We start from the raw sequence: 288,358 nt of genomic DNA on the forward strand, positions 1-288,358 counted from the left end.
CTTAGCCAATCTAATCAAACGGCAGAGGGAGAACACGCAAATTAACAAGATCAGAAATGAAAAGGGGGACATAACCACAGACACAGAGGAAATTCAGAAAATCATTAGATCTTACTACAAAAGCCTGTATGCCACAAAATTGGAAAATGTAAAAGAAATGGACAGTTTTTTAGATAAATACCATATACCAAAGTTAAACCAGGACCAGGTAAATGCTCTAAATCGTCCTGTTAGTCGCGAAGAATTAGAAACTGTTATCAGAAACCTCCCTACCAAAAAGAGCCCAGGACCAGATGGTTTCAATGCGGAATTCTACCAGAACTTCCAAGAAGACCTAATACCTATACTCCTTAAGGTATTTCATAATATAGAAACACAAGAGTCACTGCCAAATTCCTTCTATGAAGCTACAGTTACCCTGATACCTAAACCACACAAAGACTCAACCAAGAAAGAGAATTACAGGCCAATCTCACTCATGAACATGGACGCAAAAATTCTCAATAAAATACTGGCAAACCGAATCCAAGAACACATTAGAAAAATTATCCATTACGATCAAGTAGGCTTCATCCCAGAGATGCAGGGCTGGTTCAACATACGAAAATCTATTAATGTAATCCATCATATAAACAAACTGAAGGAAAAAAACCATATGGTCATCTCATTAGATGCTGAAAAAGCATTTGACAAAATTCAGCACCCTTTTATGATAAAGGTCTTGGAGAGATTAGGGATACAAGGGTCATTCCTAAATATAATAAAAGCTATTTACAGCAAACCGACAGCTAACATCAAATTAAACGGAGAGAAACTCAAGGCTATCCCACTAAATTCAGGAACACGACAAGGCTGTCCACTCTCTCCTTATCTCTTCAATATAGTGCTTGAAGTTCTAGCAATAGCAATAAGACAACATAAGGGAATCAAGGGGATCCAATTTGGAAAGGAAGAAGTTAAACTTTCATTATTTGCAGATGATATGATAGTATACATAAGCGACCCCAAAAACTCCACCAAAGAACTCCTACAGCTGATAAACTCCTTCAGTAACGTGGCAGGATACAAGATCAACTCCAAAAAATCAGTCGCCCTCCTATACACAAAGGATAAGGAAGCAGAGAGGGAAATCAGAGAAGTATCACCTTTCACAATAGCCACAAATAGCATAAGTTATCTGGGAATATCGCTAACCAAGGAAGTGAAGGATTTATATGACAAGAACTTTAAGTCTTTGAAGAAAGAAATTGAAGAGGATACCAGAAAATGGAAGGATCTCCCCTGCTCGTGGATTGGGAGGATCAACATAGTAAAAATGGCAATTCTACCAAAAGCAATCTATAGATTCAATGCAATCCCAATCAAGGTCCCATTAAAATTCTTCACAGAGATTGAGAAGACAATAATCAACTTTATATGGAAAAACAAGAAACCCAGGATAGCCAAAAAAATCTTATACAATAAAGGTACTTCTGGAGGCATTACCATCCCTGACTTCAAACTCTATTACAGAGCTACAGTATTGAAAACGGCTTGGTATTGGCATAAGAACAGAGAAGTTGACCAATGGAATCGTATAGAAGACCCGGATCTTAAACCACAAACCTATGAACACCTGATTTTTGATAAAGGAGCCAAAAGTACACAATGGAAAAAAGAGGGCATCTTCAACAAATGGTGCTGGCATAACTGGATGTCAACCTGTAGAAGAATGAAAGTAGATCCATATCTATCACCATGCACAAAACTCAAGTCCAAATGGATTAAAGACCTCAATATTAATTTGAACACATTGAGATTGATAGAGGAGAAAGTGGGAAGTACTCTACAACAAATGGGCACAGGGAACCGTTTCCTATGCATAACCCCAGCTTCACAGACTTTAAGGGCAACATTGAATAAATGGGACCTCCTGAAGTTGAGCAGCTTCTGTAAAGCAAAGGACATTGTCACTAAGACACAAAGGCAGCCTACTGACTGGGAAAAGATCTTCACCAACCCTGCAACTGACAAAGGTCTGATCTCTAAAATATATAAGGAACTCAAGAGACTAGACGGTAAAATGCCAATTAACCCAATTAAAAAATGGGGCGATGAACTGAACAGAGAATTCTCAACAGAAGAAGTTCGAATGGCCAAAAGACACTTAAGGTCATGCTCAACCTCCCTAGCTATCAGGGAAATGCAAATCAAAACAACTTTGAGATATCATCTCACACCTGTCAGATTGGCTAAAATCCAAAACACCAATAATAACCTTTGCTGGAGAGGCTGTGGGGTAAGGGGCACACTCATCCATTGCTGGTGGGAATGCAAACTTGTGCAACCACTTTGGAAAGCAGTGTGGCGGTTTCTCAGGAAATTCGGGATCAACCTACCCCAGGACCCAGCAATTCCACTATTGGGAATCTACCCAAGAGATGCCCAATCATACAACAAAAGCATATGCTCATCTATGTTCATAGCAGCATTATTTGTAATAGCCAGATCCTGGAGACAGCCTAGATGCCCTTCAGTGGAAGAATGGATGAAGAAACTGTGGAATATATACATGCTAGAATACTACTCAGCGGTAAAAAACAATGACATCTTGAATTTTGCAGGCAAATGGATGGAAATAGAAAACACTATTCTGAGTGAGGTAACCCAGACCCATAAAGATGAACATGGGATGTACTCACTCATATTCGGTTTCTAGCCATGATTATAGGACATCGAGCCTATAAGTTTGGGATCCTTGAGAAGATAATAAGAAGGTGAACTCCCAAAAAAGATATAGTAATCCTCCTGGATATTGGAAGTAGACACGATCGCCAGGCAAAATTGGGAACTTGAGGGTTGGGCAAGACTGGGCCAAGGGAAGATGGGGAGAGAAAAGTGTGAAGGGGAGAGCGGGGGGAGCTCGGAGGAATGGGGTGCTTGGGATATAGGAAGGGTGGATATGAGAGCAGGGAAGCATATATCTGAATTTAAGGAGCTACCTGAGGGTTGTCAAGAGACTTGACCCTAGAGGGGTTCCCAGGTTTCCAGGGAGACGCCCCCAGTTAGTTCCTTGGGCAGCTGAGGAGAGGGAGCCTGAAAAGGCCAGTTCCTATAGCCATACTGATGAATTTCTTGCATATCACCATAGAACCTCCACCTGACGATAGATGAAGAAAATGACAGAGCCCCACCTTGGAGCACCGGACTGAGCTCCCAAGGTCCTGATGAGGAGCAGAAGGAGAGAGAACATGAGAAAGAAAGTCAGGACCGTGAGGGAACCTCCAGCTGGCGACAGATGGGGAAGGTGACTGAGCCCCACATTGGAGCACTGGACTGAGCTCCCAAGGTCCCGATGAGGAGCAGAAGGAGCGAGAACATGAGGGAGAAAGTCAGGAACGAGAGGGGTGCGTTCACTCATGGAGACGGTGGGACAGAACTAATGGGAGATCACCAACTCCAGTTGGAATGGGACTGATGGATCATGCGACCAAACCCGGCTCTCTGAGTGTGGCCAACAGCGGGGGCTGACTGAGAAGCAAAGGACAATGGCTCTGGGCTCTGATTCTTCTTCATGGACGGGCTCTGTGGGAGCCTTCTCAGCTTGGTCGATCACCTTCCTGGACCTGGGGGGAGTTGGGAGGACCTTGGTCTTAGCATAGAGTGGGGAACCCTGATGGCTCCTTGGCCTTGAGAGGGAGGGAGGGGAGGTATGGGTGGAGGGGAGGAGAGGGAAGGGGGAGAAGGAGGGGAGAGAAAGGGGAGAAGGAGGGGAGGGAGGGGGGAGGAGGAGGGAAGGAGATGGAAATTTTTAAATATAAAAAAAAATAAACCATGAGGAAAAAAAAAAAAAAAAAAAAAAAAAAAAAAAAAAAAAAGAAAAATATTATTTAATGCAAGAGACTTACTCCTTCTAACTTCTTGATGGATGAATATCACTACCAGACAATAAGATACTACTTTTAATATATCTATAAATCTGGATGGCTACCTCAGCAGCATTTTGTGAATATGTAAATCCTGTGAAGCAAACAGATTTTAAGATGTATGACTTTACCTTCATGGTAGTGATTTACTATTAAGTAATATGTCTTTATACAATTGCAGAGACTTGATTATTTTTGTTGATGGTTAGAAACAAATCACACAGTAGCCAGTACAAATTTAACTCATGAAACTTTCTCCTGTACTTGTACTCATGGGTAGCTGAAATATTCTATAGCGGCTTATAATTTGGAATCCTATATGTAAAATAATGTCAGATCCTTTGCGTGTCTTTGTCATTACACATCTACAAAATGAGGTAGCAGTCGTTATATTTTTATTGTTGCTTATGATGCATTTTATGGTAGACTAGAGGAGCATTTTACATTTTATGCTTTGTACTATATGGATAAACTTCCATTGTAACTACTCAGATAAGGTCCTCTTTCAATCTTTCCTAGCAGCTCATTAATAAGATTTTTTTAGGGTTTTTTTTTTATAGGTTTTCAAGACATGGTTTTTCTGTTGCTTTGGAGTCTGTTCCAGAACAAACTAACTCTGATTGCATTTGACAACATAAAAATCTTTCCAACTACTAACTGGAATCAGTTTCTATTAAAGAAAACCTTTAACTAATTAACAAACATTATAATCACTATTATATCCAAGTTTTTATTAATATTTTTATTTCTTTTTTTTTTACATTTGATAATTTTTTTTCTCATGGTTTATTTTTTTTATATTTAAAAATTTCCATCTCCTTCCCTCCTCCTCCCCCCTCCCTCCCCTCCTCCTCCCCCTTCCCTCCCCTCCTTCTCCCCCTTCCCTCCCCTCCCCTCCACCCATACCTCCCCTCCCTCCCTCTCAAGGCCAAGGAGCCATCAGGGTTCCCCACTCTATGCTAAGACCAAGGTCCTCCCAACTCCCCCCAGGTCCAGGAAGGTGATCGACCAAGCTGAGAAGGCTCCCACAGAGCCCGTCCATGAAGAACAATCAGAGCCCAGAGCCATTGTCCTTTGCTTCTCAGTCAGCCCCCGCTGTTGGCCACACTCAGAGAGACGGGTTTGGTCGCATGATCCATCAGTCCCATTCCAACTGGAGTTGGTGATCTCCCATTAGTTCTGTCCCACCGTTTCCATGAGTGAACGCACCCCTCTCGTTCCTGACTTTCTCCCTCATGTTCTCGCTCCTTCTGCTCCTCATCGGGACTTTGGGAGCTCAGTCCAGTGCTCCAATGTGGGGCTCAGTCACCTTCCCCATCTGTCGCCAGCTGGAGGTTCCCTCACGGTCCTGACTTTCTTTCTCATGTTCTCTCTCCTTCTGCTCCTCATCAGGACCTTGGGAGCTCAGTCCGGTGCTCCAATGTGGGGCTCTGTCATTTTCTTCATCTATCGTCAGGTGGAGGTTCTCACTCAGAATAGTGTTTTCTATTTCCATCCATTTGCCTGCAAAATTCAAGATGTCATTGTTTTTTACCGCTGAGTAGTATTCTAGCATGTATATATTCCACAGTTTCTTCATCCATTCTTCCACTGAAGGGCATCTAGGCTGTCTCCAGGATCTGGCTATTACAAATAATGCTGCTATGAACATAGATGAGCATATGCTTTTGTTGTATGATTAGGCATCTCTTGGGTAGATTCCCAATAGTGGAATTGCTGGGTCCTATATTGAAGAATATTTTTAGGTACCTACATGATTTAAATGGAAATTGAAAATAGCGTATTCCCAATTTTCCTTGTGATTAGATAACATTATTTTAGAATATTAATAGTCCTGTGAAATTTGAATTAAGTTCTAGTTAGAAATACGACTTGAGGGCTGGAGACTTTGATTAGTGGATGAGAACACTAGTTGCTATTTCAGAGAAATAACCACCAACATGGTGTCTTTCAACCATTCTTAACTCCAGTTTTAGAGGCTCTGACACCTTCTGAACTCGGAAAGCACCAGGCATGCAAATGTTGTCAGTAAGACACTTATACATATAAAATAATACATCAAAAATAAAATTCCTTATTTTATGATCATTTTGTTCTACATATGTTATAAACTGTTTATATTTATTTTAATAGGTGATAATTAATGATTTTTAAGAGATCTGTATTGCAAAGTCAGATTTTGGTGAAAAGCAAGGGAAACAGGTAGAAATTAACTTTTTTATATTTTAGTATTGGAAAGAATATATAATAGAAGTGAATCATTTGACAAATGAACTAAAAGATATTCTAGAATATTAAAACTTTATATGTGATTCACTAAAAAAAACCTCGACACCCCTTTTCAATGGGATGTTACAGTACTGGTCCCTGGATTGGACAGAATAAAGGCCACTTTTGTTGACAACCTTAGGGTACCTAGCTACTCAGCATTGACTGTCGTGTAATAATATATTTTCAAGTCTCTCCATGGCCTCCTATGTACATTAAGAGGGAACTTATATTAATATCTTCAAATTTGTCCTTAATGCTGGAAAATTCATTCATCAGGAACACAATTAACATATTCAGACATGAGGATTTGAAGTGGCTGGAAGGTAAAATATGAAGATGGGCTTGTGATTTTAGTTCTAGAAAAATATGAAGGTACTTGCAAGTTTAATAGAAATAAAGGCAAATAATGGGTATATAAAGTTTGGATTTCATTTACATGTTGTATAAATTTTAATTACATTATTTTTAACTAATCAGGCTCATGTCATAGATTTTATAAGAATAGAGCATGCTTTTCCAATCATTTAAATACAGCACATCTTTCCATATGTTTAAATGATTGGCTATACTTCAAGGGCAGGCATAGAATATCCCTCACTTCATACTGAGCAATAATGATGTATTATTTGGACTTCATGCTCTGTAATAGATGTCATTTCTGATGTGTCCCTTAACAGATATAATTTACAAGGTGTCCAACTTTGACTTTGTTAACCTTTTTCTCATATGGATTATGACAACCCTCTTATTTTTATGAATAAGAAAACAATAATTCTTTTAGTAAAGCCTTGTCAGCCCTGGAAGTGAGTACTATATCAATCTAAATTAGACTTCAAGCTTTTGGTTCAGTGAAGCATAGGCTACAGTTCATTGGTTCCTTAACATTAAATAATTATCATGCTAGAATCAAAGCACTTCCTGAATTTTTGAAATGCACTGGTCAATCCAAAATGGAATCATGGCTTTCTTCAGAGATATGAAGTAGAAATTAGTGTTTCTATAGATGTAATAACAGGAACATTTACCAAGAAAGTTGAAATGAACAGAAAAGGTTTTCAAAATATTCAAGAATTAAGAACTTTTGTACTATTTGGAGGAAATAAACCTAACTCGACTACTAAACGCCATAAACTAAATGCACATACATGAAGTGAGTCGCATGTTAACATTTAAAATTCTTCCTTTTCTTAAATCTTTTGCCTTCATGCATATAATTTAATAAAGAATACATTTAGTAGAAATATTTTGGAAAATTGCTGAAGACAGATGAAAATGAACAGAGAAAGCGTTTTAATTTAAAGACAGTGTTTTTAAAGAATGGTGCAGAACAGGATAGATTATTGTGGCATTTTGAGAGACATTTTACTAAAAACACCTCTTTTCAAAAATTGACGTGACTTTTTCAGGATGGACCAAACTGCAATGAACTAAGATAAGAATTTTTAGCTTTCCTACACTTATTTTCTCAGAGATCAGAAAGAATTTCTTGTTTATTTCCATAATGAACCAAAAATATCACAAATCAAGACACAAGAATTTTTTTTGTCTTATCAAAATAAATAATAAACGCACGGGACCTTTACAAGCTGGTATAATAATGGATTTTGTTGTGTGGGTATGAAAAGTATTCATAAAATAGTTGTGCACCTTGACCACTATTGGAAGTGGAAAGAAACCTAATGAGGAGAATGAAGTTATAATTACAGTCATTGCTTTGTTGTTGTTTACTTTTATTGATTCTTGGTGAACTTCACATAACGCATTTTGATCCTGCTTGTCTTCCTGACCCCTCCTGCCCTACCTTTGCCCTTGTAAGCCCCCCACAAACAAAACCGAATTGAAAAGAAAAACCAAAAGCAACCCTTCCAAAACAAAACGAACACAGTAACAAAAGAATCTTATTATGGAAGGCGTGTTATGGCCGGTTGAGACACAATTTACCCTTTAGTCCATTCATATGTACGTGCAAGTAGGGGTCATTGGTCTGGTTTGAGGCCTCTGGTTTCTGCTACATCATGTAACTCCTGCTTCCCTCTCGCCCTCCATCTCCTCTCTCTCTCTCTCTCTCTCTCTCTCTCTCTCTCTCTCTCTCTCTCTCTCTCTCTCTCTCTCTCTCTCTCTCTCCACACACACTAACTTCCTCAGGCGTGCACACGTGTTTTTCTCTTAATAAACTCTTATAATGGAAAAAAATAATAATGGGTGTTGTAGGGAGGGCCCACTTGTTTGTCCTGGCTGCCCAGTTAGCTTTGCCCCGAAATAACCACACAGAAACTGTATTAATTTAATCACTTTTAATCACTGCTTGGCCTATCAGCTCTAGTTTCTCATTGGTTAATTCTTACATCTTAAATTTAACCCATTTCTATTAAACTGTATATCACCATGTGGCAGTAACTTACCAGGTAAAATTACCAGTGTCTGTCTCTGGTGGATCCATGGCATATCTCCGACTCTGCCCTTCAATTCTGTCTTCCCTGCCTACCTATGTTCTGCCCAATAATAGGCCCAAAGCAGTTTCTTTATTAAGCAATGAAAGCAATACAGAGACAGAAGTACCTCCTACACCAAATTGGCTTTCACTGGAGCCCCTTTTGATATTTTGTCCTGTGTCATAGAGATCCGGCAATTTTGGATCTGTAATTTTTTCCCCTTCATTCATATGATCCAAAAGTTCATACCCCATGCAGTGGCATAGTGAGGGAAAAACGCCCTCTGGAAAGATGCCCTTCATCCCCTCTGCACCTTGCTTCCTGGAAAGAGAGAGAAAGAGAGAGAGAGAGAGAGAGAGAGAGAGAGAGAGAGAGAGAGAGAGAGAGAGAGAGAGAGAGAGAGAGAGAGAGAGAGAGAGATTGACACCCAGGGTCATGAGTGAGTAAGAGAACCAGCCCTTGTCCTACACCCACCAGCTATAACACACAGAAGAGCAGGGCCTGCTCTCCACCTGAGCAAACTAGAGCTGACTCTGTTGTCAGGATAGCAGTTGATACAGCCCTGAGAGAGTGGGAGTAGCAGAGTTAACCCCTCTCATGTATGTCCCCTGGTCCTGGTGATAAGAGAGAAAGGCCCAGCTCTAGTGGTTATTAAAAATGTCATTCATATTTCCTGCATATGTTTGTCTAGCCTTGACACAAATGTAGTTTTTCCTAAAATTTACTAAGTGCAGTCTTTATTATTGAGTAATTCAGATCATCTTATCCTTTGTTGTCATTGATAATTATCATTTTTTCAGTATCGATTCTTCCTGCACCCCCTTTTTTTCTTTTTTTATCTCATTCCTGGTGATTAACATAAGAAAATGTTGCTGCTTTTACAGACTGACCATAAATTTCATTCTGGCTCAAAATAGTTGGCTTGTATTTTCCCCTTTGGAAACGTATTGATCTTATAGTTGTATTCCTCCTCAAAGAATTTCAAGGAAATCTCAAACAGAAATTTGTTATCCTTTTTTGAAAAAAATATCTTGAGAGAATAAATTCTGATAAAAATGAAGGAATACGGTTGTATGCAACTTTCTTGTGGGTCAGGGCTTCAAAGTAAATAATCTCTTTGTATCTGTTCCTTTGTCTTTTGGCTATAATTCAGTAAAAAATCAAATAAGCAATGCAGTCTAGGTATGAGAACAGAAAACTGCAACACTCTACTTTTATGGAAAGCAACATTTCTCTCTGAAGGGATATTGACACTACTAATCATTTAATAGTGTCATTAAACACTGCCCAAAATTTCTCAAAGTCTATGTATTTAATGAGACAAAGGATCACTTACGTCTTTAATCATTTACATGGTCAACATACTAGTGTTTGAAACCCTCCTAACTGGTTGTGTGACACAACTTTCCTTGGGGAGATGCAACAGACATGTCTACTTACCCCATACATGAAACCTGCAACACACCAAAGTATTGATACCATCATATTCTAATTTGTGAACCAATGAGTTTTATTGGTGTTACTTGAAAAAGCATAAATGACTGAAAGACAGTTACATCACCAAAGTCCACCCCTTCATGGATAGACATACAGCTCACTAAGTTGGGAAACTAGAGTATATTGCACAGCCTATATACAGGCAGCTCAGCAGATTGGGGAATGTCCTTTCCAGATGTCTCTCTTGCTCTTGCTGTTTCAGTCTGAGTCTCCTTTGCAGCTTTTATCACCAGAAGGTCTTCTTTCTTGCTAAACTCCTTTCTAATCCGAGATAAAAACACTCAACTTTTACTGCTTACTCTGGCAGGGAAGGGGCCTAATGAATTTGATCAGTTTTAGGAACTTCCTGAAGCTATTTTGAGCTGTTTGCCTTCCTGTTTAAGGAGCTTTCTGCAGGATGGAGTGTTTCAATCTTTGAGACAGCTATTACACACTATTACCACATAGATATTTGCAGGATTGTATATTGCTACTTTAGTAAGGTTACAACTTTTTTGGGGGGGGGGGATCTTTTTTTTTCCAGTTTATTTATTTTTTATTTAAATTGTCATCTCCTCCCCTCCTCCTCCCCCTTCCCTCCCCTCCCCTCCACCCACACCCCTACTCCCTCCCTCTTGAGGCCAAACAGCCATCAGGGTTCTCTACCCTATGTTGAGTCCAAGGTCCTCCCAACTCCCCCCAGGTCCAGGAAGGTGAGCAACCAAACTGACAAGGCTTACACAGAGCCCGTCCATGTCGTAGAGACCAAGCCCATCGCCATTGTCCTTGGCTCCTCGGTCAGACTCCACATGGGATGTACTCACTCATAATTGGGTTCTAGCCATAAATAAAGGACATCGAGCCTATAATTCGTAAAAATCCTAGAGAAGCTATATAAGAAGGTGAACCCAAAGAAAAACATATAGTTATCCTCCTGGATACTGGAAGTAGACAAGATTGCCGGACCAAAAAAGGTTACAACTTTTGTATATACACATACCTACCCATTAAATGTAGCTCAGTTGTTTACTTTAGCATTTTAGTATGATTTTTAAAAAGCCATATAAAAATGTGTTGTGAAAAAATGAAACTGGAAATATAAAGTTTAATTACCTGGCTAGACAAACTGAATAACTGAATTGAACAGTAACAATCATTATATCAAACATAAGATAAAACCTAATCTTTGGAAGTACATTCAGTTGACTGGTTTTATAAAATTTGTAATTGTTTCAAATCTTAAAACTATTTACATTCCATGAAGCAATTTTAATTATCCTAATGTTACAAGCTTTTGTCACTGAATGATTACTGTCCTTACTAATATAATAATTAATATTGTATAGTTATATAATTTAGATACTAAAAATATACAATTCAAGATTTGGCACTATGAAATGTATTTGTATTTAAGTAGAGATATATAGTCAAGAAATACATTGTCTCTAAAATGACTTCATTATTCTCAATCAGAATCATGTAATTTGCATTTCATATTGCTAATAGTGATATTTGTTAATAGTTACAATTTTTGTATCTTTCAAATTCTGGCCTTTCAAATAGATTTGCTGCTATACTCATTGCATTTGTGTTTTACAAGAGAACGAGAGATTGATCTTCTATTATTTCAGTTGCATGCAATCTGATAAAATAAGTGTATTCACTGACATGCAGAGCAAATTATGCTTTCCTTTATGAGAAAACCATGCTCCAACACACAGTTGCCATTCAGATAAATCCACCCGTGGCTACATGTTATTAGGTACTAAATTACCTTTAAAGTAATTCAGTAATATAAAAAGTAGATGATTTTTATTAAAAGATTTTTAGAGCAAAAGAAGAAATATACACTTAGTACAAGAAACCATTTCTAACATGAATTCAGTGATCTAGAAAATTACTTTAATGCACATATCAATATCCATGCCAGATGCTTCTATTTCAGCAATTAAAAAGTCTCTAAATCCCCTTCTTGTGTGTATAATAAAAATACACAAGAATTTTTTCAGAGTAAAATCATACTTATTTCTTCATTGTTGTTAAACAGTAAAATAAAATTATAGATAGCAGAAATGTGAAAATAGGGATAATAAATCATATTTGATGCATAACCTAGCCTTTCTGTATTGAGAAGAAAATATAATGATAAATCTATCCCTAGCCTTTAAAGACATGAGAGTCTTAGCAGACAAATAACTTCAAAGTGAAAATTTTTTATATTCAATTCTTAAGGAGAACATGAAATGCCAAGAGAAGAGGAAGAAGAAGGATTCAGTTATAATTCAAATGTACAGTATTGACGTCAAAACATTTAATTTTAATATAATTTTTGATCTCTAGGTCTGTTATGTGATTTGTCATAGAAAACAAACTTCATATACACTGAAAAAGTATTTCAATATTAAACAGCATAAAATTAAATATCTTGTCATTCTCTAGATATTTGCTATTGAGTATTTATATTACTGGTGAATAAAATAAATATCATAAAGTTACTATTGTTCTTTAACTATATTTTTATACAACAGAGAAATCTTATGTCTTAATATGATGGTATCACATCTCTGAAGAAATTTTTGGTTTCTTGTAACTTGTAAATGTGAGAATATAATGCTAACTATTTTTATTCCCAATAAGGAGCATTATCACTATATGACTAACAACTCCCAAAGCGGAAATAGGCTTTTGTGTAAGTTCAGTTTTATGTAATTGGAAAAATAGAGTATGTCTGTGACATGTCAGAAAGTTCTTCTGAATAATATGAGTTGATTGAATATAATTTGTAGCCACAGTTTAATCCATACCGATTTTTATCTATATTAGTAAAATTATACATTATTTACTTAAATTTTCTTTAAAATAGCTCAAATTCACTGTTGTTTTAAAAATCAACGTGAGCATGCATGCTTCCTTTCTTTCATCTATTTATACAAATATAACATTTTATATTTAAGATTTATAATTTTCATAAATATATCATGTGTGGAAAAATTTTTATCACATTCTAATATACCTATCCAGAATGTATTTGAACATCGCAGCTAATGTTTAGTTGAATCTGCTTGCAAATTTCTCTACTACCCTTTGCAACTCTATTTTGTTCTTTTTCCCAATATGCCTATATTCAACCTAATTCCATTTGTAAGGGATTTTCCCGCTTGTAAATCATTTAGTAGAAGTGCATGATCTCAATTTTTAGTAAGTTATTCTCTCAAATTGAGAAAAGTTAAAGAAAAGCTATTTAAGTGTGTCAGGTTATTGTAAATATGGAAAGCACTGAGGAGCACCAGAGAAGATAAACAATCTTCCTGAAGCAACTTAAAAGTGAGAAAAGATGAAAACAGTGCCTCGTTTTAAACGTATAGTTGTGGGCGGTATATGTAAATTGGTGCTATTATTGTTCTTTTTGCCACCTGACTAGGAAATTCTGTATTGATTCCTGTGTGAGAGCAAAGACAGATGATTTCATATTCCCTTATAGACTGTATCTGATTTCTTTTTTGTATAAAATAATTGTAATAAGAGAGATGTTTTGAAATGGTTAGTTGAAGAAAGAATAAAAGCACAATTATTATTAGTACATTAACATTATTCTAGCATTTTAATTTTTTCTTTTCTTTTCCTGCTGGTAGAAATGTTGGCATGTTGGTAGACATATATGTACATCATTCCGAATATGAATAGTTACCGCATTAGGGATGCTTCAACTGTTTATAGCCAGTTCTTCTTGTTGCTGTACTAAAATAAATCACCAGTCACCACTTCTCGTTCTTCTTCCTCTTAGGCTACTTAGGTTCCCTCTAACAATTTTATTTACCTGTGTCTTTCCTCTCTGACTTGAAGCTTTCACATACATTCTCACAATGCATTCTTCACATGATTTATTCATGTATAACTCACAAGGAGCTGAATATCAGTAATGAACAAAGAAAACGATTTTGTCAAATGTATGTCATGAGGCTTTCTTTCTTCCAGCACAGAAGGGCTAAGATAGATAACCTTGATGACCAGCTTAATCAGCTTTGAGAAGAATTGAGATCTGGAAAGGTACCTCTAGGGGTGTGTTTGAGGACATCTGCAGAGAGGGTAACTATGGAAGGGAAGGCTGACACTAAGCGAGCGCAGCAGCATTCCACAGACTGGGTCCAAGAGAAATAAAGAGTAGTGTGGAGAGAAACAAAGAGTGGGAGCTACATCCCTCCACTCATTCATTCCATTTATGAATCTGCCTTCTCTCTTCCGTCAGGCTCTGCCAGTTGCCATGGACTGAAAGCTGTGACTCTGTGTTACAGAATAAATTTATCCTTCCTCAAGAGATTTATATCAAGTATATTGGTGTCATAAAAAACTATTTCTAAATAATACAGAAACAGCAAATATTTACATTTTATGACTATTCAATAAGTATATTTTTTTATTTTCACCTGCAATTTAGATATAAAAATTATTTTAAATTAAATTACCTTAAATTTAAAAAAAATAAAAATCAAGATGCTTGGCCATCCTTTTGTTCACAGAGAAACTAACATTTTTTGATCTAATTAATGATATTAGACAGTCAGTACAAGAACTATTGCAGACCACAATTCCAAACAACCATGTGTGTTATTATTTGACTTTTAATTGATAAGTATTTCCTCAGAAATACCCATGCATTATTCTCTGCAGTGCTTAGCTTACTACTGTTTCATTATTTTCTTGGCTACATGCTTTACAGACAAGGATTCTATGACAGGTTAACACAAATCAAACATGAGTTGCACACTAATAGGATCATTCATTAATGGGAACTAAAATTCTTTCTTTTTTGTTAGATTTACTTTTTTTCAGTTGATTCATATACAGATGAAAATAGTAAGTGCAACCCAGAAATGTTTAGACTGGCATTAGGTAAGTAATATTATAGTCCAGTAACATTTTATCAAAATTCCATATAGAGAGTGTGTCTTCACTTTCCACATATTTTAAGATGGGAAAACATAGCTGTTTAAGAGAAAGCGTTCTCTAAAACCAAGTAATAAAAATAATATAAATCTTCAGCTTGAACTGAAGAATATTCTTTTACTTTCACAACATCTTTTTTTATTTGCTTTTGTTAATTATGTCAACAGAACATAAGGATATGGCATTGAGTTCAACACTTTTCCCGGGAGAATCCTATGCTGTGGGAGGCTGATGCCAAGATAGTTCACCTTGTGTAAAATGCTTTCTGAAGTGTAACATACTGTAGGTTATATTCCCTCTCTTCATCTCCATCCTGTCAAGAGATTATCCCTAGACTAGACAGAAGTCATGGGAAAGCTGTAGCATTACCAGTTAAAATATCTACTGTAAAAACAAGACAATAAAAATAAAAATAAATACAAAATAAATAACATCTTTAGTTAGCAACCTCTTCTAACAAACTGTTTGAAGTGTTACTTACACTTAAGATAGTTACCTGATGATTTCTCATTTACTTCCTAAAGTACTGCATTCTGCATTTCTCCTACTCTCTGCTCTACTAATCTACTCCTATGACAATCCCTGGGCCCCTGTTAGGTTAATTTACTAGGATATAGTTTGTAACTTTTTAAACTTAAGTTTTCCTCAACATATAAACTATGAAAAACTCTTTTATATTCCCTTGCTTCTAGGTATATTGATTAATCTTTCTCCAATAGTCAAATAATAATATTATTCAACATGTCCTGTTATGTTTTTTGTTATATTACTTTCCATGACTAGCATCCTTCCCTATAGATTTCCAGCTTCTGAATATGACTTGCTTTGGCTGATAAGACAATCGCAAATATACAGTGAGGACAGATTCACTAGCAAATTCACAATGAGTTCAGATCCACTAATGAAACTGTTTAATCTTTGGGTCAAGCATTGAGCATTATGCCCAGTAACCACCTGGTTACACTAGCTGAAAGTCAGCCATCCCCAGAACACTCAATATCAACTAACTGGATATTAACAGCTGATGGCTGACGTGTTGCTAGGGAGAATAGACACGATCAGAACTTACTGTATTCATAAGTGAATGCTAGGGAATTGAGAAACACAAAAATGTGGATGGTATATGCCATTATTATTTTGGACCATTTGCTAAACAGCAGAATGTAAAAAACTACTACCCCTGTTTTATCCATATTTTAATTAGTGATATCAGTATGCGTTCCATCATCTATCTGGAATACCAGGATTGTTCTTGACAGTTTCCTGCAAATGTATCCTTCATTAAATCTACATAAATTTTCTGTTTTTCAATTCTGTCTTGATTATGAAGTAACTTTTCATTACTATATATTAATTATATTTATTACACTAATAATTATAAATAAAATGAATTATTCATTCACACTCTATAATGTAGTCTTATTTTATATTTTTTTAATTAAATTTATAATATTTTTATTATCTGTTCATGAGGCCATGAACTAGTTGAGGATCTGCTTATAATTTTATTTATTGTCTAACAAATTAATAGTTCTGAAAGTTCCTCATATCCTTTATGATGGATAACATACAAAATGCAAGATCTTCTATTTGGAAAGGATTTTTTCTCATTATTTTACAATCAAGAATAATGTCTATAGCTGTTTTGCTGAAAGTTAAAGTCACTGTCAACATAGTTCCTTATTTAACCAAAGACTGGGGCTTGCTAAGAGTACTCTTGTGGAAATTAAATCTTTGCTGTGAGTCTGTGTCGCGGTCATGCTTGTTGGCTTTCTGGATAAGAATTTCTATTTCCACTCAAAAAGCCAGTCAGGTCCATGTGATCTCGGAAGGTTTACAATTAACTTTCTGGCAATTAGAATACATGGAAGCAAAACTATAAAACTTTTGGCACTGAAAATTCATACGAGCGAGTGTCTTTTCTCCACACCTTTCACAAATGTTTTGCGCATAGCACAACGCCAGCACTGCCAGCAATTTTTAGTCACTTCTGCTCTGCTCCTGTGCTCAAATGACACGCCCTTTCCAAAGTAATCAGGGAAACAAATGAGAGCCAGCCTCTGCCCAGCAGCCACTTGCTGAAGACTTTGGATTTGATTGAGCACTGTTGATGTTGTCATAGAACACTGATAACATTAATTATCCTTATTAAAACAACCCATAACAATGGCCATGATGCATATGCAACTTTACATATATTGCGGTTTCATTTCTTTTGAACTGAATACGACTTACTCATTTTAGTTGTGCAACAAATAATGTTAGAATAAATGAAAATTTAGCAAACACAAGGATGCTGAAGTTGGTTTCATTCTCTTCCTCACCTCTTTGTTGCTTGTTAACAGGAACTATATTCCATGGTTCCATAATACATTTGAGAGTCAGAAGACCACACTCTATCTTGTTCAAATATTTTTTTCCTCCTCATAAGTCAGTTGTGGGTCAGAGAAGAAATTTTGAATACAGGTAACACAGAATTTTACCATATATAAGTTAGATATAAATAATTAGCACAAATCTTGTAAAATCCATGCTCATTCCTTTGTACCAGTTAGTGGAGGACAAGATAATGGGGGAAGATATGAGGAAATCTACATTCAATAAGTCAAGTTTAATTTTCAAAAAATATTTTTAAAATTCAGCTGAATATATATAATATTTAATTAAAAGAAATGACTGGATTTATTTATAAGGCATTTCCTTGATATAAAAAAATCTGTGTTTAAGTATGTTAGATTAACAAAATGTATATCAAATATGAGAAGTTACAAATTAATAGTTATGCACATTTTTATGAGAAAAAGAAGTATTAAGAGTAAACAATATTCTTAGTTTATATACTCAAAGTTTTTTGTTCATTTGTATATAGTTTGAAACTACTAGTATATTCAAGGATTGACTTTATATAGTTAGAATAATTACTACTAAAAAGAACAACTATTATAGGAATTTGTTAAATGAAGTACTAAATGTACGAATATAAACCATTAAAGATTCAAACCACTGATGACCACTATTTATGGAAAAGAGCATACCCTACTTTCTCATCGACCCTTCTGTTTCTCATTTGGCATGTTTCCAAATTTCTGCTGCGTCAACATTTGCTCCTGGGAAGAGATGAAGGAAAAAGGGTTCATAAGTTTCCCATTGGCCCAGACAGTAGAAACATCTGCTGAATTCACAGGCAGCTTGCTAGTTCAAGTCTGCAGGGACATTTGATGCTTATCGACTCTGCCATATGAGTCAATATTTCCTGTGCTTTGAGGCTATGCAATCCTATTTTAAAAGAGAAAAACTGTATATCTCAAATCGAATATTCATTCATTAAATAAGTATTCTGTATTTAAAGGAACTGCCATGGCATCATGTATTTTGATTTTTTATTTTTAGACAGGGTTTCTCTCTAACTTTGGAGCCTGTTCGGTAAATAGCTATTGTAGATCAAGCTGGCCTTGAACTCACAGAGATCGACCTGCCTCTGAATCTCGAGTGCTGGGATTAAAGCTGTGCACCAACATCACCCAGCCAGCCTGTACTGTGATTTTAATAACTCCAAAATTCTAATCCTAATGAATGATAGTTTATTGTCTAATTTTATTATTTTAATTATTGAGTGATCCTGTGAATTTGTAAATATACTTATGGAGATTACTCTTAAATTCAATAGTTGGACACTGTTTACTTTGTCAGAATATATGTACCTTTTTTTACGTAAAGTAATTTTGTGAGACTACTTTTTATTGGCTGGCAGATAATTTCAGTAGTTAAATCTGTTATAGTAGCAGCAAATATGAGATTAACAAATTATTACCATGGTTGAGCTTTAATTGCTTAATTTTATTTATGTATTGTATGTATGTCTGTAAGTGTCTGAGTGTGAAGCATGCAGGTATATTCACATTTGCTTACTCATGCTTGCACATGCACAGGCAAGAGGTTAATGTCTATCCTATTCCATATTAATTTCTGAGACAGGGTTCTCTACCGGGAATGTAGATTTTGCTTGTTTGGCTAGACTGGCTGTACTGTGAGATCCTGTCCCCCACTATGATTGTCTTAATTGTCTTAACTGCAACACTAAGCACAGTTTCATGTCATGCTGGCGATCTGAACTCAAAAGCTTAAGTGTGCACGGCAAACATTTTGTTCACTGGGTCATCTCTCCAGGCAATTACTGATTTTTATCATACAGAGCCTTGTCATTGCCTGTGAATGTCTCTTGAATATCAGGTTTCTTCCAGTGTCTGGATGCTAGGAACTCTTTCAGATCTTTCTAAGTATTCCATTCAGTGACTGAAATTGGAATTTTCACCCTTTTCAATATTTCAAATTTTAGAAACAACAAAAAGGAATTTGTAAAAACAATAGGATTCACATTTTAAAAGTTATAAACAAGATAAAATTAGAAACAATAAGATGTATTTTCTGCTAGAATTAATTTTAAAAATATTATTAGTTCTTTGAAAATTTCAGTTTGATCATTTTCACCTACCCAAATCCCCCCATGTCGACCCTTACTTCCCTACCCACCCAACTATGTGAATTTCATTTTACATGCAATTCCAATGTGTGCTGCCTAGATATTCTTCTATTTATGTTCTTCCACTGGAGTGTGGTTCACTTGTCAGGCCTATACTCTTACAGAAAACCAACCCTTTCCATCTCAGATGCTATCAGTTGCCAATAGCTCCTCTCCTAGTCCTGAGTGCTGATGCACAGCTTTCCAATCTGTCATGGGATTCAGGCTGGCTTGACCTTGTTCAGCTCTTGGGCAAGTTTTTACACCCACTATTAACTCATAGGTGCAGAGCCAGGAAGACATTGTTTCTTTGCAGTTATGCATTATTTCTGTCTCTTAGACATTTTCTGCCCCTCTTCTGCATTGATGTCTGACCCTTGCAGGGGCATGTAATATTTATGTTCCATTTAGGGCTGAACATTCAGCGATCTCCAATTCTCTATACCTTGATCCGTTGTAGATATCTGTGTTAATCACTACCTATTACAAATAAAAGTATTTCTGGTAACTGTTGAGATAGGTATTATCTATGGAAAGAACAATATGTTAATAAGAGTATATTTACTACTGTGTCCTGTTAGCAGATTACTAATAGTAGGTTTTCTTCTAGGAACTATGATGTGTTTAACCATAGGTTTCTGACACAATAATGGTGTTGAGAATTGGTTTTTATCTTGTTGAGCAGTCCTTAAATTCACTCAGAAAGTAGTTGACTCCTTTGACGTTTGTGTCTTAATTGCTCAAGTAGACATGCATTGCCAGGTCTATAGCTATTATAGATCACAGGGTTCACAACAGGATAAGACTGATGATTGTTTTACAAATCTGGTCACTTGCATAACTCCCTTAGATATTTCAAAGCTATTCAGTAGTGTTGCAATTTCCAAGTAGTACTATTTGAATATTTCCATGCTATGTGACTTCACTATATGGTATCATCAGGAATTGGGTCTGATTTTTGGATTGATTAATTGATTGGTTTGAGACAGGTTTTCCTTATGAATCTCCTGCTATCTTGAAAACTGTTATAAAGAGCAGGCTTACCTAGAAATCACAGAAATATGAAACTATATCTGAAGTTTAACTAAAAGCACTGGTAAGAGTTTATAGCATGTCTTGGAGCAGTGGGTACTGCACTTGGCTATCTAACATCTATAAAGGAAATAACCAATTCCTGGCATTGGAATTTTTATTTATTATCGTATGGTATCAAATAGGGATATTATCATCTGGTTATGGGGGACTGCTCTATTATATGTGTATATCAGTAGAATTTCTTCGAGAGAAGACTTATACTTATGACATTTTGAAAATTTTATATTAACTACATGTTTTAATTTGAGCAATATGTATTAGCTGTTGTTTTGTTAACTGAGCTATTGCTGTGAGGAGATATCAGGGCCAAGGCAACTTATAAAAGGAAGCATTTAATTGGAGGCTTGTTTAGAGTTTTAGAGGTTTATTCCATGATTAAGACAAACACCATAGACATAGTGACAGGCATAAATAGTGCTGAAGCAATAGTTGAGAGTTTTCCATACTGATCTGTAGGGAAAAGGGAATGAGGAGGAAGAGGAAGGAGAGAGAGAGAGAGAGAGAGAGAGAGAGACAGAGAGAGACAGAGACAGAGACAGAGACAGATGGAGAGACACAGACAGACAGAGACAGAGACAGATGGAGAGACACAGACAGACAGAGACAGAGACAGAGAGACAGACAGAGAGAGACAAAGACAGAGAGAGAAACAAAGACAGAGAGAGACACACACAGAGAAAGAGAGAGAGAGAGAGAGAGAGAGAGAGAGAGAGAGAGAGAGAGAGAGAGAGAGAGAATTGAGATTGGGCTTTTATAGAAACTCAAAGATCATTTCCTGTACACACCTCCTCCACCAAGACCACACCAACTCCAACAAGACTACAGTTCCTAATAATTCCAAACAGTGCCATTCACTGACCACTAAACATTTAAAACATGAACCTATGGGGGCATTCTCATTCAAACCACTGCAATTTATTGTTAATATGACACTGTAATTCAGAGAGAGAGAAGAAAAATCTGGTAGCTATGAATCAATAGATCTGTCTGGCGTAAATCCTCCTATCATGCTAGCAGAAATATATGTATTCATAGATAAACAGGAATATAACTTTTAAAAGGATTGTTCTTTGTTTTTCTGAAAATTAAATGTGGAATTTATGAACTTTCTCAAAACTCATTTGTATCTTCTCTCATGTGTAAGGAAAAACGAGACAAATCAGAACAAAGTTGAGTGTGAATAATGTAACTTGTTTGTTCAGACAAAAAGAAACAATACCTCCTCTGGTAAACAACACAGACTCGTGAAGTGTTTGTTGTTGTTGTTGTTGTTTGTTTTTTGGTTTTCTTGTGATTTTGTGCTTTGGGTCTTTTTTTCCCCCTATGATATCAACTGCAGTGCTCATCCTGCTAAACACTAGTCTGTTTCTCAGCTTCATACTTACAACAATGCCCAGGGAATACAACAAGCTTATCTAATAGTAGACTTACCCCAAATCCTAAGGAACTTAATATTAATACACCATGGATTTCAATAAGCTATCACATATGTTGTGATTCTGTGAAATGATTTTAAATGTGTGCAGTTTCTCATCCCAAATCTAGACTGGTTCAACTCTCAGAAGTGGTGGAGTATTTCAGCCACTCTACGTTAGCCAGTCAACAGCTCCATGAAGCCCCCTCCCTCCCCATACCTTTTCTTTCACTCATCACGTCACACATCACAGGTCCTGTTTTAACAATTCATTTTTTGATACAACTACTCTTAATCAATCCTGATAATTATACTTTTAAATAAATAAACTCAACAACAACATTTGGGAACTTAATAGCATACCTAAAAACCACCCTGATTTGTACATATTTTGATCCGGTATAAAGCTATGAATTCGTTGATGCACTAATATTTTTAGTTTTTTCTAAGATCAGAGCAAGTGCAGGCTTCAACTGTGCCTCCCTTCCTTCCAGGTTTTCAGTTTGCCAGCAATAGTTCTATTTCTTTTGAAACAATCTTTTTTTCATTTTACATAACAATCCCAGTTGCTCTCCCTCCCCTCCTCCCAAACCACCCATATTCCACCCACCCGACCCCCAATCTACTCCTCAGAGAGGGTGAGGTTTCCCATGGGGAGTCAACATGCTTCCTATATCTAGGCTGAGCACGGTATCCCACTATATAGAATGGGCTCCAAATAGACTGTTTAGCTTTAGGAATAAATCCTGGTCCCGTTATCAGTGATCCCACAGAGGGCCCCAGTCAGACAACTGTCACACCCATTCAGAGGGCCTAGTTTGGGTACATGCAGGTTCCCCTGCTGTCAGTTCAGAGTCAGTGAGCTCCTACTAGCTCAGGTCATCTGTATCTGTGGGTAAAATTGGGAATCAATCTACCTCAAGACCCAGCAATATCACTCTTGGGCATATACCTAAAGGATACAAGGACATTTGCTCAACTATGTTCATAGGAGCATTATTTGCAATAGCCAGAAACTGGAAACAACCTAGATGCCCCTCAACCAAAGAATGGATAAAGAAAATGTGGTACATTTACACAATGAAGTACTACTCAGTAGTAAAAAAACAATTATGCCTTGAAATTTACAGGCAATTGGATTCAACTAGAAAAAAAAATATCCTCAGTGAGGTAAAAAAAACGCAGAAAGACAAAAGACAGTGTGTAGTCACTGTTAAGTGGATATGAGACGTAAAGCAAATGATAACCAGCGATAACCCATGACCCCAGAGAAGCTAGGCTACAAGGAGAACCCTAGGAGAAGCATACATGGATTCTGTGGGGAAGGGGAAATATACAAGAACTTCTGAGAAAATTGGGAGACATTGGGGACTAGATAAAGGAGGGCAGAAGGGGAACTGGAGGGGAGAAGGGAAGGCAGAGGAGAACATGAGGGAACAGGATGGCTGAGATGAGAGAAGAAAGGAGAGAGAGAGCAAAGAAAAAAATATTTTGATTGACAGCAGTAGGACTTAAACGAATGCCTTTTGCTTGGTTGCCATTTTATGATTGTTCTCTAGAATTCAATTTTTAAATACAGATCAGAAGATGGCAAAATACCTTAATTTTCCAGTGAGACTTGTTTCATCAGTTACCTTATAAACATTTTACATGTTATAATCATCTCACCAAACAAAGATACAGTAATTAGCAAGAATGCAGATGTTGGTTTCCTTTCGCTTTTCCCCTCATCAAAAGTATTATTCTTCAACTGCTTCGTCTGCACAAATCTACGCAAATTATCAGCTTCCATTTTAATATTTTCCCACAGCAGTTTGCACTTGCTGCAGCAGGGTAATGTTCCCCTGGATCTACCATGGCACTACAAAGGGCTTGTACATCAAAGCATGTAAACACGGACAAGATGGGTGAAATCAACATTAATGAACTCTTTGTGCATTCAGAAATGATCAAACAGCAAAAAACACATCCTATTAACCACTGTGTTATTACACAGTTTTGTTTCTTTTTTTTTTCAAATGGGAGATTGTTCCTTGGGGAATATTCTAACTTGATTCATATGTTACTAAATATTGATCTCCACTTTAAATAATTAAAGAGACACCATCTGAACACAATATTCATGTGTTTGGAGTCATTTGCCCATGATTTATAAGTTACAGTTGTATACTTGGCAGGGAATGAAAAATCAAGTTTATGTATAAAATCAATAATTTTATGCAGACCTCAGACTTACATATCAGTGGTTATCTTGAGGACTAAAATCCTATGTCTCGAAAATATCCATTTTATGTTATTCAAAGAATGACTCATATTCATAGACCTTATATGATACAGAGAACAATATCAAGAATCTTTTTCTTTTCTTTTCGTTATTTTTAAGAAACATATTTATCATCTGAGTAGCTAATATCTTTAGCCACAAAATAAACCAAAAAAAAAATTTAAATGCAAAATTAAATAATTACTTTTCTTTTCCCTAAATAACTAATACAGCCTTAAAGATAACTGGTGAGATGGCTCAGTCCATACAGATGCTAGCGTTATTTGTTGCTGTTTTTGTTTTAAAAGCTTAAAAAAAAAGTTGAGGATCTAGATCAGTCCCAGAAAACCACAGGGTGGAAAGAGGAGACTGACTCTAGCAAGGTGACCGCTGTCTCCAAACTTGCAGTGTGGTACATGCCCCCCCCCCCCAATGTCTTGCAAATGAATAGATATGAGCAATAAAATAAAAATTCATCATTTTTGGTAGAAAAATATAGAAAGGCCATAACATTTAGAGTGGAAATAAGTGCTTCTCTACTAGAGAAAAGAATAAGGGCATATGAGAGAGAACAGTGTTTAGTAAAAGTGCAAATCAACAAAAGATGTCTAGGCATTTCTACATTTACGGGGCAGAAATAAAAGAGAATTGTCACCTCTAGAAAAACTTTAATGAATTCTGTGAAAATTTTCAACGAAATTCTTGATTGGATGCTCAACTTTCACAATGGTTCAAGGTCAAGATTGAAATCTTTTATCCAGAGTTAATAATTAAGTAGAAATCAATTCTATTTTCTGAGAATGTAACTGAGTCATTTGACTTTTTTTTTGATAGTTTCCTGTTACGTAAGAATAGTTTCATTAGTAAGGGTGAGATCATTGTATCATGAAAAGGTCTGTGAGATCCCTTTGGCCATCCTTCCTGTCTCACCTTGCACCACCTCCAGTTGCCTCTTATCCATGAATCTCATTCTATTTAGGTTTCTTTTGTTGTGAGTGTGTATGTTTGGTTTCTGTTTAGTTCCTTCAACCATAGGCCAGATTTGTCTCTGATTCAGAGACCTTTACTTAGGGCTTCTGGTGGAACACTGCAATCCTCACCCTCTTGCCCTAAAACTATTTTGAAATTGCTGACTTTTTCTAGAAAGCAGGCAACAGTTGAAATGTTACAATCACTCAACTGAGAATTTCTTTTTGCATTTGGCATCCTGAATTTCTTGTCTCTCTTTCTTCTTAAGCTCTAAATGCACAAGTATCATTTCTAGTTGATTTATTTAAGCCACACCCATGAAGGCACATTGTCAGCATCAACACAGATTTGTTAAACAAATTCATGATATTAAGGTACGTTTTATAGGAAAAAGTCCATTAAAATACGAAATGTGTGTATTTAGAGTTTAGATGGCTGGTGTGGATTGAATTTATCCATTATAATATGTCTGACATATTTTCTAAGTACTTTATTATTATTTCTAACCTTTTCACAATTCATAATTTTTGAAAATAAAATTCAAATGCAAACATAAGGAATCATTAAAACATAAATAGCTATGGAGAATGTGTATATGCAGTTACTTTTATTTTCTACAGAGAATAATAAAGACTATATTAATATAGAGGTAATGTCAATATTACATCTTTTTTCAGAAATGTAATAAATGACAATTAATAAAATAATTATTCTTAAATATAAATGCTAATGTAAATCAGTAACTAATGCTTAAAATCAGGCTATAAATTAATTAAAGCTGATATACTTTGTATTCCATTTAAAATAAAGAAAAACAGTAACAAAGCCAGGTTGAAAGCCTAATATATTTGTACTTATATCTTATTAACTTTATCTTATTTTGCCATGCATCTATATATTAGTTGTATATTATTAATTAATATTTTAATAATTTTTGAGTTATTTACTTGTACTTTTAAATTTTCTTCCTAGATGTATAAATAGCAATGAAAATTATATTGTATTTGATATTTAAAATTTATTAAATTTAGTATTATTTATCATTTCTTAGTATATGAACCTTCTCAGACATATCTTTGTAACAGATTTAGATAGATAGATAGATAGATAGATAGATAGATAGATAGATAGATATAGATAGATGTATATCAAACCTTACTATTCTTTTGGATTCTGATTGAATTTCTCCTATAGGAAGTACAATTTTAAATGATTATATCACACCCGTTTTTGTTCTCCAGAAAATTATTTTTTTCCTCCACTCCATCACTGACCCTGATTTGAGAAGAGGCCCACCCTTCCAGAGTGTTTTGGTCAGGATGACATGACAGTTTTGGACTTAGTTTTATGGCTGTGTTCCAATGTGAACCTGCCAGTGATTGTGGTCATACATTTCTTCTCTCTGGAAGGCTGCCTCTCAAATGTATAGCAGTTAGCATGTGAGGTTACTAAGTTGTAAGTCTTGTTCATTCATCATGAAACAGTATTCTTAAAAGTAAATGTGGGGAATTATCAGCCTAGATTTTGCTTGAAAAATCAAATGCACTCCTTTAATTAATTATTCTTTGTGTAAGAGAGATAGTTCAAAAACATTTGAAAGAATGGTTTAAATATCTACAAATTAATAAAACTAAAATTCAGTGTAAGGTTATTATATCCCATTTCTGTTTAGTTTTGAGATTAAATATATCTGTGCATTCTCCAAATTCTTTTTTTTTTTTTTTTTTTTTTTTTTGGTTTTTCGAGACAGGGTTTCTCTGCAGCTTTTTTAGAGCCTGGCCTGGAACTAGCTCTTGTAGACCAGGCTGGCCTCGAACTCACAGAGATCCGCCTGCCTCTGCCTCCCGAGTGCTGGGATTAAAGGCGTGCGCCACCACCGCCCGGCTCTCCAAATTCTTAAATATGTTTGCATGTAATCAAGCTTGTATTTATTTTGCTCTTGGACAGGGTAATAATTAAAAAAATATAAACTAGAACTAAGGAAAATTTCCTTATATAGATATAACTATAAACATACTAAATTTTTAAATAGTCAAGTATATTGAAATATAGGTTAATGAACTATAGATTATATGCAAGAAGATAACCCATTCACATAATACATTCATTTGGGATGCATAAGTACTCTCTAAAAATTAAGCATTTCTAAATTAAGAATAAAACTAACTAATATAAAAGTGATGAAAAAAGCTAGAAAAATTATTTAATGTAGAAAGAACATTTTGCTGGGACTATTCTATTAAAGAAGGTTACAGTATATACTACATAGTTTACTGGATCACCTGGTAAGCATCATTGTATGGATAACTTGTAGACATGTTTCTCCATAAGTCCTGTGGTTTGCTATGAATAACCTAGAAACTTACCTTACATTCTGGAAAAGAGAACGATGAGGAGTTTTTAGAGAAAAATTATGATTTTGTGGGTCAGGAGCTGCGGGTGCCCCTGTAAATCTGAAAGAGCCTTTTGTCATGGATCAGAAGCCAGCAAAGGCTGAGGGCCAAGTTTTGGGTATGCAAGAGCTTCTGCAGCCTGGGTTGGTATCAGAGTGCGATGCTCACAATAGACACCGTGGACACCAGGATCTGGTCTACAGGATTGTAACTCCCGAAGCTGCCAGGTTGGCACTGCTTTGCTTCAATATCAGGAAGAAAAAGTCCTTCCAACCTTTCCTGGCCTTGCAAGACCCAGTGCCCGCCAGCTTTGTCTCTTCCCAGTTTTGCTCTGGCAGTTGTAATGGAACACAGGTCTCCAATGTGCATCCTGTCTCTATGGAAACTGGCAGGCTGTATCAGTCTGATGGCCATGCTCCACAGTGGCTGAGCTGAGGGATGGCACAGAAGGTAGAGACCAGGTGTTATACTCTAAAAGGAAAGTTGAGTCCAAAAAAAAAAAGGAAGTAGATTAAAAAAAAAAAAAAAAAAAAAAAAAAAAAAAAAAAAAAAAAAGGATTGGTATAGTCAATTTTGTTAGGAAATTCTTAAAATTTAGTATGTAGAAAATGAGATAGAAAAGATGACTAGTAATTTCTAAGTATGTGAAAGAACAGAGCTATTCCAAAAGTAGAACTAATTTGCTCTTATTTATCAGTCTCAATTTTTTTTCCAATTTCCCTTCTCACATGATGCAGCATTCATTGCGATTCTCTTGAGAATTGTAAGCATGCGTTAATGACTTTTGTGCTTTGCAGTCTAATAGGCTTTAGTATGCAATACATGTTTCAGTTCACACAACTCTTGAGCCACAGCTTTCACATTAGAAGGTTATTTGTTTGGAATGCCTTTGGTAATTTAGTGGAAGTAATAACATGCTGTATTTTTAGACTCTAATTTAGGCAACAGGAATGATCTTGAACTTTGTAAGATGCATGTTCTTTACTTAAGTACTCCCAAAGTAGTTGATAGAAGAGATAATAGAGATAGACAACACGGGAGGTTGAAGGAATGAGGGGGAAAGATAGATGAGCAGACAAAGTCTATTCTCGGACACAGGAACACACTAAGTAATAATCAGCATTGCACATCATTTTAAGATGTGCAGCCGATTTCTTTCAATTACTGTTGGCCTTCATATTTCACAGCACTTAGATATGCCACATATGTTCATTTTGCATTTAATAAAAAAGAACCTCAACACAAACATGTATTTTGCATATAAATACTGTTCTTGAGTGAAAACAAAAATATTTTTAAATTCTCTGAAACATTACGTGCGCTATTTGACTCCGGTTGCAATACATTTTGAGAATTAGATAATTGTGCAGCTAAACTTAGCAGCTTTAACAACATGGAATCACACCCCAAAATACAGAGTAAAATTCCATACCATTGTTTAACTCAGGAGGCTTTGACACATTTTTGTTGGAAAATTGGGTGTCCTGATGTTCTCCTGTCTGGTTTGTTTTCCTTTTTTTTTTTTTTTTTTTAGAAAGTCTGAACCATTCTTTCAAAGAGTCTTCCTCATTTTCAAGAAGGGAAATAATAATGAGAGGCACTAAGCTGCTGTCAATTAGCTTACAAAATTTTAACATTTGTCCCTTAAAAATTACTGACTGTAACTTATTCCTTCTCAGCAGAGCAGAGCCTCAACCTCAGTCTGTCTGGCTAGGAATATATCAGGTGACTATTGCTCTCAGAGAGGAAGCAGTCATGCACAGTTACACTAAGCACTGCTGTGGTTTATGCTTCATTGTTATCTCAGGAAGAGATGGAGAAAACCATCATTAACACTTATGCATTGAAGAGATAACAAAATTTGAAATTAGTTGTTGGTGGACATCCAGTCATGTTTGGGGACCAATGCTAAAACATGTATCTTTATCTGCTTTGAGTGCTACTCCTGCCTTTGTTTATTCCTTCTTTGTTCTCATGGTCCATTCCATTCCAGTCTCTCGTGAATTGCTGATGTTCTTTACTTAAGAAATGGCTTCTTTGTGTGATACTGTCCTAGATAATTTTGTGATTTAACAGTAAAGGCATGTGCAAAATTTGGGAGTGAAGTATGGCTGTTAAATAACTTAAGTTTATGGGAGGAAAGGTTCAGTTTGCTTCCCTTTTAGTTTGAGGACCCTTAATTATACAACAGATGGAAGCAGTGGAGAAATGAAAAGCTAGAGGCACTACTTGTTCTGCTATCTAAAGATTTTAACTCTCCAGTATATAAATTATTTCCTTTAAATTTCTCTCTTATTTATATATTAGCAATTTATATCTGTATAAATGTGAAAGTTTATAACCACAGATGTTAGATTGACTTAAACTGGATAGTCTAGGAAATAGAGCACCTCAACCTCAATAGACAACACAGAGAGGAGAAATTTGACCCTGTTTCACAGTGTTTTATTAGACTGATGATGGGTCAGAAGAAGGAAAAAAAAGTTAAAAACCTGTGCAGCTGTTGCAACCAGAGACATAAATAATAACTTTCAATGGTTCACTGTAAATATTTAACAACTTTCTCTGTAGGGAAAATCATCGGCCTATAGTGTTTACCAATTTCCATGATGAAAATCCTCCCTTTGCTGTCAATTTTAAGCTACCAGCTTATGTGACTAAGTGTAGGAAGGCTAGAGTTTCATCCCATGCAATCTCAGAAGTTGCACACATTACGCTTAAACTGAATTTCAAATGCACTTTCTCTTATTAAAAAGAGGTGCGAGGGTCAGCATGTGCCTTCACAATGCTTGGCTGCAAATGACACGTCTTAATATCACAGTTACAGAAGCACAGTTATATTCAGATTCTTTCATAGCTGTCTATGATTAAGCAAATAGTGATGCAAAGAGAAGGTAAGCTTTGAAACTTTTGTTTCTGTCTTTTCTGGTTCTTGGGAGGGCACATGTCTAAAGGTTTCTGTGCCAAGTGCCATGATTTTCAAGATGGAGATGATGAAGAGATGAACTCTGCAGATTAAATCATTAATACACCAAATGCACCTAGTATTGTGTCTATAGTCATAGCACAATGAGCATAGCCTCTTAAATTCCCTGCATGTTCTACAGCTTTTGGCAAGATAACAAAGGAAAGGAATTCAAAAGTGTGTTGATACAAGAGAAAAGGAAAAGAATTTCATAATCAAAGCAATCCATCCATCCAACAAAGCTGAAGTATGAACTTTTTCACTTAATGGCTAAGTAATGATAAACTCTTTTATTATTTTCTAATGTATACATTTTATACAATATATTTCTACCAGTTCCTGTCCATCTGGGGTCTCGAAGAGTGTTAGGTGTATCTGTTCTCAACCATTCTTCATATACTTTTATATTCTTTTATATTCTTCATATACTCCTAACAGTGTTTCAAAAAGAACTAAAGAGTTTTTCTGTATTTTGCTAATGTGTGATTTGTTATTTATTTCCACTTATTTTAGTGAAATAGAAGCCTATACTTTTATACCTTTATATGAGCCTGAACAAATTTAGCATGCCTGAATTACATTTGGGTCATTCTACTCTCGCAAAATATAATTAAAATGCAGGCCATTGTTTTAAGGAAATACATTCACTTCGAAAATGGGCATCTCCTTGGGAGATTCCCTTTGAAATAGAGTGTGCTAAGTAAGATATCTGTGTCACTGATAAGATATCCTTCTACCAAACTTTTTTACAGTATTTTTCTTTATTGAAAGTAGATACAGTATATTCTGATTATAGTTTCCCCTCCTCTATTCCTCCCTTTTCCTCCCTGCCTCTCCCCCCCCCTCTGGATCTTCTCCCTTTCTGTCTCTCATTAGAAAAGAACAGGCTCCTAAGATATAACATCCAAACATGACAAAATATATAATAATAAGAAGAAAAACTATCATACCAAAGTTGGACACAGAAACCCATTTGAGGAAGAGTATGAAGCGCAGGCACAAGAGTAAGAGATGTACTAATTTTCACAGTGAGGAGTTCCATAAAAATACTAAGCAAATAACTATAATACATATTCAGAGGACATGGTATAGACTCATGTAGGCACTTGCTTGCTGTGTCAGTCTCTGTGAGCTGATATGTACCTTGCTTAGTTGATTCAGAGATCCGCGTTCCTCTGGTGTCCTCTATCCCATATGGCTCTTACATTCTTTCTGCTTCCCCATCCATGGAATTTCTTGAGCCCCGAGAGGAGGAATTTGATAGAGACCTCCAATTTAGATCTTCTCTCTGTGTCATATTTGTCTCTGGGTTTCTGTATCTATTTTCATTGCTGCTGAAGGAAGCCTCTCTGATGATGAATGTATAAGGCACTGATCTATGACCATGCAAGAATATCATTAGGAATCATTTTATTGATCTTTATTTTTAGATCAGAAGTGTTTGTTTCTATCCTAGGTCTCTGTGCTATCTTCTCTTTATCTCTTGGTTGCTCAAGCAGTGTTAGGTTCAGGTTCTTGCTCATGGAGTGGACATAATATAATTTGAACTAATCAAATCAGACCTTCATTGGCCGCTTCCACAACTGCCCTAGCACATTATGCAGGCAAGGCAGACTGTAAGTCAAATGTTTTGTAGCTGAGTTGGTGTCCATGTTTCTCTATTGGTAACCTGCAGGGTGCCTTCCCAAACCAAACAATGCCTGATGATGCTGCATGCTAAGGTAATGGGATGTGTTAGGGGAAGGAAGGTTAGAGGAGGTCTTTGTGATTTCATGGTAATAGCTTCAGCCAGGAAAGGGTAGCCACAGCAATTTTCCTGTTACAGACTTTAGATTGAGATTGGAGTAATTCGATCTCAGGAGGAGAGGTGTGGGTCTGCCTTCTCCCTAATTATTGCTACGGGAGGTGCAACCTTTGGCTTAGCAGGGAATGCCTTTTGGGTTGGAGGATGGAACAGAGCCAAGGGTTGGGGAAGGAAAGTTTGAAGGGGATGGTTTTTTGGATCCACATATGTGGGCAGGAGAGAGAGAGACAGTTGCAGCTGAGTTCTGTTGAGTACTAGGTATGATATTGGGGATTACGTGTGTGGGAATAGAGAAAAGAAAGAAAGTCTGTGAGCAACCTATGTGTTTTTAAGGCAGGCAGGCACAGCCTGTGGCTACCAAACTTTTAATTGATTTAGAATTGAGGAACGGAAAACATACTTTTACAAATAATAATATGAATTTGGTCAGAGAGAGGAGTTAGTGAATTGCAAACAAAAGTTGCCTGGAAAAAGTTTGCTTCTAAGCGTGCTGAGCAAATCCAAACCAGCACACTGAACCAGGTTTCTTCTTCCTTTCCATCTGTTTCTGTCAGGGTTGAAGTTACCTTGCTGATTCATTAACAAACTTCTCTTCCTTATTCGTATTCCAAATGTGGATCCCTGAAAGACAAGGAAGCAGAATGTCCCACATGATATGTACATAATAAATGAACTGAAAAGAAATCCCTAATTTGATGTGATATGACATTTTTGGATTGAGAAAACTCGTTCAGAAAGACATCCTGAGATTGAAAGTCAAAGCTGAGCCATGAGGAGTAGAAGAGGAAGGTCCCAGCGACGCAGTCTTCTCTCCTGCTTAGAAACAGCAGTAAATGGCAATGCAGGCCTCTGAGAAGTCTGACTGCTTGCTACACAGGCTATTAAATTGATTTTGGAAATCACATATCCTAAGGGTATTTAGGATTAGTTGATCTCCACATGAGTTTTCTCTCTATTGGGTAAACTAAATTCTTTGACTTCAAGGATTTTTATGCTGCAAGAGTTAAGGAACTAGAATCTTACTACCTTAAAGTAGAAACCTTAAAGGGAGATGTGGGAGGGACATTGTCCTCATGTCTGCCATTGAATGTCCTGATGCAGATGTACTGACATACATCAATATCTAGTAGTAAATAATCCTAAAATTTTCTTCGTTTTTCTTTTTTTGTGGGTCAGTAGATGAATATTAAAATAGTGATTAAAATTAGTTTCATGTATAGTACAGAAGTATTAAGTACAGTAAATACTGGCATTTCTCTTATCTAATTTTACAACTTAAATTTCATTATAGAAATGACTATTGATTTTTCTCCTTTGGTGGTGAATTCACATATCCTCAAACAGTTACACATCTCTTCTGACCCAGCAGCCTCTGGGAAAGAGAAGAAAAAAATGTTGAACTTTCAGAATCAACTTCAAATGGTTCATTGACTTTGTTTCACCACGGGAAAAAAAATCACTTAACCTCCCAGTGTCAGTTTACCCATCTGTGAAATGAGAAGGCTAATATTTTCTTGTGGGGATGTTCTGAAAATTATTTTGCAAATGTAGTAGATAAAATTGTAGCAAGCATCACTGCCTTTTCTCCTGAATTCTTTGATGAGGCCTACAGTGTTATTTATGCATATGTTGATAGTCAGAGTATCATCTGGGTGAACCATGTATATTTATCAGCAGTTGTGAGCTTTATGATATTGAAGGAACACCTCTCCTTGGATTGTTCAATTTATGCATGACATTACCAGCATGGAAACCTACGAAAAAAATTGTAAAACCTTACTGAGCTCCATGTTTAGGAGCTGATAATTTCAGGCAAGTAGTCCCACTCTGTATGATTTCAGGTTTGTCTGGGTTTGTTTTGGTTTTTGCCCCACATCATTTTACACGATTGATAGTTCTCTGAACTCCTTGCTAATGGTCATCTCTGAGATTAAGGCAAGGCACACCACATTAGGGTTCCTGTTGACTTTCAAGTAAACCATCAAAGAATATATTATATAAAACTCAGATGTCAATTTTAAAATCCATCTTAAAGATTAAAGGGAGGTGTCCTGGGGAGTCGTCAAGGTGACTTGAAGGGGCTGGCATTAAGAAGGGAAAGCTCCTGATAAAAGATTTTAATACTTGAAAGTCTTAATTATGTAATGTGGTCATGAACCTCTGTTCTTGTGTCATTTAAGGCTGGAAAGAAATGTTTCCCTTTAGGCTCTCTGTGTCTTCTGATGCCAATCAACAGGCTTCTTGGTAATAAAGTTCTTTATTCCAATGGCTCCCATGCAACTTCAAGTGGTGCTTGGAGTAATGACAGAATCATTACAAACTAAAGAAGTAAAGGGACTATATTTCATGGGTATGATTAAGCCATCCTAATGCCCTTGAATATGTAAATTATTTTTGACTTAACGAGCTAACCTGCTCATGTAATAGTATTTTAACCTGGCTCTAGTAAGTCATTTTTACCTCTGTGAATGTTTGTTATCAGACTTGACAGAGTTTATCTTCAGATAACACAAAGATAAAATGTATTTATTATGTTTGTGCATGTACAGATAAAATGTATATAGTATGTGTGTGCATGGAGTAACTTTGTTTAAATTATTAGGACCGTATTTTTAAGTAAATTTATCACATAGATTACATTAATAATGGAAATTATACATATAAAATAAAAAATGTGGTTAGATCTGACACTATCCAAATTGATGATTCATTTAAGTATTTAAGAAGATGTATTCCTCTGATTATATAGACAATTATGGAAACATGAGCAAGACAGTCATAAATATTTGCTGAGTAGCCACCAAATACATACATTCACATATGTGAGGTGTGTAGAGTTGTTGATGTTGTTGAGAAGAAAATACCTTGCTGCTACTCTTCAGGCTAGCCTCAAACTCCTGGAATGCAGGGGCTTCTTCAGCTTCCTGAATTGTTAAGACTCCAGGTGCATTCCACCAGACTAGGTTTTTGAAATCTATTTCAATGTATATTCTATAGGATGGACATTCTTTATAGAATAGTTACATAGTTTTGCCAACATTCTGCATTTCAGAAAACATAAAACAGTTCTATAAGGATTTCCAGTGAAGTGGGATTCATTTTTCATTTACTTTATCATAAATTCACTCTAATGTTCTCGTTTTTATATATTATGTGCTTTTTCCGCATTATAAAAAGCTACCATGGAAGCATTTTGTGTCTTTCCTATGCTTCTGCTAAGACTTTAATTCATACAACATCATTGCCTGACTTACCTTCAGTGATGGCTCCATCTAACACCACATACTCAATTTTAGGCCAAAAGAAAATAAAGGTTATTGTGTTACTATTGGAATTTGTCTTCATGTGTGCCTAAGAGAGAAACATATTCTGAGAAATAAAAGGAAATTAAAAGAAACCTTAATGGTACACCGCTAGGGTGGTCTTGAGTATTTTAAATGTCTTTTCCATCTTTTTAATGTGTAATTTTATTGGTTTAAATCTTATTTTGAGTAAAGCCTGATGTTCAGTGTAGATCTTGGAAAGTTTATCATTTTATAACTTTCATTTAATCAACATTCTCTTTAATCTCCTTTTAGGCAGCCAAGGGCAGTTTCCACTAACTCAGAATGTAACGGTTGTTGAAGGCGGAACTGCAATTTTGACCTGCAGAGTTGATCAAAATGATAACACCTCCCTCCAGTGGTCAAATCCAGCTCAACAGACTCTGTACTTCGATGACAAGAAAGGTGAATACATTTTCTCAGAAATGTTTTAAACATGTTCTGAAATACCCTAATTATAATGAATTTATTTTCCTAAGATGATTCAAATTATTCCTTTTGATTACTAAACTGCTGCTGCTTGTACTTAAACATGATAAATATTAAATACTTTAGTTTGCAAGTCATAAACACCAAAGATAACCTGTGTCAACTTTCTAATAAAATAAACAGCTTCAATTCTATTGGAAAGTGCTTTTCCTGCTCGATCCTTGTAGCCATCTTCACATTATACCCTTCACTTCGGGAGCTCTCTGTCTACAGAGTGAATTCTTATTACCTCCTTAGTAATATACTGCTATTTTTATGATCCTAATTTTATTGTTTAAAGGACGCTTTTATTTGGAGAAATTTTATTTTATAGATTTCTTCTCATCAATTGAAAGAGCAAGGAGAAGCTATGAAAACGACTTATGTGTTGATCATAAATATGTGTGTTTAACAAACTGATTAAAAACAGGTTCATTAAAAACCTGTATTTATGTGTGCCTAAGAATAAGGTATATTTGGACTCCTTAATCAATTAAGGTATCTCATTAGATAAAACATAGATTATGGTTTAAATGTTTTGTGGTGTAGAAGTCCACACACTACCACTCAAGCAAACATCTAATAATATATGTCAAATTGTTAATGCTTCATTCACTATTATAACAATGGATGAAATAGTGACTTCATGAAATGTAATAATGTGGAATGTAATTTAATATGGAAACATTTATAAATAAATTTGCATTATAAAGCAGACATATTTAAAATATTTTTACATTTTATATACTTAAATTTTTTATACAAAAATAAGGCAACCTAAAATCACCTTAGTTTTTAAATGTTAACATTTTGACCATAAATTTACATATCGGTGGCCTTTTTCTCTCTTTAATGTTATCAATTGAAAATGAATTCTGCAGGTTTTTAAATATATAATGAAACACTGGTTATAGATATAATTGATTAAGTTTAAACACAATGAAGGTCTCTGCCTGACATTGGTCAGAAAACAGACAAATGAGAGTCTACCCTCATGCACAGGCTGGAAAAATGACTCAGTGTATATTTCTCTTCAAAAACTCCCAATCTGAGAATCTCCAGAGAAAGAGAAATGATGAGGTAGATGAACGGATATTTTGAATTTATTTTGAGAAATTAGCTCATGTGGTTGTGCAGGAAGTCAGGCTTAAAATATTTATGCCCTGGCTATGTAGCTAGACACCCAAGGGATTGTTCCCCTCACAGCCTATGCCTAAAAGTAGAACTGCCTCCCCAACAGGGGTCCTCAGAATTTCTCCCAAGGCCTCCAAAAGAATGAATGAGCCCACTATATTCTATATTAATAAAACATTTAAATATTGCAATACTGACTTCAGAGATTAGCTTTATAGCAACACATAAACTAGTGTTTTACCAATCATTGGAGGACAATAATTTCTGCTTTCTGTGAGGTATGCATTGCAGGACAAGTACCGAATGGACCTAGCTGTGAATAGTGATGAATGGTGCATACATTAGTCCCTTGACAATAGCAGTTTGTTTTCTGAGGTTTCCGTTATAGAAATTCTTTCACTGCATACTATATCTTTATACAGTTGTTATACAATCATACTTTGTATTTCACAGTTGTGTACATTTTAGGACAAAGGTAAAATATATTCATGTAGCATTATTTCTTTATTCTTTCCTTGTATTCAACAATATTGCCTAGAAGTACCTTGTCTATGGGTGTATTATGTGTTGTTTGCTTACTCTTACCTCTGTGTGTGTGTGTGTGTGTGTGAGCACACTCACACACATGTGTGCATGCATCTTCAAGCATGTCTAAAGTCCACAGGAAAATTTCAAGTGCCTTGCTGAGGAGCACTGTCATCTTATTTTGAGACCGGGCTTCTCAGTGACTTGGAACTCCACTGAATAGATTAGTCTGGTTGAACAGTGAGCTGTTGACATATTCTTGTCTCTTCTCCAGTACTGGTATTAGAAGAAGGAAACCACTACAACAGGATTTTTAAGATGGTTTCTAGGGATCAAACTCAAGACATTAAGCTAGCAAGGAAAGCTACTTTATCAATTTAACCATTTCTCAGACAGTAATTTTTGAATGTATAAAATATTATCAAAGAGAAATTTGTCAGAATCAACACTGTGGATAAAAATAACATTCGTTCACCCTATTGTTGTGCATTCATCATGTTGTATGCTAACAAGCTCTACACTGAAATGGACCCTATACTTTTTCAGGAGATCTTTGAAAGATCTTTGTTTATGGTTGACATCTAGAATTAAGAGTTCACTTCCTATGGCACAAAGACAAAATCTATATTAACTGCCCTTGCCTCCCTTTTATAAGTTATCTTTTATAGAACATTTAAAGCTGGAATTGATTCTGAGTGTTTCAAGCTAATGCATATTTCCTGACATAAACAGAGCAGCTTGTAGTACAATATCTGCCAAGAGAGCAACTCTTACTCTGGGTGTTAATTATGCAGTCAGGAACAGAGTATATTTGCATTGTCTACCAATATAATCCTGCATCTTTGGACTTTTTGTCCAAAGACCTAATGCATCTACTCCTGTTAATTCCTGAAGTATGCACTTGTTTAACTATTCCTTTTCCCAAACAGAGTTTGCAGTTACATCACAAAACCCCAGTCCTCTACTCCCCGCCGCCTCCATTACACCTCTCCCATTGTCTAACAGGTGATTCTATGGTGGAAAGAAGTTTGCAGAGAATCTCTTTTATGAGTACCAGTCTAGCATGGTTATTATCCTCACCTCTCAGTGATTCAGTTCTTGTATGATATCTTAACTGGGCGAATATCCAGCGTAACAGTCCTCAAATAAAAGAATTTGAAAATGATAGTATTTTTGAAGGTTTCAAATTGCAGGTTTCCCACCTTCTTTGTTTTGCATTCATCTATCTTTTCTTTTAACTCCTGAGACTTTCCTTGAACCAACAAATATGCAAAGTTGTGACCGACCTCAATGCAGAAGCCAACCCTGTGTCAGATACCATAGATGCTTCTTTTAGTGCCCTTTATTATCCAGCTCCTGCAAGCTGATTGCTACTGCTAAACGCTCAAACATATCCCTGTTTTAAAGGTTCTGTCTTAACACTACTCCTTATTCTGTAGCGTATGGAATTGCCAGTGGTTCGTTCACAACAAAAACCATCTAGGATGTATTTCAAGTTCAATTGTTCAAATTTGACATTTTCTAAAAACTTTAATGTTAGAAATGATGGTGAGAAACAACTGAAGGTGGGACCTTTGGGCTAAACAAGTCTGTATTTCCAAGAGTTCTGCATCCATAATCTGGGCTTTCTGTGCTGTTATAGGTTACCAAAAACACTAAAAAGAAAGAGGAAGAAAGGGAAGGCTACAACAGGAAAAGGGGGGAAAGGAAGAGAAGGGGAAAAGGTGGGAGGAAATGGAAGAGTGGGGAAAGGAAGAAACAAATAATTAACCCCTCTTCCCTCTGTTGGAGGGAAGAGGGGTTAATTATTCAAGAGAATAGACCAAACATGCTGCTAATATGACCTCTGAGAGGCATTCAGAGTACTCAGTTAAGCTACTTAGAAAAGGAAATTCTTATGTCCTTGATTGGGCTGAATGAAGAACTCAGGGTGGTGGTCAGTTCTCCTCATTATTAGAGAAGCCTTGCTTCCTTAGAATTATGAGCTATAAGAAAGCATGTCTGATACTTTGCATGTTATAACCAGCTAAAAGTGTTAAGCAGGAATCTGTCAAATGTGTGGATTCAGGAACATCTTTATGAAGGCCCCTGTGGAAATTGAGGGTATTAGTTAAGATGAAACTTACTTGACCACATTTCTTATCAAAGTTAAGTAAAAATGATCATCTTTCCTACATTTTGGCATGTTGATTGTGGTAAGTAATTTCCACATCTACTAAGGGAAATGAGATATCCAAAAGCCAAGGAGAGTTGTTCCCAAACCTACAGCTAAGGAAAGGTGTGAAGGGATTTTTTTTTTTTTTGGTTTTTTTTTTTAACAATTTATTTTATTTTATTTATTTTTTTATTTTTATTAAAAATTTCTGCCTCCTCCCCGCCTCCCAACTACCCCCTCCCTCCTCCACTCCCCCTCCCTCTCCTGTCCAGAGAGCAGTAAGGGTTCCCTGCCCTGTGGGAAGTCCAAGTTCCTCCCCCCTCGATCCAGGTCTAGGAAGGTGAGCATCCAAACAGGCCAGGCCCTCCCCAAAGCCAGTATATGTAGTAGGGTCCGAATCCCGTGTCAAATCTTGACACTTTACCTTGGTTCTAAGAGGAACTTCCTAGACTCTAGAATCAGGAAATGAAATATTCGGGTCTTGTACCCCGTCTGTTTCTCTTTGATAGTTGGAAACAAAGCCTGTTTGGATCTGCAGTGCCCATAAGGGCCGAGCATGACCTTAGATGCTCTGTCCACCTCTGTCTACATCCTTATGGTGCTAGGATTGCAAATAGACATCATTTGGGTCGCATAGTCTGTCACTTATTTTTTTTTTTTTTGCCACCTACTTCTTCCTTGAAGAGAAGATATTTTTTAACACCGTTAAAATGCACGCAGAGAGAGGTTTTGCAACAAATACTAAAATGAGCAATTACACAATAAGGAAAATATCTTACACCTGAGCTGGACAATTCAGAAGCTAACATGACAATATCAGTACTTAGACTCTTTTAAAATAAATAGATACTGTTTAAGAATACTAGTCACATATAAAATGCTGCTACACAGCTGACAGTTATTCCTTGGAAACATTTTTCCTGGAAGTATATTTGTTCTCTACCTTGCATAACCACCTTGCTGAATTATAGACACAGGTAGTAAAATAAGAAGCTGGCAAGGAAGAATCAGATGGCTGTCACAACACAAATATCAAAAGTTAAAGAAATAAAAAAAATGTGGTTGAAATCATAAACCTGGAGTCAGATATGACTTTTGACATTGCTCTAGGCTAATAGGAGGTGAGGATGGACACCTCTCGAAAGGTGATCAGATGTCAGATTGGAAGTGTAATTTTAACAGATCCCTAACTGCTTTGCACATACCCAAAGATAAGTCATTAAACTTTGAGGTAGAAATTCAATTATAATCCAACTCCTTTCTGAACAGCTAATGGAGAAGTCATTTTCTTTCATACTTAAGAACTTTGAAGATAAAAATGAAAAATCAAATCAGAAAGAAAGACCATGCCAGGGTCCACAATGTGTAGGGAAAACTTTGGCACATGTGGCTCAGAGAGTGTCCCCTTGTTAGGACTCTCTTCTTTCAATTATCCCAGAGCTCATCTAAACTGTTCTGAATGGTTGGTAAGCAGGCAGAATTGTTCAGGTACATAAAGACCGAGACAGAGGTCATTTTTACTCCACTGAAATGTTCTTTGGTATTTGGCAATAGAAATTTTAAAAAATCAATTAGATCATAGTGTCTGTTCCTCAGCAGGCAATGTATAAAACAATTGAAGTAGCAACCACTGATCACTTAATTCTCAGAAAAGAACACTTCAATTCGTTCCTATTGACAAATATTTAGCAAACATCTCTAGGAGTATATAGTGTACACATCCCACAGCTATAGCTATGTGTGCTTAGATTTGTCTTCATATAAAAATGCAAAATATATTATTCTGATATTTTACTTTTTAGTCATATTTTTGATAACGAGATGGCTTTGCTTCCTTTGTAAGCATATAGATTGATGCCTAGATCCCCAGCATTCTTGCTAAATGCCAGGCAGGTGTGGTGGATTCCTTTATTCCCAGGATTTGGGAGGCAGACATAGGGGATATCTAGACAAAGCAGCCAAATTACAAGCTCAGGACTCAAGAAGAGACTGTGTCTCAGTAAATAAAGTGCAATGATGTGGGAAGACAATAAACACAGTGCCCTTCTTTCATAGTCACACATAGAAAGTATTCCCTATATGTGCATAAACATGCACACACCGGGGAATGCACACTTTATACATATACACATGTAAGAATATGCTCCAAAATTTTTACAACTTTCCTAAAGGAGTGAAAATAAAAATCTACCCCCCTCAAAAGCACCAAGTCACTGTGTTAATTAACCAATTATTCTGCTGATGATTTTACATTCATATTAAGAACAATGCTAAAGGAAGAACATGAATTAAGTTCCCTAAAACAAAAATGATAAGGAGAGGAAAAATGAGGTGAATTTTAAATGAAGGTAAGCTTCTCATGGCTCCATACCAGTCAATGACACTTCACAGTGTCTATCTGTGCACCTCGTATCAATCAATGTGACAAGCTTTCAAATATTAAAGATGAGCAGAAAGCAAAGCAGGTATCGAGTTGGAGAGTATTAAATTTCCTTTTGCTTTCTTCAAAAATACCAGGCATTCTCTTTGTTCACAGTAGTACAGAGTTACTATTGTTCTCTTGTCTTTACCTAATTCTTACGTAATGGTTAAATAGCCTTCAATATAGTTAGCATTTCTCATCTCAATCACAGTCTTCAACCATAGGTTCAGAAGGCCTTCCCATGTTTTGCATAAAAAGACCCTTGAGTATTTGAAGAGTGTAAATAGTAACCTTATGTAGGTTACTTTGTGAAGTGACAAGTCTTTAATTTCTCTTGTCTCGTATGTATGATATGGGGCTGTCAAACAGGCTTCCTTTTCTTGCCTTTATTTAGTCTTCATCGTTTTATTTTTTCTCGCAGAAACAATAATTTATTGTAGGACATACTCCAAATACACATTCTTTGTATTTTTGTATTTGTATTCTCTTCAGTGCACCACCCTCTTCAACCCTACCACACCACAATAAACTTCACATTGATTAGAAAACCTTGTAGCTGAAACAGATAAATTCTTGTAGCAAAAACATAGATATTAATCAAAAGGAATCAGGTTTACATTTGGAAAATAGTACTAATTTTGAGTTAAATAGAACACACAAATTATATATAGAGAGACAAACTGCTCAAGGCCATTGTCAAAGAGGAAGAAACACCAGGGTTTCGCTACAGTGGGAAATGCTCCTCCCCGTGGGCCTAAAACAGAAGCAAAGGGACCTACTTCTGGCAGCAGAGTGGAAGAGTGCCCGGGGGAAAGATGCGAGTTGTGTCTCCTGCTCTTCTGACTCTGATCTATCAGTGTCTTTCCTGGATGCACACAAATGTAAACTGTGTGTCAAGGCTTCCTGAATATGATATTCCCCAAAGCAAAGGACAGGAAGGAGGATTTACAGAAAGTAAGAAGCCTAATACATAATGCAAATAAATCCAATATAATAATGGATCACCCTTTGCTCACAACTGCCTTCATCTGCACTGCTTCTTTAGAGGGAGCAACAATTGCCGTAACAAAATTACATTCTGAAAAGTTAATTTGATGAAATGCCATTGTCCAGAAATGTGATGTAGATGTTAAGCTTCCATTTCTGTTTGTGGTGACACCATTTACATTAAATCCATGGAAATTCTTCAGTTGTACAGTTTGTGATTATTACCTTCACTTCTTCATAATTCACTGACTTGAGTGAAACACTCTCAGAAAATATATCAACATTCTTGTGACTGATAGGCTATAAGAACATCAAGACTGGCAATTTGATATTACTTACATGTACACCACTGAATGCTTCCATTTTGGGACATTTCAGGATTCCTCAGACTTTTTTATACTTAACATTTTATAACTGCTAGTTTTTTTATATTGAAAAATTCTGTAATGTCTTTCAAAATGTTTTATTTGAAAATCAATATTCTCTGTAAATAAATCTATATTAAATTGAGATGGTTTTAATGAGAATGGCCTATTAAGTTCATTTGGATGCTTGATACCAAATTACTGGGACTTTTTGTGGAGCTGTCATCATGTTGGAGGTTGTGTAGTCTAACGTGCTGTTTGTGTGTGTGTGTGTGTGTGTGTGTGTTCGCCATTCAGTGTCAAGCTGCTGTCATTTTCATCTTTATAGGAATAGTGAAGTGGACAGTAGCTAAAAAAATTATTAAGACCATGTAAGATTTAGATTGGTAACTATAATTTTATTAATTGTATAATAAACATTTTATAGGAGATGTATGTTCATCAAGTTTCTAATGAAAATGTCCTTCTTGAATATGTGGAAAATTGTCTTGAAATATACATAGTTTAACATTGATTTTTGATGGAAAAGATTTCTTTGCCATTTGAACTGTAAGCTAATCATATACAACACTTCCAGTATAAAGAGTAAGAATGAGGGGCTGGAGAGATGGCTCAGAGGTTAAGGGCATTGCTTGCTCTTCCAAAGGTCCTGAGTTCAATTCCCAGCAACCACATGGTGGCTCACAACCATCTGTAATGGGGTCTGGTGCCCTCTTCTGGCCTGCGGGCATACACACAGACAGAATATTGTATACAAAAGAGACAGACAGAGAGAGAGAGAGAGAGAGAGAGAGAGAGAGAGAGAGAGAATGACTACAGAGTAACCAGTTTGCATAAGAGTTTAATAGCATTTTATTTGTATAGAGAAGTCCATTGATCAGATTCATTACAGAGTGGGAAGTTAAGAAAATCTAATGCTTTGAGAAAGGTTTCACAATAACATTATTAATGTAATTCTCTGTATAGAAATGGAACTTTAACATTACTAGAAACACTAATGAATTATGGATAAATTTTATTGTTTAAAATTGCAATATTTATACTTATGTAGTTTTTTTTAGATAAAACATCCTAAGGTTTTAGCTGTTAGTTTCTAATGCTTTTGTTCACTATGATTTTCTTAATGACCAAAACCTAGGGAGAATTATATAATAGGTAAATGAGAATTAATATAAGTCATACATTGGGAATTTGTCTAGCTATGATTCATTTATATTATAGAAATGGCTCTAATTTAAAAAATTATGTAGATTGAAATTCTATAGATTTTACAATGCTAATAAAGGCAATTTTCTGCAATTTTCATTTCTATTTCCAAAATTCCAAGACTAGATCAGTATTTACCTAGTTGATACCATAAGCATTACTGCATTTTATGCATTAAGCAGAAGTATGTGGTCATTGACCCAGGCAATAAAAACAATTTATATTCTCTGTTATTCAATGGATATCCTATTGGATAGTTACATTTGTAAAAAGTATCTAGGATGACCTTTTATTGATAAGGTAGATTCTTTATGAAATTAAAACTAAGTACACAAGTAAGAAGTATGTATTTAAAATATTATTTCTTAAATATCCCTTTAAATTACTACAGCTCTTTTGAAACTCAATGAGTTTCTCATGTATGCACTGAGAAATGTTGGCTTGAGAACACAAAATAAATGGAAATAAGATATAGGATACACACAGTTATTGGTTATTTTTAAATGTATTTATAAATATATGAATCTGTAACTTTGTTACGGTTAATTATTTGTGAATGTGGTTATTGCTTTCCAATTTATTCACCTTGATTTTATTTTAAAAAAATTTAAATTCATAAATTCCAAGTGCTTTCTCTCCCCTTGCCTCTACAAAATAATTTTAATATTTATACAACATACAATTTATAATATCTCTAAATAAATATTTTAATGTATTTTAATTTTTAAACATGAGGGTTATAGAGTAGTATATGTACTCTGCTTTTATTAATTTGTTTCTCTATTCCCAGAAGGCGCTTTAACATGATCCTTAGATGTAATAATAAAATATTTCTAGAACTTTTAGAGTGAATCATAGGAAGAAATACTATGTTAATCTCAAAATGTTTTTGTCTGGAAGAACTAAATCTCCTGATGTTATATGTCCTTTTGTTGTTGAGTACTGTGTGAACTGAAGTGGAACCGGGCCATTAGCAGAAGGATGATGATTTCTTTGAGTCTCCTTCTTCCTTATTTCTGAGTATCAGAATGCTTGATGTTGGTTTAGGAAGACAGTTAGCTAGACTAGACATAATGTAGACATAATGCATTGAACTTGAACTTTTGTAACCTCTGCAATAGGGAATTGCAATAGGAAATTCAAGAAAGGACACACAGTGAGATTCAATGAATATTTTTTTCCTCCGCTTTCTGTTTGACATTATTTCTGTTTTTTGGTTCATTCTTGGGCTTTTATTTTTATTTTATTTTTTGTATTTTGTTATTTTTGATTATATTTTGAGACAAGGTCACACATAGTCTAGAATAGACTCAAGATTGCTGAATAACTAAAAATGCCTTGAATTCTTGTTCTATCTACTTCCATTTTACGAAGGTGGGGATTTTAGGTCTGAAGCACCACACTTGCTACATGAACTATTGCTGTGACTGTGAGCGAGGCAAGCTTTCTGAACTGGACACCGTCTAATCATATTGGCAGGAGAGTTCAACCTCTCTGTCTGTATCTGAGTGCACAAGAAGGAGCAAAGGCAGAGAACGCTCCAGAATGGACTGCAGATGGGGCTTTGATAACTTTGAAGAATTGTGCCTTTTTTTAATTAAGACACAAAACTGTTGGAGGTTGTAAAATAAGAAGTGAGACAATCTTTTAAATATTGTCAGAGTACTGTTCTGACTTCCACAGAGTATGAGCATTGGAGAAATAAAGATGAGAAACAAGGAGACTCCCCCGCCCTCTCTCTCTCTCTCTCTCTCTCTCTCTCTCTCTCTCTCTCTCTCTCTCTCTCTCTCACACACACACACACACACACACACACACACACACACAGTCACTTGCACACACACACAAACTGACTCACATGCACACAGATGCACATTCACATGCACACATATACATTCACATAAACACACACAAATGTTGGAAACAAAGTTGTGTAGGAGAGTTGGCTAAGAATGAGGCAGAAAGAGGAAGCTAGTCAGCCATATTTTTCTGTAGTTCTTGCTCTGTTGCAAGAAGGGGGCAGCTTGCTATCCCACTGCTCCGGGGTCCCTGCCTTGAGTTCCTGCCTTAACTTCTTTCAATATCTGTGATCTGAAAGAGTAAGAGAAAACAAACATTCCTCCCTGAATTGCCTTTGGTCATCTTCTTAATCACAATAACCGAAAGAAAGGGAAAATAGGTAAAACAACAAGGAACCTTGAGAGAAACACTTTACTTAATGATCCTGAAGACAACAGATTAAGGAAGTAGCTGAAAAAAAAAAAACATTGGAATAATGAATTTATTAACATTTTTATTTCTTTTTTCTTGATCTTCTGAACAACTCCCTGTATTTAGTGATATTTGGATTGAAGAGTATTTATGAGAAGGAATGAAAGGCAGGATGAGAGCAAACACTGTTCTTGCAATGACAAGTCCCAGAAATGTTTACCATTCTTATTTTTCTTTTTTACACATTTTAGCAGTCACATAATAACAATCATAAATCAATACAGCTGTAGCTCTCTACATATATCATGCTTCCTCATATGTTCATAGAATAAGCTTTTTCTTAACATTTATTTGCATGTTTCCCACCCACATACCACTGCTAAATTTTTATAACCAGTTAGGAAGCCTTCAAATTCTTTACCAAGAAAAGAAGTAACATAGGCTGAGATTAGAGGCTTATACACGGGGGATGCTGCTAAGAAAGGGGCATCTTTTTACAGGTCATCCAGTAGTAGGAGGAAGAAGATCAGCCTTCTTCCCACCATGGTGGGCATGAGTGGATGCCTTCATCAAATCTCTAAGCTATTGTGGGTGTGAGCTATCCATTTCTTTGCTAATAGGTTAATTCAAGTGTCTCCTTATCATTGAGAAAAACAAGAACAATCATAGACAAGGCAGAGCAACCCTAACCCTAGTTCTCCTTAGCTCCATCCAGCATCTGAGCAGGAAGCAAAAAAGAGGGAAGCCATTTATTCTCCATTGCACATGAAATGATGTGTATGGTTTATACACCAGATGTTGTGTAATGGACTGTTTTTACTTTCTTGCCCTTATCTGAGTAGAGGCTAAGCTATAGATCTGTAATAATGACTAAGACACAGTATCCTCATTCATGAAGATTTTACAAAACTCTGTGGGCCATTGTTCAGTGAAACATAAAGGACATCCAAAACTGTAACAGAGATGAATTATTAGGTAGAAAAATAAAAGCATGCTAAACTAAGTTAATACAGGAAAAATTATTAAGGTTATAGTCTTGTTATTTGTAATTATAAATAATAATGAGTTTATGAGATTGAAATTATTCATATTTCAATGGTTTAATTTTAATGTGCTTTAAGTGTGTATTTCTTGCTTTTAATTGATCTAAACTTTATGGATTGACACTAGTATTTTTGACAGGAAATAAGGTTTGAGATGAACTATTTCTATGTCTTACATTAACAGCAGTCATAGTAGAAAAATGAGTCTCAGACAAGTGAATCCACACAAATGGAAGATAAGATTTTGAAGCAATTTCAGCAAGCTTAAGTTTCTTATTTAAGCTTTAATACAAAATGAGGCAAATTTTGCTACAATTTCAAAATTCATCTTCAGTCCAGAGTTAGTAGCCATTCTAGTATTTATCCTATAAACCTGTGAGGAAACGCAGTTTCAGCTGAAAGGACCCCATTCAGGATTCATAGATTTCTTCATGCATTTCTTTTATAAGAAGACAGAAAATTTAACATATCCTACCAGTGTGGTAAGATGATCCAGAATAATATTTTGCAAATGGTAATAAGTTAATCACCAACTTCAATGATAAATTCATGTACCTTATAGATATTCTATGATAAATACTTATAGAAATTCCATTATTCCAAGCTTTTTGTTTTGGTTTGACTTTTGATCCTAGCATTGCAAAATGTACTGCATTCCAGTCTAAAAAAATTTTTAAGATTTTTGATGATGCAAATATATAACAGAAAATAAGAAGGCTGCAAGTCTTCTTATTTATAAATAGAAATTGGCTAGTAAGCATTTGATTAAATCATGTTAAAAATTAATATGTAATTATACTTTGTTTTAAGCCAACTTTGTAGTAAAGAAAATAAAGTGCTTGATCTGAAAAACTAGAAACCCTTATATGAAAATTTTTATATTTCTGTTGTCTTGCACTTAGGTAAATACATAGATATACAATTATAACCCGTCCTATTAGGAAGACTAACAAACTGCTGGACAGTGATAAGTCGTTATGCCAAAAACTTCCAGCAAATTGGAACCATCAACTCAGAAGAAAAAGAGGATTTTGAGATTGGGTTTAAAGAGATGGCAGAACAATTTGCTGTAGTTTCAGGCAGAGATGAAAGTGTTTTTTTTTTTTTTTTTTTTTTTTTTTGTGCATTTTGTTCTTAAACTCCCATCTGACACTTTTTTATCCAAAATAAAGTACTGGGAAAATAGCAACTAGTATATTTTAATTAAGAGGGCTCAGGAAGATTTAACTCGGAGTATTCACTATGGTGAAATTGTTATGTGCATTTTTATACATGGATGATAAAAGGAAAGAAACCTAGTAACTTGTATCTATAATGTCTGAGATGTTGCAAGGGTTTGAAACTAAGAGGTGTGACTAAACAATGTGAGGTTGACCTCAAAGACTTTGCTAATCACTTTATTGGTGTAGTGTAGTATATCATCAGGAAGAAATGGAAGCTAAGAATAGGACAGTGGGAGTTACCCAATAGAGAAAAGACAAAGGACAGGGCACAATTCGAACAAAACTTCACATGAGTCCACGGGGCATAATGGATTGTCAAGATGATTGATATCAAGGTGGGTGAAAAAAGTAAACCTGGCTTTCCAGTAAATTGACAGTCCAATAGATATCATTTTGTACTAACAGTTTGAAGTCTAAGAAAGGTGGAAAACCAATGTTGAAAGCAAAATTTAGAATCATGTATGAAATTAGGAGAATATCACATACACAGTTGAACTGACTGAAAGCTTCTAAAATAATTACCAGCTATGACAAGGAAAGCTGAGGCAGGAAAAGGTACACATTTCTTGTATGACACTTCAACTATTGGCAGTATGCTGGCTAAGGCCAGTTAGGTTAACTGAGAAGTAGTTGGAACTCAAATTAGGATGTGGGAAAAGAAAGGGAAAAACATTTATATGAAAATTAGGAATTTGGAACGTATATTGGTGATATATTTACTGTATGTGTAACTGGGGAGCACATGAGTCTGGGTCAATAAAGGCAACAATGTCTCAAGCCTAAAATCATGAAAATATGATGTCCTAAAAGAAAGTAGTTACTCTCAGAGAAAAAGAAAAGAGAATGTGAGATGTTAATATTTTGGATAAAGTAATTATGAATGCCTTTAATTTCAAAAGGAATAACTCAATCTGAAATTTTACAATCCTCTTACACTTTTATATGAACACATGTATCATGTATTTGAGCTACTAATAGATTGAATGCTTGGAACCCCATTAAATGATGTATTTAAATAATATCAAAAGAGTAATATGTGATGAGTTCACAGTGGAAAACAAAGAGAATCACAAAACGTTAAACCTCACCCATATGACTGCCTCTAAAAATTCTAAATAAAGATGAATTAAATAACATAATGTTAACTGGGAATTGATGAACTCATGAGGTCTTAACCATATACAAAGAATTATATACAACCAAGGACTGCTAAAATGTGGAAATAGTCTTCTCTAGGAAAGATCATACCAATTAGTTATCCAACACCAAATTGCACATCTCAGTTCACAGACTGAGCAGATTGTATTTATAAATATATATGTATATACCTATAACTACACCTACATCTATATCTATACATATATACATGTAATAAGAATACAAAAATAAGCCATAAATTTGAAAGAGACCAAGAAGAAATATATTGAAGGATTTTGAGGGAAGAGGTGAAGGAGAGATATTTTGTAACTATATTATGATCTTAGGTGTTTTTAAGTTTAAAATGTTCAAGAAGTTTTAAGGAAGTTTAATGTTAGTAAGTCTTACTATTTAGTTTCAAATTAATAGGTTTGCTATTTAGCTTATATGAAGGGATGGATTATGTTACAAAGATGTTCAAAGACTGAAGCAGAGACTGCTCATTCATTTCCCAGCCACCCAGACCCAAATAATCACACAGAAACTACATTGATTACAACACTGTTTGGCCAATGACTCAAGTGTATTTCTAGATAGCTGTTTCATCTTAAATTAACCTATACTATTAATCTGTGTATTGCTATCAGGCTGTGTGATATGGGATTCTCCACTGTATCCTGTGAATACCGTTGGTTAATAAAGAAACTGTCTTAGGTCTGCACAGGGCAGATTAGAGGTAGGTGGAGAAAACTATGAATAAGAGAATTAAGGTGGAGTCAGGGGACGTCATGCAGCCCTGCCAGAGACAGATGCCAGACAGAACTTTATCCGGTAAGCCACAGCTACATGGCAATGCACAGATCAATGGAGATGGGTTAGTATAGGATACAAGAGCAAGCTAGAAATACTCTTAATCTATTGGCCAGACACTATTTCTAAAATATAGGTTTTTTTGTCATTATTTTGGGAGTCTCGGAGCCAGGAAATGAACAAGCAGCTTCCAGCAACAACTGTGACTTCCTGGATGGGTTCCAGGCATCTTTCTGCTTTGGCAGCTACATGGCATCTCCTTGTCTCTGTCTACTCTCTCTGTATATCTCTTCCAGCCTGGCTATATTCACTCCTGCCATAAGCCAAAGCTGCTTTATTCACTAACCAATAAAAGCAACACAAATAAAAAAGGGCATCCCATATCATCTCCCCTTTTCTGTCTAATTAAAAAGAAATGTTTTAATTTTAACATAATACAATTACATATACAAAACAATTATCAAGAAAGAATTATTGTTAAAAATAATAAGCTTATTTACAATTAGAAAATTAAGGAAAGTATCATCTATCCTATCTTTATGAGTCTAAAGTTTTATATCTAATTCTTATATCTAAAGTTTTATATCCAATTTATCATCACTAAGGAAAACTATAAATACACTATCTGTCTTGAACTCCTCAAAGACTCCAGAGGATATAATATTACCTAAGTAAACAGGAAGTGCATTGTAAGCAACTTCCATACTCTTAGAATTGACAGAGACATCTTTTTGCCAAAGAGTCACTGAAAGTTCTACTTTAATGTTGGGGCATCCATCATCAGTTTACAAGCCCATAATATCCAGCAGATTTTTCCATGAAGCAGGAAATTTGATGATGTGTCTGCCTTGTAATGGCAAAGTTCATTAGATGCTTTCTTCTGTGTCCTATAAAATGTCTGGCAGTTTCTTCTATGAAGCAGGGACCCGAAGAACCGTACCATCTTTTTTTTTTTTTTTTTTTTTTTTTTTTGGTTTTTCGAGACACACAGTTTTGGTGCTAATGCTGAATTAGAAAGCCTTCTGTTAAAGGAATCAAAGAATTCTGTTTGCCTCTAGCTAACAGAACCTATCTAAAAAACTGTGGCTACCAAGAAGTTGTGCTTAACTCTGTTCTTTTGTGTCTATAATTCCTTCCTAAGCTCTGTCAGGTTTTATGCAGATGTAGTTGCCTCAGGTTGGTACAATTTTTCTCATCAGTGGGGCAGGTTATCATACATGGCTTAAGCCAAAGTCAAAGCAAGTAGCCACTATTATACCCAAAAGGAACACCTGGTTTCACTGTTTCCATTTTGTTCAATGTCCTGTTATTTGCTGTATGTCTGTCTGAATGTGACTGAATGACACAGAGGAAAGAGCTATTAGGAATAATTCTCTGCATACTCAGCTTGTCAGGAGTAGGTGGAGTGAAAATGGTTAATATGTAATGTAACCTGGATGAGGAAAAACCTTGTTTACAGAATCATCTTAAAGAATCATCTATAAGACCTACAACAGTCATTCTAATTCATATTCTGAAAGTAAGTTTTTAAAGTTACTGCATATAGATACGAATTATTATATCAGATATTAAAGCTTGCATATATATGTATTACTTTTTATAAATGTGTATAGTATTAAAATCAATTTCCATTGAGAGCTATTCTAATTAATAATTCTTGTGCTCCACAATTTCAGTAATTTATTTTGCAAGTAAAATAGTATAGCTCTGATTAGTTTTGTAATTGTGTCATGACAGCAAAATTACTGACCTCTTTATTATCACGTACTTACAGAAATCCAGAATAATTATAAAACCTTTCTCATTCTGTGTGATTCACTTGTTATATATTTTTCAAGTGCATTATCAATCACTTTACTTGGAGCATTGTACAGTGCCAATGAGTTAATTATTGGATATGTGTAATTATTGGCAAGCTTGACTCTACTTTGTGCAAAGTGGTGCCACTGTACTATTTAATGAACAAATGCTTTTAGACTTAATCATTACTTTGCATTCCGCTTCTGCTAAAATAACCACAAATCACATGTTCACATTTCAATCATTAAGACAACAGTAATGAAATTAATCGTTTTTCTGACTGTAGGATTTTATGATTCTTTTTGTTCCAAGCATTTTATATCATTTATTCCTTCATGGTTAGCAAAAAATGCAAATTATAAGGATTGTTTTAAAAGACAGAATTGTTAAGACGTCAAATACTTCCTGTTTCTTGAATAGCACAATAAATGATTCCCCCCACAGTTAGAAAATAATAGGGAGAATAGAAGGAAAGAGGGGAAGCAGAGAATAAATATTTTTCTTTGAATTGAACCATGGGGAGTTTGTGGTAGATTTACAACCATGTTGGCTCATTGATTACTCAGATGGTAGAAATACATTCTCAGTGTGTGCTCCTCACTCCTAATGAAAAAGATGATTAACCCACCTCAAAAGGAATATTAAAAGTTTTTTTTTAACTTTTTTTTTAACAGAGAACTCTGTTCAACCCATTTAGAAAACTGGGAATCAATGCTTGAAATTTGCAAGTACTTTTGAAAAGATGTGACCGTAATTACCAATCAAGAGGAAGACAGAATTGACACAATGTTATATGTTGATTACATGATGAATGTAGTTAGGATTCACTGAAGTCTTCATTGTTCAGAGATTAAGGAGAAATTCTAATTGAACAAAGTTACCCAAATTGACCTTAAAATTGGAGGTCATAAGTGAAAGCTAGAAACCTTCTCAAGGATACTTAAAAGGGGGAGGCAGTGGTAGTACTTCCATTTTCTTTTTTTTAATAACTTTTATTGTACTCAACATTTTTCTCTGCTTCCCTCCCTTTTCAATGACCTCATGGTGAGAGTCTTAAGGAATTCCCAGTAGGATGCATTGAGTCCATTTAATATCGAATAAAACTCCTCAATTAAGTAAATGAATAAGTTCAGACATTACATGTAAGCCTACTATGCTGCAAGTTATTTCCTTGTTTATGGTATATGGTATATGTCTAAGATATCCTGTTTGCATATGATTTGTTGAAAAAAGTTGTTTATTATTCTGAGTATACTATGAAAACCAGTCAAACAGTTAAATAGCATTTAAAATAGGTAAATGAGATCTCTAATTGTGATTATTTTGCACTACTTTGATGCAGTTATTCTGCTTTGTATGTATGCACATGTATGCTATGAAATGGTATATGTTCCATATGAAAATTTAAAAATTATGCTATTACCCTGGACATGGCAGCTTAAACTTAATAGTGATTATATTTATCTATAAACATGGGGTATCTTTTTATTATTATTTGTTATTAAATTTAATTCAGAAATGTTTATTTCAATTAAAAACTAACCATATACAAAATTTAAAATTAAGAAAATCAATGCTTAAAATTAGAATTCTTCAGATTACCAAATACTTGATTAATTGAAACAAAACATTTCATTTACCTAGCTTTTATTTTTCTCCATTTGACTTGATTTTTAATGACAGAGATGTGCATCATACACCTATGATACATCCTTAAATTTTTACATGAACTATTCTATGGCTCCTTAATAACTATAAATATAAGAAGGTAAATTAATGAAAACATTTATTATAAAAGAAACCAAACATTTCCATGTTGTTTCTAAAAAAGTAACAAACAATAAAATCTAGGAAAATTTAAATGAAATATATATATACACTTTAATTTGTATTTATTCATATGAGTGTTATAAATGTTTGTGTATGTGTCCATATAATGTATATATGTGTCTATATATTTCAGTAATGAAGTAATAATATATACTTGGGAGTATAAATGAAGAAAACCTTTTTACATTTCAATGCAATTTCAATTATAGATTTAGATTATATTAAGGAATGTAAATGATCTTCTGATCTTGTGTTGAATGTCTACTTTTCTAGATATAATAATATTAATATATAAGCATTGTTTGGTCCTACAGAGACAAGGTCCAGGTATGACTTTTAGTTATGCCTCCTAAAGAAATATGGAATGCTGAAGCAAATAGTAAGAAAATATCCAGTTGTGTCTCAGCAGACTTTGATATTTCTTGTTTAATTCTTTCCTATCTCTTAGGGAAAAACAAACATGTTTGTCTGTGTATACGGTAATGGAATGCGTATTCACCAAGTGATTGACAGCTTCATTGATTGTCATTCAAAACTATGTAAATAGAAAATTTCAAAACAGTTCATGAGCTTTGAGTCCCAAGCCTCTCACAATGCATGCTTACTTTTCATGCTTTAACCTAGGCTAGTCACTCTTTTGTCCACTGTGGCTCTGTTTTGAGGATCGCTACAGACACACTTTAGACTGACACACTGCCACATAGCCAGTGATTCTCTATCCAATCACTGGCTGTGTGCCTCTTTCCCTCTACTTAGTTTGTCGGTTCAGTCGTCTTTTACAGAAAACAGGTCCTGCTGGTAGAGACTTGAAATGTATCTAAATATGATGGATTGCTATAAATATGGCCCAAGAGAAGTAAAATTCTTATCAGTTACAAGCTCATAAATGATGTTAACTGAAATTAATTAATTAGCCCAAATCGAATTAAATTAACTAAGAAATTAAAATTACTCACTTAGGTATTCAGTACCTAAGAACTTGAGAACGTGCTGGTAAACATGTCTGCAAGTGTGCAAGTGTGAAACTTTGCGTGGTAGTCTCTTAAATAGCCCTGTGGTGATAAGAATTACAGTAAAGAAACTCTTAACTTCTTTTTTTTAACATATATTTTTATTAAGTACTCAAAAAATATTGTACTGCTTTTTCTGGACAAACTTAACATGTAAAATTAAAAGATCTGTTCCAGGACTGACCTCCACACAGAGATACTTTTGCTTTGGTTGAGGTCAAATGTCTATGTATGACAATGCAGAGATGGATTTTGCATTAAAATAGTTGCTAAGGAACAATAAAATGTGCTATATATGATGTACTTTAGTATCTAATTGTGAACCCTTAATTTCTTAAAGGTTGTAAAACCTTTAGCAAACAGGTAACAAATGGAAGTGCATTAAAAAACATCCCACTCTGCCTGTATGAATCGGCTGGCAAAATACCTTTTCTTTTCCTCAGAAAATGTGATAAATGTTCTGATAGATGTATTTTAATGGATTTTAAAACCTGATATTTATACATTCTGAAATGTGTAAGAAATCACTAATATAAGAACAGTTTCAATTTTATTTGTTTTGTAAACGTGTCGATCTTGTGTGGATCACTGTTTATTCAAAGTTCAAGGGAGATACTCAAGACTGCCTGGAAGCAGAGCTCCCAGGAACATTTTTCATTTAGGAATCTTTGAGAAGGTGTGCCTGGTTCTGTGAACCTGTAGGGTAATCAGAATTACAAAATGTCATAGTTTGAACTCTCAGAAAATTTTGCTTCTCTTGTTACTCAAGTCTATTAGAAAAAAATCATGAAACTTTTTTCCCCTTTTGCTTCATTATGGATATTTTTCCTAATGTATCCTACATGCTTAGCCTTCTATTGCTTTTCCTGGGGGCGGGGGGGAAAGGAATAATGTGCAATTCCATTCCCAAAGTGAAAATAGAGATCTTGCTTTGTTCATAATAAAAAATACACATAAAAATAACTTATTATTTGATTGGGGGCCTCGTTCCAGCCCCCTGGTATCCATCTTTGGAATATTGGGCAGAAAACTTCATTTCAAGCCCCCTCGGCTGAAAGTTGTCTCAGTACAAACTTCAACTCCCCAGGGAAGGTCAAGACCACAGGCTACTTAAACTGACCCCCAAAGAATGAACACGTGGTCTCCCCTTTTCCTCTCTGGTGATCGTGTGGGCTTTCCCTTCTGCCACCCCTCGTGTTTTACCGAGGTCGCCCGAGAGTGCAAATGTCCCATTAAACCTGGATATCTTTTAATTTGATTTGATGTAGTCTGGTTGGAATTATTTGTGTCGGCAGAAAGGCTTATTGGTAAGAAAAACCTAAGATAAAACAGAGATTTGTTGCTAGGATCACATTTTCTCTCATGTCAAAGTACCTTAAGTCATGAATTCCCACACGAATAAGTCTTTTTATGTTGTTCCCTTATTTCTATTTAATTCCCGGCTATTAAGCACTGTGTTTGTGTAAAAACCAATGATAAACTCATAATCGTATTAGTCTTATCCATGCTTACATTCCAAATGGCACAAGTGGAGGCAACTTGTCAGCTGGTGTGGTCTTGCAGCGAAGGGCCTTAAGCACACTGACAATACCTGGTAGAGTATTACCACATGTTTAAAGAGATTTCAAAGGTTTTTTTTTTTTTTTTTTTTTTTTTTTTTTTTTGTGTGTGTGTGTGTGTGTGTGTGTGTGTGTGGTGGTGGTGGTGGTTTTTTTTTTTTTCCACCACAGCAAAATGAGCATCATCAATTAGAATATTCCAATTGTAATGTCTGTAAAAATGGCCATTTGCTTCTAATAAAGACAGTTCTTTATTCTTGGGAAAGAAATCACATGAGGTCACACACCGCTTCAGGTTCTGATTTTTCTGCATTCAGCTGACTGCTAACAATAATTAGAGATTTATAGAGAGAAACTGATCAAGGCCTAACAGGTCACGTACCTTTATCAAGAGTCAATAGTCGAGGTCAGGATTAATTTTGTTGCTTTAAAATGTTGAAATTACTCTCTGTGTCTGCGAACAGTATGTGGCACCACGTAACTATATGATAAAAAAGGGCCTTGAATTACGCAGCATGTGTGTGACATAAACGATATCTATTTGGAAAGATTTAATGGGCCTGGAATAGAGGGTAATGGAAACTGAATTGGAGTCATTTATGTTGTGCACTGAAGATGGTCAGGGAAACTTCAAAGAACATTTCTTCTGCATGATTCAAAATGAATAAGCATGCAAACGCTGTCTTCTTTGACATGAAACTTAGCACTAAGGCCTTATTCCAGGGTTTATATATTTGAAGTTTTAGGTACACACAAAGCATCATGAATATTTTCATGTCAGTAGCTAGCTAAATATATGAGAAAAATAGAGACTACATAATAGGCAAAAATCTTTCAGGTGACTTAAGGCTACATGAGTAAGAATTAATGTGTATGTCCACCACAGACTTTACTGTCAACTTCTTTCATTTCTTATTTTCCATGTAGTTCAATAAATTATGAAATATCAATTATTTAGTACTCATTGGACTGTACTATAAGGGACATTTCATGTTCTGAGATATAATGAAGAATCTTCTTCCTTAATATGGCAAGTTAAGATGCACATGTATATGTAGCTGAATTTGGGAAATCTGCATTGAACTTGTAAAATCAAAAAATAAGGGAAATAAATATGTAAATGAATATTGCAGTACATTCTTGATTCATAAATAAATGCTAATATAAGCACATTTCACTCATCATCTGAGACCAAATATTAAAACTGAAGATATAGGTCTGGAGAGATGGCTCAGAGGTTAAGAGCACTGGCTGCTCTTCCAGAGGTCCTGAGTTCAATTCCCAGGAGCCACATGGTGGATCATAACCATTTATAATGAGATCAGGTGCTCTCTTCTGGTATGTGTATAAATAATAAATAAATTTAGAAAAAAATAAAAATAAAGGTGTTTCTCCTGTTATGTGAAATTCTACTAGAAAAATAATTACCTACAGAGAATTCTAGAATCATTAAAAGGAGCAAATTTACATCATGGACTGAAAAATGTTAGAGCTGGGGTTGCCATAAAGGGATATAGTTAAGATATTTTTGTTCTATGAAAGTTTTAGTTATGGATTTGTATGTTTGACATGTTCATTGGAATTGTCTAGTGTGCTGTGCAGTTGTTTTTGATGTTCTACACACACAAGAATATACATCTAGAGCAAAAGTCTTTTCCTTAAACTATTTAAATAAATTTTAAGATGAAAATGATTTCTAATAAAAATGTTTTTTGTTAGGATTTTTAGTCTTATTATCATATTTGCACCACAACTCACCTTTATAAAATTAAATTCCATTGGCAAATCACACCCACATTTGAAATATTAGTGAAATACCTTCAATTATATGAGGAATGTACCAGAAATATCATGGTAAAACAATAATATTTCAGTAATTTGTCTTTGCAATGACTCAGTTTTAGTATAATCTTTCCCTGTTGTAGGAAGAGGGCTGCTTGTTTGTCCCAGCTGCCTGCTAGCTTAGCCTCAAAATAACCATAAAGAAATTGTATTAATTAAATCACTGCTTGGCCTATTTGCTCTAACCTCTTATTGGCTAACTCTCACATCTTGATTTAACCCATTTCTGTTAATCTGTATATCGCCGCATGGCAGTGGCTTATCAGGAAAGATTCAGCATGTCTGACTCCATGGTGGCTCTCTCCCACTCTGCTTTCTTCCTCCCAGAATTCAGTTCTATTCTCCCCCACCCCACCTACCTACGTTCTGCCCTATGAAAAGGCCAAGGCAGTTTCTTTATTCATTAACCAATGTAAGACATACATAAACAGAAGAACCTCTTACACCATCTCCCTGTAGTCATTATGACACATATCACTATGCACACATGTAATGATGAGCTGCGGGCTGCATTCCCGCAGCCCTGCTCCAGGCCACCGTCTAGCTTAGCCCCATAAATAACAACACACAAATTGTATTCTTTTAAACACTGCCTGGCCCATTATTTTCAGCCTCTTTCTCACATCTTGACTAACCCATATCGAATAATCTTTGTAACACCATGAATGGTCTCTTACCGGGAAGGATTCAGCACGTCTGACCTGGTAGCTGGCTTCATCACATCTCTCTCTGAGGAGAGGCACGGCAGTCTGCTAACTTAGGAGAGGCGTGGCATCTGACTGAGCCAACTACCTCACTTCCTTCTTCCTGTTCTGTCTACTCCACCCACCTAAGGGCTGGCCAAGGCAGTTTGTTTATTAGCCAATGAGAATTCTCCATCACACACAGATACCAATTAATTTACAAAATTCACTCCCCTCTCCCTTGTACTCTTCCTCTCTCCCTTCCTCCTTCCTTCCTTCCTTCCTTTCCTCCCTCCAATCTCTTCTCTCTTGCTCTAGCTTTCTCTTTCTCTCTGCATGTATCCATCTTTGTCTATTATAGTATAAATATTGTACCTGAGCCACTCATTATAATCAGCATCAGTAGAAATAAATACTGCAGTATAAGTAAATACTATTTATTTATTATATTTATAAATAAATATTACATTTAAAGTTTTATACACACACACACACATTAATGCCAGAAGAGACAAACAATATATGAAGATAAGATGAGACTTCAAAAACTTGAAATTATAGCTCAAATGGAGTACACACACACACACACACACACACACACACACATACACACACACGTACACTTTATGTATTTAAAAGTTTAAGCAAGGACATGTAGTGAGGAGCTATGGGCAGGCCTGCTTTTCATCCTGCCCGGCTCCCGCATGGTTAGTTTTACACCCGAAATAATTACATGGAAACTGTATTCTTTTAAATACTGCCTGGCCCATTATTTTCAGCCTCTTACTCACATCTTGACTAACCCATATCTAATAATCTGTGTAGCACCACAAAGTGGTGCCTTACCAGGAAGTTTCTAGCGTACATCCATCTTGGGCTGGAGCTTCATTGCGTCTGTCTCCCTGAGGAGAGGCACGGTGGTCTGCCTAACTTAAGAGAGGCGTGGAATCTGACTGAGCCATCTACCTCACTTCCTTCTTCCTGTTCTGTCTACTCCACCCACCTTAGGGCCGGTCTATCAGATGGGCCAGGCAGTTTTCTTTATTAGTTATCCAATGAAATCATCAGATAGATAGAAGACACACCTACATCAAGGACATTTGACTCTTATATTTGTTTCAGAGTTCACCCTTCCTCAGTCTGCTAACTTGCCTGTGGGCTATAGTACTAAACCTAATCGTGATTTCTCACAAAGGAAGCAGTATATAAATAAGATCAACTATTGTTAAAGCAGACATAGGTGTTAATCTTAAATTAAAAAAAATAAATAAAACCTCAAGGAGAGTAGAGTAAAGTTCCAGGTAAAGTTGCCTAAGAGACTCACCTACTGGAAGAGCTAGTCACATACCTAACCTCCTTCTGATAACTTAAGGAATCCAGGTGAAAGATCATTGTCTGTTCTTCTTTTTATGTTAAGAAAAGGTATACTGCAGACAGAAATGTAAAAGCCACTTTATTTCAAGGAGTATTAGGAAACAGCTTTTTTTTGCATGGAGAATAAAAATCCCTTCTCCAGCACAACCTCATATTTTGGCAAAATTAGCATTGGCAGTATGATTCTCTAAGCTGTTAGTAAGCACATGATTTTCACAGATCTCAGTGATCCTAGCTCTGTTCTGTGGTAATCCGTTGGACTTATTTTATACTCAGTATTTCTCATAGATGTTTTCCGAAATTTTAATTCAACAAATTGTGACCAACAGCTATTAGACCTAACCAAGTCTACCATAACGCATATTATAATCCAGCTCACAATGATGAAGGAGAAAGAGGAGTTTGTTTCTCAAGGTAGCAAGAAAATAGAAGAATAATAAATAATTGGGACCAATTAGCCTGGCAGTAGACTTTTCCACATAGTCTTTATATCCAGGAGAAAGTGGGATACTGTTTTCTCAGTAATGAGCCTCAGAAACTGCACACCCCAACACTGTGACCAGCAAAGCCGCTTGTAAAAAGGAAAAGAGAGATAAAAACATTACAAGACAAAATTAGAGAATGAACCACTATCAGATCTGTACTACAGAAAATGCCAAAGACATTCCTCAAACTCAAAAAAAAGCACTAATGAGTAAGAAGAAAAGATATGAGGGTAAAAACCCTCTTAGTAAAATTCAGAATGCTCTTCTAGTATAAAATCGGTGTCTAAGACCCTTGTAACTTCAGGATGAAAAGTTTGAGTCAGAATAATTAAAACAGTGGTAACATTAATAGGAGTAGAGGTAAGAATGTAGGAAAATAAAATGAGACTTCAAATTTTCAAACTGTGTCCTTAAATGAATACAAATAGAGTTAGTTTATCTAGTCAGCAAGTTTTCTCAATTTGTTTAAGGTTTTTTATTTCAATTTTGCAACCATATATTATTGCTACAATTTTAAAACAGATTTTTATAATTTGATGATTTTTTATCTCAAAATAGTCACAAAACAACAATGTACTATAAGTAAAGACTCATAACAAAGAAGCAAACCACAACTGAAATAAATGACTTCAACACAAAAACAGAGCATCAGTGACTCAAATGTCCAATAGAACTGTAAAGGTGCAAAGGATCTGCTTAATAACTTCCCTATTAGTGATTACTTTGAATGTAGATTGATTAAATTCTCTAATTATTTAAATTCATTGAAAATTCCTTGATATTGTTAGTAAAAATATAGCTTCGCCTCTGATAATGTAATATACAAATTTGAAGGATTAAAATGAGATACCCAAGATGAGCCCCACACCCTCCAAAAAGTGAAAAGAGCTATATTCAATCAGTTAAAATGATCTTTGATTTAAAGCAGAAAAAAAAGTGACAAGAAGGTCATGACATAGTAATGAAGTGAGAGTATAATAATACATTTAAATATAGGAGCACCAGATATCTAGCACCCAGATATGGGAAGGCAATATTTATAGAGCTAGAACAAGAGAGAGGGAGACAGAGAGAGGAGAGCTAGTAAGAAACATTTAACAAAGTTTCAGGAAATTCAGATTATTCAGACAGAAAGGCCCCAAGGAAGCAGCAGAGGTATCACCCAGTAGTGATGGAACTGAGTTCTGCAGATCTCTCTGCTCAGTACTGAAGATCCAACATTCTTCTCAGCAAAAACTGGCACCCTGTAAACTATTAAGCAACACTTTTTTGAGCAAGGAAGATACAGGAGAAAAGTTTGATCACTAGATGTTAACTTATAATTCAGTAGGAGCCAGTAGGATGTACTGTGTATTTCAAACATCTAGAAGAAAGTAACTCATATCAAAAATTTAACACAATGGATTTAGCACAATGAGAAAGTCTTACTCTGTGTAAGCATTACATAATGTAAACTCTCTAAACCACATGGAACCCCTTAAATTTTTGGGATTCTATTCATTTTGTATCAGTTAAAATAAATTTACATGAAACCAAAAGAAGCAACAAAGTTCTCAGAAGTAAACTTAAGTTTTACTTCTTTAAAAACTTAATTAAATAGCAGTTGGACCAAACGTAGACAAAAACTTTATTGAAACCTATCATCAGGGCTTATTCAAGAGGAAGTGTAGTAGAGAAATTATATCCTCCAGTAATTAAATGTATTCAAGATCTCAAAATTTCTCACTAGACAATTAAAATCAGTGATGAATTGTTCAAACTATCATACTGTAGATCAGCCTGTGCAGTGCTTAGTCTCACCTGATTGCTGGTTAAATATTACAGACAGACTGGAGAGGAAGCTTTCAGAATAGTGCTTGCCTTGCAAACATGAGGACTTGAGTCCAATGTCTAGACCCTACCTTAAAAGTTAAAGCCAGGTGCAGTGGATCATGCTTGAAATTTCAGTGATAAGGTGCAGGGGATATACTTATCTCAGGGGCTGCTGCTGCCCAGATGGTCTAGTCAGCCCAGAAGCTGAGTCCCAGGTCCAGTGGCAATCCTTGTCTCCAAACAGAAAGACAAATGTCACCTAGAAAATGATGTCAGAGATTGAGATTCACCTTCTAACTCCATGTAAATATTCACACACACACGTATGTATACCGTGTGTGAATGCACACACACAAACACATATACAGACACACAACCTACCTATCTGCAAAGTTCATCCAATGAGATTAAATTAATAGTTTTCACATTCTGACTTCTGCAGTAGTATTTGGAAAAGCCCATGGTGAGTTTGATTATTAGACAAAAATTTAAATCATTGATCATTTTACTAAGTTGTATCTTAATCAGCTCTGATGAATATGGTTATGAATTTACACTACATAAAATCCTAACTGTGGGCTTGATCATTTAATATGTTTGCTTGTTTGTAGTAATAGAAGAGGACTCGGATTCTCTCTGTAGCTGGTGTCATAGTGGATCCTAAGGTGAATAAACCATACTTGCCTTTCAGGACCATGACAGCACACAGATCACAATGCAATTGAAAGGTCCTCACTGGGAATTCACTTGCAGTGTTTGTGAAAATTTCAGATGCCCTGAATGCACCCTGATTTACAAGGTCAGAACCACTGGGGTCAGGTAGCAAACGTTCATTTGACCAGTCTCCTCTTTGTACCTTCAGGAACCATGGTCTAGTGCCCCAGTCATTACCCTTACAGATAACCTTTCCAGAAGCTAATGTCACAGCAAAGACTGAGAACCCTCATTAACATTGCTGAGGACATGGTGGCTCACATGCAGAGCTTATATGGGGAGCATCAAAGATTTCTCTCTCTGTCTCTCTGTTTCGCTCCCTGTCTCTCTCCCTCTTCCTCTCCCTTTCCCCCTCCCTCCATCTCTCTCTCTGCTTCTCTCTCTCTCTCTCTCCCCCCCTCCCTCCCTCCCTCCCTCCCTCCCTCCCTCCCTCCCTCTCCCCCTTTTCTGTTTTTATTTTCTTTTTTTTCCACTGGCTGTACTAGCAGCTTCCACCCTTCTTTATTTCTGAAATTGTTCAACATATTTCCTGTTGAGTTAAAGGTAATCATTCCTTCAGTGTGCATGAATTGCTATTTCTATATCACTTTGCCTCCTGACCCTTTGTATTATGTATAATTACTCTCATCGTGCATTATTGTCTCTCTGCTGCACCTAGATAACATGAAAAATAAACTAACAATATCTAATAATAAACCATAAAAAACATGTTGTGATTTATACCCACCCCAATTTTTTTCTCTGTTTTAATACTGAGATATTACATTATGCTATCTATTGCTTCTAGAGTCTGTGCTGGAACCCAGTAAGTGCATGTTACACATGGGCCTGAAGAACATCATTTAATTTCCCTGTTTTATTGACTATAAAGATGAAGGGAGCTGAAAGCAAAAGAGAAACAGGACAACACATCCCATAATGTCAAATGTGGACAGTAGGGTCTCACTAGGTTTAGCCATCAGGAAAACTTTAGCATCTTGTGTCCTCACATCACTCACTCAGAAAAAAAAAAAAAAAAAACAAAAAAAAAAAAACACTAACTTTTCTCTTCTGTAGGCTAAATTAAGTAAATAACTATATGTCATTACAGGTTTTATAAAATAGTTCATTCAATTAACACATAATTATTGTCCCATTGCCACTTGAGAACTGCACAAAATTGCGGGTAATGGTGGAGGAGTAGTGAGAGGCAACCCCCTTTGTAATCTTTTGTTTGTCATTAACTAGAAGCTAGGTGGCATTAGGAATTATGCATTTCAAACAGCTATGACCTCAGAGGAAAAATATGGTTTAATTTGGCACAAATAGGAGTAAACAGAGCCCAGGGACACACATTTAGGTTCCCAAAATCTAATATCCCCAAGGAATCAGTTTAGTGGAGTTTTATAGTAACTGAACAAAGAAAGTCATCAGTATGGGTAGCTTTCAAATGCAGTGGTGGGAGCGTCAGAGAGGCAGTGATACCATGTGGGAGAGTCTCTTCTAGAGGCCTCAGGGCTCTGCTAAGTTAATAAATTCCAGGTTTTTATCTAATAAACATGGAAAATTTGTATCACGGCATAGGTGGAGAAGGCATGACTGTTGGGGTGGTGGATAAAACTAGCATAATCAAAATAATGTGGTTCTGAACCTGCGTCATCCCAACCCTTCCACGTCACTGCAATTCTAATCCCTCAGTCTTTGGAGGCACAGATGACGTCCAGGGGTTTTCCTTTCTAATTCACATGTACTATGCAACCAAAGCCTCTCTCAGCCTCTTCCCTTTAATTATGTGAATCTTATTCCACACGTGTCCTTCTCTGACAGCCATGTCTTTTTCAGTTCAATAAATGTTATCAAGTATTCTTTGACTGTTTCTATTGCATCAACCTTAATTAGCTTTTGATTACTGTTAATTTCACAGCATTTTCCCTTTAATAAGTTGCACCAAAAATGCTTTCATTTCTGTAGTAGCAAGTTTAATTAGTTTTTGAAGCTTGTTGCTCTTTTGCTTTCCATTTTTAGGGGAAAATGTCAACACCCTTTTCTTCTGTTTCTGTAAGAATAAACAGTACTTACAACTTCCTGTTAGCCAAGCCCCTCTCCTCAGGACTCTAGTGTTAGCTCTGCTCATTTGCAAGGGAACGTGGTCATGTTCTCAAGTAATTATATTTCATTCTGATTATTTAAAACATGATATAATTAGGTTTTATTTTCAGAGAGGCCAAATGACTTCCATAAACAGTGAGGATTCTAACTGGTTAATCAATCCAACTTTAGAGACTACTTTGAACTCGGTGCTACCAATTATGTGGCACTATTTGTGATTATATTCAGATACCTGAGTACAGATTGTAACCTAACGGTGATTCACATTATCCCTTAAGATGAAAGGTTACCCAAACTACTTTTTAAATCATAAATTAAATAACCACAATTATTAGACATACATTATGTATAGTTACTGTCTTATTGATATTTAAAGTTGTGATGATTGTGATCACTGTATTATATAAAATAGTACGCCAGATATAATTCAATACATTATATCAACTACTAACCAATATATCATTTATATGATAAAAGTTAAATCTGACATGTATTTATGTGGGCTGAAAAACATATAAAGATTTAATACTGTCAATTTCTTCGCATCAGAAAAATAAATGAATAACTTTAAGCAACTGTGCACACAGTTTCTACACTAGTGATAGATACCATTTAGATACCAGTGATTCTAATTGCGTTTATAATAGCTAGTGTTACAATTCACATTGTAACATGATAACAGAAAACCCAATATGTCAAAATGATTGGCCTTCAGCTAAAGAAAAGTAAATGCCTAATTACATAGTGGATTAAATTCAATATTATTATTCTCACTTGATAACACAAAATGCTTCAGAAATAATATTGACAATTACAAAACCGAGAATTGAGTTTTACATGTAATGACTCAGACTTGAAAGCAATTTCCTGTTCCCCTCTAAGATACAAGGATGATATGGAGGAGAGAGAACTAGGAAACGGGAAAATGGCTACAGAGAGCAAAGGGGGCCACAAACCCAAAGCTACGTGGATTTAGTTTTCCTTCTTAAAAAACTGCATCTTGGCATCTAAAGGAGCTGAAGTTCATCTAAACATATTTATTCCCGATTCTGCCATCATAATCTTGATATTTTTACAAATGTTCATCCGTAATTTTTTATTTGGGGTTATCAACACTTTCTATGTGGAAGACAAGGGTATATATCTCTACTTGGTCCTGAAACACAGCTTTGAAGCTAAAGTCCATCAACATGACAACTGCACCTTCATGTTCTGAGCCTAGTCAATGACTCTGGTTTATAAGGTGGGGTGATGCGTAACTAATGACGTTCAGATGCTTGAGGGAGTTTTAAATAACATGCATTTGCCTAGACTAACACATCTTTATTTATCGCTACATGGCCATAAAGTTATTATATAGTCACAGAGATGTTTGGACCTAAAAACTTACCTTGTTTCATATTAGGACAGGGAATTATAATGTTTATTATGCCTTCTTTTTTCAAATGCCTACAATCTCTTAAGTTACTAATACTCTTTTATTAAGAAGCCAACATACTGTTGTCAGGAAAATGTCAGGACTTCCAGTTTGTCAAATCATAGTTTCTGCCTTGTGGCTAATTTTAATGTATGTTTATTTTCTGTAATAAGCCCTATCAAGCACACATTGATAGTATGTTATGCCTCTTACACGTTTTTCCCACATTTAATTGCGTTAATGCATATATTTTGCAACCCTGCAGCTGCAGCAGAGGTTAAAAACTCTACGAAGAAAACATTCATGATGCACCCTCGTGATTAGTTCCTCTGCGTATTGCTCCAGAGAAAAACAAATTAGTGGGAGAAGGGAAATCTGTTCTGGGAAGTCCCTCACTGCTAGTATAATGACCTGGCCCCACAAGAGGATTGAATAGAATAGATCCATTGCGGCGTCCCAAATGGCTGTGCCTGGGAGCCTCTGGAGATGAGGAACCACAGCCAGAGCAATAGAGAAAATAAAATGTTCTGCTTGAGTGCAAGTTATATTTGCTTGCTTTCTTCAACCTTCTTTAAAAAAAAAAAATGCTGCAATTTCCTACTAGGAACCTTCTATTTTTTTGTCAGAGCTTTGTGGGAAAACTAGACTCGAATCAATGAGCTCTATTTTCTTAGGTCAACTAATTTCTTCCTACGCTCTTAAATTCCTCTGAAATCTAAATTTTTTTTTTCAGAACACTATCCTAGAGATAGGGCAAATGGTCTGTCTTCTAGCCATATCCTCTCCTTCTCTTTCTTCTCTGCAAAGCTCACTAAAGAGCAGCTGAAAGTGAGAGGAGGCATCGTGTGTGCGTTTTCATTTGACATCTCCTCAAGTTACTGGATTTGGACTGTTTCTGATTTCATGCTTTGGCCATTACTGTTAACTTCTTGTAGGAGTTTGGTCTGTGGTGCACAAATGATTATAGATTATTTAATACATTATAGGTTAATAAGATTTATAAGCTTGTAGAGTGCATACAAAAGTGATTTAGCATTGATTTCTGTATTTAAAAAAAAACAGTTAAAATTAGAGACAAGATGCCAATTATGAGTGTTCATGTGATAACCCCTTTATTGGTACTAACTGTAATAGCAATCATAAGTGGATAGTCATAATTAAATACCATTAGTTTCTTTGTATATTTATAATGGAATAGCAAAAGTAATTCATGAAACTATGATCACAAATTTAACATGGTTGGGAGTTTAAACCACACTAGGATTATCTTTTGAAGAAAAGAATTTGCAAAAGCAGGACAAAATAAGTGAGATAAATCATTCTGGGATCATACTTAAATCCTAGTGTTCATATTGAGAAACATTTTGTTCTGTATAAATAAAGCTATTGTTGCTTTGAAGTCATCTTTCTTTATTCCATGTTGGTCTCAAATTTCTTAAAATCTTTCTGGTTTGGATCTTATTTTATTTCCCTAACAGGTTTAAGTACATAACCTCATTAATTAAATCACTGATTTTCATTCCAAAATCAATCAACAATGTCTCTTTCACCACAAAATAAAATGATATTTATCCATTTCAAATTAGTAATAGGTTGTCATATTCAAAATGAAATTTAATAAAAAATATATTAAATAATAATTGAGCTTTGATTTCTTAACCATTCCATTACCTAGATTTTTCCAGGGTAATACATATAGATTTTGATTTTCTCCCATCATATGAATCAAATTTGGACATACTAATTGCTTTTAAAGAAGAGGAAGTATTCATAAGATTATCATAAATGGATGTTTACATTTACTCTCCTCAAGCCCAGCAGTGCACCTCCGTGTTCCTGGAAAACAACAGAAGCCAAAACACCAGGAGAGTGAATCTTGTACTCCCTCACCTCTAAATGTACACCCAGGGAAGGGCTGTTATTATAAATCTTTTTTTAATGTAGCTCCATGTGTGCATGGGTGGTGTTTGTGTGGGGGTTTGGGTGTGGGAGAAAGAGAGAGAGAAAGAGAGAGAGAGAGAAAGAGAGAGAGAGAGAGAGAGAGAGAGAGAGAGAGAGAGAGAGAGAGAGAGAGAGATGGTGTATACTGTATACACATTTGGGAATAGAAGATTGCTTAATAATTTAGATTCTGCATTGATTCCCAATTACCTGACTCAGATTCTATCATAGTTGCAAATCACGGAGCAAGTTCTGAAGCTTTTGAAATTCTACTTCCCTTATCTCTCCAACCATAGGCATTATTTACAAAATAACCTCATAGGGAGCCCACATGGGACTGACCTAGGCCCTCTGCATGCATGTGACAGTTGTGTAGTTTTATCTGTTTATAAGGCTCCTAGCAGTGAAATCAGAACCTGATCCTTAGCTGGCTTTGTGGAACCAGTTCCCCATGCTGGCTTACTCTGCCCAATATTATTGCCAGGGGAGGAGCTAGGTCCTTCCCTCAACTTTATGAGTCATGTTTTTCAAGCCCATAGGAGGCCTGCCCCTTTCTGAATGGAGGCTAGCAGTGGATGGGGAGCAGGGAGGTCGGCCGAGCAAGGGAGGAGAATAGGGAGTGGAACTGTGCTCCTATGAAAAAAATAAATGGAAAAAAATGTTAATTAAATAATTAGAATAAATTTTTGAAAGGAATATATGGGAAAATTCCATTTCAGAAGTTTCTTTCAGAGAAAGCTTTTCCAATTCACAAAATGAGAGGTAGTTAGAAATACTCATTTGATGTGGGATTCCCCTCTGTATGCTGTGAATATTATTGGTTAATAAAGAAGCTGTTTGGGGCCTGTAATAGGGCAGAAGAGTACTAGGCATGGAAGACTGAACTGAATGCTGGGAGAAAGAAGGTGGAATCAAAGAGAAGCCATGTAGCCCTGCCAGAGCCAGACAGCGGATGAAACCTTGCCAGTAAGCCACAGCAATACACAGATTAATAGAAGTGGGTTAAATTAAGATGCAAGAACTAGCCAATAAGAAGGCAGAGCTAATAGGACAAACAGTGATTTAATTACTATAGCTTCTGGGTGGTTATTTTGGGGCTGAGCAGCCAAGAACACACAAGTGGCTTCCTACAACACTAATTGAATTTAGCATCATGAAGAAGAGTTTGTTGCCTGATTGGAAGAATTTAGAGTGTTGCATACTTTGATGTGCTTTAGTTCTGTTCTACTTTGTTTTTATCATTTGGAAATGAAGATAAACAGAATTTATTTTTTTAAAAAAATACTGGATGCTACAGAAAATATAAATGACATCTTGATGACTTAGTTTAAAGGGTATTGATGCACAACACAAATCCATGAAATAAAAGTAAATAGGAAAAAATGGAAGCATTGCAATGAGAACAGGTAAATTTTTCTCATCAGTCATACCTGGCACAAGATAACTAATTAACTTTCTTAATTATGAATCCCAATTGGTATTGGTTAAGTGTAGGATTAGGTTTTCATATACTACTGTAAAATAATAGTATGTTATGAACAAATGCAAATTATGTGCACTAAATTTGAACAGTTTAATTTTGGTGATATTAGCATACTAATAACATAGAAACGCATGCACCGTGTATAAGTGTAATACCTGAATATGTGTGTGTGTGTGTGTGTGTGTGTGTGTGTGTGTGTGTGTGTGTGTGTATGTGTATCGTGTGTGTGTTACTCAACATATTGGAAGTTTGGGATAGTATTGGTTTTCTTTTCCTTTTGGATTGATTTATGTCAAAGATGAGTCAGACTTGATGCTCTCTACTTTATTCTTTAAGCTCTTCAGCAATGTGGAGAATGGTATCAGGGAAGTGGGATGAAACAGTTCATCAATGATCAAATGACATCCTGATCTCAATTTGTACACTGTTCTTCATGTTGGGATTCTACTCTTCTCTTTCTTCTACTATGTGCACTATAGGTCAACTGCCAGATGGTTCTCCCAAAAAGAGATTTGAGCTACTTATGTAAGAATCTGTTGTATTTTCAAGTTTAAGAAAAGTGTGTTTATGTAGCTGTGGCTCTTATTATCATAGTGACCAGGTAATTCCCAAAGCCACATTAGAATTTCTAAAGCCAAGCTAACACCATAATACTGTGACATTTAGTGTAGGCACTAGGAGATGTTTGAGCAGACCAACAGCTATCATTAGTCTTATAGCCATCCATAATCTATCTCTGATAGTGTATAACAAACTATGTACATTGAGAAACAGTTTATAAAAATATTAAAGAACAAAATTACTATTAAATTTTCATGGGATACAGAAATCAGTCTTGACTTGTGCCCTAGACTCATTGTTGTGCTGTATAGCCAGAATCCTAGTGGCAGTGGGATTATATCTAACTAAACAACATAAATTTCTTCTTCTAGTTTGATGGACAGAGAATTCCAAGTAAAAAGAAAACATAATAGGAGATAATTCTTGGAGACAGAGCAAACAAATTATGTAATGTGGCTGTTGATGATGAGACGAGCAGACCTGCTTTTTTTCATCCCGCCCAGCTCCCACAAGGCTAGCTTAGCCCTGGAATAATTACAAAGAAACTGTATTCTTTTAAACACTGCCTGGCGCATTAGTTTCTAGCCTCTTACTGGCTAACTCTCACATCTTGATTAATCCATATTTAGTAATCTGTATAGCACCACGAGGTGGTGGCTTACCGAGAAGATTCTAGCCTGCATCCATCTTGGAGAGGAGAGTCATGGCGACTGCCTGAAGTGTCTGCCTCCCTGCCTTCTTCCCAGCATTCTGTTCTGTCTACTCCACCCACCTATGTTCTGACCTATCAGGCCAAGCAGTTTCTTTATTAATTAACCAATGAAACAACAGATAGATATAAGACACCCCTACATCATTTGGCCACCATCCTTGTGTCATTATAAATTAGATGTCAAGTTTTAGCACATATAACATAAAAATAAAAAGTTTTCCTAGTAAAGATTTTAGTTCCTCATTGGTTCAAAACAAGATTTTTTTTTTTAATTTGATTTTCTTTTACTTTAAATTTCTGCTTCTCAGTTTAGAAAAGTGAGCATCCAATCACGTATTGAGTCACTGAAAACTATACAAACATGAACTATACTCTAAGAACATGAATATCTGTCAGTATTTTGCATGTTGGTACAGACTGTGTGATCTGATCATATCAAAAGTAGATGGCTCTAGCAATTTGGGAAGTAATCTATGAAGGGAAGACTAAGTTACTATGGTCACACTTGTGCAGCAATAGTTTTAATGAAACAAAAATTAAGGTAAAAATGAAGATGACATGCATATTTTCACTGTGACCATTGTCTCCTTAAATGAAGGTGTCAGTACAGAGCACAGTTCATGATTCTGATAAGAGCCTCAAAGTTGATAGGACTTCTCAATTCTGTTACCACAGCTTTAGAGAGAATATTTATATATCCTAGTCATGGTATATTCTTTCACAATGTAGGAATATTCAAAGCACTACTTATATCACATTAAAAAGGGGCAGTGATACTAATAGTGGCACTGCACCAAATTGTGAAGAACTGCAACTCTGGCATGCTAACCTCCCCATGATCAGACATTCACACTCTCACCAAGAAAGCAGGAAATTTATTCAGAGGCATTTTAAACCTTTTTAAGTAATGGCAATAACAACAAAATGTTCAAAGCCATGTGTTCCATTAATCTGGTAATTTGGTGTCCTTATGGATATCTGACAATGTGATGTTTTCATTGAAATGGTCTGGGGAAGCTTATGGGATAACACAGAAACCTGTTTATACAGTGCAGTCCCGGAGACTTCCATAAACCAAAGTGCATGGGAGTTGAAGTGTTAAAGTTCTGAAGTATTCCTTTAGGAAAATGTCCCTTTGAAGAATAGTACATCATATTACTGAAACCTCAAAAATCTGTAGGACGAAAATTGTTTCAACAGTAAAATGTCTCATCTTTATTTTGATGGGTTTTGGTTTTCCTGTAGAGGGCTGTTGGAGCAGTAGACAATAGTGGGAAGTTTAGCTGAGCAAAAGTATGGGAATATGTTATTACGCTATTTAGGTTAAAGAAAGTCAGAATGCACAAAGAAGCTAATACATGACTACATTATCTGTCAAGCTTTAAATTCATCTGGAACCATAACCTTAGAGAAGTCATAATTTAGATTATTGATAAATTCTTAAAAGTATGTTTCCTTCCCTACTTTGGCTCAATATCAGAGTTTTTCTGCTAATTTTTCTTCTTCTTTTTATTACATTTAGTGTGTGTGTGTGTGTGTGTGTGTGTGTGTGTGTGTGTGTGTGTATGGTGTGCATGCTGCTGCATGCATACCTACGTATGCCAGTGGCACCCACATGAAGTTCTTCAAACAACTTGCAGATGCCATGTCTCTTATTCTATAATACAGTTCCGAGGGTTGGGACTCAAGTCATCAATTTTGGAATAAGTGCCAATACCTGCTGAGTTCTTACTTTCCTACTAATTAAAGTATTTTCATTTTAGAATGTCCTACGCTACTGAGTTAGCAACTGATTAAATCAGGGTAAACACTCAATTGCCACTTTGCTTAATATTCTTTACAGAATCAAAACATTTTCTGTACATTTATTAGTCAATTTCCTTTTTTTATATCCACCCATTAAAAAGAATTTGTTGAAATTGTGGTTGTTTCTCTTCTGCAACGTTTTTTCTCATTACATATTGGCAGGTCCCAACAGTAATAACCTATCTAACATGTCCAATAAAAATAATAAAAAAGGAATAAACAAGGCAATATTGTCTTTGTTCTATTGCTGTGGAGGGCCACCATAACTAAGGCAACTCCTATAAAGAAAAGACTTTAGTTGGGTCGGTGTTTGCAGTTTCAGAGGTTCGGTCCATTGTCATTATGGTGGGAAACTTGGCAGCATGCAGGCATTCATGGTGCTATAGAGTTAGCTGAGAGCTATTACACCCCAATCCATAGACAGAACAGAAGAAAGAGAGAGATCCCATGTCTGGGATGGGCTTTTGAAATCTCAAAGCCTGCTCTTAATAGCACACTTCCTCCAACAAGGTCACACCTCCTATTCCTGCTAATCTTTCAAACAGTTCTACTACCTGGCAATTAAGCATTAAAGTATATGAGCCTATGGGGGTCCCTTATTATTCAAATTACCACAACTATTTAGGTCACATAACATTTTTATTAAAAGAATATTCATTTTTCAATTTATGCAACAATTAATCTGTCAAAATTTTATGATTACTTGCTGTATCAGTAAATATCTAACACAGGACAGCTATCATGCATTTCTTCCTACAGACTGCGCATATTTCCATTCATTATTTTTTAAAAATCATGTCTTGTCTTACTTTATATGCATTTCCTTTGCTTCTTATTGTTTTAAACTCTATATAATTTTTCTCATATATTGTTTACAATCTAAACTTAATGTTAATGAATACCATTTTCATTAAAAATATTTTAGTCTCTGTCAATCATTTTGAATGACAGAAAATATATGTGTGTGTCTTTTCTTGATCTTGGGTTCTTAAACTTTACAATAATCATGAAAAATATTGTCAACAATATTTCATGTTCTTTTTCTAATTCATGATTATTTTCCTTCAAACATAATCTTTTAAAAGATGCAAAAATGGAGTACCTGGAAGAAAACTGCTAGTGTTTCTTTTATTATTATTCTTTATTACTGTTTAGTACTTCACTGTTTATTTAGTACTGTTTATTTCATGTCTGTCATTACTCTATGTCATTAAATCCTCACCACCAAGCTAGAGTTGGAATCTTTCATTAACTTATATAATAGATAAAGACAATATATCACAAAGAATCTGTCCAGGTTTGCTAACTTTACAGAAATAATGATTGGCAGAATCAGCCTGAATCTAGAGAGTCTAAACTTTATCTCATGGTCCGTTAAGTAATAATTAATAACATGGATCCAATAGAAATAAGAAGGTGCTGGGATATGGAATTCTTCTCTGTGTCGCATTTTATTAGTGATAGTTATTCAGAATGGTAGAAGGAGTTGGGTTTCCTCCAAGAAACCATATATGCCTTGCCATAGTCACATTACACAGACGGGAAACCATGCTTATTGTATACCAGAAAGTGCTATTGACCTCTACTGTTTCTAGCAGGTTTAAATTAGATTGTAAATAATTGTCAAGCCTCTTTATCACCCAAGTAGTGTTTTGCCTTAACTATGATGGTTACATGTTATTCTGCATTATAATGAGTACTGTTATCTTGGAAAGTATAGATATAAGACTTATTGAATTTGCTATGTTTCTGGAGAATGTTAACTCCCAGATGAATGTGTTGAAATCAACATACTTTTCTTGACAATTGTATTTGATATTTCAAAATAATCTTTTAACAACAAAAGTTCTTTCAGATTTGAAGTTTGATCATAGTCAAATTTAGTGCAGTGAACAGTAAGCTAAACTCAGATTAAAAACAAAATGAATATGACACTTTTTATATTTCTCATGAGTATAGCTGCAAGTACCACTTGAGTACCAATTCTCTACCCCAAATATTCAGCAGTAGAATTCCCAGATTTCTAAAATATTCTTGGGGGCTTTTCTTGTATTTCTTTTATTTTAGGTTAACATCTCAGGACTTCATTATCATCCTGATGTCCTGAAACAAGGTACACCCAAATTTAGGAAATATAATATTTAAGAAAACACAAAAATTTAAACACTGAACTTCTTAGAAATTTATCTTGGGTCTGTAGTCTCGACATGGTTTAATTGATGAATATTTAGTTAGGTATAGGAGTCAGTAAAGGATTCAGTAATTGATATCGGTTTAATGGGAACAATTTCAAATCAAGACACCATCAAGAAATACTAAATATCACCTCATCCATAAAATTGATTGATAAGGTAGTGGATTTTCCTGCACATTCACTAAGCTTCAAAAGCACCTCTCAATCTTGGTAAATATAAAACCAGAATGTCTAATGAAGACAAGTTTAATTAGGATGGAATGGCAGGACTGAGAGGCACAAGTCTTGAGGCTCCGTCTGCCTTAAAAGGGCTGAGTGGATCACTTCTTTGTGCCTGTCAGTTTCAAAAGATCATGTGGTAAACACAAAGGTATCAAGATAAAGCCAAGCGCCGGTTACATCACTGCTCTCTCGTTTGGCCCCTTTGAATGTCACCATTCTGTCATAAGTTGCACCCTTCTTTTCTGTTGCATCGATGATGTTATCTTATGTTTTGTCTTGGTATCTATTAATTTTGAGTCATTTTGACTTGATTAATTTTTAAAAAAATTTATTTACTCTATGTGTCTTTTATATCATGTATCTTGATCCCATTCATTTGTCCATCCCTTTGTACCTGCCCTCTGCCTCTGTACACCCCCCAAATAAAACAAACTTTAATAGAAAAATAAAAAAAAATAGAAAGGGGAAAACTTAAAAAATATCATCATGGAAGTTGCAGTGTAACATTATGAGTCATGCCATGTACCCCTTTATTCATATATCTTTACTTGCAAGTGTTCATTGCAAAGATCTGGTATGAAATATGGTTTTTCTACCCTATCCATGCTGGGCACTCACTTGCTCTCCTGGATGTACTGTTCCCTGTGTTGTGGAGATTCTGCAACTTTGTGTCTGCAGGTCACGCCCCTTTATATACTCCACCAGATCCTGGATGGGGTGGATGATGGGACAGGCCAAATCATATCCATGGGTGTAGCCTTAGGTAGCTGTGCTCTTCTACCTCATAATCTTTGCTGTGCTGCCTAAACTGCAGGGTGAGATTTTCCCTGGGTTGCTGCTGATCGAAGGTTCAACTCCTTCACCATCTCAGCCTGCTTCCTTCCTTTCTCCATAAATCCTGAGCCATCTCATCAATCCTCTCTCTCTCTCTCTTTCCTTTCCTCTCTCCCTCCATTTCTCTGTTCCCTCTCTCCCATGAACAAACATAACATACCTCTGCTCTCACCAATTGCCAATTATGTTTACCTTGACAGTACTGCAAGATACCAGGTAGGTCTCTGCTTCCCCCATCCCACCCCCTGTGCAGGTCCCTGATTGAACAGCCCCAGACCTTAACAAAGGCCTTGTCCCACTCATGTTTCCCCTTGTGGTGTAAGGAGCCATGCTTCTTCATCTCAAGGAGATCACTGGCTGGCAGGCTCTTGGATGGAACTTTAAGCTTCTTGTTGCTTGGTGAAGGATTTCTCTGGAATTCCATGAGGTGGTAGGTGTTAGGATGCCAGGTTCCATGGTTGTCTGTGTCCTGGCCACTGGTGGCCCAGAGATTAGGATGCTCCTAGCTTCACAAAGTTTTTATAGACTATTCCTCAAATGTTTCAAGATTTATTTAAAGTATTCTGTATTGTAGTGTGTTGGGATAAAATTTTGTGGCTACGCAATTTTCTTCCAGAATGTTCTTTCCTACTTATATATACTGCAAATCTTTAGAAGTAAGGCTTAGTCACTAAATTTGCCATGCTAGTATGTACTAATATTTGGGTATTTTGTTTTGTTTTGTTTTTCTTAGTTTCTGAAACCTGAAATACCTTAGCAAAGAATGGGGCATTCAGAATCTTTGGGGGTGGTGCTTATTTCTTTTTTTTATCATCTTTAGTCTCTCTGATTCATGATTTTGCTTTTTGGTTAAAGCTACATATTGTCAACATTGATCCAAAATATTACATGCACATTCATATGTTAACTATTTGTTAAATTTAAATTCTGTACCATTTTTAATTGCATGATGAACTGTTATGACCTTTTGTTCCATCCCTCACAGGACATGAACAATACTTATGTTCATACTAGCCCCATCACTCTGTAGACTATTCAGCAGTTAGTCTCTAACAACTCTCTCAGTTTCTGGGTCCTGAAGTATTATACTATTTATACTCAAGTAGGTATTACTGGTGTTGATAACAACCCTAAGAACAAGAGAAAATTTAGGCATTAGAGTGTAATAGAAGGCCACTTATTCATTTCATGGCATCCCAGACTCCCAAAATAACCACACAGAAACTGTATTAATAAATCACTGCTTGGCCTATTAGCTTTAACTTCTGATTGGCTAGATTTTACATCTCAATTTAACCCATTTCCATTATTTTATATTTTACCACGAGGCTCGTGACCTACTGGCAAGGTTCTGGCATGTCTGTCTCTAGCAGTAGCTCCATGGCTTCTCTGACTCTGCCTCCTTTCTCCCAGCACTCAGTTTAGTTTCCCTGCCTAGCTCTACTCTATCTTATCACAGGCCTAAGATATTTTCTTTATTACCTGATGGTATTCACATCATACAGAGGAAGAATCCCACATCTTTAGAGATTTTCCAAAAAGAAGCTACAAAGAACTTCCTTTAAATGAAGAAGTAAATGTCTCTAATAAATTAAAAATACATACTATGATCCACAGTTAAATGACTAGGGGAAAGATTCAGTAGCTAGAGGACTCAATACTAGCAATGGTCCCAGACATTCATGAGGGAAGGGTAGATTTTGGAGTACTTTTGAGACAAGTATTTTGCTGTATCAAAGTACTTGAGGAAAAACAACTTAAAGATTTTTTTTGGCCTATGATAATAGATGTGAGTCCAATATCATGTGGTTGTGTTACTTTATTTTGTGAGGTCAAGGGGAATAAGAATGTGTTGTAGATGTTGTTTACATCTTCATTGCTAGGAAACAGAGAGATAGGAGAGAACAGGTATAAGTTGCCATCCTAAGGCATGCCCCCAGTGACTAACTTTCTTTAAGACCAAATATTTTTATCACCTCCCAATAATAATATTAAATTACTAATTCACACATGGAACAATCTATTAATTTAGTCTGGTGTCACTTAATTCAATCACCTTTCAATAAACGGAAATGGGTCAGCTGGAGACCAAATCCTCATCATAAAGTAATTTGGGGGTAAGAGGGACGTTGTATATAAAAAACATAAAAAACACATCATTTATAGTTAAAAGAGGAATCACTGTACTCCTCTACTGCATAGAAATTTTGCATGGTGCACTTCCAGCATAAACGTCAAAGCCATCCCCTTCTGTAGATTTTTCTGTTTTGTAATCAGTATTTTACGGAATAAGCAGGAACATTTTGGTCAGGTCTAAATAAAACAAAGTTATGTTAAGCTTAATTTATGCGAGGAAAATAAATAGAGCGAGTTCACTATTCCCTGCTCTAGTTGGAGTCTGGAGGACAGCTGTGACTTTTTTATTTCTCTTGGTTAATAGAAATAGACATAGTGAGGATTCTTCCCACCTTTGCCTACTCAGCCAGAATTATATTGCTTACAACCCTCACAATTGTTTTTGTCTTCTCTTTTCCTGTAATATCTTTAATAAATAGGGTGGAAGTTCAGCCACTTCATATGTTCAAAGATTGTAATATAATTCATATTCTCTTAGGAACTAGAAAGTTTTACTACTAAATTGTTTTTCACATTAGATGTATGAAATACATGTATTTCTAGTCTATCATAGATACTTTGTATTTTTTTATAAATTTAACTTTTACAGTAAGCACAACATAGCATGAATTATTGAAAATCAATATAGTACTATCAAAGTTTTCATCAGACTGGATGCAGTCCTTAGGGTGGGGTTGTATATCTGCAAAAGGAAATTTAACTGAGACCAGAAAGAGAGTCACATAATAGCTAAATTCAGAGCATAGCAGTGGCAGGCTAGGTAATAAACTGAATTAGACAGAATTGAAAGAGATTTTGGAGATAGATTCCATAAAATTTATATTGACAAGAGATGAAAAAAGATATAAAGAATTTCTATTTAGAGCCAAATAGAAGCATAGAAGTTGCAACTTGGTGAGATAATGAAAAATGGAAGAAAACAGATGTGTGCAGAAAAAGGGGCTGTGTGTAGACAAAACTGGGTGGATAAATCATTTACTCAGGTGTCTAAATTTAAGATTCCTGGGAATTTCATGTAACTACATGAATCTGATGCTTATACGCACAGCTACAGTAACCTTGAAAATGGCAATTCTTTCTGTCAATGTGTAATTTTTCTGATCTCACATAATAAGTTGGATTTAATTTTTTGTATCCACAGAACAACGATTGTTTGCTATAGTGGTTTATTCTTTTAAATATACTGTTCCTATGTTGTCTGGTTTGCCTTCCAGACTGATTTAGTAGAAATAAAATATGGTTCTCCTAGCAGTTCTAAATACATAAGAGGAACTGAGTATTATTTGCATGCATGAATGAATGAACGAATAAATGGATTGCAGACTTCAATGAGTCCTATATATTGTCCTTTCTTTCTTCAAATATTGATAATAGGTTTAAGACAAGGATCTCATTTTAACAGTCTCTCCATTCATTTTACAATGTATGACAGTCTAATGGATATTAAATAAATATTAATTGATTCATAGATATTAAAGAAAGACATACTGCTTTGATTTACAGAATTCATCTGTTAAAAACAAAAGAAAATGGTTTTATAAGCAAAATTTCTTTCAGGAGTGTCAAAAAACTGTATCAATACTAAGTAGGGACAAGAAAATAGAATAATGAAGGTAATGCAAATGCAGAAACTGACTATGTTAAGACATAACAACAGGAACAGGCTTGAGGCAAGTTTTCTGTATAAAACTGTGGATTGTGACATTTGATACAGTTAAAAAAGCTTAATTATCATTGCAGTTTGTATATAATTCAGATGGAATGAAAACCTATGTGTTATACTTGCTTGTTCTATATTTCATTTCTGTTGAAGTGTTCTCTCCTGGTAGTGACCCTCATACCCAGAATTCAGTCAGTATTTATTAAGCCCCTTTGTTTTTTGTTTTGTTTTGTCTTTATTTGTTTGCTTGTTTTTTGTGTATGTCTTTTGGCTGAATAAATTCATGACTATTTACTATCAATAGTTATTAGTTTTGATTTAGAAAACCAAAATTTATATAAACCCAATTTTAAAAATTTCTATGGTTTAAAAATATCATAAAAATTTCATATATTAGTTTAAAGGCCTAGATAAAAGTAGCAAATTTTGGAAAACCCCACCTGGGGAGAATAATTTTAAATAAAAAAGCATTTCTTAAAAATGGCTTATCTCTACCAGCATTGTCATTAACACATTAGTAGCAATTAAAAACATAAGTGGAAGTTCTAGATGACTGAACAGCTAAAAAAGAGCAATTAAGCATACAGGGCAGGAAGGAATTTACATTTTCTACATAATCAATTGTGTATGTATTAAAAGGAGCAATGGAGACCATGAGGAACAGTAACATAAGCATCAATAATAAATACCAAAAGAGACAGAAAAAATAATGATTAACAGAAGAAATATTTTCATTATTTCTACTTTTATATTTTTCATAAATAGGATATAAGTAATTTAGCAAATATAGTAAAGACTTAATAATATAAACTCATAAAATATAAGCTAGAAAATTCTCTTATACTCATGTGATGGAGAACCTTGTTAGGCAATTATCTTTAAGAGGTGGGTCTAAGTTAAGGCACGCCTTCCCAGACCGAGGGAAAAGCATGTGTACAACTCCCCAGGTGCTTTCTCTCTGGTGATTCCCCCAGGGACATGGAGGAAGTTGGAATTCTTGTTTCCTGTTTTGTGAGTTTTTCCTCTTATAATAAATAATAATATAATTGTTTTATTCTATAGCTAGCCTCGTTATTTCTACACTCATGGTTCACTAATTGCCAGGAAGTCTTGATAAAAATGGTGTTGGCTAGCATGTGTACCTGCTTGCATCCCACTTGTAAATATGTCATATGCCCAAGTAGGGAAAACAAGAGTAAGTCATTTGAAACATACAATACTTTCCAGTGAAACAAAGTTTGGATATATCTTCATTCAAAGAAACTATATACTTATGTATACTTAAAATTATATACATGAAAAGAAGCATAGCCATTTATCTATTTAACTTTTTAATAGAATGTTAGGAATGAAAGTGACAGTAAAACACTGCATGGTGCTGTTCTTACTGAGAAATAGCATAGCACATGAATCCCAGCTTTACGAACAAAGAGAACAGACTTTTATTGGGACACTGTCCTTGGGTAGATTTTCATTGAGCCATTGTCTTTCTTTTTGGTTGGTAGATGTTCACTTGCATAAATATAAAAAAAAGTAATCCTAACCTCCAACAAAATAATGAGTCAGTGTTTATTAATGACTACAGTCTAGAGAGAGAGAGAGAGAGCAAGCGAGAGAAAGAGCGAGAAAGAGAGAGAGAGAGAGGGAGAGGGAGAGGGAGAGAGAGAGGAAGAGAAAGAGAGAGAGAGAGAGAGAGAGAGAGAGAGAGAGAGAGAGAGAGAGAGAGAGAGAGAGAGAGAGAGAGCGCAATGCATACATAGTGATCTGGCACAGAAATATATAGCTTCTAATGTAAGTAGGGACATGATGCTGTGATATGGATATGTATTATCCTTGTAAAAACATTTATTTTTTGTTTATTTTAGCTCTCCAACAAGCTAAAAGTCCTTCAAAATCAATCACCAGATAACTCTAACAAATTTTTGCCTGAGCTCCTTGGAGGTTTTTTCACTTATGCTTATTCTTATCTGTAACCAACGTTAATGAAAATTTGCTAACTCACGCCATTGTCCTATGACCACTTTTCCTTTGAAGAAATGTTTGGAATTTGCTGATTATTTTTTAGGAGAAGGGAAAGCATGTGTTTTACTTTCATAGGAAAACTTGTATCAGATGCCATTAAAAGTCTTTTGCTGACTATCAAACATTGATGGATTCTTTACTGTTCTCCAGTTTATCCAACCCTCATAGCGTATAACCTATTGTTCATTACAAAGATTTGTAAGTTTGTTCCATCGACTGTTCGCTCACTTAAGGAAATGTGTTGCCCAGTAAAAAGGAATATAGTAGACAAAGAACATCCCCATTAGAAAACAGCAAAATTGTCACTTATTGCTTGCAAGTTAGTCCTTGAGTTCTTATTCTCACCTCAAACTGCTACCCAAACTGTCCTTTGAGAAAGGGTTTTCTGTGTGTGTGTGGTATGGGGAGGTCCTTCTGTCTGTGTGTTGCTTTTCTTGGTTGATGAATAAAACTCTGCCTTGGCCTGTTGATAAGGCAAAATGTAGGGAGACGGGGAGATGGAACTGGATGCTGAAAGAAGGCAGAGTCACGACACTATAGAGCTGCCGCCAGAGTCAGACAGGCCAGAACTTTGCTGTTAGGAGATGCCCTTATAGTGATATACATATTAATAGAAATGGGTTAAATTAAGATGTAGAATTAGCCAATAAGAAACCAAAGCTAATGGGCCAATCAGTGATTTAATTCATACAGTTTCTATGTGGTTATTTTGGGGCTAAGCTAGCTGGGCAGTTGAGACGAACAAGCCGGCCCTCCTCCTATGTGTGTGTGTGTGTGTGTGTGTGTGTGTGAGAGAGAGAGAGAGAGAGAGAGAGAGAGAGAGAGAGAGAGAGAGAGAGAGAGATATTTTCTAAGCTTCTGATGAATGAGAGATTTTTTAAAAACGTACTTTTATTTCTATGCATGCTCAAATTTTTACTTTACAACATTTCTCTCTATTAGAAAAAGTTTAACTTTAGTCAAATACACACTACTTATAAGTTGCTTAAGAGACAGAAATAAAGTCTCACTTTAAATTCTTGCTGTTTTAAAATTCATATCATGGATACATTATATGATGGGTACATTGCATATAATGATGGAAATTTTCTTGCATTATCAGACAATTAAAAAAGAAGTATTGATTAGTTTCAGTTAAATAAATATGGCAAAATAATATCTCTTTTATTCAATATAACATAGGGGCCTACTATCTAATTAATGTTTTAGGTTTATTCAGTGTAAAGATATATGAATCATTTATACCTCAAATAGCCATTTGCTAATCCACAAATTTTAGAGTTATTTTAAAGTTCTAGTACCATTACATATATTTGACAAAATACTCTCTTCTATTTTATAAGAAAGATTTGGATTTAGGTCATTAATTTTAAACCGACTGATAGCATGAAATATTTAATTAACTACATTATTTAATACTTTCCCCAATTCAAATTTTTTCAAACCAATGCTATGCACAGTTTCATACAAAATATTATACTACATATAACATATTTTACATATTATGTTCTATATCTAGAGGCATAATTAAATTAACAGACATCAACACTTTCTGTTTAAAGATAAATTTTTGAGTAAAAAAGATTAATATTTTGCTACTCAATAATGCATTGACCTTTGACCATGCAGTTAACTACTACAAAAGGATGTGAACTAGAAAAAATTGAAGGCTTTCTCAGTTCAACTAACACTGCAGAATTGATTTTTATAAACATGTAAAATAATTGTGACCTAGCCCATAATAGAAAAATAAAGCACAAAACTGAATCAACTCACATATTTCATTCACATATTTTGCCTGTATTCTGCCCTGAGAAAGCCCAGATGGCTGAAATGTTGGCAGGTTTCTGCACCTGCAATGATAATAAACGGTTCTGTTATTACCTCTGGTATGTGAGTTGAATTCACCCATCGCTAAATGCACTGGTAAATTCACAGTTTATATTGTGAATTTCAGCATTAGTAAATGCATCTCATGAACTCTGCGAGTTCACCTTTGGCAAATAGAATGCCAGAGGCCACTGAAGCCTCCTCATCCTGACATATTGTTTGCCAAAGCCTAATGCAGAGTAGCTGTGAAAAATTATATATATATGTATATATATATATATATATATATATATATATATATACTGGCAACTTGATAGTTTAATAAATAAAGGGAAGAAAAAGGGAAGAGTTTTTTATAACAAATGTGTGGACTTGTCTAGATGTTAGACACATTTTTTTCAGTTAAAAAAAAACCTCTGTGAATGTGGAGAAACAAGGATATATTTGGAGGACACAGGACAATATTTTAATATGTAAATAAAGAAAATGCTATTTGTGTTACGTGTTTTAGAAACCTTGAAATAAAAGAGAAGGAAATAAGTAAAAATCACTGTAACAATACACACATAACCTTGTTTTACAGTATAGTGTTTTTCCCACTTGTGTCTATAATTGAGACATAGAGTTGTGCTGTATTTTCCCAAATTGACACAAAAGTTATACCCATGTTATTAGATTGCTGCAAATTCTTCTTACTTGATACCCATCCTTCACTTCCCTAGTGGCTTAAATCAGATATCCTCATATATTTTAATTTATGGGCCTTTGAATACTGGTTCCTCAGCTGGCAAAGTTGGGGAGGCTTAGGAAACATGGCCTTGCCCCACAAAGTTTGTCACTGGAGGTAGGTTTGAGGTTTCCAAAGCCATACTCTATCTCCAGTTTGCTCTCTCTGTTTTCAGTTTTTGGTTAGAGATCGAAGCACTCAGCTATTTCTGCCCCATGCCCATGCTTTCCTATCCTAATGATCACAGTCTCTCATCCCTCTGGAAACATAATCCCAAAATAAACTTTTCAGGAAGTTGCTTTGGTCATGATATTTTATCACAGCAATGGAGAAGTAATTAATCCAACTCCCAAAGAGTTTCACCCTTTTGGCTCGTAATCTTCCTGTCTCCAATTTCAATATCACAGTCTCAGGAGAGTGCTTCCTGACTTTCCTTGCTGGGGAAGTTCCTTTGATTAAATGTCCTCATAGCACCTCAGGCGTTTACTTTACAGAGTTTATAAATTGTGTGTGCATGCTGCAGCTGGCCTTATTTACATTAATCTTAGAACTGAATCAACTGTACTTTAGCTGGAAATACATTAAACTTACAAATTTATTAAAATAGAACTGCCATGTTTCCTTTTTTAAAAGTTATTTATTTATTTTACATCCAGACTACAGTTCCCCCTTCCTCTTCTCCTCCCATTCCATCCCCTAGTTTCTTTCCTTCTCGCCCCATAGACTCCTCCTCTGTATCTATTCAGGAAAGGGCAGACTTCCTATAGGTATCAAAGCATGGTATATCAAGTTCAGTAAGCGTAAGCACATTCCCTTATATTAAAACTGGGCAAAGCAACCCAATATAAGTAATAGGGTCCCAGAACATAGCTAAAGCTTAAGGGACAGGCCCTGCTCTCTCTGTTTAAAAGTCCCACAAGTAGATCAGGCTAAATAACTGTCACATATATGTAGAGGGCCTAAGTCAGTTCCATGCACATCCTGGTTATCAGTCCAGTCTCTGTGAGCACCTCTGAACTCATGTTAGTTGTTTCTGTAGGTTCTCTTGCGAGGTCCTTCACTCCTCTTGCTCATACGATCCTTCCTCCCTTTCTCCATCAGGATTCCCTGAGCATGTCCTAACATTTAGCTGTGGCTGTCTGCATCTGTTTTCATCAGTTACTGGAAGAAGGCTCCCTGATGACAATTAGGATGGCCACCAATCTATGTGTATTGCAGAATATCGTTAGGCATCAATATGTTGATTTTTTTTTCTCCAATCGTGTTTAGCTCTATCCTAGGTCTCTGGTTCATACAGCCTCTGGATCCTGGCAATCCAGGTAGTCTTAGAGGTAAGGTTTACACTAGTAACATGGTTCTCAGTCTGGACTAGTCATCGGTTGGGCACTCCCCCAAACTCTGCCACCCTGACCCTAGCACATCCCATAGGCAGGAGAGACTGTAGTCAAAGGTTGTGTATTTGGGCCAGCATCTCACTCCACTGCCCATTGGGGGATACATCTTCAGCCTACAGGCCCATAGTACCCAGCCGACTTTTCCATGAAGCAGGAAATTTCAAAGACAGCTCTGCCTATATTGGCAGATTTTAGTTACTTTCCTCTGTGTTCTGCAGAATGTCTCGCAGACTCTTTCATGAAGCAGGAACCCCGAAGAATCATCTCACTTTTAGGCAAAGTTTAGCATTTAGCAGTCATCTCTCTGTGGGCACTGCATGTCCAGTGAAGCAGTCCAGGCAAGAGCAGTTTCTTGCCCAAATGGCTAACTAACTCCACAAGGAACCTCTTTGATGCCCATCATCCTCTTGAAGTAGATTGGTGCTGTCAGGAGCAGACGTGTCTCATTGTCATGAAAAGCCCTAAGTTATTAAAACAAACTGATCATGAAATGTAAACTGAGCAATAACTGGGGCAATGATGTGAGGTACGTGGATGTCCAAGAAACTGCAACAGCATCAACGAATAATAGTTCTAGTTAGGTTAAAGGAGTATCACAGAGAGAAAGAGACACACACACACACACACACACACAGAGAGAGAGAGAGAGAGAGAGAGAGAGAGAGAGAGAGAGAGAGAGAGAGAGAGAGAGAGAGAGAGAGAGAGAGAGAGAGAGAGAACTAAGATGTGAGTTGCTGATCAGAAAGACTACAGAGGGCCTGGAAGTGCTGGTAATGATAAAGAACATTCCTCAAGAGGAACCAAAGGAGAATTGTTGGCAGAGGTTTCTGTCTTGCCCAGTCCTACAGCCGTTCAGCCCCAAAGAAATACACAGAGGTCTACATTAATTATAATCTCAGTCTTCTTACTAACTCTCATAACTTATGTAGCCCATTATTCTTGTCTGTGTTAGCCACGTAGCTTGATACCTTTTCGGAGAGGCAGTCACATCTCGCTTGCTCTCTGTCTGGCTTCCTCTGTGACTAGGTGATGACTGAGGAATGAAACTTTCCTCTTCCCATAATTCTTGTTGCCACGCTTCTACTTTCTACCTGGTTGCCATCACTCCACCTATACTTCCTGCCTGACTACTGGCCCATCAGCATTTTATTAAAAATAATACAAGTGGCAAGATAAAAGACCATTGTCCCACAGCAGAGAATGGAAAGTGAACTCTTAGGAAAGAAAGCCAAGAGCATCACGGGAGAAAGTCATTACTGATCTTATGCAAGGTTGCTAAAGTATTAATCATTTGGCTAGTAATTAAAAACTACTTATGTGCATTTTTAAAAGAATTACAGAATGTTTGTCTTTGATTACAAATATGGATTGCTTTTCTATGTAATCAAACACATTGAAGGTATTTTTGTTGATGGGGTATGTTTTTATTTAAATAATGTAAAATGAAATAAAATTTGACCATCTCAGTCATTCAGTATGTTTGTACATATGCATGTATGTATTATGTTTGGAGTTCAGAGTATAAAATAATTATTGCTAAATAATTACTTGAAATGGTTATTTTTCCATTATTTTATTTAATCTTTGAGATGTGCATAAATATATCTGTATTGTCACCATTATGAAATATAAAATGTAAATCATATTATTCATGTGAAAAATAAATATAAATCATAGATATTGATGAATTGCAATTGAAAACTATAACAAATTTATAAAAATAGAACCTTTTGATGAGGCATCATTACTGTACAATGACAATGAGGGAGGTGGTTTTGGGAAATGAATTGGTTTAGGAAATGGCGAATTTCTAAACAGAACATCACAGAGACTCAAAGGTAGACAGGTTTTGCAAAAATAATTGTATTTTCCTGTGTATAAAGTAAAATCAGTAAGGGTCAGGAAAGATCAAGATATGTGCACCTGGGAGTGTCTATCTCTTTCTGGTCTCCTCACTGTTTCTAAGTCTGCCTTTTTTGCTGAAGGTAATTGTTTGACTTTTAATGTCTGTCCAGTTTTCTCAGTCAATCAAAGGCCTAACTCTACTACAGGTTATCAAAGCAAGTCTCTCAAACCATTAGATGCTTATTTAATTGCTTTATATCTTCATTACTGATTTAGAACTCAGTTATAGAATTTAATTATATACACAATTATCAGCCACTTATTTTCATGTGGCTCTGCAGGTATTATCTACATATTTTATGTCTCTTCATATAATTTCCTTGGGATAAATTACAAGATTGCAGGAATCAATAAAAAAATTACCTTTGAGATTTCTCTATACATAGTGTTTTGAAAGATTATTAATTAATTATGTGCCTGAAAGAAATATATCCTATGAAAAATAATTCTTAGTTCAGGTTTTGTTGTTTTCTTCATTTTTCTCATCTTTTCCTTATTTTCCTATACTTACTTTTACTAAAAATCTCTTATATTCTCTGTAAATACACAACTATACATATAAAAATCCAGATTTAATATATAAAAGCACATTAATGCCATAAAATATCACAAGAAAACTAGTTTTTCAAGATAGATAATATATATTATTCAATAAACAATCCATAAAATTCTTTTTTCTTCTTCTGAATAATGACAGCATTTTAACAGTTCCAAGAAGACATCATTGAGGCCATCACTACAATCCATTTAGATATGTGTAGAAGGCAACAACTGTATGTCTAAGACAGTGTCAGAGTCAGTGTGCTGTCAATCACATTCCTTTTTTTATTAGTCTCAGATAGAAAATAAACAAGAAGACTGACAGTTTTGTGTCCTTTGCCATTCTGTGTCACCATCAGAGACCAGAGAGTAGTATGTCATCAGTCAAAGCTGTCACATTTGTTGTATGTGCCTATGTGTCTTAAAGTTACTTTTACTTTAAATCCCCATAAATAAATACATGAACTATATATTGATTATGTATTATTTTAACAGGAATATTTGTTTCATATATATCATAAATGTTATATAAGGGCATTTGTACTATCATCAAATCCTACAGAGTAAAGAGTGTCATTGTTTCATAGAGGGGCTTCTTTAAGATGAACAATAAATATAATATCTCAATTCTTTTTAAAACCAAAAAGAATGTAAACATGTAGGTAGCATATAATCAAAATTAAATTAAAAATTTAAAATTTTTAAATTTAAATTAAAATTAAATTGAAAATTAAAATATATTTAATTTTCATTAGCAGTATTATTCACTTAAATATTTGAAGTTTTAGTGCTACAAAAAGATACTTCAAAATGTAATTATGTTTACTCTATAGGTGAGAAATCTCCAGTGATGTGGCAAATTAATTCAGTAAACTGAAATCTTGGCTCTAATTTTGATAGAAAATGAGGTAGAAAACTTAAAACTACTTTAACATGGAGAGTATTTTAATTAAAATTCCTTATCTGGCTATGTTGCTAACTATATTTCTTAGAATTTCATCTCTTTCCCTCTTGTCTAAATACCTGATTTTACAATGTTATTTGTGAGTAGTGATATGCTTATTGATAAACTTTATTCTTAATAAGTGAAATAGTTCTGTACTCTGTAAGCAGTCAGCACTGATATCTGTATCAAACACCAACAGGTTAACAATTCATGTTTAGTCTTTGTATTCTAAAGTTTTACGTTTGAAAGTAGATAGAATGTAATTAAATCAAAGATATAGAAAACTTGGAGAAGTACAAAGACCTGAGTGTAAAATTCTTAATTCCAAAAACTGTAAGATTGTTTTATATAAACCTAAGGTTAGTATATATCTTACATTCCTCTGTGTCTAGATTGGGACATATCTTCTTCATTTAGTAAATAAATACATGCCTTATTTTCTCTACTATGGCATCAGAAATAGATTCTTAGAGCATTATTGAATTATTGCAGTTTTTCTTATAAATAAGTAATTATGCATTATTATTTTTGCCTGAAATTCTTGGTAAAACTTGAAGTGTCATCAATTAGAATGGAACAACTGTGCAATTGGCAGTTTAATTATTTTTTTTATTTTCTTCTCTGCTGTAGTATTTTTCAGCGATTTTCTCAAGAAAGGTACATATACCACGTTTTCCCCCCTGAGGCCACAGATATGGCACAATTTCTTTCTCTGGCAATACCATGATGAAAAGAAATTGGTTGTTACCTTTTCCCCCTTATAACCTTTCTTTTCTTTTCCAAACTTGCTACTAAAATTCTCCTTCATTTGGGGGTCTAAAAACTTTTAGGACAGAAATAGAGGTTAATTATAGCTGTTCAAATCATGCTACTTTTATGCCTTCAATTGCAGTTATCATCGTACTATTTTTCTCAGTAATTTCTCTTTGTGGATATATGATCATTTGTTTCTCTTGCTCCTACTGCCCTTTCTTCCCTTTTTTTACAGATGTCTCAGTCTGGTCAACTGTATCATTACTTTCTTTCAATGCTGCGTTCTTATGACTTTGTATTCTTTTAGTTTGGAATTCAACTCTTTTTTATTTTAAACATGTTTTCTTTCACTTTTATTGTTTGTTCTTTTTATATCAATGTATTTTCTTTGGTTTTATGCTATTAGTAAGAAGTAAAGTTATATCTTTTGCAATATACTGAATTTTAAATATGTTCTTTTCGTTCCTATAGCATTCACTATAATTTTTAACATCATGCCTTTAATTTGAAAAATGGTATTTTTCAAAGAACCAATTTTATTACCTACTAACCTATATACTGAATTTTAAACATTTGAGATGCTCCTTTTGCTCCTATAGCATTTCCTTTAACTCATTAGAATAATGTTCTTTTGAAAAAAATTTTTTCAAAGGATCTATCTTATCATCTACTTATTTTTTGACACTAACTTTGTCACTAAACTCCTAAACTTTGAAGTTTAGGAAATGGGTTGTTAATTTTCTTGGAAGCAGTATTTGTCTACTGCAAAATGATGACCTTTTGGTAAGTGGGAATTTATATAATGCAGACCTGTAGTAAGCTCTGCTTCCAAGCAGAAGGAGGGGAAATTAGAAACACCAGCGTCTGATGTGGGAGTTTCCTCTGTGGGCTGTGATTACTATTAATGAATAAAAAAAAAATCTGTCTTGGCCTGTTGATAGAGCAGAACTTAGGCAGGGAAAACTGGACTAAATGCTGAGAGAAGGAGGGCGGGGTCAGAGATGCCATGGATCTACCACCGGAGATATACAAGCTGAATCTTCGCTGGTAGACTACGACCTCGTGGTGATGCACAGATTAATGGAGATGCATTAAATTAATATGTAAGTTAACCAATAAGAAGCTAATGGGCCTAACAAAGATTTAAATAATACAGTTTCTGTGTGGTTATTTTGGGTGAAAGCTAGCTGCTAGCCAGGCTGCCAGGAAAGAACAAGCAGCTCTCTCCTGCAACAAGTGTCCTTTAAAACTCAGCACTACACTGAATTAAATATCCCCTCTACTGGTCACCTGGCAACCCTACAGGAATCTCCTGCTGAATTGAGATGTGAAATATTTTCTGTGTCTCTGTTTCTCTCTCTCTGTCTTTCTCTCTTCCCCTCCCTCTCTCCTCCTCCCTTCCTGTGTGTGTGTATGTTCACTCTCTGTACATGTGTCTATATTTATAAACATAAATATAAATGTTTCTCTCTATATATTTTTGTATATACATTATCTCATTAAAGAATAAAATTCATCTTTCTATCCCTTTAGAATGTGGTTAGGTGAACCTGTCTTCCTGAAAATGTGCTCTTTGCCAGGTTCCTGACTGAACCCATTAGATTTAGTCTTTTTTATGTTTTGAATAGCTTGGGGTGATAGATTATCACCCAGGCAAAAGGCAAATTTCATGCTCTTGATCAGGCAGAAATAGTTTTCCCCTAAAATTCTTCAACATATCCCTGGTGAAAATTGCTGTCACATTTCCCTCTTTTATGATGTAAGCCCAGAGTCATTTAAGAGGCAGGCTAAAAGTGAGAGATAGGAGAGATAGATATAATCCATTTTCACCAAGAGAAGGTTAGTCTCAGTCTTAAAATGTTCCCTAGAGGTGATTATTGTCTGGACTAGTGTTCAGATCCACTATCAGGTAACTTCTATGCAGAGGAGTTCATTTACAAGGAGATAAGCAAGCAGAGATGCCTTATTCATTCCTAGCTGTGAACCAAGGATATTAATAAAAAATGCTGAATGTCCATATTATCCTGTAACTATTCTTTTGTAGCTATCCTGTAATTATATTGGAAAAATTGTTCCAACAACCAATGGGAAATACTACAGAACAAATCTATTAACTTTATTTTATTTTACAATTCAATAGCATATGCATGTTAGTTTCCCAGGCAGCACCCAGCTTAATAGCAGGGTTCCCTGGACATTTCCAGTACAATTTCAACTCTCCTGACAGTTCTTGGAACTTGGAGTTCTGTATCACTTATGTTCTGCATCTTAATATATTGTGTGCAAATAATTTCCTTTTCCCACATATGCCTAAGTGATGGTTGAAAACACTGAACTCCCTTGTACACAGCGTACTGTGTTGGTCTCAGATCCAATCCAGATGCTCTATACTTTATCTTTCATACTACAACATACACACTATGTCGCTGACTGGGAAATAGAATTCCAGTTGCTTTTCAAAGCAGCTCTAACTTGAATTTCTCTGGCTGATCAATTGCTCTGTAAATATTAATGAGATCCATGAACAAAGAAGTATCAGCTTGCTTTTGGATGGCCTGCTTGATTTATAACACTAATTGCATCATTATTCTTAAGAAACATTCAAATATTTACAACAGAAATTAATTTTGATAATTAGTAATTATTAACTAGGAAGTAACTCAAATATGAATGTTTTAGAAGCTATAGGTTCTATAGTCAGCCTACCTGAATACCTATCTGTGCCCTGATATGTAGTAGACATGATGTGCCTTTTGGAATGTTACCTAATTTGTCTGTTTAGGATTTTTATCACTGGAAAGGAAATAATATTATCATCTATAAACTAGTATATTATAATGTGTATGTAGTCCAAGCAACTGAGACAAGTGATTGGGCCCACCTCGGTCAACATAGAAAAATCAAAAGAAAAAAAAAGAACTCATAGTTTGTATATGTACTTACTGTCATAGTAAGTACAATAGCTATGTAAACAGTGAACTATTTTTTTCACATAGTGAATAGCATATACTTTCTGATTCAACAAACAATACCCTGTCTTCTTCTTCTTCTTCTTCTTCTTCTTCTTCTTCTTCTTCTTCTTCTTCTTCTTCTTCTTCTTCTTCTTCTTCTTCTTCTTCTTCTCCTCCTCCTCCTCCTCCTCCTACTCCTCCTCCTCCTCCTCCTCCTCCTTCTCCTCCTCCTCCTCCTTCTTCATTTGCATATAATTTTATTATCTGAGAGCTCATTAGTATAAATACGTTTTATAAAACATGTTTACTGTTCCTTCATGGAAGGTGCAGTTGATAGTTTACCTGACTCTCTAGAAAGCTCTTGATTAGATTGCACTAACTTGATGTAAAGATTGTTTTATTCTTTGAATGGTTAAGAGACACCAGAAAGCGTTTGCTTGATGACCTTATCACGCTTTGGAATGCAGAAAGAAATGTATTTTAAGACATGCATCTGTCTTACTATTCTCTGAATTGGAAGGATATCTTACATTCTTCTCTTTTATGTGTTCTGTATTATCTTAGTGAAAACACTCAAAGAGAGAGTTGTGATGTATTACGCACTGTAGGATGACTTTTCCGCTGTCTATATATCCAAAGGAAAGCCAGGCTAAAAGCCAAAAGGCCAATCTCAACGTGCTAAGTGAAAGCTATAGAGTCAGCATGTACAAGAGCCTTTGAGGCAGTGCACAAACCGCAGTATGGATTTTCCTCTTGAGAATTAGTAAGTAAGGTTTGCGTCAGAGCTCTCCCTCTGGGTTTCAGAAGTACTCTCCTCAGGATGTCTTGCTTCAACCTAAATACAAAGTAGAACTTCAAGGTAGCTGCTAAAATGTTATACTTAATGCACTAAAATGTAATATACCCTTCTATTTTATAGTCCTTGTCATATATCGAATTTGGTGTATATTATTCATCTTTTCTTTTTTCTTTTTATTAAAAATAGATTCTTCTCTCATACAATATATCCTGACCACAGTTTCTCCTCGTTCCATTCTGCTCCCCTCTCTTTTACCCCAAATCAACTCCCCCTCCATTTCTTCTTCAGAAAAGAGCTGTTCCCTCCAAGAGGGTCAAACAGGATGAAACGAGATACAACAGAACAAGGCAGAAGCACTCATACCAAGACTAGATAAGGCAACCCAGCAGGAGGAAAACAGTCCTGAGAACAGGCAAAGTCAAAGATAACTTCCACTCCCACTGTTAGGAGTCCTTCAAAAACACCAGACTAGCTGTCAGAACACACACAGATGACCTAGTGTGGACCCATACAGGTCTGATGCCTGCCACTTCACTGTCTGTAAGCTCATATGAAACCTGCTTAGTGGCATCCGTTGGTCATGTCATCCTGGTGTCCTGGACTCCTCTGACTCCTTTGATCTTTCTATTCCATCTTCCATGTGATTTCTTGAGATCCAAAGTGAGGGACTTGATGAAAATCTCCAATTTAGACTCTCTCTCTTCATAATGTGCTGATTTGGGTCCCACTCCCATCTGCTGCTCAAGGAAGCCTCTCAGATGATGACTGAACAAGACATGTGACTTCTGTGTGGACCTCTAAAAATAGAAACTAAGATAGAATATAAAGTCATCTACCTTGAAACTTAAATAAAATCTAATAACAAATCTGTGCTATACTCACACTCAAAGGACTTTTATAAAATTAACTTCCTACATATGTTCTACATATGTTCTACATATGTTCTACATATGTTCTTAGCTTATATCAATTAACTGGATTACAAACCAAAGCTTTGTCCTTTTTTAAATTTCCTATTGCATTTATTATTGCTATAGGTGATTATTTGCCATCTCATGCATATACTTAAATTAAAATATTTTGTAAATGTAGCTATATAATTTAAATAATAATACACAACATACATATTGAAAATTACAATATAATAATGCTTAGATTATCAAAAATAGAATATATTTCCATTTTGCTTCATTTATATAATCCAAATTTGAATGCTATACAACTTTTTTAAGGTTACATATTTTTTCTTTTTTATTATTTTTTACATACTAACCCCATTTTCCCCTCCCTCCCCTACTTCTGCTCCTCCTCTCCCCATCCTACCCACCATCCACTCCTCAGAAGGAGAAAGGGTTCCCCTGGTTGGTCAACAAAGTTTGGCATACCAAGTTGAGGCAATACCAAGCCCTTCCTCTCTGTATCAAGACTGAGTAAGATTGTACAGTGCAAAAAAGAAACCATCTTCACCAAATGGTGCTGGCATAACTAGATGTCAACATGTAGAAAATGCAAATAGATCCATATCTTTTTTTTTACTTTAGTGAAACTTTATTTTTATCCAGCAGATTATTTTTATTACTTTATAAATAATACCATTCAAAATTTCTACTTCCTACCCTCCTCCCACTTCCCTCCTGCTTCCCCACTCATTGTCCCCCTCCCCCTCCAGTCCTAAGAGATGGCAGTGTACCATGCCCTGTGGGAAGTCCAAGGCCCTCCCTACTCTATCCAGGCTTAGTAAGGTATGCACCCAAATAGACTAGGATTCCAAAAAGCCAATACATACCGTAGAGAAAAATCCCAGGGCCATTATCATTGGCTTCTCATTCTGCCCCAATTGTCAGCCACATTCAGAGGGTCCAGTTTGATACTATGCTCGTTCAGTCCCAATCCAGCTGGATTTGGTGAGCTCCCATTAGCTCAGTCACACTGTCTCAGTGGGTGGACGAACCCCTCGTAGTCTTCACATCCTGAGTGAGATAGCTCAGACCTAAAAATATGAATATGGTATGCACTCACGCATTAGTGGATTCTAGCCATAAACAAAGAACATTGAGCCTATAGTTAGCAATCCTAGAGAAGCTAAGTAATAAGGTGAACCCAAAGAAAAACATATATAGATCCTTCTGGAAACTGGAAGCAGACAAGATCGCCAGGCAAAAGTTGGAAGCATGGGAGTGGGGGTGGGATGGGGGAAGGGGAGAGGGGGAGAGAGAAGGGAGAAGGGGAAGATTGGGGAGAGCTTGTGGGAGTGGGATGGTTGAGATGGAGGAAGCACGGATATGGGAGCAGGGAATAAGATATCTTAACTAAGCGAGCCATTTTGGGGTTGGCAAAAGGCTTGGCTCTAGAGGGATTCCCAAGTATCCATGGGGCTGTCCCCAGCTAGGGCCCTGGGCAGTGTAGGAGAGGGTGCATGAACCGGCCTTGTTCTGTAGTCAGACTGATGACTATCTTGAATATCACCATAGAACTTTAGCATGAAGATAGAGACAGACACACATTGGAGCACTGGACTGAGCTCCCAAGGTCCAATTGAAGAGTGGAAGGAGGGAGACTATGAGAAAGTAGATCCTTATTTATCCCCATGCACAAAACTTAAGTCCAAATGGATCAAAGACCTCCACCTAAATCCATTTACACTGAACCCAATAGAAGAGAAAGTAGGAAGTAGCCTTGGATACTTAGGCACAGAAGACCACTTTCTAAATATAGCACACTTAGCGCAGCCACTGAGAGCAATAATTAATAAGTAGGAACTTCTGAAATTGAAAAGTTTCTGCAAGGCAAAGGACACAAACAATATGGCAATACAGCGGCCTTCAGAATGGGAAAAAAATCTTCACCAAACCCCCAGACAGAAGGCTATAGACCTTTTATTCAGTAAGAAATTTCTAAAGCTAGCAAGTTATTTAGTATATTAGAATTTTTGGAAAAGAATTATGTTTAGTGAAGCAAAGTAAAAATTATATTATTTACTATTATAAAAAGAAAACTCCAGCATGTTTAGAAAATGTTTCAAATGACTCATAGAAAGCACAGGTGCGACTCTTTAAATTCTTTCTAGGAAACTGTGGATTTCAAACGGTTCATTCTGGCATTAATCACTTTCTCTTTGAATTTAAGTAAACAGTTTAGGAGCAATACTCATAATAGTCAGGTATCTGCCTATTTTTCTCAGAAAGTATTTTCTTTGTGAAATGAGTTCCTTCTCCTTCTCATAATAGAAAGAACAAATAGTAACAGAAAAGTTAAAAGAAAAAAGCAGGCACAATAATTATTTGAACTCTTAGTGACAACCTTGTATAGGGAATGAAAACTATTATCCATGTTAGAAAGCTATGAACTATTGGGAAAATTTGTATTTTTTAATAGTTATCTTAAATTTAGAAAAAGTAAAAATAAGAAAAACTATTTTCTTACCGTTATAATTTGTTCCTAGATTTCCAATGCTCATATAAATATGTGTGAACTGAAAAAAATCATTCACCTCATAATTATACTTTCCCCTTAATGAGCTCAGAACTAAAACATTTACAGCAAAACTGAAGTCCTTTGAATCCTAGTTGGCAATTCTTGGGATTGGACAGGACATATATCTAAAGTCAACTTTTTTTCTGAGGTGGCAAACACCAGCTGCAGGCTGTTAGGGAATGTGGCTGCCACAGAGTTTCAGGATAACAGATTCTACTAGTTGATTTTCTTGTTCAATGAAAGCAGAAGGATTTCTTCACCAAACACCATTTTATATGCATTTCTACTTTAGCAAGGCATATAATCTTCTTGTCTCTTTGATACAAATACTCTAAGAAAGATGTACTTCATGGTTGCATATTGTAGTTATATAGGTAGATGTAACATATCAATTTTTTATGTCTATGTGAACACCATTATATTGCAGGGTTTTGGAAAGAATAAGCACTTACAAGCTGTTCACTTCAAATGTCACATCATTTTTTTATTCTATGTATTTAGACCCACTGAGAAATTTATCAAATTCAAAGTGTATCACATGTGCAAAAAACATTTTATCCAAGAAAATAAGACTATGACAAATCAAAGGAAAATCTGTCCTGAGATATCAAACAAAATATGTAGGATCAACTGTGAAGAATAGAAGAAAATGTCACGTTTGAATTCAGTATGAAAAATGTATAAAATTTTGCATTTACCTTTGATGATTTTTCTATCACTAGTCTTTCCTAATGAAGTTACTCATATTAAGCATAGAATAGATAAATGTTGAATTCAATTGTAAGGCATTCATCTTAAGGGAAAGCCTCAGGTAAACATTGCCTTTATTCAGAAAATCTGACTGGTTGTACATATAGTTTGGGGGCATTTGGTATATGTAATAAATCATAATTGACATTTTTATGCTCATGAGTTATTTAACCTTCAAAGCTTAAAAATATTCTGAAGTCTAAGGATGACAAAATCGTAGTTCTCTACATCATCTGTGGTGCTTATTTTTATTGATATTTACCATCTATAGTATAAACTCCTTCTTTCTCATTTCAAATGCACAGTGTTTGAAATCAGCAGATAGTAGAATGTTTCTCATTCAGGTCAGAATTTCTTAGTTTTCTCTGGTAACTTCATATCTCATGTCAAATGGTATTATTCTTTTCTTCTTGACAAAAAGATGTTTATCCAACAAAACTACACAATTAACAGAAATGAAGGTAGTATTGAAGAAAGGAATCATCTGGTGTAAAAAATATTTTCACTTTGAATCTGTATGTGCAGATATGCATGTCTCTATTGCTATGACTGATAAACCTAAATATTAAGAAATATATAACCATTTTTGTTCAAAATTGATTTCATCATCCAACATTCTGCCTCATTCTTCATCTCACAAAAATTAATTTGAAATCGAATGTGTAATGAAGCAGGTGTTTCTGGCTCTTTCCCTTGCTGCCTTGCATGACTTCACTGCCACCTTGATTTGAACCCACATGCACCCTTTAAAGTGTTCGTGTTCTCAGATTATGCAACACTACTGGATTCTCTCTGAAACAGCTGAGCTCTGATTTGGCATTGTTATGATTTTGTACTTTACTATACAAGGAAGGCTTTCTGCTCATATAGAAATATAATGATTTCATTATGGAAAACAAATATTTTCAATAATTTCTTGTGATCCTATCTAGGCATCTAAGCATTAAGTATATTGTGTTATTCAAATTTGTGATATTTTAGAAATTAATGTTTGAGTTAATAGTCTGAGTTTCATTTAAAAAACCTTAAATGCATTTTGAACTACAATTGGAATAATATTTTTTCAAAAATTATAAAATGGTCTTAAATATACTTACCCATTATTGTACTGTGTATTTATTTGCAACAATATTCTTGCCACAATTATAAAATTAAAGTATAGATCAGGTTTGACAAGTTTTGAGGATTCTCTATGACATACCATGTGAAATATTCTGAAAATACTTAATTCATACTGTGAAAGTAAGAGTGTGCTATCATCTTATCTAAATAGTGATATTATATATAAGATATTGTATTAAAATATATTTTATGAATTATTATTGGTGAATATCTGACTTGCATACATATTATAAAGTCCTATATACTTAGATTTACATCAAAATTTATTGAACAAAAGGGAAGCATAAACCCTCTGCCTCCTACAGTCTTTTCTCTGCCTCTTCTGATGGGTTTATTGATCTCTCAGGGAAGAGACCAGATGGATACCTCCAATATAGACTCATAATATCTAATGGTAGGTATCTGTTGGAGGAAGCCACTCTGATGATGACTGCACAGCACACCAATCGATGAGTATAGCAGAATATCATTAGAAATCATTTCATTTATATTTTTTCATCTTGCCAGTGGATAACATGGGCTCCCTCTTGTGGCTTGGGCCTCAAGTTAAACCAAACATCAATCATTCCCACAAGTATTATGCCACTATTGCCCCAACAAATTTTGCCAGCAGAATGGATTGTAGGTGGAGGGTTTTGTGACTGGGCTAGTGTCTAAATTTCTCTTTTCATAGTGTGGAGTGTACGTCCTTGTACCAATGAGAGGACTTTAGGAGAACATGACCCACAAAAGCAACTAAACAGAGCTCAAATGGGTTCACAAATACTGGAGTGGCTAGTACAAGTGGGTCATGGGTCTGCCAGATCCTCTGCATACATGCTTGGATGTTAGCTTGGTGTTTTTGAGGAACTCCTAAAAGTGGGAGCAGGTATGTCTCTGACATCTTGTCAAGCCTTGATATAAGGGCTTCTCCTTGTCTTATCATAACATGTTTGCCCTGTTTGTTTATAACATCTCTTGGAGGCCTGCTCTTTTCTGAAGAAGAAACAGAGGGGGAGTGGATTTGGGGAGAGTAGTACAAAGGCTCTGAGAAGAGAAAGGAAGACACAACTGTTCACAGAGTTTATTTTATGAGAGAAGAATCTATTTTCAAGGAAAACACTAACAATAAAAAAGGATACTATGATACCTTTTTTTCTCATTTTTTTTATTAAAAATTTCCATCTTCTCCCCTCCTCCTCTCCCTTCCCTCCCCTCCCTTCCACCCATACCCCCACTCCTCCCCTCTCCAAGCCAAAGAGCCATCAGGGTTCCCTTCACTATGTTAAGTCCAAGGTCCTCCCAGCTCCCCCTAAGTCCAGGAAGGTGAGCAACCAAACTGACAAGGCTCACAGTGAGCCCGTCCATGCTGTAGAGTTCAAGCTCATCGCCGTTGTCCTTGGTTTCTCAGTCCTCCTCCACCGTCAGCCACATTCAGAGAGTCCGTTATGATACCTTTAAGTATCTTTTATCCACATGGTTAAGTCAAGAGAACAATGAAGATTGAAATTGTCTATGTAAAGTTCTTCTCCCATTTAAAAAAAGGTAAAAAGACAGATATACTTATTTCTTTTTGGAATAGTAAGTTTGCTATGTTTGAATCCATATATTTAAAGATTTCTAAACATAAGTCACTATAAAATAACAGGGCACTTAATGTCCTCTTCTCTTTTCAGTAAAATAGTTAAAATTATGTTTAGACATATAAAGACATTTAAAATATAGTCTAATAAAATCAGGTTATAAGAAGACACATTCTCAAAATATACCTTATCTTTAATTGCACCTCTAATAATTATATTTGGTATGGTGCACATAAAAATAGTTAAAGATTTGAAACCAGAAAACATCACACTTCTTTTCAGCCAAAATTTACAAAGTTAAAATACATTAAGTAGGCTCTATTACATGAAATTCCCAAGTCACTTGCAGTTGCAAATATATCCTTCGTTCCTGAGTAGGTTTTGTTGTTCTCGCACACTCCGCGGTAATTTAGTGGCTGAAGCTGCCATCTTATTTACTCATCTGTACTGTCACTTATTTATGCATCTGCTTATTAAATAGAGAGAATGGGAATTGTGTTTAGTGCACAATGTTAATTGCTCTGGGCAGTTAGAAGTTTCTCCTACACAGCTAATATATTCAGAGTTTATCATGCTTAAAAAGATTCAGGTAAGCACACTAATAATGGGCCAGAGAAGGCTGACCTTGAGCCTCTCACTGTCCTAAATGTAGAAACACAACAGAAGATCCAAATATGCCTTGAAGTAGACAGGAATGAAGGAATCATTAGAAAAGGACAACATTAATTAAGCTGAAAGAGATGTATGAGTTGAGGTCAACAAAAAGATAATGCATGTCTTTCCTAAGAAGCCCTTAACCGTCGTGGAATAGATGCAATGTTGTTTCTACATTGCTTTTAAGATGAATGGGAAAACAAGACAAGGAAAGTGGACATTTTCAGAGATCCAGGGCTGCATGTTATATAACAAAGAACCTAAAGATGATCTTGCAGACTGAGATTACTAAAAGACTATGGATGTGATATAGCAGCTGTTTGTGTTTATAGTGTTATGAATTCAAGCGTTGGAGCAGAGGGGTTTTCTTATGACTTGTCATGAAGACCGGTCAGAGGAGCAGTGTTCATAGCATATTGTTTGTCATAGCCAGAACCTGGAAACAACCTAAATGCTCCTTGATGGAAGAATGGACAAGAAAAATGTGGTACATTTACACAATGGAGTACTACACAGCAGAAAAAAATAACAAAATCTTGAATTTTGCAGGCAAATGGATGGAGCTAGAAAACATTATTTTTAATGAGGTAACCTAGACCCAATCATAAGAATTTTGTAAACTTAAAGCAAAGAAAACTAGCCTACAAATCACAATCACAGAGAACTTAGACAACAATGAGGACCCTAAGAGAGACATATGTAGATCTAATCTACATGGGAATTAGAAAAAGACAAGATCTCCTGAGTAAATTGGGAGCATGGGGACATTGGGAGAGGGTTGAAGAGAAGAGAAGAAGCAGAGAGCAAAGCAGAGAAAAATGTAGAACTCAATAAAAATCAATTTTTAAAAAAGCCTAGACAAGCATATAGTCCTTCTTCAAACATAACTACCTTTTACAACACAGATTTATTTGTCTTTAGTACATTCTGTGTTTGGCAACATTTTGTTTTTCCAAATGTTTTGCAATAAGAGATTATAACTATTTGAGTTTGTGCTGCTTCTCATTTCATACACCTTCAGTGAGAAAGGCTAATGTTTAAAATCTCAGGTTCTACTGCAGAAAACCATCATTCGAAAAGCTATGTCCTTTCCATTTTCTGCTAAAATTTGGTTCACATTTCTACTCTAAACTTCACTTACCCTGGTTTCAGTAAGGATTCAGCACAGCATATACCAAATAGTAGTTCTAAAGCAATGGTCGTTTTGTTTTTAATCAATTTTCCAGAAGATTGATTTAGATTGTTTTATGTTCTCTGATTGCAAGAACACAAAACAAGAAAGGACTCACTAGCATGGTCTTTCATCTTTGTGCTTTAGATGAAATTCTATGGTCCTACTACAAAGGACAGAAACATTCTAATAAATCAAACAAGATTGTTGACATACAAACAAATGAAAACACTGTTGATACTATTACTGAATAGATTTGCTTTCTTCCTTTACATAATTATTTTTGCTTCATGTATTTTTAAGATATAATATAATAATATAATATATATACCTCTTGTGCTTCCTCTCTCTAAATCTTCCCATATACCCTTCCTTAGATTATAATATGATAACATAATTCAACCCTTCCCATCCTTCCCTCCAAATCCCCCTAAATACTCTTCCTTGCTCTCTTTCAAATTCATTGCAGCTGCTGTTTCAGTAATTTCTGTTACATGCATATATGTATGCATATATAGTTCTAACAAAGCTTGCTCAAGCTACATAATGTTAATTGTATGTATGTATTTAGGACAGACACTTTGGTATTAGATAATCAGTTGGTGTACTCTTCCCTGAAAAGACTATTTCTCCAACTCTCAGTATTTTTTAATTTCCTGCAGTTTTTGGTAAAAGATGGATGCCTTCTCTTAATCACAACTCCCTACCCTCATACTCCCAGCTCCCTTGTAGCATGATGACCGTTTGTCTTTGTTCAGCTCATATTTAGACAGTCATGTTGGTGAGACTTCATGGCTAATTTTGTATATATATGTTAGGAGATGCAACCCCATAGCAAAATCCCTTGGTTTCTGACTTTACTAAACTTTACCCAGCTCTGTCTTCCACAATAATTCATGAGCCCTAGGTGCAAGAGTTATTTTGTAGTCTATGGGAATGGGCCACAGTACTCTGTGTTTTGACAAGGACAACAATAATAGACTTGTTCAATTTGATGATATAAAAGATCACGAGGCCTCAATCCTATATAAAAAACTACATACAACTAAGGAATGTTGAGAATGGGAGAAATAGTCTTAGCTGGGGAAAAGAACACCTTTTGGTTATCCAATATCAAGTGGTCAGCCCTAAAAATGTACATATAAGTGGCATCATACAGCCTGAGAAGACATTCTCAGTTTATATATATTATATATAATATATTTATATTATATATTTATGCATTACATGTATATATCAGCAATTAATTAAAGAGGATGCCAAGAAGTTGAAAGACTTCAACTTCAACTTAAAGAAGGGAATTTGAGAACAATTTGAAGGAAGAAAAGGAAGAGATGATATCAAAAAATAGCATAATTTTTAAAAGGTGTGTGACCACTTATATTAAACACATTAAGTGAGGGAAAACTGTAAAGTGTTAGCTGTTTATTCTTTGCTGGTTTTTATATTTGAGTGGAAGTGCTGGGGATTCGTCCTAGGGTCTCACCGTGACTAGGCAGTTTCTTCACTACTGAGATCCCCCAGGGACTTTCCTATAAGTTCTTGGTTAAAGATGGTAGATAAACTAAATAGTATCACTGTTAAATCAATTATATTTAGAATGAATTGATATATAAATTGCTAAATATGCCAGTAACTTTCTTACCAAAGGGGGCAAAAAAAGGAAAAGAAAAAAACTAAAATTTCTAACTCTAAAGTCCTAAGAATTTTACTTTATTAAGTATGAACCGAAATATGCATTTGTAAAATTGATGAACCATTTAGATTAATGGGGTATTGGGGAAATAATTTTATTCACAGTCAAGTACTATTTAATAGATTCTTACTCATTGGTCAGTGCTTATTTGCAGCTAAGATTAAATTCTCCAGAATCTGAAGCTGTGAACCATTTAATCACATTCCTAGTGGGTGCAGACACCTAAAGGTTGATGAGGTATCACCTGAGAAAGCCTTACTTAACCTATTAGCTCACTTTTGAATCTCGGTGAAGAGTTATTTTATTACAAACATTCATTTCTACTTCTCACTTATTTGTTTCCAGGGAATATTTTAGATATTTTTGAGCAAAATATATTGAGTTAAAAAAAAAAACAATCATCCAAACGCACAAATAAAAAAGAAACAAAATATATCAAGTAATGATTAAGATTGTGTTTTCAAAGAATATTTTTTAAAAGACTGAATTTACATCAATCAATACCACAATTATTCCATCATTATGTATTTGGAACTTACTATCTACAAAATTTATATAGTATCTGATTCGTTACCACAGTTTGTTTTTACTCAGAAACCGGTAAAAATGGCAATATTTTTAAAGATCACTTATTTGACATTGCAAGCACTTTCCAGAAAACTGTAACCTTGTTAAAAATTTACTTAGCATGGTGCTTCTAGCTCTTTATGTTCATCAGTGTCGACAGGGAAAATGGAAATTTTATTTTAGCTTCTTCCCCTTGGGGATCCTGTGGAGAGATACTGAAAAGGACTTCATAGTTGAGTTCTTTTTTCATTCTGTTCTTATCATCTATAGGCAGAGTTTAGTTCTCAGTATCAATTCAATAGCCACTCACTGAATGCCCACTGTGCAGATAGCTCTGACTCGGGGTGCTGAGACAGTGAGCCACGCTGCTTGCACACAGGAAACCCATTCACTTGTGGCACATCCCTTTTTGGACTACTGTGGGCTTCTCTTTATTCTTGCACACTTGAAATGCCCTTTGAAAGTAAGCTGTCGATGACATCATAGAATGTGTGGACTTGAAAAAAAATCAACACTGTGCAGATTGGGTTTGGTAAAAACATTCATTATAATGGAAATCACATTAGTCCCCTTTATTGTCTAGCAAATGAACTCACAGATACATTTCCAGGATAAGAAGGAGGAGGCTGATGGCAAATCAACATTCCCAACCAGAGAGCCTGGAGGACTGGTGCTTGCTTAGGGCCAGTCTGGTCTACAGAGTGACCCTTCAAAAGTGGGGTGGTGGTGGGATGGTGGTGCAGATCATAACATTGTTTAGTTTTGAGCAATTGTACACTTACCAGTGGACATATATTCAAGTGTGTCAGTTCTGACGTACTATATTAGCTCTATTTTTCCATCTCTCACTACCATTGTTAGTTTTAGCTTAAGTGCAAAGCACATAGGCAAATAATTTTGTAGAGAATTAATTTGTCAAGTTCATTGGTAAATAACAAAAGTGACATTAAGTTTCCATTGCTTTTTGTTTTACAGCTTAGTTCTAATTGTCAAAAGTAGTAAAATTTTGTATAGCAAATGCAATCAAAGCTTTAAAATCCTAAACATATTCAGTAAATGAACCGACTAAAGCATTGTAGAAATTAAAATATCCAGTTTATGGCCAAGACTCCAAACTCAAAATATTTTCAAATTTTCACTGTAAGTTTATTTTAAAACAGTTTAAGTATTGCCTGTTCCCATTGATTCCTCATGACTATACAAGATGAGAGAAAATCAACCATTATCCTCTTGAACAGGGTTCTCAATATGAGGATCGTTGCCCCATTGGGATCACCTCTCTGATATTTGCATCACCATTCACAGTGGCAAATTACAGTTAAGAAGAAGCAACAAATGATTTTATGGTTGTGGTCACCATAATCCTAGGCACTGCATGAAAATATTGCACACTAGGGAGGTGGCAAGCCTCTGTTCCAGAGTCTTGTGTCCATGCAGGCATGTAGGTGTGTGTTCAGCTAGGTATAGCCCAGCAGTTCAGGTTTTGGTTCAAGCACAGTATTTAATTATGGAAGTTTATATGCTTATGCATGGAACAGTTTAGTGTTACCATTTTCTTCTAAATATTTTTCAAATTTAGTTTAATTTTAATGTATATTGACCTGGATTTTAGATTTTTCCTACTTCAGATTCTCAGTGTCTTGATTTCTGTACATATATGTTTTGTTTGTTTGTTTACCAATTTGAAAAAGGTTTAATTATTATGCTTTTTATTGTATTTTTTCCAACTTGATTTCCTTTTTCTCTACAGAGAGCATAGTGACACCGTGTTGGATTTCTCACGGTCACTAAGACAATATTGTTTTCTTTCTTTTAACTTCCCATCTAAGTTCTCTTGGATGTTCTAATTGGGAGAAACCCGATGCTCTAACTTTATAAGTCTACCACTCTTTTAAAAAACTGCATTCTGATTATATCTATTAAGGGTTAATTTGTATTATTGGAATTTGGTATAATTTTGTTTTGATTTATTTTAAATTCTGTTTAAAAATTGTAATTTATTGTGTAGGTTAGTATTAAAAAGTCATGGGTTTTCTCATATCATTGATGATATCAACAACCACAAATATCAGCTCTTATCTTAATGGAGATCAGAGAGTGTTTATTCAACCTGAAGGCCAGAAATGCAAAGCAGCCAGCCACTGGATCTTACCTCTACCTCAATTCAAAAATGACTACTTTGCCTCCAGGAATCCTCAGAATGAGACTGAGCTGAAACCTGTCTTCTCCCATCTTATATTCCTCTCTAGTACTGGGATTAAAGGCGTGTACCACTACTGCCCAGTTTCTATAACAAACTAGTGTGGCTACTGGGATTAAAGTTTTGTGTGTGTGTGTGTGTGTGTGTGTGTGTGTGTGTGTGATCAGTGCAGCTCTTTTAATCTCTGATTCAGGCAAGCTTTATTTTAAAATGGAGTTTAATTTTAATGATTTTTGACCTGGGTTTAATACTTCATATGGTGGCTGTTTCAAAGTCTTTATCAAAAACCCCAATATCTGATTCTTCTCAGTGCTGGTTCCTTGATTACACTCCTCATCAAACGTATTACTTCCTGGGTATTTGTTGTCGGTCAGTGTCTTCTTCCTTGCCTCGCTGTTGTCATAAAAATACCGGACAAAAGAAACTTGAAGAAGAACGTGTTTATTTTGACTTTCAACTTCGGAGCTATAGAAATCAGGGAAAGAAGGGCAAAGAATGACAGTGGGACACAAAGGCAGCTGGCACATTGCACCGTAGTCAGAAATCACAGACATGCTCAGCTGACTTTCCCCCTTTTATTCAGTAGAGGCCATCAGCTTAAGGGGCGGTGCCACACACAGTAAACCTGGGTCATTCTACCTCAACTAACCTAAAATAATCCCTCACAGTAATACGCTGAGATATGTCCCCTAGGGGATTCTAAATCCTGTGAAGAGTATAAATCCTATAGATAACCATAGCAAAAATTGACTACCTCGTGCACTTTGCCCTGGAATCTTTGTCTGCTAAAAGTCAAAGCTGGATGCTATTGGAGCAGAGGATTATTTCTAGGTGCATTCAGCATGATTCTAGAATAGCAAGTAGGTTCTGCTTTGCAGCTATCTATCATGTATGTATGCATCTCGGAAGAGTTCAGTTTCTGTGAGACTTTGTTGTGCTGTCTGGCCCAATTGACTTGTGTTGGGTTCACACAAGTCAACGCTAATTTCCCCCTTAGACCTGTCACTTCAGAAAGTAGATATTCCCCCGGAGAGACTAGCTGGTAGTGAAGGTGATGCAAGGGATCCCAGCATTGGACTGACGATGTTCCGTTGTCTCTAATGGGGACAAGGCAGAAGGCACAGGGGAGATGGAGTTGCTTTCTGAAGCTGGTTGTCAGTGAGAAACTCTTAACTGTCTCTCGCCTGCTTCTAGACTGCATTGCTATTCTTAATGATGTACACAGTAAACTTCCATTTTCCCCAGCCAGCTGAGTGAAAAGGTACAAAACTCTGTAAGATTCTGACAGATACTCTAGAAATAGCTGTAATAGAAAAGTTACTTTAACCTAAAAATACATTATCATAGTACACTCCCCAATCAGTGCAAATGTAGGCAACAGGTAAGGAAGCCACGGCAATTTTCAGGTAATTGTCAGTTCTGGTGTAAATATTGTAGAGTTAGTGTCTCTATGACAGAAACTATTTTCTAATACACAAAAATTGTTTGTTGGTATCTTGGAATACTATTAACAATTCCAGTTCCCCAAATGTATCTGTTATTCATTTTCTTTTCTTTTTTTGCCGCTAGCATTCCATCTTTTAAAAATTATGTGAAAGAAATCATTTTCATCATCATCAACCTCTTTCACACTTGGGATTTTATCATATAATTTGACGATTAAAGGGCTCTTAATTGTTGTCTTTTAAACTATATATAAGGTTATAGTATATACAATGATATAATATATACATATATGTATACATGTACTTAAAATATCCTTTAATGTGTTTCAAGGTGTAAAGGTTCAATGAATAGTTAAATAAAATATTCATTATATTGTGATAAAATATAATATATCTATAAATATGCTTACTTATATGTGTTATTGATGCTTTCAATATTTTTTCCAGCTTTGCGGGACAATAGGATCGAGCTGGTTCGCGCTTCCTGGCATGAATTGAGCATCAGTATCAGTGACGTGTCTCTGTCTGATGAAGGGCAGTACACCTGCTCCTTATTCACAATGCCTGTCAAAACTTCCAGGGCCTATCTCACTGTCCTGGGTAAGTTCTACAGTCTAATGCTGTGTAATCACACTCCCAGAAGGTGTGCACTGATACAACACAGTTCAATCAGAAAATAGTTATTGAACATCAAATCAATCGGCATAACTTAATATACTGCTGTCTCACAAAAAAAAAAGACATTGAAGAATAACTTAGTTGCTTTAATTTTAGATGTGGACAAAGGGAGATACAAAGGTTACATGGGATGCCAGAAAGCATAATGCCATTTTGTTTCTTAGGAAGTAACTATTTATTTTTGTTTTTTTTTTAATCTGATTGTTTCTTTCATTTGTTTTTTTTTCTTTTGTTTTTCTTCCAAATAATTTTATAACAAAATTGTGCATATGCTGTGTGATTTGGAGCCATTTAAAAAGTGATAGACTCCTGAGCACAATGACTCTAACTTGTGTGTTCTTCACCTTACTGTCTGAGTCACCTGATAGAGACCTCCCCTAATAACCCCGTGGCTTTCAAAAACGACCTCTTTTTGTACCATAGTACATTTAAATGGCCCTGACATTTCCATGTGTCTCTATTTGAAAAAAGAAAAAAATGTGTATTTTCTAGATTCGTAAATGAAGTAACTAATGTCACTTGTGCATGCAGCTTGTAGCTTCCTTGGGCTTTTATTCTCTAAGTATCAGACCATTTTCCCAAAGGTTAAAGTGACATGAAAAAGCAATGCATTCATAGAGATTCAGAGGAAATAAGGCTGCAGCTTAGAGCTCATCGACTCCACAGTGCCCCAGTCAGCTGAAATTGCTGCAGTTCATTGAAACGCACCTGTGTACTGAACAAGTTTGAGAAATTTAAAGATTGATTTTTTTTTTCCCTTTCGCCCCTAGCTTGCCTTCCTTTTTAGATAAAGACACAGTGTTGCATTTAAAATAGCCAATGCATAACATCCTTTTGGAGAGGAATATTAAAGTTAATCCAGCTAGCAAATTGGTTCTGTGCTTGGGATGTGAAATATGTTTCATTGCAAGTCCCGCTGGAACTATTTCATAAAAATCTTCACAAGTTTGCCGTTAAGGACAAGATACATCCACTAAAGTGGAGTGTTCCCCGATAACAATTGCCTGAGGTTAATGCATTGTTCTGTAGAGCCAACTCAAGACTCAAAGAATAATTGACTGTAGAGCACAGTTTATTAAATGGCTGTATGACATTGATTTTTTTAAGGGTATAAAGGTGAGTATACACAGGCCACCTAGCTAGTTAAGAGAAGTAGGATTATTTCTCTTTTTCCTTTGTTGTTTAACTTTGTATTTCTCATAGTGGAATTTTCTAATATTCTTACATTTTAATCTTCTCAAGATTAAATTAAAGTGCTACAATGAGAACAACTTCCCTGAGCCTTTATTATAGAATACTGCTGCATGATATTTTAATAGACCTCAAAGTAAATAACTGAATAATATAACATAGAAAATGTGTGATACTCAGACTGGAGAAATAGTTTGGCAGGTAAGAACACTTCTTGCGGAAGCCTGGTCACGTGACTTTGGAGAATTAGGACCCTTGTGAAGGTAGTTAACATAGCATGGGCCTGAATACCCAGCATTCCTGCAACTAAATATGAATCAAAGATGAAAAATTCTTTGGAATTATTTGGACCAACTAGCATGGAGCAGGCACCACAGTGTTTAACAGCAGGAAAGACCCTGCCTCATACATGCACTTGGGTTTTCCTATGACTTCCACATGCCAGCATGGTATCTGTGCAGCCTTCCACGTGCACATGTTCATTCCCATACACTTAAAAACAAAATTTGTTTTAAATATATGGCATTATTTTTTTCAAATCACCCAAGACACTCTACCTTCTCAGACTGCTGTAATGGTAAATCACAAGGCATTTGAGTGGTTGTATCTTAAAGCTTACAAAAACTCTTTTGGAGGTGAAATTTTACAATTTGTGTTTAAATTCTACTTTGACGTATACACATTTTAAAGTTCTTTATGGATATTGTGTATGCATACGCACTATATCAGAAGAGGTTTATTTTATCATCCAGGAGTTTAGGTGATTCCTAGAGATTGACACTCACTTTCCTTATTCGATTAAATTTTAGGTGTTCCGGAGAAGCCGCAGATTAGTGGATTTTCATCACCAGTCATGGAGGGAGACCTGATGCAGCTAACTTGTAAGACATCCGGCAGTAAACCTGCAGCTGATATAAGATGGTTCAAAAATGACAAAGAAATCAAAGGTAAATCATGAGGAAAGTCCTCAAGTCGACAAAAATATACGGGTATTAGAAGGCTGTGTTAAAACAGAATTCTCTATATATTTCAGACCACACTATTTCCTACCAATTAAATATAATTCAAATGAGTTTTAACAAATTCTTGTTAGATAATTTCATAAAGTGTATGAATATCATCACTATGGGGCATCAAGATGGCTCAGCGAGTGTGAAGGTCTGATACCAAGTCTGCAGACTGGAGTTCCATCCCAGGGAGCCACATGATGGGATGAGAACACACTTCTGCAGGCTGGTCCTCTGAGCTGTGTATGCACACATGATGTCCCACCCTGAAAAACACACAAAATAAAGAAATAATAATCTTTAATATAATCATAGGGTACTTTGTTTTCTGCTTATAAAATTACAAGCCTAGAACTACTATATACTTCATAGATGACAAGGCTAGAAGATAAGTTAATGTAAGGGAAAAACGTGTAGATTTATATTTTAAAACAGAGAGTGGAAAGCATACTATTATCTCCGGTCCCATAGACATAATATGTATTATAGTCAGGGAGATGGCATGAGTTATTTCTTTATCTTTTAGACTTCTGAAACTATAAACTTTTGAAGGGCAAAACTAAACATCAATAATTTTGATTTCTAGCTATTCTCATAAATGTAAAAGAATTGAATTGTCTCAGTAAAAAATTCATAATAATTTAGAAGTTTTGTACAGATCAGGCTTTCTCTGACACAAACAAAAATACATCATCTGAGGTTTCCAAAGAATCTTAAATAGAAAATTGCTAATATATGATAGAATTAAGTAGTTCATTCTAGTTAGACACTGTGTCTCTAATACCACATGTTGGAAGGAGGGGGAGCCACTTATTGGTTCCTGGCCACTTAACCCCGAAATAGTCACACAGAAACCATATTAATTAAATCACTGCTTGGCCCATTAGCTCTAGCTTCTTATTGGCTACTAACCTGTATATTGCCATGTGGCTGTTGCTTACAGGCTAAAGTTCCCAGCATCTATCACAGGCAGCTTCATGGTTTCACTCTGACTCTGCCCTCTTTCTCCTAGCATACAGCCTAACTTTTCCCGCCTAGTTTTCTTCTGCTCTTGCCATAGGTTCAAAACAGTTCTTTATTCATTAACCAATAAAAGCAACACAAAGACTGAAGGACCTCCTACACCAACCACATGAAGATGTTAGGCATGATAACACATATACATTACTAAAGATACTATGATAGTTAGTTATTGTGATTGTGCAAACAAGTTGCCTATGACATGGTAATATTATAATTCTTGGTCTAATCTTCTCTAAGACATGCTATACCAAGAATTCTAGTTATTTTTACATTCAATTCTTGTATCCAATTATTTGATTCCTAGTAGTGAAAATAAAATCCCAGCAAGTGAGTTTGCTTATCATACCAAGATTGTAATCTATAAAATTATTGTCATGTTTTCTACCTTACTTCTTATATACCTGCCCTCATAATAGTATCTTATCAATAATTTTAACCTTAATCACCACCTTTCTCTAACTACTAGATATAACTTTTTCAATGTTTTAAGAGAAATGTAAGACACAAAACTTAAATTGGACATTTTATCACTCTAATAAAGCATATTGCTATGCACCCTGAATCTTTTTTTTCAAGAGGTTCAATAGCTTCCATCCTAATATTAACTCTAGGATACATTTGCTATAATTTTCTAAGTCTCCTCAGATCTTTACTAATCTAACCCCTCATTCAGCTTTCCTATTTACCGGACTGACAAGTATTTGTTCTGGTCAGTTCTTTGTTAAGTACTACCAATAGAACGCCCAATACTCTAGGATATGTATAAAATTCCTTCTGCAGTTTACAGGAATATTCTGAGCAAAAATTCTTAAGCACCACATATCTTTTCCTTTGAAAGACTCAGTTTATGTTTGCAAGAACTTCTTAAAAGCATTGTCAATGATTTTTTTAAAAGACTTCATTTATCATCTCTACATATGTGCATATTCATGTCCTTTTCAATGTCCATATGCACGTGCATGCTGTGTATGTGCATTTATGTGTATATATGTGTTTGTGTTAAATGTAGGACACATATATTAGGATGACTGTGGAGATCAGAAGAGTAAGTCAGAGTTTTGGGTAGTTGTGACTGCCTAGTTTGTATGATGGGATGTGTCTCAAGGTTCTTACTGGCAAGCCCTACACATAAATTAACCCAGTTTTAATAACCTAAACTTGCCATGTGCCCTGTGGCTCACCAGTAATGCTCTGGCATCATACTCCTCTGGCAGCTGCTGGTGTCTCTCCAACTCCACCTTTTTTTCCCTGTATCTCTGTTTGGATTTCACACAAGGCGATATTCTGTCCCATCATAGGTCACACTAGCTTATTTATTAACCAATGACAATAAAACCTATTCACAGCATACAGAGGTTCATCCCACATCAACAGAAATTGAAGTTATATTCTCTGATAGAGGAGAAAATGGTCTTAAAAGATGAGATATCTCTCTAGTCCAGTGAATTGTGTTATAGCCCACATCCCTTCCTTAACTCTGACAAACTTAATTAGTTTGTTGAATACATGTTCTTAGTATTTTCTTGATGTTATAATAGCTATTCTCTACTGTCTCCCCATGGTAGTTAAAGAAGGTAACACATGAGCTAGTTTATTAATGTCGATTGACTCTACTTAACATTGTAACCTCCTGAAAAACCAGTAGTATACAATATTTTATGGATGAAATTAATTTTTAACAAACCTTCCCTCTCCTTTGAATATCAAAAAAAGCCCTAAAGATATAAGGAGGGATGTAGTGTTGCTATGTTTATCTCTAAAATTGAGAAAAATTTGGTGTTATAAAATACTAAATATTAATGACATCAAAATCAAGATCTGAACAGATACTGTGACAAAAACATATGCAGAATCAGCCTATGATGCTCTTCTGTATTCTGAAATGATGACTGGATTCCTAATGCTCTCCAATGCAATAACAGTTTATAGAGCTGTTATCAACTCCATACTTTAATTCAGCTACGTATCATGGCTGTTTATAACCCTTCTGGATGTTTAGGTTGTTTGTCTTCCCAACAAGATGATGAACTTCCTGAGTGGTGTGAACCTCATGCTGATAGGTGAACATGTCAATAAAATAATTACAGTAGACTGCACGGAGAGAACATTCATTTTGCTTGCTGTCTTCTGAATATGCTAAGTGCTCTTTTACAGAATGGTTATTTTAGCTACCCCTCCACACCTGAGTGGTCCATCATTATCTTGAACCACTTATATGTATTTATGTATATATGAACATATATATGTGTGTATGTGTGCATATCTATATATTATGTATTTATGACTTCCATTACTTCCTGGCTGAATTTAGCACAGTATCACTTGCAACTTTGAGCACACACAGGGGAAAGTGAGGCTACTAGAAAGCAGTTCAACTCAGTTCAGCAAATTTTCTCATGTATCAGGGCACATAAGAGAAGCAGCACATGAATAATCCAAGACACCTGATCTGGAGATACTTAAGATGACTACAGTTACTAAAAAAATTATTATTAGAATAACTTTCTATGAAGAGCAATGTCTATAAAAATATGTATCTTTCTTTAGGATAACCTAACCTATGAATTTTATTTCCGTGTTCCTGGGTAAATTTTTTACTAGAACATACTACTTGATCACATCTATATATGTAAGGAACAGAGGTTTCATGTTCTTAAATTTCAGTAAATTTCATAATTGCATACATAGAATGTTGTATCTTAGATTACAGTATTCTAGATCCAGATATTCTGGTTAAATAGTGAGTAGAACCTGAGAATGTGCATTTCTCTACTATGCCTCATGTTTGAAAGACTCCTGTTCTCCTCTTTGGAGACCACATCCACACAGAGAACAGAATAAATATAAATCATCTATATGAAAATTCTTTATTTTTGTGACTTTTATCTTCTCATCCTTTAAACTAGTGTAATAATGTCTAGCTGACACTGGCAAAGCAAGTCGCATACACGACTGAATGCATAGAAACTGCTGCCATGTACAAAGTATCACTAAGTACACTGTAGATATTTTATCATTTTTCTTACTGTTTCTATATTTGAAAACGATTGCTGAAGTGTATCTTTAAATTAAAATTATGAATAGCAGTGGTCTGTGAATACATTCACAAAATGACTAAGGCTTGACTTAATGACTGAGGGGTCTCTCAGGCACAAATACGTGAACTGACTGAAGTCTGGGCCAAAGAAGGAGAGACCAAACCTACTCTTTGTAAAAGTCAAACCCCTCAAGTGTTCATTCACAAGCAAACATTTTGTTAATAATGCTTATTGAATAAAGAGATCTTTATAAATCTATCATTTGGGCTGATGCTAGGAGTAAGTTACAGGACATTCTATAGTAAGAGATTCCATTTATCTCTTTTATTAAGTTAAGTGGTTGGAATAATGATGCACTTTTCTATATGGTGTGGTTAGGAGACAGGCAAGGATTTAGAGTTCAGATATGCTGTGAAAACCATATATTATCTGAGCAGGAGTGAGACTTACTTTTGCTAAAAAGCTTTCAAGGATAGAATGAAACCATCACAATTCCATCTAACTCTGGGTTCCCGGCCCCTGGGCACATTGACTCAGACATCCCTTTGGTGCCTCTGGGCAGCTCTGCATCCAAACCACAGGTGTTTCACTGCAGCCTTTAATCTTCTGGGAAGTACGGAAGTCTGGGTCTCTGCCATTTACTGTGAAAAAAGTGTGCATTGCCTTCCTAAATTGTTCAGCGCCCAGAGAGCTGGCAGCTGCATTAAAGTTTTTATTCTATTTATATGCTTGGTAATCCGCAGCTTGAGCATTTCTTATTACCAAATCTTGAGATTTCCTTTTCTGGATAACAAGCTTTTACTTTAATGTATTAAGCAAAATTTGTGATCACCCTCAAGGACTCCGTGTCCTCACGTAACCCCATTTCCTTAAGTGTAGGAGGAAATCCTGAATATGAAGGGAGCTGGCTGCTTTGATTATTTTACCTTATATGGTAAAAGGAGTCTTGCATCCATAGTCATAGATTCCTTCTGCACTCGTGGAAGGCAAATTATCAAAATGAATCTGACATATGAAGTTAAGGTCTTTAAGAGGAAAAGAGTGGGGAAGATCTTCCTCTGTCAGTCTTGGAGAAAAGCAATAGGTGCTTAAACACATTGTTGGAGTCATGTGCTAGAGAACCATTAGCATACTCTAGCAGCAGAGACCTGTCCTTTCAGCAATAAGAAAACTGAAACCTCAGACACACAGAAGAGGCAAAACGAACTGCTGACCACCAGTGAACTTGACGATGTCAACAAGATTTGCATAGGCTTCAATGAAGACCTCCATTTAGTGATGGGAAGACCCAAGTGAGCTTTAAAACTCCCGGGAGAGCAAAGGTGCTTAGCTTTTATTCATTAACCATGTGTAATTTACTGTGCTGCAGTAGAAGAAACAGCTACAAGGGAGGGATAAATTTTCCTGTTTACACATCTGAAAGGGAGGTGTTCTGAGATTTAGCACTAGATTTGGGGGTTTTTGAATGGAATATAAATGCTAAAGGGAGATCACCAACTCCAGTTGGAATGGGACTGATGGATCATGCGACCAAACCCGTCTCTCTGAATGTGGCCAACAGCGGGGGCTGACTGAGAAGCAAAGGACAATGGCTCTGGGCTCTGATTCTTCTGCATGGACGGGCTCTGTGGGAGCCTTCTCAGCTTGGTTGATCACCTTCCTGGACCTGGGGGGAGTTGGGAGGACCTTGGACTTAGCATAGAGTGGGGAACCCTGATGGCTCCTTGGCCTTGAGAAGGAGGGAGGGGAGGTATGGGTGGAGGGAAGGGGAGGGAAGGGGGAGAAGGAGAGGAGGGAAGGGGGAGGAGGAGCGGAGGGAGGGGGGAGGAGGAGGGAAGGAGATGGAAATTTTTAAATATAAAAAAAAAATAAACCATGAGGAAAAAAAAAAAAAAGAAGTGAGACTATGTGAGCAGACAATGGTGACCAATGTAGGCGAGAGTTATTGGAGTTAAATACAAATGAAATACAATACACATATGTGTATGTGTTTGGGTGTGTACATGAGAATTTCCAAATCAAATGTAATCTATAATTTTCCATGTTAACTAAACGACTTTTCAATATGCTAAAAGTCATACTCAGCAAAATGATATAATCATTGAATGCATTTTCATCCAATTTTCTTGTTTTAATTAAAAAAGTTATTTCTCTTCAAAAAAAAAAATAAAAACCTTAATTCTTAAAAAAAAAATAAAAAAAAATGCTCAGAAAGTCAGACGTATTACAAGCATAAACTAATAATGTTCGAATTAGATAAGAATGGAGTAATTTTTCATAGGGTCCTTTCCAAAGACAAGACATATTTCAAAGAATCTTAAGTGAGCTATTTGATGATGAAAGGCTATATTCAGGATTCCAGGTTCCTGAATCTCTTGGACAATAAACTTTTCCCCTTAAAACCAGAGCAGAATTAGAAATTTAGTGATCAGTCATATTTTATTTTAAATCTGAAGTTGAATTAGTTGGATTGCACATCCACCAAAACTTGACATTGTGCCATGTTCTTCAGCTCTGCCAGACCTAATCACACCCATTTCAGTACAATTGTCACTGCTCCATTTCCCTACATGCATTTCAGTTTTTCTCCCAAGAAGCTTGAGATGATTTTCAACTACAGTTTTTCCATAAAACAATTTTAAGGGTATATTTTAATATACATCAAAGGTAGTGCTGAAGTCAATTTTTAATTGGCTAAGGACAGCCTAATTTTACTTTACATGCCTTCATATATTACTTGTCATAAGTTAGAAAGGTAGCAGTGGCCCCTTTTCTGTTTCCCTAAAGGTGTTAGGCCATTTTGATTAACATAAAGCCAGGTGTTAGTTTCTTTTTTTTTTGAAAACTCCCAAAGATTACTTGACTCTGAACAGTTATACTAAACCAAATTCTTGCTATTATTCCACCGTCACTATTTTTTTTTATGATTTTAAAATACATTTAACAAATCCTTAAGCTTATACTAAATAAACAAAATGCCTTAACAGGTGTTTAACAAAGTGAAGGGCATGTTCGTAAATTCTTCAGTTAAGAAGATGTCCCTGCTCTTCTATGAATCTTTTAAGTCTGTTCTTAACTATTATCTAAAATTAAATCTAAGTGCACTCCATATTTTAATGTTTCTGGGAACTTTGCTCTAACCTACATCTTAGCAATATTCTTTGGTCATATAATTACTTTCCTCTTTTTTGCTTCATTTTTCAATCAAACTTATACAGAGGATCAACTTTGAGAACTGCTGGACTCTGCACTCATAGTCCCATTTTGATTTCACAAACTGGTTTTCTTATAATGATTCATTTAACCTAAATGCCTTCATTTGAATAAAAGATTGTAGTTGTTAGCCAGAGATTATGACTTTATATTTAAAACAGAAGAAAATAATAAAAACTTCTCTGTATCACTTGCATTAACTATATAAAGAATAATTTAAAGTATTATCATTTCATCTTTCACACTACATCATAATTTGGTAATTTTATGTTTTTTGATGTGTATACATTCAGGATTTTTAGGAAGATAATCAGCTATTTTCTAAAGTGGTTGTTCTAATTTCTAGAGTCCAAATTTTGTTATTATTCTTCTTTCTTATTTTCCCGAGTTTGGAAGTTATCACAACATTTGCATAATTTAATAAAATGATTTCAATAAATCATATAACTTAAGTTTAAATTTTCTTTCAATACTGAATGAGTTGTGTGTGGTTTTTGTTGTAGTTTTGCTGTTTGTCTATTTGGTTTACATCCTAGCCACAGCCTTCACAGATCCTCTGCTCCAATTCCCTTCCCTATCTCCCCCCTGCTGCTACCCCCCAATACTCTCCTCTTCTGTCTCCATCCAGCAAAGTTCAGGTCTCCCATGAGTATCAATAAAACATGCCATAGCAAGCTGCACGAAGACTAAGCACCCCTGCATGTATTAAGTCTGGGCAAGGTGACACAGTAGTTGTGTGTGTTTTAATGCCTTTATTGTTCCTGTGCACTGTATTATTCAGGTTCAGCTCCAACTGTTTGATTTTCTCTTCCTTAAAGTTTCATATGCTTCTTCCCTGGACTAAGTCATGTTATGTGACTCTTTTTTTTTTCACTATATTTTGATACTGTTAGTTTTTGTCTTACCTGTTTTTTTTTCTAGTGAATATTATAATTACTCTTGCTTTGCTATTTAAAATACGTTTTATTATTTGAAGAAATATATCCTAAGCTTTCTTCTAGCTATTAGCTCAGAAAAAGTACTTCATTGTGACCATTCAAATTTCCTGTTAGTCAGGTAAAGTCTTTTTCTAGGCTTTACTTTTTTTTTCCTCATTACTGATAAACACTTTTACTGAGGACCAAGTAGTAAAATGTGAGTGTTGCATTCTGATTGGTGGAACAGCTCACTAGCAGCCCTCTACTAAGCACAGGTGCTATTCCTCTTATCTTGCAGATAGCCTTTGCTCCGCCTCAGACTCTTCTTCAGATGCAGTGATTAGTACCTACTTTGTTGTTAATGGGAGGTCTTAAAGATGTGGTATTCTCTGCATAGCTCTCTTCTTTGATCCTGGGCCTGCAAAAATGATTTGACACTCTTAGAAGCTTCAATTCTTTAAGTGGAGCCCAGCTAGCTCAATATAGACCCCTTCCATGCGCGATATCCTACCAAGCTTTCACCTCACAAACATGATAGTGCTCAGCTGGTCTGTTCTTATCCTATAAGTATCCAATGTCTTACATACTGTTTCCAGGTGAGAGGAAAATCCAGACCTTTTACCTCAACAGGATAGAAGCAAATGTTCTCATCTTTTTTTGGAGAAATGCAGACTAATAATAATTTTAATAAAACATCACTGTCTTTCAATTTTGTCTGTTTTCTTACTTCAAAGATTTATAATAAAGAGGAGGAAAATGAATGAGAATGAAATAAATCTGTATCCACTTTGATTGCTATTTCTATTTACTCTGATAATATTACTATTTTTATTAAAGTTGGATAATTTTGAAAATTAAACATTCCGTTAGTAACTAATTTTAATGTTGTTAGAAGTTCTTATCTATTGTGAGGATTTAAAGCTTTTTAAAACTTTGATGGAGCATTAAAAAACATAAATTTTCTTTTATAAATTATTTTTTGAGATAGCAGTTACATCACTTTCTCCTTCTCTTTCCTTCCTTCAAACACTCCCTTAAACTTTCATTTTTTCTTTAATTGTTGTTACATGGTTGCATACATACATGTATATATACATGCATACACACACACACACACACACACACACATATATATATATGTATGTATATACAGGTGGCTCAGTCTGCATAATATTACTCCTCTCTCATAAATAGTTATTTTCACTATGCTCAGGAAGGGATAGCCTTGTCTGTTATCCCTGGCACTGTCTGTTTTCTGAGATATACAGACTCTTCTATCAAGAGGATTTGTTGCTATGGCAGTCTTGCCTTCCCTCAGGAGCAGCAATAGAATCATGGGACCATAGACACAATCCTCTAAAAACCATCAGCTATGACAACACCTCTCTCCCTGAAGATCTTTCTACTAGGTACTTTGTCAAAGTCATGAAAGTCAAATTACACAGTATCTACAAGTGCTGACCAGTGATCCAGTTCTGTTGGTTGTATCCATCCCAGCTCCTGAGTTGGCAACAGGGTGGAGGCAGAGTGACAAGTTTCCACAAGTTCTTTCTAAGATTTCATAGGCCTTCTCAAACAATGGTTTTAGTAATTTGAATCTGACAATAGCAAATTTTATATACTTTAAGTGTGTATATATTTGTGTACATGTGAATAGTTTACACTAGCAATGATCATTGTTCAGGAAAGAGGGATTGCCATTCTGAAAGCTGTTCCTAGATATTTATTTTTAAGTCATAGAGTTTTTTGCAGTGTTATCTAGTGACTTCTACTAATCTATCTTACTGTAAATATATTCATCTTTTTATGCTTACTTACTCTTATATTTCTAATTCTTTGCTATTTTATAGAGGAAACATTTCTCTTCTTAAAATTTAGTAGCTCTTTTGCTTCAAGAAAGGTTGGAACTATTTCACAATTTCTTTTTCTTATAACTATAGGTAATTTTAGATACTAATTTTCATGAGTTTTATAGAGAAAAATAGTATATGAATTTTAAATATTCAATAGTTGAATAGACTTTAAAAGTGATACACTTTTAGTTTACTTTTTTATTCTTATTTCTCCTAAATTATATTGACAATTTTGTTTTTCCTCTTTTTAAGCTACAGTTAAACATATTAGACTTCTCATCTTTTGTTTCTTGTTTATATAAATTTTTTAAGTAATGAAATGCTTCAGGGTTGCAGAGATTGTTCGGTAATTTAGCATAATGTTAGCTCTTAAAGAGAACCTGGGTTCAGTCTCCACACATCAAGTCACAACTATTACTGTCTCCAGTTCCATGTTATCTGATATTTCTTCCGGCATCCTTTGCACCAGGCATATATGTGGTAAATAGACATAAAATGCAGGCAAAGTACTAACATTTTATGTTAAAATACACTTAACATAAAATACACTTAACATAAAATACAAATAAAACATTTTTTAAAATGTACACCACACACAAAATATTGATGAATATTTAAAGTAAGGATTAATTAAAAGGTAGTTTACAGTTCCATTGAGGGTATGGAGTATCTATTTGATGAAATGAAAGGACAATAGGATGAAGAATGTAGAAGCTAGGAAAATGACCTAGTGAACAAAGAGAGTGCTGCCAAGTGTCATAGGGGGATCTCAGTAACCTGGGTAAAATGGGAGGTGGAGTCAGGAAAATCACCCAGGAGCTCACTTGCCAGACCGCTAGCCTGCCATTCAGGCAACAGGCTCTTAAGGTAGGCCTGCACAAAGATTAGTTAGGTGGCAGGTGGGACCACCATCCAAGCATTACCTCTGACTCTCCTGATCTCTGTAGGGACACATTCACACTCCATATGTGTGCATGCACACGGAAAACAAAATGTAATCCTCCATCTACTCACGAGTCTCTTAGTCAAAGAAGCAAACCTGACAATAATTATAGGGTAAAAATTGAGGGAAACTAAAATAAAAGATGGGCCAAATGTTACCCAATATAAAAGGAAAACCGTAGGAAATAAATAAAATCAAGAGAATAAAAATATAATGAAATAGCTGCCTTACATAAAACTTAAATATGCACATTTGATCTACAGATACCCCAACCTTTAATCATCTCCAGGTTTTGTACACTGCTAAAATAGGATAAGATCAGATATCCAGAGTTTAAAATAAGGACATCTTCAGATTTCAGAATGGTAATTAGATTTAATAAAGATACACTATAAAGAAAAAATGACAGAAAAAGCTTCCAAATTACTCTCAGACTTAGCGTGAGTCACTTACCACATGGAAGGAGATGACTTACCTGGCTGCATATTCTCATTATTATAATTAATGTGAAAGATACTTATTAAGCATTTGTGCTATTCTGGACAGTGTCCTTAATTCTCAATATGCAAATTACATTGAAGCCTGGAAACTACTGAAGCTACAAAACAAACGAAGATAGATCAGAAGAGAGAAGAAAATATCAAAAGAATAGGGGAAAAGGTGAAAGTTGAAGAGAGAAACAAAATTCAAATTTTAGTAAAAACTTAATTTGTGATTTGGAATTACCTTCAAAATTACAATAGTCCTGGAGTTAATTACAACGTTAAAATAAAACAAACCTCAAAAATATTATAATGTTTTGGAAAATGATCAAACTAAATGAGACCAAATTTTTAAAAAATCTTCTAGTAATACATTGTACATATTCAGAGAGCTGAATTTTCTCGTTAGGTATCTTATTGATTCAAATAACTCATTTTTGAATTAAGTGGATATGATGTAGATTGATTACTTTTGCATATGCTTAGCAATACATTGCATTAAAATTTTTTTATAAAAAATTTAGTAAAAAAATTGTTTTTACTGGGGGATAGTATTATCATAGACTTTGAATAAGTTACACATATTTGTTACTTATACATTTGCTAAAATTCATAAACCTTTTTATTTCCTTGTAAAATATAGTTCCATGAATACTGTACTTTTTTGTAATATATTATCATTTAGGAACTTGATTTGTATAATTTATATATAACATGCATTTATAAAATACATAATTGTTGTATGTTATTGTAACATAATATAGTTGAAACATCATAATATCCTAATACAGACAAACATTGTCTGCCCTAAGGTATCAATACATATTCAAAAATAAATGATAGGACAGAAAATCTGGAATAAAAGGCAGCAAGAAATTCTAGACTTTTCTTGGAAGAGGTGGCAAGTGACAGCTAGTGCTTCCTGCTGTGCTTTTGGTGAATGGTTAGAAGTTACTGTGAAGTTCAACTAGTCATTCAGAGTGAATGGAGCAAAGGAAACTTAATTACAACCGTAAAGGTCATCCCTTAATTATAAGTAATTCATGTACTAAGAAACCTCATTGTCATTTAACTCCTTTTAATGGCTGCCGCAATTAGCTAGTGACTTCCATTTTAATCATTTGTTCATTACTTGTTGAGGGATGCCTTTTCTCTACACTGCCCAAAAGTGGTTTTTACGAAACCCATTCTGGGATAGTGGATTTGCATGTGTATTCTAGCACGATGTAAATTTTAGTGTCTTTGAATTCGTCAAGTTCTTCAATGAGCATTAAGAGGTACTGGGATAGAGAATTGGATACAATCTAATTAGTTAACATTGTTTATACTTGCTGACAAGACTGTATTTTCTTCATCCAATGCCTCTACAGGAGAAATTCTAACTACATCAAGTAAAACTCACTGGAACCTGACAAGCTATAGGCAGAAACACCTAGAATATAAACTATTAAAAAGGATCCTTCGTATGTACATCAAACATTGTGAATTTAAGTTCACTGAGTATATACATAATAGTGTGAAAAAAGTTTTTTTTCCAGTTTATTTATTTTTTATTAAAAATTGCCATCTCCTCCCCTCCTCCTCCTCCTTCCCTCCCCTCCCCTCCACCCACACCTCCACTCCCTCCCTCTTGAGGCCAAAGAGCATTCAGGGTTCTCTACACTATGTTGAGTCTAAGGTCCTCCCAACTCCCCCCAGGTCCAGGAAGGTGAGCAACCAAACTGACAAGGCTCACACAGAGCCCGTCCATGTCGTAGAGACCAAGCCCATCGCCATTGTCCTTGGCTCCTCGGTCAGCCTCCACCATCAGCCACCCTCAGAGAGTCCGATTTGGTCGCATGTTCCATCAGTCCCGCTTTTCCTGAGGCTGGGTCAGGACTGCAGACTGAAACTTCCCTGTTCCCATAATTCTTCTTGCCATGGCTCTACTTCCTGCCTGGTTGCCATTGCCCCACCAATACCTCCTGCCTGACTACTGGCCAATCAACATTTTATTAAAAATATTACAAGTGACAGGATAAAAGACCGTAGTCCAACAGCAATTAACTGCTTACAGAATTCTCTTAAAAGACTGGTCAATCAGGTTGGACTCTTCTTCTGAGGAACTGAAAAATCAATACTGGTTAAAGAAATTGAAATATGACATAAGGTTATAGAAGAAATTGTGGTCCCTTATCTTGTTTCTTAATTTCATTAACAAAGCAGTTTAAGAAATGGATTTGGAGGTGGGCATAGTGATATATAACATTAATACCACCACTTGGAAGGCAGCAACAGAAGGATCTCTGATTTCTAAGTCAGCCTTATTGGTATAGCAAGTTCAAGGACAGCCAGGGCTGCACAGTGCAACTCTGTCTCAATAAAATCATCAAAATAAATAAATAGATAACTAAATAAAACAGAATAAAGAATGTACTCAAAAAGAAGTTCTACAACCATTGTATTAGAGTTTGAAACAGGGAACCCAGTCAGGCAAGCTATAGATATTGGCAGATACCTGTTGGGGAAAGATGGAGGAAAGGAAGATAAAGATCATGTGATTTGTCTAGTCACATGGCAGAAATGGGGCAGATGCATCAGATAAAAATGGTAGAACATCCCAAGTGTCAGGGAAAAACATTCTCAGGTTTTAGCAAACATCTGGAATCAAGAAAAAAATTAATAAAAAGGAAAGTTATTCTTTTCTAAGTAAAGAAAAGTTGGATTTCTAAGGAGGAAATAAATGTTTATCAATGAAGGGATAATTTATTCCTCTATGTATTTGTCATGGCTTTAGCTCAATGAACTTTCCTAAGATTGAATCCCCTAATTGCTGACAGTTTTAGCTGCATTAAGTCTTCTGTTTGAGTAACATGGAGTGTTAGGTCTCAACCCAGGCCAGATACAGAATATATATTCTATTTTTTTGACTAGGATAAAATAACTTTTCTTTATAGGATCTCAACAAAACCCAGGCACCCTCTAAGACTTTGTAAATACCCAACCAACAAATATATAATCATTACATCTTGGAAGACAGGATAAAACTAATGAATAAACATCTAATTTCTACCATGAAAATATAGAGATTCATAATTATTTTACTAGAAAATATTAGTGTCTACACTGGTGTTTAAGTCATATCCTCAAATTCAGTCTCCAGGCAATGATGCACATTTAGGAAATGATTAAAAAGCCAAAGCTCCCTTCTAACTTTCCTGAACTTAAAACAAGAATATTTTAAAACTGCTGTTTTGGGTGTTTCTGGACCCGAAAACACTAAAAAATAAAAATGGTTTATGGACGTTAATTAACTGATAATAGCTACTTTGATGTAGTTGATAGTACCTACAACAATGGTTGGTGGTGATTTGCCATTGGTAAATGTGAAAATATTTATATAATAATCTATTAATAATCTCACTTTTAGATTTCATCTTGTTTTTCTACCCTAATTTGGTTAGTGTCATATTTTCAAAACCATTACATTTTGTGTTAGTGTTTCTAATATCTTAGAACTTGCACAGATCCTTTGAGAAAAAAATGAGCTATAGGTAAAGTCAGGCTCCCTCAAAAATCTCACACTTAGCTTGATCTCTGGCTAGTGAGCAAGGAGTGACATTTAAATAATTGTTGAGATTTATGGCTCTAGGGGACCACTAAGAACAGTATGGTTCAGTTTAAAAGACACTGTAAGAATTAAAGTCATTTTCAAAATCTACCAGTTCAACTCTAGGTCACTTCTATATGTAAATGATAAGTACAGGAGATATAGTTGCATAGGTAATTTAGGGACAGTTTCCAAGTCCTCCCTTTTAAACATTATAATTATATTGAATGCAGTCATCCCTAGTTTTCAAATCTAAATTCGTGTACCTGGTGCTTGCAGTACTTCTACTATTAGTGCATTTTGTTCTATAACAATTTCATACAAAATTACATATTCTGTTATCACCCTATCTATACTTTTTCTTTTTCCTTCCTACCCATGCAAGTACATCTTTCTTCCTTATAATTCTCTTTCTTGCATTTGTTAGTTTTTGTTTTGTTTCGTGTTTAACAGAGTTTAACAGACCATCTGTGTGATCCAGAATTTGGAATAACCATCAGAGCTTGGTGGCCTCACCAATGGCTGTACAAATAGATCTGATGCTTCTATCTCACTAGGAAACGATTAATTGCCAATAGAGCAGCTGCTAGTGGAAAAATCACATGAGTGTCTTCTCTCTCTTTAGCTGACTATTTGGACATGCAACTGGAGCTTAGTGCCAACAGGGACAATTTTTTTGAGCTCACAATTCCCATGGAGATACCATGCTTAGAAGACAGTATTTTCACTCCCCCTCCTTGCCTTCTGTTTCTTGCAAGATTCTGTACTATCTTCTGCAAAGTTCCCTGAGTCTTTCACTGAATCATTTATATTGAGCATCAAGGCAAGAGTCTTGGCAGTAACCTTCTATTGCAACAAGGAGAAATATTAACCTTCTACTGGTCGAAATAAAATAAAAATGGAAATTTAAAATAAGTAGAAAAATATTACTTCTCTATCAACCATCTATGAAACTTATTTCTCTAACCAAATATTTTCAGATATTTTATTAAGATTTGAGTTTCTCAAGTATATCTTGTTCAAGGGAAGATTTAATCTTATGTGCTAACTCTTGCTACTATTAACCATATATGACTATGTCAAAAATGAGGATTATTGCCGGGCGGTGGTGGCACACGCCTTTAATCCCAGCACTCGGGAGGCAGAGGCAGGCGGATCTCTGTGAGTTCGAGACCAGCCTGGTCTATAAGAGCTAGTTCCAGGACAGGCTCCAAAGCCACAGAGAAACCCTGTCTCGAAAAACCAAAAAAAAAAAAAAAAAAAAAAAAAATGAGGATTATTATTGTCCTTTGTAAAAATTGAATATGATGAGGCTTTTAAACTGTTACCACTTTTAGAATGGGGGTAAATGAAATATTGCTAATGTGCTTTTTCTGGATACTTCTTTTTCAAAGTATTTTCAAGTATATTAGAGAAAGCTTTAATTTTAAAATTGTGCTATGAGACTTACTCTCATTATTTTTGGTTGGAGAAGGTTTGAAGCAAATTAAAAATGAAAAGTTTCTCTTGAACCTTAAAAATTTAAAGTGCTTATGATTACTCAATTTTAATGTTAGAAGTAAGCAAGTTTTCTATATTCCTCATTTCAGATTTTATTAAGTGACACATATAAGTCAGCTATTTTTTTCTCAAAGATCTGTTTGATTAATTAGCAATTCATGAGAGCAGGAAGGAAGGTTATTTTTTTTTCAGTTGTATATCCTTTAGTAATTTGCCCATGCTACTATAAATAACCTCAAACCCATGGACGGGCAAGAAAGTCTAATTAAACTAGGGGGTTACAAAGAAAGCATAAAAATAAAAGAGGAACTTATTGGGAAGTAAAATGGCTTTCAGAGGAGAAGGAGGATAATGAGAGAGGAGAGTTGAGGTGAAAAAGAATAATATTTATTACGTGCGAGTAAACTTTTAATTTTAAAAATTTAAAAAATGAAAGTTGGTTACGCTGTAAGTCAAGCATTCAATTTTAGAAACCATCATCTATAGAATTTATGTTGAACATTAGTTATATCTACCAATCTCTCAAGAATGTTGTCTTCTAGGTTCTGACACAAAAGTCACATCTCTAACAATTTGTACTTTCTCCTTTTATACAGTAAAAGAGAATGTACCTAATTTGCTTACAGTTTAATGAACAGTATTTGTACCACAAGAAAATTCAGACTACATCTTTAGATTTTTTCTACTGAGATTAACTGATCCATCAAAAAATATATTTACAAATCCTATAGCTAATTTAATAAAATTTATCAATTAAATGAACTGGAAGTTCACACTGAGACCTGAATGATCTTTTTAGGTCTAAATAGTGTAAAGCTCAAACACAAGAGTATGTCTCTTATTGTACATAATTCCTACCTAAGATCTCCAAAAGGTAGATCACTTGCCATGTGGAGAAGCAATGCAAGATCTGCCTTGCTCTCAGTGTGACCTATTAACTTTATAAATGAAAAAGTGATGCCCTACTCATGTGTTTGGGTGGTATGGCAGTCTACTTCAGAATTCAGAAAAAAATAAATTATCTCACAAAAGTAGAAGTGTCTTCTTTTCAAGTCTGTCTGAAAGACATCAAAATCACAAAAACAAAGAGAGCAAATGAACCAGGTTCATACAGAACCGCTTAGGGTATGTTTAAACCACTGTTAAGACAAGGCTACCTTCCTAGGAACTTCTCTCAGGAAGAGTTCCTTTCTGAAATTCTACTGCTAATGGTCAGAATTCAGTCAGAAGAGGCATATAAGCTATAAGAAAAGAAAAGATTAATAAGAAGAAAAATACTATTTTATACTGAAAAATACTAATTTTGTGTGGTAGAAAAATCAGTGTTTAAAAGATCAAGTGACTCTTTGCTTTACTTCTTAATGGAGCTCAAGATGAAAAATGCATTTATTTTGGACTTCCACTCTCTAAGTGACTCTCTGCTGTCATTATTTCCTATCTTTATGCTTTGTCAAAAGGTCCTACATTTTTAATGTAAGGAAGTTATCATTCTAATCAAATGACTGGTGGAGGCCAAAAAAGTACAGGCCCATTTCCACCTTGTCTGATGGTCATAGACTTCTGCTACTTCTTTTCTAACTATGAGGTCACCTGGGGAGGGGTGATCTTCAGGATATGCGACCTAGAGCTGCTTTGCTACCTATACAACAGAATGTTAATGATTTGATGTCTCAGAGTGATAGAGTGATTAACTATGTAAGTTATCCTTTGTATCATGTTAATGTAGTCTTTTGTTACCTTCTCCCCTCCCACCCATTTATATTTGGTATAAAAGCTGTGAAGAATAAATGTGGGAATGGAAATTTCAGATTTTAGGATTTTTTGTCACGGAAATGCCCTCCAAATATAATTTTATGGTTTCTGTCTTATTATTTTTATGAGTCTTCTTATTCTTTACTATACTATATTTCTAAAATGCCTATGTCCCTACCCTGGTAAGAAGTATTTTTGCTGAGGCCGGTCCTCAACATAGGGCACCCAAAGTGGTAAATCCTAAAATGCCCAGAAGTGTAGTCAAGCATACAAGGGAGTATGTGCAAAAACCCACACAAAAAAATTCCACCACAGGTGGAGTGGTGAGTAATGAGCACTCAAAAATAAATAGTAGGTAACAAAATAAAAAGATAGGTAGGAAAAAACAGGATAAAAACCTAATAGAATTATAAATATGGGACAAGAAAAGAATATTCAACTATCTATATAATTGTTTGGATGTATTTTGATGGCTAGAGGAGCTTATTTGGAGAAATATTTTTCTGAGGCCTCAACAATGGCATAAGAACATTGTCACAATTATTTGATGCCAATATTCCCACTATTCTTTTACTCTTCAAAATATTGTCTCTGAACCATCAGACAAATTTCAGGCTTCACACTGCCTTATGTAAAGTGAAACTCTCCATTGTAGTAGAGTGGAAAGGTGTTTGTTGTGTATGCAAGGGAATGAAAAGTCTAAACTCTAAAGACTATGAAACAAAATTACATGTATAAACAATACCCAAACTGCCCAGGGCAAAGATTATTTACATTGGTTCTATAACTCTGTACATTATCACTTATTTAAAAATTAGTATGAGGGGTTAGGGAGATGATACTGTGGGTATTGGTTTATGACTTGCAGCATTAGGAATTGTGTTCAGATTCTTACTTTCCATGTAAAAAGTCAGGCATGATGGCCTGTAACTGAAACATTGAGGAATGGAGACCACTGGATCATGGGAGCTTGTTGACCAATCAAGATAATCTAAACAGCAAGTTTTCAGAAGAGTGATGGAGCCTATTTCAGGCTATAATGTGAGAATGACAGAGGAAGCCAGCAGATGTCATGCTATGAGCTCAGCAGGTTTTGCACCAACACATTTATGTGTATGCAATACACCCACCTCCCCACTCACTCACCTACAGAGAAAGAGGAAGAGAGAAGTAAAGCAAAGAAAAATTGAGATTTTTCATTTCCCAATCCCCTTCATTTGGAGAGGGTAAGCATCTAGTAAGGAGAAAGGCACAACTGGTTTATACCTGTTCGCATTGTGATCTAGGTTTACTCTGTAAATCAACATAAAATTTATGAAAACTATACATTATATAGGTGGTTATATTATTTGAATTATTCTCATTAAAAGTTCATTCTGTATAAAATTAATCTCAAATTTTATTGCAAAATTAATATCATATTAATGATATTTTGTAAAGGAAGCAACTATATGGAGCAGATGTGTGACTTCTATAAAAGCAGCTGTTATTTCAAATAAAACAATTAACAATGCTTAAAAACAAATTTTCAGATGTAGTATAATGTAATCATAAAAATTATCAAGAACTCTAAATTGTCTTACTTTGTTATACCAAAGAGCTGAGAATAAGTAATCATTGGACATAGATTGGCAGGGTAGAAAATAAAATCTGAAAGTAGGTGACATTCACATAAAAATCCACAAAATAATAGAAATAAAAGTATATCATAAATCTTTATGGTACTAAGTAGCCATAAATATACCTGTACACCTCTGCATTATCTTTATAAATCCTGACTTTAAGGTAGTTATTTCATAATTTACTCATATTTAACTGAAATTGTTTTAGTAGTATTATTATATGTAAAATTATCAACCAATGATGCAATAGAAGCAGAAATGATATTCATGAGATGCATTTATGAAGTCATTCACTTGCTATGGTATCCTAGAATTTATAATTAAAAGACAGATTTGTGCCACTTCAAACTGTTTTTATTCTTCATAATTTTCTAAGCCTATATGACTTAAGTGTGTATGTGTGTGTGTGTGTGTGTGTATGTGTGTGTGTGTGTATGTGTGTGTGTGTGTATGTGGTGTGTAGTAAAATTCTTGAGGTTTTTCATATGAATGCAATAATAAACATTTATAACTTTAGAAACAAAGTGTTTAACAGTTATGTACTTGTATCATTTAAATACATATAATTTTACTTTTTAAGATTAAGTAATAAAATAAATTCGTGTCTTCCCCAAAATAAGTAAAAATCAAAGAAGAATGTACTTAGCATATCAAATCTAAAAGTAAATTGTTTTCAACAAGTTGAAAAGCAAAGAAATCAAATCTGCTGCTCATTACTAACATAGTTCGCATGTTTTTAAAATTAATTATTGAATATATAGTAACAGTTTACACTGTATGAGGATATTTGGGTGCAATAGATTCTTTCTGAGCAACCAGAAGTCCTTGATATTAGAAGGCCAACACAAACACTTACATTAGTAATTTTCAGATTTTTGTTCCATGAATTAGAAGAATGAAATTAACAGATCACAAAAACATAGAGGGTGCATTTTAGATGATATTTAGTATAGATCCATGGGTAGCATCTTAAGAAAGATGACGAACAATGATATTCAAATTAATCAGACCTAAAGGTCTACCATGAGGTGGGACAACAGCCCAAGCTAGGAAGGGGAACATTAGAGAAAGAATGAAAAAGTCCAAAGTTCCAGAGTAGCTGACTTAGGTTCTGCCCAGTAAATAAAACAAGGAGACTGACCAGAACAATGAAAATGTATTGAGCTAAGACTCTTATTGGTAGCCAGATACAATAAAAATCTGGGAAGCTCATAGGGAATGTGCTAGGGAGCTGAAATTTGAGGAAAGAATAATTATTTCAGTTATATGATTAGCATGACTTGAGGTGAACCTACCTTGGTAGAAGTCTCCCTTGGCCAGATAGCCCAGTTGGATTAACTCTGAAGGGAGAAGGCAAAGGTATTTCTCCAGCAGACATAAATGTCATCCTTTTGGCTAGAAGGCAATAGCTCTCCCTTAACAAGCTTTCTATGTTGTTGTAATTTTCACATATTTAGTGACAAACTTGTTTCCAGAAAGTATCATTGTGAATTGGATGTCAAGAAATAGGAAAATGGAGAATATGTGAGAATGCTAAGCAAATTATCCTCTCAGCTACAGATAAGATCTTGCTATAACATCATATTAAGTTTAGCATATTACATGATTTCTGTTAACAGAAGTTTCTGTCCAGCCCAGTCCCACATCCATTCAGTCTCAAGAGATACACAGAGGCTAATGTTAATTACAAACTGGCCTATTATTTGCTCAGGCTTATTTCTAACTAGCTCTTGTGACTGAAATTCACCTATAATTTTTGTCTATGATTAGCCATGTGGCTTGGTACCTTTTCTTAGCAAGGCATTCACATTTTGCTTCTTCTGCATCTGGCTTATGATTGGCTTTCTGTCTTTCCTCTTCCTAGAATCCACTTAATTAATTGTCCCACCTCTATTTTCTGCTTGACTACAGGCCAATCAGTGTTTCAGAAAACCAATATGAATGATAAGTCTTTACAGTGTACAAGACCATTATCTCATAGCATTCTAATGTGTTAAAATTGGTGTGTTCTTATCAACACCTTCAAACTTAAGAACTTATAAGTTAAGGAATATATCAATAAGCTTAGCTGGAAAACAGAACAAATAATCCCCAAATGACCATTGTCTTAAGGCTTGCATTGCTGTGAAGAGATACCATGACCATGGCAATTCTTATAAAACAAACAAACAAAAACAAACAGAAAGATTAATTGAGGTTTCTTGATTACAATTTCTGAGGTTCAGTATATTTTCATCAAAGCAGGGAGTATGACAGCAAGCAAGAAGACATGGTACTGGTGCTTAGAGTCCTTAAGTCTTCATAGATAGGCTTAAACACCAATAAATGAATTCACATATTGAGAAAAATATTTTCATTTATGTTGAAATGAATTCTTCAACCAAGGAACGAGCATTTTCTCCACATAAATTTCAATGCAAATATATTAAATATTTTTAGTATTCAAATGTTTCTTTTCAATACAAACACGGCCACTTTTCTCTGTTAAATATTTTTAGCCCTTTTTAAATTTCCAATTTGTTGTTCAAGTGGAATTAAAAGCATGCACACATTACACACTCTAAATAATACGCAGATAGTGATGAACATACTCTTTCCAAATATGCTTACAGTTCAGAAATGTTACATTAAGTGTTAGAGAAACCTAAACATAAGTTGGAGGAGAAAATGCTCTTGTAAAATGGTGCTTTGCGGGTTCAGGACAGAAAAACTTGGACCTGATTATAATCTAGGTCAGTTTGAAAGCAGAGATAAAAATGTTGCATCCCACACACCCTTTCATTTTTACTTCTATACCTAACTCTTAAAATCTATTTTTGGATCTGTAATTTTTGTTCTCATCCCTAAATTCATATGTGTACATATTTCAAATTGTGAACACATCCATCAACCTATATTTCCAAGAACAAAATATATCATGTTCTTCTGGTGTTACACATATATATTGTACAGATTTGCCCTTAAAAACTGGCAAAAATAGATGATGGTTTTTGTTTTCCTTAGTTACTTGTGAGAGAAGTGTGATGGGTTGTGAGCGATGTCTCAGAAGTTTTCTACAACTTGTATTTTCAGATGTAAAGTATTTGAAAGAGGAGGACGCTAACCGGAAGACCTTCACCGTCAGCAGCACGCTGGACTTCCGAGTGGACCGTAGTGATGATGGAGTGGCGGTCATTTGCAGAGTAGACCATGAGTCCCTCAATGCCACCCCTCAGGTAGCCATGCAGGTGCTAGAAATTCACTGTAAGTAGACACATGCCACGCCCTTTATGTTTACAATGTATTTTTCTTTATTTGTATTTAAATACAGTTTTTAAATTACATAAAGTTGTAACAAATGGGCCAAAAACTTTCCTATCCTCATAAAACTCAACCATGTTCCAAGGTAAGAGTCCTTTATCTGAATGTGTGTCTTAACAAGGAAGGAGAATAAAGAGCATCTCAGAGTTTAAAGTCCTGAATTATGATTGAAGTTATGGCTTGGTGTGCACATGTGTAGAAGAAGATGGGTGAGAACACTGGGGTTATATCAAACTATCTAGTTACTTGCAAATAGTTTCCCCATATTTTTAACCTACATTCTCTATTTTAGTCTCTTTGAATGCACGGGCACCTCCACTACATCCATACTTATCATTTACAATTGCAGTAAAAATGTTAACTGAGTGATGTTCACATATGAGGGTCAGTGATGAGGCTTTGGGGCATTGTCTCATACAGCACAATGTGCAGTCAGTGTTATGAACTACAAGGTGCACAGGTGACTGTAAAGATCAGGGGGAAAAGTCAATTGCTAGTAAATGATAGACTTATAATCTATTACTTAAAGGAGGCCTGGGAATACATATTCACTAAAATGAAGATGAGTGGACTGAACTATACAAGCCAAAGTAAAAAGGAGAAGATAAATATCCTATTTATGAGCTGTTTGATTTAATTCTTTGAGATAAAAAAAGTGATTTTTTTTTTCTGGTTGATTTTCCTGGGATGAAATTAAAGCCTGAATTTGGAATAACATTAAACCCTAAAGTCCTGAACTATGATCAAACACCATTGGACTACTAAGGTCTATTACATTTTATTTCATTTATTAGTCAATATTGCATTGGTTCTTGGTAAATAGGCTTAGGACTCAGCACTTACCAAATTACAAAAAAAAAAAAAAAAAAACCAGCAACAATAACAACAACAACAAAACCAAACAAAACCAAAACCAACCCACTTGTTTTCAATTGTCATCACCACTACAACAATAAAAACTTTTCTTTTGCAAACTAGATGCAATGAAGCAAAGGAAATGTAAATAATCTCTGCATGCAACCAAGTCCCCAGTGACAATTAATGCAAGAAAAATAAGTCAAATGAGATGGTAGGAAGATGGAAACGGGGTAAAACCATTGCTTTGATGAGCTTGCCCACATGTAATGCTAAGGAATGAATGATACGATACAAAGCCCCAAATTAGGCGCACACCTGTTACATTCATTTCTAGAAACATCAATGCAATCACAAAACCATAGCAGAACCCACTAGGGCAGAATAAACAGCATTAGGAGAAAATATCAGAGACGTGTCTGAAACTATTGCAATTTAAAAGCAATTTGCATTGCATTAGATTAGTTTTACTAGATTTTCTCCTGCTGTCCTTGAAACAAATTTCAACACAAGCACACATAGAGACCACACGAATATTATATCTAGTTCCAACATTTTTATAAAATGACTTTGTGAAGGACGCTGAAAGTGCTTAGACTGATTATAAACTAGAGAATCAATTCCTTTGTTGATTTGATTATAAACTAGATAATTAATTCCTATGAGCTTGAGACAATTTAAGTCAAGTTTGAGACATTTAAAAGATATCAATTGAATGTCAATGACCATTCCCTTATTGCTTATTTGATCAATGAATCTTTAAGGTACAAGGAATAGAAGAAGCTGATAGTTTTGGAAGATCCATATTGTCAACATAATAGTTTGAATTTTAAAATACACTTTGACTGTGAGAGGTAGTAATATTTTGAAAAATATCTTTCATTTATTTAATTGTAATTCAAACATATTATGTACAAAATCATAGAAATCAAATCATATTAATTAATTGTTGACAAACACCACCATAGCTAGATTCTTCAAATAGTGAAGCAGTTGACAATTTGTTTACTTTTCTCTGTGTTGATGGAGACACAGCAGGTGAACTGTAAAGTTTTCTTACTAATAACCAAACTGTTTTGAATGAAATTAGGCATGCTCCCTGTCTCACTAAGAAAGAGCAATAAGGGAGCTTTTAGGTAGAGACTGAGTCTCAAAAAACAAGAAGAGGAAAAGAGTACAAATTGCAGAAGTCTACTTCTATTCTAACCTATCCCTAAGCATGCACAGTTGAGAACTCCTTTACACACAGAGATACACAAACACACACTTGCAAAAAAAAAAAAAAAAAACCAATAAAATGAGTCTCAGAGAAACACATTACTTAAATAAAAAAAAACAATAAAGAATCAGAATTTGGTGCTATCAAGAACAGAGTCACTGCTATCACTGAAAGAAATTTCAAAACTTGATTTGGAAAACAGAAATTTTAAAACACAACCAAATTTGTTAATATAAGACACACTAACCACACTAACCTGGCTAAACTTCTAAAAACTGAGTATTCTGACCTTTCTTATGTCACCTCAGTTTTTCACTGACTTTAGTCTAGTGTTCCTCCATATCATAATCACAGAATCTGAGAGAGATACAGTTTGTATTAAAAGGAGAGCAAATACATGAAATGATGCAGTCTTCATAAAAACCTAAGGACAATGCCATAAATGTCTGTATTTTCCACCCCAAAGTAGGAGATAATCACACCACATAGTTAAACATGTGTAATACATTTGATGAATAATTTGCTATGGATTTGAGGAAAATAGAATGTAGTTTTGGACAGAGGAATAAAATGGCATGATTGGCAAATTCAGGATTTTTCCTTGGTATAATAATATTCTCACTATGGAATATGTCAGAATGGTCCCAAATAAACACTTATAAAAAATGCCTGGTCTACAAGAGCTAGTTCCAGGACAGGCTCCAAAGCCACAGAGAAACCCTGTCTCGAAAAACCAAAAAAAAAAAAAAAAAAAAAAAAAAAAAAAAAAAAAAAAAAAAAAAAAAAAGTCAGTGTTTTCTCTGTTGCACAAAAAGAAAACGTATGCATTCTTTAATAATATGCACAATAGTAATTGTCAAAGACACATAAGCTGTCAGATTGTAGGACATTGGAAATAAGAGAAACACATAGCAGCAAGGAACATAGTAAAAAAAAAATACATGGCAAGGTAAGTTATAAAAAGGTGTTTCATCTCTGTTTCCTTGTTATGAAGAATTTTTAAAGGAATTATCCTATGAAATTCATCAGATCAACTTTTCTTACTTAGAAAGTATTAATCATTTATTAAAATACTTCCACACAATGAAGGGACTCCTTTTAAACTGAAATTTAAGAGAAAGAAAAACAGATATTTTCTTTTCCTGTCAACCACACAAACAGTTTCAAATTTCACGTATTAGATAAGAGAACACATCTCAACTGAACAGCATGAAAAGCGACTCACTTTTTTTATATATGAAATCTCTTATTTATCTTTGTAACTTTACCCATATCTCTTTTTTAAAAAATATCTTTTTATTGGTCTGATTTAAATTTTTAGGAAACAGATCATATGAGTCAGATTTAATTCAGTGTTCAGTAGAAGAAATCTATGTGCACCAGCAGAAGACACCACACTGTACACAGCATAGAAAACACAAAACAGCTATTTCCTGCTGTTCCATGACATTTTATCGATGTAACTAGACTAAAGCAGAACTCTTATTGAAAATGAAAATCAAAAGGAAAAAAATACTGAAATGTCAGAGTAATGTTATTTGTATGAGAAAGCGCTGTAACACTCTAGAATGAGACAAGTATTAGATTCTGAATTTTTAAAATGTTTATGTATGTGCTGTAAAACACTTTATACACTTCCCCATCAAAACATTGAGCTTATTATTAATTATTAACATTTGTTTTGTAATTGTATTTGAATGTGATGTTTCACCTATAAATATGAATAGTTGTTTAAAAATGTAGATCACTTTCATTTAAGCCATAAATAAAACAATGAAAGTGGCTCATGAACTGGGCCCTCCATTTGAGCCCAAACACTTTATCTGAGTAACAATGGAAGGTGGTAGGTAAAAGCCAGGGAAGAGAAGATGAGGGAAGGGAAGATGAGGAACTGGGAAGGAAAGGAAAGGACTTTGGGAAAGAAGAGAAGTGGAAGGAGCTTTAGGCTTAGGAATAGCATTTTTTAAAAATTAGATCAGTTAAGCTAGTGATAAATGAAAATATATGCATTAAGCCTGGTCTACAAGAGCTAGTTCCAGGACAGGCTCAAAAACCACAGAGAAACCCTGTCTCGAAAAATCAAAAAAAAAAATACATTTAAAATAACACAAAACATGCTATCACTATTAAATGAAATAGTATCTCTATAAGGAATTAATAGCCAATTTTAGTTCCTGACCTATATATTTTGATAATTGTGTTTCCAATCTAGTAAGCATGATAATGGATAATATAGGTGTTTAATTTCCCTTTAAAATCTTACATTGTAAAATGTACCATAGGGTTTCTATGGTGATTTTGTTACTGTTAAATCTCATTTAGAGAATTACCTTGGGCTAGGAAAACAAAACTCACTGTTGTAAATTTTTGCTACATTTATCAACCATGTAATGTATTTCAATTTTTATTCCCATGACTTGAATACAAATACAATTCTGATTATTACAGAAGAGATTCATTGCTTTTGTGCTTGGAAATTACTGACTTGGTTGTTTATGTACTTTTTTTCTTGTGGTTATTTGGTGTACAGAACAAAGATATTTCTAAGTGGAAATGGAGATTTTTTTTCATTTGATGTGTTTTTCCATTGATTCTTCTTTTTGGCAGATATGTAGGCTGTAGTGATGTCTCTGTGGTTAAGAGCACTTGATACACTTACAAAGGACCTAAGTTCAGTTCCAAGCACCCTTAGTGGTCAGTTCAGGCTCCTTGTATCTCCAATGCTTTCTGCTGCCTCTGTGAGCACCCACACAATACAGAGAATCTTGACATATTTTTTGGGTTCATATCATATGAGAATGACATTCTGTACTATTATTTTTTTCAGAAAATGTTCGGAAAATAATTTATAGTTGCCTCAATCTTTTTATCAAATCTACCTTTTCTTTTCATTCAGTGACTCATAACAGTCTTTACTAGTTCCAGAGTTTTCAATGCCAGTGTCTGGCACAAAGACTCATATGTCACACACATGTGCCATGAACACATATATACAGGTGAACCATAATACAACAAATAAATAAACCACTCTCCATCTCTTTTCAGAAAAGGACATGCCTCCCATGTGCTTGCTCAAAGCATAACACATCAAGTTGAAGAGGGGTGTAGATGGGAAAGGGAAGGGGCTAGGAAGAGAAGAGGGAGGGGAAACTGATTGGTATTAAAATAAATAAAAATGTTATTTAAATAAAAATTCTGATGCCAAAAACCTTGAAAAAAGTAAGTAAAGCTTTTAACAAAAGTCTCAGGGAAGATCTCTTGTAATAAATGAAAAAGGGAGAATAGTTTAACAGGCTATTTTCATCTGTCAAAAAATTAATAACCTGAAAGTAATCAAGGAGAAAGTAAAAAGGTGAGAGAGAGAACATTTGTGCATAGACAGAAGTTCTGTCCCACCCAGTCATGCAGCCATTCAGTCCCAAAGAAACACACAGAATTTTATATTATATAAACTGTTTAGCCTGTTAGCTCAAGCTTATTATTAACAAGCTCTTACAACTTAAATTAACCCATAATTCTTGTCTATGTTTAGCCATGACTTGGTACCTTTTCTCAGGAAAGCATTTTCATCTTGCTTCCTCTGTATCTTGCTGGTGACTAACTCTATTGTCCTCTTCCCAAAGTTCTCTTAGTCCAGTCACCTTGGCTATCCTTTCTGCTTTGTCTGCTTGCCTACTAGCTAATCAGCATTTTATTAAACCTGTATAGGTGACAAACCTTACAGTGTACAAGAGCATAATCCCACCAAATTTCCCCATTTTTTCTTTTCAAGACAAAAACCCTGAATCTAATCTCCTTTGTTTAGCTCCATAACAACTTGTAGCCAACAGGCTAAATAAAGACAAACATACATAACCCATTTTGGGGACATAATTTTATAAGATACTCCCTGCTGATCAGGGACACTGATAATCTTACAGGACCCATAAAAATTTAGGATTATGGTCAAATCCTGACTGGAATATTCTATGAAACTGGATCATTGATGTCCATGAGTTACATTCACCTGATAATATACACATATGCATAAGAAAGAAATGATTTCTGATATCATTATCATGGTTTAGGAAAAGCATCGTATAGCATCATTTCTGACAACTGGGGCTAAAATTGAAAACAGAATCTAAACATGCCTTATGATATCAAGTTACATTGTTGTAATTCCCTTAAAGTAACTGATAAAAAATTTATAATGCTGTGTCCTGTATGTTTTAGTAACTATGCAAAATTTTTATACAAATAAATAATTTGTTAGTAGTCAGAGGAAATACTTTTGTCAACAAATAACATAAGCAAAAGTGTTATTTTAAGCAATGACCTGAAGGCCATGGACAACCTTGAATGATTTATTCCAGTTCTAAATTACAGATTATCTTTTTTACTCAATATATTATATGGAATGGATTTGGTGGTTTGGGCAATATACCTAACAGAAAAAGATTATTGGTATATAAAGCCAAGTTATTTTTTTAATACAAAAGGAATAAAATAAGATTTCATAGGTAAAACATTTTATTCAGAGGGTCAACTTGTTAACCTGCAAAACTATCAGTAATGGACAGATGTGGCTGAACTACAAACAGTAAATGTATCAGAGCTTGTGCTCTGAGGTTGCCTATTATGAGGTTTCCTAACAGCTATTCTGTAAAATCTTTGTTACGAATACAGAAAATCCATTCTAAGCTAGATCAATGTTTCACTTTGATTTTTATTCTTAGATCAAATATAACAGAAAGTATCCTGAATTCACAAGTTAATACAGCTCCAAATTTTTTAAAATGAATGACCTTTTTATTATCGTGTTTTAACACTGCAATTATATTCTTTATGAATGAACCTCAGAATTTTTCAAATAAAAATATAATATATAATGGTAAAAGTTTTCCCACATACTGACACACTTAAATCTATATCCAAAAGAATATGGCTTTAAAAAAAGTATTGCATTCTGAATGCAACAGAAATCTTAAAAATACGGTATCCCTATCTTTCCACTTCATCCCAGAAACAATAATCAACCAAACTTTTAAATGAATTGTCAGATATCCTACAAATAGGTTGTGTTTTACCCATTGTTTTTGCATGGCTCTAAGAATTACCTTTTAGTTTATCAAAACTTTTATCAAACTTATTTATTTATTTAGCAATCTTTTAGCTTGAATGAATGTGTAAGTGACACATAGCAGAAAGAAAATAAGCGGCAGAAAGAGAAGTACCATTCGATAAAGCGATGACAACATCCAGGAGAGACTACTGGAGTAGCGAGATTGAGAGACTAAAGAAAAAAAAAAAAAAAAAGCAATGTCAGTAAACCTGGATTTTACAAACATCCAGAAATACCGGCTTGGAAACTTGAGGAAATCAGGAGTTCGCAATTCAGTGTAGGAATCTGTGCGACCTGGAAATCAGAATTTGTTATATATAAATGGAAAATAAAGAGATCCATTTTAGAGAGTTGTTCCTTAAATTGGTGAACTTTTTAAGTCCAAGAATACACAGAGTGAGCCAGCAATGTACAGACTAGAGAGTCAATGACTTGTTAGTCCGCAGCCGGGGTGTTATGGTCTGAGGACCTATGCTTCTCTTTCCTCTACTTCAAGACCTGTCAGCCTAGGATTTAGGAGCACCTGTTTCCATTGTAGTCCTGAGATCCTTGTAGACAAATATCTAAAATAGTTTTCCACTTCACAGTAACCATTAAGCAAACAGAGAGGACGGGGGACTATGTTCAGTCATACTACAGTGCTCCCCAATCACATAACATCTTTCCAATGTCTATGCCTTTTAAAGTTTCTGTCGCTTCCCAAAGTTACCACAGGTTTTTGACCAAGTTTTGAATTGCTGACCGTTGCAGGACAATCTAGATTCAAATTTGAGGAAGTTCAAAGGCAGAAGAAAAATCAGAGAATCTTCCGATGCTTAGGATTCTTTATCTCTTAATCAAACTGAGTGAGGCCTAGCCACATTTTGAGATCAAACTGTTTATTCAGTCTTCCAATGGCAATGTTAATGTAATACTAAATCATTGACACTGAAATGTCTAGAATACTATTAGAACAAAGGGTACACTCAAACCAACACACAAAATTATTGTCACAGACAGACAAATTAAATCTATTTCCCAGAATCATATTTTTCTGTAGATTGCCCTCCATTCCTTCCATTAGAAATATATCTGTCTTTTATAAGATGATACTTATGTATAGGTTGAAGGTCAAAAGTTGATACGCTTCATTTTGACTAGAATAATCCTGGGTCACACCTATCTTCCCACATAATTTTCAACGTTTCGGTGCTTGTTGACTAAATTACATCATAGCCTTTGTAAATGACTCATTTAATAAATGTCTTCTTAGTAAAACGTATCAACAAGTTATACTTACACCATTTAATAAGTATAATGAATTTTTATAGTTTTCAAATTAATGGTCATTCCAGAGTCATTTTATAGAATTATAATTTACCATGATGCACAAGGAAAGTAATTTTGTAACCAGAATATTATTTTTACTTCATATATTTTTCGTGTGATGGCAGAAACTAAATTCAGGGCCTTGTATGTACTAGGCAATTGTTCCAATACTGATCTACATTCCCAGCCCTGAAATCACTCTTTATCTCAGGCTGGACTTGAACCAGAAGATTCTTGTCTTTGACTCTCATATACTAAGACTATTAGTATCTATCTTTTCCTAATCCTGTCTTACATTTTTGGTTATTTCACATGTATTGTCTTGTGTACAGGCTTGAGAAAGATTGCATTTGAAACATAAAAAATTTTAACATGTAAGATCATCTACATAATCATACTTTGTTGTTTTATATTAGCGAAATTTCAATACTATATCTTTAAGGAAGATAACTAACTTAAATATTTCAGAATTGATTAATGCTCCAAAGCAGCATACGAATATGATGTCAGATGGGTTCCATTTTTCCATTAAGTCTAAGGCAAAGGGGAAAATGGCAGTCTGAGAGGTCAAAGCTATTGTGTTCGTTACACAGTATATAGAGATAAAAGGGAAAAAACTAGGCCACTTAGTTCTATACAGACTATAAAGAAATCATTGTGCTTATATGGTTCCTCTATTCTTTAAATGCTATTTTCCATTTCTTCTATGAAATATGTACTTTCCTGATGTTGAAAGGATATCATGTGCCATGTGATTTATATACTGTATCCTCTTGAATCTATTTACATAAGGATTGATTTTATTAAACAGAAACAATTACTATTTTTTAACAATTACATCGTTGCTATATGAAGCCAAACGCTACCTTTCAGGACTATTATAAATAGCTATTTGATGTGCTTTGTCCACTCTGCTTTAAAGAAAGCAGCGTGTGCTCAGAGCTGCAGGGCTGTCTCTTCAAAAGGATCCTGCATAATGCTTCTGAGACTGCAGTTTATCTTGAGTTCATTGGGGGTTCCTTATTGTGAGTCCCTGGTAGCCCAGTGACAATGAAAGTGTTGTTATTCAAATGCACATAAATGCATTCAGTCCACAAATATAGTATTCATAGCAATCTATAAATAGTGGAAGAAACAATTGTGTGAAATACTTGATATTCATCTGAACCACATTTTTGCAATATCACATTTAAATTCAGATTTCAGAGAGTCTCCTAAGATATTCAAATATTTTTGTTAAATTGCACAGATGGGAAAGTTGCAGTCTCATATATATATATATATATATATATATATATATATATATATATATATATTTGTGTATAAATATACATGATATCTATATTTATATATTTATAAGAAGCATAAGAGATGCTGAGCATGTGTGATGCAATTATAGTGTATCCTTATATGTCATTAATGATTTTTCTCTTCTTTTTTTCTAGATACACCATCAGTTAAGATCATCCCATCTACTCCTTTTCCACAGGAAGGACAAGCATTAACTTTGACTTGTGAATCTAAAGGAAAACCACTGTAAGTGATCTAGTGACTGGTAAACTTTTCTCTCTTCAATCAGTATTTGATGAAAGGGTGTAACTGTAGACATCTTCATTCTAACCTGTTCTTGTCAAACAATAGAACAGGCTCTTTGGTATTTACTCCTTTCTCCCTCAGATTTCTCTAACATGAATGCATGTGAATGTAGAATACAAATACAGAGTACACAATCAAATGACCGGATGAGAGGCAAAATGATGTCTGAAATGCTTAGTGATAAAGGCAAATTTGCTCAAATGGAATACCATAATCCATTGGATTTCCTGAACCATACCAGCACTCCTTCTACTGGTAGAGATACTTTTCTAAAAGGAGTAATAAATTTTGAAAGCTATGGTATTGTTATTGTAAGGAATATGCAACATTTCCTTTAGGTATAATTCAGCAAGAAAAGCTCGATGGAGGTCTGGGATTCAGTTACGTAGAAATAAACTTGAATGTGTAATATCCACGCTTGCACTAAAGATGACTCCAAAGTAAAATCATCTCTTATTTTATGGAATAACACAAAGTCTTGGGAAGTTTAACAAATTCAATATTTGATCTTTCTCAGAAGATTTTTCACAATTGTTCCCTGAGGATGTCAATGAATGGCACCTTGCAAACGGAAAAAGAAAATTAAAACATTTATTTTTGATGCAGGAAAGAAAATTTAATCTCAGAAATGAGAACCAATTTTTGTTTATTTACATAGGATTAAGGTTGGTGAGACAGGCTCACCCTTTGGTTCCGTCCAAATCTTAGAGTCTTTCACCTACTATCTGTTAGTTCACCTGCTGAATCTAAATTTCCACTTCTGTGTAAATTCAAAAAGAGGTTCATGGTGATTCCATAACTGGAGCTGAAGCCTTAGTTTTTACAAGAGAGGAATGACCCAGGCTCTGGACAGTGTGACAATAGTTATCCTACTAGATTTGCTTCTCTATTTAAAATTTTTTAATATTTGCTAATATCCTACTTAAACGACATTTGCAGCAAGAATGAATGCCGATATATTTTTTAAATATTCCAAATCATGTAATATCTTTGAATATTAATTCATACATTAATAATGGTCTAAAACAGTCATATTTTACATTTAACCTTATGGGTCTCAATGTTATAATGAATATAATGTTATCATTTTATTAATAACGTGTTTTGATTTATTGTCCTAGATTATAGCCCTATCACCCACCAGTATTTCTTATTTTTTTTGTTCAACTTCCTTGATTTGTTCTTTGGTTTAGAATGCTTCTTTCTTCCTTCTTCCTAAATCAAAATCTACCCACTCCTCCCCATTTTCAGAGTATCATCTCCAATAAATGAAAATGTTAACTTTTTTAAATGAATTGAACTTATAGATCTCTTTAGCTCATACTATATCCCCAAGAGTGTCAATTGAGGCAGACAGAGCACAAAACCAGGGAAGACTGAAAACACACCACTTGATTTTTCTCAGAAGGAAATCTTCATATTCATAAAGAGAATGGTCTTACTAAAGCACAAAGAAGGATAGCAAATTGAGGAGGATTAATCAAGAAGTTCATCACTGGACAAATGAGAGAATCACTAGTGGAATGATCAGTCACTTCTGAGGATGATACACACAAAGCAGAAAAGAGACGATAAAAACATTCTAAAACAATTGCAAAATAAGGAATAAATTAAACCATAATAAAAATAGTGCCTACATTTAAAGAAAGATTTTAAAAAGTGGAAGCCTAAATAAGGAGTGTGGTACCACATGGACCCACTGGGAAGTCTGAAATTGTGTCATTTATTCTGGTAATCACCACCAAAGTTCCACTCCATTACTTTGCAGCTATTGCACCTGATTCCCCACTTTGTTATTTTGGCATCATTGAGAGGCAACACTATTGGCATAGCATTCAATTGTTACCCAGGACAGTAAATTTCTATTATCTTTCCTTTTTACCTGAGTCGCTTCTAGTGATCAAGTGAGGATCAAAAACATAAAACCGATAATAAATATATTTTCATCTTATAGGTGACCTGAACAGCACCCTTAAATCATGTCCAAATCTTTATTGTTCCTTTAAAACGCATGTGTAACCAACATATGTCTTAAAGAATGAGCAATTCATCATTATTAGGTGCATTGTTTCTGTTTAAATCACACTACTATCTGTGTTATAAATCATGAAACTGTAGCACAGCTCAAGTTGCAGTGAGATTCATGTTTGTAGCCTGCCCTCCAGAATGCTAATGTTGTTTTCCTTCTTCTAAATGTGAGGGCCCCAGTGACTGTTTATGAACAATCATGCCTTATTTGCCTGCTTTGGACAGGAGCCTTTTGCCATTTTCTTGTAGAACAGCTGCATAACTTGGGCCAGTACCAAATTGTTCCACTTGACATTACTATAGAGGCATTCTATTCTTTCCTTAAAAGAGAGATTACTGTACATGTCTATTGTTTTAATTTTTGTCTAAAGTGAGGACCAAGCTAATGCCAGCCTCTTTTCTTTCTAGTCCCCAGAGTTTCTGCAACCCTCTTCTGTCTTTGGCTGAATTCCCAGACAGCTTTTAGGCAACACATTCTCCATTTATAAAAGTGGAAGAAGAACATACCCTTTATATTGCATTAAAGTCGTGACCTTAGAAGATGCAGGGTGGCCCCTACATGCCAAGTACATGTGACAAGTGAATCATCATTCATTTTATCCAAAGCTTAGCACATTGTGAATTTACTTTAAGGAAAGAGAAAGCAAGGGTACATTTTCCAGTGGAATAAGTGTGCATTTGGCATTTATTCTGTAAGAAGAAAATAATTACAGGAGGTGATGAATTTTCCTGTATACACAACACAATGTTTGTATTGTAGTTCCTATTTTACCATCTAGTAATTATAATTTTTCTTTTGTTCTTGGCAGAAATCTAGCATTCATAATTGCACAGAGATGAACATCCTATTCTGTGTAAGAGGAAAGACTTTAATCTTTAGAAAGTCAGATCTTATGCCACTGAGCACCTAGTGAGGTACTGAAAAGGAACAATTATATATACATTTTGGATATGATCAGAAATTAAGGAAGAAATCTGATATGTACATACAAATGCATTCCCTCATGGACAGAATAGAATTACTTCTTCAAAAGACACAAAAGTTAAGGCAAAACAGTTTTTATACCAGTCAGTTTCTTCAGACTAAAATGTAGGCTTCTCTTACAAAACACAAATCACAAGTCATTTGCCAGTTGTATGCAATCCAATTAGTGAAACTAAATTGCAAAATAAGCCAGGAGTTAATGAAGGCAAGTTATCATCCAGAGTGAAATATTGTTCACCAAAATAGGGAAGATCTGATATTGATGTAACAGTATGGGTCTATTATCCCAGCAATTTCAAATCACCCCATCTAATACGTGAGATGTTATTAACCAATATTTGCATTTCTCCTGCTAATCAGAAATGCTTCTAGTTAACCACCAAGTCACTATTAATGTTTAAGTCAGATTGTGGTACAGTGCTCTGGGGTACAGTCACCATGGTGGTGTAGAAGTAGAAGCTAAGACTTACACCCAAATTATATTATCTATGAATATTCACAGCATTAGTTGTCACTAATTAGATTCTTAGCCACTCAGAGTAGTTTGCTTTTGTAAGTTCATAAACTTTCATTTTAGAACAAGTTTAGATTCACAGAAAAATTGAGTAAAAACTACAGAAAATTCCTATATTCCACTGCTTTTCCACAGGGTCAGCATTATTCACTGCTCACACTAGTATTTAATTGAGCCACATTGGGGCAATACAGCTTGTCGTCCTGTAAAAGTTTCTCTCTTACTCTTGATTATATTTTAATCTCTAAAATTATGTAATGGCTATCTAATAGACCAGTTATGCAATGATTGAAGGCAATATATCTGTAAGGTCTCCCAACAAGTAATGTCTTAATAAATAACAACCATGAGAACTATTATATGTCATTTGGTAAAGAAATTAAATCTAAAGTACCTCACCAAGAATTTTACTCAGAAGTCTGAATTATTAATGAGATGCTTAGTAAGTCCAGACGATGAATTATGATCATAGATTCTTCCAAGTGTCTGAAATTTAAGATTTTGATCAGAATAAACACATTATAGGACAGTAGTTCATGAATTTTAAAAATCATCTAGAAGATAAATACAACCAAATAAAAACTAATTGATACTAAAGTCACATAAAAACTGATAGCAGACACATATTATTCAGGTTATAATAATAATGATGATGAATAATAAATAATATTCTTATAAGAGAATGCAGAGGCAAGAGGCTCTTTTAAAGAAAAAATGCAAAATAATGAGAAATTGATAACTGGCAAATCTGAATTCATTGAAATGGCTCCTTCACAAATAACTGACCATATTTTAGTAAACTTGAAAGAACTATAAAGAGGAAAAAAATTAATCCTGGTTCTACAAATGTGGAAGAGGTTGCCCTTCTGGTAACTATTACTAGGATGGAACAAAGATTTTCAGTTAACATGTTTGAACAGAAAGCAAATGCTTAAAACCAAAACAAACAAGCAAAAACCAATTCCTATTGTTTTAGACATCCCAAACTGACATGATGACAAACAGGCGGTGGAAAATCCAGTGTCTCTGAAATGTACACGGTTGTTTTGTTGGTAATTTCTAAATTTTCTCATTTGTTTTTGAAGTATTTCATTTAAAAACATTTCTATGGCATGTATCATGTGGGTATGTGAACATGAATGCTGGTGCAATGTAGTCCAGAGGCTTTGGATCTCCCTGGATCTGGAGTTGCAGGTAACTGTGAGCTGCTGGATGTAGGTGCTAGGAGTTGAACTTCTGCAGCAGCAGTACATGCCCTTAACTGCTAAGACACCTATCCAGCAACTTGCTTATTCATAGTTGTCATGGGTAAATCAAACAATACTTTGTGGAAACAGATCAAAAGCATTTGTCTCCTACGGGTTATATGACCAACTCTAGTTAATAGTAGAATAGAGATTGCCATCACAGTAACAACCATGAGAGCTGTCTTGGGTTGTTCACGTCATGTTCTCAGATCTCTGGCAGAACGTTTTCCCAAGATTTTAATGAGCTTGGCAAGAGGTAGAGAACATTCATAAACTATCAGCCAAAGTATTCAAGTAGATATAAACCAATAATGTAAACTCAATCCTGTCAGATATCTGATATCTAAATATAATATCAGATATATTTATCTGATATATGATAAATATATCTGATATCTGAATATGTAAATACAGGTAAAAGATAGATATGGTAATGTATAGCTACATATACATAGAGATATAGAGATTATCATGTGTATATATATATATATATATATATATATGGAGTTTGTACATAGAAATAACTGCTATTGCCAATACACTATAAAACAATGGGGTGTCAAAGAGCCTAGAGAAAATAAGCTGGAATTTTAAAGGAAACATTAATCATGAGACTATATTTCTTATTAAATATTACATATAGTTTATCTCTCAATTAAAGGAAAATAAAGCAAAGAATGGGTATATCTATCATTTAGAAATTATTGTAGGAAAATTTTTAATAATAAAAGTCACATGATTTTTTTCATATTTTCCTTTGATTTGCAATCTAGAATATTATTAAATTATCAAAATTTACTCAAATTAAAAAGCCCAATACAGTCACTTTATTTGTAAGGTACTTTCAAAGGTATAATACTAAAAACTTAGTCCTAAATTTCCATAATAAAGATATAGCCACATTCTGTCGTCCCTTTGCTGAAACCCATATGGTCCTTTGCTCCCATTTCATGGTTTTAAAATTTAATCACACATTCACTCTCTGGAAGCACAGAAGTGGTTATCTTGGAAATGAGACTGAATATTTTGGTTTTGTTTGTAAAACACGGAGCTGACTCTGGGTAATCTCCACGGCTGTTATTTAGGCTGAGCATCTGTGGTGTGCTGGGCACTCAATCATTTTCAATTAAATGTTCCAGTGTCTTGTGAAAGTCCCTTCAGAGTCTGCAGAACCATGGTTATAGACCCACAGAGAATATGCACTTCTTGAGCATTTTCCAGAAAGCCAGGTTTCTTGCAGAAAAGCCTATTATTTTGAGAGATTATGTAAATGCTTAGGTGAAAATCCAACTCAGAGTGTCTCATATTTAAGAGACTGGAAAGGTCCCATCATATTCATGGGTAAGACTTTTAAGAAGTGTACCTGTCAGTTCATGGTATTTAAAATATGTCATGTATGAATATAGTAACTGTAGAAAGCACAATTTTTAATCTTTACGTTAGCATTATTATAGAAATTTCATGTGTGCTTATGTATAACAGAATCATTAATACTATAATTTTAGGGAGATATCATGAACAAAAATTACTCTTATTCTTACGATTACTAGAACATTAAAGAAAACATGAGTCATTACAACTGCTCCTTAAAGAATATGCTCATTTGTTCTTTGAAAAGTTCTAGGCAATAGTATTTTTTCTTTCTCAACCTTTTTTATATAATATTTATTGCTCACCAGTATAATTTACAAAGGAGTTTGTTATTCACTACTGGTTAAATATTTTGACTATCAAATCCTCATAAATATATGGATGGAACAAAATATGTAAACATAATTAATTCTATAGAGATTAGGCATTCTAGTCAATGATGTAAAACAAACCTTTTATTCTAGAAAAACACTCGTTTTGTTTTCTAGAAAAAAAACTATACTTAATGAAAACATATACAACAAAATTTCTGGCATGAATCTTGATTTTTTTCTTTTATATACCACACAGAACTTCAATTCTAAAAGGTAAGCATTTGAATGTTTAAAGTTTAGAAAACAAATAAACAATAAACAAATAAACAATAATCTTCCAAGTCTCAGATATATGGACATTTACAAACGGTTCTAATATAGAAGAAAGTGATTAGGGAGTGCCTAGACATCCAGCTCTTCAGAATTCAGAGTGGTAGAGATATCCAAGATGCTGGTGGGACAAAAGAAATAAAAAAGGAGGATAGCATTTTTTCAAAGGCAGGGGAGTAGAATGGCAATGACCTTGTTCATGGTCAGCAGAGTACATTGCCACGGCAAAGCAAAGGCGGGAGAGTGGCATGTTCTCCAAGAAGGCAGAGGGAAAGACTAAGATCTGGTTTTCAGAGAAGGAACAGAGGTGCTTGGCTAGATACAAGGACACTGCTGTAAGTTTGAGATGCATTTCAATTTGTCTTATTATATTATCAAACCAATTTATTTGATCCTTCTTTATAAAACAGAAATCAGAAGACAATAGAAAAGGAAAGACATTGTAAATATGGGAGGCGTGGGGAGGATATGTAATGAAAATGTAAAGGAAAAGGTAGAGCTAGTTTTCCTGGGGACATGTGTTATACAGAGCTTTTTAACGTAAAAATATCTTAAGTAATTTGAAGATAGATGTATTAAACGTGATATCTGCAATCAATCATACTGTTAGGCCACCCTGGGAATGAACATGCTAAATTTTAGTCTTTTTAATACATTATCAAAAAAATATTCCAACATTTTAGCTCTTGGGAAAAAAGTGTGCCACTAAGAATATTCTATTTAATAATGCAGAAAAGTATAATCCTTTAAGAAAAATTTCATTGAAATTATTAAAATATGCTTTCAAAGCTTAAGTTCCAGATTCAGTTACCTTCAGTATACATAAAGCATTTTATCCCAGCTACAATACAAATGAGTTATACCTAATTATTACTTCAAGACAATCTGTTTTAATATTGGACAAGAAGCAAGTCATGGAGGAAAGTAAGTTTTACAGTGGGCAGTGATTAACATAAAGGAAGATCGACAAATTTAATTCTTTTTTATAGTAGTAAAAACAATGGATGTAACTCTTAGAGAAATAACTCTATCATTTCAACCTAACTGTTAACTGAATGGTTTTTGAACTCAGGGTCGATGCCAATGCTTGAAATATATGTAGAATATTACTACAGATTGTATGAGGAACATATCTTTTGACTATTTGTAACAAACGACTGTGTATGTTTTTAATTTAAGATGATTGGCGCCGCGCACTGCGGCCCCGGTCTGCGCTCTATGCGCTAGATCCCAGGTCGCGAGCTTTGGGCAAGGGGCTGGAGGTTGAAGGAAACACACGCAGAGACAGACCAACAAACAGACCTTTAAACACTGGCACCAAAAGCTCCTCTTTATTAGCACCATGTAGCTTAAATACACTGCAGTCAATGGCCAACAGGTGAAAATCCCATCCTCTGATCCTCTAAGCTAGGCACAGCTTCTAGTAACTTTAATTAGAAGGTTCTAGGAGGGAAGAGCAGTTGAAGTCCAGGACTCATTAGTCCCAACAGATTGCTATGAGTAATAGTCTTGGAGAAATCATTTTCTGATTTTTTTCCTACTTCACAACATTTTTAACTCCCAACAAAGAAAAATTACAAAATGGTTCTTTGAATCAGTTTTAGGATAAGAAGAGCATTTTTGTTCTTTTTAAAAATTCAACTTTTTACCCATTTGCTTTAAAAGTTATTAAATACAAGGCAACTTCTTCTATTATTTATCTTCTTTCTGTGTCCTGTCCCTTCCTGCTTTCCCTCTTGCCCCTTTCTCTCCTTTCAATATCAATTCAAAGTTGGACCTTATCTTAAGAAGCAGTCTCAGTCTGTGGAAGTGGGAACATGTATAGGTAATAGTCTACTAAGGATTCTTCTCTTTTGAACACAATAAAATTACATTTTTCTACATTTACCAATTTCAAACTGATTTACAATTCATTATTCTTTCATATTCATTAGTTTTCCTCAAACTTGACAGCGTAAGTGAAGAGATTTTCCCACAACTATACAAGATAATTTCATAATCTAAAAGGCTTTGCTTAATTCATAAAATGAAACCAAATGTTTATGTAAATCAAACTAGCTCTTTCAGTATCCCATGGAAATATTACAGATAATATAGAAGAATTCTGTTTTAAAAAATCTCTTTGTGATTAGAACTGGACTGAGCTCCCAAGGTCCAGTTGAAGAGCAGAAGGAGGGAGAATATGAGCAAGGAAGTCAGGACTGCGAGGGGTTGATCCACCCACTGAAACAGTGTGCCTCTCTTAGGACTGGAGAGGAAGAGAAAAGAGGGTATGGGGGAGGGGGAGGGAGGTGAGAGGATGGGAGGAATTGGATATTTTGAATGGTATTATTTATAAAGTAATAAAAATTTTAAAAAAGTATTTGCAAATATGTTCATAAACACACATATCACTACTAAAAGGTTATGATGTGTGGAATATCTGTTTGCTGTGGAAATAGGATCATGGTTAGAGATGATGTTGGCAATTTCAGACCTGCTGACATAAATGAACAAAATTTGGTAATAAACTAATGACTTGCATGCTTTTTCTTTACCCTGTCTCATTCCTTACTGGTAGGATCAATCTTTTCTGTATTTGGGTTCTGGTTTAATGAGCCAGAAAAGTAACTTTGTAGTATCAGAATGTCATCCAACTGTATATTAATTTATTGTAAATATTGGTGAACAGTGGTCAATAAATAGTTTTATATTCCTTTATAAATAAATAAATAAATAAATATCTCTTTGATAATTAAAACTTCAATCAAATCTGGTGACTAAGTATGGGATTTTTAAACTGAAATGAAGCCATTGGGCATTTCACATGATCACAAGATACACTGAGCAGAACAATATTGAAGTTCTGCTTTGTCATTCAGGAAACACTGAACATAAATAATCATAAATTCCTTCCTTCTTTCTTTTGAATCAGAACATGATACCTTCTTGAATGCTATTACACTGAATACTTTTCATTTACAAAATTTCATAACTATTTTAGGGTTACATCGCAACTTACATACTACTGTGAGGGAAAAATTTTAGAACCTAGGGAAGGACGTAAGTATTTGTGGGGATGTTCAATCTGGATAGAGTTCCAACTTTTGTATGTTCTTTTATCTCTGCCCAATTATATAAACAGCAGAAGAAAGATTTGTTGGACAGTCTAAATCATGGAACTCACTATTGTATAACTAAATTGCTTATTGATTCTTTGCTCTTCTTGCGAAACCTTTTTCTAAAACAGAGACAAATCATCATGAAGTCCGAGAGAAGGTTCCTGTCCACAGTCCATGCAGAGTAGACCAGGAATAACTTCACATAGAATTGAAAGGATTAGAAGAATTACTAGTACTCAAACTTCCTGGATTAGTGACCCAAAAAGAGACTGAACTAAGAAGTTAGAAATCCAAGAGGAGTTCTTCTAATCGGTATCAATATACCAAATAAATTGGCAGTCAAAGTTAGTTATAACAACATTACTTTATAAATGATAATGTGTGAATGGCACTGGAAATCTATGCAGATATTTCTACAGTTGACACACTACATTCATAAACAGTCACCATGACAATTGCCAAAATGTGACCTAATCAAGGAAGATACAGTCAGTGACCATGCCAATCTACGCAGGGCACAGGGAAAATCCCCCAAGGTCTCATTGCAACTAAAAAATTACAAGCAACTAAGAAAAACTGGGAGTGACAGAGACTGCTGTCTTCCCCTAAAGAAGGACATAACAGTCAGTTATTTAACGCCAACCATGATCCCTGAAAATATATTTACCTGAAATATTCTACAGACTGAACAGCTTATAGACAAATATCTATCTAGGTAGGTAGATAGATAGATAGATAGATAGATAGATAGATAGATAGATAGATAGATAGATAGATCCATCCATCCATACATACATACATACACACATATGTACACTCAATAATGATTACTCAGGGGAAAAGGACATAAATTTGAAGGAGAATAGAGAGGAATGTATAGAAGGGGTTGGAAGAAGAAATGATGTAGTTAAATTATAATCTCAAAAGAAAAGCTTTCCTAAAGAAAACTGTGTGCTAACTTTTTAAAAATTTCTGGCAGAGCCGGGCGGTGGTGGTGCACGCCTTTAATCCCAGCACTCGGGAGGCAGAGGCAGGCGGATCTCTGAGTTCGAGGCCAGCCTGGTCTACAAGAGCTAGTTCCAGGACAGGCTCTAGAAACTACAGGGAAACCCTGTCTCGAAAAACCAAAAAAAAAAATTTCTGGCAGATTATAATCTCTTTCATTAAATCCTTAAAATATAAAAAATTATGAAAATCTTTGGTTTCTATTCTTTATACAACCTATTCTCCTAAAAGAACCTGTTAGAAAATGCCTTAGGTATACTCCTTTAAATTCATATATATAAGTTTATAGATTTGATAGACAAAAGAAAAATGAAATTTTAGCTAATACTGGTAGTCTCAAACTTCTAATAATCTTGTAATAAAAACTTGATATTCTGTAGTGACTATGTTAACATTCTCACTGTAGAGCTGGTTGGTTCTTGATATCTCAGTTCTACTGCTCTCCTCTCTCCTGTTACTTCTAATGTCTACCTCTTTTCTATCCTCATTGCATAAAAACTTTAAACTGGAACTTCTTTTGAAATGATCATCTTTGAATGCCCCCAAAAGAGGGAATATTGTTATTCATCTGTAACAAGAAACTCCATCATATGAAGGTTCCAACTAGAAAAGGCTAGGGATCTTCTATTTTAAGATGAAACACAAACTGTATCCAAGTCATACTAAACCACTCAATATTAAGTTGAACATTTCAAAATTACTTAGGGGCAAGTGTAAGTTATTTATAATCTGTATATAAACTCTAAACTTCATTTCATTAAAATTGTAACCAATTATGTGAACATCTTTTTACCACTTTGAAGACTTATCTCCCAGAGAAGAAACATGGATGTTTGAATGATTTAGTTTAATGGAATACTGACTTCAGTCACAGACTCATCCTGTCACCAAATATGCAGAGGCTGCTTTATTTTCTTATTCTTTTCTTTGTTCTTCTTTTGCTGTTTTATTATACATCCATTTTCTAGAAGAGACGTGTTTTATTTAGGAAAAAATAAATTTACTTTTTTCCATTTTTTTATTTTTTTATTTTTTATTTTTATTTTTTTCTTATTTTTTTTATTAAAAATTTCCATCTCCTCCCCACCTCCTCCCCTTCCCATTTTTAAAATGTTAAATATAGACTGAGCAGTTAAATTTCAACAATTATTTAGATTTTTGTTTCTATATAATTTTAAAATTCATATCTAAATTTAATTGTGCATTTATAGAACCATGTGCTTAAGAGGAAATTGAAAACATGTTAGCCAATTAGAAGAACATTATCACCATTTATATTAGGGGTATTAGTTTTGGGTGTATGCACAATTGTATCACTGTGTTTATCAATCTCAATTTATACATCAAGAAAACATTGTCTTGCTATTATAAATGCTTCCTTTGAGAACAATTGAAAAGATTGGTGTCTTAAATAAATTATCCATGTTATTTTTATTATTGGTTTATTTATAAGAATAAAAACATTTTATAAGGCTTTGTGAAAAATGAAAAATTCTCTTTTAGTTTTGATACAAGTATTTGTTTTATGTGACCTATTTTACCATTTCCAAGGATGCTAAGAATGTACACATATAAGGTCATATGAAGAGTTCCAAAATTCAATTTATTAAATTCTAATGGCAAGTAGCATAAATAGTATATATGCAGCAAGTAGATATTTATTAGTATTTGTTTTTCTTTTGGTAGTGATATTAATAAAATTTTCTAATTCATTGGATGAGAAAAATAATAGTCTCCAATAATTTCATTTACTTAGTTTCTTCAATATGTTCATGTAAAGATGTTTTCTCAGAAATCTTATGAGTATAACTCTGATAAAATTGCCTCCATTTCTTTGCTTTCTCTTTCTGAAGAGATAGGGGAAAAAAGCCAAGTGTTTGCTATTCTCTTTTAACACACTACAATAATTTACCCTGGTCACCAAAATATATGTGGCAATTGGGTGTCCTTCCAGGGACATCAACAATGAAACCTGTTATTCACTTAAATTCTGACTCCATGTAGCTGGAGATAGTGTCAAATCCCACAGTAGGGAGGCTCAATCCCAGGAAATGGCTACTATGTCTTAGGCCAAGTACACAGAGCAGACTGTAAAACATCCTTCTGACCCACAGGCTATGAAGCAGAATTGCCATGACTCCATCCCTGGGTTCAATTAATTTGCTAGAATGTCTCCTAGAAGCACTTCTCTCTTCATTGCAAAGGTTACTGCAAAGGGCACAGATGGACAACTAAAGTAGGGGATACCCAGGGGAAGAGGTAGAAGAAAAGGACAAACTGGGGAGACTCAACCTTGGGAAAAAAGCTGTGTTCTTCTTTACTTATGTTTATATTTATTATTTATTGTTAGTCCTTCTACACTTTCTTACCTCGCTTCCATCTCTGCTAACTCTCCTTCATATCTGCCTACCCTTTTTGCAGATTCATAATTTTCATTTTTGTTTTGAGACACATTTAACTTGATCGGGGCTATGTAGACTAGAGCTATCCAGTGCATCCTCATACTGTCATCAGCTGGAGCACATTTAGATGTAATGACCACTTTCTCCATGAGTCTAACAGTAGCAAAGAGTTCAGCAGCAAGGGCTAAGGATCCCCAGCTCATCTCGTTCATGTTCCCTGTCAGCGGGTCATTCCTGTGTGGACCCCATGTTGGTATCCACTATGCTGCTTTTTGTCTGTGATTATAATGACTGCGTCTTGTTCAGAAGATACCATTTTGTAGCCCTTCTCCCATTTTCTGTCTCTTCCATTCGTTCTGCCCAATCTTCTGTAATGTTATCTTAGTTTTATTTTGGATTGAGCATTCATCCATCACTTATTCTGGATAGCTTATGAGTTTCTGCATCCATTATCATTCACGGAAAAGAATCTTTTCTGATTAAGGCTGAGGGTAATATTTCTCTGTGCATATAAGTACAAATATTTCAAAAGCAAAGTTATGACAGGTGAATTTTGCTCAGTAACAGTATTTAGTTACATTCCAGAGCATGGGTTCTCAGCCTTTTGGTCATTATCCTTTTGGGGGTTGTATATTGGATTTCCTGCATATCAAATATTTGCATTGTAATCATAACAATAGTAAAATTATAGTTATGAAGTAGCAACAAAATTATTGTATGACTGGGGGTCATCACAACATAAAGAACTGTATTAAAGGGCCTTAGCATTGGGAAGGTAGAGAACCCTTGTTCTAGAACCTATGATACCAACCTGCCATGTGTGGTTATGCCCATATTTACACTATAAGCCATTGTTTCCTTCTTCTAGATCAGGCCTTAAAAACTATCAAAGAGCAATGTTTACTGTTTTGTTTGTTTGTGCCACAACTCCACACATGGGCACATCTTACCTGGCAGATTTGTGTCATCATTTAGGGGATTCACAGCTGCATAGGCCTGCAGATTACTCTTCTCCCCCAGCAGCCTGCAGGTACAGGGTCAGGTAGTAAGCTTCTCGGTCAGTTCCAGACTAATACCTCTATAGCATCCAAATGAGAGGGGTGTGTGTGTGTGTGTGTGTGTGTGTGTGTGTGTGTGTGTTTTGGAGGGTGTCTTCAGCAAATGGTCTTAACATCTTACTCTGGAGTACAACCAGGTAGATGAATGCCAAATGTCTCCATTGTTTTGGGGAGGTCTCTTGAGATTAGCAGATCAACAACTCAAAGAGGAGTATCCTGTTTATAGCAATAGGGGTGTTGATTGCTAACTCATGGCTTATTTGAGCAGCTTTCCCACGCATGAATTTTCCATAAGACATTAAGTCTTTGAATTTTCATGGAGGTTGCATTATATAGATCTGACTGTTCATATCACTGGATATGGTTACTAAGTGAACCTCAACCTAAGTTTCATTACAGAATTTCGGAACTCAGAAGGTCTTAGCTCTGTACCTAAGTAACCCCTTCTGGACTCTCTAGGAACCCAAGGAGAGTGCCTCATAGTAAACCTCATTATAACAAAGGACATTTTTGTGACACAAATAGTCACAAAGGATTTAGAAACCTTGTTGTCTTTATCAGAAACTAGTGTCAGTATCAAAGTACTTTAGCAGTACTCCTAAGCAAAAGTCTTCAAGAACACAGTCAGGGACTTAGACAGAAAGAAATATGTGTATTTCATATTATGTCAACTCTGAAAAAATCTGGAGTATCGGTAATTTCATGTAAAGTGGACATAGTCATCTAATTCAGTGGTGAAGGGTTGCTATATAATATTATATATGTATATATATATATGTATGCATGTATGTGTGTATATCTATGTGTATGTGTGTGTATGGTGTGTGTGTGGGGGGGGTTTCCCACAATAGTGTGTAGAGGGACAACTTTCAGGACTTGTACTCTCTCTACCACATTTTTCAGTCACAGAATCAGGATTGTCAGCATTATATGGCAAGTGCTCTCCCGTCTCCCTGGTTTCTTAATCCGTTTTACTAAAAAAATGATTTTAAGCAAATTCCTCAGGAGAGTAGGAAAAGTGGTAGAGATAAGGGAGCGAGGGATGCTTTCAAGAAATGCCATGCCATAAAGGTGGGCCCATGTTATAAAGTGCTAGATAAACCTAAGGAACAATTGTCTAAGAACATCCAAAGAAAGTAGTTCATTATGAAATGTTAGTCATTGACAAAAGCATCTGGACTTGGAACCTACCTAAGGAGGACACCAGAAGTGGCAGCTACAGTTACTCAATAAATTTGTTCCTAATATATATCAGAATAAGTAGAGCATGATTAAATTGTATTTATTTTGCCTCTAACTCTTCTGAGTTAGCACAAGCTGGTTATTGGTGCCTTTTAAAAACTACCGCATGGAAGTAAAAAGGTGTTTATATAAATTGTTGGCTTTTGTTCAACATTATTATTTTTATTTTTTTTCACTCTACATGCATGCTGTATCCAATAGGCCAGAACCTGTTCTGTGGACAAAGGATGGTGCAGAGTTACCAGATCCTGATCGAATGGTCGTGAGTGGTCGAGAACTCAACATTCTTTTCCTGAACAAGACGGACAACGGCACATATCGATGTGAAGCCACGAATACCATTGGCCAAAGCAGCGCAGAGTATGTCCTCATTGTACATGGTGAGTTCTTTGGTAAATATTACATGGGATAGGAGGAAAACCACGGAGAAATGCTAAAATCTGTCAACATTATTAGAAAAATCAGGTAATAGGTCTTCTTTTTCTTTCAGAAGGACTTATCATGAGTGTGAATGTCTTCAAGATAGACATTTAATGTGTTTCAGGTTTGACTAATAAGAGAAAATTAAAGTATATATGAAAAATAAAATTATTTTGTGAAAACCCTTATTACAAGTAATTTAATTTGCTATTTAGTAGTGATTTGTAAATTACATTAGTGGTTATCTTTAAATTTAACAGATATGATTTTGAGTCATTATTCACAGTACTAGAAAACATTTTTCTTAAGCTAACTTCATTATATTATCATTAAAATGTGCTTCCTAAACACTGAATTACATCACACAAGAGATAATAATATGCCATTGGAGCACAGTAAAGGCAAAAGTTCACAACTGAAATGTTTAATTTCTTATGAGTAATAATTTGAAATTTTTTCTCATGACTGCACTTAACTAAAAATTGGTTTGAATGCAAAAAGGGTAGAAATGGGCATGAGTAAAGGAAATGAGTGTTTTACTTTCAAAACACCACAGCTTCTGCATAAGGAGGCTTTAGTATATGACTAGAAGGGAATGCCTCATAAATACCGTAATAAATACAGGTAATGTTCTTTGTATACCTGCTTCTGGCAGTTTCTCATGTATGCCAGTACGCACTGTGAATCTCCGAAAGAAAGATTTACCAACAGTGGCAATGCTTCCCTCATATATTCCACCAGGAAAATATTTTACTGAGCTTACTATTTTATCTTTTGTAATATCACAAAATAATGACCCATAATTGTATAAAACAAAAAAAGTAATAAATTCAATGGACTTTAAGAATCATGGAAATAATGTGTTTTGTGTCTTTCATCTGAATCCAAGTATAAAATACTGCTATAAACTTGGATGAGTCAAATACCTTTCAATAAAAAAGGAAAAATATTGGAGGGATTAATTATAATTCTCTGAAAGTGATTTAATTTTATAGAAAAAATAATAGCCTTGTTTTGTCATATTTTCAGGTATTTACTTGTTATAATACAGTAAGAATGAAGAAAATAATATAATAACATATAGTTCTATTTTCAAAATTGTTGTTATATAAAGCCTCTCTTCTTAACACACCTTGCTATTGTAAACAGTGAAGACATATAGTGCACAGATTTTTTCACAAATAGTACACCAGGAGTTGTACAATTCTGGGTTCCATTTCTAATATGTTGTGAAAAGTTTAAAAAATTATGTTAATTAGACTGTGTTAAAGGTGGTAAACTCATGTAGGTGAACATTCCACGTTCATTACCAGGCAGAGTATAAAAACTACCTCTTTAATCACAAAACTTCTTCAGAACTTAGGAGCAGGATGCAAAGGTTCTTATGTGTGTTCAACATGCGCTCTCACCTTAAGTCTGGCATATATGATCCATCTTAAATTGTCCAAGTAAGTGAGAATCCTGCCTGCATGTTGTGTAGCATGACTCACTGTGTTCACAGCAATGCACCTTAAGACTGTAGAGAATTCAAAGAGAAGTGATTGAGAAATAATATACTCGGATACGTGACATTTTTTCTTTTAAAGAATTCAAGTAGGGGAAAATTCATGCTATCTCAGTGTTTACAAGCTGGCAATGATTTTTTTTTCAATAAGCAAGCTGCCTTTAGGTTCTTGGCAGTTGACATATTTCTAATAAATATTTTTCTAAGCGCTTTTTAAGAATCATTTTTGGCTTTGCTTTTGAACTCCAATTCATCAAAAGCACCCCATAGATTAATGCTTTTCATGCTGCTAGATAGATGCTGTGAAGTTCAACAGTAGTTTACCTAGTATTACTGCGAGAAGTAATGAGAGGCTCTGCGAAACAGTAAAACTATATTACACTGTGTTTACAGGGGCCTCCAATTGGGTCCGTTACAAAATGAAGGGAACTTTTTTCCCTTTGCACACTAGGGATAATGTTTCACTAGTCACTGGTTGTATGAATATAAAAGCTGCACTCTTCTCTTAATGGTTTGGCTGTTTTGAAACCCCACTAAATGATAAAATCTGAGTGACATTTTGATCTACAATAAATGCTACATGTGATAACTTATGATAACTTTACCCTTTTACATTTTACTCCAAGGTTGATTTTTTTTACATCTGCTTTGATGATTTAACATAACTCTAGTACAGAAAGGATTTTACGACCTGTGAGTCACATCTGAATCTATCAAAGTTGCCTGCATTTGTTGATTCCCATCATGACGGAGGTTGGGAAACTTGTTTGTAAAATCACCAACCACACAGATGTTAGGCTCTGGTTAGATATGGTGCAATGGGAGTACATGGTGAAGTTTTATGGCATTTAATTGTAATGACCTTTGATGTTTTGGGTTATACACACTACAGATTTTCTTCAACTCCTCTCTCCCATTATATTTTTAAATTTTTCAGCTTTAGAACTACAGATGGTGGCATAAACTGCTGGTTTAACACTTGACTTCAATGAAAGCATCACTGAAAGTCAGTAAACAAGGAAGTATAAGAGAAAAGATTACAAAAATGAAACCTGTGCCTCTTAAAAGTACAGCAAAGGAGACAGCACTTCTCATTAATAAGCTCAGCAATAGAAAATTAAGTCTATTAAGAGCAAGAATTAGTTATTCTATTCAATTTACATAAGCATCATAGCTCGTTATATTTATTTATAAAATGTTAATAATTCTGTTATTTTATCATCCTTTTTAAGGAAATCAAAATATGTAAAATTGACATATTATAGCATTTTGTTCCGTTTGTCTTTTTGTATTTTGATAAGTATGACCAAAATAGCAATTTGTTTACTCATCAATAATTTGGTATATATCCTCTGATTAAAAAGATAATATTAAACTAAAATAATTTGCATTCAACACAATGATAGCTTAACAGGGGCAAGAAGAAATAACAATACAAAAGTAAAGAATTAAGGAAAGATGGCCATGTAGATAAGCATAATCTGTGACATTGCAGAGCAAGCATCAATATTGTATAAAAATAAATGCAACACTAGAGTTCCATATTACTCTTAAATAATGGCATACATCAAAAGCAAAATTATTTAGTACACTATCAGTTACACAGATGTACCCTGAATTGGACTAGTATTCTTGTATATCACTGTGAGCCTAAATAGATGGCGACATATTTGACATCAGTGCTTACTCAACAGTCACATAGTAATGTTCTTTTCCCCTCCAAATCCTTCTAAAATGCAGTACACAGAATATTAATTCAGTACACATTCTTAAATATAAGAAAATTCAAAATTCTTGTAAAAAAGGTTATAGGAAATTTTTGCAGTATCCACCAGCATGAAAGCTAATGATATATTTAGCAGGATAAGTTCAATAAACAGCCTTGTTTCTCTAAGAAAACATTCATTTTTAAGAAGCTTCATAAATTATTCTTCCCAAGCAGCGAGCACCTGGAACAACATCCAACTACTGAAGGCATCAAAGTAGATAGCTATGGCTATAAAGAATCACTGGTTACCTTAGTCATTTTATAGTTGAAAGAAATTAAAATATTTCATATTTTTCTCACCCGATTAAAATTGTCCTCTTGGGGTGAAAACGGAGAGTGAGATGACTCACCAAATAAGAGAACTTGTTGCCAAGCCCGAATGGTTAAGTTTGTTATTGGGACTCAGGTGGCAGAAGAAGAAGACCTATTCCGAATAGTTTCTCTTTTATCTCTACCCCTGGGCCTAGCACGTCTGTTTTTCAAAAAAAAAAAATAAATAAATAAATAAAACAACAGAAATTTGGAGTCTTTAGTCTTGACAATATCACAACTGTATGAAATATGAAGTCCTTGAGATGTAATATATATGAACAGTGATAAGTCCATATGCTCTCAAAGCTTAACATAGTTTACTCTTACATTTATCAGTGTATTTTTGTCAACTCATATGAGAGTTATAAGTTCTGCATCAAATATGCAAACACACACCTATGATGCTGGAGAGTACACAAAATACACACAATACACACACACACACACACACACACACACACACACACACACACCTAGAGGTATGTAAGAGAAAGTGTGAGAGAAAGAGAGAGAGCAGAAAAAGTAAACTTATTAAACAATAATAAGGGAATATTTTCTTCGAACTCCTTTTAAAACATGGTATGCAAAACATTAATTCAGCAGACATTCCAAGAGAGCAAGAAAATTCCAGCAGCTTGCTTTCTGAGATTTGTGAGACCTGGCAAGGTAGGCAGAGAAAAAGACCAGCTGTCTCTTCTACCAATAGAGGCACAATTGGGGAGGTACACATTGTAAGCCAACACTGCACACACTGGTACCAAAACTTCAGTGGAAAAAACAGGCCATATGGTCATGAACACACATATTACAGAACGTTCCCATGTTCTTTCTCTTGCTTATCCATAGTTAACCTTTGTATCACAGCAACACTTACATCTGAGTCAAAATTAGTTTACCATTATCAGACTTATTATACTGTCCTTATTTTATTCTATAAACTAAATTAAAAAATTTAAGCACTTCACTATCTTATACTGTGCTTCTTTGAATGAAATCACAAGCTATAAACTTTTCCGTGTTTTAACTTTACATATATATACATACATATATATATATATATATATATTCATTTCTATGATATTTAACCTTTATAGCCATATAAAACATCAAAATTCTCTACAACTATTATTTTGATATCATGGATCAAAATATAATTGTAGTCTGCCTCTGTTTTTATTCTCCCAATCAAGTCTCACAGTCGTTGATTTAATAGTTCTAAAATATTTTTAGTTTATTTGTTTCTTCAGGTGTTTATTGAAATAAACCCTGATAAAAATGGCACTGCCATTGTTTATTGGCAAGATAATTACTTTAGTAATAACACATAACACACATACATATACTATGTGATCCATCATATTTTATTGTTAGTTGGTAAGAGTCATTATAAAAGTAGTTTAATATTTAAAAGAAATTAGTAGTAAGAGAGTATTTCTTCTATAAACGTCTATGTGTTTTAGAATGAAATGTATCACGTCATTAAATGTGCCTTTCCAATTTTAAAAGTCAGCTACAATTGCTACTTTTCTTATATGTAGTATTAATAATAAATGTCGATAATGCCCACAGACAAATGCTGTATAAATATATTATAGGACATAACATCAAAGCCAAACTTCTGAGGTGTGTAGTGCACTGTACCTCTTCAGAGTGTAGGGGAGCAGCTATTTTCCACAGGGATGCAGAGTACTGAAAGCAAATGACTTCTCACTAGGATAGACAAACACTGAGGCAGGGAAATAAGCTTTCTTCACTGACTGTAAGAAACGTTTCTAGAGTATCACTGCGGAAGGATGCTTAAAAGAAATCACACACTAGCTCAGAAATGAGAAATAGATGGTTATTTATTTAGGGGTAAACTCACAAATCAGAATCTTCTGCTTGAACGGAGAACAGAAACCGAATCCAACAACTGGAAAGAAGAGGACATGTGCTCTACATTGGCTTATATAGTATAAGAGGCCACGCCCCAGTGGGCAGGTAACCACTGACTGTAAGACTTCCTACAACGTAGCACTGCTTTCAAATATTTACCTATTATTCAGAAAATAGATACAAGTTTGATAAATTTAACAAAATAATACATGTAATACAAGTATGCTTGAATGATGTCATTGATTTTCAAACACAACGATCATCTCATAATGTTATACCTTAACTTTTCTATTAAACTCTATCCTATCATATGGATATCCTATTATGGAAGTACAAATTTTACATTTCATACCAAGAACAGCAGTGTTTTGTAGGTGAGTGAGTACATAGTACAGAAAAATGAAAAAGTTACTTCTGGTTGGTAGCTTGGCCAAATGTTAGTAGTCTCTTTTGACACATAATCACAATAATTTAGAGAATTTAGAAGATTATGTACTTGTTATTTATGTATGCAGTTGTACTTCTAGATAGGTGGATTCTAATAGATCGTGATGGCACTGAGAGAGTAAATTGGGTGTAGAATAGGAAAGAGAAGACTGGATTGTGAACAGATGCACAGCCTAGCAAACATTAAAAAGGGATTCAACTAAAATCTGTTCCCTCAGATAAACACAGACCTGACCAGCTGGTAAATTAATTGTGTGCACTAATAATGAGCATGCTTCCTGCAGAAGCTTTCTTTAGAAACATACATGGAAAATACATGGTATAGAATGAAAACTACAGGAAAGACACCTCTACACAACAACGAACTTTGTGCCAATAATGGAGGGTCCCTTGGCTGCTGATCTCAACAATGCTGGCTGAGATTTTCCTACACAGCCACTGCTTGCATGATTCTTTAAAAACGTCTCTTTAATCTTTGAGATAACACATCACTCTAGACATGAAAAAGTAGACAGAGCTCTGATGATTGTAGGAAAGCCATGCCTCTGACTGTTTTAATAAGCTGCCAAACTCTGCAGAGACAAGTGTAGATGAGAGCCCTGCGTTTGTGTTATAACTCATTTAAAAGTATATGTGGTGCGTACGTGCATGTGTGTGTGTGTGTGTGTGTGTGTGTGTGTGTGTGTGTGTGTGTTGAATAGATCACTAAACAAAGTTGAACCAAATCTCTTTAAGATGAAAATGCAGTGGATAAACTGGGTTTTCAGTTGTCACAGTACAAAATCCATGCATATATACCTCACTAACATCTATGTTCTTCCAGATCCAGATGGATGTTTACCAAATGTCAAAAGAAAAATTTTATTAAGAATTTATCATTCAAAATTTTCAACATTAATAATATATCCTGTGTCTATATAACCTCTCTCCTATTTGCAGTATATAAAAAGGTAAACATAAGGATGGGTTCATTTGCACTCAAGTCTTCTTATTTTCTTAGGTATAAACCTATTTAGGCTATAATTTTCCAAATATTTACAGAGTTCTGTTACCCAAACACATGGAGTTTAGTTGGCTCATTTGTCAAAGAATTCAAGCCGTACATCATGACCTTGTGGGGAGAATTGAGGTTCTGGTTTTCAGAAACTATGGACTTTACATAAAATATGTTTTGCAGCTTCTCGCTTTATAGTTTTCGCAAATATGATATTTAATGTATCACATACTATTTTAAAACATAAAACTCTTGCTCATGTTTTTCTCCTCTTCTTGGAAAATGCCTCACTGTCGTGTGAGTGCAGAGGGGCCAGTGAAAAAAGATAAGAACAGATTGGGGGCCTCAATTGTAAGTTATGTTCACAGGACATTCCACTGGGTCTCTAACACCGAATAGTCAAAATTGAACATGTACATGCCAGGTGCTTTAGACTGAGTAGTGAACATTTATATATTTAGAAATACATAGACATGTACACACAAACATATATACAGCGAAAATTAAAGAAAAAGAGCCCTTTAATTTGAAAAAGAGCAAAGTGGGAATTAAATGGGAGTGTGTGAATAGAGAAAAAGGAGGGAATGAATTAATAATAATCTCCTCAAAAATTTTAAAAATGAATATTTTTAAAACGGACTTTCCTATATGATTCAGTAACAGGGCACTTGTCAAGCATGTACAAGACCCTGAACTCAATCCCCAGTACTGCAAATAACAAAGCAAAAGCAAAAGAAAACATTAAAACAGATTAAAGAAAAAAATTAAGTTGAATGTGGGCCTGGCAAAGCCCTGGGTTAGTGCTTAAAATATAAAACAAACAAACAAACAAATAAAGAAACAAATAGGCAGGTTGATGAATTAATTAATTAATATGAAAATTAGTGTGATATGTTCCTGTGGTCCATGTGCCCAGGATGGAGGGGCAGCACATCACTAGTTCATACTCATCTTCTGTTTATGGGAATTCCAGGCAAGCCTGAACAATATAATACCTTGATTCAGAAAGAAAACCACAGACAGACAAAACCTAACACAGACAAAAAGCAATGGCCACCAAAACCAAACGAAACAAACAAGCCCTATACCCTAGATTACAAATTAAATAAGGAACCTTTTTCTAGGGAATTCATTGTGAGTAATTTATCAAGTGACATAAATATACCACTTGACAGGAGCTGAACAACCATGTTGGGAAATGACAAAAGAGTGGGAAACACCACTCAGTTAAGAAATGTAGAGAGGTTTTGACCTCAGGCTTCTTATATGGAGACATGGGGGTCTTAGTAAGAGAGTGACTTTTCTACCCTAAAGGTATCATTTGGTTCTAACATTTTCATCAGATTATTTTTTTCAAATTCCCAAAACATTTTCTTGAGGAGTTCAGGGTGATGTGATTTGCAGTGTAATGTCGCTGGTGAGTTCACTGCATGGCACTTAAAAAGCAGACCAGCTTCGTTGAGGGCATTAACTCTTGACGTCATATGTAAATGTTAAATTCATAGTTGTCAGAATGCCTTTCTTTCAGATCAGTTTTGTCTTACCAAAACCAAGAATCAGGTGAAAGTAATTATATAAATTACCATACCAAACAAATTTTAATGAAATGATTACATGTAGTTAAATTAAATAGTATGCAAAACACCTCTGCCTCATTTCATGACTGAACTCACATGGAAAAACAAATACCGATTTCTCAATAGTTTTCCGAATTCTTCCTTCTATCTCTTATTTCTCGTACTTTTTGTTAAAAAATGTCAGTGATATCCTCCCATGCAATCACGTGCCATACTCAGGGTAAGGTCCTTCTAGGGAAGAACTCATACATCGAAGTCTGTGGAGCTTAATAGTACAGGATCATCCAAGCTGAAGGCATTGTTGATCCTGCTTTAAACTTCATTTTGCAGCGAGGCGATGGTGGTGCATGCCTTTAATCCCAGCACTGGGGAGGCAGAGGCAGGCAGATCTCTGTGAGTTCAAGGCCAGCCTGGTCTACAAGAGCTAGTATCTAGGACAGGCTCCAAAGTTATACAGAACCCTGTCTCAAAGTAACTTTACTTGTGTCCATTTAGAAAACAACAAATGGGTTTTAAAGAGAAAATACATAGTTATTTTTCTCTTCAAATAAGACATCAATATTATTCATAAATGTTCCATGTAATTAGTTAGGACTGTTGCCTACAACCTTTAGTTCAAAACTGCATTTTTTTTTTCCAATTTTCCAGAGCCCTTTTTGTTATCATCTTTATATAAGGATTCCACTTACCAGGAAAAGCCAGTAGAGCTACCAGAAGCATTAAGAAATTTGTTCCAATCAAATTTTGAGAAGGGTCCCTTTTATGAAACAGAAGGGGTTACAATTCTCCCAAATTGAAGAGTAACAGGGGTGAGTTTAAATCCTGTCAGCCTGATGTCTGTCAACTCACTGAAGGTTCTGGGGTTGTCTCCTCTTCATGCTATGATTTAAATAGGCTGCTACAGGTGCTGGATATAATGGGGGCAGATAAATGCCCATCTTTACAAAAAGAAAACCAGTAAACATGCCCCTTTCCATTGCTCCCAATGGCAGCAGAATGTGCAATAAAATATTAAGGATCCATTATTTTTTAATCAGAGAAATTTAAATTCTTTCTAGCACAATACTAATTCTTGCCTTAATTCTATTACTTTCAGAATCCTGACCCTTTGTGCGCATATTCATAATTGCTCTTGAAGTGAAATGATTATTCTGTCTCCTCTAGAAAGGGGAGTTTAGTATCATCAAGCAGGAAGGTTGCAAATGTATGGATTCAAGACTAAATAGTAGCATTTTCCCCCTGATTTGGGCAATAGTCTTTGGAGAGAAACAAGCACCTTGGGCTTCTGGGGCTCTTTAGACTTAATTTTGTTTTCGAAAATCCATTCGGAATGCCATTTTTAAAAAGAGAAACTGCCACAAAACCAAACAAGTTGACAAGTTAGAAATTATACACCACATTTACAGAAAACACAACATACCTTTAACCTGGAAAACTCATTATTAGAAAAAGAATGTTGCAGTGCTCTGCAGTTTATTGTATGCTGCTCCTGTTGGGAGTGATTTCATTCTGGCAGGCTCCATAGAATCTGGTGGGCTCTAATAAGTGTCCCCTCCCTGAAAGAAGGTCAGGTTGCATGTTTTCTAATTTCTTCACTAACATGTGAAGGGAGGGACCCTTCCCCATTATTTTGATTGGCGTTTATGATTTATTAGTCTAACAAATGATGACACACTCATTCAGAGATGAAACTGCTTCAGCTGTTGCACTTTAATATTTAAGACTATTCTTTCAGAGTCATAGACTTTTAGCAGGAATTTTATAATATTTTGGGCAAAACTACAACTTTTGTACATATTAATCTTATTTAAATATTGATTACATATTTAAGCTCTTATAAGAGATATGTTGCTTATTTAATGACATTTTATTATCATCCATGGTAGCATTTTCAAAGTACCTAAAACATATATAACAAGGAAAATACTCCAAAAGTGCAGCATTAAGCAGATTATCGGTTTTCTGAAATTTTTGTGTTTATATATATATATATATATATATATATATAATTTAGTATACATAAATATATATACATAAATATATGTATATATACTGAATGGTAAATGCCAGGAGACTAGTATATACTTTCTAGATTTGAAAGTAGTATTTCCTAGGTACTCACTTAAATGATGGCTCTTTTCAGGAGCAGAGCTACCCAAACAATAATATTTGTCCCAAGAAAAATAGTATATGTAAATAAGGAAGACATGCTTTTTTAAAAGGTTATCCTGGTGGTCTATTATGTGATATAAAATACTAAATGAATGACAATGTGTGGTATACATATACAGAGTTCCAGCAAAAGCATTTGCCAACACAGAGAAGGAAAACATTGACTAGTTCCAATTGAGAGGATGCTTCAGAAATGATATCATAAAAAGAGACTTGAAAGATAGACACGAAAGAGGTGATGCTGTGGAGTGTATTTATTTGTAACTTAAGAGTGATTTCAATAGTTTTATGGTAAATCATCAAAACTAACAATTTTAAAAATTTTATCAACTAATGAAGCATTCAAATAAATTCAACAATAAGTTTGTCTTAATATCTTGATATTAAGACAATAAGTTAGGAGTCTCTTGTTTGTACTAAAATGATCTCAATAATTTCTGTAAATTTGCTAAATTTTATGATCAGGTCAAGATAAAACATAATTATGATGAAATTAGTATTATAATTTATTTACAGGTTGAGTTGTGTGTGTACCTATATCATCATAGATACGCGGAGGTCAGAGAAAACAATTTATCAGAGTTGTTTCTGACCTTTCACCATGTGTGTCTGGGAAATTGAACTCAGATCCTTAGTGTTGGAATGAGTTACCTTTACTTGTTGAGCCATATGTCTCCATAATTTTTGTTTCACACAAATATGTTTATTAAGTTCTTGTATAGGATATTAATTAAACTTGAACCAACATTGAGTATTTTATCAGATGTGTATAAGAATAACTTCTCTATAATTAATGATGCTTTATTCTTTGAAAAACTGAACAGATAAATGCTAAAAGAGAAATATGATTTAGCTTTATATCATGTTGGTTTATCTGACTATTTCTTGTGTTATTGGTTTAATGGTTTTAAAATTCTATCTGATGAGGTACGGGCATGTGGCACTTGGGAGACAGAGACAGACTGGTCTTCAGAGGGAGGTTCAGGCTATCCATGGCTACATAGTAGGAACTTGTTTTAAAAATATAAGGTAGATGAATAGGAGCTTTCTATCTCATATTTCCATAAGAAAATGTTTTTAAAACATTCCTTAAAAGGTCAAAATTAATACTTCAAGCAATCATCACTGAGATATTTATAAATTTTATCAAATACTGCTGCTCATTTATAAGAGAAAGACTTTTCAAAGGCAAACTTGAATTTTATAAAAAGGGAGAATGAATATTTGGATTTAGAAAGACATCTTGGAGCCATTTGATAATGTCTGATTTTCCAGGTCCTATTAAAGCCATCCAAGTTCAAAGATCTTAAGCTGTCAGTAGAACAACCTCTCAAATCAGTGCATGTCCCATTAATAAGTTACCTTAAAGTCATAAAATTCATATATGTATAATATATAAGTCACTCATAATTTAGTTAGTAAATATGTATGTCTGATATTGTTTTATTATCATCTTTTTTATAGAAATTACGATAAAGTACACTGAGTTGCTAAAAAGTACTCTTCAAAAAAATAATATTTTTTCTGATTGAAGATATATAGGGTGTCTTTGAGAAAAGTAGTTTATCCTTTTAATCCTATTATACTCAGCTCTTCCTGTAATATAGGACTTTTTTCTATAGGCATACATAGCCACTTAATTATACAGAACAGAACCTGAGCACTGACTGAAAAATCTTCCTTCCAAGGTTAATAATTATCAAGAGGGGAAATACCAGAATAAATTCAGATCAAATAGAAAGTTTGAGTCAGAAGTTGCAAACAATTTTGTCATCTTTCTGATATTACTAACTAACTCTACCCAATCTTATGTTGTTTAATTTTACCTATTTATAATTTTCTTCTAGAAGTGAACATTTTACGTTTTTGCAACTTTACTATTTCACAACCAAGTTGATATAATTTCAAACAGACAAGAAGGGTGAATAAAACACCAGGATGAAAACACATAGAAAATAAACATAATTTAAAAGCTACATAGTGTTCCTGACTAGTAAGAGATGAAAACATGTAATGGTGATTGAGAACGAGTTCTTCTTAGCATGCTGTTTTTACACAATTGTCATTAATTTCTTATCAGTAATGCATGATTCTTGAAGGAAAGTTAGTAAACTTGGGAGCCAGCTTAGGGGCTAAAGAATGACATACTTTCTCATCTAGCTGCATATTTCACCAATATTTCATAATTTTAAAAAAATTATTAGTAAGTGCTGGTTATTAATTCATAAATACTAATTTTTCATTGGTTATGTTTCCATTTACTTCTATTCTATTTTAAAGCTTACTAATCAATAAGAACACATAGTAAGTAACAAATCAGAAACCCATGAGCAGAAATGCTGAATTTTCATCCATTCACGAAGTTCCTTCTAAAGCTAGTTCCTCCTTATGATCATGATAAATTGCTCTCCGGGCAATGCCCATTTTCCCTAGTGATTAATGTAACATCATGGAGTTTTCAGAGGTTGTTTTCTTAATTTGACTGGCCAGGAAGCATTTTCCCTGTTGAAAAACAGGTGTAAACATCAATACTCAAGATAAGAGAGTGATCTCATGCTGGTTCCCGTGTCTCCAGTGAGAAGGAGTCAGCAGGTAGAGTCAGGCGAATAGAGTAGAGCTATTTATCAGAGTAGAGAACTAGAAAAATGTTTGGAGTACTCAAAAACTTTTCCTGAAAGATTGACAAAAACCTTTCACAGCAGAATATTCTGTGAAGCATTGTGACTACATTGGGACTTCATGATGAACATATGAAGTCAAACCCCAGTACAGTAATTACAGTAATTGGAGAAGTGTTTCTAATTTTCTTGCTGTGTAAATTATATCCCTATCTGCTGGGAACCAAATTTGTTTCCAAGGATTTTTCCCAGGTTTTTCATAGCTTGACACTGGCAGCATTGCTTGAGGTCTCTCTCTTCTCTCTAGATACTCGAGACTGGGTTTTATGAAGTGAAGGAATATTTGGGTCTTGCACACTAAGCCGTTCTTTTGTTCATTGTTATTCCTGGATTTCAATCAAATTTTAACTTGACACCTTGACTAATTATGGATTGGAGACTGCCTAGTATAATTCAAGCCCTTATTCAGTTACTTCTTTTGTGTCCTGTATTCAAATAAGTCATAAATTTGTCAGAACATCACATCGTGTTCCATGCTAGTTGACTTAATACTTGTTAAAGACTCCTAGGTACTGCAAATTTGTTAGAAGGCGTTACCAGCTAATTGGGGTAAGAATTGCAAGACTTTAAACTATACATTAACATCGTTTGTGAAAACAGGAGGAGCAAAATAACAATTATAATAACAATTGGCTTGTTTTGTTTGTTTGTTTGTTTCTAAAGATTGCTCTCATCCTATTTCCTCCCATTTTCCTATAAGGAAAGCCAAAGGCATTATTTAACATGCATATACACACTCATCGTTAACACTTCTTTAATCTTATATGGTGGTATTTGTGTTTATTGCTGTGTGTGTTGTTTCTTTGTTTACTTCCTTGACAAAGCATGTCCTTTTTATTTTACATATGTGTATTTTGCTACTGCATGTGAGATTTTCAGATGACTCAAACAATAAGTGAATTCTCGTCATTTTAAATTTCACTTTAAATATTGCAAATAATTTACTTGTTCTCAAACATAGCTCCCAGATTTTTTTCTTTTTGTGGAGCATAAAAGGGAAGTGAAAGAAAAATGACAGAACTTGTGTGCTATAGTTGTTTTGTACCTGTTATTCTGTTTCAACTTATAAAATTAAGCCTAAATAAGATGTGTGTATTTATAATTTGAATCATTTGTGTTTCTCTTTTGTTTGCATGATATGATTTTATTTTATATTTTGTTTCTTTCCACTCACCAGATGTTCCCACCACTTTGCTTCCCACTACTATCATCCCCTCCCTTACCACTGCACCAGTAACAACCACTGTAGCCATAACAACCAGCCCAAGTACATCTGCATCAAGCAGCAGCAGAAGAGGTACAGTATGCTTCTTTGTTATAGCCCCAGAAGCCCAGTCAATGGAGCTGTGCAAGAGGATCTTATTCAGAATGGACTAACTCAGATCCAAATTACATATTTATATTATCTCTATTATAAAATGTAATTGGGTCAACAAGATGAGCATAAACTAGGATTACTAAAGTAGATTATGAGTCAAATGGTATATTTTATTTTTAGTGTCACTTGTGATTGGTATCAAAATATTAGGGGATGCCATTAAAAAAATATCTTCACTACATTAAGCAAACTTGATATGTGAAGAGAGGACACAGATTTTGATTTGCCTTGAAATGTAAAGAAATAACATGTTCAGTGATTTGGAGATAGGATTTGGCCGTAAATATCCTATGTTAATATTGCTGAATTGATATTCCTCTACAAACTGAAGTTTACATGGTGTTGAATTTGTTCTAAAATGAACAGTCATGTGTAATTCACCACATGTAACTATCAGGTAAATGCTCAAAATATATGTCATCATAAAGTAATTCCATTAATAGAATATTCTACCCTGGAATATTCTAGAGTTTTCTATCCTACTGTGAATATATACTTGGTTCTATGAATACGCCGTAATTAGTATTTGAATAAGTATTTTTATTTCAAACCAAAGACTCCAGCCTTATTTATAGAAATTGAAAAATTCCCAAATTCAAAAATCATCAATTACAATAATTATAGAAAGAAAACATGCTTTAAACTTAATATATTCACCATGTACAAAGAGAATTTCTAATTTAATCCTTCCCCTTTCTTACTTACATGCATTTTGTGTCTTAAAGCTAAACTAACATATTAAGTGTGTAGCAAGTTAACTGGATGCTAATGGAGACTCTAGCTTCTTATAGGTGACTGAATAATAACAAGAATGGTTTACTTTTGCCTTTCCTGTATCTTGCCTTATATGATTTTTGTACTACAGTATATGTTTCTTCTTGGATTTTATTCAGTATTGATAAGAATAGAGTTATTTAAGTTATAGTCTTTCACAACAGTTTAAAATCCTGATTTCCTTTTATTGCAGAAAAAGCATGTCTTGTAACTGTTAATTATTAGTAATCATAGCCAACTGTATTATAACATATCAATGACGGGTAACAAAATAATTTGATATCGGCAGCTGTAGGAGTGTCTTAAAAATATCTTGGTTATTTTTGCCTCACTGAATGAATATATTTTCAGCGGCATGTGAATTTATGTTAGCAAGATTTAAGGATTTTCTTACATATATTTTACTAAGAAAAAAGAAAATACAGAAAACTAAGAGGCAAAGTTAAATGTACTTAAGGCATAAGAATAATATCTAAATTTTTCCTTTTCTTTGTATAAAATACCCTTCTGATGTCATTACAGATTGTACTTTATGCATTTGTATTACCCTATCATGTTTTATAAATTTTATGGTACTAAAAGTGAGAGAATGAATTCTTTTCTGGCACAAAGAAGACATGCATATGTGTTCATGTTGGTGAGACTTTAGGGGTTTAGCAACATGACCACTCAAATGTGAGCAAGGGTGACAGAAATGGACATGCCAAACTATATGTGAAAAAGTTCTTCACAAAGATTTTAACACTTCAGAAAGGTTTACAGGTGACTGAAAAAACTAAAAATGGGAGAGGTGCCCCCTCTTTTTCCCAGGGAGGATCTCATCAATTCAGTACCAAGCAATCAGCCCTGAAAACACATACAAGTAACATTATATGGACTAAATAGATTATATTTGGGAACACACACACACACACACACACACACACACAAAGTTTTTTATACATGCAGTAGCAGTTGATGCAAAGACCGTAAATCTCAAAGAGGATGGGGTGGGGGCATATGAGAAAATTTGGAAGAAGAGAAGAGAAGGGGGGAAATGTCATAATTAAAAGTCAAAAATCACAGTCAAAAAAGAAAATTTAAAGGAGCATGAATCCACACAAACATAAAATAGCACCCTTCTTTTATTTTCTTATTTAAAGATAGAAATAAACATTTAGAATCCAGTAAGATGTACAAAAATAGAATATTTGCCTGAATGAGAATGTCATATTTTTGTGCATGTGGTAAAAATAGTAGAAGACACTAAATGTTAGCCTAATATGCAGTTTTTCTCTTTTCTCTCCAACTAACATCTGGAGATTAGAGAAGTAACCAAGGTCACCTACATCACTGATATTTTAGTCCAGAGTTGAGGGAGAAATGTTCAGATAATTCATGCATTATGGAAGCAAGGCTGTGAGTGTTTTACTCAGTAAGTTTTGTGAAATGCAGTTCTTGCACACTGCCAATCAGATTTGAACTTATTGATATATACATTTGTGGATAATTTGTGATTCATGTCTTTATGTGAATAACAGAATTGACAATAAAACTATATTGTCTGAGAAAAAATGAGAACCAAAGGAAAAGACTGTTCTATAAAATTCAATCTTGTTTACCATTGCATTCTTTTCTCTAACTATAATTTAAAATAAACTGAATACATAAGATTTTATTAGGGTTACAAATGATTTCTTGAAATTTCATAAACCATAACATTTAACTTTACAAGTATAAGAAGCTATAGCAAGTGAACACCAGCTAGGATCTTTACATACCATTTCTTAATTCTTATTATCTACTGTTCTATCTAGAAACAACATATATCCAGTTTGAAATGAACCATGGCTACATCTTGATTAGAAGCTAAAATGAAATGTGCAAAATAAACTGTCCCCAGGCCATCCAAGTCATGACCTTGAGATTTTGTTTCTTTATTTCTTCCTTGACCCAGCTGTGGTTCAGTAGTTGACTGTTCAGTTTCCATGAGTTTGCAGGCTTTCTGGGGGTAGCATTGTTGTTGAATTCTAATTTTAATCCATGGTGATCCGATAATATGAAGGTGGTTACTAATATGTTTTTGTAACTGTGGAAGTTTGCTTTGTTACCGAGTATGTGGTCAATTTTCGAAAAGGTTCCATGAGCCGCAGAGAAGAAGGTATATTCTTTCCTGTTTGGGGAAATGTTCTATAGATGTCTGTTAAGTCCATTTGGTTCATTACCTCTATTAAGTCTCTTAATTCTCTGTTAGGTTTCTGTCGAATTGACCTCTCCATTGGTGAAAGTGGAGTGTTGAAGTCTCCCACTATCAGTGTGTTTGGTTTGATTGCTGCCTTGAGTTCTAGTAATGTTTCTTTTACATAAGTGGGTGCTTTTGTATTAGGGGCATAGATATTCAGGATTGAGACTTCATTCTGATAGATTTTTCCTGTAATGAGTATAGTGTCCCTTTCCATCTCTTCTGATTGATTTTAGTTTGAAGTCAACATTGTTAGAAATTAGTATGGCCACACCGGCTTGTTTCTTAGGTCCATTTGCTTGATAAACCTTTTCCCAACCCTTTACTCTGAGTAGATGTCTGTCTTTGTGGTTGAGGTGTGTTTCTTGTAAACAGCAGAATGTTGGATCCTGTTTTCGTATCCAATCTCTTAGCCTGTGCCTTTTTATAGGTGAATTGAGTCCATTGATATTAAGTGATATTAATGACCAGTGGATGTTAACTCCGGTTGTCATTTTTTATTTGGTAGTAGAGATTGTGTGTTTCCTTTCTTTGCGATGTGCTAGTGAAGGGTCGCTAGATGTCTGAGTTATTTTGGGCAATGCTGGATTCCTTTGTTTGTGAATTTCCTTCTATTACTTTCTGTAAGGCTGGATTTGTGGCTATGTACTGTTTAAATTTGTTTTTATCCTGGAATATTTTGTTTTCTCCATTTATAGTGAATGAAAGCTTAGCTGGGTATAGTAATCTGGGCTTGCATCCATGGTCTCTTAGTTTCTGCAAAACATCTATCCAGGACCTTCTGGCTTTCATGGTTTCCATAGAGAAGTCAGGTGTTAGTCTGATAGGCTTACCTTTATATGTTACTTGACCTTTTTCCTTTGCAGCTCTTAATATTCTTTCTTTATTCTGTATATTTTGTATTTTGATTATAATATGGCAAGGGGATGTTTTTTTTTTTGATCCAGTCTATTTGGTGTTCTGTAAGCTTCTTGAACCTTAATAGGAATATCTTTCTTTAGGTTTGGGAAGTTTTCTTCTATAATTTTATTAAATATATTTTCTGGACCATTGAGCTGTATTTCTTCTCCTTCTTCTACGCCTATTATTCTTAGGTTTGGTCTTTTTATGGTGTCCCAGATTTCCTGAATATTTTGTGATGAGAATTTGTTGGATTTTCTGTTTTCTTTGATCAGTGCATTTATTTTCTCTATGGTATCTTCAGAATCTGAGATTCTTTCTTCTATCTCTTGTATTCTGTTGGTTATGCTTGTTTCTGTAGTCTCTGTTAGTTTACATAGATTTTCCATATCCAGCTGGCCCTCGGGTTGTGTTTTCTTCCTTGCCTCCATTTCAGTTTTCAAGTCTTGCACTGTTTCCTTTATCTGTTTGATTGTTTTTTCTTGGTTTCTTAGGATATCATTTACGGATTTACTCAATTCTTCAAACTTTTTGTTATTCTTCTCGTCCATTTTCTTAAGGGAGTTTTTCACCTCCTGTTTAAGGGACTCTATTACTTTCATAAAGTCAATTTTTTCTACTTCTTCTTGATTAGTGTGTTCAAGTCCTCCTGTTATAAGTTCGCTGGGTTCTGGTGCTTTCATGTTGTTTTTCAAATTGTTGGAGGAATTCTTGCATTGGCGCCTGCCCATTTCTTCCTCTAAATAATCCCCTTTGGGTCTTCTTTTAGAAGTTCAATTCACCCCAATGAATTCAATGCACTCACCCCAATGAATGATGGATCCTCTGGCAAACTCTCAGGTCCCCTTGCAGGCCAAGCAGCTCACTGACAAAGGGCCTATCTTGCTGCAGGCAGCAGGCTAATGAAGGAGGGGGCCTCCCACATGCCTGGGTGCACTCAATTCCAGGGGACCAAACAGGCTGAGCTGTGGGATTTTGTGGCCCCAAAGACGGGAGGATGAGGCGGGGGAGGGGGGTCTGGGTGGAAGCTGGGAAGGGACAGGAAGAGAGAGGCAGTATCCGGGGAGAATAACCCCTGCAGGAAGAGCAGGAATTGTGTGGGTGGTGGGGAAGTTCGGGAATGTCGGTGGTCCCTCTCCCAGCAGCAGCCGTGGTTCAGGCACTCACTCCTCACTCACCCCAATGAATGATGGATCCTCTGGCAGACTCTTAGGTCCCCTTGCAGGCCAAGCAGCTCACTGACAAAGGGCCTACCTTGCTGCAGGCAGCAGGCTAATGAAGGAGGGGGCCTCCCACAGGCCTGGGTGCACTCAATTCCAGGTCCCCGGTGCCCAAACAGGCTGAGCTGTGGGATTTTGTGGCCCCAAAGATGGGAGGATGAGGCGGGGGAGGGGGGGTCTGGGTGGAAGCTGGGAAGGGACAGGAAGAGAGAGGCAGTATCTGGGGAGAATAACCCCTGCAGGAAGAGCAGGAAGTGTGCCGAGATTTGTTTATCTCCATTTGTGGCACATGGATCCTTGTAAGAAGATTGGCAGCCATATTAACTACACCAAGCAAAGTTTTTGTTAAACAAATTTTGTTACATAAAAACTCTTTTTTTTTTGCAGGTACATGTAATAGCAAAGGTTTTAAAATACAGAGAAATGAGAACATGTGGTAAAGACAGGAAATAAACATTCTAGTTATCTTGGAGGATAAGTAGTGGGTCTTTCTCTGATGAGTATTTAGTTTTGAATGGAAAACAAAACCAAATTTTGGATTTTAATCAAAAGAAACAAACAAACAAACAAACAAACACAAAACAAAACCCTTATTTCCCAGAGCTACCTTATGAATTCAATAGGTTAAAAAAATATTTCTGATAAATTAATATAACATTTAAAAATGTTAGTAGTTGCCTATACTCAGAAATTGATAATATCACACTCTGCCATATCTCATCGTTATATTCATAACCAAATTAGAGGAGGTAACATACAGAAACAAGAATATCATATTAGCAAAACATCACATACATTATATGGATGTGATATGAATACACATTTGGATTCTATTCTTCAGCTGGCAGCCTCACTTGAATGGACTGTATATAATTATTGCATAGGCTCATACTGTTTTCTGTTAGTAAAATATATTCAAGTGATTTTTTTAAATAATAACTTAGGTTGTTATACACTTCTTACTTCTGGAAGGAACTTTCATCAAAAATCTGTCACCTTCCAAGATCCATGACTTCATAGCTCTAGGTAGTTGTGTGGTTTCTGCTATTAGGCATAATTTCCCTTTGTTATAAGAATATGCCATAAAAATCTCACCAGTGTGGCTGCCTTAAACATGAAACAGACATGCTAACAAAGACAGTGGACTGCCCAACTGTTCTCAAATCCATAAAGCTAAAGGTAAGTAAGGAATGCGGAGAGGCAGACAACTATTGCTACACAGAGAAGAATTCACTGATTGGATATCCAATACTAGTGGTCAGGCATGAAAACATATCTGCAAGTAATATTACATAGACCAAAGAGGCTGCATTTATAGATTTATGAGTACAAACAAATGCATATATATACACATATTTATATACACATATATTATACTATACACACACATTATATATATATGATGGTATGCAACATGCAACAACTCCTGAAAAATATAGGTAAGGCCATGAATTTGAAAGAGTAAGAAAGGTTTGGTTTATTGGAGGATTTAGATGAAGTTAAAAGGGGATGACATTTCATTATGGTCTCAAAATTCAAGGAAATAATTTTAAAAGTTCTCTCACCTGAGAAATGATACAGACTTAGGACAGATTTATCCATTTAATAAGTAATTTTCAGAATAACGTTTTGAAAAATTGAATCAGTAATTTTGTCAAATTAAGAGGTCTATGTATAATTATACAGTTAATGAAATGGGAGATTTTACTTTCAAAGACACAATTACATTTTTAAAATTTATTTATTCATTTATTTTTTAAAAAAAATCTTTTCTCATTTTGTATACCAATCCCAGTACCCACTCCCTCTTCTCCTCCCACTCCCTTTACCTTCCCCCAATCCCACCGCCCATCTTCTCCTCAGAGAGGGTAAGGCTTCTCATGAGGAATCAACAAAGTCTCGCATATGGCTTTAAGGCAGGACCAAGGCCCTCCCGACTCTATCTAGGCTAAGCAAAGTATCCCACCAAAGAGAATGGGTTGCAAAAAGCCAGTGCATGCAGTAGGATAAATCCTTGTCTCGTTGCCAGTGGCCCTACAGTATTCCAAATTTATACAACTGTAACCCACATGAAGAGAACCTAGTTTGGATCTATGCTGGTTTACCCTCTGTCAGCCCAGAGTTGATGGATAACCATTAGCTCAGTTGAGGTGCTTCATAGGTATCCCCATCATAGTCATGACCTCTTTGCTCATATTTGCACTCCTCCCACTCTTCAATTGTACTTTGGAAACTCAACCCAGTACTCTACTGTGGATCTCTGAATCTGCTTCTATTGGTTCCTATGATGACATTTAAGATAGTCATCAACTTGACTACAGAGCAAGGACAGTTCAGACACCCTCTCAACTATTGCTTAGGGTCTTAGCTGTGGTCATCCTTGTGGATTCCTGGGAATTTTTCTATTGCCAGGCTTCTTGTTATCCCCACAATGGTTCCCTCAATCAAAGTATTTCTTTGATGGGGGATTTCTTCTGTATGTTGCGAATAGCATTGGTTAATAAAGAAACTTTCTTGGGCCTGCGCAGAGAATAGAAGTAGATGGAGAAAACTAAACTAAATGCTGGGAAAAGGAGGAGGAGTTAGAGAGAAGCCATGTAGCCTGCTGGAAACAGATACTAGAACTTTAGCCTGTAACCCACTGCCACATGGCAATACACAGATTAATGGAGATAGGTTAAATTAATATGTAAGAGTAAGCCAATAAGAAGCTAGAACTAATAGGCCAAGCAGTGATTTATATAATACGGTTTCTCTGTAATTATTTTAGGGCTAAGTGGCCGGAAACTAACTAGCGGCCTCCTTACAACATATTTTTTTGCTCTCATCTCTGCCCTTCCCCCATCTGGATCATCCCATTCCCTCAACTTCTTTTCCTCCCTTCCCTTCTTCCCTCTTCCTCCCCTTCTGTCTTCCCTTCTCCCTCACCCCCGTGCTCCCCACAATTACATTTTCAATTCTTCTGGAATTCTTTAATTTAATTAAATAATTTTAAATTCTGTTAATTTACTAATTACTTTCTAATTTTGAACTACTTTTATTATATCCTTGAACAAAAAATATATAAGAATGATCTAGGGCATATGAACATTCTCAAGCTCTTTATCATCTGTCTTTTTTCTTTTGAAAGCTAGCTGTTTTTCATCACATGTAAAGCAATAGTGATTTATAGTACATACCTGAAATCTGAAAGTTTTATAAATAAAACATTTCCATTAAAAAAGAAAATTTATATAGCACATTTTAAATTTTGCTTTTGGAGTTTCTTTTTTATTTTGTAACCAATACATATACTCACATATGTGTGCATGTGTGTGTAATATATTTATATTTTCCTTTATAAATGTTGCTTCTTTAATTTATTGCACTAAGTTTCAGTGAGTTAAATATAATTATGAAATAATTCTGAATGGTTTAAGGTGATTTTTGAAATTAATATAAACATTACTTTTTCATGACCTATTAAGTAAGAAAATTTTATTCATGTTTAAGATATAGTTTTCACATCATAATAACCTTGTCAGGCAGTTATTAATGGTACTATTGTTTTATAGATGATGACTTAAACTTAATTCAAACTCAGTTTTTATATGAGAAAAATACCATATTATCAATTATGTATGTTTATTATGGTACTTTAAATGAAAATCATAATTGATACTTCATATTTAAGATAAAAATATTCCTAAATATTGATATCTTTCTATAAAACTATTCTATCAGTATGGAGATGACCTGTTCAGTATTAAAATGTTCAGCGAGTCTGTTCAAATAATCATGTATTTTAAAAGCAAAATGATAACAAAATTGCTTGTGTATTCAATATAAACATCAAAATTATGGGTTTCATTCTAACTAATTTATATCAAATTTGTAATGGCAAATATGTAGTTTTTGGATACTAAAGAGTAGAACTGGAAGGATGGCTATGTGTTTAAAAGCATTTGCTTTTTCCCCTGAGGACTGGTGTTCACTTCCCATGGGAGAAGCTAACCACTGCTTGAATGTGTACAAACTTAAATATGGACACATATACATGAATAAACATTAAGATTAAGATTAAACATAAGAAAGCTATTACCTGGCAATACTCTCATCTAATTTTTTTTTTTTTTTTTTTTTTTTTTTTTTTTTTTTTTGGTTTTTCGAGACAGGGTTTCTCTGTAGCTTTGGAGCCTGTCCTGGAACTAGCTCTTGTAGACAAGGCTGGTCTCGAACTCACAGAGATCCGCCTGCCTCTGCCTCCCGAGTGCTGGGATTAAAGGCATGCGCCACTGCCGCCTGGCTCTCATCTAATTTATTAATTCTGACTCTAGCTTCAACACAAATTTTGTTGATAATGCTGTTACAAAATAAAGAAGCTTTTACTTTTCAAATAAGAAAGGAATGAAAGTCACAAACCAGGGATGTAGCTTAGCTCCTAACATTCTTGCCTAGAAGGCACAAATCCCTAGTTAATCTCTAGCACTTCATGAACCAGGCATAGTATAGCACAGCTGTAATATGGAAGTTAGAGGCAATGCTATCCCAGAATGCAATAGAATAAATTAGATGTTTCATGATCAATGTTTATTTTTTATATTTCTCAAGGTAACACCTCATCAAAGGCATACATATAAAGCAAGGGTTTTCATATTTAATGACTTTTCTATCACCACATGGTAGAAGGGTGACAGCATATATTCCAGTCAAGAAGGAGTCACACTCAACTGATGTATTTATCTCAAGCATCTATCTCTAGATCTACCAAGTTAATAGTTAGATTTGCAACATAGGAATCTTCAGATAAAGTTTATATGTGTGTGTGCTACAGAATATATATATATATGTGTGTGTGTGTGTGTGTGTGTGTGTGTGTGTGTGTGTGTAGTGTATGTATATGTGTGTATGTATGCTTGTAAATATGCTGACCTTAGAATATGCTGATCTCAGCATACTCTGAGAAGTTTTAGACTGCATTTAAAATTAACGTAGCATCAATATAGATATTTTAGACCCCAAAACTAAAAAAAAATGTAGCTTCCAATCCTGAGAATTACAAAATGAAACTTATTTCTTAAATATAGATGAACATAGAAAACTGTGTTAACACATTCTCCAAATGTGAATTTTAAAAAGATTTTAATAAATGACTACTTTTACTCTCTAAAGACACTGAAGCAATCATAATGGATGTTCTTTTTAACACACATGAGCTTTGCAATTTGAGAATAAAATTTACCTCAGTATTTTCTTTATACCAGAATAGAGAATTTGAAATGAATTGTCTAATTCTACCAATATTCTCAATCTGTGGCTCTTGACCTCTTTAGTATCAAAAGACCCTTTCACAGGGGTCACATAAGACCATCAGAAAACACAGATATTTGAATTAAAAGTCATAACAGTAGCAAAACCCTCAGTTATGAAGTATAAATGAAAGTAGTTTTATGATTGGGAATCACCAGAATGTGAGGAACTTTATTAAATGGTCCAGAATTAAGAATGTTGAGAATCACTGGTATAGACTGTTTTAATAATCACCAGGCTAAAATGCATATCCTAAAAGAGTATTACCTGTCTGTACATTCTTTCATTTCAATTGTTTCCAAATACAAAACTTCAGGTATGATAAAACAAAAAGATATGTGCACTTGAAACTTGATGGAGGAATCTCAATGGTTAATAAAGAAACTGCCTTAGCTTTTTGATAGGGCAGGATTTAGATAGGTGGAGTAGACAGAATAGAATGCTGGGAAGAAGGGAAGTTAGGCAGACACAATGAAGCTCAGGCCCAAGATGGACATGGGTTAGAATCTTCCTGGTAAGGCACCACTTCGTGGTGCTACACACATTACTAAATATGGGTTAAAGCAAGATGTGAGAATTAGGTAATAACGGACTGAAACTAATGGGCCAGGCAGTGTTTAAATGACTACAGTTTGTGTGTTGTTATTTCTGGAGCTAATCTAGCCGTGCGGAGCCAGGCAGGATGAAAAGCAGGCCTGCTGGCCTCATCACTACAGAAACTAATGCTAAAAGCATTTATTCAATTAAAACAAGCTTAAATCAATGATTTTAATTGTTCTTTGCTATAAGTGTCCAGAATATGTGTGCATGTTACAAATCATGTATACCTTTAATGTGTTTTTTATTTGTTTTTACAAGTATTTCTGCTCTTTCTTCTTTTATATAGATGACTTTAAGTAGTAGAATAAAAGAGATAATGATTTTTCAGAGTAAAAGAGGTTGAGTCATAATGAAGAATGATTGTAGCGTAATGGTGACTGTTCTAAATATGTCAGAATAACGTCATTCAAATTGTGTCAGAAATAAATCATTTCAACACAGTTAAGTCCCAAAGCGTGCAAATCAAGAAGTTGTTTATGAGCTTTTATTATGAGTGCTTAGTTATTAAAATGTTTCTGGTTTACAGTAGTAATGAAACATAATTTGCATGGTTTTGTGGGCTTTGAAAAACTAAGTGTCAATATGTTGTATTTTGATTTTTTTACTTGATAAAAAATAAGTAATAATTTCTTGTCCAGACAGTCTGTATACAGAATTCTGTTCATTGGCAAAAAGATAGGTTTTAACATATAGCATAATATAAAAGATGATGTCTGTTTACAATCTTTGGAAAAAAACTATATAATGTAAAGTTATATCTTTTTTATAATGAATTATATGAAACATGGTTCATATTGAAAACAAAAGGCCAGATATATTTCTCTCTTGAAATGAACAAATAGTGGGCATGTTCTATGGTTGGGGTACTTTTAGTCTCAATACAAGACACAGTGCCACTTCAACTACTAATTGGATGCCTCGGAGTGCTGGCTGATATTCAGGTGGTACAATCAGGTAGTACCCAAATTTAGGAATCAGTGCAATGAGTCAGGTAATTCAAGGCAGGCTGGCTTAAAACACTACAGCTCTCTAGCTGATCTCATTTGGAAGGGGAAGTACAGCATAGGTTTTATATAATCGTTTCTAAAATGAAATGAATTTACTTCTGATTCATGCGATCTTGTCCTCTGACACAGTTTGAAAGATTTTAAATATTTACTGGCTTTTACAACATATAACACATATATCAGAAAAATCTATGTATAAGTTTTTCCCAGTAGCATTTCGTAAAAACAGTGGTACAAATACAATAGGTTATATCGTATTTTCTCATAGCATTTTTATGGGCTGCCCAATGTAAGAAAGCTAATGCTTTAAGGCATTTTATTTTAACCTTGCTTCTCTATTTGACTTATATCAACTTATACCAATTTCTGTTACACTATTAATATATTTTAAGTTACTAGGATTATCTCTTGTTTTCATTTTGTGAATTTAAGACTGTCCTAAGTGATTATACAGTAAAACTCTTTAATTTGATACAATCTAGTAATGCACAAGTATTTCTTGCAGTACAACCCTTGAGAAACAAAAGATGCCTTAATCAATTTTCTTATGTCCATTTATGTATATGCTTATTCATGCAAATATTAAATTAAAACTATGCCACAATTATTTTAAAAACTGAGGCTAAAAAGAGTTTAATATTTTAAAATGCATGATTCATATATGAATAAATATTTCTAGAACATCTCTGAAATTGCTTTTGAAGTCATTAATAAACTACACTGACTGCATATTTCTTACTAACAGATGAATTAACTTAGGAGCTCTGTCTTTGAAGCTAGAGAGATTGCCAGCATTGCCCTTGTTGCTTTGACACTCTGCATGAAACTCAGTTAATGACCTCAATGTGAGCCCAGTAAAATACTGGGTTGATACTAATTACACCAACTTTGGGGTAGAAGATGACCTTGATTTCATCTGGAACTTTTAGCCAGGACAACAAATAAATCCAAATACCATAAAGCCTGACTTCTGAAAAGGGTCTAATAAAATCTATTAACTTTGGGGAGTTTATGGAATTGCAATAAGTGCTCAGATAATTGTAGTACTTTAAAGTTCCTTTGCTTCAATAATACAGTATTTTTCTATTTCTCTAGTTCAAATAATCTCTTATTAGCTTTCAGTATTCATTTAAGTTAGTCCGTGGCTAGAAAAGTAAAGGTTTCTTGAGCTAGTTGATGTGAAGTGGGTGCAAGGTGATTACAAGGTGACAAACAGATTCTTCTGACTTCTGACATATGGAAATGAATTTTATGCAATTTAGTCTCATCAATACTTATGTAGAAATTCTGAAAATGCTGATCCTTACATAAATAAAAACCTTTACAAAATGATTAAAATATTTTACTAAATATATGTGGAGAAAGCAGAAGAGAATCTACAAAGAATGTAACTAAAATATTTAATAAATTATTTTTCAAATTTTGAGAATATAACTTAATTAATTACATTTCTCCCTTCCCTTATCTCCTTCAAAACCCTCCCATATACTCCACATACTCCTCTCCTCTTCACTCTTCTTCAAATTCGTTACCTCCATTCTGTTTTTGCATGCATATAAGTATGTATATACATATATATGTGTGTGTGTACATATATACTCTTATTTATAACCTGCCCAGTACATATAATGTTGCTTATATTTCAGGGTTCAACCCTATACAAAGAACTATAGACAACTGAAGAAAGCTGAGAACAGGAGAGATGGTCTTTACAGAAGAGAACACAAAAATTGATTGTCTAGTGCCAAATATTCAGCTAGTAACAAAGTTATGTGGTTTTAGCAAAAGTGTGTACCGAGTTTGGAGAAGTAGTATAAGATAAACAAGTTCACAAACATAACAAGAGTGAAATTCTTTAAGAACTCAGTCTAAATGACCAAAGGAATTCACTCTGGTTGCTCTGAAAGGACTGGAGCCAGAAGAGTTCCAATTTGAATAAATAGTAATTGCCAAAGGGCACAGGTAGAGTCACAATCTTAACATGTTGGGATACTTTAAAAGTGAGATTCAAATAAGACATTTTGTCCCGCCTTCTAATGCCTTTACACTTAATGGAGCTGTGTGAATTTGCGTGGTACAATTTCCATGGGGGAAAAATGATGCAGCGTGGATTTGCAGATTCCACTAATTTTCAAAAACAAAGTCATGTTCAGAACTATGCATCTGTCGATCAAGTGGTAAGATATCAGCTTTTATTCTTTGTTTTATTTCACTCTAAATCATACAACTTTGTAATAGAAAATTAGTAATTGGCTAATAAAGTAAAAACTGTATACACAATTGATCTAAATACATTGTTTTCCTTTGCACCATATATTTGTGAAGATTCCAACACTCTAGATGGTAGTAGGTTATGACAAAAATTGAGGGGAGTGGCTTTTTTGTTAAACAAAGAGACGTTTATAAAAACATGGTTTTTTCATCTTAATACTTCACTTTCCAAGAGAAACAGAGTATAACTCTTGTTGGATAAATGATTCATTGAGAACGGAGATTGTAATGGTACTTCATTTATATTTTAATAAATAATGTTCAACCTGAAGGTTCAGAAAAAGCAAAACAGCCAGCCACTGGTCTTACCTCTACCTTAGTTCGAAACGGCGATTCTGCCTCCATGAATCTCAGAATGAGACTGTGTGTGTGATGTAGGTGTGTTTTCTATCTATCTGATGATTTCATTGGTTAATTAATAAAGAAACTGCTTGGCCTGATAGGTTAGAACATAAGTGGGTGGAGTAGACAGAACAGAAGGCTGGGAAGAAGGGAAATTAGGCAGACACCTCGGGCAATCGTCATGCCTCTCTTCTCTGGGTCAGATGCGATGGAGCCAGCCTCCAGGTCAGACATGCTGAATCTTTCCCGGTAAGACACTACTCGTGGTGTTACACACATTACTAAATATGGGTTAAAGCAAGATATGAGAATTAACTAATAAGAGGCTAGAACTAATGGGCCAGGCAGTGTTTAAAAGAATACAATTTGTGTGTTGTTATTTTGGGGCATAAGCTAGCCAGGTGGCCGGAGGCCAGGCTGGAACACAGCCCACAGCTCTTATTACATGTGTGAGAGCTATCTCCTCCCCTCTTATATTTCTCTCTAGTGCTGGATTTAAAGGCATGCACCACTACTGTAAAGTTTCAATGCAAAGTAGTGTCTACTGGAACTAAAGGTGTGTGTCACCACTGCCTGGTCTGTTAGGCTGATCAGTGTGACTGTTTTACTTTCTGAACTTCAGGCAAGCTTTGTTTATTTAAATACAAATGAAATATCACTACATTTCTCCATTTTTGTCTAATATAAAAGATGGAAGGCTATAAAAATATGGATGAAATGTTGTCACAGGTGAACATTGTCATTAAATTATCTCAAAATTTACCTGTACGAGTGGAAAACCTCTTGTTTCTGCTTTATTCCGGGATTTTTGCTGTTATTGCTGTTCTTGTTTGGAGTAAATGTTTGCTAAATCTTGGCTATATAGAGAGAAAGGATTTAGAAAAAAGTTATCAGTAATTTAATGCAAAAGTATGCAAATGTATTTTATCAGTTTTTTCGATTTAGAGAAATTTAACATCACATAGAAAAATAATTTTCAGTTCTTAAATACTTTTTAGAAAATGCAATCATTTTCTTGAAAGATTTTAGCCTCAACAATCTTAGCCCTTAGTACATAATCTAATTTTTCTTCGATAGTGTTATGCACTCATTATTCAATCATTCATCTCACTCAGTAAGAATCATGTAAATAAAAACTGTTCTTGCTTCTTCTTTGCAATTTACCTGTTGGCTATACATTGTGTCTGTGGCATTTTACCTTTGAAAAGTGTAAATGGTTTTACCCAGAGTGGAATTTTAAAAATATTTTTAAGAGACCAAGAATGACATCTAATTCTCTGATGTTGTTGATGTTCTGATACATAAGTTTACCTGGACCTGAGCACTATATCTCAAGATACTCCTAAGGGAAGTGTGCTGGCTAGTTTTATGTCAATGTGATACAAGCTAGAATCATCTGAGAAGAGGGAACTTCAATTGAGAAATGCCTCCAGAAAATCAGGCTGTATTCATGATTATAAGATATTTTCTTGATTAGTGATTGATGGTTGAGGGCCCAGGCCATGTGGGTGATGCCATCAATGGACTGATAGTCCTGGCTTCTATAAGAAAGAAGGATATGCAAGTCAAGAACAAGCCAATAAGCAGCACTCCTTCATGACCTCTGCATCAGCTCCTGCCACCAAGTTCCTGCCCCATCTGAATTCCTTTTCTGACTTTCATCCATGATGAACAAAGATGTGGAAGCCTAAGCAAAAAATAACTCTTTCCTCCCAAGTTGCTTTTAATCACCATGGTTTATCACAGCAGTAGGAACCCTAATTAAGACAGAAACTAAAATCAAAGCCTTACCTCCTAGTCTTGCTAGGTTAAATTCAGCTTTATTCTACCTCAAATTAAAATAAATAGATGTTCTTATACTCCATTTTCATACTTCATATTTATGTTTCTTAATTTTTAGTGATTTATTTTATTGCTGCTTATGTTCATGAAGGTGTATCTCTTTCTGAGAGTATGTTCTTGAGTACAGGTTAATAAGGAGGCCAGAGGTGTTAAATTCCCCTGGATTCATATTTATACCCCACTATATGGGTACTGAAAACTGAACATAGGTCCATTGCGAGAGCAGTATTTGTTCCTAACCACTTAGCCTTCTCTCTAGCCGGTTATGTTCCTTAGTAATCTCTTCACTATAATTTGACAAACGCAATGAGGAACAAAGGATTCCTTGGGCTCCCAGTAAGCAGAGTAATAAATGCCAATGGAGTGGGGTTGGTATGGTATGTGACATCAGAAGTCGGAGTCAGCTGGTTGCACTGCATCCCAGCCAGGAAAGCAGACTGGCTGTTTGCACTCAGTTTGCATTCCCCCTTTCCTTCAAATCCAATCTTGGACCTCAGCATATGGAATCTGTCAGGAACCTTTGTGGTCTGTCTTTCCTCCTGAACTATACAACTCCATTGACTCTCCCCAGATAGCCATCAATTCTTGAATCCAGTTAGATATGATCCGCCTTTCATTTTCATATCTGAGTTTTCTTCCATTTCAGAGACCAGAATATTCCAGTTGAGTATGTCAATTGCCAATTTGGAATACAATCTTCCCGCTGCTTTAAAGGATTTGCAGAATTTCTATAAAATTATTCTATACTTTCAGTCCATTTAAATCGGAAAAGTCTGAAAATTAAAATGAGTAAAAACTGTATTATTATTTTTTTGTTAACTTCAATGAATGAATGTTTTTGCTTGCTTATGTTTGTCTGCTTTTCTTTTATGTCACTATTTTCCAGGCATAGTCCATTGTTTTTCCTGTTGCTCCCATTTGTGTCCTTATTTTCCCAGTTGTTTTGTTCTCACAAATGTACGCACCTGAACACTCTGTTAAGCCTCATTCATGGGAAACATAAATATTGAATTCCTGCTGTGCTGCCAATGATACGTACATATGGCCACTCCCAGATGTTTTCCTGAGTTCTGGTCTTGCAGGTGAGCAGTGCTTTCACCACAGCCAAAATCCAGGTTACATCTGCGACAAGCATCATTCAGCCTTGTTGAATTAAGAACTGATCTTCTCTTCTACAATATGTTTAACTTATTCCTTAATGATTCCATGCACTTGTGCAATGTATCTTGTTTGTTTCCATCTCTATTCACCCTTTTACTCTTCCCTCCATTTCTCTAATATTTCTCTCTACATGTTCAGGTCCTTTTCTTCAGTTTTGCTATATCTTAGAGTCCTATTAATGCTGACTACATGTAGCTGGGTGGGGAACATCCATTGAAACATGGGCAGTATGTGCCGGTAGTCACATTCTAAGGAACCCCCCCTCTCATGAACACATCAGTTAATAGCTACTCAGGATGGGGTAAAGCCTCATGAACGTCTCTGACATTCATACTGTAATGTTGACTCACCTGAACTTTTAGAGCTCTTTCATCTTCCTCACCAAAATGTCAGTGAATTTATGAATTCAACAGCCATGGCAGGTCCAGAAGATAACACTTCCCTGCATTCCTTCTCATTGTTTACCTCGCTCATCCTCTCTGATCTCTTCTAAGAAGTTTTCCAGACGGGTTGCAAAGAAGAGAGGTTAACGTAGATATCTCATTTGTGGATAATCACTCAAAATGACTTATTCCCAGCAATTTGATTAGTTATGAGTCTCTGTATTAAGCAGTGATCACTGCAAACACAGTCTTACTTGATTATGTTGAGAGTAGTTTTAATCTATTGATATGAAAATAAATATAGGTATTTGATAACTCAATTATGAAAGCAACAGCAATAGATTTAGAGTCCCCTTTGGATATATCTATTTTTTTCTTTTTCAATAGTGAGCTTTCAGCCAGGTTTGCATTACCAGGCATGAATTGCCTTCTGTGGAGCAGACCTCAAATGCAATCAGAAAGCAGTTACCCCCATAACAATAATGCCACTATTGTACAATTTAGAATGTCTTTCCTAGAAAATTAATTATGCAACATGAAGCATAAACTCTGCTGAGTAAGCCTGTTAATGACTTTTATTTTTCAATGACCTCCATGGATCCTTTGGGCACTATGAAAGGTAGCCAATAGGAAAGAAATTTCCAGCTCATGAAACATATCATTTTGATTGAATAAAAATGCCTCAAGAAAAATAAAATGCTCAGGAGCATGACTACTGAACTCATCGTCTGAGATTTTAGTTATTTTTCCACTCATAGCAATAAACCTTAGCTACAGTACAATAATAGTTATAAATGTGGTCTAACACAAAATTACTTAAGTGTTATGAGATTTTTTTTCTATACTCTGTTTTGTAAATTCTCCCACAAAATTTGTAGATGAAAAATGTTGTATCATAATGTCAAAAAGTTAGGTTCACCTAAGTAAAATGTAACAATCCCAACTTACAATTACTAAATTAGATGTGATAATACTTTTAAATTACATAAAATAATTGCAGACTCCCCAAAATATTAGCTTTTATAATTTTTTGGAAAATTGTTAGAATTATTCAAATGATACATGATAAAAAATAACTAGATTCATTTGTGTTATCTTTGAGGTAGCTGGCAACTGTTTGTAGGAGCCATACTGTGCAGCAGCTTGACCATCTTCTTTGGTAAATAACCAAAACTTTATGTGACCCAGCTACAACAACCCTAAACACAATCTCAAAGAAACCATATTCTACCCTAGAGATATTTACGCATTTTCAATCCTAGTCTGTTCACAATAGCAGAGGAATGAAATCAGCTTTGATATCAATCAATGACTGGATATCAATCAACATATGAATAGATAATGTAGCTATGGTGTATGTACATGTTCAGTTTTATTAATCTGAAATGAAATATGAGATAGAAATGCTAGATCTGGAAAGTTAGTATTAAGACAGATGATCTAAACTTATAAATACAATGACCATATGTAATCTCTGTCATATGCATTTCCTAGTGTGTAGGGCCTCTCCCTCCCTCCCTCCATCCCTCCCTCCCTCCCTCCCTCCATTCCTCCCTCCCTCCCTCCCTCCGTCCCTCTCTCCCTCCCTCCCTACGCCCCTCCCTCCGTCCATCCCTCTCTCTCTCTCTCTCTCTCTCTCCTCTCATCTCTCTCACTCATCTCTCTCTCATCTCTCTCTCTCTCTCTCTCTCTCTGTGTGTGTGTGTGTGTGTGTGTATGTGTGTGTGTGTGTGTGTGAAAATGAATGTAAATATGAACAGAGTCATTTCTATCCTGTATTGTTTGGATAATTCTAAGATAGTAAAGTGAATAAAACCTAAAAGGTTAAAAAAAATGTAGGCCAAGATATGCTAAAAAAATAAATAAGTGTCTAGTAATGGCAGGGGAAAGGCAAAGAATCCATGTGGCATGAAAAGGAAAGGGGCTTAGAGAACGGTTACAACTAGGAATGGGTAGGCATAGTGAGAAATGCTATAAGAAAGAAAACTGTTTACTAAAGCATAATTATTTGAAAATCCGATAATATCATCTAACTCTTTGTATGCTAATTTTAAAATGGTTTGAAAGCATTTCTGTCACTTTAATAATCTGAGTGACTTTATAGAACTATGAAGCTCTTTTTGTAAATGTATGTTGATGCTCTATCTTCATTCACCTTCAATAATTTGGGCTTTTAAAACAAGTGACTTGACCTCATTTTTTTATTGAACCTTCTTCTTCTTCTATTATTATTATTATTATTATTATTATTATTATTTATTAAAAATTTTCTCCTCCTCCCCCCTCCCATTTCCCTCCCCCTCCCTTAACTCCCTCCCTCCCTTTCCAGTCCAAGGAGCAGTCAGGGTTCCCTGCCCTGCTAGAAGTCCAAGGCCAACCCACTCCATCCAGATCCAGGAAGGTGCACATATAAACAGACTAGGCTCCCCCACAGCCATAGGATTAAAACCCAGTGCCATTGTTCTTGGCTTCTCAGTCAGCCCTCATTGTCCGCCTCGTTCAGAGAATCTGGTTTGATCCCATGCTTTTTCAGTTCAGGTCTCCCTGGTCTTGGTGAGCTCCCATTAGACCAGCCCCACCGTCTCAGTGGGTTGGCGCACACCTCCTCACGGTCCTGATTTCCTTGTTCATGTTCCCCCTCCTTCTGCTCCTCATTTGGGCCTTGGGAGCTCAGTCCTGCACTTCAATGTGGGTCTCTGTCTCTATCTCCATCCATCGCCAGTTGAAGCGTCTATGGTGATATGCAAGATATTCATCACTATGGCTATAGGAAAGGGCCATTTCAGGCTCCCTCTCCTCAGCTGCCCAAGGAACTAGCTGGGGACATCTCCATGGATACCTGGGACCCCCTCTAGAGTGAAGTCTCTTGCTAACCCTAAAATGGCTCCCTTAATTAAGATATATTCTTCCCTGCACCTCTATCTACCCTTCCTCCATCCCAACCATCCCATTTCCCCAGGGTCTCCCCATCTTCCCCTCCTCACTTTTCTCTCCACAGCGCCCTGCTCGGCCCATATTGGGGCTGGGTCCTGGTGGTGAATGGCGGGAGATTCTTTGTTTCACTCAGCTTGCTGTTGGCGAGCTGGGCCTTTTGTCTGTGATACCTGCCCAGCAAGGAGCCAATATCTTGACCTCATTTTTATATTAAACAAATTTAATGATTTGCTGTTATTCCTAAGTACAATTCCATGTTCATGTTTGATACACTCACCTGTGAAGCTGCTTAATGATCATAAAATTCATTTGACTAAAATAGATTTAAAATCATCTGGTAAATTAAACAGCTGAGTGAAGCATTTGATATACTTCCTTAACACACTCAAAATAAGATAAACATTCATTATCATGTGTCACTATCTCAATAGTTACAAGTGCACATCTCCTTTAGAGTTATCCTGAGTTTAAATAATCTTCCTGAAAATATGAACAGGCTTCCCAAAATGTGTAAGAATACTATTTCCATATTCATTATTTTATATAGTGGCACAGTATAACATATCTATTTTATGTTTCCAACTGGGTATTTAAACACAGAGATGGCAGAAGAAATTTGTTTTTGGAAGTTTATTATACAACATGACATTCTGTCACCTAAGCCGGCATGGAAGTCACTATAGCCCACATTTTCTTGGAAGTCAGGGTGATCCTCCTGCCTCAGCCTTGAACATACATATTTTTTTAAGTTTAAAGAGAAATTAAAGCATATAATGATGGCATGTTGTATACTTAGTAAATTTTACCAAAATTTCACGCAGAAAATATGCAAATTTGATTCATTTTTAGTGTGATAAAGTGTAATTATATTTGGTAAAGTTATTTCAACACTGAGTTAACACTAAGTCGGTTTGCATCGTAGCAATTAAGATACAGGAAAATAAGGTGAGATTGATCTACACAATTTTAAAGTTTTTATCTTTCTGATTTTATTTATTTTTAAATAGATTCACTTCATTCTAATGAACTTACTAATAAAAATCATCCCACAGTTGGTTTAAGGAAACCACTTAAATGCTCGCCAGTGCCCAGAGTTCATAGCTCATTGGATACCGATACAGCTAGATTTGCCATTCTGATGCCGTGGTACTTCACCAAGAGTTTTATACCTTCACAGTCAATTACATTTTTATTCACTTATCCATCACAAATCACTAAAAATAAACTTAATGACTTTTAAACTTAACAAAAGAACAGCATTATATGTCTTTCTACCAGAATTTTATCTTCCTCTTCTTAAAATGTTAGTCTTAATCAGATTACATTTAAAAGTATATTAATGCATCCATCAAATACTATTTTAATTTACTGCAATATGTTTGGTTTTACATTTTTTAAGAATTTTACAATAACAGCAGAGTAGAATGATAAAAGAAAAAGTCTTAAGAACTGTGACCTACTTCTGACCCATGTTCCATGCGAGAACACTGGATTCCAAAGGAAAGACCTGTTTTACATTTGACCATGAACTCTTGTACAAAAAGAAGACCTAAATACCCTGTTCTCATACATCCTTCTGAAAATCTATGGCAGGTGTTCTTTTCCTCTGTAAATAAATGTCAGCTTGTAGTTTCTAATTTTGTACTAATTAAAATAACATGACTCAGAAAAAATAATAAGGAAAACAAAGTTTTCTTATGCAGCAGGAAGGCTGACTTTAAATGTGTGATCCTATTAAATCAGTCTCCAAGTACTGGAAGGGATTAAAGGCTGCCACGAATATTTTTAAATCTGTAGGACAACTACAGTGTTTCACTTTTCTGATGGCTTTTGGGGCATATCTGATTTTGGCAATTCATTAGTCAAACCATAAGGCCAATGGTTCCCTAATTCTGCATCCTTGAAATCCTATTCTTATATGTGTAGATGATGTTTCCTTGCCTAGTAACTGTCTTACCTTCATATACCCAGTGCTACAGCCTCATCATGTAACCAGAGTGCTGCATGATGCATGGCCAGTAGGAAGCTCTGACAGCTTTGCCCTGCATAAACTGCTTCTCTGAGTTGATTCAAGGTCAAAGTTATCACTTACATCTTTTCACACAGTGTGACTATAAAACGAAACAAATTTGTTTAAATTGCAGCTGGAGTCTTAAGTCTTCAAAAACTCAGAATCTGTGTGACTTTAAAGGCAATGAATCCAAATGTGCAAAGCAACATAAACTCTATCACCTCAGTATAGATATAATGTAAGCTTCCAGAAAGATGTCTTAGTGAAAGCACCTCATATAATTTGCACAAGTATAACATAATTTTGTTCAAAGAAACACGAAGTTTAACATCATACACTTAATCATTTGTTCTTTTTTTTTTTTTTCCGAGACAGGGTTTCCCTGTAGTTTCTAGAGCCTGTCCTGGATCTAGCTCTTGTAGACCAGGCTAGCCTCGAACTCAGAGATCCGCCTGCCTCTGCCTCCCGAGTGCTGGGATTAAAGGCGTGCACCACCACCGCCCGGATAATCATTTGTTCTTAATCTATAAACACAGAGATAATAACATATATAAGAACTAGGGAGAAAATGTAATAATTAGGAAAATTCCTCTCTTATTGATGTCTTATTTAAAAATTTCCCTTAAACTGGGAATCACTAATTATTTTTGATGTTTGAAATGAAAAACACTCAAATTATAAAAATATCAAAATTAAAATAATCAATTAATGTAAAACTGTATTTTAAAATTTAGACAATTGAGTTTTAATGTGCATGAATCTAATTAATATCAGGTCATCAGTGTAAATGGGTTGAATAATGTTCAGTACAGATGTGTTCAATACCTATTACATTTTTCTATCTATTGTTTTTTATTTTTGGTCTTCTGTGTACTTTTTTTGAGATTTTTTTTTTTCATTAGTAGATGACTTGAACTTGCCATTCAAGAAAGTGAGATAATATGTGGAACAGAATCTTCCCAAAGACATGATTACAGAATAGTCTCTAAATTTCACAATCTGACTTAACAGCTTCTCACATAGTTTAGGCAGGCCTTGATCTTGCTAAGTAGCCAAAGATGAACTTGAACTTCTGCTCCTCTCACCTCTATATACTGATTGCTAGTAGTGCCAAGTCTGCTTTCAACTTCCCAATTTCATTCAGTGATGGATATTGAACTTAGATCTTCATGCATGGTAGGCAATCCCTCTACCAACTGAGCTACATTCTCAGTCCTGTTCTATGCAAGTATTAACATTAGATGCGAATATACATTCTGCAAAACAAAATAGACTCTGAGACTAGGAATACAGTATTAGAGAAGAAGTGAAAAATTAGCTGAGCTTTGACTAGGCAGCTTACATATTTTTATGAAGTAAATGGAAATATCTTCCCTGGATGGATGACCCAATGGAATAAATTGTGTTTCCATAAGGTGATGAAGCTTTTATATACTGCTATGCAAAAGAAACATGTTCTTGGGTACAAACTTGCATGTCTTAAAGATTACCTTATTTCTTGTATCACCAGGCACTATGGTAAATGGCGTGTAATGCATAAGCTACACATGGGGGCAGTCAATGACTTCAGGGGGACAGAAGATAAAAGTGGGATACCATGATCTTTTTTTCAGAAAGTACATTATACTTGTTTGGAGAAGGGGAGGGATGTGGGAGAAAATGGAGCTTCCACTGAGAGGTAATGCAAGATGCATGGGTGCTGAAGAGAAAGATTAGCTACCTCAAACTCCTCAAAGAGTAAGATTGAGGCTAAAATACCATTACAAGAAAACTGTGTGAGTGTGTAAAAGGAATCAGTGTTTTTACTCCTTCAGAACTCAATGATTTAAGAACGGGTGTTTTAATTATAAGAGCAGTTAAGTATGGTACTAACAGTAATATGGTTTGTGACTAGTCATTTGGGGTACATGACAGCAAATGTCCAAGATAAGGGACAAATGGGAAAGCATAAGAAGTATTTCAAGAATTTATTGACACAGCCATGGTGATAAATGATACACAGAGTGATAGAAAGCATCTATCTATATCTATATCTACATCTACATCTACATCTACATCTACATCTACATCTACATCTACATCTACATCTACATCTACATCTACATCTACATCTACATCTATATCTATATCTATAGTCTATATATATATATTCTTTTTTATTGGTGGTGCAAATGCTTTTCCTGGACACTAAGTAAGGAAGCTTATCCTTGTGAGAGATGCTTTTAATAATTCAAGGTCCTATCTTGGTTGAGAATTTAATGTTTGGTTCAATGACAAGTCATACAATTTCTCCTTCCAAGAAACATGAAATTTCTGGGGTCCCACCTGTAGACAAAAAAAAATGCATGCAACTACTGGAACTATTGTCTCTACCTTGACCAATTATGAGTCTCTACATTGGGAACTGGGAACTGCCCACTACAAAAAGATGCTTCTCTGACCAGGTTTCATAGTACCACTGATTGCATTTCTTGGTATTTTAGCATGGAAACTCCATATCTGTGAAAAACCAGCTATGTAATTAACTACTTTAACATGTTTGTTAGCTTGTAAATATGGATGCCTTAAGATATTAAGCACATATTTCAAATATAACATTTTTATTCACTTAAGATAAAGTTAATACTATGTAAGAATATATAAAGTAGAGGCATTATCCATAATTAGTGACAACATTCTGGAAATCTACATATAAAAATTCTTGCCACAGGCAGAGCAGTAGATACCAAAAAATTTAAAAAAAATAAAAACTGAAGTAAAAAGAAGGAAAGTAACAAAGAAATGGGTGAATATAGGAAGAGAAGAAAGAAGGATGAACTGGATCAGAGGTTTGGATTATACCCAATCTGTACACTCTATTAACAGCAAACAGTATTGGAAAAGAAGTGAATCTTTTTGGATGATAGGATTGTATATCATGGTGTCTAAGGAAATTTTCTTAAATTTCCCAGAAAATGAAATTCCATATGTTAAAATTACAAACACAAATTCAAGAGTTAAGAGCTTGGTAAAACAGGAAAGAGGTTACATTTTGACTTGTAGCAAAATCTATATATGATATGTTAAAGGAAACATGGTAGAGTATATATATATATATATATATATATATATATATATATATATAAACTCAAAACATACAATTAAATAAATAAGAAAGTACACGGAAGTAGTGAATAAAATATAATATTTACACATTATCAAATATATAAATATGTATAAGCATACTCTAAATTTATGCCATCTGAAGTCAGTCCTAGAACAATATATATTCTCTTAATATTTATTTATATATGAATATGATATGATAAATGTAGTTTTACATAGTGTATTTGATGAATCAATGCAATTAAATACCCATTATGATATAATATATATGAAAGTGTTCTCCGTGTCATTACAAAAGTATGCTAAAGTTCAATTCTAGTTCATGTTCATGTTATCCTCATGTTGCTACGGTTACACATACTTTTGCAATTTTTAAGACAGTTTACCATTTTAGTCTGAATATCAAAAGAAATGTGAAAGTATTTTATAATACCATTGTCGTACATTGCTTCTTAAGTTATTTAAATTTAAAACATTATATTGCATTGAACAAGAAATATAACATAAACTATGCTATTCTTTTCTTACATACATTTATGAAACACATTTATGAAATATGTTTCATTTTATTTTAATATTCATTTAGTAAATTTAATTACTTAAAAAGAACTATGAGGTTAACTGCTGAAATTTTCTATGTAGTCATCTATCATTTTAGAACATGAGTAAGAGAAAATAATTTGTTTTCTCATCTAGGCTTTCCTATAGAAACTAATGACAGAGAAGGAGAGGATCATAGTATAACAGGTAGAAATAGAACTAAATGTTAGCAGAGTAATATATTATCATTTGTAACGCCCACCCCTTCCTTTCCTTTAACCATGATAACCAGCCAAAGTCTTGTCAATCACAGCCCAGCAAATCATCTTTCTCATCCAGATTGCTGAAGGTTCAGGCAGAGGGAAGATTATTTATTTTTCACTGCCTCGTGCATCCAGTCTCTTAATATCAAGCATCTAAGTCCCTGGAAATCTCAGTATTTCCCTGTGCTGTCCCTATTCTGCAAAACCAATGTGGGTTTCACTGCTCTCAAGAAACAATGAAAGTTACTTTGTAATTTTTAACTTCATAGAACCTAGTATTCAATTTGGAGTAGCAAATACAGATGGCTGGCATCCTATAACATAAAAGTTTTATAATAACATAAAGCACAATCTAGAAAATTTGTTTTAACGTCTAGCATTTCCATAATTTGATCAAATAGATATTATCTGCATACTCCATTTTAAAATATGTTTTGCTAAATTATTTGCATGACCAAATTTTGTATGGCTATCTGAAAAAAACCACTGTAATCTATTTTAATCATCTTTTTGGGTTGTCTCATTGTACTTGTTAGAAAAAGAGCGACAAATCTTAATCACTCTTTTTAAAGCATGTTATTTAAGAAAATGTCCCTTTAATTTTCCAGCATTTCCCTGCCATTTTGTACTCATTTTGACATTCCACTCCTCACTACAGGGTTTTACCAGCTTAGGCTTTCTTTGGTAACTCATTGAAATCCAAGCATCTACATGGAACTACCTGCCATAAATCAGAAAACAATAATATTTGCAGTGTTATAATATCGTTTCAAGCAAAGGTAGAGCAACAGTTACAAACAAAATCTTAGACACACTAGAGACCAAAAAGATGACATTAAAAAATATCTATCCTTTTTGTGTAGCTCCCTCTAACTCATTGTAGGACACACTTTTTCAATGCATAGCTGCTGTTAATTAGATCAGTACAGTCACAGGAAATTTGGTTTTCCTTCTGAGTGTTGCCACCAGCTACAAAACATTCATTTCCTCATAATTGATTCTCAAGTTGATTTGCAATGTTCCATGAGGCATAGCCTCCTGAAATGACTCATCATGTTTATGGAAACATCATAAGGATAAAAGTTATGTTTGAATGATTTGCCATATTAAATTTAGAATAAAAGCATAGTCCCTTGCAAGTTATTTTAAGACAGCTCTTAAATATACAAATTTAATTATATTTCAGTTTTTAAATCACTTTTCTTTTTTAGAAAAATGTACTTAATTCCAAAATTTTTAAAATTTTTAAAATTTTTAAAAGGCGGACCTACTTAAGTGAAATACTTAATTACAAAATCAAATTTAACCATACCTTCACTCTCTAGAACATCTCAAAAAGTGTGATTCTGAGACTTGAAGTATGTGCCTCTGTTTTTGTTAATGTGGACTGTATATTGAACTCAGTTTCAGAAGCAGAATGATATTTTATGGCTGGCATTTGTAGATGTATGTTAGAAACATCCTACCATGTTTAGAAACAAAAGACTACTATGCAGATCTTCTAAAGAACTAAGATGCTAATGTCCACTTGTATCCTGTTTTAGAAAGTCGTACTTTACCATTCCTTGGTCACTCATTTATGGGAAATTCACATTTAACTGCCAAATTTTATATTTATTTATTTGTGTAGGATTAAGACATGTAGGTGTATCTGTGTATGCATTTATGCACTGTAAAAAGGAAAATGTCAGATGTCTTGTTCTATAACTCTTTACCTTTTTCCCTTGAGACAAGATTTCTCACTAAACCTGGCACTCACCTTTATAGCTACAGTGACTGCCCCATAAGTCCCTGGGCTCTGTCTGTCTCTTAAGTAACGAACAATTATCCATACTTCATGTGGAACCTTAACCGAGATTCTCACCCTTTGGCAGTGAATGTGCTTATTCACTGGGCAATCTCCCCAGCTCCTTAACTGCCTTGTTTTAGTACAGAGAATTTCTTTCCTGAAGATATTTTGTAGTTAAAAAGTTGACATCAGTGTCTTTAACTTTTTAAAATAAGGTTTATTTTATCTTCAATTTGACCAACAGAATACTATTTTATGATTGGCATTAGTAAATTCATGTGGAGACATGAACTACAAAACCACATGTGAAAAAATAAAAGAATGCAATGCTCCTGTTTATATATACTCCTCATATAACTTTATATACTCACATAGAGAAGCAAACTCATCCAACAAAAATTTGAGTTGTCAGTATTCTAAACAGAATAAAATCTAGTAAGCCACTTGGATTGTTTTCCTTTAGTTTACCAACTAATGAATAAACAATGCCTAGAAACTGCTCCAAGAATTGTTCCAAGTACCATAAGAAAAATACAAACAAATCAATCATCAATCCATGTGAGAGTTTTAAGTTCTCTTGTAAAGTTTTTCTCAAGTGTATGTTCCTTTATATCCCCTTTCTTTCTGAAAACAGCTTCACTCTAAAACTGTGGGAATTATATTAATAGCCTGTATACTTACTTTCATCCTATCTTTTTATTTGGGCTAAATCACCTTTGATAGCAAATATTTTGAACAGTTTGAAAATAGCCATTCTAAGTGAAATGTAAGACACATATCAACTTTGAATTTATAGATATATTAGGTCTTCAGTTTTATTATCTAGATGAATCACTTATGTAAATCTATTACTCCTCAGTTATTGTACATAAAAATAATCTTTCTGAAATATTCATACTTGCTTTATTGTATATCATGTTATCTAATGAGAATTATATCCTAACAAAATGTCTCAGTATGTCAACATGTCCCTTTGCCGTTTTATAACATATTTTTCCACATGCAGAAATGAAGAATTGAGTAATGATACATTTACAAGTACATTTGGACTAGATTCAGATGGATGATTAGAAATACAATGAGTGGTGAATACTTATGGTGACAGTCAGAAGAACAAAGAATATAGTAAAGACTTCATGTCAGTGTTTAACTATAAGACAAAAGCAGAGATAATTGAGGAAAACACAGAGCAACTTTTGGTACATTCCCGAGATAGGCATCAAATGACAAACTAAAGAAATGTATTTGAGTTGCCAAAAACTGATGTACATTTTAGATGGAGTAGTGAGTATCTTGAGAATAAGTGCTCTTTTAAAATATTAAAGTATAGTTGGTCTTTGGATAAAAAATGGTAAAGACATTCTTGAATGTGTCTGAATTTAATTGATGGACATCCAAGTCAAAGACAATGAAGATTTTATGCAGACTGAGAAATTCCAGAGACAGCAAAGGAAAAGGTGGGACTATGCCAGAAGCTGCAGTAAGCTATCTATTGGGGAGTGCAAAGGAAAGTAATAGGTTTGGTAAGGAAACATGTTGGAGGAAAAAGGTGAGAGCCAGGGGAATATGTGTTAGACAGAAAATTATTTTGGAAGAAACACAATAATAACTTATGCTTTTGAACATTTTCATCTCATTTACTGGCCATTGGAAAGAAGAGTGGAAAATATTTGTCATATTAATTTTTGATTCAATTATAGATTCATGAAGGTTCAAAAATGAGTGAATCACCAATGTTATTTCAACTAGGAAGATAAATTTAAATTTCTGGCTCCTAGATTACAATTCTATTAGTTACACTGTTTGGATAGTTGAACCTTTAGAGAAGATCTTGGAAGATGCCCAAATTTACAACATTTGAAAATAGTCTTGGGACAATAGAGAGGTAAAGCAGTCTTGAAACTCTAATGACACAATTGAGTACTAAGAAAAAAGTGGTTTAAAGCTGGACTCTCCTGAAAGAAGTATGCGCTTCCAGATAATCAAGAGTGTCAGGGCCCAACCTCGGTGGGTTCGTATGGTCCAGTGTAGGGACATGTGTATTAGAAATGTTAAGCAGAAAAAGCAGGGCTTCAAAAGGAATAGACAGAGACACAGAATAAAGTTAGGAGGGAAACTGAGTGAATACTGAATTTGCCCATTTTTATTTTCCATATGCTTATGTACCCCAATCCAAAAAGGGAAGAAAAAGGCAAGAGTCTGTTTTCACCATGATAAAAGAACAAACCGCAATTGCCCCTTCAATACCTGAGACATGAAGTAACTATATCCTGAGGTAAATCTTCTGTAGTTTAGGCAGGAAATACAGCAGTCACACTTAGGCCAAGCATCCTGTAGGCAGCCACATCCTGTGTCAAACCTTCTGCCATAACCTTGAAGGAGCAAGAAGCCTAAATTGTCTGACTTTTGGCCAAAGTGGAATGGATCCACATCCATGGGCTCTGACATATTCTCTGTTTTTAATTTATTTATTAAAGCCCATGCTTCTACTATAGGACAGAGGACTGTGCCTGACTTAGATTGTCCTCTTCCTCCTTCCAGACTTACCTGTCATTGGTACATGCATTCCATCATTCTTGTTCTATCTAAGATTGCCTGGAGGGAAAAACCATCTTACTCAGCATTGACTATGAGCCTCTGTTTATAACGGATTAAGGGAGGGAGCATACCTAGACAACATGCGAATCTGAGCCAACTATCCATCGAGAGAGTTCACAAATGACTAGATAATCATGGGCCAGTAGACAATGTTTTGGGATATACATGCTCCTCATGGCCACAAAACCTCCTAATAAAGAAGTAAAGGATGACCAAAATGCGATGGCCTTTTTAAATTGATCTAGGATATCTTTAGCAATTTTAGCAGCATTGGAGCCTAACTTTGTCTTAGTAAATATACCAAATCTAAGGATTCATTTGCATCGTGCCAATTTTTCTTATTTTTTTCTTATATACTTATCAGTTTATTTTTCTAATCAGTAACATCTTCATAGAGAACCGAAGTAGTTATAAACATTAATGGCTCCATACTAAAATTCTAGTATGAAAATTAACAATAAACCAAGAAAAAGTTTCTGTGATGGGTGAGCTATGAGTCTTTTTCCTCTCCTATAGTCCAACTGCATTTTTGCTTCTAACATTCTAAGAAAAGTTTGAGCTATTACAGTCTCATCAGCAAATCTTTTGTCTTATTCCTCACCAAAATCTGTGGGGGTCTCCTCAGTGCCTCCAGTGGGGTTTATTGTACTGAAGAAGGGCTTTAGCCACACACTGCCTCAACAATAGTGTTCAATTGTTTCAGTGAGGCTTTTTCCCAAAGAGCGAAGTCTCTGAGACACTTGTTTTCCAGGCTTCCATTTCAACAGCAGATGAATATTATACTGATAAAAAAATGAGTTCTGTGTCCCAAGATATAGTATGGATAAATTGCCAAATATTCAATCAGCGTTCCTAGACTGGCTCCAGTGTTAACGGGACTCACTAACATGTGGAAATCTGTGTAGCAGGTCTATCAGGAAGGCAGGAATCACCAAACATCACCACAATCTCCTTTACATCTCAGATTGCAGCATGATGACATCAGAGGTTCCAGAACACAGGTTCAGCAATTTCTCACTCCAGCTTTTCTGGGAGGGTCTCTTTAGCTATGATTTCATTAGATCTGGACTGCACACCAGACCAGATGTTTCACAAGCCATTGACTTTCATTTTCCTCCCGTGAAATAAAACACCAGCGTGCCCTAGATCCCATATTAAAACAGGATCAGATCTTTTTCCATAATAGACTGAGGGTATGACTCCCCCTTATTTGTTTTCTGAAGTTGTGTTTTCAAAGCTCTATGGGCACGTTAATGGCAAGCTTCATTAGAGCCAGCAATTTGCTTAGCAACTTCCATGAACTGCCTGGGGGAACCAGGATTGTTACTCCCCTTAAGAATCTCACTGAGGGGTTCAAGGTCCCTCATAGGGAATTTTAAATAGGGTTTCAGGCACCAAATACCTTTTAACAATTTCTCAAAATCATTCAGAGTCTGTAAGCTATCTTTCTAATCCAAGCTACAAGGCTCTCACTAACTGTCAGGCATAATTTGAAATTTCACAGACTCCTGGATGGGCAGAGCTAGAGCTGTGCTCTTCACATCGATGACAACTCGGTCATCCCTCCGGGAACAGGGGCAAGGAGTTCCCTGGATCTGGTAGGTCCCATTGGAGACCAGCAGTGGCTAACAAACTTAGCTGCAGCACAGGCTTGGATGGCTGGGAGCTTAGGTGGGCAGAGCCACGCCATTTTCAGTACTTCCGTTTTCCTTTCTTAAATCTTGTATCTTCATTTTCCAGATTTTTTTTTTAATCTCAAAATTAGGAGAATTCAAGCATTCTCTCCTCTGGTGTTGTTCCTTGGACCATGTAGCCCCTAGCTATTCCCGACCTACCAACTCTAAGTGCCTGTTGCAGCAGGCACAGCCCTCCAAACTTTCCTGTTTCCTGTGTTCCCAGCTCAGTGGTGTAGCATGAGTCAGACTTTTCAAAGTATAAAATTTAAAAAGAAAAGGAATAAAAATTCCTGACGTGCAATGAGACAAGGAAACTTCAAAAATCTCACTGAAATTCCTTACATTCTTTCTGCCTTCTCTTCTGCAGGCTTCCCTGAGCCCCAAGGAGAGGGATTTGATGGAGACCTCCCATTTAGGGCCAAGTATTCCAAAGTCTCTCACTCTACATATTTTCTGGTGTGGGTCTCTACATTTGTTCCCCTCTGCTGCTGGAGAAAGCATTCCTGATGATAGCTGAGCAAGGCAGAGATCTATGAGTGTAAAAAAAGTCATTAGGAGTCATTTCAGAAACTGAACTCTTTTTAGGGTCAGAACCTCAGTTTTATCCCATTTTTAGTGACTGATGAAATATACATAATAAACAATATGTAGTTGATTTATAATTTTGACATTGAACCCATGACAGGTTGTTCAGATTAGTGGGGATTCATGAGTAAAATACTGAATAGTTGGATGACTCTATGCTAACTTAGAACCCAATGCACACAAATAATTTATTTAGATGTTATTATTAATTCCAAATTAATTTATATTAAGTTATATTAAGAAAGTAATTATTATTTTCTACTTGAAAAAATATTTTCTTATAAGTGCATCGGTTTGGTCTTTTGTAGTTAACTGTGTAGTTAAAATGTATAAAAAATAAATATAAGTCTGGGTAGATTTCAATTTTCTTAAAAAATTAATAATTTACAAATTATTTTAGTGTTTGCTTAGTTTATAGTTTTGGTCATTTGAGGTATTTGAGATGCGAAATGAAACCACTCATTAATTAGCTTGTGGAAATGATAAGCTATTGAACCACACAGCTAGCACTTTTGTGTGTTTATTTTCTTTTCTGGAGTGAGAACATTGTATCTTGCAAAAGCTAGTCTTTAACTTATAATATTCCTCTGCAATGTAATGCATTGCTAGAAATACAGACATGAGGTACCCTGCCTGGTACTTTTACAAACAAAATAATCATCAATTACATTATATAAATATCATGTATTCAAGATGTTAGCACCCTGAATCCTATGCTAAAGAGATACAAGCGCCTTGATCTCTTAACGAAGAGATACACCAGTTAAAATGACAGTGAAAAACCGCAGTTGTTTCTTGTTCAAATATGTTAGGGCTCTGAAGCTAACTACATCATTACCTAATGCTTGATTTAATTGAAAATTAAAAATGAACAAATTAAAAGCAAATTTTAATACTCATGCTACATGGACAGGGTGTGTGTGTGTGTGTGTGTGTGTGTGTGTGTGTGGTATGTTTTCAGAGTTAGGCATTACTTGTCCTAATACAGTTGTTAATATAAGAAGTTCATTATGTGTGTTGTTTTTTGTTTTTTTGTGGTGGTGGTTTTGTGTGGTATTAAGGCAAAGGGAAATACACAAATATCCTAATATGTTGAATTTTAAACTGTTAAATAGTAAAATAAATTGGTGATTTGATCAATAAACATTGGAGTCAACACTATCAAAAAAGAATCACACTATGAGTGTAAATGTAATAACAGACACTGTGAATGGAAATAACAAACCAAAGAAAGTGTGATTGGAACTAGGAAAATGCTTTGATTAATTACTCTGAGCTACAAAACTATCGTGGACTGTTTCTAGATGTATACAGAAGAGATATTTAAATAATAATTGATATATAGAGTTAGGAGTGCTCAGCTAACAGAAAAGCAATATAATGTATCTTCTGTCAAATCATTGCTGCTCTACATACAAATGGTCACTCGTCACTCCAGTTGTTTTTATTTTTGATTGCAGCCATAATTTTTAAATGATAGCTAAACAAAATCTACCAACAAATTAGTCAACATATAGGCCTACTACATTACAGTTCTCATAAATTCCATCACGAAAGCTGAAATACCCTTTAACCCAATTATGACATTCAAGCTGGCATTTAAAGCTCCTTGTAATCTTCTGCCAGTTGTCACAGATACATGAAGATTAGAAGGAGCTGCTGCTTCAAAAGGTGTTCGTGTTAGAGCTAGAATAGACTATACAATTAATAAGCAAACTGTTAAATATAAAATAGACTCACAGAGAATAAAGGGTTCTTTGTCTTACAATAACAATAACTATAAACAAAAGCAGTAGCTAAAAAGAAATGTTTTAATAGATTTTAGGTTTATTGCTCATGTGACAGATATATTAGTAGCTTTGAAGAAATTAATATCAGCAAATTATTTATATATACTTGTAATAAAAGGATAAGGTGCAATTGCCTCAACTCTGCACTTGTATATATAAAGACAAACTTTTCTTATCAGATAACTCTGGTGTGATCAAAAAGTTATACTGTAACTAATTACTGTTTGGAGCTACAATTTGAAATGAAATCGTGGTGCAACTTGGTTCAAACAGTTACAACTTAGAATTTGATAGGAAACTAACAGAGGAACTAATGTTATTTAAATATTTGTTGAATCATGTGTGCAGAGCTACCTAATTTCAAAGCAACAGATATTTCTGCCCTCAGTTTCCCTTAAAACTAGAGCCGACTTTCTGATTCTCTCTGAATAACTTTATTTTTCTGAAAATATTTTAAATTTAATTTTCTTTCTATTTTTAAAAATCATTCTATATCAGGATCTCTTTATTTCTTTGACTTGTGCCTTATTGGAATATGAGCATGTGTTCCACATTATCGGTTCTCGGGCACTCATTGTCTGTATTATGCTGCTACCTATGTATTTATTCATAGTCAATTTCACTTGATCTCCGTTGCTGTGCACTTGTTCCAGAAATCAGATGATGACAGATAGCCCTGCCACACCAGAAAGCCACTTCACTAATCAAATTCATCAAGTCACCCACGGTGCTGAATGTTAGGGTCTTTACACTAATGATACTTACCTTTCTCTAAAAAACGTACAAAGTTCTGTTGAGTTCAGATATAGATTAAACCTTCTCTAAGAACATAAATATTTTCATTACTATTGTGCATGTTCCCTATTTATGGTGATCTGTTTTTTAAGATTGCTTTCAGTCTAGTATATATTATATGTTGAGAAAATTCTCTCCATATTTGCTGCTCTGGCCTTTCTTACTTTTGCTATTTTGTTCGTTCTCTTTATTTCCCTTATATTCTGCTTTACTGCTATATATACTATTTGTACCAATTTTAGAGATCTTGAGAAAGTTTGTAAACACAAATGAGTGAAAACATACAATATTTGCTTTTCAAAGTCTAGCTTAACTCAGTGTTCAGATATATACATTTTCAAAGAAGAAACATGTACTTGCCAGACACTGAATCTTGCCTTCTCTTGATTTCATGGCTTCTAGACTCCAGACTCTTAGAAACAAATGTCTGCTATTTCCAAGTTGCTAAAGTCATGGCATTATGACTATCAGTAAATAGTGGCACAATTTTCTTAATTTCTCTCTCACTTAAGTTTAACCATCTTTATGTTTGCCCAGTGTGTGTGTGTGTGTGTGTGTGTGTGTGTGTGTGTGTGTGTGCTTGTGTGTATTGTCACACAAATGTCATTTATGTCACACACGTATACCTGAACATACTCTACATATATGTGGATGCATGTGTGCAGGTATACATGTATACCAGTGTCCATACAGGCTAAAGGTTGATATGAGAATCTATCCTGATTGTGCTTCTACCTATTCCCTCAAGTAGATTTCTCAGTCAAGTGTAGAGGTCTCTCTAACCAACAGTCATCCTGTCTCTGCCTTTCTATCTGGAATTACAAGATGACTATCATGCTTTCATGACATTTTCCAGGGTTCTGAAAACCATAACTCTAATCTTCACACTCACATAGCAAATGATCTAACCACTGAGCAATCTCTCAAGCCTCTCACTTTTTTATTTTAGATATCTGGGTCAGTCTTTTAACTCTCCACATGCTAAGCTGTAGTAGGAGGCTGCTTGTTCGTTCCTGGCTGCTCAGCCCCAAAATAACCACAAAGAAACTGTATTAATTAAATCACTGCTTGGCCTATTAGTTCTAGTTTCTTATTGGCTACCTCTTGCATCTTAATTTTACCAATTTCTATTCATCTGTGTATCTCCATGTGGCTGTGGCTTACTGGCAAGTTTCTGTTCATTGTCTGTCTCTGGTGGGGCTACATGGTTTCTTCTTGAATCCTTTTTTCTTTCTCCCAGCATTCAGTTTAGTTTTTCCTACCTAACTCTATTCTGCCCTGCACAGGCCCAAAACAACTTCTTTATTCATTAACCAATAAAAGCAACACATATACAGAAAGATCTCACACACAACCCTGCCACTATTTACCTCTCAATTAAATATTGAATAGTTTCTCTTCTCTAATGATGATTCCTTCAAAGCCACTTTATTTTTTTTCAGTTTAGAAAGAATGCTTATTAGATTATAATTATTAACATTTCATTGTCCTGAAATAAAATACAAACACTTTAGCATGGCATACAAATACATTTCACTCTGCCTTCTGCTCGGTTGTTAGGAAACTAAATCCATGGGTTTTGTGCTATAGGTATTTTAGATTGCACAATTTCTGCCACAAAGTTTGATAATAATTTCTCTTAAACCAGGCATTTTTCTTAAATTATCATTTTTGATTTTGGTCATAATACCCTCTAAACTTCATCTATTTTCCCTCTTTTCCTTCAAACTTCCAATTCAAATATATGTGACCTGTCTTAATGACAGTAGTATTTATTATTCTCGTATTTATCTCACAGCCATTCCTTGTTTGCTTCACTCTGTCTGCATAGTTATCAGGCTAGAGTTCAAATGTTTTATCTGTGAAATAAATATAACTAAACCCTTTTCTTCTGTTCCAAATTTTTTTTAATTCAATGTGCCTTTATGTGTGTCTATATGAGTGTATGCCAAATGTGTGTGGGTGCACAAAGGACCATAGAGGGCATCATGATTTTGAACTGGAGTTACAGTTGGTGTGAATACAGATAAAAGGTGCCCATAAATGCTTATCCTTCTCTCCCTTCTCCTAAGCCTAACTATTAACATAAATGTTCTATAAACACATAGAATATTATTTATATTGCTTGTCAAATATTTTTTTAACTTTTAAACAAGACTTCCAGTAGCATCTCATTGAAAATTCTGTCTCTCGCACACATTAATCACCCCTTTTTTTGTGATGTCTTTCAGGTTTCATGATGACTAGATAAATTGTTGTTAGCCTTAAATTACCTTCTGATTTCTCCTGCTACAAAACGTATCCTGTGTGAATCAACTAAAAATATTAGACTTAAATTCTGTATAGTAGTTGCTTAAACTGCAGGGACTAATTTCTTGTAGCCATGAGGTTGGGAAGTTCAAGATGAATGTCCTTACAGGTTCAGTTATTGGCGAACACTCTCTTCTGCCCTACAGCAGATCAACTTCTCTCTGTAAACCACATATCAAAAAGAAAGATATGGTCTATTCTGATACTAATGCAGGTTCTAATCTCAGTCTGGTACTTCTGCCTTTACTATCAGAAACTTGATTTCCTACTGGAAAAATTGCCATTGAACATTATGTTATCATGGGTTAGAATTTCAGCATATAAGTCTGGGGGTAGAGCTAGCACATTCAGTATTTAACACATTCACTATTTGCCCTGTCCTTGATAAGCATTAATATTAAAATAATGGTTATATTCTATTGTCACTTTGCCTGGATTTAAAAAGTCTGGACAGACAGTACAGTTTACTATCAGAAACTTGATTTCCTACTGGAAAAATTGCCATTGAACATGATGATATCATGGGTTAGAATTTCAGCATATAAATCTGGGGGTGGAGCTAGCACATTCAGTATTTAACACATTCACTATTTGCCCTGTCCTTGATAAACATTAATATTAAAATAATGGTTATATTCTATTGTCACTTTGCCTGGATTTAAAAAGTCTGTACAGACAGTACAGTTTAACTCTGAATGTAATATGGTTTTGTTTCCAGTCATGAACAGATCTTGAGGACTAGGCGCTAATGACTGTTTTAGTAGAGTCTGACTATGATAACATTTTGACAAGTGCTGAAAGGTAAGGAGTTGAGCCCAGATGGAAGAGGTATATCACAGAGAAACATATTACCCAAAACCCCAATCCCTGCATTTTATCTAACTTTTCATGTTTCCCAGATGTCATTCACTGAACATATCTTCTCCAAAATACACCACTGATCACAATGTCTGACACATCCGAAACTGAGCCAAAATAAATATTTTAGCCTTTACAATGCTTTCCATGGCTATTGTCCAAAGGACACAAAAGCATGATTGTTGTAGAATTTTAGTGCTTGGTTTAGGATTATTGCACTAGGTAAATATGAACGTGTGGTATTTAAGAATGGAGTAATATGAATTTGGAAAAGGTGTGCATGTGTGGGCTTCAGAAGCCAGCTATAAGAAGGACCTTGTTGACAATTCTGGAGGGTGTGTAGAAGACTAGACTGCTGTTTGGGTCATCATGATGGTTTTAGGTGATAGAAATTTCATGATATGGACTACATACCACACATGTTACATTCTGGCAAGTAATTGTATACTTTCTCTACAGAGTGAGATTTTCAATAATATTTAGTTAAAAGGTGAAAGACATATTTTGTGGAGAAAATTATAAAGCAGCATAGCATTTGAGCTGTGGCTTGTTTGCTGTTTGCTGTATTTAAACAGATTCACAGGGAAACTTACAAGGAGATAGTTGAGAAGAGGTTCAAAACACATGGTATCTAGCTTCAAAAACCACAAGTTGAAAATTCAAGGGAAGACAATGACATAAAAAAATGGAACAATTAAAAGAAGGACCAATAGGAAAGATGCCTTGAGTACATTTTAAGAATCATCATTAGCCAGGATGTTGACTCACACGTTTAATCCCAGCACTTGGAAGTCAGAGGCAGGCAGATCTCTGTGAGTGATTTCAAGACCAACCTGCTCTAAAAGAGCTAGTTCCAGGACAGGAATCAAAGCTACACAGAGAAACCCTGTCTCGAAAAGGAAAAAAAAAATAATCTGTCATATATCACTCATTTTAGAATCCGTGTTTGAAGTATTTTCCCAAGAGGACAAAAATGCTTAGGTATAATATACGCTGCCTGATGCACTACAGTTTCTGAGATCCGGTCACCCATACACTCATTCCCATACACTGCTGCAGTCAAGGGAACATGAGCTGTGTCTGAATTAATGGCCAACTTTGATGTTGCACATAGGAGCAAAGAGACCTCCTCTAAGATTTCGAAAGAAGGCATGGGAGACCAATTCACATGTGGTTGGGTCAGTTTCCCATCAAGCACCTGGGATCAGCCCATTACCTGGGAAAATGAAGCCAGTGAGGCACTAGAAACCACATCCCATCCACAATTCTTTACATCATCCACTAGACCTTTATATTCTTTGACAGTGTTTCTATTTTGTGCCACTCAATTGCATTCTAAGCCGTACCACGAGTGCAAGGTTCCTATTCGTCTTCTTTTTTCCTTTTTTTTTTTTTTTTTTTTTTTTTTTTTTGGTTTTTCGAGACAACGTGTTTCTGTAGCTTTGGATCCTGTCCTAGAACTAGCTCTTGTAGACCAGGCTGGCCTCGAACTAACGGAGATCCACACGCCTCTGCCTCCCAAGTGCTGAGATTAAAGGTGTGTGCCACCACCACCCAGCCTCCTATTCATCTTCTTAATCCCTTTAGTAGAATCACATTTCCTTTCCTTTCTATGATTTCACAATTAGTTACGACTATTAAAAATAATTAACTTTTATTGATACTAATTATCTCTCCAAGAAGTTAAAATCATTTCCTAAAATTGGATGAATTACCTCCAGAACTCCAAATTTTGAGTTGGTAAATTGTGTAGGTAATATCCACACTTGTATGATCTTTTTCATAGCTTTCTAACTCTGGTAACAGATATTTAACGTTCAGTGTTGAAAATTGCATTTAGACTAAAAATCTAGAAGGTAGAATAGTTGAATTATCCTTTTCTTTGTTTCCATCATTTCCAAACTCTTTGAAGACTATAATTGTATGAAGATAGTGCAAACAAGGATGTAAGTGTTGCAGGTGTATTAAGTTCCATAGAACTTCGTTACAGGCAGAGGAAGCAAGGAGGCTAGCTAGTTAGCCTTGCTGTTTTCTTGGTGGTGTAAAATGCTTACTGTACTTGTTCCAACAGTCTTCCTGGAAGCTGAAGGTAGTTATATTGATTGGTCTGGAGTCTCTAGGACCATACCATTCCTTTACTCTTTATATCTATATATATATCTATATATATATCTTTATATCTTATATATAGTATAAGCTTCCTTACAACTAAGTTACTTCAGCACTTGCTGATTATTCAATTAAACCAACCCCCAAACCCTTTGAAACCATTCCGCGTGTGCTGTTAAACTGGACAACATTGGAAAATGAACATTTAAACCAAATGTTCCTCTTTTATTCATTAAAACTTGTTTTTACTTATACCTTCCCTCTAGAAAATAAATGTTTTAGCCTTCTGTTTTTGTTATATCTAATATAATTCTTTGCTATGCAAGCTTTTTCTAGTTTTGACCAATATTTAATTTCAAGTATTTTCCCTCCATTAACAGTAGTAACAAACAAAAATATTGTCATTATAATGATTTACCAGTGTTAAACCCTTTACACGCTTTCATCAAGCCAGTGGAGTAAATACTATTCTCATTTTCATTATTTCCAGAGGGAGCAAGATCTTTACTGTCAGTTGCATTTTAAGCCTGGGTTGGCAAAATAGCCCAGCAGGTAAAGGCACTTGGTGTTGCTTACAAGCTGAGATCAATCCCCACAACCTATATGGTCTAAGCAGAGAAGTGATTTCTAGAAGCTGTCTACTGACATCCATATACACACTGTGGTACTCATCACACTGCCAAAAGAGCAAATAAATAAATACGTACAAATAAAAATCTAAGTCTAAATATATTCTCAACAGCACTGTTCCCTCCAGATTGATTTTCTTGTTCAAAGTCCAATTTGTTACACAGGATGGAATTCAGCTCAATACTGAGCAGAAATTGAGCAAAACTGAAACGAAAACAGTTTTGTAAAGAATATTTATTAGGGGTCATTATATTTAGAACTTTGAAGAATACAGTTTCACTGCATAATAACTTGTGTTTTACAAACTAGTTAGTCAAGACAGCCTATTTCTTTTGTCTTCTAACCTCCCAAACATGTACTTAAAGGAGTTTGCATCTGACCTCTGTAGGTGTATTTTTCTAAATTTTAATAAGGTTTTCAACTGTAATCATTCAATTTTAGTGAGCATAAACACTATTGGATTTTACCATTATATTTTCAAATAAATTTACCATTCAATGTTGTTTTTATTTTCCCTGTTCACATTTCCTTTTAAACTTCTCCCATTCTTACTGGTACCTTTCTATCCCTTAAGTAATCTCTCCTTGGCCGGGTGGTGGTGGCGCATGCCTTTAATCCCAGCACTCGGGAGGCAGAGGCAGGCGGATCTCTGAGTTCGAGGCCAGCCTGGTCTACAAGAGCTAGCTCCAGGACAGGCTCTAGAAACTACAGGGAAACCCTGTCTCGAAAAACCAAAAAAAAAAAAAAAAAAAAAAAAAAAGTAATCTCTCCTTATGATTTCTTATCACACACACTCTATTCCACTTCCTTGCTCTCCTACCCACCTATTTAGACTTTTCCTCCTCTCCGAGTTTCCTTCCTTCTTTCCTGTAATATATGCACATGTATAAATATAATCCAGATCCACCATATGAGATCCAACATAGAATATTTGTCTTTTGTGTCAAAAAATATCTAACATACGCCACATTATACAAGCTTCTTTATCCCTATCCACAATGAATCCTCTGCCATTAAGCAGATGTATTTGCATGAATGAAAGTGAGCAAACAAAGAATTGAATTCCTGAGAGATATAACACTTTGGGAAAGTATTTTCTCATGACTCACTATAAGAGAGTTGGTCTGTTGGCAGGTCATGAAGCAGAGATGTAATTAAACCACCTGCATGCATGGGACAACACTCAGGACAAAACATTTCCCACTTAAAGATGTGTTAATCCTGTCAAGGGAGCAAGATTCCCTTGCTTGGTATCCTTAGGTGACATTATATTGCATGAAAGTGACCGCTGTGCTGTTTTTCTTGATAGCAGAGGAAAATAGTTTTGTTTGAGTTTATTATTTTCCCACTACATTCCTTTCAACCATACTCATTATCATTATAAGCAGAAATTGATACATTTAGTTTAAATCTTTAAATCCTTTAAATTCTAAAAATGTGCTAATGGCAGTAACTGAAGGAACACTTGGGAAATGTTGAACCAAATGTTTCTTAGTTTTCAATGCTCTGTTTATACTGTTGACATTCTCTGTAAATATCCAGCCTTCATTTATCTTACTTTGACTATTGTATAATGTAATAAAACATCTATCTGGTATCTTAATACCCAGTCTCTTTAGATGTAGTTTTCTGTCATCAAGAACAGCTTACTGACTGATATGAAATTGACTTTGCCTTCTTCAAACACTTTGAACACAATTGTCATTTAGTAAAATAAACTTGGCTCCATTATTTCTTAATGTCTTCCTTAACACGAATAAGATTAGACTTCATCTCACAAACTCCCATTGGGCAGCACTTAAGAAGTGAGTGATATTTCCGTCTGCCTAAGTCAAGTAATCCCAAATGTAAGTAATTTACAAGACGGCATCAGGGACTGTTAGAATAGACATATTGCAATATGTCACTGGAAATCAGCATCTTTCCACATGTTTGATCAACAGCCAGATGGAAGCTTTTATCACATTTATTTAATCTGAAATACTCATGGTAATTACTGTGGACCTTTGATTCAAGGCCTTATTATTGTCTCAGGAGAAGTCAGAAAACGAGTTCGTCAGTAGCAGACTGTTGTAGTTATGATCCTCTGGGTAGAATTTACATCTATCACTGTCTAGACCAAAGTGCAGCAGCAAATGATTTGTACCTCCAGGATGGAGGGTAAAAGAGAAGCTTAGTTAGCTTGTATGAAAAGACAAGGACCCCAGTAGAGTGTTGATGCTATTCTAGAAGTGATCTCTCCCGTGCATGGCAAATTAGGAGATTGAAATTATAACTGCATGCACAAAATGTCTGAAAAACTAAATGTAGACAAAACACCTTAGTGAAAGAAAATACTCATAACTTTCTGGCATCCAACAAGGCTTTCTGATCTGCTCTACTTATATTAATGGAAATTAATGGAAACAATTCCCTTTGTCAGTGACGTCAGCAGGACAGTGTTGTGAACTCTGTTCTTCAGAGTTTTCTAATTATGAAAATAATAGACAATAAAGTTTTGCTTAATATTAGATATTTAAATACCAGCTTCTCAAGCACATTTTTATGCAGAACTAAAAGTTCAGTGAGCAACATTGAAATATATTGGTACACCTAGAAATATTGAAATGATATGCTTATTATAAGTGTATATGAATGTTTAATAGAGATGATAGAGAAGGGGAAGATTTAATGCATGCATGCAGATGCAGAATGTTTATCTACCAAATCTATCTATTATATTAATGATATTTTATATGAAAGATAGACAAAGGGATACAGACATGTGTGCACATATCAATATGTAATTGAAGTATATATATTCCTGAAAGTAAGCGTTTTATAATATATTGTACCGAAAAATAAGTATAACAGGTTTCTATGTCTTAATAGAGCTTAATAATAACTCTATGGGCCTGCAGAGGCGACTTAGTAATTGAGAATACATACTGCTCTTGTAGAGGACACATCCTAGCCTCAGTTCTGGAAGGGTCACAATCTCCTGTAACTCCATCTCTAAGGCGTGTGACTTATTATGACCTCTGTGGGTAAAAGTCCTCCACAAGTACATACACAGATACACACATAATTAGAAAGAAAATAAATGCAAGATAATTCTACTAATGAGAAATAGTCACATAATAATATGTTCTGAAATGATTTCAAATGTTATTGCCTGATTAAAATTGTGTTGGTGGCTATTAATATTGCCCTAGTAGAATCACTTAGCATTTTACTCTATTACTTAAAATAATAAATTAATTAGTCAAAGTAATATTCATTTGATTGAATTATATTAAAATTGAAATACTCAAGAGCATGAAATATTCTACCACTAGTACACATTAATTTATTAATTTCTTGGTTTATTTTAGTGCATCTGTGTTTGAGAGAGAACACGAACAAAACAGAGCAGTCACACGAATCTCATGGTACATCTGGAGATCAGAGGACAGCTCACTTAGTCTGTTATCTTCTGAAACCTTGTGTGAATTTCAGATTGAAAAAGTGACTGCTTATGTATGAATGTAAGGAAAAAATAGAAAAAAATGACAAATAATATAGAGATAGGAATAAATAAGCATGTTAAATGTGGAAGGATGAAAATGATAAAACAAGGTACTCAGTCATGACTTTTGGGTGATTTTGAAGGTGTTTTTACTAAGTTTATTATCTTGTGGGTGGGAGGAACTGCTCTCGAAAGCATGTATGTGGGAGGTAAGAGGACAACTTTCAGGAATCAGGGTCCTTTCTTTCTGGGTTCTGGTTACAAAATTGAGATCATCAGGCTTGTTAATCAGTATATTCACTTACCTAGGAGCCATCTTGTTGGCCCTACCAATGGGTTGATCCAGGTTATAGATTTTGTAACCTTTATCATGCACAAAGCTTCCAGCTCTAAACTGCTTTTGCTTTGCTTAAGCACTGTCAGGGTCCAGCCTCAACAGGGCTTGTATGTTATGGGGTAGGAACTTGTGGGTTAGAAATTTTAGGCAGAAGAAACAGAGATACAGAGACATGTAATAGTGTCTGAAGAGCAATCCAGTGAATCCCAAATTCATCCGCATTTATTGTCCTTATGCATTTATGCCCCAATCCAAAAACGGAGGGTGGGGACAAAGGCAAAAAACTGCATCTATATAACATGATACAAAGAACAAACAAGGCAATTACCTCTTCAATATCTGAAGCATCAAGCAACTATATCCTGAGTTAAGTATTCTGTTTGTTTAGGCAGTATGTGCAGCAACGATACCTTAGACCAAGTATCCTGTTGGCAGCCACTTCCTGGGTCAAACCTCCTGTCATCTCCTTGAAGGAACAAGAATATGCCTGACCTCCCTGACTTTTGGTCAAGGTGGAACAGATCCACCTCTGTGAGCCATCTTAATACTCAAACCCCAAGTAACCATACCCTAGGTCAAGATATTTTGTTAGTAGCCACACCTTAATCCAAATATCTTGTCAACAGCCTTGAAGAAGCAAGAATAGGTCTGTACTCTCTGACCTCCAGTCAAGGTGGAACTGATGTACTTCTGTGGGCTCCCACAAAATATATAAAAGTTAAAGAATTTTATCATGAACATTCTGTACCCTATTTAAATATTAGGTATGACATTGGAAAGGCTTTACAGCCCTAATATACTGAGAAACTAGTTATGGATATAATGTAGAGATATTGTAATGCTTTCAGTTAACATTTCGTTTGGTGCATTTTAAATGGTCTTACTCAATATGACCTTTAATTTCCAAGTTTGATCTATAAAATTCTGGGTAACAAACATTACAAAATTCATTATTAAATTTCTTGTATATTAGGAATTTAGATCTTGTGCTGTGTAACAGTGATATAAGACAAAATATTTGATATATACTTTATAGAAACTTGTAGTGGTAGAATTAATTTTTGGTATGTCTACCATATCCATATTCAATGTAATTTCCTACTGAGAAAGAATTTGTTTCAGAGTTAAGTAACTATTTTACATACTTCTTTCTTTTTAAAATTTTGTTAAGTTTTCATTTTTTGCCTAAAAATATTAGTGTTCTACCTGGGTACATGTATGCAGTAACTTCCTGCCTGGTGCTTAGCAAGGACAAAAGGAGGAATTATATTCTTTGGAACTGAGTTACAGATGATTATGCAAGGCAAAGTGGGTGCTGGGAACCAAACTGCATCCTCTCTTTCGATCCTCTCTTCAGCCTCCACATTCTCTCTTGTGACATATGCAAAAAGTCATCAGTTCATGAAGGATGCAAATTTATTTATACTTAAATAGAAAGCATTGTCATAATTTAAATATAGTTCATTTTATGAACTTTCATTTGTTTAGACAGTTATGGAGATTATTGTACTCTCAGAAATGTGTGTCCAGCTATTGTGCTGAGCTGTGCCACTGGAATAACTGTCCAGTTACTAAATTTTTAATGTTAAAGACTTTGTAGCTTCTAACATTAAATATGTAAGATAATAAACAACTCAATAATATAAGTGCAGGCAGTAAGAACCTTATCTGGGATAACTTTACCGTTAACAGATGCTATCACAGAGTATCACATGGCAAAAACTGTGAGCTCACAAAGGCATGAGATAGGCCTAGTCTTTGTGCCTTTTCTCTACAAAGTTGATAATATCCAACAATAGAGATCTTGCTTTAGGGATCTTATCTAGCCTTCAGCATTTTCCAAAGACTCCACTTCTAAACCTGCCTATTAGATGAAATTCCATCTTTCACTAACAACTGACTCTAGGGAATGAGCTAGCATGTGAGTAACAATGCCCAATCCATATCAATAATTTTTGAAATTTTGGATGATTTGGGGAATTCATAAGATAATAAAAGTAGTTGATTTTCTAGTAAAAGGTGAAATTCAGACAAACTTGCTATCTGGTGTGCTGTTATGACTTCTGTAAATCTCAAAAGTAGCACACATCCTCTCCAACATAATCTGCCATCAGTGTTTTTGATCTTAGCCATCTGACAGACATGAGATGGTATCTCAGAGTTGTTTCATTTGCATTTCCTTGATGGCTAATGATTTTGAACAATTCCTTAAGTTTCTTTTGGACATTTAAGATTCTTTTGTTGAGAATTCTATGTATAGATCTCTACTCCTTGTTTATTTGGATTATTTGGTATTTTGATGTTTAGCTTCTTCAATTCTTTATATATTTTGGAGATCAGCCCTCTGTCAGATATGGGGTTTGTCAGGATCTTTTCCCCCACTCTGTAGGCTGCTGTAAATACTTGTTCCTAATTTATTAATCCATCAAAATGAATGTTTCCAACTGGTGACCTTTTCCTGCATTTCAGTGATTTTTTTTCCAAGCACATTCATTTCTGCCAATGAATAGACATGAAAATCCAATGGCACAAACTAAAGCTTTGCGGTAATGTAGGGTCTGTAAAATTTTTCCCATCTAAACATTTACATCCTTGTCATCATTTCTAAACACTTTTTAATTCAGCCTTTGTTGTTACTGTTTACTTGGAAAGCCTTCTTAGTTTAATTATAATTATTCATGTATCCTTTGTGTATTTTGTTGTTTCAGAAATGTACTTTGTCCCTCATTGTATGGCTTTTAGAATTATTGCATTCAATTTATTTAACCACTGCTTTGCTTACAACAACATTCATTAATCTATTTAAACTTGCATAGAATACATTGCCAAAACAGACATATGCCAATGCCATTTATTTGTCATTTGTCTTTCCTCTCAATGGTTGTTAGCATTTATTCATTCTCTGCGTTTGTGAGCTGAACCTAGTAATATACAACACATAAGCTCTGTTTACTTCAAAGGCAGAAAAGTTTCTAGTTAAAAAGAAAAGGGAGGAAACACAGTAAATATATATATTTAAAATTGCCAAACAACTCTTAAAAGTAAATTATTAATGTAGAAAATTAATTTGAATATTGCCTTTTTTCATAAAGCAGGTAATATTGCTAAATACAGGTATGTAAACAATGCCTAGTGGTAGAAAGATCATTATGTTATCCATGCTAATCACTGAGTATCTATGAGATAATACATGTATAGATATTGCCTAAGTCCATTCATACTCCAATAACAGAATATAATACTTTAGTTGTCTTAATCAAAGTGGAAACATATTCCTACAACTATAGAGCTTGGTAGGAAGACTGGAAAGAAGGCACTGGAAGAATTCATGCCTGGTTATGGTGTTCTTTCTGTTTCATAGCTGGGATGTACTCACTGGGTGCTCATGTTCCAATGCTCAGGGAGATCAGTGGGTTTGCTTTTATATGGGCGCTAATTCGACTAATAAAACAATAGCCCTCATGAAATAACCATCTACAAAGTTCTTCACCTTCCAATGTCAGCATAAGAATTGCTTAAAATTTCAACACGAGTTTTAAGAAAAGACAGACATTCATATTCTAACAGATTCCACATAAACCATTTTTAGCCAAACTCTTTTGGGAAAGGCATAGCAGATATGTCCTCATTCACAGGTAGAGAAAGAAAAAGAAATGTCAGATTTAAACTGGAACTTCTATATTACAGTTCCGAGTGAGGTGTCTTTTGAGATAGTCATTGATTTTTTTTAAGAGTACTAGTATTTAATTCAGGAAAATTAGACTTGGGGCAGGTGCTTAAAGGGTATTTTATCTGCCTTCTCCAAGTAGCCAAAGGCTTTTTCCTTGATCACCTTGATAACCTGCAATGCATTCCTTTCTTTTGCTCTCTTGCCCTTATCACATGGGTAATCTTCTACAGGTTTTCTCCCTTTCTGGATGACGGTGCTAAAGGAGACAAGCCATTCTATGAAGGGCTCTTGGCACTAATGGCTGCACTACTCTACAGGTTGAGAGTCCTTGCTGGAGTTGTACAGTTCTTCAAAGTTGAGATATTTCCTCCTTAAAGAAGTCACATTAAAAAAAAAAAAAAAGAAAAGAAATGCTAGAGTTCACCAGAGAAAAAGAGCAGAGAAATGACAGACACGACAATGGAACATTGGTTTTCTAAAGATACAAATAGTATATTATGAAACACGTCTCATTTAAATTTTCATACTCATGGACAAATAGAGTCTACATTTTATTCATGCCCAGAATATTATTGGATCTTTATAAATGAAAGTTAATTAAGTCAATAGTTATGTAATTAAGATAATAACTCATGGGGAAAATGTTAAAAAGTTCCTCCATTCTTAGAAGTGGAAATGGATACCTTAGTATTTAAAATTAGTGTAGGTGGTAACAACATTATTTCTGTATTTCAATAACAAAAAAATATAAACTATATTATCTATAAGTTAATCAGTATGGCATTCAATAATTCAATAAAGTAATCATTATTATAATAATAAATTTATAATAACTGTAAAATCTTTATGGATAGGAAGTCTAATACAGAGAAATGCAAACATATGCAAAAGTTTGTGTGTCGAGTGCATCAGTCTGTCTTCATGTAAACTTGGTGTGCAGGGAGGCACTACCCAGAAGTGCTGGGCCATTTCTAATGTGAAGCCTCCTTAAGTGAAGGGCTCTTTTTCCACCCATACATTCTGCCATTGCCACCTGGCACCACAGCACAGAGCAATGATTCTGATCCAACTTGAACTGGTTATTTAAAGTCATGCTCTAAAATTAACCTTTTCTCTTTTTAAACTAATTATCTCAGTTATTTTCTAATAGTGATGGAATAATAACACTGGATGTTTGACTCATATTAACTTGATGTGTAATAATGGCACCTTTACAATGAGGGCTAGTGTTTCTGTTCCTAAGATTTACTTTGTTTAATATTGAAAATCTGTTGCGTGATTAGTCTTAATATAGAACTCATAAATTTAAAGTCAGATATAGTTTTGTTTCACTGGTTTTGTTTTTGAAATAGGCTCTTGCTTTTGTAGCCCAGCTAAACCTCATACTCCAGTTTCTAGCTACTAAAATTATAAACATATGGCATGGCACCTGACTCTTAAACAGGCTATATCTGAAAATAAGTGTAAACCACATACACAAAAATTGTTTTCTTCTTTAGAAGGTCTTCGTCAGAAATCCCAGCTAGAAAATCCTTAAACTAGAAGATGACCCTTTGGGAAAATTTTTATATAGTTCCCTTTAGGGACTTTTCAAATGCCATATAACAATGTATTCTATCCAATAAAATATAATGACTCCTTATTTTTGGCATTATTAGCCTTTTGTGAAGCATTATTATTTTTAGAGACAGGAACATAGGCTTGTAAGTTCATAGTAAAATGCAAATTTAATATTAAAGCAAAACTATTATGAACAGTAATTAAGTGAAAAGTCAGATGAATCATGCTTACTTAACAGTAATTTCTGAATCAATTTAAATAGAAGAGGTATTATTATGACTTAATATCAGGAAAGGGCAATATTCCAGTGTTCAGTAGAGCACATTGGTGTATACAACATCAATTGGAACAGAACAAAAAAATATTACCCCCCCATTCATTTAATTTGCTTGGTTCTTGTAGGTGAAAAAAATGTTGAGCTTGCATTACAAATGCATAATACAATCTTTATAATCATGAAGATTTATACCTTTAAAGATGATCATGCTTAAGTGTGGGAATTAGAACCTGGGGATTAGCTCTTGAGCTAAATAATTTTCTTAAGTTGTCATGGCAGAAGTAATCACTGAGTTTTGGAATTTGCATACAGAGCAGAATAGATAATGTGATATGAGGTAAAGCAACATAAGCAGTGGTCACTGAGGATGGATGCAAAACTTCATTGTTTCTAGGTATTGTTTTCAAAATAAGCAGAATCTGAGCTATCTGGGAAACTCAAATTAATCATTACTTGTAAACTTTCCAAACACTATTTCATAAACATTCCACAGTTTATTCATCTTTGTATCTAGAATTATTATGAGTATATAAGTCAACATCTTATGTGCAATGAACAAAACATACCTATATAACCTAAGGCCTGGAAAACTTAAAGCTCAACAAGATATCTTCTTGTTTAATCCTAATTTATCAAAGTTCCATGTGTTGTTTTTAACAACCTCACAATAATCAAATTATATTACTTTCCCCATCTTTCTATTCAGACATTTACCATGGTTCTCATTAGCCATCCACACATAGTAAGTCAAAGATGTTAATTTAAGAGTTTCTTTCTGGAGAGAAAAAAAGGAAAGCTATTACTCTACTCAGCATCTTATTCCATCATTTTTGTAGCATAGTTCTAACATTTAGTTAATGTTTATTTTTAAGATACTTTTATGATGTTTCATGGCAGTCATACATTTATCTTTGTTAATCTTATATGATTAGAATTATTCATATTCTAAGGATGAGATTGAAATTCTGACAAAAGTAGAAAATAACAATTTATCAAAGTACAGAGAATCACTATCACTGGAAAGCTGCACCAAAATATGTCCTCATTACTTGACCCCACAGCTTTGGAATCATCACGGACGAAGTAGCAGAAAGATTGCAAGTGCCAGCAGCCTTGGCTGGTATAAGTGAAGCAGTGTATCTCAGCATAATAGGACCACTATACTTAAGAAGTCATAGAATTTGTGGTTGCTTACCTAAGAACTGCACACTATCAAGTCATACAGAATTCTAATATAGACAGGGAAAACGTTCAGAGTCTCTCTTCCTAACTCAGACATTTGATGACTTCTAGGATGAGGAGGAATAGGTTTTCTGAATGATATATGATCCCTGGTGAGTCGATCACACTTCAGTAGTTATCCCCACATCTTAGAATATAAAGTAAACACAAGTTGGACTCAGGTTGCAATTAAAAATTAAAAAAAAAAGACATGGATTTGGGGAAAGATGAGGAGGAAGATCTAGGAAGACTTAGGAAGAGATACAAAGGATGAATATAAAAACATTTTTGTATGAATTCTCAAAAAATATTAGAAACTTGTACAAAGACAAACATAGAATAGTAAATGGCTTAATAATTAGAATGAATAGTTTCTATTTCTCTCCATTTGTTAACAATATCATCCATGTAAAAAATTACTAAGCTTTTGCTAATCAAAAATTTCTCTTAAAGAAACCCTGTCTCGAAAAACCAAAAAAAAAAAAAAAAAAAAGTTAGTTTTTATTTTAAATAATGTTTTATTTTGTTATAAAAATAATAATGTTGCCTAACTTTAGATTATTTTGTATAAGGACATAAAATTTTAATCCTTAGTGTTTTTTCAGACTGAAAATATATAAAAATGCAATTAAATTTGTTTGTAACAATTGACAGATATATTAAATAGTACTAATATTTCTCTGAACCTTTAAAAGAAACTGAGACAAAAAATTAATTGGAAACAAAAAGAAATTACTTACACTGTATAGAAGAATTTCAACCTGGAAATTATGGCTGACTTGAACAGGGGTTCCAAGATCTTAGAGATTTCAAACATGTTTTAAAAACCACAAGTGGAGGAAGGAATTATATTGTCCCTTTTATGTCAAGAATTTATACCGATATAGGTAAGGCAACAAATATCCTGTAATGAGGTGATGGGACTGATTCCTATAAGAACTTAGAAAGACCAGTTCTTAGAAGGGCCAGGAGGAAAAGGCAGTTTCAAAACTTGCTATAATAAGGAGGAAAAGGACCTTCGATTCTGATCTCACAAAGGAAATGACTCACCTTAGTGAAAGACTGGCTTGTGAGCCACAGAAAGTAGTTCACTGGATCTGGGAGGATTCATTGTATCCTGCACAGGACTTAATCCTGTCTGAAGCAGAGAAGCATGAAGTCTGGTCACCCAGGAGATCCCTGACTTATGCTTTAGAGGAGCCTCAAACTGCTCTGCCATTTCATTTTAATCTACATGTTTTTATACATGTGGTAGATTTACAAACTCATGCATGTTTATGGTATTATTTACACTGGTTTTAAAGACTTGTGAAACCAAGCAATTATCCCCAGCCATGATTTTGTAGATAGGGTTTTATAGTTTGTGACTTGTTCACACTGAAATTTCAAATAAATTTACAATGTGATGTTATCTTTGACATTTTAAATATCAAGAATTACTAATCCTAAATAACATTGACATAAGTTTCTCTTTAGAACATTTTATCAAGCATCAAAAAATAAAAAAAAAATAAAAACACTTTAGCTGAAAGACATTAAGCTCAAAAGAATTTAAATGTATTGCTTCCATTTTCCTGTCATAGAGAATGACAGTACCACATGGCAAACCTTTCTTTCTTCCGTGCCCACAGACTAACTGCCAAAAGTCACAAGCTAACACTTGAGAATAAATAATGATATTTTAAGATAGACGATGCATCTCTTTGAATAATAATGCAAATTTAGCTATCTGTAAAGACCTTCAGAAGGTCACACTTCATCTTTTACTTTTCTGACAGTAGGAGATGAATAGAAGGCTGTATATAAGATATTCTTGCATAACATATTATGCATCATCCCTCATCCCTGCATTGTTCACATGGTACTTAACTGGTCCTCCATTACTTATTTTAGTTGCTAAGAATAGTAATTAAGGAGAGACTTTTAGCTATAGCAGATGACAGTGAAATAAAAAGCACATCTAACAATACATAGTGAATGTCAATTTTTACAAAGCTATTTTTACCTCGAGAGATATAAAGAAGCTCTACATCTAAACTATCATTAAAATATTAAAAACACCAAGAACATCTGTATTTATACTCTTGATGAGATGAAAGCTGTAATGTTTTGCATAAATTATAAAGATGATTAAGATAAAATAATTATTAGTGCTATGGAAGACTTTGCCCAAAAGTTATAAGGTGTCCATAACTAACAAGAAGCTAAGCAACACTATAAATTCAATGATTAACATTACAAATTGAAACTAAGGTTTCTATGAAAATTTGCAAATACTATACAAAAGAACTGTGAGTTTGATCTCTACAAAGTCCACGTGGGGTGATTCCCAAGACACAGATTTCTCCACAGCTTTTCTTCCTTATTTGTGGCTCATTTGTAGACAATGGCACCTCTGGACATAATGAACTTGACAAGATTGCCCAGTTGAGAGATTTAACATCTGGGCCAGCATAACCCAGCAGGTTTACATGCCCCTAGATGGGTGGCCTGGTGGACTTTCATGTCCACCTGTCTTCTAATACTAGCTGAAACTGCAGGTCTCTCATCTTGCAATACCCACCCCCGCATTTGTCCCTTCTTCCATTTTGCCCTCCCCGCAACATTTTCCCGGTCTTTATGTTGGGCACTGGAGCAATCCATGTTCTGGTAGAATAACCGAGATCTCGAGAGGCCCCACTTCTTAAGAGCCACCTTGCAGGTGACCAAGTCTGTTGCCTGGTTGTCTTGTGCATCTGGGAATTTCCATTTTGATGTCCTTTGCCATGGATAATGCATATATTTCTTGACAGTCAAATGGCCTCTAGTAGAATTAGGATCTCTTCTTTGTTTTTGTCTTTTCTGCTGAGGTGGGGAATCCCCTCTCTATATAGAGGGCCCCATGGACATGAGCTAGGGACAAAGCATCTAGACGGTCCATGTGCACAGTGATAGCTTTTCCCTTACTTAAGTAACATGCCTGAGTTGATGCCAGATCAGTGATTTGTGCTGAGAGACCGGACCCACACTGTCTTGTCTAAGGTGACAACCGTGGCTCTGTTATATCTGATTCCATTTTGAAAAATATTGATCCTATCAGTACTCTTCAACTTCTTGTAACAGGACATCCATTAGGTCAGGTTTGACAGATTGAACTGCGTCAGTCACTTCCGGGCTAGAGTGGTGAGGCTACACTGGATTAAAATACAGCACAATACTGCCTCGGTTCATGAAATTTTACAGAATCAGATACAGAACTTCTCCGGAAGTGTCTTATAATGCGTTATTTGTGTGTTAGATACCCACCTCTTTGTAGGCCCCCCTTAGAAGGGCCTCTACAGAGTGCAGGGTGGTTAGGAAAAGTTCCTTCTATTTTAGATCTGTTTTGCTGAGCAAAAAACAGAAAACAAAAAACAAAAAACAAAAAAACTGACCAAAACACAGAAAGACAGGAGTGACACATAGTAATTATACTAAGGGCCACAATACACACAATACAGATTTAAACTAGGGGGTCCAGTGACAATTCACATGGACCCAAAACACCAGCATGTGGGTTGTATCCTGTTGCAAGGAGAGCAGGGGCCCTTTGTTTGTCCCGGCTGCCCCGCTAGCTTACACCCAAAATAATCACACAGAAACTGTATTCATTAAATTACTACTTGGCTCCTTATCTCTAGCCTCTTATTGGCTAACTTTCACATTTTGATTTAACCCATTTCTATTAATCTGTATTACCAATTGGCAGTGGTCTACCAGGAAAGAGTCAGCCTGTCTGTCTCTGGAGGCTCCATGGTGTTTCTCCCTGACCCTGCTTCCTTCCTCCCAGAATTCAGTTCCATCTTCTCCACCTACCTAAGTTCTGCCCTATCAGGCCAAGCAGTTTCTTTATTGATTAACCAATAAAAGCAACACATAAACAGAAGGAACTCCTACACCAGTATCCTGTGTCCTATGCAGAAGGCACTATAAACAGACTCACCTCTAGAGAGTACAGATCTAGGTGACATTCTGTAGTTTCCTGGTTTTAGTGGAGGGCTCAGGGAGCCTCTGAGTTGACAGAAGCAGAGGCAGGAGACAAGCCCGGGTCCTGCAACATCTCTGGGTACATACTCCCATGCAACTATCCATTCTATAAGTTATTGGCCTTGGGTATCTGCTGCCCTTGTCCTTGGTATCCTTTGGAGTCTTACTGGAACCTACAAAATGTTACAGGGTGTCTTCTTCGGAGATGATACATACATTTAAAGTCAATAGAAAGTCTTTATTTGTTAACTGGTAAGTTACACAGGGAACTAGCCCAAATTGCGCCACCTAACCTCTCTTTACCTTAAATGCACAAAATACATATCCTGGTTGAGACACTTTAGTTAGCAGGACACATTAGGGAGAAACAAAATTACAAAATTCAAAAAGCAATGTTAGTACATTTAATAACTTCTCTAGATCTTGAAACGATGGACTAAGTGTTTGATGGATAGTTCTTTGTTCCCAATTTGCCAACTATTGGGTCTACATGCTGGTTTCTAAAAATGTTGCCTCTAACATCGCATCAGGTATACTAGTATTTCTGGGTCTACTAGGGGTCTGTTACAAAATTTTTCAATAAATTAGCACAGAATACATAAAAATCATATTATATGTATGATTCATGTAATTTTAAATAATAATATAGGTTACTGTGGATTTTTTCTGTTATGACATAGAATTTCACACCGTTACCCATAAACCTCTATGCTCTTGATGCAAAAATTAGACTTGAATTGCATAAAGTGTTTAAACTTGTGTATGTTTCAGAAAACAGAAACATATCAATCATATTAATTTCAAACAAGGGAATTAAAAAAAAAACTTGTGTATGTTTGAGAAGACCACAAATGAAAGACAACTGGAAGAAATTATTTAAAAACTATAATACTGTTTATAAAGTGAGCTTCTAAAACAGAAAATCTGAGGGCTAAAGGCCTTGCTGGTGTTGACTGCAACTGAGAGTAGTGTCTGCAAGGCTGCAGTTTTGAGCTCACCACAATCAAAGTCAAGTGACTACCCCGATGACACCTTATAGTTCATTTAAATGAAAACTAGATATTCCCCCACCAAAAGGTACTTCATAAAATAAGATGAGTCACCCACTAATATAAGTGATGTAAATGTCTACAAAGTGACATGCAGAAAATGAAAAGTGAAGGATGAGATGGACTTCCAAGGGAAAGAGATCCAAGTGTAAAAAAATCTTAAGGTGATAAGTGACATGCCTGAAAAGATTTCAAAGAATGATTGTTAGGTAACTTGAGAATGCAAGACAAAGTACAAGGCCATACAATAACGTGAGAAGAGCAATTCATGAAGGAAAATTTCAAGAAGGAAATGCAAAAAAAAATAATCCAACGAGATACCCTGAAGTTCAAAAGTTCCAAGAAAGAAATACAGAATGCAGTTTTGTGAGCTTTGATGGAAGAGAAGACAAAAAAGAAAGCATCGTGCTGCTTTCTTGTCTTTCTTTTCCTTTTGAGATACACAAACTTGGCTACAAATATACAGAATCTCAAATCCATATAAAATGCTAAGGGTAGCTGCTATAGCAGATTGACTTTTTATTTTCCTTGTTTTAAAAAGTTGTACTTTTCTACCTCTGTATCTCCCACACTGCATTATACTGTGCCTGGGAATTTTCAGCGCAAGCAAAATTAGTTTCAAAAAAAGGAGCATTTTTAGCTTGTATGTGTGTCCTTTCAAGTACTTCAAGGCAGATGGTCTTTTTAATGATATTTATCCTTTTATGTTTTTAATTTATTTTTATTAAAGAGCTATTGTTTATAAGACATTGTTGAAATGGCTACTGTTTTTTTTTTCCATTCTTTGAATGACATTACTTATGCCAATAGATTTCTCGAATTTAATATATATTAGTTCGCCTGGGTAGGTTATTAGGGGAACCATATTTTTCTGGGCTTTTATTCCTTATTTAAAACATATCTCGTGATTCTGTCCAACATCAAGAAAGCCTAGACAACATTTAGTTCTATGCATTAAAAGCAAAGGAAATGTGTGTTGTCAGAAGTCTCTACCTTAGTGTGATCTTCTCATTACCAATATACTTCTAATCTTTGTTTTCTTACAAAAAAAATGCTATCTCTTCACATAGACAGCTTATAATCCCATAAAGCTAATCTTCTCAACTGAAACTCTAAGATATTTAAGTATGCACAGTTTTGTCATGCTGGCTGTGTTATCCAGAGGGGTGGCCTGACTAAGACAAGCTATGCATAAATACCCTTCCCGGTCCATGTACAAGAGTGCAAAAATACTCTTCTCTTCTCCATGTAGAGGCACGCTATCCCTTCTTTAATTAACACTCCTCACACTTGAAAATAAGAGGAAAATGGAAAGTTCTTACAAAGCATGACAGAATAGTATCATAATACCCATTAGCTTTGACGGTGGTGTTTATTCTTTGCTTTTAACCTGTAAGGCTCTCTTCCATGAAGGCACTTGCAGGAGGAGCTGGGAAATAGGACCTCCATCAGGCCTACACAGTTTTTACATTCCATTTCCTCCTTTCATAGGGTTTAGGGGTCTGTAGGTTGTTTGAAGTTTTAAACACAGGTTGTTATTTTTGTCTGGATACGATTCTTTGACAGGACACTGGTTCCATTAAATATCACATGTCTAAATCTATTTGTCAGATACACGTTTCTCCCCTACTCTTAGAGTTTTTATTTATTTTAAAGCATTAGTGCCAGCCAAAAGTTATTTGTTGCCTTTCTCCTTCCTCTGGATCCTGCCTCTAAAGTACAAGAAACCACAAGAGGATCTTGGCAAGAAGCCGGCTGGGGAAGGAGAAGCCCATGCTTATTTGATCTTTGCCGTAAAGCGGAACTTTAAAACAGTTTCTTACTCAGAGTTTCATTGAGTTGTGTTCCTTGTTGCATGAATTTCATAACTGGCAATTGTGAACATTTGAGTGCACAAATGTCTAGATTTGTTTTTTTTTTTTCTTTTGGTTGTTTTATCCTTTACTGGTTTATTTCTTTCCAGCATACCCTTATTAAGAGCATAATTGAAAAGGTTCCTGTTAATTTTTTTTCTAGTCATTTTTTTCTAAAACCACAAATCCAATGAACCCTTAATCCTCACTGGTGTTTATTCATCTTTCGCCATCTGTCAGCACGTCACAGGAGTGGAGCCCTGTCACCAAAGCTTACTACTCTCTTTCATCAAGCACACTGTGTCTTCCCCCAGATCTTTCTTTTTATTCCTCCTTGGTTTTCTCTGATGAAATTATTTGTTATGACTGTCTGGATTTTGAAAGTTGAGTTCCCCAAAGCATTATTGTTGGATTTCTTTTAAGACTTCTTTAGAGCAAGTATCAATTTTCCGAACTTTAAATATTACACGTATCATGAAAAATATTAAATTATTAAACCCCAGATTTTAATCTTATTTTAAAATGGTACATTCGGATATTCCTCATCTATATAGGAAGTGACATATACATACATAGTAATAAATGTGACTATCAAGTAAAAAATATGTCACTGAACAAGCTTGTAAGTGTATATTTGATTCATACTTTTTCCTTAAAATATAAGGTCAATGGTAAACTTATTAATTTGCCCAGTCCTATTTCCCCAGGTGATTCACATGCTGTAGCTGCACAAACAGTATTTGTTGATGAAACGAATGAAATAATATACAGTAATACAAGTTCAGTTTAATAGAAATATGCTGTTTCAAAATGACTCATTCTAGTTCTAGATGTGTGTTTAAGGAGAAAGCAACAGACTTCCTCAACAATGTTCCATGCTCTCTTCTAGATCCTAACTCTCTGGCTGGCCAGAACGGCCCTGACCATGCTCTCATCGGAGGAATAGTGGCTGTAGTTGTGTTTGTCACACTGTGTTCCATTTTTCTGCTTGGCCGATATCTAGCAAGACATAAAGGTGAGTAATAGGAAAAGAAGGCTCTCTTAGCTTTAATTTAAAAAGGCTGGGAAACTAATATTATTCTGAAATATATAGCCACGTATGTTTCTCATGTGCGTGGGGGCAGAAATACAGAAAAAAGAAGGGGATTTGGAGAAATAAATCCGAAATTATTTCAGGGAAGTGATGATAATTGATATTTCAAATGGTTTAAAATTAATCTTATTAACATTAATTTTATTAATGGTAAATGCAGTGCTACCTTTAACAGTAGAAAATCAATCAATTTAAACATTTCCTTAAACAAGACCATCAGACATTTGTAGTCAGATTTAGTGATAGAGAAAACTATGCACTTTATGTTCTTCCCCCTGAACCAGTGGCTCACTCTGGAAACCCTGGTCATTGTCTAAATGCTATTTAACCGCACCAATCTAAGTCTGAGTTAAAAAAAAAAAAAAAAAGAACAAAACTTGAAGGAAAGCAGTAAATTTGTAGAGCTAAAATTTAACTCCTAAATATTTGGTTAAAACATTTGTTTATAGATGTATGGGAATACATGTAGCCTTATTAGTCGGAAAATTATGTGTTTAGTACAAAGTATTCTAATTAAAATGTTATACATTTTATTTTTCTTTGTATAATCATCCAATCTAAACTTTATTGACATAGTTCAATATGATTTTTCATTCCCAGGAGTATTTGGACAATTTAAAACTGTTTCTATTATTTTTCTGAGCTTTTTGTTTGTTTGTTTCGTTTTGTTATTTTTTCAACTTTTGAGTTTTTATTTTTAGTTTGTTTTGGTAGCTCAGTTCTGAATAAACAAAAAATAAAGGTAAACCTTTAAGATGACCATTGACTGCATACATCTTAGTAAGGGGTACAGATTGTTTTATGTGAGTTTCCTTTACGGTTTTACCAATCGTTAAGAATTCAAAATCAGCTGGGCGGTGGTGGCACACGCCTTTAATCCCAGCACTCGGGAGGCAGAGGCAGGCGGATCTCTGAGTTCGAGGCCAGCCTGGTGTACAAGAGCTAGTTCCAGCACAGGCTCCAAAGCCACAGAGAAACCCTGTCTCGAAAAATCAAAAAAAAAAAAAAAAAAAAAAAAAAAAAAAAAAAAAAAAGAATTCAAAATCAAATACTGATCATTGAAGACTCCCTCTTGCCTTCTAATAACTGCACTGCAGTTTCGCTTGAAACACTTCTCTTAAGAAATGAGAAAAAGAAACAGGATATTGGTTTAGAAGTTGAAATTGTGCGGCTTTTTACTTGTACGTAAATATATCTTCGATGCCGGTTATTTTATTAGACCTCCGGAACTAACATCATTTTCTTTCCATTTACACAGGAACATATCTAACAAACGAAGCTAAAGGAGCTGAAGATGCACCAGATGCCGATACGGCCATTATCAATGCAGAAGGCAGCCAAGTCAACGCTGAAGAGAAAAAAGAGTATTTCATTTAAAATTCGGGCCACATGCTCTGAGTTTTACCTACCAAGCTGACTGCTGGAGAAAACTGGCAAACCATCTTTCAGAAACCATTCCAAGCATCCTCTACTACTTTTATTAACACCCATACTGTACTGCTCTCAGTAGCCAGTGTAAACCAACAATCAGCAGTTGAAAGCATCATCTTTTAATTACTGTACCATCCATAATGCAGGACATTTCTTATTGCCTAAATTTTACACCATTGCTCTTTTAACATACAGTGCTTGAATATACAGCCTTAACAATGTTAATCATCTCGCTGGATCATGATATTGAGTTGTTTTGATACACTGAAGAAATGTATGCAGAGCCCCACCCCTACATTTGTTTTCCTTTAAGTCATAGAATTTATTGAACAGTTTTCACAGGTCACAGGATTAGGTAATAATGGCCTAACTTGCTTACGTTTAATCAAAGATTAGAGGTTTACAAACTATGTTTTCTACTTGTCTATCTTCAAAGATAACATGTTGTGGAAACATATGCCCTAGAAAACACAAAATGAAGACAATGTAGTGTAGTTTCTGGAATGTTTGAGATTATAATGGTAATACTGTATCAAGTTGCTATTTTAAAATTTAGTGTTTGATACAGGCACCATGTGTATGGATTATAATCATGACATGACACCTTATATTATTATATAGATCCTACCATTAGGTTATTGTAGCTTCATTTACCAATAAATTATTACGAACATTTAACTGCTTTGGGAATCATAAAGATTTCATTCATTTCTCTATTTGATTTTATAATTTATTTGCTCCATAAGGATTCACCTGCCTAAACAAAACTGAAATAGGGCACAATTTTGAGACATTTTAGTATCTGTATATAGTGCATATAGTAAATCCAATTAAACATTATTTGATACATATTTAACTTTTTTGGCTGTAGGTTATCCGGTCATAAGTACGCATTTTCTAATGTCCATTATATCCCTTTAGATATTACTTAAACTGATATTATAAGTAGATAACATATATTAGTATTTTTGTCTGTATGTCCTAGCACTGTCAACAACAAATTTTTCTAGTTCTTGTTAATTTTTATTTGTTATACAATGGAAGCACAATGTTACAAGGAAAGGTAATTTTAAGCTAACAACCAGTGCACAGCCTCAGGTTTTAAATCACAACCACAGTTGAATAATAACCTAAAAACAAACTCTTAGTTTGATAAAAATAATAAAACTTACACATTTTAATTTGGCAGTTTAATGGCTGCTTAACTATGTTGATTTGCCAAAAAGGAAGTATTTAGGATATGTTTTCTGTATAAATGAACTAATTCTTTATATTAAATTCCTGTCTATGCATTCTGTGAGGTACAAACTTATGAAACAGTGAGTGATAGAAAATCCCTGCCATGCTCTTAACTCCAAGGTGAAAGTCTCTTTTTCTGGATTATTTTGAAATTTTGGTGTATTGAACTATTATGAAATTCTGTAATCTTAAATATGACACAGAGTCAATATAAAGTCTTATTTCTTTGGGTGAAATATAATATTGCTAGAATAGTTTTCATTATATTTATTAGCAGCTAAAGAATAAAATCCAGTTAGATTAAAAAATTACTTTCCCATTTACAAACATTGCACCTTTAAGAAGAAAACAAATATTACAATATGGTAGCTGTACTTGTGATGTCTGACAGCGTGATGGCCTAGAGTTTTAACAATACCTTGGAATTTATTTGGAGGGAACAAGAATGACTGAATACAACATCCTGTGTTACTATCTAATAGAAGACAAGGGTGCTGTATGTTAGATTATTTATCAGAAAAGTATCAAACTTTCAAGGAAAATGTTAGAAAATCCAAGATTTTTTTTAATTGTGTAGCATTTATCTTGTTGATTTATTACAAAAGAAAAAGGACGATGTCAGTCAAGCAGCACTTTTTCAAAATATACAGAACATAAATAATATGATGTGGTTGAGTGTTCACATAATAAATCATATACAGTATGACATTTTAAGGAAATAAGTCTGCATTGATGTGATTGCATGCTTGTTTTTACAGTTCTCTCCATACCATCTGTGGAAAAATGCAATAATATGTTAATATAGTATGGTAGTTTGAGAGAATCAGGTAGGTGCCTCTAGACACATTGAAACTAGAATAGGTCTATAAACTGCTCATATCTTTCAATGCATAATCTTTAGAAAGACTCCACACAGCAAAATTCATCCTGTTAGTACAAAATGGAAAGGTTCTTATTGCTAAGTACGTTGTATAACTGCCTCATCTATTACTATTTAAAGCCTAATTTCAGGATACATTTGCAAAATTGCTACTCTTCATCGATGCTGTATTTACATCCTTCTTCATCTGTATTCTACTTGGCTCCAACTGCTAAAATCGTTACCTAAATAACACAATCATTATTTATAGCACTGTAAAATTAGAAATCAAAAATTGTTTGCCTTTTAAGACATTTGACTCTTTTAACCCTTCCATGAAATATACCCATTAGAATTTGTAAAAAGAAAACCACTAGCAGATAAAATTTCTGGGTTCTTATCAAATGGTTTTCCATTAAATATAGCTAGTTTTGATTCAATATCATTTCCTGTCCTGAAAAAAAAGTGATGGAGTTATACTTTTCTGTATTGAAAGGTTATTTGCTTTTCACTAAAGGAAATAAGTTACAAGAATTCTGGGCATTCCCCATTCCAGCAAATAAAATACTGAGATAGGATTTCTAAATTGGACTCATGTCAGCTGAGAAGCCTGAAATATGCAAAGTCGCATGCACATGAAGCCACATTCTATCTCTGTTAAGGGAGTTCAGTAGGTAGGGGACATAGTAGAAGAACTGTGTGCACATACTCCTCAAAGACTCAGAGCATCATTCGTTAAAAAAGAAGTTCCTCTCTGCCAGAAATGTTTACAGTGTGCATTGATTGTCCTCCATCAGAAATATCGAACCAACATTCTTCTTGTCTTCTTTTCCTTTTTGAATATCCTGGAAAGAATGGTGACCAAAACTGGGGGTGAAGGGAGGGAGGGGAAGGAAAAGTTTCTGGCTGCAATAGTAAAGACTAAATACCCCATTAGAAGATTGGTGTGTGTGTGTGTGTGTGTGTGTGTGTGTGTGTGTATGTGTTTGTTCATGTGTACATGCATGTGTGTGCATGTGTTTGCGTGTGTGAATGTATGTGTGTGTGTTTAAGAGAAGAGATATTAAAACAAACACAGAGAAAGAGATTCCAACTTCTTTTCTTTTACCAGAAATTACAAGAAGCAATTTAAGAAACCTGATATTGGGATTTAATCTAGAAACTGGATGATTTCATTAAAGATGTTTAGTCTTTCATAGAAACTCTACAATTAAACCAACAAATAGAGAAAGAAAAGCAACTTTCCTGATTTTGGCAAAGAAGCTAACACCTCATTTATTTTGTTTGGGGTTTTTTTTTTGTTGCTGTTGTTGTTCGTTTTTTGTAAAAAAAAATATAAATATTCAATTAAAAAGACAGGTTCACTTGTAATTATGTACTCATGACTGTAGCAGCATTGAGATTCCATATAGGCACATGTACAGCAGCTGTTTGACAGTAATGGCTCTTCCATGTAACATAGCAGTTCTTGTGTGATTTAGTGCCACTTATTGCAAAGTGTTACCAGTGGGCACATTGAAAATGCTTTTCCTTCTGCACCTTTTGGACATAAACAAAATTTTAAAAAATAAAAATGTAAAATCCCACAGTTTTCCACTTGTGGAAAAAAAAAAAAAACAAGAATCTTCATTTTGTACTACAACCTTTCCATGGTATTTTAGTCCCAGAAACCTTTCGGAAATGCCCAATTTTATTTCCCTTAGCAAATGGTAATCTGTGATGAATACAAAAGATATGAAATGAAATGATTAATCAGTGATCACAACTGAAGTAAGTAAAAACTCTAAAGAAAATTCTTGATGAGTAATGCTTGTTGTTAAGTGGCACAAAGTACACACTAAAAACTATGCAAAATATAGGTAACTACAGTGTATGTACATGTAAGTATCTTGTACTAGCTGTGTATGGATGTCGGAAACCCATGTAATTATAATATGCATTTTGAATTCTGGGAAAGAGGAAATCTTAGTGTAGATAATATAATTTGTTTTGAAATACACATTGGCAATATTGAAATATACTCAGTGCAATATCTTTAATTCTATTGCTGGATACTTAATGCAAAGGGATTTAAAAAACTTTAAACAAGATCCAAGAGATTTCTAATTCACCTATAAAGTATTAAAGCACTAACAACAGCAAGTTATATTTTTCCTACTTAATTATTGAGTTAACAAAGGAAATTTGTTTACTTTAGTGTTTAACATTAATGCAGAGAATGAAATAACATGGATTTTAATCTTTAATTCATTTCTAATCGAATTTGACATTCTTGAGCTTTCTTTGAAATGTATGTGCTTTAATAGATTGAAGTACTTTGTTTATTAGTACAAATTTATTCAAAGAACATAGGATATATTTAAAAGCTAAAGTCACTATATTTTAATGGAGAAATTCTCTCTTTAATACTCTCCTTTGTTCCTTATCACAACCCAAACAAGCCCTTTGCACTTCTTTATACCCTTCCAAAGGCAGTGGATTGAAAGTAGCAAGATAATAAAGAGAGTTAAAGGGGACAGTCTATCTGAATGGGTTCTAAAATCATCAGCATTTTTGTGTATTAAGATTACATTGAATGCAATAGTTATTGGATATAGCTGGTAATTTCTCTGCCATGCATACTTAACAATAATTCTTCTACCTCTCGCTTTTAACATGGGCTATGATACTTCAATATAAATAGAGGAAGTAAATATTTACAAGATATCCCAGGAAGAATCATTTTGGGACTCTCATAACAATGCACTCCCCACTCCCTGGGAAATCTCAAAAGCCAACTTCTTGTAGTGTATTCTATGGTGTATGGATATGTGTTTGTTTAACTTCTCTATCATTAAGTTAATATAAGTAAAATATGAAAACTTGGTGAGGGCAGTTCTTTCCATGCCTAGCTAATATTTGCTGTTATGTAATTATAACTTTTTAAAAGTGATTTGATGGCAACAATTTGCAATCCAATATGATATTTGATTTTATTTTTAAAGGTCAACAATTTATTGAAATTCGATACTGTGTTTTAAGTATAAATCATGTATATGATTTAATTTCCAGAGAAGTGTTATCTATATAAACAAAAATAAGTATTTTAAAACTGCCTCTTTATGAACAAATAACCCCAAATAATTAAAAATATTGCCACAAAAGCCCACTTTTTCTGCCTAGGCATGACATGAACTTTTCAATGGTGTAATTTAAATATGTTCAAATAAAATGCCATTTTATGAGCGTATTTTCCTTTAGGAAAAATAGATTACATAAATTTATGAAATTATGATGGTGAATCTATAAATTTGCTTGAAGTTAAAGTAAGATGTTTCTATGTTATGTGGTTATGTTATGAATAATGTTTGGTTTACTCTTTACCATCTTTTCCATATATATGTATATATACATATATATGTATATATATATGAAATGTGTGATTATTTTGGAGAAAATGGGCCCAAATGTGAAAAAGATGTAAAGAAAACACTATACCCCTTGGAAATATGCTGTATATTTCAAAGATGTTAAGTTAAAAGACAAGTGACCATTGCAGGGGCACAAGAAAAATCTACCAGGGCTCAGCACTTAAGCACTTTTTCCACATCCAGGGTCAAAGCAGTAGCGATTCCTACATGGACTTTTAAGTGCAGCATGAAATGCAGCATTACACGAACACACAGTACTGTCAAACCTCAAATGTTTTCTTTCTTTAGATGCTTTCCCTTGTACATGATCCTAATAGACACGTTTTTATATTTGCTGATAGTGAGTCATGCGCAATAAATATAATGGTTGAAAGCAGTAGTCACTAATCGGTTAAGGACAAGTACAAAATGTAAACAGAGCTGTTATATTTCTCCTCTTTGCTTTTCTCTGTGGTTCTGGTGTGTTGACTAAATCTCATAAATAGGATGGAAAGCAATCTAGACTTTTTCAAAGCTAGTAATATTGCTCCTTATAAATATGTAACATTTTGATCTTTTTACAAACTTATTTCTCTGTACTCACTGTACGTGGTGTAGATTCAATGATGCAATTGAGTAGTGACCCAAGGATTTCTGTGTTTGGAATGACATCTCTTTTCTTCATTTTTAGTTCTTCTCAATATTTGTGAATTGGTTGTTTAGCTTTTTATTCTACCATAAATATTCCTTAAAGAAAGCTCCATTCTCATCATAAATATTTCAGTGTCAACAACTTTGGAACAAGTTTACCATATTAAAAAAAATTTAAAGACTTATCTCTGAAAACAGTGTCCAGAAATGCAGGTGTTCCCAGAAATGTAGCTTCAAAGCTTCTATATATGACATGAAACCCATATCTTTTGGAAGGGTATACTTATGACAGCATTAAAATATATTCTGCGCTGTAAAGAAGATCCACCAAAATGAAATATATCGCACAGAAAAAGAACACAATTATTGAATCTACTCTAATCATGAACATTTTCATAAAACAAAATGCATATTGTAATATTAAGTACATGACACTTGCATGTTGGTATGCCTATATACTTACAAAGTATTCAATGTGTACTGAGTGGCGCTTCAAATATGTCATGTACAACTCTTATAAACATGCCTACAGGGTTCCCATTTATACTCCATCCTTTCAGTAACGTCTCCTCAGAAAAAGTTGTCTGATAAATATAGAAAAAATAAAATTTGAATTTTAGTTATCTGTTGGACATTACTGAACTGTTTCTTCTTTTAGTACATTTTAGTCTTGAAAGCAGACATTGAGAAAATGAACTCTCTTTTCTCCAGTGAAAGGTGACAAGAGATGTAGAACATTCTCTGTTATACTAAATACATTATTTTGAATACTTTATTGATTGCATATCATATCCATTCATTTTTAAGTTTTCTCAATGACATACAACTTGTAAATTTCTAAAGGGACCTTTTTTTTTTCAAAAAATGAGAGCTACTTCAAAATAAGTGTTATCTTGCTGATATAGCATTTAATCATTACTCCTTGAAATGTATGAACCTTGTAATATGCTGGCTAAGGGTTAAAAAAGTGTCACTGACATAAAGAATTTTGCTTGAGATTGCCAACATTCAAAATTTTGTAAAGGTAATTTTACGTCCACTTATTTGTGTTTATTAATGTTGACTAGGAACAGAAACAAAAATATATAAAACAATTTCTTTTTAATTCCACACGCTAACCAATATATTTCAACTACCTAAGATAATGCAATTAACCTTATATACATCCTAAGCTTATAACAATAAGAATTTGAGATAAGCTTTTAAATTTATGGAAGATTTTCTTTGTGTCTTTGGAAGTTCACTTACCATGAGGTATTTTGTAGTCTACTTTAAATAACAGATTTTGTTATACAGGGTAAGCCAAAGGCTGTACAAGAATTAGTGCCATTGGGTCTGATATTTGTGTTGGACCATGAAATATTCCATTAAAATTTGTCTGTAAATACAAGGCAAGATTTTGTATCTGGTTTATTTTAATTAAATGACATGTCGTATTATTCTGATTTATATTTTTTCCAGCATAAAAAGGCATGAAATATTTGGAAATTTGAAACTTTCTTAAAGATCAAATACCATATATCTGAAAGAAAACAAGGCGATTTACATAGAAATATTTATAAAAGCAATTTTTAGTGATGCCTAGCATAACCATCCATGTGAGCTCCATACCCATAAGGCATATGATATCTATGTTTACCAACTGGATAAACTTGTCATAATGGCAAATTTATTCTTAAAGTTTTCATAGCATTATGAATTCAAATGTTCAAACTAGTAATTTATAATATAGTTCACAAAGAATATTTGTCAATTCACATTTTCTTAGTTGCATAATGGTTTTGGTACATGAGAAGCTTTGCTATATGAAAAATTCAAATAAGATGTTAATGTATATAAGAAGATGTGCTTTGAAACTGAAATATTCTAGGAATAGTTACATTCTGAAAAGTACTTCAACCACATTGCTTGATAAAATTTTGGATATTTACATGTCCCTAGTTTTTGGAAAATTAAGGAAGTTATAAGGGAAAACAATTCTATACTTGCATTTAAATACCATTCAATGATACTTTAGGCTGCATGTTATTTAATCGAAAGGTTACCTAAGAACACTTCCTATAGGTCAACTTAGTCTACACTATGAGCTACACCAAAAAGCTGAACACAATTCTTTACACTTTGACCTTCAAAACTCACTAATGCAATAAGTTTATCCTTCCAAGCAATACCTATTTTTTTTACATTTTTGATATTATTATGTTGGAGGTAAAAATAGATGAATCCAGTAGTTTAAAAAACAGGACATTTTAAACAATTTTTAAAGTTGAAGAAAACTAAAAACAAAAACATAAACTCATCTTCCAGACACTGTGTATAATCTTAAACACATTTAATATTTTTCTGTTTGTTTTTTAAGCTTACTTTTTAAATAGATCATATGCATAAGGCTTATTTAGTAATAGAGTATGAACTTTAGTCATCTTCTAAGGAGTGTTCATCACAACAATCAGATTCAAGGTATTATTGAAAGTCAGAAAACACAAATCCTGAACATAACTAGCAAAATTTCAAATTGTTTTATTTCTATTCATATAAATCTTCACACATGAGGCCCATATCTCAAACGGGTGAAAGATTTCAGAGCACAACGTTGTCTTATGGAGTGGTATACACATCTTTTAAAGACTGAGAATGGGGAGTCTAGACATTAACTACAGCCCAGGCAGCACACTGAAGCCAGGCTAAAAGGAAGTAGAAAAGAAGAGGAAAGAGATGGAGGAAAGCAAGAGGTAAGACCAAGCACTGCAATGGCAATCAGAGGTGGCACACAGTATTAAATGCTCCAGGCACTATGGACTCTATGAAACATTGCTGATGAAATGATGTTGGAATTCAAGAATCACTCTAAGACCTATAAAACATAACTAATGAACTGGATAGGTGAAGAATTTATGCAAATTGAGAGATGAATGTTGTCTTAATATGTTTAGGAATAAAAAGATGATTAGAAAACATATAAAGCTAAGTTGTACCTATTTGATAATTTTGCCAAAGGATAGGAATACATTTCAGCATGTTTCTATATGAAATTTGACCTCACAATGTCAGAGATCCTGCGTGCCTCTATCCACAAGACTAGGATGTAGTCATCTAAAGACTTCATTCTGTATAAAGCAAGCAAAGAATTGAATGTTTGTTTGCTTCTAAATGTATCCTTAGGTCTTAGAATTTTTCCATCAAAGCATAAAATTTTCAATTATGTAGCTTGTGTTGTGAAAAATTTCTAATCTCTTCTCTCAAGGTATGTCTAGTTCTTAAACACTAAGTAACACAGAAACTGTCCCGTGGACTCTTTATTTTCTCTAGAATAAGAGAAAAAAGCTGTTTTAGATCCTCTCTTGGTTGTACATTTCCTTGCCAAACTGACGGAGGAAAAGAAAGTAAACATTACTATATATGAAACTAAAACACACGCATGTCTGACCAGAAACTCCAGGCTGAGACTCCTCCTTAGCTTTGCATCAAACATCAAGTCCCCAGTTCGGAAACATTTTTTTGATCTCCCTCTACCTGGCTGCCATCTTGATCAGCGCATTGGATACTGATTTCCAACTCCCTCAAATATCTACTGCTTTCCAAGAGACAAATTAGAAATACAATTTTCCCATTAGGAGATAATTTTTAAAAGATTCTTGAAGTTAATATTTCATCTTATAAAAGAACAAACTTCAGTTAAAGGTCAAAAGGCAATTTGGTAGAAATTGGAGGGTTAGAATATGAATCCAGCAGTTTGAGTGCATTACTTCTGGACTGGGTAATTTGTACTGCTAGAAGCACACAAATTCTTTGTCTCCTTCCCTACTGTTGTTTATATGGAATATTCTTAGCAGCACCCATCAGACATGGAATTAATCTACATTGCTGAAATTTGAGAGTGACAAGTTTTAAAACTTTTATGATTCTGCAGGGAACTGTCCTCACTAATGAATAATTAAAATAGCATTGTGATACACTTTCAATAAGCCTGTGGATTAGATAAAGGGGCATTTGGAGAGAAGGATAATTAAAGTGATAACAGATTGACTGAGTTTAGAAAACTTTAGATAATGTTAAGTTAAAATCTTGAGGAGGGCTCTTTGTGTTTATGACCTTGAGACAGGGTATCACTAAGTTGCCCAGGATAATCTTGAACTCATTATCTAAGGCTTCAGCTTCAAATACCTGTTAAAATAAAGCTGTTCTGGTAGGCTCTTCTGAAGGTTTAGTTTTAACTGTAGAAATATTCATTAACTGAGCCTATGATTCAGTACGTACCATCTGAGTTGATCTCATTGTCAGTGATCAGGAATATTCACAGGGTTCCAGGCTCTAATGGAGATAGACTCCAGGCATGGGCTCAATGCCTGTCAATGGCCATATTGAAGGCCTGAATTTCACCTCTGGCTTCATGTTTTCTAAGGGAAATCTGATCAGATAAAGAGGACTGTTCTAAGTTACCCCCTTCATGGGAGGTTCTGCCTCTCACCACCTCCTTTTCTTAAGTACATACTCCATTCATGCCTAGCAAAGACAACCACTCAGGAAATTCTGCTAAGAGGGAGAGGTGTGTACCTATATATGCTGTCCCCAGAAGTCACAAACAAGGGCATGGATTTTGTGAAGTTATTTACTTACACTGTAATCTTATATCCATAATAATACAATTTTAACTAATAAAAATAAACAAACAAAAACTCAGGGAAACAACAATAAGAAAAATGAAATGGCGAGAGAAAATAAAAGAATTACCTGGAAGAAAAGAAAGGTATTTTTTTCTGATTTTTGAAGAAAGTATGTCACACATTCACTGAGCATTATTCTCACAAATCTGTTGAAGGTCACATTTCTCAGTGTTATAGCGGTTGGTACAATAGTCTGTTACTAGTGTAAGGAAAGAATCTATTGCTTTAAAATTGCATTCAAATAGCTATCTATGAGTGCCTTTATTTAGTGGATGTGGAATACGATATGAAATAATATTTTCCTCTTTCTCTTCTTCTTCTCCTCCTGTTCCTTCTCTTCCTCCTCCTCCTCTTCTTCTCCCTTCTTCTCCATATTTGTTTCTCTGTCGTTGGCTTACTCATCATTTTGTTAATCTTTCTTCTTTTGATTTATCAAGTGTCACCCAAAGCACATTACTGATTCAAGACCTCAAGGCAAGAGTTGCTTGAACACTTCAACTTTGATTTACTTCTTCTGTGGTCTAATCCCACTGTGAACAACAAAACAGCTGAAGAGAAAAGCAGTGGAAAACACAGTTTCTCTTTTAAAAGTAAATTATCAAAATTGCCCATAAAAAGTCAAATGCTATTTAATCCAATTCATATCAGTGGCTGTTTGAAATTTCATAACATCCTGAGAAAAATCAGATTAATGTATCATTGTTGATAGGGCTAACTAACAAGATGGCAATATAGAAATAAGAAAATTTTAAACTAAGGTTTAGGACAGCAATATGTCTTAAGGAAGGGCATCTGACACCAAGCTTGACAAACCAGGGACAATCCACAAGGCATTACCAGATCAAGTGGAAAAGAAACTCCAACCACTTATTCTCTGAACTGTACATAAAAACTTCACACACACACACACACACACACACACCAATAAACAAATAAAAATTTAATACTTTGTAAAACAAAAGACATGCTATAATCCTGATGAAATCTTTAAAATAAGTACATACATAATAAGTAGAGCTGTAGTTAGCATTACACCTTAGCAAGAAGACAACTCTGGACTAGATCTTGTCACTGACGGAAAATATAACAGCAATGAAATGTATTTTTAAAAATACACAAAAGAATAACAAATAATTGTTTTCCTCTATGGTTGAAGTCAGGTGGAACTTCACTTTACTTTGAAATACAACTTTGCACACTTAGGAAATACCCAGTATTGAGTATCTGGTATCATTAGAATCTATTTTAAAGAAATGCTAACAAGATTGTATTCATTTCTATGTAACACGCTAAAATAGTCCTTAGTATTGTCAAGAGAAGCACATGCATGAATCTTGGTAATTTGCACAGGGTTTCAATTCACATGTGCTATTAATTCCTTTTCTAGCATATCATACAGTATTCTTAAAATATTTCATTCCATAAATACTTCAAAAAATTACCTTTTTTCCCTCATGGTAAAGTATTAAAATATACCAGGTCAGTTTCTTAGCAGTTAATACAATGACCGATAAGTAAAGATATTTACTCTCCCATGTTTTATAAAGTATAGGAAGATAATAGAAAAGAAAACCCGCAACGGTTTGTATATAATTACCAATTCTAACAAGTGCTGTGGCCACTTATACAAGGAAAGGAAAGACAAAAATAGAACTAGCTGCCCTTTGGGGGTGGCATGTTCTGCGTTGGAAATATTTGTGCTGCTATTTTAATGAATTGACAGCTATTAGCCCAGTGATGTTAGAGAAAAGCACAGCTGAAGCTAAGGCGACAACAAATGCCAGGGGCTGAGGCCAACAATCAGCAATCAACAGCAAAAAGGATGCCAGGCCAAGGGACTTCGACATTTATCAAAATTTGTTTTATCACAGGCATAACTTACTGAGTACTAGCAAAGTGTATGTAAGAACCTGTAAAGCAGAATCTTGGCACAAAAAACTAGGCTGAATTTTGGGGGAGTAGGTATCCAGGTGAGACAATGCCGGGATTACGAGTTTCGTCAAGCCTCTGCTCCCACGTTCAGACTAGAAAGAACCCAGGGCTCTGGAATGTTCACTTGGCACACTGAGTACATCCTGCTCAGTTGCCAGAGCAGTGTCGAAAACTCAGTGACAGTCTTGCGCTGAGCAACACTTGTAGACACTTTTTTTTTTTTTTTTTTTTTTTTTGGTTTTTCGAGACAGGGTTTCTCTGCAGCTTTTTTAGAGCCTGTCCTGGAACTAGTTCTTGTAGACCAGGCTGGCCTCGAACTCACAGAGATCCACCTGCCTCTGCCTCCCGAGTGCTGGGATTAAAGTTGTAGACACTTTCAATGTGTGTTGAAGCCACTGTGAAGCCCCCTACGGGATCTGGCCCTGAGAGTAAAGGAACACCAACTGTTGGGCTTCTGTGTAAGGAAAGAGATGAAGGCACCCCGGAAAAGGAGAAGTACTGTAGTCTGTTCAGTTCAGAGTAACGATATATTTTAGATGGAGAATTGTGTAAATAGTGTATTAACTACTCGCAGTCTTGAGCGCGTGAAGTTCACATGAAAGCTTTAGCAGATTCACTGTGGGATGTGGGCTCACACTGCTTCACACCACATGCCACACTGGTGCTCTGTTTTCACACAAAGCAGGAAGAGGTGGAGCTGCTCTTTCTGGCAGCCTTGATGAGGGCACTAATCCCATTCCTAGGGGATCTGCCTTTGTGGTTCCTGTGCTTCTCCAAGAGATCTTTTTCCTAATGCTGTGTAGAGGAAGTGCTGGAAATCAAGAAAAAGAACCATCACAGTCTCCAACCATCTGCTTCCTTTGTAGCATTTTGGACACAAAATGTCAATATGTCCACATCCTCTGGCATAAATGTCACAATTAGTGGCCAGGTAACACCTCTCTGAAGTAGACTGCGGGTATTTTTCCTGTGCAGGTAAGACTGGAAAATAGCCTTTGAGTTAAGATTCTTCAGGCATTAAAGAGGAAATCGGTTTCACAACTGAAAGAAGCCCAACCTAAGCCAAAATGCAAAAGGACATATGACACACATGAACCAAGATAAGGAAATGGGGCAACAAATGTCCCCATAGGACAGAAAGGCTGTGGTATCAATAGGGATCCTGCAGATTCGCCTGCCTTCTCAGAACAATTCCCACATATTCACTACTGTGTCTGCATATTCTGTGACTTCCAACTCACAAGGTATCATTGACGCTCCTTCCATTTTCCGTTCTTTCCTCCTCAGTGGTATTAGCATTGTAAGCTTGCCTTCCCTTTCAGTTTATATTCTCTCCCTGGCTCCAATAAACTGTCCCTGAGTACCCTTTCTGTTTTGTTTTCAGATTTCTTTATGCAGAAAGCAAAGAATCATGAAAGAGACTTCATTCCTCTATATCCCAGCCACACTACTGGAATAGGAAATCAGTTTGAACATATTAACTCGAGGGCACACTCACCTTCAGATTATAGGAAATGGAAATAGCTTGGTTTCAAGCTCTGTGTTCTGGTATACTGGAACCAGAGAGCAAGAAAGCATAATAACATAGCAAAGAAGTACTTATAGCAGAATAGGAATTCTCTAGCACTGCACCTCCTGTTCTTGAGATTTACTAGTCAGTCAGGATAGTCATTTTTTTGCCAGTAGGAAACGGATAACACAAATATGCTTAAGCCAAGTTCCTATGGTATATTCATAGATTTGAATCAATCTTCACACCATAAAGTATAAAAGTATAATAATTAGATACTTTAGATTTCATAGAATACATTTTGAAAGCTCTGATTTTTATTTTAATAATTTCGCAAAACCAAATTTTGTCCAAATAACTATGACTAATTTAATGAGTCCTCATACAACCTTTTTATGAGACTTTGATTATTTTTGTTTATATGTATGGGTGCTTTGCCTTCATACACACCTGTTTGACAAATCAGTGTACTATCCCCAGAGGCCAGAGAGGTAAGGAACAAAGTCCCAGCCTTGTTAGTTGCCATGTGAGTGCTGGGAATCCAACAGGTCCCCGGGAAGACAAGAGCAAGTAGTGCTTTTAACTGCCGAGCCATCTCTCCAAGCCACTTTTTAAGTTGTATTCAGGCAATAAGCTGTTATGTAGCTAAACATTTCCACAGATTGAGCAATAAATTTTAGATTTGAAGTTGAAAAAAAAAATAGAATTCTTTTTAGGAGATATACCTTTTAGCCAAACCATGACCTATCTCACTGTCTACAGAAACTCTCAAGATATCATTAGTCAATAACTATGAAAAGAATAATTGTGATTGAATCATGTTTCTATAAAATACGATAAAGCAATCATAAGCTATTCCAGAACAAATTAGAGTATAACACAAAAGAAAGCAAAAATTGTTTCCAGGCAAAAGAAGAGGCAAACACAGAGAGACTCATGATTCTGGCATGATTTACTGGCAAACAGAAGAGGTTACATCATATTTCTGTAAAGTACTTAAGGAAAGTAAATCTAAGAAGGTACTCTGGATTCAGTCTTTACAATAACCAACATCTGAATTTTAATGAACAGAACAATGAAACTGCTTCTACTTCAGATAGGGAGCAGGCAGGGACTGCTTTTCCTTATTCCTCTCTCTCTCTCTCTCTCTCTCTCTCTCTCTCTCTCTCTCTCTCTCTCTCTCTCTCTCTCCTACCTTCAATTTCATAGGATCTATTAAAATGCTATTGACATGTATTATTGCATCATTAGATATATATTAAATGGAAAATTTCATAACATTTTAACACAGAAACATCCCATAGCAGCAAAAAAGTTAAAGAAGAAGAGAAAGAGGTCATCTGTTAGCTTACTTAAAATGCATTGTATTTTGTACTTAGAGGGAAAAAAATCTGTATCATGAGCTCCATCATGATATGGGAGTCCTCTTTGTGTGCAGTGATTACCATTAATGAATAAAGAAACTGCTTTGGACCTATAGCAAGGCAGAAAGAACTAAGGTAGGCAGGGAAAGCTAGGCTGAATGCTAGGAGAAAGAAGGGTGGAGTCAGAGAGATGCCATGGAGATGCCCCCAGACTCAGACATGCTGAAACTTTGCCAGTAAGCCACTGCCACGTGGTGATACACAGATTAATGAAGATGGGTTAAATTAATATTTAAGAGTTAGCCATTAAGAAGCTAGAGTTAATGGGCCAAGCTGTGATTAAAATAATACAGTTTCTGTGTGATTATTTCGGAGCTGAGCAGCCAGGAACCAACAAACAGTAAACTTTTTCCACACCATCAAGAGTTTTAAGGACAGAAAAATACATAATAATTTCTTTTTGTCTACAGTGACATAGTTTAGAGATTACAACATGTAAAACTTGGAATTATGATACCTAAAGTTTTATAATTTTTAAACACATTGAAGGCTACTATTTGAGGCCTTAGAGGTGTGTGAGTGTGTGTGTGTGTGTGTGTGTGTGTGTGTGTGTGTGTGTGTAGGAGTGTGTACAGGTGACTTCAGGTGCCTTTGGAGGTAGAAAGAGGAATTGGGATACCTTGAAGCTGAAGTAAATAAGCAGTTCTTTGTGAACCCCATGAAACTGTTCAGAAACCAAATTTACTGGGAACTACTGCAAAAACAATACATTCTTAGTTGATGACTCATCTCTGCATCCCCAGCTCTGGATTTCTAGGGATAAGGTTTAATTCTGTAGCTTAGAGAAAGTGGGAAGTACTCTACAACACATGAGCACTGGATACTACTTCTTACGTATAACCCCAGCAAAACAGACATTAAGGGCAGCATTGAATAAATGGGACCTCCTGAAACTGAGAAACTTCTGTAAAGCAAAGGACACTGTCACTAAGACACAAAGGCAGCCTACTGACTGGAAGAAGATCTTCACCAACCCCTCAACAAACAAAGGTCTGATCTCCAAAATATATAAAGAACTCAAGAAACTAGACTCTAAAATGCTAATTAACCCAATTAAAAAATGGGGCACTGAACTGAACAGAGAATTCTCAACAGAAGAAGCTCAAATGGCCAAAAGACACTTAAGGTCATGCTCAACCTCCTTGGCAATAAGGGAAATGCAAATCAAAACAACTTTGAGATACCATCTTACACCTGTCAGAATGGCTAAAATCAAAAACACTAATGATAGCCTTTGCTGGAGAGGATGTAGAGTAAGGGGTACACTCATCCATTGCTGGTGGGAATGCACACTTGTGCAACCACTTTGGAAAGCAGTGTGGCGGTTTCTCAGGAAATTTGGGATCAACCTACCCCAGGATCCAGCAATACCACTCTTGGGAATATACCCAAGAGATGCCCTATCATACTTCAGTAGATATTTTTAAATTGGTAAAGGAGTTTGAAAATTATTTTCTGTAGTTTTTGTTAATAGAGTATTAATAACCCATTAATTCAGTATTCTCAGAGTATCTGCTACTTGTCAGATACTCCTATACATTTATAATGCCTTTATAATTGTTTTTAGAAGATAAAACTTACTTTCATTGTGTTTTCTATTAATGTCAAGATAAATAATATATAACACAAAATGTACTTTCTTCATATTGTGATCACATACATATACAGAGGAAAAAATTGCCACGTATTTCTTTGAGTGACATACAAGGTTGGAGGGGTTTATCAAAAGTTAAAAAATACAGGTATACAATAAATGATACATACAAAATATACTGATACAATCAAATCAATAGCAATCAAAAATAAATAATAATTTATTGATATTGTCTAAGATTAGTAGATACATATTATAAGCTTTTATTAAGTATAAGGGGCTTTAAATATATAGTTTGCATTTTGTAATTCTTTTGAGTGAAGTTACAAAAAAGTGTCAGAAAACACATTATGAAAGATAAAACTACAGTGATCCAAACACAATCAATTTTTCTCCAAATAAAATGAGGAGGATAAATGAAAAATTATAAAAGAGGAAAATCTGGGCTAATCTATGTAGCCTGTACCATACTATGTGTGAAAGATACATGGCCAAATGAATTTGAAAACACAATTTAAATGTGAAATTGATGAATTCTGTCATTACATATCTCCATAATACTGATCAAAATGTTAGTCAGTAGATGATTATATAAGTTGTTGCAATATTTGTCTGTCTGGAAAAATTCTTAAATTTCTAATATCAACAAAAAAGTACATTAAGGAAGAAAAGATAGTGGGACTCGGGAAGAATCCTGAAATTTTGAATGAAAGAAAAATGAGTAACAGAAAGGACAGGAAAATATCAAAAGTACATTTCAGATGTGCAAACATCCATCACAAAAGATACACCTTAAGCTTTTGCAATTCTTTGCTTGCAAATATGAAAATTAGATAACAGCCTTACAGAATAATAGAGGCAGAGGTTCAAGTGTATAGAAACTTGAAAAATAATGATAATTATGATTAACTAAAAGAACATTGATAATCAAAAACAAAGAAGACTATTAGCCCTTTATCCTAAACACTCCTTCTTGATGGATAATTATAGAACAATAGTCCGGTTTTGTTTGCCTTTGCTCGCAAGTGTATGAGAACAAAATAAGTGTGCTTGGAAAGACTGTCTCCCGAGGAAGTGGCCCATGTTTCTAGTGAAGCTATACTATACATGGAAAAGTGAGCTGTTTCCTTCTTTGACTCTGGAAGGAGGCCCAGGACTGCTCCAGTCTACATAATGTGATGCTAATGCAGTATGTGCAGTCCAGAGATGGTCCACATGAAGCTCATACATTTGGCTGATAGTTTCCCCTTGAAACACTGACTTTGGAGCTTGAATCTCTGTGTGATGCATCCAACTACCTTGAAGCTGCTGTGCTGGAAAGCATGTATCACATAGACATAAAAAGAGATTCCTAAAGAGTTCTGGCTTCTTCTCATTTCAGCTAAAGCTTTTAAGTCCAAGCACTGACATGTGAATCAATGGTATTTTCTGTGCCTCAAACCACAAGTTCCAGCATCCCTAGCTGTTAGACTGGAGGAAAATAAATTTGTTTGTGCTGAGGTAGAAGATCTAATATCAGATCTAAAGGCAGAATAAATGTTTTACATAATTAAATTTTAGGTTTTTATTTGAATGGTGAAATATTAAGAATATTTGCCTAAAAATATAAAAGGGAGAATAACTTTTAAAATGGGTACATGGATACACCTGACTTGATTTCATAAGGTAGTCAATATTTGACTAATGTATATTTAAACAATAAGTACATTCTGAACACTTGCTAGAAAAAAGATCTGGACTCTGTAGATTTTGGAAGCACTAACTCAAGATGTGTTTGTCTTATAGAGACAAGGTACATCTCAAAATTTTCAAGTATCAGATTGCCCATTATCTACTGAAAGTTCATGGTCACCAGAAAGGAAAAATTCAAACCAAAACCAGCATGTTTTCTTACTTCAAATCTATTTCTCTCTCTCTCTCTCTCTCTCTCTCTCTCTCTCTCTCTCTCTCTCTCTCTCTCTCTCTCTCTCTCTCTCTCTCTCTCCATTGGGAAGTTTTCCCTATTCTTAGATCACTGTAGAATGTTTATATTCAGATGTATTGTGCAGTATATAAATCAGAGAAAACCTTTTCTTTAAACTCATCATTTTTCATATATATTCTGTCAATGTTTGCTTACATTTTCAAGATCATAGTATTGAGATTGATTTTTCAAAGTTTCAGACTTTGAAAACTAAAGATAACTTTAAAAAGATAAAAATAAAATTGGAATTCAAAAGACTATATTGATTTATTTTCATTCTGCAAAGAAATGAAACTATTTTTGAATATTGTTTTTTCTTTAGATGTAATGAGAGAACTGAAGCAATAATTGACAAATAACTGATAGAATTGGAACAACCACATAAACATTCAATAAGTCCAGAAAGAACTACCTTGTAGATGAAAATAAAGAGGATCAGAAAATAGGTATCTAAATGACAGCAATAAGGAATTTTAACAAATATGCATTAATAGGAATAGCAATGAATATTCCAATTATCACAGTAATGAAATTAAAGGGATATTTGTCTAAAGTCAATGAAGCTGGTGTGTTTTCATTGTAAGGTTGTAAGTACCTGTAAATTGTTGATTGAACCAAAAAGAATTTTAGACATTCAGCCAGAAACATACCTAAAATTAAAGAAACTCAGAGCATAACTAGAAACCATATGTAATCAAATATGTGTAAATATTCACAACAGGATAAGAACATGGGATTATATATGCTTAAAGTTGCTTTAGATACATTTTAAATTAAACCCAATGATTTATAAATATACCCCTCTATATTAACCATATGTGTGTGTGTGTGTGTGTGTGTGTGTGTCACATTATTAACTATATAGGTAACTATATATATAAAACTATATTAATTATATATTTCAAATATAAATTAATAGTCAGGCATGGTGACTTGCAATCCCAACATTAGGGAAGCTGAGACAGGAGAACTGCTTCAATTTTGAGGCCAGTCTAGGTTACAAAGTAGGACCTTGGGTTGACTTGAATAAAATTTGCCCCCACAGGCTCATGTATTTGAATTACAGTCACCAGAAGGTAGAACTGTTTGGCTTAGAAGATTAGGAGGCCAACATTTTGGGGAAGTTGTGACACTGGAAAGGTAGGTTCTGAGGTGTCAAAAGCCTAAGTCAGGTACAGTATCTCTCTCTCTCTCTCTCTCTCTCTCTCTCTCTCTCTCTCTCTCTCTCCTCTCTCCTCTCTCCTCTCTCCTCTCTCCGAACTTGTGGATCAGCTACTTCTTCAGCACCATACATGTCTATATGATGCAATTTATTGCCATGATGATAATGAATTAAGCATCTGAAAATATAAGCAAGGCCTCAATCAAATGCTTTCTTTTATAGGAATTGCCTTGGCCATAGTGTTTCTTTACAGTATTAGAACAATGACTAAGACAGAAGCTGGTACCAAAAGTAGGGTATTTCTCTGACAGGTCTGATAATGCTGCTTTTGACAGAATGTGGACTTTGGGACTTGAGATTAGAAAAGCAGTTTGTAGGTGGCAACTGTGTTTTTGGTTTCAGACTAACCAGACATGAATAATTACACAGAAACGATATTAACCACAATATCATTTGCCCAATGGCTTAGGCATATTCCTAGCTAGCTCTTACATGTTAAATTAGTCCATATATATTAATCTATGTATTGCCATGAGGCTGCGGCTTACTGGTAATTTTCTGGCATCTTTCTCCTTTAGCAGTACATTGTGTCTTCTTGACTTTATCAAATCTTTCTCTATTTCTGCTCAGATTTCCTACCTGGCTTTACTCTGCGAAGCCCTTGACAAAAGAGTTTTATTCATCAAATAATAAAAGCAACACATATACAAAAGGACATCCCACATTATCTCCCCTTTTCTGTCTAAATAAAAAAGGTTTTAATTTTAACAAAGCAAAATTACATATACAAAATGTTATAAGGCAAAATTATAGTTACAATACTTAGTTCATTTACATTTGGCAAATTAAGAAATACTCTATCATCTATCCTATCTTTGTGAGTCTATATTTTTATATCTAATTTATCTTTAATCATATCTCAGGAAAATTGTAATTTTGACTATCTAGTCTACAACTCCATTAAATACCCCAGACTAATATAATATTACCTAAATAAACAGGAAGTGCATTGTAAGCAACATCCAAAGTTCTAGAAGTGACAGAATTACCTCCCTGCCTAGACACTTAGCCAAAGTTCTTTTGTAATGTTAGAACATCCATCTCCATCCTATAGGCCCATAGTATCTAGCAGATACTTTTTAGTAAAGCAGGAAATTGAAAATCTATTTTGCCTTGTACCGGAAAAGTTCATCAGTTACTTTCTTCTGTGTCCTGAAGAATGTCTGGAAGTTTCTTCTGTGAAGCAGGAACCAAGAAAGACTAGCCTGTCTTTTGGAAAGTTTAATAGTCACTTTTTTGTGGGTACTGCATGTCCACTTCATATAGTATATCCTCAAGTAGTTCAAAAACAGTTTCTTGCCCAAATGGCAAGCCTTGTCACATTGAAGGCAAATTCCATAATGAGTTTCTTTGATGCTGGTCAACCTCTCTGAAGTAATTGATGCTCCCAGAAGAACCTAACATAATTATAGTTTGACAATTATGGATAACTATCTGTTTGTTAATCCATAGTGTTTGACTATACAATACATTTTTTTTTTTTTTTTTGGTTTTTTGAGACAGGGTTTCTCTGCAGCTTTAGAGCCTGTCCTGGAGCTAGTTCTTGTAGACCAGGCTGGTCCCGAACTCTCAGAGATCTGCCCACCTCTGCCTCCTGAGTGCTGGGATTAAAGGCGTGCGCCACCACCGGCTATACAATACATTTTTAAATGAGCTGTATAAACATACTACCTTAAACAAGAGTAAAAATAAAGATATAACAAAATTGACATTAAATTTGTATCAATAAGCCAAAGCCTGTACTGTAGTGATGAGCTGCGGGCCACTTCCTGCCGCCCAGCTCCCGGCCACCAGCTAGCTTTATGCCCCGAAATAACAACACACAAACTGTATTCATTTAAACACTGCCTGGCCCATTAGTTTCAGCCTCTTACTCACATCTTGACTAACCCATATCTTATAATCTGTGTAACACCACGAGTGGTGTCTTACCAGGAAAGATTCAACATGTCTAACCTGGTGGCTGGCTCCATGGCATCTGTCCCAGAGAGGAGAGGCATGGCGATTGCCCCAGAGAGGAGAGGCATGGCAATTGCCTGAGGCATCTGCCTCACTTCCCTCTTCCCAGCATTTTGTTCTGTCTACTCCACCCACCTATGTTCTAACCTATCAGGCCAAGCAGTTTCTTTATTAATTAGGCAATGAAATCATCAGATAGATTGAAGGTACACCTACATCACTGTACAATAAAATATCTCTCTGTAGTTAGCTCATTCACAGTCAAAAATTCAAAGAAAACATAATAATAAACATAATCCAGACTCTGTGTATTTTCCATCTTTACATGGCTTTTTAAACTCTAATTCTTTTATTTTCATTTTCTAATTCTTGGTTTTTTCAGACAAGATTTCTCTGTGTATCTTTGACTCTTCTGGATCTCACTCTCTAGACCAGGCTGGCCTTGAACTCACAGAAATCTGCCTGTCTCTGCCTTCCCAAGTGCTGAGATTAAAGGTGTGCACCACCACTGCCTGACTTTAAGAACACATAAAGTAGAGCTTAATGGGCCATCCTAGTAGGAATAAGGACTATAGTGATGAAAGTATTGTGATCTGTGAGGGCCAAGAACAAGAACTTTCTGAGGGAACGAATATCTCAAAAAGAAAAATAAAAACCTTTTTTTCTTTTAAAATTTTATGAAATAATTTAAATAGTATTGTTGTTTGCCTTTCTCTGAATTTCTGTGAGAATTCAGTAATGAATTCAAGTGTTTCTGTGATATCTGTCTATTGTTTCGAGAAACTGTTATTTCTAGCTTAATCTCATTGTTGGTTATGAGACTTTCTAAATGTCGTCAATGTTTTTTAACTATGTCATTTTATATACATCTAGAATTGCATACATTTTTCTTTTGGTTCTCCAGATTAGTGGAATAGATTTTAAAATAAGTCTTTATATTTTCTGAATTCCACTGATATGTGATAGGATATATTCTTTTAATTTAATTAACTTGAGAGTTTGTTCTCCTTTTGGTTAATTCGTCTACAAGCTTTCTGTCAGTTTTGTTTTAAAGAACTGGTTTTCCATTGATTCTTGATATTTTTCCATTTCTATTTTACTAACCTCAGCCCTGATTTTGACTATATCTTCCTGTCTACAGTTTTGGAGTTTGGACGCTTTCTCACTTCTGGCTAGTTTTCAAAGTAATGAAAACTATAGTGGCTACAGGGAGAAAAGACATGAATGTATTTATCCAGCACTAGATCTTGCCTGCTACAATACTAACTTGTCAAACAAAATGTGGCCACTAGTGCAGTAATGGCAAGGCTGTTTATGGGGGTAACCAAAGGCTTTGTTAAAAAGATTTGAGTCCTAGTTCATAGGCAGGTACTATGGCCAACATCCGTGGCTAAAGGAGTCAAAAACCCTGAGAAAGAACCTATTAAATTTATTTCTGTACGTGTACAAGTTCTCAAAAATGCCTTTTAAATATTTATGTTTATTTTCATAACTGTGTGCTTCTTCCAACACTAGTCAGGGAAGGTTCTTATTCCAGCAAGCAGAGTTGAATGAAGATATATATGGGTTACACTTTAAACTGCTGAGAATAAGTGAGTAGGAGCATGCAGATGAAGGTGTGACATTTATACCCTCTTCCTGCAAGACTCAGAGAATATCTTGGAAGAAAACGTTTTTAAAAAATAGGTAGAATATGGAGAAGAGGAGTGCTCTGAAATGCTGTCTCCTGAATGTGACGAGGGACATGAGCTTTGCAGACATGATCATCCACCAGCTGTGGTTATTTGTATATGAGGCAGACACAAGATCAAACCTCTTTGAAAGTTTAGGCTTGAAACAGAGAGGGGCCCAGAGTACTTTTTTGCTGAGAAACTCCTGGCAGTTGGACTCTACTAGGGAGACTTTCTATGGGAAGGTGGCTACTGTAGGACTCCATGTCCAGTGGGAGACCCATATGAGAAGGAATAATTGGACTCAATGGATTAAATACAAATAAATAAACAAAAAGTTTTAAAAGAGGGACATGCTATTGAACGGCAGATGTGATGGAGATCCTGGGGAAGCTATAGTAAAAGAATGAGAGGTGGGGATGATAAATATACATTGTTTACATATATAATCATTTCAAAGAATAAATCAATAAAAATAACATCTTTGTCCATAATAGCCAAAAAATGGAAACAACCTAGATGTCCCTCAAATGAAGAATGTATACAGAAAATGTGCTATATTTACAAAATAAAGTATTAAATTACTTGACTGTTAAAAAAAAAAAAAAACAATGACATAATGAAATTTGCTGGCAAAAGGATGAAACTGGAAAAGATCATCCTGAGTGAGGTGACCTGACTCAGAAATAAAAATATGCTATGTTCTCACTTATAAATGGATTTTAGCTGTAGAGTAAAGGATAATCATGCTATAATCTACAGATTGAGAGAAGCTAAGTAAGGAGAGCTCAAGGGTAAAGCATGATTCTCACTGTGAGGGGGACATATAATAAACATGGTGTTGAACAGGGTGAGGGATCTGGATGGGAACCAAGGGATGGATACAGGAGTGATTAGGTGGGCGGAGGATGGAGAGAGTGTGTGTGCTGGGAAAGACAACTGGAATCCAGGCACTTTTCTGGGCTGAACTATGAACCTAGTGCAATCAAAACTTCCAGAAATCTATGAGGTTGACCATAGCGATGACCCCTAATATTGGAGGATAACAAACCTTGAACTGGCCAACCCCTGTAACCAGAGGGCCTGTGTCAAGACCGCCAGCCTACAATTTGTCTTGCTTATAAGACGCGCTAGGGTAAAGGTGGTGTAGAAATTTTGGGAATAACCAACCAAAGATAGGCCCAGCTTAAGACCCAATACCATGAGTTGGAAGTCATGTCTGAGGGCCAGACTGTAACACCCGATTCTGTGTTACCCCTTCAGTACAGTTTGCATGCCACTGTACCATCCTGGGGCAAGGCCCTGGAGATTGAAAAAACACACAGAGACCTGGGTCATTCGAAAGGAGATCAGCCAAATGCCGTTTATTTAATTTTGGGGAAATCCTTATATACCTCGCTGTTGCTCAAGGATTTCCACTTAGGCAGGTGGGAAATTACCATACCAACAATGGAGTCAACAATGCCCTACAGCTAATCACCAGGTGGGGGCAGAGGGAGCACTGGAACAAACAGGATGCTTATTTAGCTGACCACAAACTGTCCTCAAGATGCACCCCAGGAACAGGGGTAGACCCGGGCCCTACACCAGACTCAGAAGCAAGATACCTCAGAGACATAGGATAAAACCAAACATGACTGGGAAAGTAAAATCAGAGATTCTTAATGATATTCTGCTATCTATACTCACACATGGGTGCCTAGCCCAACTGTCATCAGAGCAGCTGATGGAAACAGATACAGAGACCCACAACCATACGTTAGGCAGAGCACGGGAACCTCGTGGAGGAAGAGGAGGGAGGATTGCGGAAGCCAGTGACACTAAGGACACCACAAGACAACCCATAGAACCAAATCACAGGGGCACACAGAGACTGAACTGACAACCAGAGAGCCTGCATGGGACTGACATAGGCCCTCCGCATATGTTACAATTGTGTGAGTCGGTCTTCTTGTGGAACTCTTAAACTAGGAGCAGGGACTGTCCATAACTCTGTTGCTTCTTTTTGGGCCCTTTCCTCCTTCTGGGTTGCTTTGCACAGCCTTAATCAGAAGGACGTGCAACTTGATATACCATGATTTGATGATGTCCTTGGGAGGACTGCCCTTTCCTGAAGAGCAACAAATGAGAAGTCAAAGAGGGAGGGGAAACCTTCACTGGAATGTAAATAATAAATAAATAAACAGAGAGAAAAAAGAAAAAAAAAGCAAAAGAGAATAATATCAAGTTGTAACGGTAACTTTTTTCATTATGTATGAAATTAGTATGTATTATATTACACTTATAGAGGAAATGAAAACTCAAATTTTAAAGAATTTTTTCTTTAGTAATTTTATTAATTCATTGCTTTAAAATAAAATCTGGAGGTTTTACATATTTATGCAAAACAGAGTAAGGTTATTGGATTGTTGTTTTATAGATGGAAGCATTCTTATTATGGTAAGAATTATAATAAACAGAAATAATGATAATATAAAATACACAAACATACGAACAAAAACTTTCATTTTAGACTGAATTGTGAAGTATAAATATGTGAAAAGTGTATCAGATTTTGGTTAGCTGCACCAGGGTCCCATATGGTATAGAAAAGTGTGAAAATCCAGTGCCTTTGGAAAAAAACAGAACACACAGTTGCAGCTGATAAACTCATAAAGTCATAAACTTGGATTGACAGCAGTTAGATTAGAAAAACACAAGAAATCATACAGATATCCTATCATGACACAAGATACAGTGGAAGACTAGAGAACTATGGATTGCAAATAGTCATGCTGTTGCCATGACTCAACATTAATAACCTGAATTAAGTAAAAGTTTTACACACACGCACATACTTCAAGTTACCCTGAAGACTAGTTTTACATTTAAGCATGTTTACCTTTGTCCTGAAAGTGACTGCTTTTAAATTCTTTTTCTTTTCATTGTTGTCTTTATGATTCAGGAGATCATTATATTCTTGGTGTATTATATAGATAGATGATAGATAGATAGATAGATAGATAGATAGATAGATAGATAGATAGATATAGATATATAGATATAGCTGAGTATTAAAGTCTGAAATTTCCTACCACAATCTCAGTGTTGCCGTTTTCATTTAGAAATGAGCTTGTAAACCATTTCAGTGAATGAAAATGAATTTAAGAAACTTTTAATATAATCTCCAAGGAAATAAAATGTTTTCTCTTCTTTTTCCTTTATTTTCTAAATACAATGAGGTTTCTTTAACATTATATATAGTCAATGTCTTGTCCTTAAGTTTTAATTTTCTTTTGAAAATCAGAGGAAAAGAGAGAGCAAGGTCACAAGCATCTATTGGAAACCATCAGCAAAGCAGGTATCTACCCTCCCCTTTTTCTTGTCATCTCTTATCCATTTTATTTTACAATCTGGCTCATGCAATCACACATACCCTGACACATTCTAGAAGCATGAATGTTGTGTAAGTGGACATATTACCATCTGAAACCAGATTGTGTTCTGTTACTAAAAATAAAGAGGAAATAGATATTGGAGAGTAATCTAGTATTTTCTACCAGACTTCCAGAGTTATGAATTAAACCCTATAACACTGGAAATGAAAGAGAACAGAAGAAAAATGTGAGGAGGACTGCTTGTTGGTTCCCAGCTGCTCAGCTCTGAAATAATCACACAGAAACTGAATTATTTAAAGCACTGCTTGGCCCATTAGCTCCAGGTTCTTATTTGCTAACTCTTACATATTAATTTAACCCATCTCCATTAATCTGTGCATCACCATGAGGTTTTATACTAACAGCAAAGTTTCAGCATATCTGTCTCCAGCAGCAGCTCCATGGCATCTCTTTAACTCTGCCTCCTTTCTCCCAGCATTCAGTTTAATTTTTCTGCCTAGATCTGTTCCACCATAGCTCTGATCTAGGCCCAAAGCAGTTCCTTTTCTAACCAATGATACTGACAGCATACAGAGGGAATACTACCACAGAAAAATAGACTGAATATCTTCTAACTCTGATGTAGGTGGGTCTTCTATCTATCTGTTGTTTCATTGGTTAATTAATAAAGAAAACTGCTTGGCCTGATAGGTCAGAACATAGGTAGGCAGGGAAGACAGAACAGAATGCTGGGAAGAAGCGAAGTGAGTCAGATGCGATGAAGCTCTGACCTAAGATGGATGTAGGCTAGAATCGTCTCGGTAAGCCACCACCTCGTGGTGCTACAAAGATTAATAGAAATGGGTTAGTCACGATGTGAGTTAGCCAGTAAGAGGCTAGAGCTAATGGGCCAAGAAGTATTTAAATGAATACAATTTGTGTGTTGTTATTTTGGGGCATAAGCTAGCCAGGCGGCCGGGAGCAGGGTGGTGGGAACGCTGCCCGTCTCTCATTCTACATAACTCCAAGGAAGCATCTGTCTGTGAACATAGTTGACATTCTGGCTCCTATGAACTAGGAGCATTTTCTTAGAATTTTTCAAATTTAGATAAGAGGACCACTGATACAGATTCTCCCTCCCTTCCTCCTTCCTTTCCTTCTTTCTTCCCTTCCTGCCTTTCTCCTTTCTCCTTCTTCTCCCATGTCTATACATGCATTTGTGTGTGTCAATTTGAAACTGAACAGGCCCACACATGAAGTCACTGTGAATCGTCTGGAAGTCTCACAGTTAGTTATCTGGTGCCATGTGAAGATGTTGCTGAGAAAATATTAACAGATTAAAATTTTATAGATAGATAGGTAGATGGTATAGATATAGATAGATAGATAGATGATAGATGATAGATAGATATAGATATAGATAGATAGATAGATAGATAGATGATAGATAGATAGATGATAGATAGATAGATGATAGATAGATAGATGATAGATAGATAGATATAGATGATATATGTGTGTGTATTATATAAAATCTTTCTAATCAAATGAAATATAAAAATTGGCTTGTCACTTGAAAGGTATTTTTAGATCATACTAGAAACAAGCCAGAAAAGACATAGTAAAAATAGGTGATACTTGTCTAAATATCTAGTATATATCACACAAGTTTAAATAAACATCCTCAACATAAAACAAGACAGAATACTTGCATATGACAACACAAGAAAAATGGAGACAGTGAAAATTAAAAATAAAATGTATGTCAGAATTAAGTAAATAGAAAGGTAGAAAATTACCATTATAAAAAATAAAGGTTCCACATAAAATTGAAAAGGAAAACATACATTCCTAAAATATCTAAAAGTAAAATTGAGAAAATTTAACAAAGCAAAAGCTAAAAGAAAATGAATAGATCACCCTTTGAAGGGGGTCATAGCTACCCAAAATAAAAAATAAAAACAGCATTGTCCCATCTGAATTATTAATTTGTTGTATAAAGCTAAATAAGGCAAGAAGGGTGGGGTAAATGAGAGTATAAATATGCAAGTTAGATTTTTGTCAGAGGTTTCTGTCCTGCCCAATTCCTGCTAAGTTCCAAAGAAATCACACAGAGGTCTATATTAGTTATAAACTGATTGGCCCAGTATCTAAGGCTTCTTATTAACTCTTACAACTTATATTAGCCCATTATTTTTATCTGTGTTAGCCACATGTCTCAGTACCTATTTCACTGAGGCAGTCACATCTTCCTTCTTCTGTGGCTGGATCATGTTTGCAGAAAGAACTTCCCTCTTCCCAGAATTCTCCTTTTCTCATTGACCTACCTCTACTTCCTGTCTGGTGGTCATACCTATATTACCTGCCTGGCTACTGGCCAATCAGTGTTTATTTAAAATAATTGACAGAATACAGACAATTGTCCCACACCACAACCCCCTCTTTAAAAAAAAAAAACAAAAAAGAACTCTGAACATAATATTTTTTGTTTAGCTTTTCTTTTAATCATTAGTCATAACAACTTGTAACCAACATTCTATTCTAAACAAAGGAAAATATCCATAGTCCATTTTTTGGGGAATGTGGGCATAGTTTTCCAGGCTACTTCCTACTGGTTGGGGGCACTGATAATTTTATGGGGACCTAAAAAAATTTAGAATTACAATCAAGTCCTGACTGGGGTATCCTGTGAAGCTTGATCATCTCAGGTAGCAGTCTTGAGGCTGTTCTAGATGTAGAACTCAGACATCTGGGCCATCTGTTCCTACCAGAGAGTTCTCAAGTGGTCTTCCTTAATCAAGCTTGACTTTGCTCAACTCAGAATAAATCCATGGCATCTCATTTTCTGTGGAAACAAAAGCTAAACATCTTCTGCAAAGTAACATATATTTTGACTTCAATTTTAAAGTCAAGGTATTTGGAAAATACACATCTTAGATTAATTCTTCAGCATTTATAAGCAAATATCTTTTAGCAGCTGTTGCTCCTTCCTCAGTATTCAAAGAACTCAAAGAGAACATAATAACATACAGTATCCAGACTCTGTGTGTTTTCCATCTTTATGTGGCTTTATTTTAAACTCTGTTTATTTTATTTTTACTTTTAATTTTTGGATTTTTGAGATAGGTTCTCTGTGTATCTTTGGCTGTCCTAGAACTCCCTCTGTAGACCAGGCTGTCCTTGAACTCACAGAGATCAAGCTGCTTCTGCCTCCCAAGTGTTGGGATTAAAGGTGTCTGCCACCACACCTAACTACTCTCTTTTTTCTTTTTACTTTTTTTAATCCCAAGCCTAATATATTTTTAAACACACAGTAAACCATTTAGAGAATTTTTTTCATCATTGAATCTATCTTTACTGTATCTTTCTCTCTTTTTCTGACCACATGAGCCTTTAATTTGCTAAACAATATGAGTAGGATTAAAGCTGTGGCTTTAACAGCTGGATCCAGCTGATTTCTTTAGCTTTCTGAGATTGCAGCCTCATGGCAGAGGTACCAGCTGTAGCCATGTTTATTGCCACAACTCTATGGCATTTCAAGGTCCCTGCCAGCAAGCAAGCTGCAGCATTCTGCTCACAGACCACATTCAAATGCTCTGTAGTAGGACCACCTGCCTGAAAGAGTCAGAGATTGTGCTGGCAGAATGGGCCAGAAAGCTGGCATTTTAAAACTGCATGATGTTTTTCCTGCTATGGCTCAAAACCAAAAAGCATGCAGTCTACTTTTTATCAACACCATTTAAGTGTTTCATGGCAGGACTTCTTAAAAGATCTGTAAGGTTTTAAGCTAAAGTTGAAGTCAAGAAGTGTCTTTTAAATGAGAGCATTTGCCTCAAACAAGCAGAGCCCACCTGAGAAAATGCTGCTATCAATAAGCAGTGCTTAACTTTATTCTTTTCTGTCTAGAACTAATTCCCAAGCTCTTTTAGGCTTTATGTGAATGCATTTGTTCATGTGGGTGCCATTTGTTGTTGGATGTTTCTGTCCCGCCCAGTTCCAGCAATTGTTAAATCTCAAAGAAATCACAGAGAGGTCTACATTAGTTATAAACTGATTGGCCCAGTATCTCAGGCTTCTTATTAACTCTTACAACTTATATTAGTCCATTATTCTTATCTGTGTTCACCACATGGCTCAGTACCTATTTCAGTGAGGCAGTTACATCTTCCTTTTTCTGTGGCTGGGTCATGTCTACAGAAAGAGCTTCCCTCTTCCCAGAATTCTCCTGTTGTAATTGACCTACCTCTACTTCCTATCTGCTGGTTGTCCTGCCTATACTTCCTGCCTGATACTGGCCAATCAGCAATTATTTAAAATATAATTGACAGAATACAGACCATTGTCCCTCACCAGTAGATTTTTTTCATAAAATCATTATTTAGGAAAAATGTGGGCCAACTATCATGTATATTTTTTTAAAAAATAATAATTTTGAATTCTTTATGGGAAAATTCACTTGTTTACAGTGTACAATAACCAATAACTAAGCTTTTTGTTTAAAAGAATTTTGCTATTGCATCAAAGCCATAAAATACTGAATAAATATTGAAACAAAATCATCTGGATCTAAGGCTAAGTTAAGAATTTTAGATTCAGCCAAGGTCTTATTTAGCTATGAAAGAAACAAAGAAAGCATTTAAACTCTGAAAACATAATTTAATGAACCAACTTAAAGTTAGACATAACTTTATGAATGGGATAAATTGGCAAATTTTGTAAAATCTTTGTAAATTCCAATTAGATGCTAGAAGTCTCCAAGTAATATTAGAGATATAAAAGTTAAACAGTGTTATACATCTTGCTGAAAAGAAAATTATGAAAATTATACCAAAACAATAGTTTTCCAGGCTGGCAAATTTTATTTAAGCTATATATATTTATGTGTATATGTTTATGTGTATTATTGTTAGTTTAAAATAAATAGTAATATGATTATTTGTGAGATTTTTCTGAAATCCTTATTGTTATTTTGTCTTCTACCTTCCCTTTTCCTCCATATCTGTGCTCCTCCTTAATTAAAGCCCCCCATTTTACCCATTCTGCTTTCAAGTCACATGTACCCAACTATTTTCCTCCATATTGCTCATCCTCCATCCAATGGTTCTTTTGTATATCTTGTTTTCATAAGTTACTCAAGGTTGTATACTCATATCTTAAGATTGGAGCTAGAAGTAGCAGACAAGAGAAAATGTGACCCATATCTTTCTAGGTCTGTGCAATCTCTCTCATTATGTCCTTTTCTAGTTTCATGTATTCATAAGAACATTTCATTATTCTTTTCAGCTGAATATTATTCCATATGTACCTTATTTCCAGTATCCATTCATCTGTTAAAAGATATTCATATTATTTTACTTTATAGATATTTTTAATAGAGCAATGATGTGATTGAACAAATATTTGTGGTATATGTAAAATGATCCCTGAAAGCATATACATACAAATAATATTGTACAGACTGAGCAGGTTTATGAATTTGTATGAGAGCAAGGGTGTACATTGGAGGAGCTGGAGGGAAAAATGGGGAGTGGGGAATGATGTTAGTTTCAAAAGATTAAATTCAGATCATTTCTATATGTAAAGATGAAGATGGAAATGGATATCAGACTGTGGGGCTCATGGAAATCTGAGAAAAAGCAATGCAGTAGTTTTGAGCACAGTACTTGATAAAAAAAAAAAAAAAAAAAAAAAGATGGGTACCAATTTCCGTGTAAAATACTGGCTCTGTGCCATGCTAATTCTGTAATCATTGACAGAATGCCTCCCTGTGGCCATCATCTCTAGTGATATAAAATGAGATCTAGTGCTCACATTACAGCTGATTGCCAAAAAACGTCAGGGACAATGAGTGTGTACTGGTAAGGCACGTCAAACACTGCTTATTCCTTACACACAATAAAAACCAGGAAAAGGGTTTTTGTTTCTTTGTTTTGTTGTGTTGGGTGGGGTTTTGTTTTGTGTTAGATAGGGAATTCTGGCTTTGTACTGAAGTACAAATTCCTTATACTTTTTCTGAAAAAGACAAAATTCCTTTTTTCCTTTTCATAAACTTTTGGAAGACAAAAAAGGAAAATGGTCAGTTTTCCTCATTAATAAGAACTATTCCATTCAATTTTAAAGTAAATAAACAATTGTACTATTTTTTTGTAAATAGAATAAATGTTAAAGGACACTGTTTTGTGTTTAAAAATTCCTATAAATTACAAGTCCGTACTATACATTTCTTTGAAATATTACATGTGTCCTTCAATGGCAGTTCATGTTCTCTGATCCACTATTATTATTTTACCAATGCCTTTTTTAAGAATTATACTTTTTATTAATTTATTAATAATTATAAATGATGTTGTTGTAAATAATCTTTTACTCATAGACTAAACTTTACAAATGACTTCTATTAAAATATGTTGGAGGAGGTTGCTTGTTGGTTCCCAGCTGCCTAGCCCCGAAATAATCACACAAAAATGTATTAATTAAATTACTGCTTGGCCCATTAGCTCTATTAGTTATTCTTATTGAATAACTCTTACATATTAATTTAATCCATTTCTATAAACCAATTATTCTATTAATCGTGTGTATGGACATGAGGCTGTGGCTTACTGGGAAATGTTCTGGCATCTATCTCCAGCAGGGCTACTTGGCTTCTCTCTGACTCTGCCCTTTTTTCTCCCAGCATTCAGTCCAGTCCTCCCCACCTACCTCTGCTCCTCTCTGCCCTTCTCTGTTACCACCTACTCTGCTCCTCTCTACCCTTTCTGTTATAGGCTGAAAGCAGTTCTTTATTCATTAATGATAATCATAGCATACAGAGGGAAATACCACATTCATCTCCCCTTTTCTGTTTAAATAAAAAAGGAAGGTTTTTATTTTAACACAGTAAAATCGCATATAACAAAACAGGTATCAAGCAAGAATTACAGTTACAATATTTATATCTACTTTATATCTATTCTTCAACTCCATTAAAAACTCCAGAAGAAGATAATATTAACTAAGTTAATAGGAAGTGCATTGTAAGCAACTTTCAAAACTCTAGAAATGACAGAGACGTCTCACTACCTGGACAGTCATCCAAAGTTCTTCTGTAACACTTCAGGCACCCATCTTCAGCCTACAGGCCCATAGTATCTGCCAGACTTTTCTATGAGGCAGGAAATTTCAAAGACAGTTCTACCTATATTGTCAGTCACTTTCTTCTGTGTTCTGCAGAATTTTTTGTGATGGAGGATTCCCATTGGCTAATAAAGAAACTGCCTGGCCCATTTGATTGGCCAACATTTAGGTGGGCGGAGAAGACAGAACAGGAAAAAGGAAGTGAGGTTGATGGCTCAGACAATTGCCCTGCCTCTACAACCAGAAGTGATGAAGCCAGCCGCCAGGTCAGAGATGCTGAATATTTCCCGGTAAGACACCATTCATGGTGTTACACAGATTATTAGATATGGGTTAAAGCAAGAGATGTGAGAATTAGACAAAAAGAGGCTGAAACTAATATGGGCCAGGCAGTATTTAAAAGAATACAATTTGTGTGTTGTTATTTCGGGTGTAAAGCTAACCATGCAGGAGCCAGGCGGGATGAAAAGCAGGCCTGCCCACAGCTCCTCACTACAGAATGGTGCCAACGTGGATAACTGAATCCACAGAAAACCTGAGAAAGCTTGGGAAAGAATAGAGTAAAGCATGTTTTCTTGATAGTAGCAATTTCTCGGATCTGAGCAAGCGCTCTCATCTAAGTGAGGCTTCCTGACTCAGTTTTAGCTGCCAAACCCTGCAGCTCTTTTAAGAGGTCCTGCTACGAAACACTTAAATGGCATTGATAAAAGCTGACTGCATGCTTCTTTGTTCTCAGCCATAGCAGGAAAAAAGTTGTGCTGTTTTAAAATGCTGGCATTCTGTTCTGTACTGCCAGGACAAACTCTGACTCTTTCAAGCTGGCGGTCCTGACTATGGAGCTTTTGATTGTTGTGCAGCTTGCTTGCTGGCAGGGACCTTGAAACGCCACAGAGTTGTGGTAATAAAAATGGCTCTAGCAAGTACTTCTGCCATGAGGCTGGAAAGCTAAGGAATGGGATTGATCTAGCTGGCAAAGCCACAGCTTGAATCCTACCCATATTGCTCAGTAATTTAAAGGCTCATGTGGTCAGAAAAAAGAGAGAGATACAGTAAAGAGAGATTCAAAGTCGAAGAAAATGTCTAAATGGTTTACTATGTGTTAAAAATACATGCAGGAGCCGGGCGGTGGTGGCGCACGCCTTTAATCCCAGCACTCGGGAGGCAGAGGCAGGTGGATCTCTGTGAGTTCGAGACCAGCCTGGTCTACAAGAGCTAGTTCCAGGACAGGCTCCAAAGCCACAGAGAAACCCTGTCTCGAAAAAACAAGAATACATAAATAAATAAATAAAAATAAAAATACATGCAGGCTAAAAGTTAAAGTTCTTACAGTTAAAAAAGAGAAAGAAAGAAAGAAAAAGAATTAGTTTGTTGTGGTGGTACACACCTTTAATCCCAACACTTGGGAGGCAGAGGTAGATTGACCTCTGTGACTTCAAGGTATGGCAGGACACACCTTTAATCCCAATGCTTGGAAGGCAGAGACAGACAGATCTCTGTGAGTTCAAGGTGTGGTAGCATACGCCTTTAATCCCAGCACCTGGGAAGCAAAGGCAAGTGGATCTCTGAGAGTTCAAGGACAGCCTGGTCTGCAGAGTTATTCCACGTCAAAGATATACAGAGAACTTGTCAAAAAATAAAAGTAAAAATAAACAAAATAGAGGTTAAAATAAAGCCATACAAAGATGGAAAATACACAAAGAATCTTGATGCTGTATACTATTATGCTCTCTTTGAATTGTTTGAATGCTGAGAAAGGAGCAACAGCTGCTAAAGAATATTTGTTTATAAATGCTGCTGAACTAATCCAAGAAAGATATCTTGAAAATACCTTGACTTCAGAATTTGGACCTAAGGATATGATACTTTGGAAAAGAGATTCTTCTTTTATTTTTATAGTAAATGAGACCCATTGGATTGCTTATATCCCAATATGGTATGATAGACCATGCCCTCCTGAAAGGTTACTGTAAACACCCTCAAAAAATTCCTTCACTCAACTGATGACTGAGATGAACCTGGCACACAGGCTACACCATGAAAGATCTGATTAACAGCGTCCCCATTCAGCAGGAAGCAGTTTGGAGAGAAATAACTGTGCCCATGTTCCCAAATATTGTTTATAAGTGTTCTTTTACATTTAAAGGGGGATATGATATGGAGATGAGTAATTTGCATTGATATGGATTTTGCTTTAGTGATTTAAATTTAAGGTCAATTTTGTTATATGTATATGTATTTCTGATACTGATTACAGTATTGTGATTGTGTAGTTCATTTTAAAAATGTAATGTATAATTAAGAAATATAGGTTGTTAATGGATAATCATCGATAATAATAAAGCTTATAGTCATGTTAGTTAGATTTTCTAGATATATAAAGATATATTTCAGTTAGATAGACATTCTTCATATCTTTCAAAGACTACAGAATATTCCACTTAAATGTCTTAATAACTTAGGACTTTTCATGACAATGAGACACATCTGCTCCTGGCAGCACAAGCTACTTCAAGAGGAAGATGGGCATCGAAGAGGATCCTTATGGAGTTTGATAGCCATTGGGCAAGAAACTGCTCTTGCTTGGACTGTTGCATAAACTGGACACAGGGAACCCACAGAGAGGACTGCTGAACTTGCCTAAATGTGAGATGATTCTTTGGGGTTCCTGACTCATGAAAGAGTCTGTGAGACATTCTGCAGGACACAGCAGAAAGTGACTGAACTGCCTTTGAAATTTCCTGCTTCATGGAAATGTCTCTGGATACTATGGACCTGAAGGCTGAAGATGGATGCCCCAACAGTACAAAAGAACTTTGGGTGACTGTCCAGGCAGTGAGATGTCTCTATCATTTCTAGAGTTTGGAAATTGCATATTTCTTATTTACTTAGGCAATATTGTGTCCTTTTGGAGTCCTTGATGGAGCTGAAGAAGAATAGATAGATAGTTATAGTTGTTTTCCTTTGTTATGATAAAAGATAAAGTAGATATAAATATTGTATCTTTAATTTTTACATGATAACTGTTTTGTTATATGTAATTTTACTATGTTAAAGTTAAAGCCTTTCTTTTTTGTTTAAACAGAAAAAGGGGAAATGATGGAAGATTCCCATTGGCTAATAAAGAAACTGCCTGGCCCATTTGATTGGCCAACATTTAGGTGGGTGGAGTAGACAGAACAGGAAAAAGGAAGTGAGGTAGATGGCTCAGACAATTGCCCTGCCTCTACAACCAGATGCGATGAAGCCAGCCGCCAGGTCAGAGATGCTGAATATTTCCCGGTAAGACACCATTCATGGTGTTACACAGATTATTAGATATGGGTTAAAGCAAGAGATGTGAGAATTAGACAAAAAGAGGCTGAAACTAATATGGGCCAGGCAGTATTTAAAAGAATACAATTTGTGTGTTGTTATTTTGGGTGTAAAGCTAACCCTGCAGGAGCCGGGCGGGATGAAAAGCAGGCCTGCCCACAGTTCCTCACTACATTTTTGCAGACTTTTTCATAAAGCAGTATTGACTGAGTTTTCTGTCCTGTCCAGTTCCTGCAATCATTAAGTTCCAAGAAAATCACAGAGATCTACATTTGTTATAAACTGATTGGCCTAGTGTCTCACGCTTCTTATTAACTCTTACAATTTATATTATCCCACTATTCTTGTTTATGTTAGCCACATGGCTCGATACCTTATTTGGTGATGCAATTACATCTTGCTTCTTCTTTGGCTGATCAGGACTGCAGAATAGGACTTCCTTCTTCCTAGAATTATCCTGTTCTCATAGACCAACCTCTGCTTCCTGTCTGGTTGTCCCACCTATACTTCTTGCCTGGATACTGGCCAATCAGCATTTATTTAAAATATAGTTGACAGAATACAGACCATTGTTCCACACCAAAGCAGGAAACGTAAAAGATTGTCTCACCTTTAGGGAATTTCAATAGTCATTTCTCTGCAGGTCTGCATGTCCAGTTCATCAAGCAGTTCAGGCAAGAGCAGTTTCTTGCCCAAATGATTAACCAACTCCATTAGGAGACTCTTCAATGTCCATCTTCCTCTTGAAGTCATTGGTGCTGCCAGGAGCAGATGTGTCTCATTGTCATTAAAAGTCTTAAGCTCTTAAAACATTTTAAATGCCAATTTCCATAGTCTTTGAAAGGTTTGAAGATTATGTATCTAACTAAAATAAATTTCTATATATCTAGAAAACCTTACTAACATGACTACGATCTTCACTATTATAAATGACTATCTATTAACTTAAATTTCATAATTATGCATTACACTTTTAAATGAGATGCACAAAACAATGCCTTAATCAAGAGCAAAAATATACATATAATAAAATTGACCTTAAATTTACATCAATAAACCAAGATCCACACCAATGCAAATCTCTGTAGCATACCCCCTTTAAATATTAAAGAAACATTTATAAATAATATTTGGGCATAGTATTCTCCAAACTGCCTCCTGCTGTTTGTTGGGTAAAGTATTTTTTGAGGAGTGTTCATAGCAATCTTTTAGGGGATCTTGGTCCATCAAACCATATTAGTCTAGAAGCAATCCACAGGTTCTCATCCTCCATGAAAACAAAAAAAGAACCTCTTTTCCAAAGCAAATATATATCTGCTAAGCTAAGTCTCTCTCTCTCTCTCTCTCTCTCTCTCTCTATATATATATATATATATATATATATATATATATATATATATATATATATACACATAGCTTAGCAGTTCCCTGCATCAAATGTCTCTCGGCAGTCAAAAAATTCATAGAAAACACAATAGTATACATAATCCAGACTCTCTGGGTATATTCCATATTTAGATGGCTTATTGATTTTTAATTTTTTTAATCTATGACTGTCTGTACTCTGTCTCTTTAAAGATGTTGTTTTATTTTTTAAAAACAATTTACTTCTTTTCCAACTCTCTATACTCTTTTTCTTCTCTCTCCCAAGTCTAAGTGAATTTATCCAACAATGTGACCTATTTAGAGGTTTTTTATGTCTAAATTTGTCCTATTGTATATCTGTGATTATTTATTGTCCAGGAGCGTTTCTTAACATACAAAGTACTTCTTAAAAACTTAAGCTGCTCCCTTAGTAGGGTATATACAGTACTTTCTGCTTGTTTTGCCCTGTCCAAGCATTGTGGAGCCAATCACTGCCTCTGAGAGCCACACAGTGCCCTACTTCCAGGCGTACAGCGGGTCCAAGTTTCTATCAAGCAAGTCACAGCATGCTGCTCACAAACCCCATCCAAATATTCGGTCTCCCAAAAGAGTCAGAGGTTGAGGTGGCAGGTGTAGCATTTGAAAGTGCTTGGCTTTTTTCCTGCTACCTCTGAATCAACACACCCTCTCTTGAAGGAGCCATACCTCTGCTTGCTTCTAGAAAAAAAAAAAAAAAAAAAAAAAAAGCCCACCCAAGAAAATGCCACTACCAAACTATGCTTAACTCTGTTCGTTTGTGTCTAGGATTCCTTTTTAAGCTCTTTCAGCTTTTACATGGATTTAGTCCACCATGTTGGAATGCCAATTTGTAGGGTAACACAGTACTACCTGCTTGCCCCACCCAGTCCAGCCAAACCAAAAATATCCTTCGAAATAGAGAAATTATTCATTTATTATTATCTTTTTTTTGGTTTTTCAAGATAGAAATTATTTTTTGTGGGCACAAGTTAGGAAAGATAAAGTTAAAATATATTCAACTGTATTATATTAAGAGTGGCTTTTGTTTATTCATTCTCTTAAAGATAGATCATAGTTAAGGATGAGCTTTGACAAATGTTTTGGTCTATCAAGGCAAGAATCTAAGAAGGTTGAGTTTCTAGATTTGTGTGTGTGTGTGTGTGTGTGTGTGTGTGTGTGTGTGTGTGTGTGTGTGTATTTGCTTCAGGGAATTTTATGATATTTAGCATATGTTTACCATATCATTTATTTCCTGGAAGCTTAGATTTATTCCTACATTTGAGAATTCTTTGTCTTAAATGTATATTTAGTTTCTAAAACATCAAGGAAAAAATGTAAACAGATAATTAGACATGATTTATGTTTCCGCTCTACCATTTGTCTTTAAGTAAAGCCTCAGTCTTTTCCTTTCCCACTAGGCACACATCTGCAGGGGAAGAATGCACCTGGCAATTTGTTAGACACTATGTTGCATTTGTTATGACACTTTTCCCACAATTGGGAACTACAGAATACATTTCTCACAGAAGGACATTCTTTTGTAACTCTGATAAATAACAATATAAACAACAAAGCACTTTCAGTCAACACAGTGTACAGTTAAACAGACAACACAAGGAGGTTCAGAAATAATAGCTTTGTATATTTCCTTTCAACATATTTTTAAACACACAAAAACTAAAAGATCAGTAGAAGAATTCATGTCAGTTTTTATCCTCTTATAGGAGAAAAACCACATGAAGTTGGCAAGACAAATATTTACAGGTGTCGATTTTCTTAATACTCTTTCTAAATTAGCTTTGGGTAAGACAGTAATTTATAAAACAAATCTTGGAAAAGAGACGTGTACATCAGAAGCATAATCTATAAAATGGTAACATATACTGACTAGGAATACATATTAATCAATTAGTTAGCATGCAGATGGAACCAGCTGGAAAATAGCAGGGTAAATTCATGGATGCTTTCACACAGCCTTCAGAATTTTAGGGAGGAAAAAGAAATTGTGACCTTGTGAAAAAGAGAGGGAAGCATAGGGTAGGTGCAGATGTTGAAAATGATAACCACTGTTTGGCATTGAGAATTAGTGGTTTTCCATAATGACATTCCTGTTAGCTACAGGGCAGGAACAGCCACACGCATGGAGAGTAGACAGATGACATGCCAATTTCCTAGAGTTGAATTTGTATGTAACATTTCTTCAGATAGTAAAAATGGATTCTGAGAAATGTCTTAAGAGAAAAGAGGAAAGATATAAAAGATGTTCATTTGAGCATTCCCAATACTGAATGGAATCATAAGCCAAGTTATTAATAATAATTAGAATAATATTTAATCCTGATTAGAAACAATCTTATTTCATTATTTCTAATCAGGATTAGATATTGGTAGTGCTTTTCAATCATTAAAGTGCCTGCGATTGTCAACTTAACTGATTGTGTCTCTATAACTTGATTATAAACAGAAATAAATCATTTTAATACTGTGAGGTGTAACACTACAATTGTCCATTATTTGTTTATTCATATTGCTAAGTGATGCTTTTATATCACTTATGTTTTCATATTTGGGCTTATCATCTATATGATATAAGAGCTTTGGGTTATTATAAATTAGAAATAGTTTTATTTAAAGGAAAGTAAAATCAGAGCATTCCATAGCTGCTTCTGCGATGTTCTCCATGTGTTAAAGTGTATGTCTTATTACTTTGCCTGCCCTATACTCCAAAGGATCTGAAATTCAGCAGATCTGATATAAATGGAAGGTGAGGAAAATTGAATACAATTTGGATTTGATTTTAAAATTTGTTTTGCTAATTGTGTACTCATGATCAGTATTTAATCTTTCTGCTTAACTAAGTAAAAGAATTGTGTATATACATTACAGAGGTTGATTCAAAGAACTGACTATATTTTAGAGTGCTTAGTAGCAGATACCATGCTGATCTGTTGGACAGTGACAAAAATTTTGAGTCTAAAAAGACATTAGAACCAGGCATTCAAGGCGTATACCTTTAATCCCAGATCTCAAGAGGCAGAGACAGGCAGATTTCTGAGAGTTTGAGGTCAGCATAGTCTGGTGTACAAGAACTAGTTCCAGGACAGGCTCTAAAAAAAAAAGACAGTGAAAACCTGTCTCGAAAAAACTAACTAACTAACTAACTAACTAACTAAGCAAACAAATAGATAAATAAATAACAGACATTAGATGAAGACTCATGAAAGTTATAGATCTTCTAAATTCTCCAGTATCCTTTTTAGTAGAATATTGCTGCAGATGTATTGGAATTGTTGATCAAATTAATTGTGTTGTAAACAAAGAAAATTTGTAAACCAAAAAACATCCATAGTTCTATAAACCTCTAAAAGAGGATGAGTTTATATCATTTATTTTTCATTATTTCTCAATCATTGACTTATATTTTATGTACTAGATAGAGCTGAGGGAAAGATTCTGGCTTATTTAGGTTGTTTATTTGCTAACTCTCACTATATTTAAATACTGTATGTAAGCTTCTATTTCTTCTTTTATAAAATTGGAATCATCATGTTTAGATTAAATAACGCATGTAGAAGAGCTTGGACAACTTTAAAATAATAAATACTCATTGTAGAGCATAATAAGATCAAATACCAAATGATATTTGTAACCTAAAAGCTTAATCAAAAATCACCCAATGAATACTAACCACATTCACAGCTCTGACTAGGTCTCCAAGAGTGAAGTAGGTTGTACGTAAAAGCAGTCAGAAATTGCTATACATCACAATCTTATGTACTATGTTTGTGCATAGTTTGTGGTAGTCTGAAGTATTCATTTTAAGGCTAATCATGGCATAATTTATGGTTCTTTAAATAGTCTCCAAATCCATTTACCTGTTTTTCCATTAAAAATGACATAGAGAGTTCACTAGGTAATATCTGTGTTTTTCTGTAGGAGTAGCTTTATGAAACAAACACTTAAATTGGTATATTGAACAATGTATATGGTTCTTATTCAGTCTTCCAAAAATGTAACCAGAACATAAAATCCAAGAAGAGTATCTGACCAGACTGCTTAATTTAGGAGCTTGACCTTCTGAGTTGGCTGCACACGGCTCTTTCTTAGTGTGGATTCCTACATCCTTCAGAATTACATAGTCTTACATATCTCATCTCTTTCTCTAGCTGATTTGGTACTTGCAAACTGATTTTGATATTTCTCAACTTGTATAACACTGTTACTCTTTTATATAAAAAACAGTCAGATAATCAATTTTCAACCCTTCCCTGTTATATCCCCACCCTACCTTCACAAGGCTTGATCCCTTTATATAACTGAATTAAAGAAAAAAAATGTTAGCTCAGTAATAACATGCTTTCCTGGAAATTTGCAAGTCTGTGAACTCAATCCCATAAAATCTGCAAAAATGGTAAACATATTTTAAGTATTGCCAATTCAAAATTATTTTCCTAAGCAGGTATGAAGCATATATATATATATATATGTTTTTAATGTTAGAGCATATTTGCTCACATATTTTCTGTCTTCCAACAAATGCCTGGAGGCTCTATGTTATTCTCAGCAGTCCTGGTATCTTGTAATTTGTCCTTTCATCTATTCCTGTAGAGAAAATGATGATCTTTCATTTTTAACTTCAAAAAACATATTCCTAACATAGCTATCCCCAGGTAAAAATTACACAAAATCTGTTAGCCTATTATTGGTGAGAGAAGCACTGATGGAAAAGCCATTAGCTTCTTAGGCAGGTCCTTTTGTTATTTTGTCCATATTCATAGTTCAAAAGATGCCAAACGCAAGTTTACAGCAGTGGCAGACACCGAGATTCTTTGCCAATAGCAAAATAGTTGAAGTGAATTGTAAAATCTGCATGGTCAAATTGAATTCCAAGAAGTCTGACTTAGTCCTGGAGGCAATGATTAATTTTGTCGAGAAGAAAAATGTCACCAACTTAGTCTATCAGACTTTTTGTGTAATTTCATTGAAATGCTTAAAATATTATAAGATATAAAGTTTGATTCAGTGTGAATTCTCAAATTAGATAACACTACTAGAAAACAAAGCATGTCCTGGTTGTTAACTGCATCTGGAGGATACATTAGGAATTTTAGTGGTATCCAGGCAAATGTTGTCTAGACTTAACCACAAAGCAAAATTTTCAGAGCATTCTCCCTAGAGGCTAATGTCTACAGGAATGCATTCAACATGCATCTTTTAAAAAATAATATATGATATTTTTGAACATTAGCTGAGACTAGAGCTTTGAATCACTGTCAAAAACTGATAAGATCTAATTATGTAAATATTATTGAGCAAAACAAAGAAGGGGGAAAGGTAAGAAGATCATAAACTTAATTTATGTTTTTTACTGTTAACTAGTTTTTCTGTGTATTGATTAAACACACTGGGCTTAAAATGCTGTCGTTAGTGAACAGAGGGGAGAGCTTTGGAAATGTGGTGTCAATATCACTGCACCAGCCGTCCTGCTATTGTTTTTATTAAAATACAGAACTTTATTAAAATAGAAAGCAGTGCTTGCAAGTTTTTCTGAGAATGTCAATATCAAATAATTATTTATACATCAGAGCTCATTCTTGATTTAAAGAATGAGGATAGTGTCTATAAAACCATGTCAGCTTTATGTATATTAATATATTATGAATTCATAAGCATATCTATAGTGACTGACACAGGCTTGACTGTAAATACAAAATCCCTACATGATTACAATTATGACATTAGCTGCCTTCAAATACTCAGATGGAAGCTTTTAGAGGCTTATATCGATTTAATGCCATTCATCTGTTGAGCTGATTCTTATGTTAAGGTTTAGACTATATTTAGCTATTTTGATTTGGAACAGGGAATAAAAGTGAGCAATATTAAAGTTTCCTTTCTAATTGCAATATAAGGTAAATATTACATGTAGGAACATATAACATGTCTAGAAAAAAGTCATAATTATGCTGGAAAAATGACTCATCAGGTAAAGATGATTGCTGCCAAGTCAACAACCTGGATAAGATGTCTGAAACCAATATGATGCCAAAAAGACCCAGTTTCTGCAAGTTGTTCTCTGCCCTCCACATGAACACAATGATACACATACACTATACACAAACAAACACACAATCCCTCCACATACACAATGCACCCAATTATATTTTAAAAAATAAAAGCTTATAAATATATATACTTATATTGTGGTAAAAAATGCAATAAAATAAGGAAAAAAAGAGCAAGATTTTACAATCCAAAAATAAATGTCTATCTATTTTTTATTATTTTTGAAGTCCTGGTGACATTGTTAATTTACCTCTCAATACTGCTTTTCATTCTACTAAGCATTGTTTGATTTTTAATTATGCTTTTTCTATTTTTCAATATTTATGTATTACATTATGCTCATTAACATATTTCTTAAATTTGAATCTTTTAGATTATACTATTTAAAGATTATATTCTCAAAATTTTGTAACTTTTGTTGCTAGTGAATAAAATTACAACAAAAAAATTGGATATAATTCTGTTTTTTTTTTAATTTTTCTCTCATATAACACATCTCAACCATAGTTTTCTCTCCCTCTACTCCTCCAAGCTCCTCCTCACCTCCCCCTCCTTCAGAAACACTTCCATCTGCTTTTCTTTCAGAAGAGAACAGGCAAACAAAGAGACAACAACAAACACTACAAAACAAGGGAAAAGCCGTCATATCAAGGTTGGACAAGGCAACCCAATAGGAGGAAAAGAGTACCAAAAGCAGGCAAAAAAGTCACAGATCCACTTTTTTCCAACTGTTAAGAGTCCCACAGAAATACCAACCTAACAGTCATAATATATATGAAGACCCTTGCAGACCACAAACTTCATTTTCTGTGAGCCCATATGAGCCCTGCTTAGTTAATTCAGTGACCCATGTTCTTCTGGTGTTCTCCATCCTCTCTGAGTCATGAAGTCTTTCCTCTTCCTTTTCTGCAGGGTCCTTGGTGTCCAAGGGGATGGACCTGACAGAGAACTCCAATTTAGACTATCTTTCAGCATGTCTGTCTGTGGATCTCTGTAGTTTTTCCTATCTGCTGCCCCTAGAAGCCTCTCTTGGTGACAAATAGACAAGACACTGATCTCTGAGTATAGCAGAATATCATTAGGAATCATTTCATTGATTTTTTTTGACCAGATGTATTTGGTTATACCCTACATCATTCAGGAAATGTAGGGCATAGGCTACCTCTCCTCTGGATGGGGGGGGGGGGGCTAAGACAAACTGGACAGTAGTTGGTTATTCCCACTAGTTCTGGACCACCATTCCCCCAGCATCTCTAGCAGACAGGACAGACTGTAGCTCAATTGTTTTGTGCCTGAGTTGGTATACGTGTTTCTCCTACTTTAGCCTGAATACTTCTGAAGCAAAAACACATGAAATTTACTCTAATGTTATTTTTCCTTATTGGGATCTTCTGACATAGAAGGTCCTATCATCTGTGAAGAGGGGAGGAGTTCTTTATTTCCAATCTAGAACTACATATCTTTCTTACCTAAAATCAGTAACTAAGTTTTCTAGCACAGTAGTGCATATGGTAATTTGCCCTTGGTCTTCCTAGTCTTATTATGAACATTCAGTGTTTTGTGTTGATTGTAATGGTACTTGTGCATTTCTGCTGGTGTAGTTTTTATAGGTGTACATTACCACACCCTACTTGGAATAAAATTTTAATTAATTTATTGTTGACAATTTTAGATGTATATGATTTTATTCTGATCACACTTACCCTTCCACCTTCACTGCTCCATTTCCTAGTCCCACAGTCTTCCCATCATCTGCTATAAAGTCCCCTTCTCACATTCATTGATTCTTCTTCCTCTTCTTCTTTTCTTGGTGACCCACTAGGTTTCACTAGGTCCATTCATATGAATGTAGGTATGAGGTTTATACCTAAGAATAAGTAACTCATCAGTGGCTCCAACAATAAAGGCAGTGACTTCCTCTTTACCAGGAGCCGTGGACTGCCATTTACACCTTTAGGCAGGAAGGGGCCCTTTAATCTCCTCTTCCATCTATGACTGAATGTTAATGGGATCAGGATGTATGAGCTTTCTGCATGCAACCTTAGCCATGTGAGCTCATGTATGCTTTGGCCATACCACGCCCATAAGACTGTGTTTCACAGTCCTCATCATGAGGCTCTCAAGTTCTTTGCACATTTGCTTCTGCAAAGTTCCTTGAGATTTGGAAGTTATTTCATTTTAATGCTGAACACTCAACAATGACTTGTTCTGAGTATTGAGACCAACCATGAGTCTCTGTACTAAGTACGGCTTCCTATAAAAGTGATTATTAGATCAAGGCAAAGACAACACTGGTTTAGTTTATGTATAAACACATAAAGAATTAGAAGTTCATTTGACAACATCTTGATTTAGCAAAGCAAAAGCAGTAGTGTCATTTCTATTATCTATAACTATCGACCTCAGTCATGGCCCTTAACTAGGTCCATAGCACCATAAATAAGCCCCCTAACTAGCCTACGAAACAACTAGATTAAACCACCCAAAGCTGGGAACTCATTTTGACTTATCTCCTCCAAAAATCTGCATAGCAACCCCCAGCACTGAAGCATAATTAATAAAAGCTCAGGGTCAGAAATTGGGGTTCAAGCTGAAGATCTGAAAAGCAAAACAGTCACCCACTGGCTCTTACCTTGACCTCAGTCAGAAATGGCAATTGGTCCTCCCAGGAATCTTAGAATGAGACTGAGTCTGAGAGCTGTCTTGCTCCATTTTATATTCCTCTCTAGGGCTGGGATAAAAGACATGTACTACCCGATTTCTATGGCAACTAGTTTGACTACTCAGATTAAATGTGTGTGTCAGTGTGACTATTGGAATTAAAGGTGGTACCATAACCTGTTCTATAAGGCTGACCAGTGGAAATGTTTTACACTCAGATCTTCAGACAGTCTTTATTTATTAAAATACAATGAAATGCCACTACATTTCCCTTTTTGTTGAAAGTAAAAAAGAATGCTATAATTAATATAAGAAGACTATGTACAATAAATACAATGACTATATATAATATACACAAGAAATAAATACACCAACAATGTCTAGTCTATTTATATTTGACAAGTTCAGAGAAAATATTTCATATCTATCCTATCTTGGTGTGCCCAAAGTCTTATACCTAATATATTTTCTATCATATTTTGCTTTCTGTGTTTGATATACTATAAACTATAGCTATCTAATCTTCAACTCTCTAAGAGACCCAAGTAGAAAATAATATTAAAAGAGTAAACAGGAAGTGCAAGCAAGTGACTTTCAAAAATATGAGTAATGACAGAACAGCTTGCTTCTGGACAGTCACCAAAAGTTCCTCTGCAATGTTGGAGCATCCATCTTCAGCCTACAGGACTAGTGTATTTGACAGGCTTTTCTGTGAAGCAGGATATTTTGTGTCCTGCTTGTCTGATTAGGACAGCATAATGTCAGCAGTTGAGGCAGGTGCATTTTCTTGCCCAGTGGCTTATATTTGCCACAAAAAGTAAACTCTATGTGAAGTTTCTTTATTCCCATTATCTTCTCTGAAATAGATTGGTGCTGCCAGGAGCAGACGTGTCTCACTGTTATAAAAAAGAACCTAGGTTATTAAAACAACTTAAATGCCATATTCTGTAGATCTCTGAAGTATTTGAAGAAGACCTATCTATCTAAATTATATATTTGTTGAACCTTGAAAACATACCTAATGTGGCTACAAGTTCAATTATGCTAGGTGATTAACTGCTAAACTGTATTTCTTTATTATACTAAACAGTTGATAATAATAATTTTCAAGGACTAGAAATTTGCATTACATTGCTGAATGAACTGCATAGGTACAACACCTTGAGCAAGATTAAAATGTATGTGTAATATATTTTAACAAAATTAATCTCAAATTTGTATTAATATGCAAAATTTATATATAATATATAAAAGTAAAACCAATGTAAATTATTTAAAACTAATAGTTGCTTTTAAAAAGTAGATTCAATAATTAACCTTTTTACTTATCACATCTATATCTCCTTTCTTCTTTTCCTTT

General features: G+C 35.0%; 1 protein-coding gene across 1 annotated transcript; it reads left to right on the forward strand.

Annotated features, from left to right (window-relative positions):
• The first annotated feature begins 27,759 nt into the window (after nucleotides 1-27,759).
• Nucleotides 27,760-238,974, forward strand: Cadm2 (cell adhesion molecule 2). Its single transcript, XM_038344371.1, has 10 exons — nucleotides 27,760-28,035; nucleotides 35,965-36,178; nucleotides 110,578-110,730; nucleotides 112,809-112,946; nucleotides 136,011-136,181; nucleotides 146,170-146,260; nucleotides 162,119-162,297; nucleotides 176,842-176,961; nucleotides 237,394-237,519; nucleotides 238,856-238,974. The coding sequence occupies exons 1-10, from the start codon at nucleotides 27,760-27,762 to the stop codon at nucleotides 238,972-238,974; spliced, it is 1,587 nt and encodes a 528-aa protein (XP_038200299.1).
• Nucleotides 238,975-288,358: the final 49,384 nt, after the last annotated feature.

The sequence above is a fragment of the Arvicola amphibius genome, chromosome 10 (genome assembly GCF_903992535.2).
Source record: "Arvicola amphibius chromosome 10, mArvAmp1.2, whole genome shotgun sequence".
Taxonomy (NCBI): domain Eukaryota; kingdom Metazoa; phylum Chordata; class Mammalia; order Rodentia; family Cricetidae; genus Arvicola; species Arvicola amphibius.

Bases quoted from the DNA above. Each gene is read 5' to 3' on its own strand.
- Cadm2 (XM_038344371.1), top strand. From the start codon at position 27,760: ATGGATCAGAAGCCAGCAAAGGCTGAGGGCCAAGTTTTGGGTATGCAA. The intron at 28,036-35,964 runs GTCTCCAATGTG...TGTTCAGTGTAG, and splicing joins GCAGTTGTAATGGAACACAG to ATCTTGGAAAGTTTATCATT. The intron at 162,298-176,841 runs GTGAGTTCTTTG...TCCACTCACCAG, and splicing joins GTATGTCCTCATTGTACATG to ATGTTCCCACCACTTTGCTT.